General features: G+C 32.2%; 11 protein-coding genes across 17 annotated transcripts; 8 read left to right on the top strand and 3 right to left on the bottom strand.

The window, feature by feature from the left end:
• Positions 1 to 99: 99 nt before the first annotated feature.
• Positions 100 to 14,266, top strand: LOC139514423 (protein mono-ADP-ribosyltransferase PARP15-like). The gene is made up of 12 exons (XM_071303643.1): positions 100 to 208; positions 1,459 to 1,496; positions 2,572 to 2,708; positions 3,069 to 3,296; positions 3,576 to 3,791; positions 4,498 to 4,537; positions 5,347 to 5,444; positions 6,302 to 6,547; positions 7,559 to 7,789; positions 12,049 to 12,094; positions 12,844 to 13,431; positions 13,924 to 14,266. The coding sequence occupies exons 2-12, from the start codon at positions 1,463 to 1,465 to the stop codon at positions 14,166 to 14,168; spliced, it is 2,109 nt and encodes a 702-aa protein (XP_071159744.1). The 5' UTR covers positions 100 to 208; positions 1,459 to 1,462; the 3' UTR covers positions 14,169 to 14,266.
• A 4,227-nt stretch (positions 14,267 to 18,493) lies between these two features.
• Positions 18,494 to 20,312, bottom strand: LOC139514415 (uncharacterized). The gene is made up of 2 exons (XM_071303632.1): positions 20,151 to 20,312; positions 18,494 to 19,772 (listed from the first exon to the last, which is right to left on the bottom strand). Exon 2 carries the CDS (start codon positions 19,715 to 19,717, stop codon positions 18,500 to 18,502), a length of 1,218 nt encoding a protein of 405 aa, XP_071159733.1. The 5' UTR covers positions 19,718 to 19,772; positions 20,151 to 20,312; the 3' UTR covers positions 18,494 to 18,499.
• Positions 20,313 to 22,321: 2,009 nt separating this feature from the next.
• On the top strand, positions 22,322 to 37,030 carry LOC139514368 (sialate O-acetylesterase-like). The gene is made up of 9 exons (XM_071303502.1): positions 22,322 to 22,463; positions 23,617 to 23,936; positions 25,966 to 26,110; positions 27,111 to 27,282; positions 27,800 to 27,894; positions 29,112 to 29,242; positions 30,844 to 30,998; positions 32,096 to 32,294; positions 36,759 to 37,030. Exons 1-9 carry the CDS (start codon positions 22,403 to 22,405, stop codon positions 37,008 to 37,010), a joined length of 1,530 nt encoding a protein of 509 aa, XP_071159603.1. The 5' UTR covers positions 22,322 to 22,402; the 3' UTR covers positions 37,011 to 37,030.
• A 6,395-nt stretch (positions 37,031 to 43,425) lies between these two features.
• On the top strand, positions 43,426 to 53,468 carry LOC139514383 (uncharacterized). The gene is made up of 6 exons (XM_071303545.1): positions 43,426 to 43,643; positions 44,598 to 44,687; positions 45,919 to 46,163; positions 47,988 to 48,135; positions 51,392 to 51,577; positions 53,326 to 53,468. Exons 2-6 carry the CDS (start codon positions 44,618 to 44,620, stop codon positions 53,448 to 53,450), a joined length of 774 nt encoding a protein of 257 aa, XP_071159646.1. The 5' UTR covers positions 43,426 to 43,643; positions 44,598 to 44,617; the 3' UTR covers positions 53,451 to 53,468.
• Positions 53,469 to 59,253: 5,785 nt separating this feature from the next.
• On the top strand, positions 59,254 to 79,494 carry LOC139514364 (sialate O-acetylesterase-like). Its single transcript, XM_071303489.1, has 9 exons — positions 59,254 to 59,360; positions 60,114 to 60,433; positions 66,730 to 66,874; positions 69,026 to 69,197; positions 71,296 to 71,390; positions 72,421 to 72,551; positions 76,476 to 76,630; positions 78,317 to 78,515; positions 79,225 to 79,494. Exons 1-9 carry the CDS (start codon positions 59,300 to 59,302, stop codon positions 79,477 to 79,479), a joined length of 1,533 nt encoding a protein of 510 aa, XP_071159590.1. The 5' UTR covers positions 59,254 to 59,299; the 3' UTR covers positions 79,480 to 79,494.
• Positions 79,495 to 84,253: 4,759 nt separating this feature from the next.
• LOC139514388 (peroxiredoxin-1-like) lies at positions 84,254 to 104,489 on the bottom strand. Of its 6 annotated transcripts, none has more exons than XM_071303576.1 (7): positions 104,349 to 104,489; positions 102,719 to 102,735; positions 89,465 to 89,604; positions 88,111 to 88,227; positions 87,226 to 87,348; positions 86,644 to 86,774; positions 84,254 to 85,281 (listed from the first exon to the last, which is right to left on the bottom strand). In XM_071303576.1, the coding sequence occupies exons 3-7, from the start codon at positions 89,596 to 89,598 to the stop codon at positions 85,193 to 85,195; spliced, it is 594 nt and encodes a 197-aa protein (XP_071159677.1). In that variant the 5' UTR covers positions 89,599 to 89,604; positions 102,719 to 102,735; positions 104,349 to 104,489; the 3' UTR covers positions 84,254 to 85,192. The 6 variants fall into 6 exon arrangements, with proteins under 6 accessions (XP_071159677.1, XP_071159694.1, XP_071159686.1 ...); XM_071303593.1 differs by having other exon boundaries at positions 104,172 to 104,388; XM_071303585.1 differs by lacking the exon at positions 102,719 to 102,735.
• Positions 104,490 to 107,814: 3,325 nt separating this feature from the next.
• Positions 107,815 to 134,026, top strand: LOC139514412 (uncharacterized). The gene is made up of 5 exons (XM_071303618.1): positions 107,815 to 107,984; positions 121,025 to 121,126; positions 124,682 to 124,741; positions 125,812 to 125,877; positions 133,787 to 134,026. The coding sequence occupies exons 1-5, from the start codon at positions 107,949 to 107,951 to the stop codon at positions 133,847 to 133,849; spliced, it is 327 nt and encodes a 108-aa protein (XP_071159719.1). The 5' UTR covers positions 107,815 to 107,948; the 3' UTR covers positions 133,850 to 134,026.
• Positions 134,027 to 140,059: 6,033 nt separating this feature from the next.
• LOC139514352 (uncharacterized) lies at positions 140,060 to 153,079 on the bottom strand. 2 transcript variants are annotated; one of them, XM_071303467.1, is made up of 3 exons: positions 153,001 to 153,079; positions 145,078 to 148,057; positions 140,060 to 143,461 (listed from the first exon to the last, which is right to left on the bottom strand). In XM_071303467.1, exons 2-3 carry the CDS (start codon positions 147,962 to 147,964, stop codon positions 143,211 to 143,213), a joined length of 3,138 nt encoding a protein of 1,045 aa, XP_071159568.1. In that variant the 5' UTR covers positions 147,965 to 148,057; positions 153,001 to 153,079; the 3' UTR covers positions 140,060 to 143,210. The 2 variants fall into 2 exon arrangements, with proteins under 2 accessions (XP_071159568.1, XP_071159576.1); XM_071303475.1 differs by having other exon boundaries at positions 153,005 to 153,069.
• A 2,610-nt stretch (positions 153,080 to 155,689) lies between these two features.
• LOC139514374 (sodium-dependent glucose transporter 1B-like) lies at positions 155,690 to 159,772 on the top strand. Its single transcript, XM_071303519.1, has 3 exons — positions 155,690 to 156,012; positions 158,001 to 158,286; positions 158,730 to 159,772. The coding sequence occupies exons 1-3, from the start codon at positions 155,848 to 155,850 to the stop codon at positions 159,746 to 159,748; spliced, it is 1,470 nt and encodes a 489-aa protein (XP_071159620.1). The 5' UTR covers positions 155,690 to 155,847; the 3' UTR covers positions 159,749 to 159,772.
• A 3,500-nt stretch (positions 159,773 to 163,272) lies between these two features.
• On the top strand, positions 163,273 to 176,437 carry LOC139514375 (3 beta-hydroxysteroid dehydrogenase/Delta 5-->4-isomerase type 1-like). Its single transcript, XM_071303533.1, has 5 exons — positions 163,273 to 163,336; positions 164,733 to 164,888; positions 166,200 to 166,364; positions 174,644 to 174,856; positions 175,852 to 176,437. Exons 2-5 carry the CDS (start codon positions 164,759 to 164,761, stop codon positions 176,418 to 176,420), a joined length of 1,077 nt encoding a protein of 358 aa, XP_071159634.1. The 5' UTR covers positions 163,273 to 163,336; positions 164,733 to 164,758; the 3' UTR covers positions 176,421 to 176,437.
• Positions 176,438 to 180,179: 3,742 nt separating this feature from the next.
• Positions 180,180 to 272,256, top strand: LOC139514345 (leucine-rich repeat serine/threonine-protein kinase 2-like). The gene is made up of 69 exons (XM_071303456.1): positions 180,180 to 180,264; positions 185,117 to 185,364; positions 185,810 to 185,901; positions 187,186 to 187,265; positions 188,737 to 188,825; positions 189,484 to 189,627; positions 190,825 to 190,980; positions 192,581 to 192,706; positions 193,207 to 193,329; positions 193,928 to 194,034; positions 195,505 to 195,596; positions 196,597 to 196,703; positions 196,976 to 197,105; positions 197,504 to 197,637; positions 199,059 to 199,187; positions 200,274 to 200,354; positions 206,995 to 207,137; positions 207,518 to 207,632; positions 208,134 to 208,231; positions 209,399 to 209,518; positions 210,727 to 210,838; positions 212,028 to 212,120; positions 212,458 to 212,646; positions 213,275 to 213,457; positions 214,203 to 214,349; positions 216,092 to 216,192; positions 218,190 to 218,304; positions 219,493 to 219,689; positions 220,441 to 220,551; positions 222,565 to 222,704; positions 223,041 to 223,192; positions 224,275 to 224,398; positions 224,928 to 225,039; positions 225,814 to 225,885; positions 228,855 to 228,965; positions 230,077 to 230,172; positions 230,425 to 230,567; positions 231,317 to 231,443; positions 231,792 to 231,984; positions 232,410 to 232,512; positions 235,551 to 235,605; positions 235,883 to 236,014; positions 236,689 to 236,844; positions 237,459 to 237,571; positions 240,675 to 240,775; positions 241,147 to 241,247; positions 242,585 to 242,605; positions 246,017 to 246,088; positions 252,188 to 252,270; positions 252,801 to 252,928; positions 253,616 to 253,725; positions 254,061 to 254,134; positions 254,764 to 254,827; positions 255,798 to 255,863; positions 256,074 to 256,241; positions 256,565 to 256,663; positions 257,153 to 257,278; positions 257,843 to 257,950; positions 258,432 to 258,536; positions 259,086 to 259,187; positions 259,683 to 259,787; positions 260,737 to 260,909; positions 264,774 to 264,849; positions 265,537 to 265,712; positions 265,916 to 266,053; positions 266,980 to 267,158; positions 268,167 to 268,232; positions 269,630 to 271,829; positions 271,975 to 272,256. The coding sequence occupies exons 2-68, from the start codon at positions 185,142 to 185,144 to the stop codon at positions 269,743 to 269,745; spliced, it is 7,923 nt and encodes a 2,640-aa protein (XP_071159557.1). The 5' UTR covers positions 180,180 to 180,264; positions 185,117 to 185,141; the 3' UTR covers positions 269,746 to 271,829; positions 271,975 to 272,256.
• Positions 272,257 to 288,358: the final 16,102 nt, after the last annotated feature.

Genomic DNA, 288,358 nt, shown 5'->3' with positions numbered 1-288,358 from the left:
AGAAACCACAGTACAGTAAATGGCTCAAATAAGTTTTTATTAAAGTTTAAAATTTAAAACTACCTACGGGTACAGTTTGTTTATGTATAAAACCACTCATAAATTTAAATCGATTTATAATACATGTATGTAATATCTATATTTACTATGTTTAAATGTACTAAATTTAGATAATGGTAATCCAAAATAGAATCAAAACTGAAATAAGGTGAGGAAGCTTTTTTTATTTTTACGTTATTTTTAGTCCTTTTTACTAGAATAGTTTTATTCTCAACTCTTGACAAAGTGTACAGCGTAATTTGAAGCACTCGGACACCTTACCCCTTCATGCCCAGTATAAAAATGTGCCTTTGCAAAAAATTGAGGAAGTGACCAATTATTTGCTTTTTGAGTATTGACAACCAAGCTTAGCAATTAGCCATTTGATTTCTTTTCTCTTATACTAAAATATACTAGCTTGTTTAACACATATCTCTAAAGCAGTAAACATTTTAAAATTAATGAGACTTTTCCCTTCCGGATGTAAAACTCTTTGGTGTATTTAAGAGGGGCGACATTTCGCCTGTGCGGGATGTATAAATACACGACCACGTTCAGTAAGACTGGAAACTTCAACCCGTGATGCCCATTGTAGCAAGTTTAGCACACTCCCACCGCGTTCAACAACTTTCTTATGGATCCGTAGGAGGTTTGATGTAAAGCAGAACATATCTCTATCCAACATATATTTCTAATGACAACCGAAATACACATTAATAATTCATTTCGACTTTTCGAACCTACCTATTATATGTATTGTTTACTTTAATTAACTCTTCTTCAACATACATGAAATATTTACCACTGGACATTTGACAACTAACCACCAATCAATAAATTTCCTTCCATTTGTGTATTCAAAGTCTATTTTTACATTAAAATTATATTTGACAAATGCATTTTGCCTGTCATTAAAAAAACATAAATAAGAATTTAAGAATCACACCGAACTTAACTGCAAATATTGGGCTTACATGCTCGGTAGGGACTAAGGAAGTGCACGAAAACAAGATGATACTAATTCAAGTACTGTTCTTAGATGTTACTCAACAATCGCAGTACAGAGGCCAAACACAAAATAAAGACATTTAGTATTCAACCAATAAATTAAAAGACGAATAAGACATAAAATATTGAGTATATAATTTGGTACTAAATAAAGTTGATTGGACAACTAAATATAGCATAATAATTTTTTTTATACAACATATGAATCAAATAAGGTTCCAAGCTGTATATCATTTCTTTTTAAAAGTCGTCCATTAAGTTTACGATTTATCATTAGACCTTTCGAACTATATTAACTTGCACAAACTTTACATTGAGCGTTTTTATAGACTATGTAGTTTCAAACCGAGTAGTTTTAACAAAAAAAATCAAATGTATGTTGTATAATGCCAGTAAGGTTTAATTTTATAGATAGATGGGGAACAGCAGTAGTAGTGAAGATGAATCAGGTACTTTATTAATATTCAATCATCTTAATTCTTTAAGTACATTTGTAACCTAACTATATGATTTTTTCAAATTGAAACCGAGGTTTTTTAACTGATGCGATATTTAGCTTGTTTCTGGTACGATCTTTAAATTAGCTTGCTTAAATAATTTATAGAGCGTGTTCTGAAAAGTAACAAAAACGTTTGATACTATTTCTACTGATCTCTTAAGGACCTAAAGAATCTTAGTTTAGCCTAGTATGCAAATAAAAATAAAAAGGGCCTTAACAATCCCAAGTTTAGCCTAAGCAAGCGAATAAAAACATACACATTTTCAACTGCAATGCATTCATGTTTTTCATCTAGCATGATATATGCAACGTGAACATGGTAGCTAGATATAAAACCAGGAATATGACATTTATTTTCCATTCGTTCGGTGTCTTTTAGCCTTTGATTTTGCCATTTGATCGGTGATTTTTCTGTTTTGGATTTTCCTTGGAGTTCGGTACTTTTGTTAGTTTGTTTTAGATTTATGAGTTTGACTGTCCCTTTGGTATCTTTCGTCCCTCTTTTATTACCATAGAATGAAATGAGCTTTTAATTTAGTTATTATTGCTGAAAATTTCTCATAAAGCCATGATCATACCTTTGGTTCATTACACATTCATTCGTACATTACACATCTCCAGCCGTTTCATTGACACTATGTGTGGTAGTGCATGTACGTTTGTAATAAAATAGTACAAGATACCAAAGCTAATTTCAGGTTACACAAGGGGAAATTTTACTCATAAATAAAACCGTGCTCGAAACAATATTTGTATATTCAAGGGTAAAAGTTCAATTTTCGTAAATGTTGTTATTTGTTCTACGTCCTTAAATTCCCAGTAATGAATATCAAAACTGTTATGAAAGTAATGTCCCTCAGGCAAGATGACTTTAGATTAATTTCTATAATCCTTTTTGGGTCTTAAAGACTTTTGATCATACATAATGTAGTTCATGAAATAATCAGAAATCTAGTATTTTATTTTAGAATATAATTCGCATGTAATTAGTTTTAAAAAAATCAACTCCTTTGTTCAATTAAAAGCAAAAGAAAATACGAAAACAGAAGAAAGACCACAGAAGAAACATATTAGGACTAGACGGACTCAGAGAAGAAAAAGATTTTTACAGATCGGAAAATTTTCTATAAGCGTGGTAAAAGGTTCTATTATTGATCAAACTGTAAGTAAACTCATCTACTATTAAAAAAATCATTTTTAAATGAAAATTTGATATTTGACCTAGTTATTTTTGAAGGTAAGTGGTATTTAATTATCTTAGGACCACAAATTAAAAAAAGAAAAGAAAACTTTAACTTATATCTTAACTTCACCCAGGAAAAGGGGCTTTCATTATTGTTCATCATCTTGGCAGATCTTGTTTTTTTCTGTTTTTCTTTCTCTTTTTAACGTTGCTCCTTACTCTTTATATTCCACGTCTTTAACAATTATTGTTGATATTTAACTAAAAATGTCTTTGTTATTAATAAATCCATGGTTTATGATGATATTCATATTACATTTGCTTGTACGTTGAATGTAGACTGATGTAATTGTGACTGGATCTGTACCTAGTCTTGAACTCAACAAAGCCAGGACATCAAAACTATTACTAGACAAAGCAGGTGATTCTATACAAGACGAATGCAAAGAAAAATATCCATCAGGCATCACATTCTCTGATGTAGCCATTACTGGACCCGGTCGTCTAGATTGCCAACATATATTCCATGTAACAATCCAGAAATTTTCTAGTAAAGGGGATGAAAAGGTATGTACATGTATATAAGAAATTGTATCCCGCCTCATGTTAGTGTGCCTCTCCCACGCGTGGTAATATATTTTATATTTCATGCATTACCTTGTCGCAAAAGATCCGAAAATTATCATTTTCCTTGTCTGAGCTAGAATGACAATAAATCTTAAAAAATGATGTAATTGAAGTATAAAATATCTTTATTTCACTACAAAAATTATGTAATATATGTATATACATGTATATATTTCACATCAAAATTGTTGCAATTAAAGTATCTATATTTTACTACAGAATTTAGAGAAATGTATAATGAACTGCTTAGCAGAGGCTGATAGACTTGGAATGACATCCATAGCATTCCCAGCCTTAGGAACTGGCTTTCTAGGATATCCACCGAAGTTGGTCGCAGCTGCAATGTTTCATGCTGTTGAAAATTTTGACAAGGGTCGCACAAAAGCATCTTTAAAAATTATCAATTGTGTAGTGTTTGCAGATGACACGTTTAAGGTAAGGAAAGTGTAACCACAATTACAATATACTAAGTCGAATAATGATTTTCATCGTTTATACGAGTTTTTGTTTTCTTCTGCATATTTATGTTCGAGGGATGTTTTCTTATTTCTTGAAATTATTAAAGTGCTTAAAAGTGAAAGAAACATATTAGAATACTTGCATGCACATTTCTGTGAAAATTCCATTTTTAGAAAAAAATAAAATATATCGCTACTCTCAATTTAAGTCGGCATAAATTAATGTTTTGGTCATGCATGCTTAAAATTGCTGCATTGCATCATACATTGTTTTGTTTTTATTGCTATAGAAATAGATAAGCACAAACCCAACTTCAAAATTTTATAAAATAATAATTGCATTAATACATGTATGTTTCATTTTAATACGTTATTTTGATTGGCTACACTGCAATCTTGCGTTACTCCTCAATAATTACATTAGATGTATGCTTCATTATAAAGTACACAAGTAAATTAAATAAAACTTGATAAAAATCGTGTTTTATGATCCTAGCTAAAAAATGCATCTTTTTGTAACTTCATAGGATTGTAAAAACGTTGACCGCGTGCACATTTTAAGAAAGAAGCGCTTCCGAGCTTCGTACAAAATGTACTTCGGTCAACGCTTTTACACCCCAAAAATGTTACAAAAAGAAACATTCATTTCTGAATTGAAAACCTTTTTTTTCTCAATTTTACAGGAAATTTTGACAGAAGCCAAGATTAGAGCAACTAGCAAAGGTAGTTAAAAATCAAATTATTTAATGGTAACGCACTTATTTTTTTAAAAATATCAATGTGATGTTTGAAGATAAAGAAAAGTGTTGGTCAGAAATTATTTAAATGCTTATATTTGAGGTTGCGGTAAATGAAGTAGAGTTAACCAAAGGACATCAAGTATGGGAAGCCAAAGCACACAGTCAGAAAAGTCAATATTTTAAAACTCCTATAAAGCGACAGAAAGAGACATTTAATTTTTTTTTTTTATAAAATGATTTTATTGTTGTACATTTAATCATAAAATTAAGAATCCAAGAGTGGAAGCACACGGTGCCAAAACTCAACCTTTTAACACTATAAAGCTACAGAAACAGGCAGTTTCTTATGATATTACGTTGTTGTACCTGTAGCAATACAATTAAGTGTCCAGATTGATTGTTTTACAAATTTCTGTTCATTTTTATGACATTGCTAGGAATAGCACATGCGATCATGATTGCGGTTATTTGGATAGAAAACAATCTGATGGGATAAAAGTATCTGTAATTTGTTATTTGTTTGTTTTTTTAATTTTATCATTAAAACTTTAGATATTTGCTTTTAAACAAAGAATATATTTAGCTGTTTATTATACCAATAACATAATTGACTCAACATTTATATCTCTAATGTATTAGAGGGAACATAACAAAACTTAACAAGTCATTACAAACAATAACATAACATACCATAAAATACATAACATATCAAATTTGTTTCCAAAGCTATAGACATACGAGTTAGGAAGAATGTTAATAACGTTTTATCAATAAAATGTTATGTTTGCAAAGGTCTTGAAGAATTGTCATTAGTGACACGTGCATCATGCAGCAGTAATATGGGGAAGATTCATATAAGTGTTATAGTAGACACAATAACGAGTCAGACGGTGAGTTATGTAGAAAGTGCCAAATAATGATGATAAATATTTTCTTAAGCGGGTTAAATAATTAAAAACTAAAAATCCGAAAAGAAACACTTAATATTTACATACTAAGTATGGTACAGTGTAACTTGTAAATTGAATGGTCACATTGCAATCATGATTTCATATATGGCCCAAAAGTAGTTTATAATTTCCACTTCAAAATCAATATCTTACTTTCCTTTATTATTATATATTCATGTACTGGTAAAGGCTTGTTAGAGACTCGTTGCAAAATGATAAAAAAATATATATATATGAGGATGAAATCATAACAGGCAGTGTCGATCATGTCCAAAATGAAGTCTAGAAACACTATGTCTCAAACGGAGGATACAATTTTATATTAAGAAATCATTCAGTTTAGTACCATGTAGATGAGAGAAAAATCGTACAAATTGAGAAGAGAACGTTTAATTGATAAGTTTTGCTAGTTTTTGTTTTTTATCTACTCGCAAATGGTTTATATGAGTGTTTTCCAAAACGAGTTGCCCAAATTACCTCGTGAAACAAAATTTTAAAGACAAATGGTCAACTAATCAATAATTATATACAAATATTATTATCATTGTAATTATTATTATCATTGTAATTATTATTATCATTGTAATTATTATTATCATTAGCAGTTGTAGTAATAGTATATGTATATGTAATCGATTAATTTGAACATGATACAACTCTTTTGGTGTAATCTTATCATTTGTCTTTTTTTAAAGCTCGAAAATAATACTCTCAAATATGTAACTTTTTTTTCGAAATGATCGCAGTTTATAGTCATACATTTACTTAGTAGGGTATATAGTGTTATTATCTTTTAGGCTGACGTAATTGTTTGCACTTGTTCATCAAATCTGAAGCTATGTTCACGACCTGGTTTACCTAAAAATTTAGTTGAGGTTGCAGGATCCGTTATCCAGTCAGAACTTGACAGGAGATATCCAAATGGCATGAAAGTCGGTGATTTAGTTGTTACCAATGGTTACAATCTCAAGTGCAGAAAAGTGTACTTTGGTTGCTTATCTCCATTCTTTGGTGAAAAGAAAGAAGACCAGTTACCTGAACAGGTGATTATCAGTTTTGATTCTTTTTACCTCAATCCTTATTAGAGTGAGGGCTAGACCAAATTATCTTTTAAAGTTATCAGAAATGTCCTAAATATTTAGAACGAAAATGTATCTTAAAAGCGATATTATGATAGGAGCAAATAGAGCCTCTTACTCTTTGGGGATATCTAGAATTTGAATTTCCCACTCGAACATCACTGAAGACTGGGAGTTCTCAATTGTCGAAATGCGCACCTGGAGTTGGAAAAAATGAAACCAAATATGTTATAACTATCACTGATTCGACACCTGCTCTTGTCCATCCCTCCATGTTACCAGTAGCCCAGTAATTCACGCTTTGCTTATGTGCTCGCTTAAAAAAAGAAATTGGTTTTATTTAAATTCGCTGTTGTATATCGTGGCTAATCTTGTTTGCAAGTGGGAGTATTACACATTTGGTATATATTTTGACGTGTAAGATATTCTCATAATTATTAACTATCGTGTATCCAATATAGATTTTACTTTATTAACTGAAATAATGTGAAGAAAAATATATCCATGTTACCAGAAATTTAACGTTAATTTAATAATTGGCTTGATCATAAGAATTTACATAGTACATTTTCACAGTAGGGGTTGCATGTATTTTCTGAAAGAAAATATATAATACTGTTTCTATGTCATTTTTTGTTCCTTTTTTTCTCTAGACTAAGATATAGTCGTAACATATATTAAACATGTCAAAGGTATTCACTGGACAGGTTCCATTAGAAAAGGGAAACTAAATTTTATAAAACTTATTTGTAATAAGTTTAAAATCGCTAAAAGTGGTATACTTGAATTCCTGGCGAAATTCCCACATGTGAGAAACTAAATTATTTTCGTTCTGTGTTAATCTATTTTCAGATAAGTGTTTTACCTATGATATCATTTAGATATACATTTACATGTTTTGATTATTCTTTTATTCTCATGCAAGAGTTTGTAAATAGTTTTTTCTATATTTTGAGAAATTACATTTTTCTAAAGGTCCTGTACAGTTTTGTATACAAATGTTTAGCCTCTGCAAGCAAGCATGGTTGTAAATCATTAACCTTGCCGGCATTAGGAACAGGTTACCTAAAATTTCCACCAGATCTGGCTGCGTCCAAAGTTATACAGGCCATTAAGGATTTCCATAACAAAGAGCAACAAACATCTCTCAGAGAAGTCAAGATAGTAATTTTTGGTGGCACCAATGACTGGGCAAAAATAGAAAAGGTATATCAATTTCTTTAGCATTTACAGTGGGACACTTTTCCCAAGTACAATGTTTTATACTGCACTCGTTTTATTTGAGCAGTCAAAATGCGTTGACCGTATATTTCTATGTCATATACAGTCACTGACCCGATATCACTTTTCCTCATGAATATTTGAATAGAAATTGCCGAAATGATATTGAATTATTCATACGACCTCTTCAACCTGTTCTTGTTTCAAATGCATACAACGATGCGTGGAACGACTCAACATTGTTTCTTTTGCAATTATTGAAAAAAAAACATATTTAATTTGTTAATATGTTTTGTTTGCAATCTATAAATCATTATGTTTTATGCTTATGGTTGATATTTAAGTCCCTACTCAAACGATTTCGTTCACCATCGAGTGTTGGTTTCAACAGGTAAAATGTCAAGTCATTGCACTATTATTGTCTCTATATATATACTTGACGCAAAAGAGTTGTTTTCGGGTGGAAATTTAACTTATCATAAAGAGAAGTTACCAATATCACAGTATTCATTTACTAGTTTACTTTTTCTAACCCTGTCTAATGAAGGAGATATCAAATTGTTTTACATCAATTCTCTGTAAAAATCGACCAAATATGAAAAATTTTGGCCAGATTATTTTTTTTCGATTACTTTTTTTTAAGTTGAAATGGTTCAAACTAACAGTCAAATTGAAAAAAGAAAATAAAAAAAATCTGTATAGTCTGGTTGCCATGGAAACAACGTGACATCATATGTATATATTAGTATAGCAAGGAGAAATGGCTAACATCTCATTTTATGGTAAAAATGAGATAAAGCATAACATTTTTTGTTATTTTCATTGGTATAAGAGACCATTTCAATCATTTAAACTGCTAACTGACACATTTTTCGAATAAAAACAGGTTTTTGATACATAAGGTGGTCCACTTAACACAAAAATCGGCATGATTTTTGCTGATTTTTGGCATTTTTTACACCTGATTTTACCGAAAACGCAGAAATCCTCACATAAAAGCCTATAAAATATAAAATTATGGATGTTTTGTCAACAAAATGGTGCAAAAAAATTCTTGGGTAAATGTTGCAGAAAGTTGCCAATAGAGGAATTCTAGTCATAGTAATTTACCCTGAAATTCCCCCTTTTTTAGGCTCTATTGTAAATAAATATGTCATATGAATATTTTCATGATAAAATAGTCCGTTCTTATGAAAAAAAATAATTTTAGATGTGTTGAGGGTAATTATATCATATAACATATTCCAGCAATTGAAAATTTCATGCTCAAACTAATCTGGATGTAATTTTGAAAAATGAGTTATTTCCCTTTTTGAAAATCTCCGTTCAAGAGATAGAAAAAAAACTATATTCCACACATAGTGACATACCAATTACAAATGTTGCCTGTCCAATTTTAAAACAATTTTCGGACATAATTTTTGACATTTATTACAATGAATAATCAAGAGCTATCTGCCCAAAAATTTTCAGATGAATTGGATAACCGGTTGTTGGGTTGCTACCCCTGACGTTTTTGCCGTTTTTGGTTATTATCTTGAATATTATTATAGATAGAGATAATCTGTAAACAGCAATAATGTTCAGCAAAAAGAGATCTACAAATAAGTCAGGATGACTAAAATGTTAAGTTGACCCCTTAAGGAGTTATTGCCCTTTGTAGTCATTTTTTACCAATTTTTCGTAATTTTTTGTAATCTTATACAAAAATCTTCTACTCTAAAACTACTGGGCTAAATTTAACTAATCTTAGCCACAATAATTATTAAGGTATCTAGTTTAAAAAATGTGTGCGATGACCCATTCAACCAACCAAGATGGCCGCCATGGCTAAAAATAGAACATAGGGATAAAATGTAGATTTTGGTTTATAACTCTGAAACTAAAGCATTTAGAGCAAATCTGACAAAATTAAATTGTTTATCAAGCCAATTTCTTTCTGCCCTGACATTTTCAGATGAATTGTTGGGTTGCTGAATACTATTATAGATAGCGATAAACTGTAAAAAGCAATAATGTTCAGCATTCTACAAATGAGTCAACATGACCAAAATGGTCAGTTGCCCCCTTTAGGAGTTATTGCCCTTTATATTCATTTTTTTTTTACAATTTTCATTAATTTGGTAAAGAGGTAAGGCCAATTTCCCCTCATTGCAATTCTTTTCATTCGATAAGGTAGGTAAATCATGTTTTAAATAGCCCGATAGATGCTAATTATAGTACATTAAAATACGTCACATCATCTATTTCCATACCGTGAACAGGTATTCCTACAAAAAACAAGGCCAAGACTATTGATTTTTTTATATTGATTTTATCTAATTGTTAACACCCTACATGCGCATAAGGTACCATACCACGTAACTTGTCAAGACGCCAAATAATATTGAACAAATTCAAATGGGATGTTGTTTTTCTCATTTTGAATATATGTATATCTGTATTTGACCTGGTCTTTTAAGGTTTAATTGTCGATAAGATAAGATAAGATAAGATAATATATATTTTAACCGGAGAACATCTTACATCAGCTGGCCATAGAACACCTTGTGTTACTAACACATGTTATATGGCCTTTTCTGGCATTTTAACAAATCGACCCTTCGTTGTAATACAGATTCAACAGCTTCTTGATGTTTTACCTACTGACAATCACAATTTTTAGTGTAATTGATTTGTTCTGTGGTGGTGTCGTATTTTCTGATGACTTAGGTACCGGTGTAGGGACGGTAGAAAGAATAAAGAAAGGTAATGTACAGGCACGGGTACTTCTTCAGTTGTTCTTTGCATATATGTTATCAATGTAAACACATGAATATCAAGTGGAAAGGGATTAATATAAGTTGCAAAACTTGTTTCCCGATCCACTATAAATAAATATGTTTACTTATAGTATATATTTGTTTAGGGGCCAGCTGAAGGACGCCTCCGGGTGCGGGAATTTCTCGCTACATTGAAGACCTGTTGGTGACCCTCTGCTGTTGTTTTTTATTTGGTCGGGTTGTTGTCTCTTTGACACATTCCCCATTTCCATTCTCAATTTTATTAAACTACATGAATATAAATTAAGTCAAGAGTATGGACAGTCATAGGAATGCACGCAATGAGCGTTTTTTTTAATAAAATGATTTATACTATATAGTCAAAATGAACCAGAATGCCTCTATAAATTAAACAAAAATCCGAAAAAATATGAAAGAAACATTAAAATCTAATATAACAACACAAAAATGCAAAATGTCTTAACGAGATTCGAACCCTAGCTTGAAATCAATCTTTCATGTGTAGCTCTATGCTCTACTGATTGAGCCACCGCGGTACTTGACCATAATATTCTTAATAAGGAGCTATATCGATACAATGTAGAGATGTTTCATTTTTTTTCCATTAAAAAGTTTTGTTTTGTTTTATTTTTGTGTTTTATGTTTGTTTTTATATAATAAGGACACACTAAACCAATTTCATGTTTGAGAGAAAATGTAGTATAAATTGTCACGAAAAAAATAACTGTTTTTTTTTGTTTGAAATGTTCTTCTTGGGGGATTCCCTGTTTTTCCAACCTAAAAACACCCTAAATTCCGCATATTGAACTCTCATCCTTTTTGAGGGTTAAACTAAATATTTATCACACATATCACACATATCATAATATATGTAAATCGAGATATTGATCAAAAAGCATTTTTTTTTATAATAAATTTTACTCTGTTGGCACTTTTTGAAATTGGTCCTCCTGTGAAAAAAAATCCGGACAAATTGGCCCTACCTCTTTTTGTAAATTTTAACAAAATGTATTCCTCTGTAACTAAAGGGCCAAGTTTATTATAGATGGAGAAAATTGTAACTAGCAAGAATGTTCAGTAAAGTAAGATCTACAAACACATCACCATCAACAAAACACAATTTTGTCATGAATCCATCTGTGTCCTTTGTTTGATATGTACACAAGGTGAGCGACACAGGCTCTTAAGAGCCTCTAGTTCTTATTCTTGTTTATAAAATATATTGTTTAAGAATATTTTTACAACTGTATCATGTGTATGATACATATATTGATGTGGAACTAAATGGGTATTGACTCAAACTCTATAGTCGGGTTGTTGTCTCTTTGGCACATTCCCCATTTCCATTCTCAATTTTATATTATGTAGATTATGCCAATCGATTAAGTGATACATTGACCTGTGTATATGATGTATATATGTTGTAGATTAATAAATTTTTATAATTCATTAATAATTCAGGCGTATATAAAAAGCTGTACTCCTCAAAGTGGAAATCCAAATGAAGGTAATTGCATCATGAATTAGTAACATTTAAAACTGAAGCAAAATAATCAGCTGTGAAAACTAGTTTTCATAAGAAGTTTACTTCTTAAATAATGATATAGAAATTAGTTTGGCGAACCAAAACTGGGTTCTCTGTCATTAAACCTAGGCTAACACAGTACGCGGAGTACACAACTTGTGCTTGAAACACCAAGTCTAGACTTTCAGTATTTTGATTGGTTGATTTCTGAGTCTGAGTATGATAGTTGTGCTCGATATTATCATTACTACAGGGCCTGGTATTTTTTTAAATCGATTAATAAAAAATGCACAGGGAAACTGCATATGAAGTTATAATTTGACTTTAGACTACCTTTCAATGGACAACTGAATATGTAATCCTTTTAAATTGAGTTAACATGGAGTTGAGATGTCTATATGGGAAATGAATGCAACAGTTGTATACCGGTGTTTAAAAGTTATACATTGATTGAGAGAAAACAAATACAGGTTACAAACTAACAGCGAGGGAAACACATAACAGTGAGTTGGAAAAACAACTTCCGTTTCCAATCTAATTGTACATACTACGTTAATCATATCTGAAGACTTAGCATCAACATTTAAACATAACCTCCAGTTCTTACCTTAACTCGTTTATTTTATGTATGGTTTTGTAAATCAAATAACATATACTCACATCTCCTATCTTTTATAGTGTTGTAGGCAATGAACACTATTATGCAGCTGTAATGTTTTTGTGTAATTTAGGTCATAAACAACCATTGCAAACAGTGCCACCAAAAGGAACCCGTGCTTACTTTAAATACAAATATCTGGAAGAACCGAAACCTCCATCCTACTGGACACATTTTAAGAATTCAAAAACAATAAAGGAATGGAATACTACTGCAAAAGGTAATACAGCTGTAAGGAAACAACCAGGTCTTAACATTTCAAAAGCCATTTCCAGTGCGTTTACGAAAACTTTACGAACACAGTGTACAATCGTTTCAATAGAAAGAATAGAAAACATATCACTGTATGAAAATTATGTCCATGAATGTCAGCGGATGTTTCGGAAGGCTAGTATTAATGGTGCTTGTATTCCATTGGCAAGTACAAAGGGGTCACGTGGTGAAGCAGCATGCATGAAGCACATTGATGATGACACAAAGAAATATCTTCATCCAGAAATTAATGAGGTTTATTTGTTTCATGGCACGAAAAGAAATCTGGTCGATATCATTGGACAGCAAGGGTTTGATGACAGATTGGCAAAAATGAACTTTGGAAGACTTCGACTTGGAAATGGGGTTTACTCTGCAGAGGAATCCTATGTTTCTAAAGGCTACACAGGTATCTAGATTGTTTTTCAAATTTCAACCTTTGTGCACGATATGTAGTATTTCATAAACATCAAAATGCTCTGTTTGTGTGCATTTAGAACATGAAATGTGGTATGGATACATTCCCCCCATACTAAATGTTATCGTGATAAAACAAAATTGAAAGTTTAGAATGAAGTAATGATTAAGATGAATCATATCCATATAGTTAAGTGTTATTCATCAACAAAAGAAAAAATGAAGCCAAAAACTACCTGTCATTTAAGCATTCTTCAGATTATATTTACATCCGAACAATCGTAATTTGGCCTAATTCATTGACAGGAAATAATGTAATTCGCTTTCTAGAATTGAAAATATGTTTTTCTTTGTCAATAGTTACGTTAAAAAAATCACTGACAAGGAGAAATGTGTATCAAAAAGAAAACCCCAGTATTACTGTCTTCATGAACATTATCTATCAATTATCATTTTAAATAAAATTGGTTTCGTTTAAATTCAGATGGTAATGACCAGTGTAAAATGTTCCTGATGAGAGTTTGTCTTGGTGACGTATACACAACACCACAAAACATAGAGAAACTGACCCGACCACCATGTAAATCTGGATGTATAGGAGTATGTACCGATCACCCCGACTTGTTTGATTCAGTAGTTGGGGAGTGGCCAGGAATGTGCAGAGAATTTACAGTTTACGACCGAGCTAAATGTTATCCGGAGTATATCATAACATACACAATTCCATAAAACACTATATTGCTGAAAATGTGCATGCAATGTATATTTTTACTTCAAATTATGATTATAAATGTTTCTTGAATGTATATAAAACTGTTTAGATTTGATTGGTGGCATTTTCATTCATAACCCTCCTATCTATTTCTTGTATGATTCCTTCGCAAAGGTCATCTCCTGGCGTCCGTTTATTTACGTACATGTAGCCCATTTCTTAGACTAAAACTGATAGACCATCATGCAACCTTGAACCAATTTTATTTAGAGTTATTGAAACTGTAAAGTTATTTGTGTTTTGCACAGAACCTACAAATGTAAATAGCGGAATGGAAAATTAATGATACATTAAAGCGACAGTTGTTTACCGATGTTCATATCTTATAAATCGATTAAGAAGCCACACACCAAGACTACATACAAAACCTGAGGGAATCTCAATTATCTCCAAAAGTACCACAGCAGGGTGCTTCGACAAGGTAGACGTATCCTGCTGTGCATGCATCAACCGCCAGGTGACTCTACAAGATCTAAGGCCGCGAAAAAATGTCGCTTAAGTGACAAATGAGATCGTCCAAAAAGATCGTGATTATAACCGTAAAACGTAAGCTGTGTCGATTTCAGTCGAACTTCCGCATAACTCTTCCGGGTATTACATCGTCACTGATGAGGCTTTGTTGACGAAAAGCTCGTCGGGCGTACACAATTATATTCCTGGTATCCATGATGATTTTATTGATGTATGTGAGATATGAGATTTCAGCTGTTTCAAAGGGATAATTACGGATCATGCTTCTAAGTTCCTTTTAAAAACAAGTTAAAGTGAGCGTTCAGTTTAAAACTATGAGCGATCGAGAAACAAAATGGAATTTGTTTTAAGCCAGTTTGATATATCAAATTGTATTAGGAAAAATCTATTTGTTTAGAAAATTTAACAACCTCATGCTACGATCGCTAGATTTAAAGCTGGTGTATATCTTCTTAAAATGCACATAAAGAAAAATAATGTCAGGGCTGCCTAGTAGATTTGTTACTCTGCTGGTTTTGACTCAATTCAATAAAACATTTTCATTTTAAGCACTTTTGATCAGAATACATGTTGTAAAACCTTCGAATACCTACACATTGCTCAAAAGGGAAACACTCTCAAGTAGCCAAACGACAACAATAAGTTATCATAGTTACGGTTAGAAAATCTATAACAAACAGAATGAATAATGGTATCATGTAATAAAAATAATAGTATGAAACGCTACCAGCTAAGAACTAAATACACCATTTACATTTTTTATACTTGACGACAAAGTAAACCTTCACATTTAATAATAGGTTTGTTAATGATGCCTTTCACGTTAACTTCTAAGCAGTTTCAGCAGCGATAGGCGAAGCTGTCGGTTGTAAAGGCACATTAATAATCACAGCATAGACATTTTTGTCGTATGAACCTGTCTCTGAATGTCCTGAATACATTCTAATATCTGCATTGAAAATGGGTGTTCAATTTAATAATTTTTTAAGTCTTAATTTCTCATATCATATGACATGTGTAATTCAAAAACAAATACCATTTAACTTTAACAAACCAATGACACTAAAACAAGTTAGGCTTATATCAAATACCTCGTAAACACTGGTATGTATTTTTGAACCATTTTTGTGGTTACTATAATTTCTCTTCAAGTTAACAATCTATGAATACAAAGTATTATTCCGTATAACAAACCAAATGTATGAAAGTAAGTTTCACAGACGCCGTAATTAATTGGTTGACAGTTATCAAATATCTGTATCACAAATGACCACAGACAAGTTCCAGTAGTCGTAGTAACAATCCTGTCCTCTTTTTTAGAATGCGACATGACAAAATTTTAATACGACGGGTGCCAAATTGTGAGCAAGATATGGTTTTTTTTAAGAACGTGAGATTATCCCGGTTTTTGTTAGGCTTCATTTGCACAGTTTTAATTTTCTATATGATGTTTGGTACACTGTTTTGTGTCTTCAGATCGTTTTTTACATTTCTTGGATCTAATTGAAGAGCCACAGGCACTTGTCTCAGAACTTTTTCCACCTATATGCTTTAATATAGGAATTTGTTTTCTGAGACCCGTTCTTGTGGGTAGAGCACTGTTTTAAATTACGAAAGTAGACGATAGTGGTTTCAAATTATGTAAATTTACAAGGTAGCGTATCAATTCTGACGTTATGTTTGTGATATTTTTATATGTATTGTTGCATGATTTTTCAATCCTACTCAATCAGTTAACGACCTTCCTCAATATGTAGATAAACGAATTATCGTGTTTATTGACCAGAGGTCCCACTTCTAACCAAAACTCTTATCTCTTCTCTTGACTCGATTATGACATGACCGAATTAGACTTATCACCAACTTTATTAACACTGATCAACACGACGTGACCACAAATGGAGAAAACTACTTACTCTTCCAGAGCAGATACTGGGATTTGTGTTCCTTAATCTTAAGTTTTCTGTGTAATATTTTGTTTTTGTCTTTACGTTGTTTTTCTTTTAGGTCAGTTTTGTATGATTCTTGCTTTTAAATTTGTGATTTTGAGTTCTCATTGTTATCTTTTCTCTCTTTTTATTGTAATAAATTACTGGAAAACAATATGATTTAAAGCCTCTATGATTAGTACTTTACATCTAGACACGATTAATACCATAATTTCACAAAATTTCATAGTAGTGCATAGTCAATTCATCAAATTTAATCAGTCTAAAAGAATTTTAAATGTCATCAGAAACCTAGCATTTGCAAAAATATTAAAAAAAAGTCAAAATTGACAACTCTCTTCGAAAATATCGGAACTTACAAAAAAAGACTTTCAACTTACGATATTTTGATAAAATTATGATGATCATATTCCGAACACTATTTCGTAAAGTATAAGTAATTATAATATCTCGATACGTATGTATATATAAACAACGTGTTTATGTAAGTGATAAATGTGTCCCCGGAAAATATGTCTCGGCGGACAAATATTACTAGTATATTACAGAATTTACCAGTATATTTACTCCGATGTTAGTAATCTATGTCCCCAGACGAATTTTCCTAGGAAATCATGTTCTGTAAAATCCTATAATAAATTCAATTACATATAAACAATGGAAATTTAAATTTTATGTTTTCATATTGTGAGTTGTATGTTTTTATTTTGTTCTGTATACCATTGTATTCACAAAGGTTATCGTAATAAACTTGAAACTTGAAACGTAACAACAAACACAACATAAAACGATGTTAGCATTTAAGCAGTATTAATAATTTGAAAAGTGCATTGATTGAATGTTGGTTTCTTAACGTCCAGTTGAAAATATGTCAAGCCTATGCAGAATGAACAAAAAGAGAAGGGATACATTTAAATGAAAGAGTTGTACAATTAAAGTCAAATATTTTTCAAGACTTGAGCATAGAAATATTTACATATGTTCAATCTATTTTCTTTATTTGTACCCCATTCTAGCGGGGAAATATTCTCTCTTGACTTTTCATAGCTTTATCTTTGTCAAGTTTGAATTCTCAAAAACTATCAAAAAATAATTAGATTTTTATAAGACTTTTACAGATGGCTTATCATTATACATTTATAAAATGAAAAAAGGGGGTCAACGGGCAATTTTTTTTAAGGCATCAAATGGATAATCCCAGAGGATTCCAAACATCTGTCAAAATTTCCAAAAGATGACAAGCGAACATCCTTAAATAATAAAAGCACTAATTGAAAGCCCCCTTTTTTAAATTGGAAAATTTAACTGTTTAGAATAGAATAAATATCTCATCACATTAGATGCAGTGCAAGAATCTATATGTATATTGCAGTATACTTTTAGTTTTCAATCGATTTTATTTTGAAAGACAAACAATTAAAAAAAGAATTAATAATTACTAGGGTTAAACTATTATTATCAACATTAGCAAGTGAAATTAATTAGACATAGATTAACTGTTGTTTTTATATATATGTCATTGAGACAAACATGTTAATACACCGAAATCTTGGATCAAAACTATGGATAATGTAACAATGGTGGGTTACACTTTCATAGACTGAGGCACGACTTAAATATTGGTGCATGGGTTGTATTTTCGAAGACTGTATGATTCTCTCTTGATATCGTTATGTTATTTTTTAATGTGGATTGCTGGCTCATTAGTCAATCATGTGACCCTATATCTCTTCTCATTCAAATGATATATTCGTTTTTTACTCTTTTGGAAGAAAAGCATCAATTTATAATAACATTACAAGGACAGACATTAGCAAGTTTTGAAATGCACATAAGTAGTATAAAAACATACAAAGAAATCGTATTTTTCACATTTTTAATATTCCTGTAACTTTAATTTTGGAAGAGCAATGTAACCCCTTATTGTCTATAGAAGGTTTTTCAAATATCCCTTTAACTTCAATGTCCACTTTACAGTTTATTCCAGTCAGAATAATATTTGGTTTATAAAATATTCCATCAATAAAAATCTTCACGTGTACACCACTGCCTTCTAGTTTAATGTTTGGCCATAGATATATACCCTTTAGGTATATTTTGGTTTTACTTGAAACACCATTGGCCTGCATTGTTAAATTAGAGGAGAATCCATTCAAGAATATTTGCGAGGAAACTCTTATGCCATCAAAAGATATGCGTTGATTTCCCATTATCCAATGGTTATGTTCGGACATGTTATGGCAAAAATCGCCGCATATGAAATGATTATGACACATTCCTTCAACGTGAATTTCCGATTGATGATCACAGAAAGAAATTTCTTTGTGAACTTGTTTTTCTTCGGAGGAGAAGTCACAGGTACACAGACAGTTTTTAAAATGAACTAGTTTCTTCTTTTTTTCATCAAGTGGTCGCCTTGCCTGATAAGTTTTCTGAGCAGACCGCAAAACAATCTCTAAATTGGACATTTTCTTTTCAAATTCAGTAATTTTGATGCAATTCTGTTGGACTTTTGAAGTTGTTTGAGAAAAGTTTTTTAATTTATAAATTTTAGATTCTTTACTCAATAAAGATGTCTCAAGTTTTTTAATCTGATATAAACATCTTAAAAGATGTATTCTACTGTGTTCTAATGCAGTTTCACCTGTCTCTGCGTTGAGTGGTATAATTTCACGGACAACACGTGTACAAACACTTTTCAATCCCACTTGTTGTTCATCGTGCGATAAAGGAGATCTTGGGAAAACCATTTTTTCTATCAACTTCTGTGATTTTGGATTGTCTGCTTCTGTTGCAGCTGTGTGTATTTTAGACGTTCCGGTATCTATTTCTTGTAGTGCTATCCTGTGCGGAACATATTTTATAAACTGCCGAGCAGATGTTTCTACGAGTGTATATATTGACTGTAGTGTATTGCTTAATTGTTGATTAAGAAGTTCTAATGCAGGGCGTCTTGAACTGTATGGTTCGTATTTTGTTCTTTTTTTATGATTGTTTCTCTTCACGCTTTGTAACTGATTTTCTGCATACAAATGTTCTGAAACTCCATTCAGCAAAACTGATTTGTCATTTTCGAGCATATCCATTTGTTTTGTATCAACCTCTGTTTTTCCCTAAATAAGATACTAATCCTTGGTATTCCTATAATGACAAAATTATAAAATTAAAGAAGAATAGAACAAACACATTATTGTTTCAAATTTTTGTACAGATGTTCATGATTCTGTGTCATTTTGTTTGTAGATTCTATGTTTGTTGTTGTTATTTTTGCTTGCTCTTTAATTAATACATGTATATGGATGTACCATAACGATAATCTTGATATTAAAAAAATCTTCAGACTCTGGATGTCTCTAGATTAACAGTCGCTGTATTGCTGTTTCTATTAATGGATTTCCCCAGTCTCCTTCTATTTATAAGATATATATATAAGTTATTTTTCTTTATCTTGATACATTAGTATTTTAAAGATAAGTATGAAATATAAATTAAAAATGATTTTTTTAGAAAATGACTTACCAACAGTAGAAATAAAAGCTCTCACAAAACTGAGTATATACTTTATTGTCTGTATTTATATACTTTAAAGCATATGATAATCTGTCATAATATTATTTCATAAGTTTCGTGCGTCACACTTTTTGACAGAATAATTTTAAATTCTTAAACACGGACATAGATACGGACGTTTTCTTATGTTAAATGTTTTAAATATTGACCAAGTGTGACTTGCTATGTAATTTTGAGACCGTTACAGATTATCAACTTTTGTGAAGGCCATTTAATTTTAAGAAAAATCTTAACTATTTATAGAAACAAGTAAAAGTACTAAGCAACTGGTGTATTCATGTAAAGTAACCGTCTATAACGGTTAAACAATGAAGCAATCACAACAGTAAATGTAAACAGGAAAAATCTGGAGGTCAAGCTGTGTTGTACAAGAATCTATAAAATATTTTGGGATGCTATGAAGAACAAATACGCTAAATTCATTCAAGTGTGGACATCACAATATAGTAACTTATCACATAACAATTGATTATGTAATAATTATGTCATAATGAAATTATCACAATTTGAAAGATTAATCTTTCTTCTTTCTTTTGGTACCTCATTTATAAAATATAAAGAAGGGTGAAATGAATTACATCAGTTTAAAGTTGTCTGATTGGGAGTGAAAAAATCTTTGTATTGTGCTACCTTAAGTAGCATTGCTAGGTGTGTGCTAGGTGTGTGGGTGTGTGTGTGGGTGTGTGTGTGGGGTGTGTGTGTGTGTGTGTGGAGGGTTTGTTTGTGTGTTCTGTTTGTATCTGATAAATCAAGTCTTTTTTAACTGACTTGTATAGTTTGTTCTGATGTACCACTATCCCTGGTAAGGGGAGGGTTGCACCCGCAAACCTTGCATCATTTTGTATGTGCATTGCTCTAACCAGAATCTAATTTAGTTGTTGTTGTCTCTTTGCTATATATCTTACTTCACCATATGCACATTTCGACAAATAATCAAATCCACTCAGTAATGATCTTGAACTGACAATTTTAAACCTTATTCAAGCATTCAATGAAGATATGATAAAATAAAATTTAGAAATCAACAAACAAACAAATCCGTATAACGAATTAAAGCTGTTTGTATGAAGGATGCTTATTCGTTGTTATGTATATTTATAAAATTACCAGACATACATGTACATATTATAGACTTAAATCTTAATCTCTGGAATACAATACGGACATTTTCATTCGTTCGATATAGATTAAATATTTAACGGGTGTTAAATGTTTTTAATTTTCACAACGTTACACATTGTAAACTCATTCGTATACAGTTTATATGGTTTATATATAAATATTACATTTAGCAACGGTACTAAGTTACTGTTGTACTGCTATTTGTTTGGATAAATCGCCTCAAATTGATAAGCACTGAAGCAATGAAATACAATATACAAACAAAATATCAATAAGTGAACCGGCTGGACGATATAACATGTATATGTCACACAAAGAGAGATTTAGCTAGATTAACCAGGTTTAATCCACCATTTTTACAGAAGAAAATACCTGTAACAAGTTAATAATTTAACATATGAATTTAATATACTCAATATATTAGTATTGTAGAAAGTTACTTTAATGTTATTTGTTCTTATTATTTGCTGCATCATTATTTCATTTTATCTAATTTGAATTCCTGCTACATGTATATAACTGTTCTCTGACTGTCACAAATGAAAATATGAGTTCCATAGAAAGAAAAGAGTAAAATCACAAAAATACTGAACTCCGAGGAAAATTAAAAAGGAAAGTCCCTAAATAAATGGCAAAATCAAATGATAAAACACATTACATGAATGGACAACAACTGACATATTCCTGACTTGGTACAGGCATTTTCAAATGTAGAAAATGGTGGATTGAACCTGGTTTTATAGCGCTGAACCTTTCACTTGTATGATAACCGCGTGTTTCATGTCTTGGTCCATAATCTTAGTATGCGAAAGAACGCTTATGAAACATTCAACACCACACATATAAGAATGATAACAAAATTTATGTCAGCTTCAAAGGAGATTACTGAAGCAGTACAACTCCATAGAACCAATAAACTGAAAGCAATAGTAGGGGAATAACAAATTGTAAAAAGACAAACAGCGAAGGACACATGTACTGTAACTTTGTGATTACGGTTTCTTATCTTGATAATGTTCAAAGGTTACAAAATTCGTCAATTTACAGACAAGCAAGCCGTATTCTGATAGAAAGAAACTATGAAGTTGTTAATATCTTTTGCCATTATTTCGGTCATAAGCTTAACCTATGGAAATGAAAGTAAGTACGGTTTTTTTCATGATCAATAATACACGCAACTAAAGACGTTGATGATTTAATGAAACCTTGTATCAAAATTTTTATTTTTAAAAAAAATATTGTAAACGCCTGAAAATATTAATTTCAAGATGTTAAACCAGATCCTCCGATAGGCACGCAATATTAAGCAATAATAGGCGCGCAGAGTTGGGTTAATAATACTAGTAATGTTTTTGGTAGTGTGTCATTGGACTAAAGAATTCACATGTAACTTGTCAGCTGGCATGCAGCGTATTAACCAGTGAACATTTACATATAATAAAAACACTATACTACAACTTGCATACGATATATTGATTCATACAAATGTGTGCATCAGCTTATACATGATAAAACGAATGAGGCCTATGTAAAACTAAAATCTAATGCATTTCCACTGACAGTCAACATGACATTTTCCTCGTATTTGGAGTCCTAAATCCATATCATTAATTTTTTAATCAACATCCAACCATTCAGTGTTCAGTCATGTAAAGAAAGGCTGTGGTATATCAATTTATGACGCAAAAGTATTACTCGGACACAAACATGGTCTACGAATGAAACCGCTCTTATTTTGCTGTTCTTCATTCTTAAAGGTTTAACGATGTCCGTAACATAGAGCAAAAACTCTCACCACACATCAAGTTAAAGATTGCTTTAAGTACCGGTTGAACGGAATTTGTTGCTAGATGTGGATTACGATACAACTGTTTATCAAAGAAAACAGCTGCTGAGAAATTTCAGGAAACTATAAATTAGATCTGTCAAAAAAGAAATCCAACAAATAACGTCTGACAATAAAAACGTGTAATCAAGTCAATCAATGCATTCATGCAGCTTTATAAATATACTTGAATGGCTATGTTGTAACTTCATTTGATAAAATTCAATTATTTTTTAAATGTTTAGAATGTTCCCTTTTCTCAAGAAATGCGATTGCTTGCGTTTTGTGTGTTTCGTAAACAGTTTAATACTTTTATTATTATGAAAAAAAGGTCAAAAACCAATAATTGTTTGAACCTGGAATAAATTTTAGTACAACTAATTTGAACTTTTTTTTAACCTAAATGGGTCTTTTACATAACATTTACGTATGAAGGGTGTGTGAAGATTACTATAACCTGAATTTCAGAAAGGGCAGTCACTTTTTCGTTCTCGACATTTTACGCCAATCATATGGTACTCCAAAGAGGACCCCGTGGTGCATCTGTATGGGGACATTCTCCAAAACATGGTGATAAGATCGACTTGTATCTAGACGACCAACACAGCGGAAGTATAACAGTAAACTCTCATGGAATTTGGCAAGGCGTTGTACATAACCCTGGGGGAAACCATGGTTACACGTTGACTGCTTCATCATCACTTGGAAATATAACTCTCAAAGATGTATGGTTCGGGGATGTCTGGTTGTGCTCTGGACAAAGCAATATGCATTTTCTTGTCGGCGATGTAAGCTTAGGCAATATGTTATGATGTTCACATTTTGAAATAAATGAATTGCTTTGTGATAAATAATTGAAAACCCGATCTATATCTGCATAATCAAAAGTTAGCTACAAAGCAGCATCAATGTGTTTCCGTTTTTGAAAGGAAAGCACATAAAACGCAGTGATCTATTTTGGTTATTTACACTCTATATCCTCGACACATTACTAAACATTAACGGGCTTGAACGTTTACCCTTATGTAGTGTTAATCACCTTACAAGATATATCAACATGAAATACCCAACTTTAAAATAAAAGCATTTTACTCCAGCTGCAAGAAAAGCGATTTTATACAGTGAATTTGGAACATCATATTACTTAGATTTCTTTTCAAAGACGAATATTTTATCATTGTCCTAAAGTCATATTCATACGATCTTAATTCATAACAAACTCTCTCTCATCAAAGGAACGGGTTTTTTTTTACTTACATACATAAATATAGGTAAACAAAAGAGATCACTCGCGGATGTCGGAGTGCCTCTTTGAAAATAATAAAAATCCAGAACAAAACTTCACAAAAACCTCACAGAAGACTTTTTTTATTAAGTAACACGAAAATTACCGAAACTTTTGGTGAACTCGAATTTGATTTTTTTTTTTTTGCATTTGACAAATGGTTCAAACCAAAATGATTTTGGGTATTTATCAATGAGATCACAATAAACCACAGCTACCAAAAAAAACCATATAGAGGTCAACTATATGAGTTTTAACAGGAATACTCCGTTTGGTGTTCCGACAAATAGAGTTGTTTGTTTTATCTCTCACATGATGTATAATTGAAAAGATCAACGTGTCGTGACCTGATCGGAGTACTCTGCTTTTATTTATTCCTTACATTAACCAAATCCACGTTTGTTGGAAACAATCATAACAAATAGTCAAAGACTTATATCTTGATATGCCTTTTAGGTTGCAATTTCCAATAGGGATTTCTTTTAAGGGTTATAAAACTGTACCTCCTTGACTATGATGTTAGTAAAATAAAATAGGTTCTAGAATGGAAGGCTTATATGAACTATTTTTTTTTCTTCATAGATTAAAGTTTAGGGCTGTGTGGCATATTATCATCGTTTATATGCACCGAATATCTAAGACTTTAAACTTATACTAAAATTCTGTAATAAACCTAACTTCACTTTGGGTCTTCCCCAGAATTCAATGACCACTGTTGGTGTGTATTTATACTGATTCCCAAGTTATGTTTCTACAAGATGACACATTGAGATCATATCAGGGAACCAGTAGGTAATCAAAACAAAATATCTATGAATATTATACATCTCCCAAAAGAAAGAAGTGGTTAATGAAACAGCTTAATTTTCAAAGTGCCACCTGTAAGTGCCGTGATATTTTCTGTTGATATTGGTGAATTTAGCTTTTTGGAAAAAATTTATGTAGGAACATTAGATTTTATATAATTCTATAGTTTTTGATAGTTACAAAGCAATTGCATACAATCGTAGCTTAACATCACAAGTTATTTTTTCATTATTATACCTTTCATACATATAGCTTTTTGAAGCTTTGCAAAAGGGGGACTTTTTTCAGTAATGTTTTTTTTGAATATTATTTTTCCTCAAAGATTTATGACAGGCCTAAACCATATTATAATGTCGATAAAGTGTGGGGATCGGTGGTGGTTCAAAACTTTAAGTTCTATTATTTTAAAACACTGACACCCCATTATAACTCGTATAAGGTTTAAAAGGTGGAAAGAGAAAACATATAATTAAAGACGAAACAGAAGAAACTTTATTTTTTCGTAAGTGTGTTTTAACTTTTTTTTTTTAAAATGTAACAAGATTTTCTATTGAACATTGATAGATAGGTCATTTATTTATAAACATACCTTTGTCAGTCATATTATTTGTCCTGTATTCAAATATCAAAATAAAAAGAATTACAATTTGTAAAATTGTTTAATTCTAATAAAAAAAAAAGATATGAAACAGATCCTTGAAATATCTATCGAATATTTTATGTAGCTGGCTAACGCAACAGAGGAGATTAGCGATACTTCAAGACACCAGGATATCAGATTATTTAAAGCTAAAGAACATTTGTCTACAACTCCGCTCACAGAATTTACCAGGACAAATTTACGTGAAAGATGGTTACTGCCGAAAGCAGGTAAAAGAATAACTTCATTCATTTAGATTGGTTCTTTGTGTACATTGTTGCTACAAATTGTCTTATTTAAATTATTATTTCAAATAAATTGTTATCTCACCTTTGTTTTTCACTTAAATTGGTATCTTACTTGTATTAATGTTTCACTTTTATTGCTGTGTGTTTTAATTTTGTCTTATATATATTGCTGTCTCAATAACATTTTCTCAGTAACATAGTTGTAGTCTTATTTTGTTTTCTGAAATTATTTTCTCATATTTTATTTGTCTCCTTTTCATCGTTTTTCTCTCTTTTATAGTTGTCTCACCTCAATCGTTGTCTTTCCTCCGTTGTCGTTTAAGTGTAAGTCTACTTTCCGTTGTTGTCCTACATTCATTATTTACTCCTTTCTTCTATTGTTGTCCACATTCCATTATTGTCCCTTTATAATTGTTGTTGTCCTTCTTGCACTGTAGTCTCACGTCCGTTGTTGTCTTTCTTCCAATGTTGTCTTACTTCTACTATTGTTTTATTTCCATTATTTTCATGCTCCGTTGTTGTCTCACGTTCATTATTTTCCTTCTTCCATTGTTGTCTCACTTTCAATGTTGTCTCTTTCCATTCTTGAAACTATTTAATTATTGTCCTACCTCCATTGTTGTTCTACTTCCATTGTTGTTCTACTTCCATTCCATTATTGGCTCAATTCCATTGATTCTTCACTTTATTTTCTCTTGAACCTTCAATTTCTTTGTTTACTTACTTCAATTATTGTTCTAACTCCGTCGTTGTCTTACTTCCATTGTTGTCTCACTTCAATTATTGTCCTAATTACATGTTTTGCTTACTCCAATTATTGTCTTCTTTTCTTTTTTGTCCTACTTCAATTTTTGTCTTTTCTCCGTGGTTGTCCTACTTCCTGAGTCGGCTAACATACATTACGGTCTTATTTCATTTAGTCTAACACTTAGCGAAAAATACTACAAGTCTGTAAATCAAAGTGTTTTATTTTTAATTTTAGCAACTGTCAAATATTTCTCAGCTGTTTGTTGGCTATTTGGAAAATATTTATCATCTCATGTAAGTTATCCAATTGGATTGATAGAATCAGATTGGGGAGGTACTCCGATAGAAGCATGGTCGTCACCAGATGCTCTTCAGAAATGCACTTCAACACAACAACATTTAAGTCCGTAAGAATGTCTTAAATGAATTTGTAAATGTTTAGATTATTGATAGTACAGTATAATTGCTGTGCATACTATTTGTCATAGAATCTATTGCTTTTGTGTCTGTATGTTGTATTGTGTTATACTTAGTTTTGTGCTTATGATGCATGTGTTTTCTAAACTATTAAAATTTTGAAAATTCTGTTCAATATAAAATATATACTGACTTCAAAATTCACATGATTTATATAAAAACTATTTCAAATATAAAACTCAAACAATCAACTTTGTTCCGAGGAAAAGAAAATAAAGCGGACAATATTTTACAATATCAGTCACTGTCAGTACTTATATTAATAAAGGAGATAACAATTACAGTTTTTGATACACCCAATTGTGGACCAATTAGTGTGAATAATTGTCAACCGTTTTACGTCTTTTTTTAGAGAGAAAATAACAAAGAAATCATCTAAGGAAATGTAAATTTATTATTTTCTACTTATTTACATACATTAAATTTCTATTCACACTTGATTTCCAGATCACCTGTAACTTCACGCTCGAATAACGTGTTATGGAATGGGATGATCCATCCTTTCCTAAAATCTACAATATATGGAGCACTTTGGTATCAAGGTATAAAAAATATAATTTTGTATGTTGGTTTTTTTTTTAAATCTGAAAGAAGTAAGTAGAATCATCCGAACATATACAATGTATGCATTGAATGCATACATTGTTATGCATTCAATATGTTCGGTTTGTTATTTAATTTTTGATGTGGTAGTTTTTAACGACACATTAGCGAAACATTAAACAAAATTAAGAATTTTATTTTTATGATGATTATTAAATACAAAATTAACAAACAGACAGCTTATAATCATTATACATGCAATCAAATCGATCGCTTGTTTATATTCCTACCAAAAAATATGTCTTGAGTACAAACATCTCATTGACTACAAGATAAAAAGTGCTTAGTATGATCCAGTAGTCAGTTTGTCGGTACTGACATGGTTAATACTAATAAAATTGTCCGTTTACCAAATTTCAATTATAAAGAAACTAAGGTCTTAATTCCCTCTGGCAAGGTTGGCCTTATATGGATTTGGCTATTTTATCAGGTTACTTTTAGCTCGTCAATTGTTTCGGTTCCTACAAAATCTTTGGCTTTGAAATATTTGACCTTGAGCGTTTCTGATGGAGTTATTTTTTTTTATATATGTAACGAATATTTTTCTGAAAACAAAACATTAGGATTTTAAAGCATTTTGCATCAAGGAAACCTTAATCAGAGAACTATTCTTAATTGCTAAAAAATCAGTTTTGAAATGGTCCAGCTAATAATAAAGCGTGATAGAACCTATTTTCAGTGTTGTCTTTATAAAGATCCTTCATACAGGAAGGTGTAAAATCAAAAATACAATAGTCTTTCAATGACTTCAAGATTTCCAAAATGTTTTTATTATAAGTAACAAACCATGGTAGATCAATTACAGATATGAATAAAGTTTGGAATAATTTCGCAATATGACAAAAGATTAATTTGTGAAAATCCATGAAAATCCAAATCTGAACAAATACAGACCCTGCATCAATGTCTCATCTGTGAGATGGTTCATCATTGAAAGTCATACTGTATAATTTCACTTTTAATTAAGGACAATATTATAAAGGTCCATCTAATTTGTCCCTCTAGGTATCAGTCACTCTATACTCCGCATCTCTGGTTACTATATATCGCTATTTGTTAGACGTTTTTCTGTAGTCCATGGCATTTTAATTAACCACTTTTACAGAGGTAGGCGCGGATCTATATTTCATAGTTTATAATCACGTCCTAATTGCAGGAGAGGCAAACTATGGAAATGCGTTTGATTACGCATGTAGATTTCCGGCAATGATAAACGATTGGCGCTCCAAGTTCCATGCTGCTTCTCTACAAACCGTTGATGCTATGTTTCCATTTGGATTTGTCCAGGTTAGAAAATATGCATCCATATATCTCAGAACCGAAGTACTGACATTGAAATACGCATATATATTTCCTGCGATTTGCAGTGAAAAATTAAGGAAAGAATTTTAAAATTTAGGATATATTTTCTTCGTGCATAGCTCTTGATTCATTTTCTAAGTTTGGTTATATTTTATCCCTTTTTGTTGTTGTTGTTCTATTCGTTCTTTAATAGGTTTATATATGCTACTCTCGAGTATTACTAAAAGACACAATTGTCGATATGATATACATAGCAAAGTGTAAGTTTTGTCGTAGTTAGGAGAGTAACACTGTTAAATTTAAAATGGCAATTTTTTTTTTATTAAAAGTACATTTATATAAGTTACAATGAATTTTTGATTTAATACATTCACTAAAAACTACCCGCGATTACACCAAATCACATGAAATCTTTATAATTATTTTATAAATTCCCTGACTTAATAAGAAAAATAAAAGGATCATGTATTTGATAAAAATAATCTGTATTTCGTATACCAGTACAATAATCATTGCCCTAATAGCTGGTCACTCAAGAGAAAGGACAGACAGATTAGCTTTATTTATCCATTACTTTATAATTACATTAAATGAATGTTTCATTGCAATACGTTATTCTGATTGGCTATCTGCACAGCACGTGTTATTCCTTAAGCAATTGTATCACTCAATAGAACTTCTCATCCATGATAACACGAGGTCCCACAATAAAGTGCACAGGAGAATTAAATAAAAAAATTACAAAATTCGTGTTTTCATTATCCTAGCTAAAAAAAATGTAATTATAAGTATTGAATGCTTCTTTTTGTGACTTCATTGGGGTGTAAAAGCGTTGACCGAAGTACATTTTGTATGAAGCGCGGAATTACAAAAAGAAGCATTCAATTCTTAAATGCAAAAGTGAAAAATCTTCATACCTGATAAAAGTTCGTAAGTGTTTCGTCTACTTTTGCTGTTGTTTATGTTTTCGTTGTGATAGGGGAATGCACATGCTAATTTAAAGCAAATGATATAAAGCGTTTGAAATGTCTGAAAAAAGTTATGCTGGTACAAAATGAAAACACTCTGCAATCAAATCTATAGATTTATAAATAAACTACTTCGCTAGATACGACTGCAAATGTCCAACCCCGAACAGTTAGGGCAAAAATGTCCAAGCTTCATACTGGATTGAATTTGATTTTGATTTAATATTTTACTCATTATAGGTTTCTTACACAGAATAAATATAGTCTAAGAACTTGAAATTGGTTATATGATTTGACGTTATATTCAACCGAAGATTTCTTGCATTTATGCAATACAGTGTGCTGTTGCGCAATACTTAGTAAATCTTTTCTCAAACTATATTCAAAGAATTAGAAAATAAATTGTGACCCCCAATTTTATTTTTAGAAAATTGACAATTTCTTGAAGAATAAAAATTGAACCCCCATAAAAATAGGTTTGAAGAGAATTTTCTTTTTCTTGAGAAAAAATGTAACCTCTCCCCAAAAAATAACAATTCGAGAAAATGAAAAATTAAGAGACATCAAAACACTTAAACATAAGTTGCTGTCACTTTTTCACGTTTTTTTTTTCTTCAGTTAGCACCGAATAGAAATACGTCAGAAATAGGTACATTTCCACTGGTACGCTGGGCACAGACAGCTAATCATGGAAGAGTTCCAAACAATCGATTAAAGAATGTCTTTATGGCAGTTGCATTAGACCTCCCAGATTATGCATCTCCACGTGGGACGTATGTATTGTTCTTATCCAATCCGTATTTTCCAAATACTATTTGTTTTTTTATTTAACCTACCCCGTACGATTTATTTTTAAATTGATACCAACGTTTTACCTTTACCATACCTATACCAGTCATACTAGTAGATAGTTACCAGAAACAATTTATTTTCCACATAGGCATTTCGAGAAACATATACTATTATGTAGTAAAAACTTATCAAATATACTAGTTTTATACTTTGGTACACATGATTGGTGTTTTGTGAATTAGACTCATGAGTGAAGCTGGAATCAATACAGTTTAACGCCAAATAAAATACAATGTTGAAGAACATTAATAACCGAAAATTCCGAAAAATTGTGCAAAAAACGACAATCATGCAATACATATCTTGGGTAGAAACACTTTAGTGTTGTGAAAATTAAAACACTTTATTAAACAGAAAATGTGTAGAATTGAAAATCAAGCGCCATATATCATATAGTTGACGATTATCAATTTTCGTTCTCTTGTTTTCTTGTCTTTAATTTTTGCTAATATGCTTAGTCTGTATGCCATTTTGTGCTTCTTTGTAAAATATTTGTTGGTCATTTTTATATAGTGATTAAGATTATAACACAATGTAAACTGATGTATTTTTGACATTTTTATCTATTATATCTGTTTGTTTTATTCACGCATCGTTGCCAGTAAAATGGAATTTGATGCGACTGTCATACAAGTGAGAGGTTTTGCTAGTTATAAAACTATGTATAATCTACCAGAAAAAATGTCTGTACCAAGTCAGGAATATGACAGTTGTTATCCATTCGTTTGATGTGTTTGAGCTTTTGATTTTGCCATTTAGTAAGGTACTGTTCGTTTAGAATTTTCCTCGGAGTTCAGTTTTTTTGGTGATTTTGCTTTTTTCATGCGTTTCCCTCAGTTTTAGTTTGCAATACGGATTTGGTTTTTTTCAATCGATTTATTAATTTCGAAATATTTTATATACTGAACAATGACCATGATGGTCAATGTGCACTAGGGATCATGGACATATTTACAAATTCACACCATCAAATTCTTATTAATCCTTTGAATGATTAACATTACCTTATTTTTCACAGCATTCATCCTCGTCTAAAGCATGATGTCGCAGCTCGTTTAGTTTTAGGAGCTTTAGCAGTTGCGTATAACAGAAGTGGAATTGATTATCAGGGTCCGTATCCTTCATCATATACCTTACATCGTCATAGCAATACTCTTACTATAGAATACGACAATGGCAGATCGCCCATTGATGTAAGAAACACAAACGGATTCCAAGTGAGTTATTAAAACCAATAGGTTGACTGCTAGGAACTAAAAATTATAATTTAACTTTTTTAAACACTCAACAGTAAACACCAGCTGATACCACTTAATAATATTCTTGACATAAATATGTTTTCTAAATACACAAACGAAATTGCACCCTTAAAGTGATTACCGTATTACAGAAATGTTCAATAAGGGTGCAATAAATTATTATTTATAAAAAAGAAGATGTGGTATGATTGCCAATGAGAAAACTGTCCACAAGAGACCAAAATGACACAGACACAGACATCAACAATGAGCAAAGCCCATACCGCATAGTAAGCTATAAAAGGCCCCGATATGACAATTCAAACGAGAAAACTAACGGCCTTATTTGTCTGTCCAAAGTAGAAATAAATTGATTTTACTGGCTGGCGATATATAAGTCATTTAGAACTTGAATTAAATTTTTCCACTGGGTAGAAGTGTACGTTCTTCAACTATAGCCGTCCGGCCAACACCAACGAAGAGATGAAAACTCATACTGTATCAGAAATTATAAGGTTTATATCTCAATGTTTTTGTCCTTTTGAGTTTATGGCAGATAGTTTACAGTTTAGATTAAACCTGCCTTGTTTAGTCTCGAGGCGATTTTAATCAAATCAAATCAAATCAAATATTTTATTGTCATATAAACTTTACAGTTTGTGACCAACATATATTAATACAATAAACACAATAAACATAAATACATACATATTAAACATACAAAATATCAACAGCATTAAAATTTATAACAACAAACAAGTTGTTAAGAGTCCCCTGCCCTCAGTTCTAATGACTTTTTCAAGAAGGATCCTAACTTATTTGTTTGTAAAGGTGATGATGGATTTAGTAAATAATGAATTTTTTCTTCTTCATTTAAATTATTAAAGTTATTATTTTCTGTACATATGTGATGAAAAAAGTCATTTCTAAGAGTTTTATTATACTCACAATATAGTAAAAAATGTTTCTCATCCTCTAGTATTTTACATTTATGGCAAAGACGTTCCTCTCTTGGGATTTTAAAATATCTCCCCTTTTCAATCAAGAGGGAGTGATCACTTATTCTAAATTTAGTGATTAATCTCCTTATCTGAAAATTAGATGTATTTAGATAATATTCTAGTTTGTAATCTTTTTTAAGTTTTTTATAGAGAAAAAATTTACTTTTATCATCGATGTTTTGAAATTTATTTTGAATTAAATCTTCATATCTATTTTTCATTTTTAACTTTATATCGTTTTTTATTTTATTTACATCTTTTATGTCCTTACAAGTAGAAAGAATATTAAGGTCAACGTTAGTCTCTTTAACAATATTTTTAGCATATGTATACCATGAGTAAGTTCCTGTCAAATCTAGAGACTGTGCTAGAGAAAAAGCTTCCTTTAACAATGGATTAATATTATTATTATATAGTCTAGCTAAATATAAAAGGGTTTGTGTTTTAATAAAGCATTCTATAGGCAATCTTCCTAATTCAACTCTTGCTCCTGAATTGGATGCATTTTTTCTTATCCCTAGAGTAGATTTACAAAATTTAAGATGCATATTTTCTATGGGGGTTTTGTCTATAAAATCAAGTTGATTAATTTCTTTTCCTGAAGTTAAGGTTCTGCTTTTGGCTCGATGAAAAGAAATATATGTATCCAAATATGTTACTTCTGAATTATAGGTCATAATTGGTTTTACTAAAGAATCAAAAAGATTATTTGCTACTTTTATAGGTAGATTATTCAATGATTTAGTATATAATTTTATTGCAAAAAATACTTTTTTTGCTTTTTTTGTCAGCTCTAAAGTACTTTGTGATAAATTTCCATTACATTTTATCAACATTCCCAAAAATGAATATTCTGTTACACTCTCTATGGCTTATTCTCATAGTAAATATGTGATGTTTCACTTTTATGTTTTGACTGACTAAAAATCATGGATTTAGTTTTGTTTGTATTCAAAGAGAGTTGCCATTTGTTACAATATAATTTAACGTTATTTAAACTGTTTTGTAGACCCTCTTTTGATTCTGACAGGATTAAAAGATCATCCACAAAAAGAAGGCATCCTACCTTACTATTTATAAGCTTAAGGGGACTTGAATCATTTCCCTCAAAAAATTTTACAATATCATTTATAAAGACATTAAATAAAGTGGGACTTAGTGTGTCTCCCTGTTTAACCCCTTTAATGTAAACAGTTATTAAATTTAATGTGTTATTGCAACATTCAGGAGAGTACAGAAGCTCGATTACCCTGATAATATGAGCATATCAGATTATTACATGGCATTTTTCATATCGCATGTATTATCATAATATGTCACTTTTCATATCGCATGTATTATCAGCCCTCGGTCAATATCAGCCCTCGAGCCATGCGGCTCTTGGGCTGATATTGAACCTAGGGCTGATAATACATGCGATATGAAAAGTGACATGTTATGATCTTTTTATCATATGCTTCAATAGGTGGAAAAAAATAACAGCTAGATTCATATATTGATCCTACGTGGTTCCCAAATAGAAGTTCAAAGAGTGAAAAGTCCACGGAAGACGGACTCCAAATTTAGTTCATTCGATATGAAATCTTTCTATCATATGCCTCAACAGAGAAGAACATTTTTTTAATATGGACGAATCGACAAAAAAATTAATTCAACAATATAGATAATGAACACTGTTTGGAAATGTCAACTTTTTTAAAAGTAACTTTCTAAATTATGTTTGAAACTTTTAAAAAATGCATTTATTAAATAATTTGTTTGATTTTTTTATGGTTTTTTTTATTTTTTTTCTAATAAGTTTACACAATATACTTTCCAATATCCAAATAATTACATTAGATGTAAGTTTCATTATAATACGTTATTCTGATTGACTAACATGTTATTCCGTAAACAATTGCATCAGACAATAACATTTATCATGCATGATAACACGAGGTCCCACAAAAAAGTGCACAGGTGAATTAAATAAAACTGGATAAAAATCGTGTTTTCATGATTTTAGCTAAAAAAAAGTAATTATAAGTATTGAATACTTCTTTTTGAAACTTTATAGGGTTGTAAAAGCGTTGACCGTGCGTACATTTTTAGAATGAAGCGCTTCCGCGCTTCATACAAAATGTACTTCGGTCAACGCTTTTACCACCCAATAAATTTACAAAAAGAAGCATTCAATTCTTAAATAATTATTATGTACACTACTTTGTAAATTAATGTTTTTCACTGAAAACGTAGCATGGAGGTGTATTTTCCGGAATTTGCCGAGTATCACCGGAATGCCGTGCGATAACGTTACGGAAAGGCATGTGATAACAATCGAAGCATGTGATAAACTTTTCATATCAGCCCGCTAAGCACCAAATCGAAAAATACGGAATATACGTTAAATGTAAAAGAGAATATCATATGGCTTTTTCAATATCGCATCCGTATCAACCCGAGACACCAATATAATCCCAAGAGCTCTGCTCGAGGGATTATATTGGTTGAGGGTTGATACGGTGTGTGATATCATATACACTTTATGTGACATGACGTCATACAGATAAGGAGTTTTGAAATGACGTCATACAGATTATAGGTTTGACATGACGTCATACAGATTAGGGATTTGATAAAGCTTTGCAATAGTGACTGCAATCGATGACGTGACGTCATACAGATTAAAAGTGTGATAAAGCTTTTGCAACCGTGCTGATATCGATATCATCACGGGTGGCTGATACAGCACGCTTGCCATTGATTGTATTACACATACAATTTATCTGTATTTACTACTAAGTATATAATAAATGCTATTATCATACAGTAAAAATCATATGTTATTTAGTCTAAGTATATGATAAATAAAATTATCAACTGCTATAACAAAATTATAGTATACACTAGTTTCCAATAACTAAATAAAATATACATTTATAGACTGTGGATGAGGTCGGTAACAGGTTATATCGACATAAGAGAAGCATAATAACTGAAGACGAAATGTGGGATTTATATTTCTCTTTAGGTCGACATAAAATCGTATTGATCTCAACCGAAGTCTACAATTGTTATATTATCAATCAACAACGACAACATGCAATGCATGAACTATTTTCGTCAGCATAGAAATAAAGTTTGCATGATCCTAGCTAAAAACAAATTACAAGTTAATGATTATTTTTGTAATTTTATATGGTTGGAAAAGCGATGGCCGTGCGCACATTTTTAGAATGAAAAATTTGAGTATTTTAGAATTTATTCTGAGTAACATGCTGTATGCCCTGTGCAAGATGCTGTTTTGACATACAAAAACATAATCACAACAGTATTTGCGTCATGCTGATTAAATACAAATGTACATGTGTTCAAGTTATAACGAATCACAAATCCTTAAAAATATTTGATTAATGATATATGAATATGTTGTACAATTTATCGTTCTGGCAATTTATTTCAGATTTGCTGTTCAACATCTCATAAAGTTTGTTTTGCGTATGCTGGTGATAATGGTTGGACCAATGCACCAATAAAGAGTCATGATACGTCAAGTATAACTTTAGATACATCAAAATGTAACCTAAGTCACCATTCTATTGGTGGATTACGATATGAATGGGGTGAAAGTCCGTGTGCTTTTAAGAAATGTGCTATTTATGGGGCATCAAACTACCTTCCTTCACCGCCCTTTATTGTACCAAGACTTTTCTAATAAAAAAGCATTCTAAAATATTTGTTCTTGATGAGGTCCATGTGACTTAAAAACAACATATCATACTATTTACATTTGAACATGATACAGATCCTTAAGTGTTGAAAAAAATGTTTGACAAAAATATAGCATGTGACAGAAAATATACCAATAATGTTGATTTCTGCCTTCATTAACTAGTATAACAAATGTCTTTATATGTACATGTTTGTGTATTATCCTATGTTGCTAACACAGATAACATGAAAAGCATGACAGTTTGTCGATTAATTATATCTACATTATGACTTCTTAAGTCTATAGCACGAACAGAAATGGATTTAAACGATTCTCTTTTTAACTATTTTGATCTGAGCATCACCGATGCGTCTTATGTAGAGGCAATGTGCGTCTGGCGCATTAAATTATAGCCTGGTACTTTTGATAACTATTTATAGAATGAAATTCAAAACAGTGTGGCTGTGGCCATTGATTGACACATTAAATTCATCCATTGACTGGGACAGTTTAGGTGAACGTTTGTATGTAACGACCACTGTTCACTATGTACTTTTTAAAGACACTTAAACTATGGGGTCACCAAAGGTTCTCAACACCTTAATAAAGTAGTTCGAAAAATTAATGAGAAATAACACGATGTTTTGATTTATATCAATTATATAAATCAAAACATAAAAGGTTATTCCTGATTAATTTTTCGAATTATTTTATAATTAAAGGCGTTAAGAAACCTTTGGTGACACCACAGTTTAAATGTCTATCGTAGGTACGTCGTGAACAGTGGTCGTTACAGACAAACGTTCACGTAAATTGTCCCAGTCAATGGATGAATTTAATGTGTCAACCAATGGCCACAGCCACACTGTTATGAATTTCATTCTACTTTAAATTTTGAAGTCAATTAATGCAATACAAAAACAAATTCAGTAACAATTCAAACTTTCTTTACAAAAACAGGTTTACTTATTCACAAAAACTTAGTATAAACATAATTTAAAACTAGAGACGACAAAAACTAACTAAAATATTTGTAGGAGTTTGATTTTACAATTAATATGTGTATATGATTATACAAACTAGTGAAGTAAAATACAATTTTTAAACTATCATGCAAACGCATCTTACCTCGTTTATAGATATTTATGCTGAATGCGTAGTATTTGTATTTGTTCTGGCAATTATATCAGGATATTTTGAAAATAAACACACCAAATAAAATATCAAACATCGTCACATGTACTGTTTTTTTGTAAATTTACACTAACTTCCAGCTGGCCATAAACTCAGACAAAATACATCTATCTTAGATCAAGAGGGCAGGTATTCTATAGTATCCTACTAGTTGTCCTAATGTATGTCTAATAAAACATATTAGGACTTTTCCAAACCATCCCAGGATAGGTTGCTGTACAAATATTGTCATAAAATCATTGAAAATAGAATGTATTTCTTATGTTAACTAATGTTATTAATCTACAGGTTTTGTTTCTTTCTTATCATGAAAATACATTTAATTATGCTCTTTTGGAATCATCTTTATATCTCATCATATATAATTTTCATCCTACTCTCATCTACCACCCGTCTATTCTATTTAATCATGTACAAAAGCTAACATGAAAATGAATAGTGCATGGTAAGTTTCTCATTCAGTCGATAAATAATTTAAAAAATGGAACTCGATAATCAAAGGTGGGATCTACGAGGTAATCGGTATTTCCAAAAACACATCTATTCATAGCTTAGAAACAATGCATACTTGTGTTAATGTTGGCTTCGTAGAAGGTAATAGCAAAAGGTCTAACTATTGTAAGAAGCGAAAACCGCATGACGAAACGTAACAATCAGCAGAGACCAACATCAATATTAAAAACAGAGACACAGAAAAAAAGGAAAAGAATGCTTTTCATATGAATATATTTAACAGTCTATGGAAAAGATTTACGAAAAACGACTGATTAAATGATTGAGTATTTGGCAGAAGCAGCAGAAATGAAAATATAAGAATCAAAACTTGTCTTATATCCAATATCAACAGTAAGTAAAAGTTATTATTATACAAAAAGTATTCTATGGTCCAATGCTGCAAACACTGCAAAAATAATTTAAAAAATAGTCAAGTTTTGTGTAAACTGTCATTTATATTCAGATATAATCAAGTGTAATCATCTTTTGCTGCAATGTTCCATTTAAAGCATGGTAATGTATATACACTCATTTACTAAGATATTGAATCATTTCTAATCTGGCGCAATCGTTGAAGGGGTAAAAGGACTAATTTTCATTGATCATGTCAATTATGACATGCTTTTGGCAAATAGGGAGTCCATTTTTTTTGTCACATGTTAACTAATCTATTGTTGCCAATTGTTAGTCAAGTTTAGAGCTATTGTCATGTCTTCTATTTCATACAAGAAATTTTATTTCTGAATTGGCGCAACATAAAATGGCAAAGATCAAGCATGGCTTTCCTATAAATGCAATTTAAATAATAAGAAAAACTTCTATGTTCACCCTTTTTATTCATTAATGACTATATAAGTCAAATATTTTTTACATCAAATATTTGATTCAGTTTAACCAGAACTAAGTTTTTTTGTTATCAAGTATCACAATATATTTGTAACATAATATCAAGAATTAAAAAGCAATGATTATTCTGACTCATGAGTTCAATTTTGGCAACACAAACTTTTCGATTTTATCTGGATTTCGACAATTTGTGTCTCTTCAGTGCTGTTCGGAATTTAAACGGTATTTGGAAGGCCATATTATTTACCTCAATTTAGGATAGACTCTTGAATTTTTAAGAGTCGAAATAAGATGATCGGATCATTTAAATTTGAAGTCCAATATAATGCAAACCACAACGAAAAAAAAATATGAACAAGTCTAAATTGAAAACAACGTTCAAACCTATGATTCCGTTGAATAAAAAACCCAATTTTTATACGTGCGCATTCAAAACAAATTTCTTCGTACCAAGTCAGGAATATGACAGTTGTTTTCTATTCGTTAGATGCGTTTCAGCTACAACTTTCCTCACAGTTCAGTATTTTTGTGATTTTACTTTTTTTTTTAGATGTTTCTAAACATAGCACAAACACCTTTTCCGAAAGTCCAAAAAAGTAAAATAGTATTTTTAAACAAAACGCATTTGGCTAGCAGGTCGAACAACTGATATTCTTAAACCCAGCTGACTGCCATTGGCGATTGTAGGGTTACTAAAACGCGTTTGAAGAATTGTTCTGAAAACAAAATCCCGACCAGAAATATTGTATTGTGGCAAGTTCGATCAATATGATTGAAAAACAGACTTAAATAAAGGTTTAATAAAGTTTAACAGTAGTAAACTCATAAATCGATAGAAAAAAAAACAAATCCGCGTTAAGTTAATTAAGCTTCCTTTTACATTTGTTTAATTCAGTTTTGAAACACAATTGTAGAATACTCCTCTTTCTTAACTATCTCAAGTTCGATGATATGGATGCGTTCAACATAGTCACAAAATATGGAATTATGTAGTGAGAGAACATCATTTATGTAGTGGAATGTAAAATATGAGAGTTGTTGTCCATTCGTTTGATGTGTTTTATCATTTGATTTTGCCATGTGATTAGGAACTTTCCAATTGAATTTTCCTCGGAGTTCAGTATTTTTGTGATTTTACTTTTTGCATACTACTAACTTCTGTTCCTCTTCCTAGAAAGTTCTTGTATAAAGTCAGCCTCATACGAATAAAACAACAAGTCGGGCAGAAGAGTGAACCAGTTGGTTCCTCCAAACGCAATACATATGTTGTCAATCAAGAAATCAAGCATCTTGATAATGTAAGCGTCCGATAATATTTTGCAAAAATCATTGTTTCTTACAAAGAAGGATTTATCTCTACCTACATGATTCTTCTATCTACTTCGATCATTGTTTTTTATAAAATAAAACAGGACCTATTGTTTCAATATGTCTTTTAGTTTGAAATGGAGAATATTTGTGTAACGTGAAGAAAAGTTATTTTTTTTAATACTATTGCAAGATGAAAGAGTCTTAGATTATATGTACTTTAAAAGATCTTTGGATTTTGTTAGTATCCACATCTGAGAGCTATAAATAAATTTATCATTTTTTATTTGATGTATATTTGAAGTTGTATGAAATCCAACCAGGAAAAATCAAATGAAAAGAATGAATATTGTAATATATATAACCGCAAAACTATCTACTGTACCAGAATATTATACAATGTATGAATATTCGCAAATATATGTAGGACTCAAATCTATGGCGGGTTCCAAATCTATGGCAGATTACTAATGTATGGCAAATATAACGTTTCAAACGCCAAACAAATCAAATCTATGGCAGATTTTTGTTTTCGCCAAATCTATGGCAGATTTAGGAATACGTAATTTTCCGGGAAAAAGAATAAAATATAACGTCACAATAAAATAACGCTATATCAGTCGTTGCCGACTTCAGCAAAGTGTTTGGCTCTCCAAACTTTCCTGAAGTCCTGTGTTTAAAGTACTGTCTCATTAAAACACTCTCCGCTTTCCCTATAGAACAATGTGTCGATGGTTTAAAGGAAGATGAAATCTTTTATCCATAGAAGGGGCAATAGTAATATGATGTATCGTCCGAATAACGCGATCAAGAAAGGCACAGTAGTTTTAGTTTTATTAGTGGATATTTTGAGAAAGGAGTTACATAAAATGTATAGTGAATATTTTAGCTTCTACGGCTGGCAAAGTATTTAAAGTGAGAAAATAAAAGTACAGGATACCACCTTGACCAGTTAAAAAAGATTGATTAACGCTGAAATAAATATTATGTGAAAGTCCAATGTTTAAATTTTCTTTTTATAAAAACTGCTTTCTTGTTTGTTAACAGACTTCCATTTTTACTTGTTGATTTAATTAATGGGGTTAGCAGGTACCATGCATAGATAAGGACATGCTTATTTCTACGGGGAAGATCATTTTAATCCAGAATTGTGTATTATGGTATATCACTTCTATACTTTTTTAAGGTTGACATCACGATTTGGTTGACCGTTATGCAATTTTTATTTCAAACATGTTTATACACTCTCCCGTTGTCGTACATTTCAACTTAATTAAGACAAGTCAGTGATTGTATATGTAATGCCTTGATTACATCTGCATACAATCTTCCAACATATATACAACAAAGAAAACAAATTAATATACAACAAACTTCTGTCGAATGGAGAAAAAAAGGAAAGACGACAGTCGGGTTTTAAATTGCATATCCTTTTCTTTGACAAAGCTCCATCATTATTAACATAAAGAGTTCCTATTAAACAATTAAACTGTTGTGGTACCTTAAACGATATGGCTTTGCTGTTTTAATGTCTACCTATCACAAAATCCCAATTACTATCACTGTGCTGCTCCAGTAACCATTACCACTCATATCTTGATCAATAACAGCAGAGACACATATGATACACAATAGTGCAACATTTGTAGACAGAAAGTACAAATGAAGCATGTTGGCCATATAATGCAAATGTGTTAAAGTATCAGAACAGTTTAATGTTTGAAAATGCTACTTTTTGTAATGAGAAATGCAAGCTATATATCTGTCACCTGCTGATATGTTACCAAATGAGGTACCAAAAGAAGAATGATCAGTAGGATATTGAATTTTTGTACACTGTTTCTCATATTGGAAATAGGTTCATTGATATAAAAAGGTGCATATTCATAAAAGAAGAGAAATTGATATTTTGTAGTACTTTTTTCATAGTCAGCACTTATAGTTGAATGCGATAAAGTCATTTTATTTGCATAAATAAGCTGAGGATAAAAGTTTCAAAACGGTCTTTAATTTGTAATATCATGTCCTATAACAGGTAAATGACCAGTACTATTTACGTCATAATTACCTTATAGATGACACATATTCAAAATCAATTTATTCCATAAACTAGACCTTCTATATAAAAAAATAATATGAAGTAACAATTTGTAGCGTAAATTATGCTCTAATGGTGAAATGAAGTTAAGCTGAAAACAGTCATATCAAAATACGAAAGGTGTTATATGTATGTTCCAATTTCTTTTCCAGAATGGTCATTTAACATGCAGATAATTATGGAATCACTATTTTTGGTACGACCAATTCAATATTTATGAATTTTACAGTTTTACTTTTTAAAACAGACAAGCCACACAATCTACACTGTAACAATCTAAAAGAAAATTGACAAAAATCAAGAAAGAATTGCATTTTTTTAGACACTTTGACTTACTGCTAATCAATTAAAAAACAAACAAAAAAAATGTGATGTATCATGTTTGTGACGTATTTGGTTATGTGATAGCGTAATAAATGTGGTCTGTCACATGTTTTACACTAATATGGTATATCTTATCTGCATGTATTTAATACATTAAAATCACGCTGATACATGTACATAGCAAGGTAACACGATAAACGTATTTGTTATCAACTTGATTAGATGTAAAAGTATTAACATTGCAACTTCATTACATTCGGTGACGTTATTGATATATATAGAATAAATAAACCCATTTTAGTTACCCGGATTAAAATTTGTAAGCAAAACGGGTGGTTCGTTTCCGTTAAGGGTGTTGTACCTTTATAGAGGTAGGTTTTATACTTTATACTATAATACATTTAATATGCTTCTTGTTTCATTTTCTAATATACGAAATTAATGAGATATTATTTTCATGTACTTTTCAATTCAGCTGTTTTGAGTAAAATAACCTAGGGAAAATTAAACATTTTATACATAAATATGTAAATTATATTTGGCTGTACCAGATAACGCCATTACATCTATGGTAAATCAACTATTGTAATAGTAGACTAGAATAGGATTAAATGGCTGCCATACAGTCACATTAAACGAATTAACCGAATACAATAAATGATTTCCTTGTTAAAAATATCAATTCATTTTGTTTCATTTTACATCCGGTTTGATTCAAAATATAACATAGTATCCCATAATCATGAACATACTACTAAGCACACATAATCGACATTGAAAGCCATTTTAATGAGACCCTCTTTATGATCTCCATGGAACTTTTTCTATAGATTTTGTTTCCGTAGCTGTCTTAACGGTTCCGTACACTCCTAAACCAACCCATTAAGGGTCGATACGTGATTTGTTCCAAGTCAAATTTTTGGCCGGTATCCAGCATAATAGTATTGTAATTCCCAATGGCAGCCAAATATTTAGTCCTTCACCCCGTTCGTTCCATTTTGCACAACATGTATTAGTTTGATAATCAATGTATCCTCATTCTAAATATGCATGAAATATTAGACACAGGTCATTTACCAACAATAATCAACCAATAGAGTTATCGAATATGATAATTGTCATTTCTTGACAGTTGTTTTGCAGTCGTTTCGTTGTTTCATATAGTCAAGCGTTTGAATTTTTCATGTTTAATCGACTTCCGATTTTTTTATTTGACTTGGACTGTGGTATTTGTGTATTAAACATATTTAATACACATAAATTCTAACGTAGCAAAACTAAATGTCTTCATTATTTCGATTTTACGGCACCGGCTTTTTTTTTAGATTGGTTTTAGAAAGAAAAAATGACAAAAGGAGGTTGTATCGTATTATTATTTACCATTATTCACGCAACTGTAGCATGGAAACAATCATGTATGTATGCGAAAAAGCTATTTGTCAATGTATCAAATGTTTATTAAATCAAATAACGACTCATACTCGTCAGAAAATTCCATTTATGAGGAGTCAGTAACTAGTCATGGTGAACATCTACTACATTTATTTCGTGTATTGATACTAAAGACACACCTTACATAATAGATCCTATGAAAGAGGGACGAAAGATACAAGAGGGAAAGTCAAACTCATAAATCGAAAATAAATTGAAAATACCATGTTTAAAACAGAAAATGACAAACCGACAAATAATAGTACACAAAACACAACATAGAAAATAAAGACTAAGGGATGTTTTAGCAAAAGTAACTAAAACATTATCGATAAACTATGCCTATCACTAAATAGTACAACAATGTTCTAATTTTAGTTTTATATTAATTCCTGCAAACAGGTTGAACTACAATGAAAAGGTTATCTGTATGATATTTGCTTAAACAAGACTTGCTTCACCCCCGGTGCAACCCAGTAAATCTTCAGGATTTTTTTTTATCGTGGGGTTTAGTTTGGCCAATCTTTAGTTTGCTTCATTTTACCATAATGTTCATCGTTTGTTTTTATAGTGTTGTCTGTTTTTCTTCGACTTTATGTTTTTGATTAGTCACTTTGGCACTTTTCCGTTTTTGTCATGTTGTAGACAACATATACATACATAATTTTTAAAATATTATGTAACTGTTCTAAAACTACCACATGATGCTCTGTTAATTGTATATGGTTTTTTTTTTGTCTTTCTATTGACGCAAAAACATTGTTTAATTCATTAGGCGTAGAAAGTGTGTTGATTTTCAACCTTGCCTGGTAAATTTGTCCAATAACACGATAGTCGTGTGCATTGAATCGGTGTCGTGCGTTTATATTACCACGTAGACTATACCGCTGGGAATAGTTACATGCAATTAGAATCTTTCATTTTAGTTATGGATGTCCAATTAACACAAAAAAATCACGTTGAATTGGAAGCATAAATTGACATCGCTGTTTACATCAGTAATGAATAATTATAGCGCTAATGTTATTGAATTTTATTAATTCTACGTAAAAATTGGTAATAAATTGTAGGATTTTGGTCTGTGAAAAATAAGAGTATTTCAAAGACATGTTTGTTCTATGAAATCGTCTGTGTTTCTGAATATACTTAGTCGTGACTTGCGACGTTTTACGAAGAATCAAGATATAATTTAATCTCAATTACTTTTCGTTGCAGTGACATTTTCAGATTGTTGGTCTATATATTATGTAAATAATGACCACTCATATGAAATCACATGGAATGGGGAAGAAATATATTCACCTTGTCAAATTACTTTCCATGGATATGACACTGATAACGTATTGAATGAATATAAAGTGTGTCTTCGAGCATCCAATTGGAATATTACCGATGCTGGATCAGAAGTAGAGTTGACGTATTATATGGGAGATGACGTTTTAGATGACTATCTTGAAAAAGTAAGTAGAATGAATAAAATATTGTTTTCGCAATGGTTTACGTACTGAACAGGAACAAAAACTTAAACTATTAAGTTGCATATTCATTAATTAGGAACACAGATACATGGTATTCTATTTGTGGTCCTGCAAGACATTCTATGGCTAGAGGTATAGGGGGAGGGTTGAGATCTCACAAACATGTTTAACCCCGCCGCATTTTTGCGCCTGTCCCAAGTCAGGAGCCTCTGGCCTTTGTTAGTCTTGTATCATTTTAACTTTTAGTTTCTTGTGTTCAATTTGTAGTTTAGTATGGTCTTCATTATCACTGAACCAGTATATATTTGTTTAGGGGCCAGCTGAAGGACGCTTCCGGGTGCGAGAATTTCTCGTTGCATTGAAGACCTGTTGGTGACCTTCTGCTGTTGTCTGCTCTATGATCGGGTTGTTGTCTCTTTGGCACATTCCCCATTTCCATTCTCAATTTTATCTATGCTTATCCTGCTTCTCTTTGTTTATCTAAATGTCTAAATGGCACTTGAAAACAATAATTATGGAAGTAAATATCGCATAGACTTTAATTGTTTAAAGATTGTTTAGGCAACAGGTTAAACAGTATTTATAGTAAGTGTATATCCTGGCAAATAAAACCACGTCACGTTTTCAAAACGGAGTGTCTATTCGTCTGGCTAGCCGGACGAATAATTAAAAATCTCTATTCGTCCAGCCATCCCGTCTGCGGATGCGCAAATCTTCAATATCAATACAAGTGTCATGTGACGCGGAAATTGTCCCGGATGAGGTGTCGGATAACACACGCGCGTATGCAATGGACGTTTTGAGAATTGGAGATCGTGATTTATATTTAAAGGTGTCATAGAGAAAACCTGAGAGAATGTGATTGCTTTAAACAAATGTATATATGAGTGATTCCAGAACAATCGCGTGTGCATGTTATCTGTGAGGAATAAGCATGAAATCAAAGTGAAATTGATGATTTAACCCCATTTACCTTATCATGCTTATGGAGACAAAACGCATTCGGAAAAAATACTATATCAAACTTGCTTGGATGCATTATTTTCAAGTTATACTACAACGGAGATATATGAACATACTGATATGCCTTGACTGGGAATAAGACACCAGGGTTGAGGTACCCCCCCCCCCCCCCTTTTTTCTAATACACATTTTTTTTCCAAAACAATCTTATCGAAAACACAATCCTACTTTTGGGGACAGGTTACACGTGCCAGTCCTTTTCTCTGATTTCCTACGAATTAAAAATCGCCGAACAATTTAAATGAAGAATCGTGCATAATCATGCCTTACTTTAACCAAACTTCACAGAAACAATAAATTCAGAATCTTTTGGAATCATAGATAAAGCCAATAATGATTGGCCCGACTATTTACCTTACGTGAAATTCATAGGCAGAAATACAAAAGAGAGAATCATCCCCCCCTTTCCTATCCAAATTCCTTTAGAATATTAGAATTAAAAAAAAATCTGAATCAAATGTATAGTTTTTTTTTTGTTTTTTTATTAGAATGAGTTATTTTTCATAAAACGATGTTAGACAATATAATTATTCTAAAACAACTAGTGTTTTATTTAAAACCTTCAAAACACGATGCTTTATCTTCATCATTATATTTTTGGCCGGACAAATAGCGAAAAACACTAAAAATGCTATTTGTCCGGCTTACCGGATGAATAGACATTTTTGACTATTTGTCCGGCTAGCCGGAAGAATAGCCACTGCCTTTTCAAAATGACAACGCTATGTTACGCTTCCTTTGCATTTAATTTTAATTCTAAGAATATTTTTTTTATTTTTTTAGACATACAGTAAACACAGCATGTCTTCTGCAACAGAACAATGGTGTTCGGAGGGTAATAAGTATGTTGATGTTAAACTAAAGACGTCCTCTTCAATTTACCTTCAGGGGAAAATAACACTGCAAGTCAGTGCACATATGACATACAACTGTAAGTTTAAGAAAAAAGTGTCAGAATAATATATTTACGTAACTGCAATGTATGATCCAGAACATCAATGGTTGAATTTACTTTGAAATACTAAGGCTTTTCTACCTCAGGCATAGATTACCTTAGCTGTATTTGACAACACTTTTAGGAATTTTGGTCCTCAATGCTCTTTAACTTCGTACTTTATTTGGCCTTTTTAAATTTTTTGGATTCAAGCGTCACTGATGAGTCTTTTGTAGACGAAACGCGCGTCTTGCGTATATACAAAATTTAGTCCTGGTATCTATGATGAGTTCATTTACTACTTTAAGCATGTTTAGAAAGAACCCTTATCAAACTATCAACACGAGAGTTATCAGCGCTCCAACTCTTATATAACAATCATTTCTGTTCCATTTTACTTTGTATCTTGGAGTCAACATCACCATCCACAAGCGGTCTTTATTGTCAAGAACTGAATCAATATCCAAATAACAAAAGGCAACAACTTAGTTGTATTTTGTAAAAAAATTATGACATTTGGTTCAAGCTCTGCAACTTCGTACTTCATTTGGCCTTTTTAACTTAGTTGATTCGAGCATCCCTGATGAATCTTTTGTAGACGAAACGTGCGTTTGGCGCAAATACTCAATTTCAATCCTGGTATCTATGATGCATTTATTTCGGTTGGGTACACTGTTCATTGTAGTAGTACATTACTTTCAGTAGGTTTTCTTTTAATCACAACCCTCGATCAGTCAATCCAGTCATTGTGTTATTGTGCTTAGGGTATTTTTGTATTCTTTGTCTTGTAATAAAAGTTAGATGTTCATATAGCTATTAAACCTGGTTCAATCAACCATTTTCATCATAAGTAATGCCTGTAACAAGTCAAGCATATGACAGTTGTTTTCCATTCGTTTGATGTGTTTGAGCTTTCGATTTTGCCGTTTGATAATAATGACAGTGACGTTGGAACACCAAGCATACGTACCAGGAAGCGTGCGTTGTCAGGCGAAGAGATCCAAGCCGAATTTTTAACCAAGAAAACGAACCGATGTAATTAGCAACAGTTCCACGTATGATCGTACCCCGATCCTAGAAATATCGTTGGTATAATTATAGTTTTTGTGAATTTGGGAACCGCATTGGAACAGTTGTATGAATTAAAACAGGATATTTATCGAGCAATTAAATTAAAGCTGTTTAAGACACATCTTCTATTTTATGCATCTTTATTCGCAGCAGCGGTTTCTGAGCTTCAACTTTCGCTACATGAACCAGTGACTTGGAACAGTAATATACATACATAATGCATCAATTACATTTCCTGTCTCCATCTGGGAGTTTCTGTATTTTGTAAATAAGGTTTATTGTATGGTCATTGAATAAAAGTTCTGTGTGTATGTATTTAATTGCCTTTTTATAAAAAAAAAATCATATTAAGAATTATTGTACAAGTTATAAGTGAGTTTTATCAAATTTTGTTCAAACTGTAATGTGTACAAAGTCAAAATACAAATTATGTTGTGTGCAATGTTTCAGTACAAATTATTCTTTGAACAAATGATAACTTGTGCACAAGATATATAAAGAGAGCCGTGATTTAGTTGATAGTGAATCGGACTACTAACACAAAGGTTCCTGTTTCGATTCCCGTTCCGAAATGAAAATTTCAGGGACTGAATTTTTGGCTCTCCCTTGACACCATTTGCGAGTATGGTCTTGAGGAAACGATGATAGTCCGTCGGAAGGGGACGATAAATGGCTGACCCGTATTAAGAGAGAGAGCCATATCTCTTGCACGTTGAAGACACCCTTGTATATTTCGAAAAAGAGCAGGATAATGCCGCTACAAGGAAGCACTCGCACCCGCAAATTAAAGTTGAAACGGATTAATATAAGGTGCAACACTTGTTTCCCAATCCACTGTAAAAAAATATGTTTAAACTAAGATGTATAAACAATAACATGAGTACAGGAAAAGCACTTACCTCTATATAAAAACGATAAACAAAACGCTTGTTCTTTAAAAATAATTATAGTATCAAAAAATGTCCGCCGTTGCTGGGAGCAAGCTCAAAGTGATTAGTTTGCAAAATAAATTGTACCGTCAATCTTAACTTTTGTGTATTATATTGATGTGCATGTACTGATTGATGATGGATACCCCATAACCTTATTTTTTTTCTTTAATATATATAAATTTGTAAAGAAAGTCATCGACGAAAAAAAATTGAGCTTTGGGATGTTCACTCCAAAAAACGATTTAAAATAAACAGTATAATTTTACATTTTATTGATATTTCTATAAGGCCCAAAAAATAATGAAAGAACATGCCTAAACTTGCAAAATTCATGAATAAGATTAATGGACAAAAAAATGGGTTTTAACCATAACACAACTTTTTATTATATCATGCAGAGGAGATTATACATGTAAGAAAAGTAATGTTTTAGTTATTACACTCTGTAAAGGTTTTTTATTATCAATGTCGTAATTTTTTTAAGTAATAACAATATCTAATTATTGAAATCCGAGGATCATGCATAACAGGTGGTTTTAGTTAGTACGATTCTTAATGCTTTTATGTCGAATGTGTTCATTGAAACCTTGAACAGCGTTATCGTACCCACTCTCTAGGAGTAGGGGCTATATTACATTCACTTTTGTCTGTCCGGCTGTTCATCCGTTCGTCGTACATATACTTCCGTAACACTTGTTTGTCTCATTTACTTCTGAACAGATTCTTTCAGATTTGGTCGTCAGCTTGCCAGGGCTACGTTTTGAATCTGTCATACACCTTCTTCCTGTCTAACTATACTTATGAACTATCCGCTATGTTGAATGTTCTGAACAATAGATATCTTTTTAACTATTATGCTTGTTTGTTTTCTTCACACATTGCTGTCAATATAATGGAATATTATGCGTCTGTCAGGAATATAAAGATGTTTTTCATTTGTTCAAGTGTTTGAGCTTTTGATTTTGCCATTTGAAAAGGGGCTTACCGATTTGAATTTTCCTTGGAGTTATTTTTTTTATTTATTTATTTTACTTTTGAAGCACGACAAAGCATTCACCAAATGACAAGTAAATTAAATGTTATATACCAACGAAATGCAATATATTGTAAGCAACAACAAATACAAGTATAGGTGTTAACTCAGATTAAATAAGTTGAATACAGTAAAATCAAAACACCAGAGATACATTCTAAAAATAAGGTAACATAGATAAAATATGAAGATGATTCAATATACGTTTGTCTTTCAGATTATAAATCAATCACGTGGATTATTGGTGGAACAATTGGCGGAGTTGCAGTGCTTATATTATTAGTTTCTATGGTGATCGTGATTTGTTGTCGTCGACGACGACAGAGTGCAGGAGTAGTGTACAACACACCGAGTGTAGCTGGTAACACTATCTTAACACAATCAGGAGCTCAACAGCTAGGCGGTAAGATTTTTTTTTTAATACTTTTATTTCTCTCAATTTGTTGCTTTCAAGCAAAAAAAAATCGAAGAATGATTGAACGTTGTGGAATGGTGATAGTACTGGTATTGATATATGTTTTAAAGTGTTTCAATCATTTATAATACTGAGGTTTTCTACCTCTTATAATAAATAGTATAACCTGCTTTTTATAATTTGTTTATGTTCAATGCTCTTGATTTTCTTAATCTATTTTCTTTTTAAAACATGTTTTATTCGAGACTTCTAATGAATCTCGTGTAGACGAACATCTCGTTTAACGTACTGCATTGTACGTCCTATACCTTTAATGAGTATGATAATTATGACTATGTATTTCAAATCTATGCTGTTGAAGACCATTTTGATACACCATTGCCAATTTTATATGTTTCTATAAAATGTTTCATTGAACGGAATCTATAACCATGATTAATTAACATCTATATTTGATAACAAATACATAGTTCTACTTTCAATAGAATTTTCGTTTTGGTTTAAAGTACCTTTTTTGTCGAGTCTGCAACTTTTGTTGCAGAAAGCTCGACATAGGGAGAGTGATCTGGCGGCGGCGGCGGCGTTAGCTAACTTCTTAAAAGCTTTATATTTTAGAAGGTAGAAGACCTGGATGCTTCATACTTTGTATAAAGATGCCTCATGTTACGAACTTTCTGTCAGTCACATGTCCAATGTCCTTGACCTCATTTTCATGGTTCAGTGACTACTTGAAAAAAAGTTAAAAAATTGTGTAATGTTAAATTCTCTCTTATTATAAGTAATTGGATAACTATATTTGGTATGTGCGTACCTTGCAAGGTCCTCATGCCCGTCAGACAGTTTTCACTTGACCTCGACCTCATTTCATGGATCAGTGAACAAGGTTAAGTTTTGGTTGTCAAGTCCATATCTCAGATACTATATATAAGCAATAGGTCTAGTATATTCGGTGTATGGAAGGAGTGTAAGGTGTACATGTCCAACTGGCAGGTGTCATCTGACCTTGACCTCATTTTCATGGTTCAGTGGTTATAGTTAAGTTCTTGTGTTTTGGTCTGTTTTTCTTATACCATATGCAATAGGTCTACTATATCTGGTGTATGGAATGATTGTAAGGTGTACATGTCTAGCTGACATGTGTCATCTGACCTTGACCTCATTTTTATGGTTCAGTGGTCAAAGTCAAGTTTTTGAGTTTTGGTCTATTTTTCTAATACTTTATGCATTAGGTCAACTATATTTGGTGTATGGAAATATTTTATGATCTACATGTCTGTTACGCAGGTTTTATTTGACCTTGACCTCATTTTCACGGTCCATTGCTAAGTGTTGAGTGTTTCTGTTTTGGTCTGTTTTTCTTAATTTATATGCAATAGGTCAACTATATGTGTTGTATTGAAGAATTGTTAGCTGTACATGTCTGTCTGGCTTGGTTCACCTGACCTTGGCCTTATTTTCATGGTTCATTGATCAATGTTTCGTTTTCTTGGTTAATGTTGAGTTTATGTGACAGTTGTAATAAAGCTTTAGGTCTATCAACATAATATCGATGATTAGTAAAGAAGGCGAGACATTTAAGCGTGTGCACTCTTGTTATTATTCTTAATTATGAACAATTTTCTACATATAAATCTAGTAATGCTAAACAACTTTAATATGTACTGTGCGTTAAATTATTATCAAATTCGGTTATATGAAATATGTTATAGATTTATCGGCAATATTATCTTTTTCAGAAGGGGGATTCTCAAACCAAGGCTATTGGAACCATCAATCACCACCGTCTTACTACCAATCAACAAATACACCATATCCATCAACACAGGAGACCAGCAGACCAGGTGTACACCAAAAGCAATGAATCACTATTTTTTCTGTTTGTTGATAATTTTCTTTATCATTTTTTGTTTATCTTGTGTAATATACAGTTTTAACTCCTATAATAGAAATTAAAATTAATATAAAAAATAAAAAAAATTATATTTAATTCAAGTGAAATAAATATCAGAACTAACAAAAAACGTAAGCCTTTTCATTCCTCATAGAACATGTCTGTGTTTCAATAGCCTTGTGTAACAAAAGATGAATTTCAGTTGTTTCCGGTTTAACTTTAAGACGTTATACGAATAATTTCCGTCTCAATCGATCATTCTGGACGTTTGATCTGTAAGTTACGACGTTCAAAACGTTTTGCAATTATTTCATCTGGCATGTGCAACATCTTTACATAACAAAACATCTTTTTTGCAATGGCGTTGTCAGTTTATTTTCGATTTATGACTTTTACTGTCCCTCTGGTATCTTTCGCCCCTCTTTTTCAACAGATGGAATGTTTAACAGGTAAAAATTGTTTTCATATCGTTAGATATTATAAACTTGTTTGTTCTGTGTACATGTTATATGAATTATGATAGATATTTCATTTCGTATAGGTGCCAAGATTTGGCTTGAATGATCAATGAAGCAATGAAATACAAATGTACACAAAAATATACTTTGATTTATGGATTTTGAAGAAAAAAAACGTTTATTGTAAATTTTTTGCGAAGGTCATATAAAATTTTGTAAAACCATTCTTGGAATGTCGCAAGTAACTTTAAAAACAGTTATCTTGAATCTATTATATATTGTTAATTACAAACAATGTCAGAAACAAATAATCACGATTTGAAAAAAGTGTTCAAAACATGAATTCGGAACTAAATATATATGCATAACCAAAAACCAATGCAAAAACAGTATTGAGGAATACAAGATGGATTTTAAGTTATACTAGTACTCATATAAGACGAAAGAAAATAATGTTCATGATTTCCAAATGCCATCACAGTATACTGAGGAATACAAGATGGATTTTAAATTATACTAGTAGTTGGATAGGACGAAAGAAAATAATGTTCATGATTTTCCAGTGCCATCACAGTATATTGCCTAGCTTTAGTGACATATATATATATATACTGACTGGCTTTAAAAACGCAACACTCATTTTGTAGAATTTTTTTCACCAAATAATGTTTGATCCTCATACAACTACTATTGATGCTCATCATATGTCTTTCCCTTTCGAAAAATAAACATCTGACTTACCTGTGGTTATTGAACATACCAGATTTTTTAGATCGCACGAAATTTCAGAAAGAGAAATTTCGAGCCAATAAAAGATTTTTTCCGTTTTTTTTTTTCTTTGTGAAACAGTTCGTTCAATCCTTGGACACACTTTAATCATTTAAAAAATGTTGCATCTCCATGTTGCTAAAACTCAGGAATGAAAAGCTGAATCAACTCATTAGAATTTTGCAAACAGGAAAACGTGAACGTGCTGCAACACAAAAAAATGACGTCAGAAGCTCGTCTTACTGTCCTTCCGACAATGATATCGGTAAACTGGATTTGTTGAAGACCACCAAAGACTAGATCAACATGTAGTGACAATGCAACGTCAATAGAATTTGATTAGACAACGTCATTTGTGAGACAGATCTACGGCCGCAACGTCAACTGCTAACCAAATTGATGAATGAAATTTTGCACAGATTAATGCCATAAATGTTTTCCATTAACTGAATTGGAAAACAATCGACTGCAGAAAAACGTTTAGAGCCTATAAGTTTAAACCGCATAATTGCCAAAACACATTGTAATGGGTGGAACAACGGCAAAATCAGAAGGTGCAAAACAGAAACCAAAACGTGCCGAACAGAAATGGTTGACCTTTCTGACAATCATTTTGGCGTTTGTTACAGGCAGTCATTGCTTTTGACGGTGACACGTTCATTGGTAAGGGGAAAACCAGGGTTTCCTTGTATACCACAATATTTGAATATCGAAAATGACGTAATCAATTCAACTTTCGAACTGCATTTTTTTTCAAACATTTAAGTAATAACAGAACTTTCTATTCATAAGTTTGTTTACAAAAAAATGCATAATTAAAAATGAAAATTGAAAAGAATAATTTAGTGTTGAGTTTCTAAAGCCGGTCAGTATATATATATATAACCCTACAACAGATGTATTCATCGGATCGCCATCAATGATGGTGATACATGGCTGTGTACATAATGTATATACAACTCGTCTAAACATCAACCCAACAATGTTAGATCTGTAAATTTGCTTTCGCAAATTTTTGGTTCTTCCCTCGCCGGGATTCGAACCCATGCTACTGTGATATCGTGACACCAAATCGCCTGCACTGCAGCCGTCCCGCTAGACCACACGACCACCTGGGCTCTCAAAAAAAGAGCTTTCGCTGGCCGTGTGTTACCTTTCCACGTCAGTTTTAATCTAGCGGCGTACTGCAGTACATGATATATAAGGCATGAAGATGTTATTGTTACAGATCAGCTAAATTATCTATAGTAAAGGATTCTACAAATTAATGTAAGATACAGTCACAGAAAATAATTATATTTATAAGTACGTCTGAGTCAGTGACAACCCTACAACAGATGTATCCATCGGATCGCCATCAATAATGGTGATACATGGCTGTGTACATAATGTATATACAACTCGTCTAAACATCAACCCAACAATGTTAGATCTGTAAATTTGCTTTCACAAATTTTTGGTTCTTCCATCGCCGGGATTCGAACCCATGCTACTGTGATATCGTGACACCAAATCGCCTGCACTGCAGCCGTCCCGCTAGACCACACGACCACCTGGGCTCTCAAAAAAAGAGCTTTCGCTGGCCGTGTGTTACCTTTCCACGTCAGTTTTAATCTAGCGGCGTACTGCAGTACATGATATATAAGGCATAAAACTGACGTGGAAAGGTAACACACGGCCAGCGAAAGCTCTTTTTTTGAGAGCCCAGGTGGTCGTGTGGTCTAGCGGGACGGCTGCAGTGCAGGCGATTTGGTGTCACGATATCACAGTAGCATGGGTTCGAATCCCGGCGAGGGAAGAACCAAAAATTTGCGAAAGCAAATTTACAGATCTAACATTGTTGGGTTGATGTTTAGACGAGTTGTATATACATTATGTACACAGCCATGTATCACCATCATTGATGGCGATCCGATGGATACATCTGTTGTAGGGTTGTCACTGACTCAGACGTACTTATAAATATAATTATTTTCTGTGACTGTATCTTACATTAATTTGTAGGATCCTTTACTATAGATAATTTAGCTGATCTGTAACAATAACATCTTCATGCCTTATATATCATGTACTGCAGTACGCCGCTAGATTAAAACTGACGTGGAAAGGTAACACACGACCAGCGAAAGCTCTTTTTTTGAGAGCCCAGGTGGTCGTGTGGTCTAGCGGGACGGCTGCAGTGCAGGCGATTTGGTGTCACGATATCACAGTAGTATGGGTTCGAATCCCGGTGAGGGAAGAACCAAAAATTTGCGAAAGCAAATTTACAGATCTAACATTGTTGGGTTGATGGTTAGACGAGTTGTATATATATATATATATATATATATATATATATATATATATATAGATTACTAAAAAATCCAACATTTCCGGTATGAATAGTTTTAATTCACTAGTACTTTCATGTTTAAATAACAATCTTCAGGTGAAACTATACATGATTAACGTAACTATGTAACGGTAGGTATGTAACGTCATAGTTGTCGTTGAGTATATAAAGGGAGATAAATCGTATTACACTTAGTCTATATATAGAAGTATGGAGCGTCTATATATAGACTAAGTGTAATACGATTTATCTCCCTTTATATACTCAACGACAACTATGACGTTACATACCTACCGTTACATAGTTACGTTAATCATGTATAGTTTCACCTGAAGATTGTTATTTAAACATGAAAGTACTAGTGAATTAAAACTATTCATACCGGAAATGTTGGATTTTTTAGTAATCTATATATATTTCTATACACAAGAACATTTATTATAGTGATCTTTATATATATATATATATATATATATATATATTAGAAGTTTCCCGATCTGTTACGCAATTGATCTGTTAGTGTTGTTTTTGGTGTATCATTAAATGCAAATTATTTTTATAATTCAAGCATAGTCGGATGTTTTGATCTCGTGCAGCACAATACATCTTTAGAATTATTTCACAATGAATATATTATTATCAGGGCTAATTTTGTATGTTAAAATGACCTTTTTCATGTTTCCAAAAATGCCTACACAAAAAATTCCAACCAATTCATTGGAAATTGTATCAATAAAAATTATAACAGACGAAAATCAGATAGATTTTAAATGTGCCTTATTTCTATTTGCTTTTGCAATTTCAAGGGAAATAAATATACATTACAAATCGTTCGTGCATTGGTAACTTGCAAAGATCGTTTGAAAGGTTAATCGAGTATACACTCTTATGTTTGCTATTGATACTAGAATATCCATTGCAAATCCATACCAAGTTGCTGAATGAAGCTTTATTTAAAAATCCTTTAAAAGTTTAATGACGGCTCCTAGTTTACTCTACGGTTGGTACGAAGCACTTTTCAATTTTATAACGTACCAGAACTTAAAGAAGAAAATGTATAAAAAAAAGTAAATTCACAAAAATATTGAACTCCGATGAAAATTCAAAGAGGAAAGACCCTAATTAAATGGCAAAAATAAAGCTCAAAAACATCAAATGAATGGATAACAACTATCATATTCCTCACTTGGTTCAGGGATGTAGCGAATGGTAAATTAAACCTGGTTGTTAGATAGGTAAACCTCTCACTTGTATGACAGTCGCATTTAATTCCCCTATGTTGACAACTATGTGTGAACAAAGATTAAAGACAAGAAAAATTATCATAGCAGAATAACACAATGATGGCATGTATAAGTACCGAGCCACGACAAATAGATATCACCAACACATAGATTAAACAGTAAAATAATGTTCACCTGATTTCACTCCCGGTTTTTAGTGGAGTTCGTTTTGTTTCTGATTTATTATTTATAACTGTTGCTGTAAATGTCCTTTGGTTTTGCGAGTCTTTGTTTACTCCTTGGTTTTGATTGTTATTGTCTATTCAATAGGACAAATAAAAGAATACTTTGACACGTTATTAAGATGATAAACAACGTCAGTACCTAGAATCTATTCTTCAAAAAACTATCGCGTATCATTTGTGAAGTTGATACGGAATATGTATCGAGAAGGTCTTGGTGCTTTCCAATGAACTTTTTTTTTTAGTAAACATGACGAGACGTTATATGACATAACCCTGGTTCATCAACTTTCTACTCAGACACTGGTGACGTTATAAAAAGTCTGAGTAGCAGCTACAAGCTCTCGATACCAATTAGTTGGGAAATGTATAATGCTACATATCATATTTACTGATGTACATTAAAATTAATATTATTTGAATCTCCGATACATGTCCTGAACTGATCAACTGCCACATATTTTAAAATCAAGTCCCACATATACTAGTAATGAAGTATCGTTTTGGGTTATATAAGTACATGAAAAAACACAAATCAAACATGCAAGGCCTCGCATACCATTTATAATAAGTCATTTCAGAACTTATGTCTGGTGTAAAAAAAAAAGGCGAAGCATCAAAACACCAAAAAAGCTCGAAACCGATAGCAAAGTAGTGAATAAGTCTTCACAAAACCCAGGAAAGGGACATATGTACTGTTACTTCGTGATAACGGTTTCTTATCTTGATAATTTCGAAAGGTTACAAAATTGGACTAAATAAAGTGAAGCCAGTCGTGGTCAGAAACAAAGAAACTATGAAGTGGTTCATCTTTTTCAGTATCATTTCGGTCTTAAACTTGACCAGTGGGTATGAAAGTAAGTACGTTTTTATATGAACAAGATGGACAATCAATTAATTATTGATTTAGACATACATTGTACTGTGTATTTAAATTTGTGTTAGTTGAGATGTAGAACTATCTGCTTATTTATTTTGATTGCATGTGGTCGAGTGTTCGACGACCTGCAATGATCAATTCAAAGACTTTAAAATTGATATCGATCTCCACTGATATGGAATTATCATTTAGGAGTATGAGATTGGTAAGGTAGGATAATGGTGTTTTAGCTACTGTGTCTGTAGAATATAGCATGTAACCTGAGTGGAATCCTTTTCAATATGTCGATTACGTCACAAATGTTCACTTAAGAGCTACTGGGAATTAGCAAATAACTGTATATTATATCTGGCAAAACATAATGTAACAAATAGCGCAACAAGTCATGTATTATCGACATTCTGATTTTGAGAACCACTACAAAAGTATAAAACAATCAATGCATTGATGTAGCTTAACAGAATTCTGATCTTATGTTTGATATAAATAGTTTCATAATAATTATTTTGATTTAGTTGGAACATTTTATATGAAAGATAAAAAAATATAAATGAGGTATAAAATCAACTGCTTTTTTAACCTGAACTAAATTGTAGTACAACTAATTTGAAAAATACCTAGATGGGTCTCTTAAACGTGGCTGTACAGAAATTGTGAAAAATTGATATTATTTTAAGTTCCTTCAACTTGTAATTAAAATTCGCTTCAACATGCATCAAATATATTTCAGAAAGGGCAGTCACTTTTTCGTTTTCGACATTTTACGCCAACCATATGGTACTTCAAAGAGGACCTCGTGGTGCATCTGTATGGGGACATTCTCCAAAAAAAGGTGATAAGATTGATTTGTATCTAGACGATCAACACAGCGGAAGTATTACAGTAGACTCTCATGGAATTTGGCAAGGTGTTGTACATAACCCTGGGGAAAACCATGGTTACACGTTGACTGCTTCATCAACACTTGGAAATATAACTCTGACAGATGTATGGTTCGGGGATGTCTGGTTGTGCTCAGGGCAAAGTAATATGGCTTTTACAGTAGGCCAGGTAAACGAAGTCAATGTTATGATATGCACAATTTAGAAAAGGAATTTGAATTGCGTTGCGGTATTTGAGTGGAAACACGATCTTCTTTACTGCAAAATCTGCAGCAAAGTTTAGATATGAAACAGTGGCAGTGTGTTCCATATTTGACAAAAGCATCCAAAACGCATGAAATTTGTACGAAATTACAAGTTACATTCACTCTTATCCTGATTGATTACTAAATTATTTGGAGGTTCGATTATTTACCCTTATGTAGCGTTAATTAGATAATTCCCGCGGCACGCAGTAAAGCGTGAATTTATTGTCTTCTCGGTAAGGTATTTCCGAGGCGTAGGAATTTTTGGCGCCAAAAATTGTAGTGGTAAATAGATAGTTATATGAGTATCATTTCTAGCCTTGCGTTCGTACTGTGTACATCAAATTCTTTCTGAGTGCCAGTTCCTCATAATGGACCCCATGGACATTGAAAATAACGTCAAGAGGATAGTTGGAGAAGAAATTCAAAGGTCTCAAAATGATTTCTTAAGCAAGTTAGATGGAATTTTCACGTCAAGATTGCAGGCATTTGGCAACCAACAAAAAGAGCGTTCGGAGGCGCAGATGTGTAAACTTCAAACTGACATTTTAACGGCAGATACATACAAGTTCCAGAAAAAGAGCTGTGAAGACCAGTTCAAGTTCAACAAGAAGATGAACGTGACACTAAAAGAAGCAGAATCTTGTTTGGATTCTTCAGATGACAAGTCCGCTCACGCTAAACAGAGAATTAGTGAAGGTATAGAACTTTTAGCTTATCGTCAAAAACTAGTTAAAATGGCTGATTCGTCTGAACATGGTTGGAGAGTAGTCCAAGAATATACTTCAAACCCGCTGGCCGATGATTCGGAAGACGACAGGAAGATCATGAGGGCAACATCGCGTGCAGAGAGAAAGGCGAAAGTAGAAAAATCCAAAAAGAAGCGTTCAACTCCATATTCTAGACCTTCAACTTCAGTAGATAATGGTAACAACAGTGGTGGCGTAAAGTCAGTTAGGAGGCCAGGAGTGTGTTATAACTGTTATAAACCAGGCCATTGGCAGTTTGAATGTCCAGAAAAGAATAAGAAGTTAAGTACACATAGTAATTTATTGTTATATAATGATGTGTATAGAAATAGTAATTCTTTAAGTTTTTTCATTGATGAAAGTTTAACATTGAAAACAGCTAATTTGAACAAAGCTCACTTACTAGATTCTGGCAATGATAGTATTTGTTTACTCAACCGTGAGGAATGTGTAGATCAATTGTCTAGACATTTAAATACACCCACGAAATTGATCAGTCCCGTAGGTAAACTCAGCTCATCGATACACAAATGGAAACAAGCTGGTGCGACTGATTATATTTTACAGGTAATAGAAAAAGGTTACGGTATACCTTTTAAAGAACTTCCTGAAAATGTATCTTTGCCTAATAACAAATCTTCGAGAGACAATGGAGATTTTGTTGCAAGCGAGATATCTAAATTATTAGAAAAAGGTTGTATTTCTAAGGTTGATAATAAGCCATTCGTTATTAATCCGCTTACGGTAGCTTTTAATAGATTACAAAAACCTAGATTAGTGTTAGATTGCAGGCACATTAACAGTTGCATACACCAATTTAAATTTAAATTTGAAGATGCATCGGTGGCAAGAGAATTATTTGAAAAGGGAGATTGTCTATTTAGATATGATTTAAAAAGTGCATATCATCATATTGAAATAAGAGAGGAGCACAAGCAATATTTAGGTTTTAGTTGGGTTATTGACGGAGTGGCTAACTATTTTGTTTTCAATGTTCTTCCTTTTGGTATTGCAAGTGCAGGACATATTTTTACAAAAGTTTTGAAAGAGGTGGTTAAGTACTGGAGAAAACAGGGATTAAAGATAATTATGTATCTTGATGATGGTTTGGGTGGAGCTAGTGATTTAGTTTCTGCTAAAAGAGCTAGTGATTATATTAGAAAGAGTTTGTCTGATTTTGGTTTTCTTATAGCTGAGGACAAATGTATTTGGTATCCACAACAAAACTTGATTTGGATAGGTTTAGTGTGGGATATGTATTTAGGTAGAATTCAGATTACTCAAGAGCGAGTGGATAGGTTGTTATTAAGTATTGTAAAAATTCTTGATGGTGTCAGTAAAGGGAAAATTTTATACAGAGCAAAACTGGTTGCTTGTATTGTTGGACAAATTATTTCAATGCAAGTTGTTTTTGGAAGTCTGGTAAGATTAAGGACAAGGGAATTATATCAGTGTATAGTTCTTAGAGCCAGTTGGAAGTCACTGGTTGCTTTGACAGCTCCAGCGGTTGGTGAGCTTAGATTTTGGTTAAATTCAGTAAATGATCTGAATGAGACGGGTGTGAATCTGCATGAGTCAGATTTGTATGATCTTAAGGCTTATACGGATGCATCAGATATTGGTTTTGGGGGATTTGTTGTCCCTGCTATTGATAGCAATAGTGCTGAGTCGGTCTGTGACTCTAGCGATGTTCAGATGAACAGTAGTCTGATAACGCCCAGAAATAGTTTGCACACTGTAGTGGGTAGTTGGGCAGATCATGAGAGGATCAAGAGTTCTACATGGCGTGAACTCGAGGCAGTCAATAGAACAGTTAAAAGTTCTCTGCATTTGATTAAGAATCAGACATTACAAATTAATACAGATAATAAGAATGTTACTAGCATAGTAAAAAACGGGAGTAGGAAAACCGACCTTCAGGTTTTAGCATGTGAATTGCACACATTATGCTTTGAAAATAGTTGTAAAATTACGACACAATGGATACCTAGAGACCAAAATAAAGTGGCAGACAATCTGAGTAGATACTCTGATTGTGATGACTGGGGTATCAGTACTGAAGTCTTTAATAGCTTAGATAATATATGGGGTATTCATACAGTGGACAGATTTGCCACAGACTATAACACTAAATGTACAAGATTTAATTCTAAATTTTGGTGTAATTGTACAGAAGCAGTAGATGCTTTTAAACAAAGTTGGAAAGGCGAAAACAATTGGGTCGTCCCACCGCCTAATTTGGTTTGTAAAGTTATTAGAAAATTTTTGGAAGACGAGGCAAACGGTACTTTAGTAGTTCCTTTTTGGAAATCTGCGCCTTATTGGGTGTTATTGTGTGAATCAAACGGGAATTTTAAACGTTTTATAAACAACAAAAAATTCTTGACAGAAGAGAATTCTGTTATTACAGGGAGAGGTAATAATGGTTTATTTGGGAAACAAGGAACATTAACGATGCTTGCATTTAAGATAAGATTTGATTGATGTGTTTTTTATTTTTGGAACAGGCTTAAACATTGAGCAGTTTGTGCACGAAGCCGTGGAGGACAGTGGAATTGAAGAGGGACATTCGTTACATAATTTAGTGAGGAGTTTATCTACACGGTTACTAGATGCCAGAAGTGAAAGTACTGATAAAAAATATTATTACGGTTTTATGAAATGGAAAAGATTTTGTATAGAACATAGTTTACTTTCTTTGCCAGCATCGCCAATTCATATAGCATTATATTTTGTACATTTATTAGATAATGGTGGTACATTTAGTACTGTTAACACTGCTTTTTACTCCGTTAAGTGGGCTCACGAAATTTGTGGTCAGTTAGATCCAACTAGCAACACATTTGTGAAAAATTTACTCGAGTCTGCTAAGCGAACTGCAAAAAACCCTGTCAACAAGAAAGATCCAGTGTCGAAAGATATTTTAATTGATTTATGTAGTATGTATCAATATTCCAATGATTTAACAGTTGTACGAGATCTTGTCATGATTTTGTTAAGTTTTAGTGCTTTTCTACGTTTTAGTGAATTGAGTCAATTGAAATGCAATGATGTCACAATTAAAGAAGGTTATTTGGTACTTAAAATTAGGAAGAGTAAGACTGACCAGTATAGAGCTGGAGATGAGGTGTTGGTATCTAAGGGGCAGTCTTTAGCTTGTCCTTATTCTATGTTTTTAAGATATCTTGGTTTGGCGAATATTGAAATATCCACAGACATGTATTTATTTCGTCCTTTGTATAGATCTAAAGATAAATGTGGTTTGATTAAGGTTAACAGGCCTATAAGTTATACTACTGCAAGAGAATGTATGATAAAGCGTTTGAAAATGGTCGCTCCAGAGCTTAACCTTGGTTTACATTCTTTACGGTCAGGAGGTGCCACTTCGGCTGCTAATGCAGGTGTTAATGACAGGTGTTGGAAAAGACACGGAAGGTGGAAGAGTGATTCAAGTAAGGATGGTTATGTAGCAGATTCGGTTGCTAACCGATTACAAGTTTCAGAGCATTTAGGTTTATAAATTGTTATTGTGTTCAAATGTTTTGCTGTTTAGCTGTCCTTTATTTGAAGGTTTTTGTTTTGTACATTACTGTGATTATTACCAATTGGTCAGTTTTTTTCTTTATACTCTATCTTTGTTGTTCTATATACGCAGCGAGCTAGTCAACAAACTTAAGTTTGTAGTTGAGTTATTTTTCTTAGATGCTAAGGTACATGAGTATAGAGAAGACTAGATAATTCCCGCGGCACGCAGTAAAGCGTGAATTTATTGTCTTCTCGGTAAGGTATTTCCGAGGCGTAGGAATTTTTGGCGCCAAAAATTGTAGTGGTAAATAGATAGTTATATGAGTATCATTTCTAGCCTTGCGTTCGTACTGTGTACATCAAATTTTTTCATATAAGCATAAAGAATGCTCAATTTGACAATTGTTAATTGTTAATGGTCTGTTATATATAGTTTATATATATATGGTATGGCTATATAGACGTAATCGGATTTGGATTGTATGTTGTCTTATAAATTTTTTATAGCCGTAGTCTTCGGACTAAAACTCCCTTTTATTAAGTTAGATTGAGCATTTTTTGGTACATGAACATTTATGTTATATGAGTGCGGTCCAACACTTAGTTTCGCTTGGCATTGACAAAAGGACGCAGGTTTCCAAAAGGTTTTTCCTGATCGGCCACGAAACAGTATTTTGTGTGTTTTGAATATTGATAATTTGGAAGATGATGGCAAATAGTATTTTGTATATATGTTATGTTGTTATAATATTGCTGTATTGTAATAAAGCGGCAGCTCAGAAAAGATATACGCAGCGAGCTAGTCAACAAACTTAAGTTTGTAGTTGAGTTATTTTTCTTAGATGCTAAGGTACATGAGTATAGAGAAGACATGTATTTAATTGAATTCTTTTCATAATATTTTTAGGCAATGAAATATTAGTAGCGGTTTTAGACAAAAGAAAACAGTTGTAGCTTAAGATTAAAGGCTTCTTCATACATTTGTAATGTGTCTTTGAAGCTTTGTAAATTGAGGAAATTATTTCAAATCGTTCAATTTATTTTCGTTCGACCTATTTATATTTTTTTATTTTTGCAAGTGTTATTATCAGCTCGATAGAATATAGGGATTAGTGCTTGTTAAAAGTTATGTTTTGTTGATGGTAAAATACTGAAACCACGTATACACGGCTTAGAAAAAGACATATGGAAAGTAAAAAAAATATTGTTTTTTTCATCCACGGAAACAGGCATTTTTTTTGAAGCGACATTTAAAAGAAAGTTCATAAATTTGTCGTGAGTATGTTTTTATAAAGGCAACAGTAGTATGCCGCTGTTTGAAAGTCACAAATCGATTGAGAGATAACAAATCGGGGTTACAAACCAAAACAGAGGGAAATTCATCAATTATAAAAGAAAAAGATTTAAACAACAGAAACACTGAAGTGAACAAAAAACAATCGGCAATGCAACACACACAGAAACAAACTATAAGATAACAACTGCCATTTTCCTCACTTGCTACATGATATTTTGAGAAAAAAAAATGGTGGGTTGAACCTCGTTTTGTGGCAACCCGAACCTCGCACTTCATTGAAAATGTTAAATATAACACTAAAAGGACACCATTATATGACAGGAATACAGTACAAATAAATGCAAGAACATACAAGACAGAGAAATACACAAGTAAACAATACAATATTACATTTAAACATGCTAACCACAGAATAAAAACGAACAAGTAAAACAACATAGGACAGTACACATAACCTATTTGTTAAACAAATAATATGCTATTGGTAATTGATAAAAAAAATATATACATAGATTTTTTCATTGTAATCATATTTTATTAATTTTTTTTAAAAACAATGGCAACTAAGTACTCTCATGAAGAATTTATTAAATTGTATAAAAACAAATATAATAAAACTCATAAAATATCTTTCAAATATGTTATGCAGCTCGCTAATGCAACAGATGAGGTCATGGATACTGCAAGTCACCAGGATATTAGATTATTTAAAGCTAAACCACGTTTGTCAACAACTCCGCTCACAGAATTTACCAGGAGAAATATAGGTGAACAATGGCTATTGCCAACATCAGGTAAATATAGAACTGTTATACGCTCAACATGAATTTGTTGATTAATGTAAAGGTCTAAAAGTGTGATTTTAATAATGGATTTGCAACCTGCTTTGGATAGGCAAAGATACCGTGTGTAGGAGTTGTTTCCCTTAGCAAACATATGTTAAGTCGGTGTAATACCAAACGTAATATGAAGCGGTAATCATAATTTTTGTCGATAACTTAAGTTATTTGAACTTCACAAAGCAACATTGACAAAATAATGAAATGTGTTTGTTATGGAAAGCCAAAGGGTCAACTCCGACTTTAAAACTCTCTACTTCTGTAATTCTAATTCTAATTATGATGTTCCATAGGTCTTTTTATATAGTATTTTTGTGATATGTGCTTTTGTAATTTGTAATTTGTATTTGTAAAATGTGAATTGTATCCTGATTATCTGTTTTCTGGCAGGTCTGACTTTTTACACCTAGAAAAAATGGACCAATGACCCAACTTGACGGGTTGCTCAGAATGTTTTTTTAAAACTATCATGAACATTGTAATTGCCCGATATCAACATAATATAATAGATATAAGAAAATGTGTATAAGCCAGTTTTGGACTTTGTACTTTTGTTTTTACTTTAAATGTTATATTACATTTTCGTTTAACAAAATTGGCACTTGAAGAAAAATCCAGTGAAAAAATGAAACAAAATTTAATGAAGTATGAATAAATTTGTTTATAGGATTTCAAGAACCTTCCATTCTTTTCAATTATTGTTCTTAAGTTAGATCTAAACTTGATTGAGAAAATGCATACGCATAATTGAATTTTTTTTTAAAGTTACTGAAATTTTAATGAATTGAAAAACTATATGTTCAGGTCTATTCAGGTTTTTACATACAAGTTTTAAAACGAAATAAGAACCAACAATCACATGTTGATTATGAGTAAATTTAGATCAAATATTCAGATAAAATAAAGTATTTCGATGCACGTCAGCAAATTAACAAGAATCATTTTCAAATAACAAAAATGCAAGATACCATTAATCAATATACTAAAATCGAATTTCAAATGTTCACATTCCAAATGCCAAATGAACATACCACAAATACACCCCAACATCTAATAGGAACTTACAATTATAGAGTTTCAGTGTTGCAAAATAAACTTTTAGGATATTTAATTACAGAGTTACATGAAAATTGTTACAAAATTTTTAATCCAGAATAACAATGTGAGAATTTTGACCCCTTTGCCTTTCATACACTACATCCAGTTGGTATCGGTTTCTTGGTTTCATACGATAAGTGCGTAATAGAACAACTTGCATTGATTAAGATCCCCATCCTAGGGGAAATAGGGGGCTTTTGTCATTCTTTTTTTTCTCGATTTATTTGATTTTTTTAGTACCATTTTTTTCCGTTTTCACATCTGCTTCCGTCTTTTATCTTATATGACTGATACGACAAGAAGGTATGACTATTTTACTACTCGATCTCTTACCAAATTATCAACAAATTTCTATTTACAATTACTTTTATCTTTATACTTTACAAGTATACTATACTCACTTCTCAACTTCAAATCATTCACAAGCACGTGCAGAATAAAGCATTTACATTTTTTATTGTTATTAATTATCAATTCTGACCATTTGCACAGAGATTCTAATAAACTAATTTTTACACAAGAACATTTTTTGATCGATTCCTTTGGGCCACAATCACGCTTTTCTGGAAACGGGTATACTTTTTTATTATATTGTACAAGTTTCAGTGCACTTTGTTGTCGAAAAATCGTTTCTATTATTCCCTTCTTTATTAAGTTAAAATTATCAATGATAATTAAAGTTCCACGTTGTATCCGTTATTTCTTCTCTCATCAATATATTCATCTTATTTTATCTGATATATAAATTTGGTTAACACTAAAACAAGATATGTTAGTAATTTTCTTTAGTAACGTAGTCCATTCTTTGATACTCCGTAAAGTTATAATTTCAAAGTACTGATATTTGAGGTAATACAGTTTTAAGTCGAACACGCTTTTCGGAAATCTTGTTCGCCATATAAGTCGTGTTTCCTCGGGTCACACGGATACTGTATATATCATTTTAACAAGTCAAATGCTTCATTACTAATCCTACAAATTTCTTAATTGAAAATGATATAATTTCAGCTTCTGTCAAATATTTCTCAGCTGTTTGTTGGCTATTCGGAAAATATTTATCATCTCATGTTAGTTATCCTATTGGATTGGTAGAGTCAGATTGGGGAGGTACTCCGGTAGAAGCATGGTCGTCAACAGATGCTCTTCAGAAATGCAATTCAACACAAAGACACATAAGTCCGTAAGAATATATACATTTTACGTGGTCAAAGTGTTTTAGTAAATGTCTAGATTATTGATTTTACAGTAAGAATGTTATTTGTACGATTAATTATATATAATATTGCTCTTTGTCAAGCCTTCGACTTTAGTCGAAAAGTCGAGATATAGCGATCCTTCATTCCGTCGGCGTCGTCAGCGGCGTCCACAAATATTCACTCTGTGGTTAAATTTTTTGAAATTTTTATAACTTAAGAAATAAATGCAACAGTAGTATACCGCTGTTCAAAACTCATAAATCGATAGAAAAAAACAAATCTGGGTTACAAACTAAAACTGAGGGAAACGCATTAAATATAAGAGAACAACAACACAACATTAAAATGTAACACACACAGATACGAACTAAGCATTAAACACAATCCGATGAGAATAAAAAATATAACAAATATAACATAAAAATTAAATACATGAATTTGGGATAGAAAAGTACCGTGACACGTCTTATAATAATGTGAATTCACACTCAAATATAAAAGGAAACAAACGACACAAAAGAAACACAACGTTAAAATGTAAAACACACAGAAACGAACTATAATATAACAATGGCCATTTTCCTGACTTGGTACAGGACAATTTTTAAAAGAAAAAAATGGTGGGTTGAACCTGGTTTTGTGGCATGCCAAACCTCCTGTTTTAATGGCAATGTTAAATATAACATTAAAATGACAACACAACATAACAGGACTACAATACAAATAAATAGGAGAACGTATTGGACAAAGAAACAATCGAATAATAGCTAACAAAAGGCCCCAGATTTAAGATTTAATACGCCTTGAGTGTGTTTCGTTCACACAAGACTTACTAGTGACGCACAGATACGAAAGTTCGAAAGCCAAAACAAGTACGAAGTTGAACAGCAAAGGTTCAAAAAATCTGATCCAAATACGGCCAGTGTTTTCTGCTTGGGATACGAACATCCTTATTATTTAGAATAATTTATACTTTTGCAAACAGTAAATTTTATAAAATGACTATGTAAAAGATATACATGATAAAACTAAAGTATTAACGAATTACAGGAAAAAAACAAAACCGGATACATTAAATAAACCAACATAATCCAACACAAAAAATAGACGCACCCGAGTTAGTCAAGGTTAATAAACTATTCTGGATTTCTACCAAACTTGGACAGAAGCTTGCTTATGATCATAAGATAGTATCCGGAAGTAAATTTTGTAAAAAAGTCCTGTTTTTTCCGTATTTTACTTATAAATGGACTTAGTTTTTCAGCCAGGATACAATACATTCACTCTGTGGTTAAAGTTTATAAAATTTTAATAACTGTCTAATACTGTCCTGGATTTGTACCAAACTTGGACAGATGCTTGTTTAGGATCAAAAGCTAGTTTCTAAAAGGAAATTTTGTTAAAAATTTCCTTCCAGTTAATATAACATACAGTCTGCAGTTATTTTTTTTAAACATGTATTAGATTCATAAACTATCCTGGATTTTTACCAAACTTGGACAGAAGCTTGTTACAATCAAAAGATAGAATCGAGAGGAATATTTTTATTGATTTTTTCTCTCATTTTGTTGAGCCTGCGATTAACAGCAAAAGTAGGCGAGAGACTAGGTTCGGCGGAAGTCTTACGAATTTTTTATATTGCATTACGCAAAACCAATTTATGGATAATGATGCGGGCTAATGTGCTGTTTTTTCTTATAGAAAATCTTAAAATTTTGAAATTTCCATTAAATAAAAGATATATACTTTCTTCAAAATTCAAGTGTTTTAAATGAAGGCATTTTTCATTTACAAAAACTCAACAAATCACCTTTGAAGCGTGCAATATATTTTTTTAAAACATCAAACATAGCTAGTACTAATTCAGGGAGGTATAGCCATTACAGACTCAGTAACTTCATACATCTTGACTATGTACCATATGTATTAAATACCCACCCGTTTCTTTTTCGAGAAAACAAAAAAGATTTTTTAATTTTTTTTTAGAAAAATCATTTTCAGAATTTTAAAGATGTTTTTTTTTCTTCATATTCACGTGCATAATGTATGTCACTGTCTATCAATCAGATTTTTTTTTCTCAGATCGCCGGTGAATCAACATTCTAATAACGTGTTATGGAATGGTATGATTCACCCTTTCCTAAAATCTACAATATATGGAGCCCTTTGGTATCAAGGTATAAAAATTAAAATTGTATGTGTTATTAAAAAAGAAAACTGAAAGAAGTAGGTTGTACATGTACACTGCGTATGTTATGTTTGATATTTATTTGTGACTGTATAAGTTTTTAAATAACATTTTTCTGCAATTGTGCTTTGTGCAATTGTGTAAAGTTCTAAACATTAAACATAATTGAGAACTCCCTTTAACTACTTTTAATATGACAACTCTACAAAAAGATATCACTTTTCATCGTATGTAACTCAGTCGATCGCTTGTTTATTTTCTTACATAAAAGCTGGTTTTAGTATCGTTATATATTAAAAGATATATATATAATATATATATCTTTATATATATATATATTCTACAGTTATCTTAGTTAAAACAGATTATCAGGCACTATTTAGCATATGTAACAAGTCATTTTCTGGAACCATTACAACATTTAAAAGCATTTACCATAAGATATCACTTTTCATCGTATGTAATTCAGTCGATCGCTCGTTTATTTCCTTACATAACAGGTTGTTTTAGTATCTTTATATATTAAAATATATATATATATATATATATATATATATATATATTCTACAATTATCTTAGTTAAAACAGATTATCAGGCACTATTTAGCATATGTAACAAGTAATTTTCTTGAATCATTACAACATTTAAAAGCATTTGCTAATCAAAGAAACTTGAAAAACATTTTTAAATTATATCTCAATTGTTAATAAATCGGTTTTGAAGAAGTTCCGATAATCATTAAGCTTGATAGGATTTTTTTTTAGTTTTTACTTTTTTTAAAGACAGGGAGGTTTCAAAACAAACATTAGCTCACAAGGACTTCTAGTTTCCGGACGTATAGACAGGGTATTTAACATGTTACAACCTGACAATAAAAACAGGGTGGAGCAATACACATGTAACAAGCTGATTAAATGCAGACCTCGTTTTCATGCTTTGCTTGAAATCATGTTATCACTTTTATCCTTGAAGTCCCCTTCATGTTCTTGAACATATATGACATCAATTGATTTTATAGGGGAAGCTAATTCACCAAATGCGTTTGATTACTCATGCAGATTTCCAGCAATGATAGACGATTGGCGCTCTAAGTTCCATTCTGCTTCTCTACAAACTGTTGATGCTATGTTTCCATTCGGATTTGTGCAGGTAAGAAAATACAAATAAACTACCCAAGTAACTGAATGAGAACACAAATATTATTTTTCTAAAATTTTGCAGGATTGGAAATTTTGGAGTGTTTTCCCTCATCACGGTGGGTATGGTTGTCCTGCGAGAGAACGTACTGTGCTGGTGATTTGGTCCTGACGGGTGCTGGTGGGTCCTGATTCTGTGCTGGTGGGTTTGTTTACATTGTATCAGAACGGCAATAAAACGACTGTTTTGTTGCTTAATTTTTCTCTGATGTGTCATAAGTACCATGCAAAGTATATTACAACAATATTATATTGCAAAAGTCATGCAAGTTCGTTAAACGGAATTGTCCTGACGCTGTGCTGGTGATAAGAAAACGGTCCTGGTTCTGTGCTCCTATGTCCTGGTTCTGTGCTTTTATATTTTAGTTAAAAGTGGCATATATTCAAGAGCATTGATGCTGTACTGTTGTTGACTAATTAGCTGTTGTCTGCTTTCTTGAAATTGACATTGTTGTGAATCTGTTTACTGTTATTATGAGAGAAAAAATACCCCTATTTAAAAAAAAAATGAAATTAACTGTAATCTTATTTATTGGCCTGTTAATGGAACCCTTCTTGCCCCCTTTTAAGATAAGAAAATATGTTTACGATTTTCGGGATTACGATCATTTTGCAAGATCACCAAAATACGTTGTAATTTATACAATACTTAATATAATGTAGATGATGTGGTATGTTTGTTGTCAATGGACAAATGTCAATAAGAAACCAAAGGAAGTATGTGTTAACAACCATACGTCATCGTACGACCTTCAACAATAACCCATAAAATAAAAATGTGAAAGGTTTTGCATAAATATAGAACAAAGGACTTTCTGAGCGTTTGAATCATGTCTTTAGCAGCTTAAAACACATTTGTTTGTGAACAATTGAGTGTTGACTATAAGAATGACAATAGTATTGCGGGTTTGTTTGTTTGGTGTTTTTTTGGGGGGAGGGGGATAAGTTAGAGCGAGGTTACAGTGAAAGCTTGGAAGAGTTTCCGGTAAAATTTTAAAGGTGGATTGTAAAATTAAAATGTATCTTATATTAGCCTTGGTCACACCTTACCGGATAGCTCGAACGGACGCCTAACGGATAACTTTTTCTCAATCCGTTCATGTCCGTTGGACGTCCGTTCTTATCCGTTAGGCGTCCGTCCATATCCGTTGCATGTCCGTTAAGCGTCCGTTTTATCCGTTGACGTCCGTTCTGTCCGGTGGAAAATTTTGAACATGTTCAAACTTTGAACGGACGTCCAACGGATAAAATGTCCGTTGAACGTCCGTTAGGCAACCGTTTTGTACGGTACTCGTCCGTTTTGTATCCGTTATGCATCCGTTGGAGATCCGGTAGACCAATTCACCAACGGATGTCTACCGGACGCCTAACGGATAAAACGGATATTAACGGAAGGATAACGGATAAAACGGATGACTACCGGATGTAAAATGGACAAATGCCAATTGAAATTTCTCATGGTTTATTGCCTTTAATTTTTAGATGGTTTATTGCCTTTAATTTTCAGATTATTTTGTTCATCCGTTTTATCCGTTACGCTTCCATAGCGGTGTCTGTTTTATCCGGTACTCGTCCGTTGGATGTACGTTCGACGTCCATTCTGTCCGGTACGTATCCGTTTCACGTACGTTCAGTGTCCGTTTGGCATTCGTTACATGTTCGTTAGTACACCAACGGACTCCCAACAGATACAAATTTTGTCAACGGATAACTTTTTTTTTATCCGTTAGGCGTCCGTTCGAGCTATCCGGTAAGGTGTGACCGAGGCTATTAAGAATCACTTGCTGTAAGATTTTTCCAACATATTTTTTTTGTCTAAGCGGTTATCAGGTATTTGTTTTTCGAAAATTCGATAAAACACTAAAAAAATCACTATTTTATGAAAGGGCAAGCTAGAATATGTCAGAGAATGAAGACGAGATAACCTAGAAAACACTAAAAAACCTAAGATTTCTTAGCTTTTTCATTTCAAAATAAATATTTTTGATAAAGAATTACGGGGGAGGAAGTGAACAATGTGTCCTACTTTTTTATATTTAAATATTTTTCATGAATAAAAATCAAATGTGCCTTGATTATAATTGAAAATGAGTAAATGGAAAAAATACCCAACTAAAATACACTTTTATTTTAATATTGGTAATATCACTAAGCTTTTAAGTTTTGTGTGTCAAACACACCATCTCTGTAGTTATGACTCCTTACTAAGATATTTCACTTCATTCATTTTTTTTCTGCATTTTTTTATATTGTGAATTCATAGAACTATTATATTAAAATGTAGCCTTAATTTATATTTAAAAAACATAAACACGCCTGGAAAGTAAAATGCGTACTCGGCTGTCTGTAATCGACCATTTTTAGACACCCCAGGCTCCTAAAAAACAAGCCGGGGTGGGGGTTCAAAGATGCAAATTAAGTACTTATATCAATATTTTATCTTTTCGTGTACGGTTTATGACAATGTCAATTACGAAATGTGCATATATCAAGGGGAAACTTCTTGCAAAGCATTATTATTTATTATAGTTCATTATTGTATTTAGTAGAAAAAAGAGAATTTAGTGAAAATAAAATCACTATTTTTGTAGAAAATTCACAGACCTTTGTACAGAGATTTTTGTTATGTTTACCATGGGATCAACACAAGGGTTCATTACCGAGTAAACAAATCAAAATGTCTATCTACCTTGCACATTTCAGAAAATTCGGATCAGATAACGAAACTAGGTCCAGCAACATTTATAAGCAATTTAAGATTTTGACCCTCACAGTTTCCATTCACCACAAATATTCTCGTTACAACGAATCATTTTAAATACAAAAATACCAGTTGCAGCCTTTCGTTTATCTAATAATATATGTATACGGATGAAGTTATGAAAGGCAGCAGGGTCATCAGGGTGAGGAGTCCATGTCATCTGAAATAAATGCTAAGCATAGCTCTAGAAAGCGACAGATAATCATGACATTAACTTAAACTCTCTTCTTTTCGACTTTTCGAACAAATTGACACATAAAATGAATTATATAGTATTGTGGAATTTTTAACTTATTTTAGATACTATATATTGTTATCTGATATTGGACGAAAGATGTTGCCCTTTTATGTTATTATGTAATACAAGTTAAGATCATTTGAAAACACATATTAAACAGCCAAATGGATGCACAAGAGCTAAAATAGGAGTCATAGATCCTGTTGGCAACAATTATCTGCCCAATTTATTGATTTTGTAACATTTGTTTCAAATATGACCAACTTCTTATCCAAAATCACCAGCACCGTATCAGGACCCACCAGCACAATGACAGGACCCACCAGCACAGTATCAGGACATGCATAAATTGAGAAAATGCTAAATTTTAAGAAATTGCAATGTTTTTTCACAAAATTGTTTTGTCGTGTGGATTGCGGTATAGAAAGCGGACTCTATGAGCATTTTTGTTTTATTTTTTCAGTTCGAGATTTTCTGAAAATGAGCATTTTTGTGTTACGCTTACTGAAACAGTTTAGAGGGTCAATTTTTTAATGGTTTATATATGAACACATAAGAAACGAAATTGAAAAATCTCAACTGTTTTCTTCCATTTTTTATGAGTGAAAACGTCAAAAATCATCATTTTCGTCTTTGTTTACATTTTTTCATTGATCACCAGCACCCGTCAGGACCGAATCACCAGCACAGTACGTTCTCTCGCAGGACAACCATACCCACCGTGTCATGCATAACAAACATTATTTCAAGCAAAAGTGAAAATTTAAATAATCAATAAAAACAATGACACCTAACAATGATCTCTTTACTGAAATTTGCATGATATTTAAAGCTGAAATCTATATTTCGTTTTCTGTTCGTGATTATATTAATTTCAGTTAGCACCGAATAGAAATACATCTGCAATAGGTAGCTTTCCACTAGTGCGATGGGCACAGACAGCTAATCATGGAAGAGTTCCAAATGATCGATTAACGAATGTCTTTATGGCTGTTGCATTAGACCTCCCCGATTATGCATCACCACGTGGACAGTAAGTATTTGTATCCTTGTTTGAACACCCGTCACAGGTTATTTTTCTCCAAAAGAAACTATTCTACCAAACCTTACTATTTTTTTTTTCAAATTGGTAATTGACTGGTATATAGACAATAGCCTACAAGAAACAACCATTTAATTTCAAGGGGGTATGTTTTTTTCAAAAAATAAATAATCTGTTCCGCAATTGATGAAAAAAGATATTGTGGTGATAGCTTCGAAAAAAATATTAAAAAAAGATATTTTGACTCAGACAAAAATATATTTTGGATCTGGTTGGGCTGAGCTAAGCAAATTTCGAAACTACCATGGTCAATATAGAAACAGTCGATGATAATTGATATATTGAAAAATATTCAGGAAGATAAGTATGCACAGGGAATAATGTCTATACACTTTTTTTTAGCTCACCTGGCCCGAAGAGCCAAGTGAGCTTTTCTCATCACTTTGCGTCCGTCGTCCGTCGTCGTCGTCCGGCTTCGTCTGTTAACTTTTACAAAAATCTTCTCCTCTGAAACTACTGGGCCAAATTAAACCAAACTTTGCCACAATCATTATTGGGGTATCTAGTTTAAAAATGTGTCCGGTGACCCGGCCAACCAACCAAGATGGCCGCCATGGCTAAAAATAGAACATAGGGGTAAAATGCAGATTTTGGCTTATAACTCAAAAACCAAAGCATTTAGAGAAAATCTGACATGGGGTGAAATTGTTTATCAGGTCAAAATCTATCTGCCCTGAAATTTTCAGATGAATCGGACAATCTGTTGTTGGGTTGCTGCCCCTGAGTTGGTAATTTTAAGGAAGTTTTTCTGTTTTTGGTTATTATCTTGAATATTATTATAGATAGAGATAAACTGTTAACTGCAATAATGTTCAGCAAAGTATTAAAGATTTACAAATAAGTCAACATGACCGAAATGGTCAGTTGACCCCTTTATGAGTTATTGCCCTTTAAAGTCAATTTTTAACCATTTTTCGTAAATCTTAGTAATCTTTTACAAAAATCTTCTCCTCCTAAACTACTGGGCCAAATTAATCCAAACTTGGCCACAATCATCTTTGGGGTAGTTAGTTTTAAAAATGTGTCTGGTGACCCGTCCATTCAACCAGGATGGCTGCCATGGCTAGAAAAAATGCAGTTTTTGGCTTATAACTCAAAAACCAAAGCATTTAGAGCAAATCTGACGGGGTTAAATTGTTTATCAGGTCAAGATCTATCTGAATTGGTAATTTTAAGGAAATTTTGCCGTTTTTTGTTATTATCTTGAATATTTTTATAGATAGAGATAAACTGTAAACAGCAATAATGTACAGCAAAGTAAGACTTAAAATTAAGTCAATATGACCAAAATGGTCAATTGACCCCTAAGGATTTATTTATAGTCAATATTTTACAATTTTCATAAAATTTGTAAATTTTTACTAACATTTTCCACTGATACTACTTGACCAAGTTCATTATAGATAGAGATAATTGTAAGCAGCAAGAATGTTCAGTAAAGTAAGATGTACAAACACATCACCATCACCAAAACACAATTTTGTCATGAATCCATCTGCTTCCTTTGTTTAATATTCACATAGACCAAGGTGAGCGACATAGGCTCTTTGTAGCCTCTAGTTTTATTTTTACGCCATTAATTGCTTTGAATGATTTACATAAACTTAATTTTCACAGCATTCATCCTCGTCTGAAGCATGATGTAGCAGCTCGTTTAGTTTTAGGAGCTTTAGCAGTTGCTTATAACAGAAGTGGAATTGATTATCAGGGTCCATATCCTTCATCATATACCTTACATCGTGATAGTAATACTCTTACGATAGAATACGACAATGGAAGATCGCCCATTGATGTAAGAAACACAAACGGATTCCAAGTGAGTTATTAAGATCTTTATGTTCAACGCTAGAAAATGAATTTTATAGGTTAACTTCTTAAACACTCAAGCTTAAACACCATCGGATTGTATATACATTTTGGAGTCTTTATGACAATAAAAAAAAATGAGGTATGATTGACAATGAGACAACGGTCTATCACAATCCAGATGGTGTTGATATAAGCAACTATGTGTAATCGTATAGCATTCGGCAATGAGTCAGCTTTAAAAGTTTGATACCTAAATTTCTTTGCTTTTGGGAGTTGATGGCAGATTAAAATTTTAAAATTCCTAGTCTTTGGACGATTTGAAAGTTGACAGCTGTCTGTTGAATGTTAAATCCTCTAACTGTTCACTAATCAGATGTCAAATAAGCAAGATTCGTGACGGTTTAAAAAGTCAAGTTGAATGTGCTTCCAATTAATTCAATTGATAAAAATCAGTGGCGGATCCAGAAATTTTCACAAGTGGGGGCCCACTGACTACCTAAGAGGGGGACCTCTCTAGTCACGCTTCAGTGATTCTTTATATAAGCAACGAATTATTTTTACCAAAACGGGGGCGGACCGCTGCTCCCCCCTAAATCCGCCTCTGAAAATGTCTCACAATTTTAGCAAAATTGACGTATAAACAATATATTTTTTATCAATAAAAGTTAAAAACAATATTTAAATCTTTCATCGTTCAAATTCAATATTTATTACAGATATGCTGTTCATTATCTCATAAAGTTTGTCATGCATACGCACATGATTATGGTTGGACCAATGCACCAATTAAGAGTCATGATACATCAAGTATAACCTTGGATACATCAAATTGCAGCTTAAGTCATCATGCTATTGGTGGCATACGATATGAATGGAGTGAAAGTCCGTGTGATTTAAAGCAATGTGCTATTTATGGGGCAGCAAACTACCTTCCTTCTCCACCTTTTATTGTAACAAGACTTTTTCAATAAAAGTGCATTCTAAAATGTTTTTCTTGCAACGGTCGTCAATTTTCCATTACCTGCTTCCCAGTTTGAATACGATGTGAAAACCTCTCACTTGTACGACAGTCTCATAAAATTTAGTATATTGACAACAATATATGAACAATATAAACAGATATTTAAGTAAAATGGGAAAAAAATTGGAAAAAATAATCGAATCTATCGATGTTCTATTAATTTGAAGAAAAAAAGTTTGCCACTTGATAGTGAGTCAAAAAAATATTGAGGAGGCGACATTAAAAAACATTAGCAGTACTTACTTTATTACACATTTCAACAATTATGTCTTTTCAGCATGCTCAATGGAAAAACATTTAAAAACGCAAAAAACAAATAGTAAAGATGATAAATCCAAAACTTCGCACTTTTTAATACTCATCACGGATGCAGGTGTATCTCGTATTTAAATTTTACAACTGAATATACCATTTGATGGAGGTGTGGGGTGAAATATTTTGTCCTGCATTTTTTTTAGTTGAAAACTCTGTCCTGTCTTTTATTTGTCTCTATTCGGTGCTGCATATGACTTTTTTTTTACATAAAATGTCATCCTGCTTTTTTTTTATAGCAAAGTGTCTCATCCTGACTCAAAACTCCCGTCCTGCCTATTTTTTTCAAATTTCATCCTAGCCCCACCCCCCCCCCCCCCCCCCCCCGATTAAAATCAAATGATAGCTCCCTTATAGTAGGTTGGTTTTTGGGCACCTAAATTTATTTAACATCTATTACATAAATTGTGTCTAAACCAAGTAAGGCAATCTTGACCATACATTGTTTGTTCTTTGTTTGTTCTTTGATTATCTGTCTGTTTTCTTTAAGGAGTCGATTATAGGTGCTTGGTGTGGTATGTAATATTGTCGGTTGTTTTAGTTAGTTCCGGTTATTCATGTTATTAGGTATAAAATATGGAAGATGTAGGAGTTTTAGAAGCTTTAGCATGTCTCATGTTATTGACTGAACAATGAACATAAGGTTCCGAAGAATCTGATTCGCTCACATAGATTGTTTTGTGTAAATCTTGCATCAAAATGAGTGATTATTTTGATGTTTAATATATATTAATGCATGTTTAGACATGCATATAAAAAAAATCTCTCTATCATAGTTTATGCCAAAAAATAAAAGAAATGGTTAAATAAGGGCAACAGTAGAATACCGCTGTTCGAAATTCATAAATCGATTGCGAAAAAAAAACAAATCCGGGTTACAAACCACAGGCACTTGTCTCAGAAAAAATTTTCCTATATACCTTATTATAACAAGGTATATAGGAAATTTTTTCTGAGACAAGTGCCTGTGTTACAAACTAAAACTGAGAAAAACATATCAAATATAGGAAGAGAACTACGACATAACAGAAACACATCATTAAAATGTAACACGCACAGAAACGAACTTTAATAGAACAATGTCCATTTTCCTGACTTGGTACCGGACATTTCAAGAAAAAAATGGTGGGTTGAACCTGGTTTTGTGGCATGACAAACCTCCCGCTTTTTTATTATTAGAATCGTCTTTCAAAGACAATAACTCCTATTAGTTGACATTTTTGGACAAGTTAACTTATTTTTAGGCCTTGCTTTTGGACTAGTTGGACTAATCAAAGTGTTTGTAAGCAATGAAGGGTAAAGATTGCTTAAATTTATCAGTGGGAAATAGATTTAAAAATTGCAACATATAAAGCATTGGTTTTAGTTGGTACATCTACAATTATAGACAAAGACAGATAACTCTAATTTTAAAGATTTCTTTAACAATAACATCATTTAGATTTTTAGAACAGATATAAGACTCATGCACATTGCACAAATTATGTTATTTTCTTGACAAGTATAAAAAGTAAAATCACAAAAATACTCAGAGGAATATTCAAAAAGGATATATCATGGTCCTAAGTTTATAGAACCCCAAACATATCAATTGAAACCATGATTTAAAATGTTGGATGTCCAACACAAGGACATGGGCTAAACGAGAGAAGCTGAACTAGACACTTTGTCAGAATTGGTCAAACAATCTGAGTTCCTTCAGACACTTTTCAAAAACAAAAAGATCAAAGAAGCCAGGTCATTTAATCTCACATTCAGATATATTGATGGTGTTCTTTCCATTAACAATCCAAACTTTGCTGATTTGGTTCCATTAATATATCTCTTAGAACTAGAAATTAAAGAAAAAACAGACACAACTTCCTCCGCCTCATTTTTAGACTAATATCTCGATTTTGATATACACAGTCATATAAGTACCAGAATCTTTGACAAACCAGACGATTTTAATTTTGAAAATATTTGTCCCCCACCTTAGAAGCAATATACCAACTTCACCTGCATATGGAATCTGAGACTACTAAAGTAGTCTCAGATGGGATATACATTTTCCCCAACTTTTCGGTATTCCAGAGCTTGCAGCAACATGTTGAGTAGAAAGTTGATGAACCAGGGGTGTCAAATAACGTCTCGTCCTTTTCTAAAAGTTCATTGGAAGGTACCAAGAACTTGTTGATAAATATTCCACATCAACTTCACAAATAATACACGATGGTCATGAAGTAATTAATGGATACTGGCGTTGTTTATTATCTTAATAAAGTGTAATATTAGATGATTTGTCTATGTGGATATTACTTTTACTGTTTAATCTTTGTTTTGTGGTATCCATTGGACGTGTCTCTAAAATGTACATCCCGTCAGTGTTATTGTTTTGAGATAATGTTTGCAATCTTCTCTTATTTTTGCTAATATGACTTTGTTTTTCTATATATGACCTGACTATGTGCTTGTACATCACATCATTGTGTTATTGTTCTATAAGTTTTGTATTCTTGTCTTTCATTTTTGCTATAAATGTACTTTGTCTATATGACTTTTTGTACTTCTTTGTTACATATGATGTGGTGCTATACTTATACATCCGTCATTGTGTTATTCTGCCATGTTAAGTGTTTTGTTTACAAATTTGTTTGTTTTTATGTCGATTAAGATAACACAATGTTGACTGCTGTACCCCTATTTTTGACAATATTACCCATTATGTCTGTTTTGTTCTCACATCAGTCAATATTGAATTTTATGGGACTGACATACAAGTGCGAAGTTTAGCTAGCTATAAAACCAGATTTAATCCACCATTTCTACATAAGAAAATGCCTGTCAGGTACATGACAGTTGTCAATTAATTTGATGTGTTTGAGCTTATGATTTTGCCATTTGATTAGGTGTTTTTTCCATTTTGAATTTTCCTTGGAGTTCAGTATTTTTGTGATTTTACACTTTTTTTATAGTTTACTATTATTTACTGTTTGGGTTTTGCTCATTGTTGAAGACTGTACTGTAAAGTCACCTATATATTGTAAATTCAGAAATCATTGCAAGGTTTTTTATAAATGCAAATAATGTGACTGGAAACAGGTCACAACAATTAGAACTTCAATTCTGAGCTAAATCAATGTATCCTGCAATTGGGTGTCTTATCATGCATATACACAGATATCACTTAGAAAGCGAAATATACATGAACCTGACTGAGCAGTAGAATTAATACCTCTTCTGATAAGACAAACATGAACAGCAGGATTTTCTACAGCGTCAATCATCGATTTTGTAATTTGAATGTGTACATGTGTAACACAAAATCAACCATGTCAATTTCAGCGCCAAAGTCAAGTACAGTTGAAAATTCTGAAGCATACATCAAATCTGACAATGCTTTGTTATTTATTTTTACTGTTGAAATTAGTTGTTATGTTAGAATAGACAACTATTTATACTCTGAGTGATGTTTTATTGTTGACCATTTGAGGTTCTTTTCTGTGAACCTCTCTTTAGCTGAATGTGCGATTTTTATATTACTACACGGGCCTCGAGGGATTTCAAATAGAAAATAAATGCATAAAATGTGAGTTTTTGTGTCTTTCAAAGCACAAACAATATAGTTAATTAATTGCATGATAAAGGCAATTGTTAAATGTCTTTAAATATCAGCTGTATTTGTACTTGGCTTGAAACAGGAGTAATAGCCAGCTAAAACGTGTACAAAACAGCTGATATTTAAAGACACTAAACAGTTATTGTCCATATATCTGTATGCAGATATTCATTAAATCAAAAAAAAATCTATCTCACATTTGTGTAAATTCTTTAAAAAAAAAAATGCTTTCAATGATTTTTGATTTACAGTAGTTGTTAACTCCTTCTATTTTTGAGGGGGTCTCTGTTAGAGTGTTGTATCATTTGCAATCATACCAAATCTTCATATTTTTATATTGTATGGTAAAAATTCGGAGGCAATTTCACTATAATATATAATGTTGGGTTTAGGAGGACATGCAGATATGAATATGTACTGAAGGGTACATATAACAAAGTCCATCTCCAATTACTCCCAAAGAAAAATCAATAAGTTATTCCAATGAAGGAATGAACCCAGAGATGGAAACAATACAGCATGTGAGGAGTATTCTATGAAATGTCTATGAGCAGTTGGGGAATAGTTGGGAGGAAGGAAAATGAACGATCACACTGACCTAACAATCACTATATTATTTTGTGGATTATTGGTATGGAACCACTACCTTTCAAAGGAAAATGGACAATCCTATTCAAAATCCAGGGCTTCTTCCACTTGCAGAACTCACAACCTCAGTGTTGACAAGCTAGATATACAGTAGTTGGACTAATTAGATCATTTGGCCACCGAGGCCCTCCATGCTTTAAATTAAGGGTATAATAATAATGCATTCAACAATGTATAGCTTTGTTTTTACTTTGTTAAAGACAACGGAGGGACTAAACAAAAATTATAAACACATTTCTTTATGATAAATCAGATTTAGACTTCTGATATGGCCTAACAATATAGCCAGCAAAAAATTTATATTCAAAAAATTCTTTTTAAAATATTTTGATAAATTAGTATTTTCTTGTTTTTCTTTTTCATATAACAAAGTTCATGTTGTTGAATAATATAGAAAATACTGTTCTGACAATCTTAACCACAGTATGTTTAACAATTCATGAAATACACATTCATATCAATTGTACTCCAAAATAATAGAAAACTTCTTTTTGAAGCATAATAATTCGAATTTTAAAATTTTTGTACAATTTAACAACATGATTGTAGACTTACACAATAAAAGTCTGTGTTGATTTGTGTTCTCTAAGTAACAATTGTAAAACTATTTCACATCTAACAATATAACATTTGATTTGAGCACTCATATTAGACTGTAAAGTTAATTCAAAATTATTTATTCACAAGAAATAGACAGAACCCAGATAACTTTTGTAATAACTTGTTTTTTTATAATCTCATGTACAATTTTTAATTAAAAAATCTGTATTCATAATGGTCTAAAGTAATGAAGTTTTAGTATCTAGGCAATTGAAAATAGATCCAAAACAACAATGTGCACATCAGTGATTAAAAATAAAAAATACAAAATTACCTTTTTACCAGCAGTTATTGTTCTTTTCATGATAAATGAATTTTTAAATGTTAGTATTCTTAACATTAACAATATCTGAGGTGTAAAGCCATCAAATATTATCAAAATTTGAGTTTAAATGCTTAACAACACTAAATGCACAAAATACAGAACATCAAATGATATTTATAGAGACATGATAATCCACAAACTGCAATAGATTTGAGTATTTTGGCTGACATTTTTGTTGTTTTACTTGGAATGTTTCCCAAAGTATTCCTGACTTCCCTTAGGGTCTGGCTTCATTGTGTCTGCTCCTGGCTTCCAGCCTGCTGGACATACTATAAAAAGACAATGAATGAAATAAAATTAGTATTGAGGACAAATCTGATACTTTATTGAAAAACAATAGAAGTGTTAAACATATTTATTCAGCAATTTTGTAATAGTTTTGGTTTTGTTCAATTAATAAACCAAGGATATCCAGGATTTATAGATTTTGTGTGAAAATTATGGCATGAAGAAAACTTCCATCTAATCTTTTTAAAAAGTTTAAAAACATATTACATACTTTTTAGAAAACTCTAAATTTTTGTTAAAATCTAATCTGGTTTGAATTTATGAACCTTAAACGACCTTCCTTTTTGGTCATACTAAATAAACCTATCAACATCTTACCTATACTGTCTACTTTAAACCAAGTCCCAAGAGAGTGAATTAAGTAACTAAATCTTCATAAATTTGAGTTGTAATTTTAAAAGTTTTGGTCTTTGAAAATGCAGGGGAAGTAATATTGTCATACACCAAAATTTACAAATGGTAATCACCCACTGCATGTGTCACTTTTAAATGAAGAAAACGCAAAAAGTTATGTTATTCGGTCGTAGTCGGTATAGTTTCGGTTTGTGCCCTTTGAACTTAAGGACGCTTAACTATGGCAACAGAATATGCATGCTCGAAAATCCTTTCTGTGATTGGACAAAATGCTGTCATGGTGGGTGATTTGGTTGTGTTTGAAAAAACGTCTCGTTAATTATATCGTGATGGAAAGCAAGTGAAAAACTATAAATATTTGAACTAGATCTAACAAAGATTTATATTTTTATTAAAATAATTGTTTCTCCAATAGCTCTTTGCATCCGTGACAGCTGTTTATTCGGGACAATTATATGAATTTTAAGGTAAACTTTGTTGTACGAACGTACATGACTTTTAGAACGCACCTACGCATGTGAGATTTCTGTGGGGTTTTGGTGAATGTAAACAGAAAGATACGAGGACCGAGAATACTGAACACAAACAGAGAAAACGTTATTTAAATGGTATCTTTGTGCTTCTGAAGGTTATCGAAATGATAGTTTTAAACATATACGTCGGATATCTTTTTTAAAGATAGTTCTTGTTTGACTATGGATTTTGTCAACTCTTTTCAGCAATTTGTCTTTTTTCATTTTGCAAACAAGTGAAAGATAGTTGAATATAACTTTCATAGTAATTAAATATAACATCAAAGTATCTTTTTTATGGAAAAATCACCAATGCATGTTTACAAACTACTCAATTGGTTTAGATGGCAATATATTCAGGTCATTCTTTAGGATGCGGTACCTGGGACTTTACCCTCCTATGCTATTGACAATAACGCCTACAAATGGGGAAAGTATTAGTCTGCATAATAGATAAATGAAACCCCTGTATCTTACCTTCTCCATGTTTATCAGTAAACTGGAAAGCTTGTACAAGACGTAAAGTTTCATCAACTGATCGTCCTACTGGAAGATCATTTACTGTCATCTGTCGGAGATTTCCTTTGTCATCAATTACAAATAATCCTCTGTAACATAAAACAGGTCAATGTAAAACTTTGTTATTTTCACTTGTTCTAAAATCGTTTGGTAAATTATGGAATTTTGAAAATAACAAAAAAAATAAAAACCTAAAGGAGCCAGTATAAATTTCATTTAAGAGCCTCTGGTCACATCATCTTTTCTTTCATACAAGAAGTTTAAATATGACATTATTTTTGTGGTATACAATCAAGTCTTTTTTTTAACTTGAATTAGAATGATATTTATGAACTGATGTCCATTGCTGTTACAATACATTAATCTTGAAAGTACACATGAAACATTGCAGTGACTTTTTTTAATAGTTGAGCAGTGTTTTAAACTATCTGCAATAATTCTTCAAAGATTTTTCCGACAATAATTCTCTTATGATGTCCAATATGCATCTATGTCATATCTCATTTTAAATTCTTTTTTGGTTTTTTTCAGCGAATTTACCTAAAAGCTATTCCTTCATCTTCCTTCAATACATTATAGGATTTACTGATTTCTTTTGTTATGTCTGAGAGGAGAGGAATTTTCATGTTTCCAAGTCCACCTTGCTTTCGTGGAGTGTTTACCCTAAAAAAAACATTATTGAAAATATATGTTAATTCAGCATTAGGAAAATATCATTCAAATTGCAAATGAATTATTTGGTCCGACACAAGAATATTTGTAATGCATAGTGTGAAGTTTTTAACCCCCAAAAATGATGATTTTTACTTTGATTCCAAATTCTAATCTATTTTTCATTGTTATAAAATTTATTTGATTTTGTAATGTAAAAATTATGGTTAAGATTTGCTTGCATTGATGTTTGGAAATTAAAAATGATAGAAAAAACTTGAAAAAAAAATTCTTACACTGAATCATCTGTCCGGAGTTATCTTTCTTTGTGTGAGATGTTATTATTTATTCAAGTAGAACATTTTTCTAATTATTACTGTTTAATGTGTTTTTAATGTGCTATTGAAGCGACTTCTTAATTCTTTTTTTTCTTTTTGTATTTGTTTAATTTTGTAGCAAGAGGGGAGAGAATTAGTGAAATATACAGCACTGTCTCAGGTTTAAGGGAGGGTTAAAACTAATTTAACTACACCAGATTCTGTATGTGCCTGTCTCAAGTCAGGAGTCTGTAATCAAGTGGTTGTCTTTTATTGCTGTATTTCATATTTGTTTTCCAATCATTATTTTGTTCATAAATCAGGCACTTAGCTTTCTTGTTTTAATTGTTTTACATTTTTCATTTAGGGGCCTTATTTAGCCAACTTTTACTTTTTGTTTTTTACTGATTTAAGGCCGTACGTTTACTATCTATCTTCTGCCATTTTTAATAATTACCATGCTAAATGTGAAAAATGACTGTCAACTGAACAAGCTACTACTTCACAGTTTATGGAACGGAATTCTTCTGCTCGATCACTGAATGCTATTATTTCTGTTGGACAAACAAATGTACTGAAAAATAACAAAAAAAAACTTTCTTCAAATGCATGTTCTGTAACCAGTAACGTGGCCTGTAGCATTGCTGTCACAAAAACAGGTTATTTTAAAACCCCAAAGAAAATACAATACTCATGGCTCAGGCTGTGGGATGAGACATGTTACATTTTCTTGCTTATACTCTTTTTAAATTTAGATGGGGGAGGGGGCACATTCCGAGAAAACTCAATTGTATGCATTTAAATATTCCATTTGCAGGATTTTCTTTCTTTTTTTCTCCATTTGGGGAATAACTCACATCCTCCTTGAGCACTTTCAGGACACTCCCTTGGGACTACCATGCATAATTACACAATAAGGACTACCAATCGTTTATTGGACTAATCCTTCCATTTGGACTCATTTCAGAGGGTACAATTTAAATAAAAAATTTCAAAAGTTTTAACTATTTCAAATCACATGCATCATCTCCATAAATTAGGTTATTCAGTATACATGTACTAATATATGACTTTTATAAATCAAATGCTTGACTTATCTTTTCAAACAAATCATGGGTCACTCTAACAAACTTTGTACTTGCCATGTGTCTACTGGTCAATAAAGTTTATTGATATAGTTTGGTTGTTTAATTTGACCCAAATAACTTAGTATTACATGTACATAAATACATTGTACAAATACTTTAAAGCATTTATGTAAATAAATTTGTATACATTTTATACAACAGTCCATGGGGTAAAGATTTTGTGTCATGAATAAATACACCAAATACCTTTTTTCAATTTCAAAATCAATTGTAATTATAAATCCATTTCTATCACTGGTGTGATTTGCAGACAATGTGCAGGATTCAAAACTTATACTTTAAATTATATGGTTGTTTAAGTTTGGAAGAAATCTATTCCATTCAATATTGAAATATCCATTTTTTCATGCATTCAGATTATCCTTTTTTATGTATTATGCACTGTTTTAGGAACATAAGACAAACATGTGAAAAATTTATGCCCTACTAACAAATATGATTCCTTTTTACTTCAATTCATTCCTGAAAAGGAACAAGTAATCGAAACCAAAATGAAGTTTCCATGTGTTATTCATGCTTTATGCTTCCTTATATTGTGAACGTTTTTAAAGAAATAAATTACATGACCTTGGTAACATAAAAAGACAATAGTCTGGCCTTTAAACATTGATTTCCTACTTAATATAAATCTCAATATTATACACAGTATTTACATGTACTTACAAATCTAATGGATAAAAGAAGAATACTACATATTTCCCTCGGTAATCTGCCAGTGAAATATCTTTAAATTCCCCATTGACAACAGCAGTTCCTCTGAATTCTGGTGCTGGCTTAGTCAGTTTCAGCTGAGACATAGTGTTCTGTAAAATAAAAGAATAATAAGAATGTATATTGCTATGTCCCAAAGTATAGTAAACTGTATCAATACAAACAATTGTAAATTATAAATCGGGGGAATGTACCTCTACTACCCCTCTCATCATTTTTGAATATTAAAAAAATCTACCCTGTCCAAACCATTTTGTATATAATGACCATCAGTTTGGATAAAATCTAAAAACATGAAAAAATGATTCTGGTTTTTTGAAAAAAGGCAAATTATAAATTCTAGTTTTTCAGAAATCTTTATACCTGTATAACTGCTTCACAAAAATAAATATGTTATGTTTCCCTGTAATAAAAAATGTATCTTTTAAAAATGAAACTCAACATTTCTTACTGTAAGTTTTTTATCCTTCACTATTCTCTGTATTTCCTACCTGTTAGTAAAGCAGGTTAACCAAGACTATATAAGCTTGTAAATGAAAGAATCAATACTGACATTTCTTTTAGGACGTGACAATTTACACATTCAACTTAAATTATGTTCTCAAAGAAGATTTGGCATTTGAAAATAACAAACAAATGTAACAACAAGTTGTTGATTACAAAAACGTGTAAACATAATTTTTTCTTATATACAATATTATAAACATGATAAACCTTTATCATGTCTATTTGAGCTGAATTGATGCCAAAATGTGATGTTTTGTCCTTTTCAAATTTCATCTATATATTTAGATTAAATAAAAAGACCACAGAGAAATTCAGCACATAAAAAACCCACCAAAAATTTCAATTTTGGACCTTTCAAAGCTTTATACGGCCTTATGTGAAAATGTAAGAACAAAGCCTAAAATTAAAATAAAAAATTCACAATGAGATTCAGCATACCATAGAGCCGCACAATTCAGTTTTTGATGAAATAATACATAGTTTAATTTTGGACCCTTTGGACCTCAATGTAGACCAATTTAAAAATGGGGCCCAATATTCAAAATAGTAATACAAGGTTAGAACCCCTAAAAAATATTTTGCTATATCTCTATTAAAGTTACATTGATGTGAGGCATGGGATTGTTATGTTGTCAGGACTTAAACAAACAGCTGGGCCAAAAGCGCATAATACCTTCGTCGCGTTTTCAAGGAATAAAGTTCAATATCTTCTCAATGTCATATCAGAAATTCATAAAAATCGAAAGTAGGCTAACATCAATATATATAAACAATTCACCCCAAAGTTTCATGTGACTGCTGTAAGCTTTTTTGAGCTATTGTCAGAAAACTGGAAAATCCCCCCTTTTTAAATGAATATAACCCTGTAACTCAGAAATATAAAATCTAAAATTTATAAAAAAACCAAAAGGGAGCTCATGTCAATAGATATAAACAATTCCCCAAAGTTTCAGACAGACAACCATATACCATAATACGTCCAGTAAACGGCCCATATAAAAACTGTCATAAAAAAAACCAGACAATATTTCCTCATAATCTATTACATAAAAAAAAAGAAAAAACAGTGGATGAAAAGTCAAAATTGCTCTGTCATACTATCTGAAATGCTCTCTTATCAAATATTGGAATACAGGTGACAAATAAAATATTGGTCCCTTTTTTAAAACAATATCATAAATTTGTCCTTTTTTAAGGTGGACAGGAAAGGCCCTTATAATACAAATGTATATATTGCTTATTCAAATCTTTTTTTTTAAAGTTGAATATTAAAATAAGAGTGCACACGCTGAAATGTCTTGCCTTCTATTCTAATCATTGATATTATGTTGATAGTCCTAAGTATAAAGCTAAGCTTCAGGCGCGGATCCAGAGGGGGGGTTCTGGGGGTTGGAACCCCCCTTTTTTGTTTGGCCGATCAATGCATTTGAATGGGAGCATATAGCTGGAACCCCCCCTTTACTCTGGGTTGGGAACTCCCCCTTTTTAAAATGGCTGGATCCGCCCCGGAGCTTATTACAACTGTCACATAAACTTAACATTAACCAAGAAAACTAAACAAAGACCATGAACCTTGAAAATGAGGTCAAGGTCAGAAAAACCATGCCAGGCAGACATGTACAGCTAACAATGCTTCTATATAACATATATAGTTGACCCATTACTTATAGTTTAAGAAAAATAGACCAAAACACAAAAACTTAACACTGTGCAATGAACCATGAAAATGAGGTCACAGTCAAATAAAACATGCGCGACTGACATAAAGATCATAAAATATTTCCATACACCAAATATAGTTGACCTATGGCATATATATATATATATATAGTATTAGATAAAAAGACCAAAACTCAAAAACTTAACTTTGACCACTGAACCATGAAAATGAGGTCAAGGTCATATGACATCTGCCAGTTGGACATGTACACCTTACAGTCCTTCCATACACCAAATATACTAGCCCTATTGCTTATAGTATCTGAGATATGGACTTAACCACCAAAACTTAACCTTGTTCACTGATCCATGAAATGAGGTCCTTGCAAGGTACGCACATATCAAATATAGTTATCCTATTACTTATAATAAGAGAGAATTCAACATTACAAAAAATTTAAACTTTTTTTTTAAGTGGTCACTGAACCATGAAAATGAGGTCAAGGACATTGGACATGTGACTGACTGAAACTTCGTAACATGAAGCATCTATATACAAAGTATGAAGCATCCAGGTCTTCCACCTTCTAAAATATCAAGCTTTTAAGAATTGAGCTAACGCCGCCGCCGTATCACTACCCCTATGTCGAGCTTTCTGCAACAAAAGTTGCAGGCTCGACAAAAAACTATGGATCAATAAAATAATTTTCTTACACAATTTCACAACATTTTAGCATGTGTAAATCAATGTATGACACATTTCAAATAACATCTGCAAGCACCATATGCATTCTAAAGATTTTTCAATAAATTATCGACTCTCACATCCTTTTAACATGTTTAACTTTTCCAATACTGATGGCAGGTGTTAATGATCTTACCTGAGATTCTATCTTTAAAAATCCCCCGTTAAAATCTGAATTTTGAGCCTCCTCATTCAAATCAACAGTTTTAACTAAAGCCTTGGTTTGATCTCTCAATGATTTTAAATATTCCCTATACATAACAGGAACAGTTACATGACATCTTATATTAGGAATGCAAGAATATTCATGATCAACATTTGTCTATGGGACATTTTAATTCAGATATTGATGTTGAATTAGCTGACATGTCAACATAATGGTCGTGAAAATACTGAACTCCATCAACTTCAGTGAAAACATCATCCAGTTAATTAATCATTGAATATTTCATGAAAGCAAAACTTAAATGCACTAATAAAAGGAAGAATTCATAATTCCCATTTCATTAAAGAAAACTTTTAATCTTAAAATGATGTTAAACTCGTCCACAAAAGAAAATTATAATGCTGTTCCTAAAAGAAGGTTAGGTAACATAAAATGTATCAATATATAGCGTCAAATATTCATTTAAATATGGCTGTAGAAATCATGAATACTTCGATAATCATATAGAATATATCAGTATAAAGATTTAAAGATATGGTTAATACTTTAATGAAAAGCACTTTACGCCAATTTGGGCCAATGGCTTATATATTAATTAAAACATTATACATAATATACAGTTTACATAATATATAAAACAATGAAAATAAACAATGCAGACACTTTGAACTATATAAATCCTTGTCTTTCTTTAAATCAATATATGAATGATAAAAGATATGGTTAAGGCCATAAAAAAAGAATAGGTTTGTTTGCCCAAACCCTACCTACCCAGAAAAAAGCTGCCTACTCAAATTCTTTTATTGTCCTGATTAGAAGAAGTTTTTTTTTAATCAGATAGGCATGAAGACTAATAAACAACTTATATTTCAATTTTTTTTTTGAAAAAAAAAAAAAAAATGCCTACCTACCTACCCACTGTCTCAACCTTTGGGTAGGGTTAGGGCAAACCAAAATATTTTTAATTGTGGCCTTAAATGAATGATTTAAAGATATGGTTAATGAATGGTAAAAGATATGGACATGAATGATAAAAGCACTTCATGCATATGCTTATTCTTCATGTTGTTATTTTGAAGTATTATTGTACAAGGTCCCTGGATTTCCTGTTTTCATGTATGATTCTGATTTTTTTCTTTTCTTAAACTTTTATGAAATAATATTTGGTCAAATTGGCAGTATATGATATTGATATATCTTCAAGTCTAACATTACAAAAATCAGTACAGCATCCACAGACACTGTCGCACACAAAAACTAAACAGCCAGACAATAACTTGGAGGAAATTGGAAAGGACAAAAACTAAATCACAATACTAAGATCAAATTAATTAAATTTCTGATCATATCTATTTAAATCATTTTACAACTATTGTGGGAATATTTTTAATCTTAAAGCTGACTATAATCCAAAATCTAATTTGATTTATAAATGTTGAAATACTATGTTTTTCTTATACAAGTGTTTTAGAAGAGATGAATGCATGTCTTAAGTAGGAGCAATCAATAATGGTTTTGATTTTCTAATCACTTCCAACATTTAACCTGTTTACTCATTGAAGTCCTAGTTAATAGAATGGATAAACTCTGTATCCAACTTCATTTTAAATAGACAAAATTGATTTTTTCCCCTCAAAGGAGTAGGTCCGGTAAGGCCCCTTTTTGGCCCAAAAATATAACAGTTTTACAAAATTGTTAAAATGTAAACTTTTAGTTATTTATTGGACAGATGAATGCTTCTGCTACATAAATATGGGCTGTTTTTTGACAATACAATGCACATATATCGGGTTGTAGCACCATTAAGTCATGCTAAATTACTGAAATCTTCAAAATTCTATAATTTTAGTTAAATTTTAGACGGTTTCCGTGTAAAACGAAAGTGGCCGCATTCGTGTTCATCCTTAATATTGCAATGTAAGTTGTATTTTATGATAATACATAACATATATAAAGGATGTGGATGAACACGGATGCGGCCACTTTCATTTTTGACAAAAACAATATGAAAAGTGACGTTTTTTGGCATATTTGAGAGATTTTTCATATTTGAGCTTCAATCATGTCGTTTTTAATGACTTAATCAGTTAAAATCTTTCATTTAAACTTATTGAATCAAGTGAAATAGACACTTAGGTGTTTAAAAAGTGGTCAAAATCTTTCGTCAGATGAAACTGAAATTTGAGGCCAAAATGAGTCCTTACCGGACCTACTCCTTTTCCCCTCTACAACCAACAAGACGTAATAAATCCATAGACACGTAAATCAAAGAGCCTGCAAAACAGCAGTATGTCATCAAGTGCCACAGTTTAACACCTGAAAGGTCCTTTTAAAATATTTTTAAGTAGAAATAGGTAATCTTGGAATAATAGACACCCCTTAAAAAAACAATGCTAATGATTATTACAAAACCAAAACCAATTTTAACTGATAATGACTGTTGCCTGTTGTCCTGGCAACAGAAAGAAAACAAGCTTTAGGTAACTCTTGCTTGGTAAATGTCAAAAATATCAAAGTCACACTATGGTTCATAACAAGTACCATTATGTTGTTAATGTTTCAAAAGATTAATTTAAAAACCCTATGGAAACCAAATTTTGAATAGACAAATGGACAGTTACCTTGTGACTTAAACAGGTTAAGAAACATTGTGTGTAATTACTCAGCAGGGTCTGAGAGCAGGGTATCTTTATTATTGTGTAACTATTTACTATCATAATACATGTAGGATATGCCTGCCTCAAATTTTTTAATGTTCTGGAATTAAAGTTTTAAAAGAAGCTCTTTCCAAGTTTTCAGTAATGCAATTATTTAATTAAAATTTGAAGTATGTTTCAGAGTAATGAAAAACCATATGGAAACCAATATTTAGACAGACGGACAATGGACTTACGTTTAAACAGATAAAAACCTTGGTGCAAATGTAGTGTGTAATTACTCAGCAGGGTATCTTCATATCATTACAATGTTAAAACATTTAATAATATACATCATAATATACAGTCAGTAAACATCAACACCTTTTTTGCTATGTCCCAAAAATACTTATAAAACAACATATTGTTATGTTCAAAAATCATTTTTTTCTGATGGTTTCATTAATTCGTCAAGTCCATCATGTCAATTATTTTTAGAAAACTAAAATCCACAGAATTTAAGAAGAACCGATGAACTTGTAACGTTTGCTCAAACCAAGATAATAGATTGCCACAAATTAAAAGTACTTTCACAGTAAAATGTATCATGATTGGGCCTAGAAAATAAAGGTCAGTTTCCCGCTTTCCTTTTTCTACCTCCTTGCTTAAAATTTCCGAGTCTGTCCCTGCCACAACCATTTGGTGTTTTAAGGACATTTATGGTTGAGCACCATTTTATATGATAAAAGTCCAAACATTTTTAATCAGCACTATGTAGAACATTTCCATATATATTGTAAAGTAATATTAAAAAAACCAGATGCTCCGCAGGGTGCAGCGTTATACGACCGCAGAGGTTGAACCCTGAACGGTTGGGGCAAGTATGGACACAACATTCAAGCTGGATTCAGCTCTAAATTTGGATTGTGATTAAATAGTTGACACAGCATAGGTTTCTGACACAGAATGAATGTGGTCTAATGAACTTAAATTTTTTTTTTGCCTTTGAGCAATTCACTATGCTGTTGAATATGGACCATAATTTGCTATTGGGCTCCGTTTCCTATAACTATAGAAAAGTGATAAAATTTGAATTACTGTAAGAAAAGTTTAACTACATCTAAAGATGTCATTATTTTTATTAACATACAAGTGTATGCTACTCTTCCCTAGAAAAAAAATTGAAATATACAAATTTCAAAGATTCTACAACCGTATTTTTGTGTCGTTTCTCGCGTTACTTTTTGCTTCCGAAGAGCATAACGCTGACTGATTTATAGATAATCGTCACCGGCAAATTCGTAACTTTTGCTTTCAAATAACAAAGAACATCGACCAATAAGTATAGTGAGAAAAAAATGCCGAGAACTATAAGTATTTATGTAGCAGATGTAAGAACAGTGGCGTGATTTTTGTGTCCGATTTCGTAACGCAAATTTTAGATGATGTAATCTGCTTTGTTGTAATAGAATTCTTAAAAACAATATGCAAATATGAACTCTCGCGAGATGTTCAAACAGGTAAATCAGAGATGATTTACATTCTTGTTTTGATCTTCGTAATAATTAAGTAAGAAAATGACGTTATCGTTATGCGTTACATTTCACACGAAACAGAAGTCCAGTTATTTATTAAAATTGTTTTTGTCCTTAAGTTCTAATCATTTCCGGTCATACGTGAAACATGTGACTAACATGTGATCACGCCCTTACAGCCGGACATACGATATACTTGTTCTAAACATTGTTTTTGTTTCCAACGGGATGTTAGCAAACATAATCTGTAGACTTGTTTCGACTTGTTTAAAAAAGGAAAATACAATTTTCAAAGAAATTGCGCCGGGGGTCTATTATTATTCCTATGTGCATAATGTTACATACGATCTTGTGTGAAAATAAATGCCCAATGACTTGACAAAATCGATTTCAAATTTGACCGACGTTTAAACACACTACGTTTCCCAATAACGATGTAAAGGGTCCTTGGAAAATTCAATCGAAATTACGTCTCTTATCATGGTGCCGATGTTCGTTGGATTGATTTTGCTTCAGCAGTAAATATTACTGGATATTTTAGGTGAATAAAGATAATTAAATGAAAAATGCATGTTAATATACCGTTACACTAGGAATGTACAAAGTTGGTAACTTTGTCACAATTTTTAATTATTTTTTTTTATTCATGTTCTGCAAACACTTTTCAGAAACGCAATAAACTTGTCAAAGGAAAAGTAAACTTTTACCAGGCATGACTTGAAAGGAAGTACTTTATTGATTTAAGCCCACTAAAGTAGGTTAAAATGTGGAAACCATGTAGATGGTGTACAGGTCACAAATATCACATGGTGCCTATTTTAAAGATTTTAATTCCAAGTTAAAAGTTTTTTTCTTTACTGGATTTAAAGAATTTTACATTGCCAATGATTTGGAATAAATTTTATATAACTGGAATTTCAAAACCAAATATAAATATATTTTTTTGGCCAAAACATCAAGATACAACGATTATGGTATCCTGTATCGATGAAGAAAATATGGAAAATTCTGAATAAATTGTACTAATTGTTTTCAAAACAAGCACATATTTAGGAGTTTTATAATACTGTTACATTTAAGATGGATTTTAAGAAAAAGTATACTGTTCAGATTATTTTAAGCAGATTTTGCAATAAAATAAAACTAAAAAAATGCTTTCGGTTTCTTATGGTTTCCTGTCACGTTTAAAAAAAACTTTAATATAACATTGAAAATAGATTTTAAATATTAACATGAAGCAAGTAACACTAGTAATGGTGTTTATTTATGCCTTTTGAATTATATTGTGCAAAATAAAGAAAATAAAGATTGGTTTCCTGTTTTGTTTCCTGTCACGTAAACGGTGAATCAAAATGTATTAATTTTTTCTCGAAAAACTCAATTGTTCCATTCATACTATTCTAACACCAACACAACCCACAAAATAAAAGTTAAAATTTTAGAACTTATAAAAAAGGATACAAAAAGAGACCAAAGGCCGAATACCAAATTATGGTCCATATATCCTCTCAAAAAAATGTTTGAAGAAATTTTCTTTTTATTTATGAAATCTGAAATGAGAAAAATTTAACACCCCCCCCCCTCCCATTTTTTTTCACATCCCCCTTTCCCTTTTTCCAAAACTGATCTCAATTTAAATTTCTAATGGAGTTTGCAACAATAACTACTCATTTCAATACATCATAAAATATTAAAATGTAAAATAAAGTGCTTAATTGTTATCACTGAATGTTAAAGATTGTTTTAATTTATCAGTTGGTAGTAAAAGTGAATATACATTGTATATTGTATAAAACAATAATTTAAGTTGATTCAACTACTATTCTGGACAAAGAAAGATAACTCCAATTGAAAATATCTTGCTATTGCACAATATTGTGCAATTAGATATTTCTTGCTACTGCACAATACTGTGCAATTGAAAATATTTGCTATTGCACAATACTGTGCAATTGAAGATTTCTTGCTATTGCGCAATACTGTGCAATTGAAAATTTCTTGCTACTTCACAATACTGTGCAATTGAAGATTTCTTGCTATTGCTGAATACTGTGCAAATGAAAATTTCTTGCTATTGCACAATACTTAATATAATAATTTTGGATCCTGAGGCTTAAATTAAAATATTGTTTGTTTGCCCTTTACCGACCGACCCTATAAATTCGTTCCGCCTGAAAATCTTTTATTTGTATTTATCAGCAAGATTTTATTTTATTTTATTTTTTCGTTCCTACCAAAAATCTTATATTTGTATTTCCCGCTAAAACTTTTTTTACCGGAATCCTCGGGTTTTACCTTTATCGTATAACGTCTAGTCCGTTTGGTATCACGTGAGCGTTTGACATGAACACTTGCATTTAGAGTTTCAAAGCATTTGTTTGAAATCGATGTTGAATGCTTTGATATCGTGATATGATGTACGTTACTCTGTATCTTTAAACTTGAAGAGCAGGGTTCATTTACAAAACTATCAACGTGTGTACAAACTATTTTGTAAACGGACGTTGTATTCTATGTAGGGATGGCCTTTTGCAAGGACGTATAACTAACATACGTCCTTGGCCTTTTTGTGATCCGTAGATCAGGATGATTATGTTAACGATGCCTTCGACCAGTATTGCTATATTCATTATATCTGACATGAACAAAAGGTGACAAACGCCTTTAAAGTGGAGAATATTTGGCAGTAAAATCGCCCAAGTTTTCCATACATATCATTTATAAATGCGATGTAAAATACGTGACAATTGAGTTTCAAGTCTTGTTGCATTTTTATTGGCAACATAGGCACAACCGAAATTTAAACACTCTAGGGACTTTTTCTACTAGTAATGTATGTCTGCCTGGGCATATTTTACCAGGACAATATTAACTCTTACAGAAAACCTTTAGGTAGAGGTAAGCGAACAAGGTACGTAGTACAGAATATTAGTGCAAGTTAAAACTCTTCAAAGTTCCAGGCATATAAACGTTGAAAATATATTTTGATATTTGAAAACAAAATAGTAGTGCATATGAATTAACTTCACATTCTACATGATATATTTTTTTCAAAACTTCCTGGGACTATTATACAAATAGTCCCAGAAACGTTTTAGCAAAAGCAAAACAGACAAAAATGACATTATGAAGATTTTGTATCTATAAAATAAAATATTATACCTACCTGCCTACCAATGACAAAAAATATACCGACCCAAGTTATTGTTTTGGGGAAAAAAATAAAATATTTTACCTACCTACCTACCCTGTTTCAAAACATAGGGTCGGAAAAGGGCAAACAAACAATATTTTAATTTAGGCCTGATTTGAACCAACTTGAAAAATGGGCCCATAATCAAAGATCTAAGTACATGTTTAGATTCAGCATATCAAAAAAGCCCAAGAATTCAATTTTTGTTAAAATCAAACTTAAGTTTAATTTTGGACCCTTTGGACTTTAATGTAGACCAATTTGAAAACGAGACCAAAAATTAAGAATCTACATACACAGTTAGATTTGGCATATCAAAGAACCCCAATTATTCAATTTTTGATGAAATCAAACAAAGTTTAAATTTGGACCCCGATTTGGACCAACTTGAAAACTGGGCCAATAATCAAATATCTAAGTACATTTTTAGATTCAACATATTAAAGAACCCCAAGGATTCAATTTTTGTTAAAATCAAATTAAGTTTATTTTTGGACCCTTTAGACCTTAATGTAGACCAATTTGAAAATGGGACCAAAAATTAAGAATCTACATACACTGTTAGATTCAACATATCAAAGAACCCCAATTATTCAATTTTGGATGAAATCAAACAAAGTTCAATTTTGGACCCTTTGGGCCCTATATTCCTAAACTATTGGGACCAAAACTCCCAAAATCAAACCCAACCTTCCTTTTATGGTCATAAACCTTGTGTTTAAATTTCATAGATTTCTATTTACTTATACTTAAGTTATGGTGCGAAAACCAAGAATAATGCTTATTTGGGCCCCTTTTTGGCCCCTTTTTCCTAAACTGTTGGGATCTCAACTCCCAAAATCAATCCCAACCTTCCTTTTGTGGTCATAAACCTTGTGTTAATTAAATTTCATTGATTTCTATTTACTTATACTTTAGTTATTGTGCGAAAAACCAAGAATAATCCTTATTTGGGCCCTTTTTTGTCCCCTAATTCCTAAACTGTTGGAACCAAAACTCCCAAAATCAATCCCAACCTTCCTTTTCTGGTCATAAACCTTGTGTCAAAATTTCATAGATTACTATTCACTTAAACTAAAGTCATAGTGCGAAAACCAAGAAAATGCTTATTTGGGCCCTTTTTGGCCCCTAATTCCTAAAATGTTGGGACCAAAACTCCCGAAATCAATCCCAACCTTCCTTTTGTGGTCATAAACCTTGTGTCAAAATTTCATCGATTTCTATTCACTTTTACTAAAGTTAGAATGCGAAAACTAAAAGTATTCAGACGACGACGACAACAATGACGACGCCAACGTGATAGCAATATACGACGAAAAATTAAAATTTTTGCGGTCGTATAAAAAATCGATCCAGGAGGCACTGAAACCGGTATTTTTTGGCCAAAAAACAACTTTTTTTAGTTATTAGTGTTAAATATTTAAATGAACAATAGTGTCAAAAATAATACAATACAATATACAATTATGGCCCGTTGAAGAGGTGAATATCCAAAATTGTCAACACGAGAAGGTTATTTCAATGAGGGCGCAGCCCGAAGTGAAATAACTTTCAAGGGTTGACAATTTTGGATATTCATCGATTCTAAGGGGCCACAATTGATTTATTATACCGAACTAACAGTGGAAAGGCCTTTCGAACACTTTCTATATGTTTTACATAACAAAGTCAAAGACAAGTTGACGTCAGATGAAAATACATTTGTGTTCTAGAATTTCTAAATTGTACAACAAAAGTAGAATCTTTTTGTAAAATATTGATGGCCCTGAAAAGGACCGTTACTCTATAAGAGCTATCATCAGCTGCTGTCACTCTATTCATGTCTAATGCCTTATTTCCTTTTTCTGCTTCGTCTCTCGGTGAGCTTCAACTGTAACGTGAACGCTGCCATTTTGTTTATTTACGTCTGTGACGTCATAATCATGGGAGATAACTCAAGTACAAATCAACAATCTCAAAAGGTTATTCGCCGGTGAATAATAGGGTTATTCACCGCTGGTGGAAATTTTTAGGGTTATTCGTCCTTCCTTGCAATTGAATGAAAAACAACTGAATTATTCCATGTCACGTGACAACGTTTCACCCAATAGAATTGTTTAAAATATATGTAAGGTATAATAATAGTACATGTACATATATATAAATGTAACACACATGATATATATCCAAAGCTAAGCAGCAAATATCTACCAGTATATATATATATATTAGAATTCATTTATAAGTAACAGAGAACTAATCTTGTTGAATAGAATATATCCCATATAATGGAAAAGTATCAAATATTTAGCATTTTCAAAACCATATGACCAAAACTAGGAATTAAATTATGATTTTCATCATTATTTATGAGATATTATCAAATATCTAATATCAAAAAAAAAAATCTTCATCTGGAGCATGTGTAGTTTGTTATTTTTTGCCTGTTCCTCTTTTTGGAGAGATTATCTATTAATTGAAGATAAACAACTTTTCTTGGCCATAAACTTTTGTTTTCAAAACTGAAACTCAATTTTTCTAGTTTTTAAATAGATATAAGATAGTAATGCCCTTTACCGTCAGGCGTCAAACAGCCATTTACAGCTATCGTTAGCGTCAAATTGATTATGCATGCCCATAAATTCAGAGAGAAAAAAACAGGAACTATCATCCACATTTACTATTAAGTAAAGTGATTTTCGATGTGATTACCTTGTAACTTCTGCATGTCAAAGCAGTGCAAAGCAAAGCTATTAAGCAAAGCAGAACCAAACAAATCTACTTACTTGAGATTAATTTCCTCCTGAAAACAATTCAAAAGAAGCAGCTGCAAAATTATGATGCAAGATTCAATCTCATAATGAGTTTTCTTTTTTCATATAAAGATTAACAGTTTAAAGACTAAGTATTTAGTACATAAATATGTCACGGAGAAGACATAATAAGCAGAGTTCTTACATTTCTGCCACTAAAAGATTCTTTTCTTTTATTATTTGTTCTACACAAACACTAGAATGTGGACAAATCTAAACAATATAGGGTGAAACAAGAGTTCACATGCCGAAAAAATTGCCTGCTTTCATGAGTGTGCCCCATTTATATGCTTAAGTCTTTTTAACATGTTTAATGAAGGTTCTACTGAATGTTTAATGAAAACTTTACCAAAGATCAAGGTCAGTTGGACCCTGGGACTCTGCCAGACCGATAGATTTACTAACCACACTTGTTTCTTAAGGTGTTCACCTGATCGTGAGATATTGACTATTGTCAGGGGAAAATAAATGCGCCAATGCTTTAAGCGTATAACCCTGTATGAAAGGCTGTAAAACATGGCTCTAAATGTTCTCACTAGGATATTTATAGAGCAGGGACAATGAGTCAATGACTAGTAACTTTTGCAGCACTTGGCAAGTCCTAGCTGATTGTGATGACTGGAGCATATGGACTGAAACAGGAAATGTACAGATACATACACACTAGTTTTTTTAACAGCTCATATTTTTTAGGTGTCAAAGCAAAAATTTAAAATAGCCTTCCAAGACGTCATAATTATTTGTACTAATTATGTTGTAGATAATTTAATGAAAATCGAGGAACTTATACTCAAAAGGATCAAAGATACATTTGTAAGATATAGAAACACAGGCACTTGTTTTAGTCCATAGAAAGACCCACTATCTGTATCAACATATATTTACGTTGATATATGGTCTTCTCATGGATAGCTCCCATGGATAGAAACAAGTGCCTGTGTATAGAAAACAGATCAATTTAGTCCATATAATCATAGACGGATCAAGGTGGGCCCTGGGTTCCTCTCTTTTGTTTGAAAAATTTGGTTGATTATATAGGGAATCACTGAAGCATGGCTGGAGCAGCCCCCCCTTAGTTTATACAAAAAGTTCTGGATCCCCCACTGATAATTATGACATTTTTTGTGATGCCAGTCACAGGAATAAATAAAAACAGATTGTCAAGGTGTTATTACTATTTTTGGACTAAGAAAACAGTGGAAATTGTCTTCAGACGCTTTAAAATATAATTTTCAAAAAGGAAACCCTATATTAAACATGATAAATTTCAAATAATTTAATATCTTAGATAATTTTTATACAGAGGTTGAAATAATTCGTATTTTGCATACATGTAACTGTACCAACATGCATAAACAATCAAAAAATAATTATAAATGAAAACATGCAGTTTGGTGCAATCTTTGGGGTTTTCTTTGTGATTTACCGTACAATATTTTCTTCTTGAAAAATGAAACTGTTCAGGATGTCCTGGTCGTGCTGAACTTGACCGGATATTATAAGTATATCGGTTACACCTTAAAACGTTGCTGCTGATTTGTTTTGAGAGGTTGTACAATGTTTTCAATGACATTTTGGAATATGAAATTTACATAAAACTGACCAGAGAATGTCCTTGAATAGCTTTTCAGGTCGATTGTTCTAGATGCCGGTTAGCCGGTTATTTCCACACGTGCTGCGCAAAAACGAAAGTGGTTCTGGTTCCCAGTTCACAATTTCATTTTCATTTTACAGTTAATGTTCCTCCATTCTATTGGAGCACCCAGTCTTTGTGGAGCACCCATTGTAATATTGTTATCCAACGATAGCATTTTAAACAGAGTATTTTTTTTTTATTGTTTAACACAATTTATAAAACTGTATAACTTCTTAATAGTGTGCAAAATTTTTAATTTTTTTTAGTAACTTTAGGTTGATTTATAGAAAAATTTCAAATTTATAATGCTACTATACAGTTACTAGTAGGTGATTAATTCGAGCAAGGATTTGTATACCTCACGGTATGTGTCTTACTTAACAAATCCTTCATTTAAGTATAAAAAGCGCATTGCAATTTTTAATGAACACCTAAAGAAAGTAAAACAAAATTTATCTGAATATCTATCAGTTTCTAGCTGAACTTAAAAAATTAACACAAAAAAAAACGAAAATGTTATTTCAGAGACATATAACTACATCTTTTAAAAGTATCTTATCTAGACTAATTAGGGAGGAATTGTCAATAAATCCTATCTACTTCAAAAATAAATCATTCTGATTCAAACATAAACTTCTCAGCTGAAAATGACATTATCAAGATGTTTGATATCTTGATTGACAACATATTTGTTACGTTTGGAGGACATGTTTTTCGCAAATCAATAAGCACTCCTATGGGAACCAACTGCGCCCCTCTTTTCTTAAAAAAAAAAAAACACTCTTGAAAGTATTGTTATTTCAATTACTCCTACTAATTTCAACATCGTCGATTAGAGAATTTTTTATCACAAACATCAAAATTTTGCCTGCATATAATCTGCAAGATAAAACTTTAAATAATACTCACGGTCAGGGAATTAACTCCCACTGCTGAGAAAAAATCCGTAATATAAGATCATATAAGAAAGTACTTATACATTATATAGCATATGTAGTTTGTTTAATACTATGGTGAAGCCAATTGCTACATATAATTCAGAGGTTATTTTTATGGATACATAGTATATATATCATATATAACATTATATAGAGCTGTCAAGAGGGCAAATGTATCTCATAAAGAAATTGACTTTCCTGATTTTACTGATAAAATTTGTTTTGAAAAACTTCATTTATCATTTTGTAAAAATATTTCGGGAACCGAAAGAATGCATCAAATTCTGCAGTAAGAAAAGAATGAACTGAGTCGCTATCCATTAACATTGAAAATAAAGGTCCAAAGTTTACTATATTTAACAAGACTTCTAAATAATTGTATAGTCCCTTATTGTGTGAAGCTTTCACTGTATCAAAGAATCTAGACTCTGCATGCAGGATGTTATACATGGTTTACGTATACAAAACATTGCAAAGGAAGCAAATGTAGATTTTAAGCATATTGAGGAGTGTAAGAATCCAGCGGGACTTTCTACACTAACTTTATAGAAAGTCCCTGAATAATCTAATCCAAATAAAAACACTTAAAACTGCATGAATTAAAAGTTAAAAAGGAAAATTATACTAAACATACATTTGAGAAAATACACAATAACAGTAAACTTCTATTATATAAAACATTAAAACAAAGTAACTTTAATAGAAACATATCTGAATTCTTATATATTTGAAAATAGACGTAGTATCACTAAATTAAGATTAAGTGATCATAATTTGTTAATAGAAAAAGGGAGACAAAGGACGTATATTATATGTTAGTTATGCATCCTTGGGGAGACACATAAAAATCCCTATGGAAAACCGGTTGTGTCAGTCCTGTGTGGCGGAGAGCCTATTTTTGAAACAACATTACTTCCCGGCTTGAAAATGAAATACCGACCGTGCAAGGGCTGTATAGCCAGTCAAGGTCGTTAAAAGCTTCCATTTGTTGTTGTTAAATGGCTGACCCACGTTGGCTGACCGTGCAAGAGCTGTATAGCCAGTCAGTCAAGCTTGATGGTCTTGCACAGACCTAGCTTACCACTGACTGAAAGATGACATTGTTATTTATAGAACAAAATGTCTATCTTCAGTCTTGCTGGTCTTGCACAGATCTCAGTGGCGGATCCAGGGGGGGGGGGGGGGGGGTCCGGGGGTGCGCACCCCCTTTATTTTTGCCGATCAATGCATTTGTATCGGGACATATGTTTTGCACCCCCCCCCCCCCCGGCACCCCCCCTTTGCCCTGGGTTAGCACCCCCCTTTCGAAAATTCCTGCATCCGCCCCTGGATCTCACCATATTTTGTCACTTTTATGTGAGTTTTAACTTATTTACATTTGAATACTTTTATATTTTCATTATTGTTGATATTTGCTAAATTGTAATTTATTGATAAACTATGAAAACTTGATAGTGTTAAGTCCTACAAAGCCACATATGAAGGACCAGAGACTCATGATTCCGATACCTACTCTTTACACAGTGGAGAGGGATTTATATAAGTTGTATTTATAACTTGTTTCCCAATCCACAATGAATAAATATGTTTAAACTACACGGTCTGGGGTAAAATATGTAAAAATTGACACAGAAAATATGCAGAACGTAAAAAACCCTCCGCCGGGTTACACCTGCACTGAGACTACTATAACACATGTGTTATAGTAGTCTCAGACCACTTTCGAGTTCTTCCGTCACCGGAAAAAACTCGTCAATTATACGCGCCTTTATCACCGTCATTTTTGCGTTTAGGGGCGTCGTCACTTCCTTCCAATGTTGAGCGAGTGGTTGGAAAACTATAATTCTATATTGTACGAATTATTCGGCAAATTGAATTCTCAAAATTGACAATCAACACTGCTGTCATTAGGGAATTGTCAGTAAGTACCTACAGAGCAACCGTTATTTCTAGGTTATCCTGCACAAAGACGATCACTAAGACGCTTGATGAACGTAAATAGTGCAGGGATACAGGCGAGCCCCTCTATCTGGTAAGTGACGTCATAAAGGCGTGCATAATTGACGAGTTTTTGCCGGTGACGGATGAACTCGAAAGTGGTCTAATAATGAACTTTTGAAACATTTTTTTTTTGTATTGCAGGAAAAACGCTTCCATTAGACGAGTTTTTATAAAAAAAAAAATAACAAAGGCTAAAAGTATAGAAAATTTTAATTGACTCAATGAAAATGAAAAAATATGATAAATAATCTTTGCCCATCACCTCAGTCACAAAAACATGTAGAAAGCATCACATTCTAATTTGTTACTTTTAGAGATTAGTGATTTGTCTGAAATCAGTATAAAAAAAATGTAATTATTTTATGTATAAAAGTATTATTTATTTTTCTATCTTTAAATTTCAATTTTTACATTCCAATATTCACTAAAACATTTGTAGGGCGTGTAGCATCTCGTCAAGGTTAATATTGCATGTGACCTGGGTACTGTGCACATCGCCGCATCTCTGTCGAGAGAATGTACAGGTGAGGGATCCAGTTTACGGAATATAGAAGCTTCCGGTCATTATAATTTTCGCGGATTTCCATGTTGATAGCCTTGTGGAGCTTATAAAAGTAACAGTGTGAAGATGTCAGACGAATCTTTAATAAAACTAGTTAATAAGGTAAAATTGATGCAAATCAAATCACACATTGAAAATCATTATATTTTAAGCGATAACTTTAAGCGAATATGGTGAACACGTTGACGTTGTTGAACGCTTTTTCCCGCACATTGCACAGGTGAAATTATTGCCCCCAAATTTTTTTTTAATGTTTATAGTTGTGTTATATATTTTTCCCTTTATATTCTGTATAATTTTAGCACTTTGCAGTCTAGTGTATCTGTGCACCTTATTTATAATGACATGTAATCATGACTAATGATGTATACAAACATGCATACATAAATGATCATGAATTTATACCTTTAGGCATTATACTAGTTCAAATAATTATGACATCTGGCAAGGCAATTTAAAAAAAAACCTAGGACGCAGGCGTTGTGTGTATTTTCTGTAGTACATGTATATATATATATGTTGTTTTTATTACACATGTTACATGTATATTGCATATGTTATTGTTTATAGATCTATTTTAATAATATTGTTTGTAATTATATATATATGCCAGTAGTATAATATGCCCTTCTGAGCCCTAATTTGGTGTATAAAAATATTCTATTCTATATTATAATTATAAAAAACTAAAATTTATTTAGATTTAAGGTGTGCAGCTTAACAATAAACATGAACTTTTAAATTTATATGGGACATTTCCGCATTTTCAGTAACTTTATATACCTGTGTCAATTTAAATTTTTGGAACAACATGAACAATGAACTGTCCCATTGAACATGTTGAAAGAATACAATTCTCAACAGTAGGTACATTTTTTAGAATGATATGATAACAGTTCTTTGTACATTTTGTATTATTATATAAATTATTGCATCTTTAAGAATTGAATCTTTTCCTGATTTTGAGTAGCTTTACCAGGTGTCAATTTTAATTTTTCGATCAATGAACTGTCCCATTGAAAGAATACGATAAGGTATAATTGTTCTCAGTGGAGTTTATTTACTGGGACCTTTAAATTTCTTCTATAAATGAGTGATGGATTTCTCTTAGAAGAAATTTAAAGGTCCCAGTGAATAACTTATTCGATATGATTATAATTTTTTAGAAAAAAACTGATATACATGTAGAAGACTTGCATTGATCACAGGACTGCCAAAAATAACCAGTGAACACATTTTACAAAAAATGAAAAATGTTTTACATGCCAAATATTGACCAATTTTTTTTATCACTGGTATCATGGGTAACATAAATTGAATGAACATGTAATTTTAGATTTAAACAATTATCATCTTAATATCCATGACATAAGATTGATTGATTGATTGACAACTTGATTGATTGGTGTTTAATTTCAATTTCAGCACTAGCATACATGTATGTAAGACTGTGGCTTCCTACCAGTAAATATGGTAAAGCTTGCTCAACTGAAAACACATGAAAATTATCACAAAATACACAGGAATAATATAGAATTCAAAAAATACTCCCAATTTATATAATACCCCAAGCAATTTTCGCATCAGGTATAATGTTTTTGACCCGTCTGTCCATCAGTCCTGTTCTTGTCATCGCAACTCATCTGAATCCAAACAACAGAATTTCATGAAACTTTGTAGATAATTTACAGGACATACTCAATATGTTGACGTGCATATCGACAGGAAATTATGATTCAATTTTTTTTGTAAGTGTTATTAGATATAAGAAGATGTGGTATGAGTGCCAATTAGACAACTCTCTTATCCAACTTATACCCCTTTGCACTTATTGTCCTCAATATATACTACTTCAGCTGTTTGTCATCTCAATTCCTCCTAAACTACACAACAGAATTTCATGAGACTTTGTAGATAATAAAGGACATACTATGTAGGTGTGCATATTGACAGGAAATTGTGATTCAGTTTTTTATTCTATGAGTTACAAATGTATGCACCTTTCAACTTTATTGGCCTTAATAAACTAGCCAGTTAGTCCTGTTCCTGTCATTTTTACTCCTCTGAAACAACCCAACTTATATAATTTCTTAAAATAGTGTAGACAGTAAGTAGATTATAATTTCTTAAAATAGTGTAGACAGTAAGTAGATAACAAGGACATGACTATGTATTGTAGACATGCATTTCGACAGGAAATTAAGAATTGATTTTTAGCTCACCTGTCCCGAAGGGACAAGTGAGCTTATGCCATCACTTGGCGTCCGTCGTCTGTCGTCGTAAACTATTTCAAGAATCTTCTCCTCTGAAACTACTGGGCCAAATACTTTCAAACTTTAACTGAATGTTCCTTAGGGTATCTTATTTATAAATTGTATCCGAAGTTTTGATCTATCAACAAACATGGTCGCCATTGCTAAAAATAGAACATAGGGGTCAAATGCAGTTTTTGGCTTATAACTCAAAAACCAAAGCATTTAGAGCAAATCTGACGTGGGGTAATATTGTTTATCAGGTCAAGATCTATCTGCCCTGAAATTTTCAGATGAATCAGACAACCCGTTGTTGGGTTGCTGCCCCTGAATTGGTAATTTTAAGGTAATTTTGCTGTTTTTGGTTATTATCTTGAATATTATTATAGATAGAGATAAACTGTAAACAGGAATAATGTTCAGCAAAGTAAGATTTACAAATAAGTCAACATGACGGAAATGGTCAGTTGACCCCTTTAGGAGTTATTGCCCTTTATAGTCAATTTTTAACCATTTTTCGTAAATCTTAGTAATCTTTTACAAAAATCTTCTCCTCTGAAACTACTGGGCCAAATACTTCCAAACTTTAATTGAATGTTCCTTAGGGTATCTAGTTTGTAAATTGTATCTGAAGTTATGATCTATCAACAAACATGGTCGCCATTGCTAAAAATAGAACATAGGGGTCAAATGCAGTTTTTGGCTTATAACTCAAAAACCAAAGCATTTAGAGCAAATCTGACATGGGGTAATATTGTTTATCAGATCAAGATCTATCTGCCCTGAAATTTTCAAGTGAATCAGACAACCTGTTGTTGGGTTGCTGCCCCTGAATTGGTAATTTAAAGGAAATTTTGCTGTTTTTGGTTATTATCTTGAATATTATTATAGATAGAGATAAACTGTAAACAGGAATAATGTTCAGCAAAGTAAGATTTACAAATAAGTCAACATGACGGAAATGGTCAATTGACCCCTTTAGGAGTTATTGCCCTTTATAGTCAATTTTTAACCATTTTTCGTAAATCTTAGTAATCTTTTACAAAAATCTTCTCCTCTGAAACTACTGGGCCAAATACTTCCAAACTTTAACTGAATGTTCCTTAGGGTATCTAGTTTGTAAATTGTATCAGAAGTTGTGATCTATCAACAAACATGGTCGCCATTGCTAAAAATAGAACATAGGGGTCAAATGCAGTTTTTGGCTTATAACTCAAAAACCAAATCATTTAGAGCAAATCTGACATGGGATAATATTGTTTATCAGGTCAAGATCTATCTGCCCTGAAATTTTCAGATGAATCAGACAACTTGTTGTTGGGTTACTGCCCCTGAATTGGTAATTTTAAAGAAATTTTGCTGTTTTTGGTTATTATCTTGAATATTATTATAGATAGAGATAAACTGTAAACAGCAATAATGTTCAGCAAAGTAAGATTTACAAATAAGTCAACATGACGGAAATGGTCAGTTGACCCCTTTAGGAGTTATTGCCCTTTATAGTCAATTTTTAACCATTTTTCGTAAATCTTAGTAATCTTTTACAAAAATCTTCTCCTCTGAAACTACTGAGCCAAATACTTCCAAACTTTAACTGAATGTTCCTTAGGGTATCTAGTTTGTAAATTGTATCCGAAGTTATGATCTATCAACAAACATGGTCGCCATTGCTAAAAATAGAACATAGGGGTCAAATGCAGTTTTTGGCTTATAACTCAAAAACCAAAGCATTTAGAGCAAATCTGACGTTGGGTAATATTGTTTATCAGGTCAAGATCTATCTGCCCTGAAATTTTCAGATGAATCAGACAACCTGTTGTTGGGTTGCTGCCCCTGAATTGATAATTTTAAGGAAATTTTGCTGTTTTTGTTTATTATCTTGAATATAATTATAGATAGAAATAAACTGTAAACAGCAATAATGTTCAGCAAAGTAAGATCTTCAATTAATAAAATTGAGAAAGGAAATGGTGAATATGTCAAAGCGACAACCACCCGACCATAGAGCAAACAACAGCCGAAGGCAACCAATGGGTCTTCAATGTAGCGAGAATTCCCGCACCCGTAGGTGTCCTTCAGCTGGCCCCTAAAATATGCATAATAGTACAGTGATAATGGACGTCATACTAAACTCCGAATTATACACAAGAAACTAAAATTTAAAATCATACAAGACTAACAAAGGCCAGAGGCTCCTGACTTGGGACAGGCGCAAAATTGCGGCGGGGTTAAACATGTTTATGAGATCTCAACCCTCCCCCTATACCTCTAGCCAATGTAGAAAAGTAAAAGAATAACAATACGCACATTAAAATTCAGTTCAAGAGAAGTCCGAGTCCGATGTCAAAAGATGTAACAAAAGAAAATAAATAAAATGACAATAATACATAAATAACAACAGACTACTAGCAGTTAACTGACATGCCAGCTCCAGACCTCAATTAAACTGATTGGAAGATTATGTCTTCATCATATGAATATCAGGTACAATCCCTCCCTTTAGGGGTTTAGTATCATACTATCATAAAATATATGAGAAGAACATAACCCGTGTCATGCCAACAACTGTTTTTTTAGAAATAAATGTGTTTAGTTCTGATGCAAAGACCCTATCAGTGAATCAATGTTAAATTAAGTCAATTTGACCAAAATTGTCAATTGACCCCTTAAGGAGTTATTGCCCTTTAAAGACTTTTTTTCACAATTTGTTCATCATGTTGACTTACTTTAAAAAATCTTCTCCTTTGAAACTGCTGTATCAATTTCAGCCAAACTTAGGCTAAATGAGTTTCAGAGTATCTAGTATAAATTTTATATTTTATTTCCTTGTATGTCAAGAAACATAGCTCCTATGGCTAAAATAGAACATAGGAGAAAATGATTTTTTTTTTTTGGCTTTTGAAGAAAATAGGACGATCCAGAAAACATTTAAATAAATTGAAAAGCCAAAATAATCATTGATGAGAGATTTAACCAAAAGAATTAAGGTGAGCGATTCAGGCTCTTGAGAGCCTCTTGTTTTAATAGGAGTAATGTGCCTTTTATCTTCAAAATTTAGGATTAAATATGACGCCCGACAAGCAAAAACGACCCTTATGGCAAAAATTATGAATTATCAGATTTTTTATTAATTAAACAGAAAATACTTATGCCAATTCAATGTAAAAAATTTGAAAACGATCGGTGAAAAAATAGTTGAGAAATTTCAATTTTGGTAACACATGAAATGTGTTCTAACGTAAAATTCAACGTAACGTTGGAATCATACACTTTAACGTCGATTTAGGTTGCAGCAATTTACTACTTTACTCTTCTCCTGATACTTGACAAAATGTAGCCTGATATTCCTTCCTAGCATATGGACGATTTTTTTAATATAGATGTTCCTACCTAACACGTGCAATTCTGGCTGCAGGAATAACTACAGGACGAGCCAACTTATCGAACTATTATAAAGGACGATGAAGAGTATCTATTTATTTTTATTTTGTTCATTTTTTTTGATAAATTAATTTCGGATTTATCATGAGCAACGATGGTTTAATGGTACTTTCTGATACCATAGAATAGGTTTAATCAAAACAGATAAAATTGGTTTCTAATCTCTCCATTTTCTAAGTAGTTTCATCGTTCTCTTCCTTACAATGTTAACCGACTTATCTTATTGATGATGATTTTTGGAAGAATTCTGCCACATGCGATACAGTATCACAGTTTGATCGTCAATATTTTTTTTTAGCTTGACAAAATCTACCAAACATTTAGTATGACCAAAGGCTTATTTTTCTAATATCGTCCAGTTACATGTAGCACACACAAAGCAAGATAGTCAGTCATATATCGATTTTTTTCTCCTACAATAACAGAACAATAAAGACTTTCATTTGTTAGATTTCAAATATAAAAGAATTTTTTTAATTTTGGTAGCGATTTCAGTGTTATCTTAAATGTAATAAAAAAAACACACACACTGAAGTGTGAACTCCTGATTCTTCCAGGGCACTATCTGTTTTTCATCGGGTTCATGTTGCTCAATTTTTAAATTTCTGTATTATTTTTTGTTTCACTCGTTTGATTTTAAGACATGGTCATCTGAGTTTTCTGTTTATGATTTATGATTTCACGCGTGGTGTCCGTTTGTATTTATTTTATATTAAGGATCAACTTGACTAATTTTTACTCTTATTCGATCTTTCTAAGGTTCAGATTGAATCAATTCATATTGCCAGTTAAAACAGTTTGGCCATTCAAAATCAAATTGACAATAAAATTAGAAATGAAACATAGATTAAAGGAGCTCAATGTGGGAATTTTTCGTGGAAGGTCAGTGTTTTGAACATTTGATCTAAAGGAGTGGAATACATTTTGCCAATAGGGCGTTTAATACTGGTATTAATTTACAGCCGATTATATTGAGTGTGAAGGCAAAGGTAATATCTTTGGTTAGCTTGATTCGCGGCTAGCTTAACCGTGAAGTCATTTTTAGTTCAGGTAGCTACTGTACCACTCATTTAAAAGTAGACTCATTCGACAGATAACCAATCTATCTGTCTGTAAGACCAGGCTACTCCGAAAGGATGGTCGTATACCTTAGCTAACCAAAGATATTACCTTTGCCTACACACTCAATGGAATCGGCTGTAATTAATTTAATTGTTTCATATTTTTCATATCGGGGTCTTTTATAGCCGACGATACGGTATGTTTTATCTCAATGTTGAAGGCCTATAACTACGACCTGGGACTATTATACTAGTACAAGAGTCCAATCTACGACACACATCAGAATATATAGATGCAAATATTATGTGCGGACAGCAAGGCGACCAGACATTTGTCCATTCTGTTCAGTGGACATATCTAGTCTATAGATGTTCCGTGTTGAAGACCGTACCTTGACCTATAAGGGTTTACTTTTTTAAATTATGACATGGATGGTGAGTTTTTTCAATGGCACTCATACTCATTTTCTTATATCTACATCCAGTTCCATTTGTCTGAAATGCTGATACATATACATGTATGTCAAAACCCGACTATTTTGATTCACAAGAAGATAACACAATCTGAGGTTCAGAGTCATGTCTGTTATGAGGTACTGTTTGTGGTAAACCATGCAGACTAGCATAATTTTTCAAATATTGTACCAATGAAAATGTATTTTTTGGACGTCTATTAAAATTTTGATATTTTCTTGGTATTTATTTTACTGTTGATGTGTTTAATCAAAGATTTTAAACGGGACTCTCGAATACTATAGGTAACAGAAACACATCTCGACAAACTTACCTGTCGTCAAAAGTTTATGTAAAATGTGTTCGCTTTCGCTCTCCGTATCTAGAACGGGATTTATCTACGCCTTTTTATTTTAATTTACCCAATAAATACATATCTTTGCCTTCTTTTAATAGTTCATTTCTACATGTACTATCTTCAATGTTATCGTTAAATGAGAACTGCAGCTGCGTGTGCAATTTCATCTGTTTCAGATATATTTCTTGCAATAAATATATACGCATGGCAATGTTTACAAAACAAACTAAAATGCACGTTAAACTATAAGTGATTTAAACGAAAAATAACATTTGAAAACTTTATTAAATAACATTAAAAATATATCTCAAGTGCGAAATTTCAATCTGTCCGTGTTCGTAATAAATATCAACTATTTTTATGTATTACTATAATTATAATAAGTTTCGCCTGGATATCCCTTGTCAGAGAAATTTGATTCGAAGTGAACTTGAAAATTTCAATATTATGCAAAAGTAAAATAGATTGTTTTATAACATCTAAAGTATATCATTTCAAGATTGAAAAAAATATGAAGGATAACAAGTTTATTTGATGTGATCTAATTATATGGGGTTTTTTTCAGCTTGTACTGCCTCCATTAGTCCTTGCCTCATGTTTACAGATCATTGTAATATATCCAGCATCATCTTTTTGAAAATTAATGCAACATTGCAAAATTGCATTTGTTTCTGTTTCTGCTGTTTGCTTATTATCCAGTGACAAATATTTCATTCATATTAAAACTGGCATTTTTTTTAATAATAAAAAATAAATTGCACCAAACACTATAGCTTTTTTTTTTTATCCTCACCCACTTTAATTAATAGAAATGAGTCACAGTAAAACTGATTTTACATGGCGTTAAAAAATACCATTGAAAGTTTATTATCGGATTGTTAACCTTATCTTTTTAATGAATGTAGAGATTTACACGACGGGTGATACAGTCAGTGACTCCTGATCATTAAGTCAACATCATCAATTTAAAAAATGTCTTCTCGTCGTTGTATAACCTTTTGTACTAGAGTTGCATATTTATTTCAATCAAGTGAACAACTCAATTTTAGTCAAACAATATCCCGCATCTCATTTTATTCACAATCAAAGAAAATTAATACAACGAAATTGAACTGTGACCATAAAATAGTATACATATTTTTGACAACATTGTAACAATGATTAACCAGCTTAAACAATCTCATGTATGCATCCAAAATTGTTAATCATTTTTCGAATTAACTCAAGCCTCTAGCATTTTTTATTTTATAATGATCACTGATGATTTTTCTTCCTTACTTTGTTGTTTTGTTTCTTCATGGCCTACCACACAGACCATTTAAGAATAAAAGATTAAAAAATTTGTTTTCGAATGGATGCAGAACACCTATATTTTGTTTACTTTCAGAAAATGTAAAACGAGAATAAAGACAAAACTTGTCCTGAATAAAATTGAGAAAGGAAATGCAGAATCTGCCTAAAAGACAACATCCTGGCCAAAGAACCGAATTTTAGGTTGATTATAGTTTTTGTGCCGTATGATCCGAGTGGGTTCCATTCCCTTTCCACTTAGAAGATGAGTGGCCGGGATCTCTAAAGCCGATTTTGGCGATTTTTGTAGGAGATTTAAGTAAACTTCTAAAGCAGTTATAAAACAAGTGAAACATTGAGTTACTGCTTACTGATGATACCCCCGCCGAAATATTTCGGTAAACAGGAAGTTGTTGAGTGATGAATCTGAAAACGCATCGCACGATATAACTGAATTATATAAACCCTGAAACCAAATTTCAGAAATCCTTGTAATGTAATTCCTAAGAGATATGCGACGAATATATTCATGGGACGAACGGACGGACTGACGGATGGATTGACTAACGGACAGACAGGAGTTAAACAGTATACCCCCACTTTTTAAAAGTGGGTGATATAATTATGAACTGATATTTGTTTCATAATAACAGTTTTAAACGCATTGCAAATTTTTATGCCCCACCTACGATAGTAGAGGGCATTATGTTTTCTGGTCTGTGGGTCCGTTCGTTCGTTCGACGTACCGTTCGTTCGTCTGTTCGTTCGTCTCAGTTCAGGTTAAAGTTTTTGGTCAAGGTAGTTTTTGATGAAGTTGAAGTCCAATCAACTTGAAACTTAGTACACATGTTCCTTAAAGCGTGGCAAAATAAAAGACGAAAAATTTCAGACAGACTTTCTTCTCTTTCGTACTTAATTTCTTGTAAGCAAACTCTCTCGTGTGATTAACCATGCAAGATTTTCAGCATTTGGCATGCATAATGTTGCGACAAATATTAAATTATTTTCTTAGGTTCTTCATACAATAACTTGCCGTATTAAAAGTATAAAAGAAATCCAGCTGCGGAAAAACACTTTTAGAAAATATTTAAGTGGGTTTTTTTTTGGTATTGTTTATATATTGTAGAAGGTTAATACGTGTATCATCACACATCGTGGTACTATGTATATTAATGAGACATGGTGATGTGTGGAATTTATTATATTGTTTATAAATCATTCCTCTCAAGACAATAAGAATATACAGCGTATGTCAAAACAAGCATTTGAAAAGTTTGAATAGAAATTTATCACAAAATTAAATTTCAAATCGTAAATACAGCATTATTTTACAGAAGTATTTAAATGTAATATAAGAATATACTATTCAGTTCGCATGGATAACGCTATGTTTAGAAAAATATCTCAATTTCAACGTGCAAATTATCGGTTTGTTCTACGTTACATTCTAGCGTTGACTACCGATAACGACGTCAAATGCGATAAGGGTGGTTTTTGCTTGACGGGCGTCATATATTACTGCAACACTTTGTCATTGCAACTCCTCTGAAACCATGTAACAGAATTTCATGAAACTTTGTAGATTAAGTAAAGACATGCTATTGTAGAGGTGTGTATCAGAAAGAAATATTGAATCATTTTAGCTCACCTGGCCTAAAAGGCCAAGTGAGCTTTTCTTATCATTTGGCGTTCGTCGTCCGTCATCATTAACTTTTACAAAAATCTTTGCCTCTGAAACTACTGGGCCAAATTTAACCAAACTTGGCAACAATCTTCATTGGGGTATCTAGTTTTAAAATGTGTCCAATGACCCGTCCAACCAACCAAGATGGCCACCATGGCTAAAAAATAGAACATCTATAGGGGTAAAATGTAGATTTTGGCTTATAACTCTGAAACCAAAGCATTTAGAGCAAATCGAACAGTGGTTTAATTGTTTATCAAGGTTAGATCTATCTGACCTGAAATTTTCAGACGAATCGGACAACTGGTTGTTGGGTTGCTGCCCCTGAATTGGTAATTTTTAAGGAAAGTTTGCCGTTTTTGGTTATTATCTTGAATATTGTAGATAGAGATAAACTGTAAACAGCAATAATGTTCAGCAAAGTAAGATCTACAAATAATTCAACATGACCAAAATGGTCAGTTGACCCATTAAGAAGTTATTGCCTGTTAGGCCTAAATTAAAATATTGTTTGTTTGCCCTTTTCCGACCCTATGTTTTGAAACAGGGTAGGTAGGTAGGTAAAATATTTTATTTTTCTTTCCCAAAAAATAACTTAGCTCGGTACATTTTGGTCATGGGTAGGCAGGTAGGTATAATATTTTATTTTATAGATACAAAATCTACATGATGTCATTTTGGTCTGTATTGCTTTTGTTTAAGTATGTTTTTGCTAATAAGTTTCTATGACTATTAGTATAATAGTCCCAAGTTTTGAAGAAAAAAAAATATCATGTAGAATGTGAATTTAATTGTTTAAGTATGTTTTTGCTAATAAGTTTCTATGACTATTAGTATAATAGTCCCAAGTTTTGAAGAAAAAAAAATATCATGTAGAATGTGAATTTAATTCATATGCACTACAATTTTTTTCAAATATCAAAATATAGGGCTGTGCGGCATATTTTAAACGTTTTTACTTGCACTAATATTCTGTTCTATGTACCTTGTACGCTTACCTATAGACCTAAAGTTTTTCTGTAAGAGATAACTTTGTCCTGGTAAAATATATCCGGGCAGATATACATTGAACATTACTAGTAGAAAAGTCCCTAGAGTGTTTAAATTTTCGTGTGTGCCTGTGTTTTCAATAAAAATGCTACATCCTTGAAACTCAATTGACTTTGTCACGTATTTTACATCGCATTTATAAATGATCTGTATGGAAAAACTTCGCGATTTTACTGCCAAATATTCTCCCCTTTACAGACTTTTGGTTCAGATATAAATCAGAATATATCAATGCTGGTCGAAGGCATCGTTAACATAATCATCCTAATCTATGGACCACCAAAGGCCATCCCTACATAGGATACAAAGTTTGTTTACAAAATATTTTGTACACACGTTGATAATTTAGTATTGGACGAATTTTTTTTTAATGAACCCTGCTCTTCAAGTATAAAGATACAGAGTAACGTTCATTTAATCATGATTTCAAAGCTTTCAACATTGATTTCAAACAAATGCTTTGAAACTCCAAATGCAAGTGTTCATTTATGTCAAACGCTGACGTGATACCAAACGGACTAGACCTTATACAGGAAAGATGAAACCCGAGAATTCCGGTAAAAAAGTTTTGAGCGGGAAATACAAATATAAGAATTTTGGTAGGAACAAAAAATAAAATAAAATAAAATCTTGTTTGTAAACACAAATAAAAGATTTTCAGGCGGAACAAATTTATAGGGTCGGTCGGTAAAGGGCAAACAAACAATATTTTAATTTAAGCCTTACAGTCAATTTTAAACAATTTTCATAAAAAAAAAATATTTTTTTTAATTTTTAACAAAATATTTTCCTCTGTAACTAATGGGCCAAGTTCATTATAGATGAAGATAATTGTAAGAAGGAAGAATGTTCAGTAAAGTAAGATCTACAAACACATCACCGTCATCAAAACACAATTTTGTCATTAATCCATCTGTGTCTTTTGTTTAATATGCGCATAGACCAAGGTGAGGGACGAAGGCTCTTAAGAGCCTCTAGTTTTTTCTAGAATCAATATATACGCCAATTAGACCATCTAATTTGGCCTAAATATACTACTGCAAGGATATTTATAGACTAAAAAAATGTATTTCAACTATTTTCTCGCTTGAGTCGGTACAGGGAAAGTGAGAAAAGCAATTGAGTTTAGATAACCAATGATAATCTGTTTATGGATATTTTACCTATGGCAACATTGTTAATTTCATTGATGACGGGCATGTGCTCCCTTAGTTTATTGCATTAATTTTTCAAATCAATCGACTTCACTGATAAAGGAAATTATCAGTTAGCAAGATCAAAGGAATATTTCGTAAAATAGCGATGATATATTTTAAATGTTTATGTGCATACATGTATCACCCAGCAATATTTATCTGTTGACTTTTCTGGTGTTATAAGTCTATGCACTTAGGAATCTTTTGAGATTTTGTTTGCCAATGATAATGTTGGGGCGTGGGGTAAATGAGTGCACTCACAAAGGATCTTTAATTAGTATGAAAATTTAAAACTCTTAGCTGACAATTAATATAGAGATTATAGTTAACATGACACTTCATTTCATATTTTTACAGGATGAGTTTGAAGCTTTGAAAAAGAAGGAATCTAAATTACTTGTTGTAGATTTTTATGCCACTTGGTGTGGTCCATGTAAAATGATTGCTCCTAAATTACAGGTAAGTAACAAGAAAGTAAGGTAAACAGTCAAAACATTAATATTTTTGTCAAATGTTTAAACAAAATATATGTGCTTCATTCAACTACATGTAGTAATTCTAAAAAAAATTAGGTCATTGACATAAGGCCTATATAATTTTACATTCACGCAGCTGATTTTGATTTTATTACGACAGCAAAAAAAATTGTGGTTGCAGGGCTCACGCTACCAGGCGACTTGGGCGAAGAAGTCGCTTTCCCCGACCCCCAAAAGCAAAAAACAAGTCGCCCTGTTCTTGACGACACTCGCTTTCAGTCGCTTCCGTCATCGGACATTTTCAATTTTTACCAAGTTGATGAAACATCAATGTTTTATTGTTAATTAAAGAAATTTAGACCTAAACGATTGATTATCTTAAGAAAAGAGGTTGAAGCATTGTCTTTGCAGTGTGTAGCAGGTTATTTGATAAAAATACAACTTTTTATCACTTCGTGCATTTCCGCAAGTTCCGGTGGTTGTTAGGGAGCTACCATTTGATTTTTATGGGGGGGCTAGGATGAAAAATTTTGTCCTGCATTTTTTTTTAGCTGTAATCTCTGTCCTGCCTTTTTATTTTTCACTCTGTTCGGTCCTGCCTTCTTTTTTTTTAGTTTATCCTGACTTTTTTTTACCTAAATTGTCGTCCTGACTTCTTTTTTTTTGCAAGTGTCTCATCCTGCCTTTTTTTTTTACTCAAAACTCCTGTCCTGCCTATTTTTTTCAAATTTCATCCTAGCCCCCCCATAAAAATCAAATGGTAGCTCCCTTACTCGAAAACGTACATCAACCTAAATTTCGTCGGCAAAATAAGTTTGTTACTTCATTTAAACGTGATAAAAGTTGCCTCCAGTAAATGTTCAATCCATTTATTGCATTAAAACGTCATGTTCCTTTCCAAATAACTTGTCAAACATCTTTTATTTTTGTAAATTTTCTTGCATTCGTCCGCCATTGACCGATTTCTAAACTACGGATCTGAACCGGACCAGCTGTGACTGAAATCCGTACTTTTACAATAATTACTACGGACGCACGGATGGAACAGCTGACAGAAGAATATTGATCCCAAAGGGAAAAATTACGTATTCCACACGCATTAAGAGACTTTTGGTTACATCTCATTGATTGGTGTATATAATTCCCTATATTTTTTATGGATTGTTTCAAAGTTGCTTAACTCTGAGACTATTAATTATATTATGGCCCAGCTTAATAACTTTTTTTAAAATAAAATTTTTTTTTTTTAGTGCTAGATATAAATATTTAGATTTTAGTTTCTCAAAACCTTAGTTAAACTTAAATAACTTTTAATTTGAAATGTTACTTTAATTGTATACTCAGATATGAATTGAATAATATAAAAAGAACATTATTTACATATGACCCTTTATACTATAGTAAAATCCAAACATTGTAGCAGTCTGCACGGTTAGCCACAAGTCCGATGCCCCAGACTAGTAAAATTTCTTTCAGACTAGTAAGTTTTTGCAAAACTTTGTTTGGCAGTCTGCACGGTTAGCCACTAGTCCGATGCCCCAGACTAGCAAAATTTCATTTGGACTAGTAAGTTTTTGCAAAACATTTGTTTGGCCAAATAAGAAAAATGTCAGAATATTGGTCTTCGGACTAGTAGTTGAAAAAGTTTTTGGTGCAGACTGGTTTGGACCAATAAGAAAAATTTCAAAATATTGGTCTTCGGACTAGCAGTTGAAAATTTTTTGGTGCAGACTGTTGTAGCGCACTGCACGAATGAGCACTTCTCTTTCAAATCTCACCACTTCTCCCTATAATTCTGAAGTAGTGTGAGCCCTGGGTTGTATAATGGTATTAATATTATGTCGGCTGCAGCTTCAGCATTGCCCGAAAACATTTGGTTTCCAGACAATAACTATAGGATAAGTAAATAACAATCTATGAAATTTAAACACAAGGTTTATAACCACAAAAGGAAGATTGGGATTGATTTTGGGGGTTATAGTCCAAACAGTTTAGGAATTAGGAGCCCTAAAAAGCATTTTTCCAGTTTCCAGACAATAACTTGTGGAATGGTGTATGGATCTCTCTGAAATTATACCACAAAGGGATGGTTAGGATTAGCTTTGGGGATTTATGGTTCAAACCCTTTAGGAATTAGGGGCAAAAAAAGGGGAAAACAAGGGTTTCCTGGTTAATGGACAATTACTTCAGTACAATGTTATGTTTGAATAAACTCCCTTACACTGCTTTTAAATTATGTACATTTATAAAGAAATGTTCTATTGTCTTGAGGTGATTAGCTGTCAATTTATTTGTAGAAGTTACTTTTAAAATGCTGATTAAGGTACACATATTAATTTTAGCCATTATTATTTATGTCATTTTCTATGATATATATAAAGGGGTAATTATAGTTTCAAACTCCATTGGAAATTTGGAATTGAGATTATGACCATATCTTGAGGTAAATATTTTTATTTTATTTTTGGAAAAGGGGGGGGGGGGAATTATGGGGAACATTTTTTTCTCCTCAAGATTTCAGAAAATAAAAAGAAAATTTCTTCAAAAATTATTATTATTTTTTTGCTAAAAAGAAAAGGGGGGTAAATTACGATTTTTTTTTTTTTTTTTTTTTTTTTTTTTATTTTATTGATTTTTTTTTTTTGGGGGGGGGTCAATTTGCAACATATTGTATTGCACATAAGCAAAAAAAAAGGGGGGGTAATTTGTTTTATATTTTTTATTGGGGGGGGGGGGGGGGGTGGAAGGGTCTATTCGCAACAGCATAGTGTATTGCACAAAAGCAAAAAATTGAATATAAATTCAAGTCATATAAACAATTCTAAGTTCTTTGACTACAGTTATTCTGTGTCAGAAATCTATTATGTGTCAAATATTTAATTACTATCCTTATTCAGATGTATCAAGGGCATTATAATGTCAATTTTTGTCCCAACTTTTCAGTGTTAGAACTCTGCGGTCGTATCCAGCTGCGCTCAGCAAAGCAATTTATTGTAAGTTGCATTGTAATATCACCCATACATATTGAATTATACAAAATGTAGCAGCTTAAAGAGGATTGTTCATGTATAGTTTAATTTGATGCATTACTCATTAACTGCTCACAACTGTCAATTGATAAACAGATATAAGAAGATGTGGTATGTGTGCCAACAAGACAACTCTCCATCAAAGTCACAATTTGGAAAAAAAGTAAACCATTATACATGTAGGTCAAAGTATAGTCTTCAACACAGCGCATTAGCTCATATCAAACAGCAAGCTCTACATGGCCCCAAATATGACTAGTGTAAAACCATTCAAACGGGAAATGATCTTATCTGCTGTCTTCATTTTATAAGTCCTTATAATATATATATAGATTCTATTTTTAATCAAACTGTACCTCTTTTTGGAATACAGTCAATACATGTGAAATTAATGTCTTGTACATTTCACTTTTAAATGCAACTCCTCAATCATTTGTCAAACGTATTGCAGGGCAGGTGTTACCCTTTGTGAGTTTGCTCACAGTTCTAGTTATGTATTTTTATTTCAGGAAATGGCAAAAGAGTTTTCTGATGTAATGTTTTTAAAAGTTGATGTAGACGAAGAGGAAGTAAGTTAGCTAGTTATTTACATGATGGATGAGTTTTTCTTAACTTTTAATGTCCATTCCAGACTGAGCATAACAAAAAATATGCTGAACATACCCTATATTTTTCACTAAAAAAAATAATTCAAACCCTTGGTAAGCATGTAAGATATTAAAATTCTTCTCATTTTTTTCTAACTGTATTCTTATAATTCAACTTGTATTTTTACAACAATAAGCATTTATTCAGTGCTTAATGTTTTCATCTTTAAAAAGAAAGCTACATTTATTCCATTTATGTTGATAAGGTATTAATTTAGGTGAAAGGAAAAAAGACAGATATTAAAAGTCAAGAAAAGGTTCTCAAAATTTATGTACTGTAAATTCAGAAATTATTGCATTCATTTATTATTGGGATTTTGTCATTTTAGACTTGAATGCGAATTTAATTTTTATGATTGAGACAAATCCTGTTTGATTCTGACATATAAAATATTTCAAATTGCAAGTTTATATTATTGGGTTTACTCTATCGCATTTTTTGCAATAATAAAAACATCGCAATAATTTCTGAATTTACAGTATTACAATGTACTTAATCAGGTAGAATATATATAAAGTACAGTATTTTATTTTAAACACATTGTTTAAAGTAATTCAATAATTTTATGAGATCAAATTAAAACAGAAAGTAAAATTGTATATTACAGATCATGATATTCTTAATTTCCTGACTTTCCTGTGTCAACAAAAATAAGAAGAATAAGGACAATTAAAGCTCTGATTCCTTTCACGGATTTGGCTATACTTTTTGGAACTTTTGAATTATAGCTCTACATCTTTTATATAAGCTTTGGATTTTACATATTTTGGCCACGAGCATCACTGAAGAGATATTATTTGTTGAAATGCGCATCTGGTGCAGAAAAATTGGTACCGTAAATGTTATTAACTCATGTTAGGAGAAATGTAGCTATCACAACAAACAAAATGTAGCAATTTTTTTGATAATGATGCCGACGTGGTAGTTTTCATTACAGACTTCCTTTTATATAATTTGTATTCAGCATGATTTCCGGTATATAATTTTTCAGGAACTAGCACAAAGCTGTGGGATTAGTGCAATGCCTACTTTTCAGCTATACAAAGGAGGTGAAAAGGTAAGTTAAAATCATATGCCATATGCAAACTGAATATTAATACTGGTTTTGGTTCAAGTTAGGTATCCTTGACTTTCCTTCTATTGGTTTACTGACACCAATCTGATTACCAGTAGAATAAAACATGTTTTGATTCATGTTTTGCATGTCAAATGTAGGACTCCCAAGCATGACATGTCAGTAAGAGAAGAAGTCAGGGCTTTTTAGCTCACCTGGCCTAAAAGGCCATGTGAGCTTTTCTCATCACTTGGCGTCCGTCGTCGTCGTCGTCGTCGTCGTCGTTAACAATTTTTCAAACATCTTCTCCTCTGAAACTACTGAATGGATTTGAATGAAACTTAACATGATTGTTCCTTAGTATATCCTGCACAAAATGTGCGCTTCGATTTTTGATCCGTCAAAAAACATGGCCGCCGTTACTTAAAATAGAACATAGGGGTCAAATGCAGTTTTTGGCTTATATCTCAAAAACGAAAGCATTTAGAGCAAATCTGACATGGGGTAAAAATGTTCATTAGGTCAAGATCTATCAGCCCTGAAATTTTCAGATGAATCAAACAAACCATTGTTGGGTTGCTGCCACTTAATTGGTAATTTTAAGGAAATTTTGCAGTTTTTGGTCATTATCTTGAATATTATTATAGATAAAGATAAACTGTAAACAGCAAAAAAGATCAGCAAAGTAAGATCTACAAATAAGTTAATATGACCAAAATTGTCAATTGACCCCTTAAGGGGTTATTGTCCTTTAATGACAATTTTTCACAATTTGTTCATCATATTTGCTAACTTTAAAAAATCTTCTCCTCTGAAACTACTGAATGGATTTGGTTAAAACTTAGCATGGTTGTTCCTTAGATTATCCTTCACAAAGTGTGTGCTTTGATTTTTTATCCGTCAAAAAACATGGCCGCCGTTACTTAAAATAGAACATAGGGGTCAAATGCAGTTTTTGGCTTATATCTCAAAAACGAAAGCATTTAGAGCAAATCTGACATGGAGTAAAAATGTTCATTAGGTCAAGATCTATCAGCCCTGAAATTTTCAGATGAATCAAACAAACCATTGTTGGGTTGCTGCCACTTAATTGGTAATTTTAAGGAAATTTTGCAGTTTTTGGTCATTATCTTGAATATTATTATAGATAAAGATAAACTGTAAACAGCAAAAAAGATCAGCAAAGTAAGATCTACAAATAAGTTAATATGACCAAAATTGTCAATTGACCCCTTAAGGGGTTATTGTCCTTTAATGACAATTTTTCACAATTTGTTTATCATATTTGCTAACTTTAAAAAATCTTCTTCTCTGAAACTACTGAATGGATTTGGTTAAAACTTAACATGATTGTTCCTTAGATTATCCTGCACAAAGTGTGTGCTTTGATTTTTGATCTGTCAAAAAACATGGCCGCCGTTACTTAAAATAGAACATAGGGGTCAAATGCAGTTTTTGGCTTATATCTCAAAAAACGAAAGCATTAAGAGCAAATCTGACATGGAGTAAAAATGTTCATTAGGTCAATATCTATCAGCCCTGAAATTTTCAGATGAATCAAACATCCAATTGTTGGGTTGCTGCCACTTAATTGGTAATTTTAAGGAAATTTTGCAGTTTTTGGTCATTATCTTGAATATTATTATAGATAAAGATAAACTGTAAACAGCAAATATGATCAGCAAAGTAAGATCTACAAATAAGTCAATTTGACCAAAATTGTCAATTGACCTCTTTAGGAGTTATTGCCCTTTAAAGACTTTTTTCACAATTTGTTCATCATGTTGACTTACTTTAAAAAATCTTCTCTTATGAAACTGCTGTATCAATTTCAGCCAAACTTAGGCTAAATGAGTTTCAGAGTTTCAGAGTATCTAGTATAAATTTTATATTTCATTTCCTTGTATGTCAAGAAACATAGCTCCTATGGCTAAAATAGAACATAGGAGAAAATGATTTTTTTTTGCTTTTGAAGAAAATAGGATGATTCAAAGAACATTTAAATAAATTGAAAAGCCAAAATAATCATTGATGAGAGATTAAACCAAAAAAAATTCAGGTGAGCGATTCAGGCTCTTGAGAGCCTCTTGTTTTTTTGTTGTTTCTTACACCATTTTGTATAAAAGTCAATATAACCAACAACAACAAAGAAGAGAACATTTTTTGTCGAGCCTGCAACTTTTGTTGCAGAAAGCTCGACATAGGGATAGTGATCCGGCGGCGGCGGTGTTAGCTAACTTCTTAAAAGCTTTATATTTTAGAAGGTGGAAGACCTGGATGCTTCATACTTTGTATATAGATGCCTCATGTTACGAAGTTTCCGTCTGTCACATGTCCAATGTCCTTGACCTCATTTTCATGGTTCAGTGACCACTTGAAAAAAAAGTTATTTTTTGTAATGTTGAATTCTCTCTTATTATAAGTAATAGGATAACTATATTTGATATGTGCGAACCTTGCAAGGTCCTCATGTCTGTCAGACAGTTTTCACTTGACCTCGACCTTATTTCATGGATCAGTGAACAAGGTTTAGTTTTGGTGGTCAAGTCCATATCTCAGATACTATAAGCAATAGGGCTAGTATATTCGGTGTATGGAAGGACTGTAAGGTGAACATGTCCAACTGGCAGGTGTCATCTGACCTTGACCTCATTTTCATGGTTCAGTGGTTATAGGTAATTTTTGAGTTTTGGTCTGTTTTTTTCGTACTATATGCAATAGGTCTACTATATTTGTTATATGGAATGATTGTAAGGTGTACATGTCTAGCGGGCAGATGTCATGTGACCTTGACCTCATTTTCATGGTTCAGTGGTTATAGTTAAGTTTTTGTGTTTTGGTCTGGGTTTTTTTTTTTAGCTCACCTGGCCCGAAGGGCCAAGTGAGCTTTTCTCATCACTTGGCGTCCGGCGTCGTTAACTTTTACAAAAATCTTCTCCTCTGAAACTGCTGGGCCAAATTTAACCAAACATGGCCAAAATCATTATTAGGGTATTTAGTTTAAAAATTGTGTCCGGTGACCCGGCCAACCAACCAAGATGGCCGCCATGGCTAAAAATAGAACATAGGGGTAAAATGCAGTTTTTGGCTTATAACTCAAAAACCAAAGCATTTAGAGCAAATCTGACAGGGTAAAATTGTTTATCAGGTCAAGATCTATCTGCCCTGAAATTTTCAGATGAATCGGACAACCCGTTGATAGGTTGCTGCCCCTGAATTGGTAATTTTGAGAACATTTTGCTGTTTTTGGTTATTATCTTGAATATTATTATAGATAGAGATAAACTGTAAACAGCAAAAATAATCAGCGAAGTAAGATTTACAAATAAGTCAACATGACCAAAATGGTCTGTTGACCCCTTTAGAAGTTATTGCCCTTTATAGTCATTTTTAACCATTTTTCGTAAATCTTAATTATCTTTTACAAAAATCTTCTCCTCTGAAACTACTGGACCAAATTAAACCAAACTTGGCCACAATCATCATTCGGGTATGTAGTTTGAAAATTTTGTCCGGTGATCCGGCCAACCAACCAAGATGGCCGCCATGGCTAAAAATAGAACATAGGGATAAAATGCAGTTTTTGGCTTATCACTCAAAAACCGAAGCATTTAGAGCAAATCTGACATGTAGTAAAATTGTTTATCAGGTCAAGATCTATCTGCCCTGAAATTTTAAGATGAATCGGACAACTCGTTAATAGGTTACTGCCCCTGAATTGGTAATTTTAAGGAGATTTTGCTGTTTTTGGTTATTATCTTGAATATTATTATAGATAGAGATAAACTGTAAACAGCAAAAATGTTCAGCTAAGTAAGATCTACAAATAAGTCAAACATGACCAAAATGGTCTGTTGACCCATTTAGGAGTTATTGCCCTTTATAGTCAATTTTTAACCATTTTTCGTAAATCTTATTTATCTTTTACAAAAATCTTCTCCTCTGAAACTACTGGACCAAATTAAACCAAACTTAGCCACAATCATCATTGGGGTATCTAGTTTAAAAATTGTGTCCGGTGACCCGGCCAACCAACCAAGATGGCCGCCATGGCTAAAAATAGAACATAGGGGGTAAAATGCAGTTTTTGGCTTATCACTGAAAAACCAAAGCATTTAGAGCAAATCTGACATGTGGTAAAACTGTTTATCAGGTCAAGATCTATCTGCAACAACAAAAGAAAGAGAGTTTTTAACGACCTCAGCTGGCTATACAACCCTTGCACAATCAACTGAATTTTGCAGAAATCATTTATAGGATAGATTGCCCTTATATATGATAATTTTTATTACCTTTTTGTTTTTTTGGCAAAGAGGGGGGGTGGGGTGGGGGGGGGGGGGTTGCGCAACAACAAAACTACTTCACAACTTTCTCATTACTTTGCATTTCTTGTTAGATAAATTTTACAAAAATTCTCCCCTGAAACAACTGTCGAATTTAAACAAACTTGGTTTAAATCACCACTAGGATATCCAGGGACCACTGTGTATGATGACCCTGCCTGCCCACATGGCTGAAATAAAACATCTAGGTTTCAAATGCACTTTTTAGTATTATATCTCTGAAACTAAACGACAGTACAACAGTTGCATTTATCATGCAACAATTGTAAATAAAAATATCAGGTGAGCGACAAAGGGTCCTTGAACCCTCTAGTTCATACTATATGCAATAGGTCTACTATATTTGTTGTATGGAATGATTATAAGGTGTACATGTCTAGCGGGCAGATGTCATGTGACCTTGACCTCATTTTCATGGTTCAGTGGTCAAAGTTAAGTTTTTGAGTTTTGGTCTTTTTATCTAATACTATATGCCATAGGTCAACTATATTTGGTGTATGGAAATCTTTTATGATCTTTATGTCAGTAGCTCAGGTTTCTTTTGACCCTGACCTCATTTTCACGGTTCATTGCACAGTGTTAAGTTTTTTTGTGTTTTGGTCTATTTTTCTTAAACTGTAAGTAATAGGTCAACTATATATGTTGTATAGAAGCATTGTTAGCTGTACATGTCTGCCTGGCATGGTTCATCTGACCTTGACCTCATTTTCATGGTTCATTGGTCTTTGTTTAGTTATCTTGGTTAATGTTAAGTTTATGAGACAGTTGTAATAAAGCTTTATACTTAGGACTATCTACATAATATCAATGATTAGTATAGAAGGCGAGACATTTCAGCGTGTGCACTCTTGTTCATTCTAAAAATGTCTTCTATACGTCAGAGTCAATTGCGTAACATGAGTTCAATGTGTGAAGTCATTTTTTTTTTATTAAAGGGAGAGATCTCATGGAAAATACAATTTTATACGTTAAATGGCTAAATAAGTCAAAATTAGACACTAGTTATGTCTGAGCCAGTGAGAGGTTTGATTTTGATTAAACTATTACTAATTATAACTAATTATGTGTATTGGTATATATCCTATATTTTTATGCTTTTACATTTTTCTCACTGATGCACATAGTTAATATGGCTTCTACTAACGAAAGCTCCATTTGGAGCTAATGTGTTTAGAGACTACTTATGTCAGTACACCTTTCCTATATTATCATTCTGCCTCTGATGAAGGTCCTTTTCGGACCGAAACCGGTCAGGCTATAAAACATCACCAGGCGCTGTTAATTATGTGTATTGGTATATATACTATATTTTTATGCTTTTACATTTTTCTCACTGATACACATAGTTAATATGGCTTCTACTAAAGAAAGCTCCATTTGGATCTAATGTGTTTAGAGACTACTTATGTCAGTACACCTTTCCTATATTGCCTATTACTAATTATAACATCTAAGTAATTTAATCTGTTCTCATTGGCAATAATTTCTCCCAATATTTTATAACACAGATTGCTAAATCATGTCAGTTATCATACCTGCCAATTTTTCAAAATGCCAATGGGGGTCTTATGTGCATGATGTGCAAGACAGCTCTCATAGTCCTACAAAACCTTTAAAAGGGCCTTCAAATTTATTTGAATGGATTTTATACGCCCGTCGTCTTTTAGACGGGACGTATTATGGTATACCGTTGTCCGTCCGTCTGTCCGTCCGTCGTCCACACTTCGGACAATAACTCAAAAACACTTTCACCAATTTCCATGAAACTTCAGTGAATTGTTTATATCTATTGACGTAAGCTCCCTTTCGTTTTTTTTTAATTTCAGATTTTAAGTTTTGAATTTATGGGGCTTTATTCATAAAAAAGGGGGGATTTTCAACACTTCGGACAATAACTCAAAAAGGCTTTCACCAATGTCCATGAAACTTTGGTGAATTGTTTATATCTATTGATGTAAGCTCCCTTTCAATTTTTATAAATTTCAGATTTGAAGTTTTGGATTTATGGGGCTTTATTCATAAAAAAGGGGGATTTTCAACACTTCCGACAATAACTCAAAAAGGCTTTCACCAATGTCCATGAAACTTTGGTGAATTGTTTATATCTATTGATGTAAGCTCCCTTTCAATTTTTATAAATTTCAGATTTTAAGTTTTGGATTTATGGGGCTTTATTCATAAAAAAGGGGGGATTTTCAACACTTCGGACAATAATTCAAAAAGGCTTTCACCAATGTCCATGAAACTTTGGTGAATTGTTTATATCTATTGATGTAAGCTCCCTATCAATTTTTATAAATTTCAGATTTTACATTTCCGTGTTATGAATTTTTATGCTTAAAAAAGGGGAGATTTTCCAACACTTTCACAAAATTTATGCAACTTTGATAAATTGTTTAAATCTATTGACATAAGCTCCCTTTCCATTTTTATAAATTTTAGATTTTACGTTTTCTTAAGTAATGAATTTTTATATTTAAAAAAGGGGGATTTTATAAAACTTTGGTGAATATATTAATGTAACATCCCTTTTGATTTGTATATATATTTCTAGTTGATCATATAAATTCATTTTAAGCATAAAAGCATAAAAGACAAGTTAAAAGAGCAACGGGCATATCATGCTTATTGTCTGTAATTTCAACTCAAATTTCACCCCTTAAGCCAGGTTGGCCCACTTTTATTAAATCAACTTACATGTAATCGACTTAATGTTAAATTAGTTCTTATCTCTAACATGGAGTATTGACAATCCCATGCTAATTGACCTGATAAAAATCAGATCAATTCATTTCCACCTGTTGTCATGGTTGTACAATGAAATATTAGACCTAACAATACAATACTAGTGCGTAATGTTTCTTTCTTAGATAAATGGGGTAGGTAGGTAGATGTTATAATTTGCTAAATTTTTTAACCTTGGGTAAATAGGGAACACCTTAATTTTGTCACCATGTATATACTACCAAAAAAGGCTAAAAATATCTTTAGGGTATGTAGCTGAACATGCTGAAGGGTGGAAAAAAACAAATGCAAGTTATTGCTTCTTTAGAAAAGGGGAAATGTTCGAAATTGTGAAGTGGAAAGCCACAATGATCATTGCACATAATTCAAACATTATAGTAAAAAAAATCATCTTTTTGCAATCCATAAATAATTTTCATAGTATTTATATTTCAGTTGTATGTTTGTATCTCATCATTAGTTAAAATCAATACATGTTCTGAAAGGAATCTATATTAACAAATCAATAGAACGGTGAAGTGTATATTTGAATGCTAACATTAATAATGCAATGATTTTATGATCACAAGTGAATACAGATATAAAATGCAAAAAAATCAAAACAACTAATACATAAAATGTTGAGAGTTTCATAAGCTTAAATTGTAAAATGGTTTTTAAAGAAAAGTTTGATCACATGAATTTATACAGTAAAATATGCCAATTTGAATGAATTACAACAAATGCTACCTAATTCAGGCATCTCAACTCTATTTTATTCATCTTAATTAATAACAAGATAATTAAAATGATGAATTACTTTTGATACATTCTTTGTATTTCAGGTAGGGGAGATCTGTGGAGCTAATGCAGACAAATTAAAAGAGTTGATTGCACAAAAGAAATAGAACAAACTTACATATATCACAGTGAACAATGAGGAACTTGCCTTCAAATCATGGAAATAATTAGTCAAAACCATGTGTCTTACAACATTTTTTATTTTCAAAAATTTTAAAATTTGTTTTTTGGTATACATTTCTTACAAAATCTTTGACTCAATAAATGTTTGTGTAACTTTTTAATGCTCGTTCCAGTTATTCTTTATCCCTATTGTAGTAGGATGGAATGAAGACCTCTGTTTCAAAAACAGTTTTTTTTAACAGATATGTCTTTTAGTTTTTCTATAACAGTAAAATCAGTGATTCAGAATTTTAGATATAAGAGTGAAGTACAGCAGGGTTTTATTTAAGCAGATAAAGTTCTTATTAATTGATTGATTGGTGTTTAATGTCACTGTCAACACTATTATGCCATTACTTGGTGGTCAGTTTTTATTGGTGAAGGAAGGTTGGTGCACAGAGGGAACCACTTACTTTGTTAGAAAAAGTTATTTGAGCATGTGTATATGAGCTAGATGCATTCTTTGGTATGCTTGTAGTGCATATGAGCAATTCAAAGTACTTAACCTTCAATACGAAACCATTAAGTCTTAACTCTTACTGTACTGAAAGTTTGGGAGCATATTTTTTTACCCCTTCCATCTGTTCGTCTGTCCTTCCTTCCCCCATTATGGGTTTAAAGTAATTCCAGATAACTCCCCCTACAGTTTGAATGCTTGGATATTTTCACTTTGTTGGCTGTTTGAAGGTGTGCATGTGGGTTTTAATTTTAATTAATATTTGCATTTTTGGGGAGAAAGTTGAACTTGTCGTTTTGTCTTTTTTTAGCTCACCTGGCCCGAAGGGCCAAGTGAGCTTTTCTCATCACTTGGCGTCCGTCGTCCGTCGTCGTCCGTCGTCCGTCGTCGTCGTCGTCCGTCGTCGTTAACTTTTACAAAAATCTTCTCCTCTGAAACTACTGGGCCAAATCAAACCAAACTTGGCCACAATCATCATTGGGGTATCTAGTTTAAAAAATGTGTGGCGTGACCCGGTCAACCAACCAAGATGGCCGCCACGGCTAAAAATAGAACATAGGGGTAAAATGCAGTTTTTGGCTTATAACTCAAAAACCAAAGCATTTAGAGCAAATCTGACATGGGGTAAAAATGTTTATCAGGTCAAGATCTATCTGCCCTGTAATTTTCAGATGAATCGGTCAATCGGTTGTTGGGTTGCTGCCCCTGAATTGGTAATTTTGAGGAAATTTTGCTGTTTTTGGTTATTATCTTGAATATTATTATAGATAGAGATAAACTGTAAACAGCAATAATGTTCAGCAAAGTAAGATCTACAAATAAGTCAACATGACCAAAATGGTCAGTTGACCCATTTAGGAGTTATTGCCCTTTATAGTCAATTTTTAACCATTTTTCATTAATTAAAGTAATCTTTTACAAAAATCTTCTCCTCTGAAACTACTGGGCCAAATTAATCCAAACTTGGCCACAATCATCTTTGGGGTATCTAGTTTAAAAAATGTGTGGCGTGACCTGGTCAACCAACCAAGATGGCCGCCACAGCTAAAAATAGAACAAAGGGGTAAAATGCAGTTTTTGGCTTATAACTCAAAAACCAAAGCATTTTGAGGAAATCTGACGGGATAAAAATGTTTATCAGGTCAAGATCTATCTGCCCTGAAATTTTCAGATGAATCAGTCAATCGGTTGTTGGGTTGCTGCCCCTGAATTGGTAATTTTGAGGAAATTTTGCTGTTTTTGGTTATTATCTTGAATATTATTATAGATAGAGATAAACTGTAAACAGCAATAATGTTCAGCAAAGTAAGATCTACAAATAAGTCAACATGACCAAAATGGTCAGTTGACCCGTTTAGGAGTTATTGCCCTTTATAGTCAATTTTAACCATTTTTCATAAATTAAATTAATCTTTTACAAAAATCTTCTCCTCTGAAACTACTGGGCCAAATTAATCCAAACTTGGCCACAATCATCTTTGGGGTATCTAGTTTAAAAAATGTGTGGCGTGACCTGGTCAACCAACCAAGATGGCCGCCACCGCTAAAAATAGAACATAGGGGTAAAATGCAGTTTTTGGCTTATAACTCAAAAACCAAAGCATTTTGAGGAAATCTGCCGGGATAAAAATGTTTATCAGGTCAAGATCTATCTGCCCTGAAATTTTCAGATGAATCGGTCAATCGGTTGTTGGGTTGCTGCCCCTGAATTGGTAATTTTGAGGAAATTTTGCTGTTTTTGGTTATTATCTTGAATATTATTATAGATAGAGATAAATTGTAAACAGCAATAATGTTCAGCAAAGTAAGATCTACAAATAAGTCAACATGACCAAAATGGTCAGTTGACCCCTTTAGGAGTTATTGCCCTTTATAGTCAATCTTTAACCATTTTTCATAAATCTAAGTAATCTTTTACAAAATCTCCACTGAAACTACTAGGCCACAATCATCTTTGGGGTATCTAGTTTGAAAAATGTGTCCGATGACCTGGCCATTCAACCAAGATGGCCGCCACGGCTAAAAATAGAACATAGGGGTAAAATGCAGTTTTTGGCTTATAACTATGAATTCAAAGCATCTAGAGCAAATCTGACAAGAAGTTAAATTGTTAATCAAGTCAATATCTATCTGCCCTGAATTTTTCAGATGAATTGGACAACTGGTTGTTGGGTTGCTGCCCTCCAATTGGTAATTTTTAAAGAAATTTTGCCGTTTTTGGTTATCTTGAATACTATTATAGATAGCGATAAACTGTAAACAGCAATAATGTTCAGCAAAGTAAGATCTACAAATAAGTCAACATGACCTAAATGGTCAATTGACCCCTTAAGGAGTTATTGCCCTTTATAGTCAATTTTTAACAATTTTCATTAATTTGGTAAATATATGTAAATTTTTACCAAATATAGTTCTCTGTTACTAATGGGCAAAGTTCATTATAGATATAATTGTAAGAAGCAAAATCGTTCAGTAAAGTAAGAACTTCAAACACATCACCATCACCAAAATACAATTTTGTCATGAATCCATTTGTGTCCTTTGTTTAATATGCACATAGACCAAGGTGAGCGACACAGGCTCTTTAGAGCCTCTAGTTTAAGCCCCCTTTGCTACATTTTCTATTCCTCCATATGTCTGTATGTATGTCACCTGGCCTCAAGGGCCAAGTGAACTTTTGTCATCACTTGGTGTCAGTCATCATTAACTTAAGATTACAAAAATCTCCTCTGAAACTACTGATCCAAACAAATCACCATTAGGGAATCTAGTTTAAGAATGTGTTGGATGACCCTGCCAGCCATCCAAGATGGCTGACTTGGCTCAAAATAGAACATAAGGGTAAAATGCAAGTAACACAACAAGTTTTTTGTCATGCATTATATTGTAGTCAACAAAGATGGAGAGTATCCATTGTAGAAGATGCACATTGACCTAGATGAACAAAACATGCTCTTAAGATATATAGGTAGCAGCATAATATTTGGTATATGGCATGTCTGTCAGACATGGCTCAAATGACCTGAATCTCATTTCATGGACCAGTGATGTTGGTTAAGTGTATGTGGTACAGTCCATATCTCAGATACTATAAGCAGCAGGTCAACTATATTTGGTGTATGGAATGATTTTAACATGTACATGTCTGACTGGCAGGTTTCATCTGAACTTGATCTCATTTTTATGGTTCATTGATGTAGTTTGCAAATACTAGACTGTATTTGGTGTATATAATGATTGCAACATAAAAAAGTAGATGTGGTATGATTGCCTATGAAATAACTCCACCAGAGACCAAATGACCAATTAACATCTATAAGTCACCAAACCTCCTTCAACAATGAGCAAAACCCATACCTCTTATCAGTCAGGGGACTTACTGAAATAAGTGATTTTTAAATCAATTATTTAGTAGCAAATTCGAGGTTTTGTCACAAATTGGGATTTTGTAGTTTTTTCAAAATTTTAAACACATAGGTTTAAATAACATCTTTTAATTAGTAAAATTAAAAAATATGAACTTTTTGCTTCTTTTAAGTAGCAAGGTTTATGCCTTTGATGCTATCATTTACCTAAAAATTCTATTTTAGTTGAAAAAATGCTATAATAATGGCTTTACATAATAAACTGATACTTTCTTAAAAGATTTTTCACAGCAGTGGGAGTATTTTTCCTGTGAAGTTCAAGGTTTCATCTTTCAGATTATGTAATAAAATTCTACTGTTCGAGATAAAAATTTCACTGTTCGGGGGTGTTGAAATTAGTAGGGGTTATTAAAAGAATGATACTTAAACTTAAAGAAGTGTTTTTGGGAAGGAAATTGAGGTCTGATACTTAAACAAGTGATTTTTATGTCATTATCCTAGATTCAGTACAAGGTCATCACCTGAAATGACCTGGTCATCCTAGACAACACAGATGTTGGTTCTGATAAGTTTAGAAACATAATTAGTCCCTGGATCATTAGTATTCTATATTTAAAGCTACACTAATATTAAATCACTTCTTCTAGTGATTAATTTGTACTACTTAAATAGGTGATTATTAAAGAAAGACAACTCCAACTTCCAACCTTTATGGAAATAATGTTACTTGAATCAGTGATTTAGAAAATCACTTGTTTAATTAAGTCCCCTGACTGCTTATTTAGCTATGAAAGGCCTGAAATATGTCTGATTGGCAGGATTCATCTGACCTTGACCTAAGTTTCATATTTCATAGGTCAATGTAAAATTTACATGTTTTTTCTGTTTATCAAATACTCAAAGCAAAAAAATAAACTATTTGGTGTATGGAATGATTGCAAGGTGTACAGATCCGTCTGCTTTATCGTACCATGACCTCATATGTGGTTCATTTGTCAATGTACAACTTTCCTAAGTTGCTCTGTCTTTGGATACCATTATTAATAGGTTAACTATATTTGTTGTATGGAATGATTGTAATTTGTGCTTAGATCAGTTTAAGATGATCCACTCATGCTTGAAAAATATATTTTGTATGCAGTTGTATATGAATTCACTCATCTAATTTCTGGTCCAGCATCTCCTTTATGGTCAATTGACTTTGAAACTTATGCTTGGTTTACATGATAAATTTTAAGATTAGGTCAATTTATTCATTGCTTGGCGTTGAATGTCACTTTCAATACTACTGTTCTATTTCATGGTGATTTATTGGTCGAGAAAGCCTGAATGCTTGGAGGTTCTGAAAATCCTAAGATTGAAGTCTAGCACACCTGCCACGTGTGTGATCTGAACCCACAACCTCAGTGATTTTCAATTCAAACTCATTTTCTAATAATTATGTATTAATATAATCTGGATACTAGGTGTGGTGATTATTGTGTCTATTGCTCCCTTCTCCTTAATAGAATTTGAATAAAACTTTCAGCATGCCATTGTACACCTAGTGGCAGGGAGGTACAAGATATCCCTTGTATTTCTGTACATCCCAAATTTGGTTTTTTATTCTATAACTTTTGTTTGCCTCGGCAAAATATTGACGCTTACAAATGCTTATTATCACCAATCAGATCATTTTGGGATTTAGGTGTCGTCATTTATGTTCTTGAGTTGTGTCTCTTTATAAATGGAAAATCGTTGAAATAGTGCTTTTGCCACACTCAAATATTACTATGCCTTAAACAACTGCTGTGAAACTTGTACACAATCCTTATTACCACCAACAATAGATCAAGTTCCAATTTGAGTGGTGTCAGGTTTCAGCATACTCAAGTTAGGTACCTTTATAAATTATAACTTTACTTTTGACTAATTCAAATGTGATGAAACTTTTACACAATGCTTATTACCAACAGCACAGATTAATTTGGTGGTGTCTTTTTTCACTGTTCTAGTGTTATGCCTGTTCTAATCATGGAACCTGATTTCTATTGTTGTCTGTTTATGGCTCTTATTTGTTGTATATTAATCAAGTCTTTGGTTTTTTCAGCAGAACTGTTTTATTTTTACATACATGAACTAGCGTTTTTTAAACATATTAATATTCAGTATAGGTTATGCTCATTGTTGAAGGCTGTATGGTGACATAAAAGTGTTAGTATATTACTGTGAACTGATTACAGGTGTTGGTCCTTTGGACACAACAAAATAGTCCTTCAAATTTGAAATCAAATAGTGATGCTATACAGATGAAAGCAAATAAGTAAGGCAGATAGGTAAATTGCAAAAAAAAACCACAATAATCAATTTATTTCAACAGAAATTATTTTAAATCAACAACAAAAATTCAAATAGATATTTATAATCAAAAAGCATTAATTATAAACACTAAGTTCCTAACCTTGGAACAATCACATAATATTTATTTCATCATTAATTTATATCAATATTTAATAACCATAATAAATTTGATTTAACTTTAATGACCAAGACCATTCTACCATTTATGCATTTCCATTAACCTGTAGCTATTGCAATAATCCTACCCTCAATCAAAAAATATCTTATACCTTTTGCCATAACCCTATAATCTTTACAATTTTCCTTCGTATACTAGCCCTTACATTCAATTAATAAGTGGACCAATCCTTCGCTAGAAATTAATTCCCTCGAGGTCGGGGAGGGGGCTGTACTTCAATAATATATTGATAGGGTGTGCCACTGGAGTTCTGTTACCCTACCCTTTCATATAATTTAGATATTAAAAATGTTGACCTTTTCATATAATGCATTGGTAAAAATGTAACCTTTTCCCATATTGGTTGGGTTTCATGTGTGGTGTGTTGGAGAAGTGGAATACCAGAGTCAAAAAAGAGAAAATTTGTGGATAAAAACACAGCCATAACACCATAAAAAGTTACAGTGCTTTTCATAAAACAAGTAATGAAAACATTATTGACCTCATCATTTTAAGCTGGAAAAGTTTACCTATCCCAGCAGCATGTCCTATCTCCTTGTATATAGCAAGTGCCCCTCCTTTCGCCCAGTTAATCCCAAAAGCCTGACCTTAAATTTAAAACTTATCACACCACAACCATATTGGTTCTCTAAAGCAGACTGTAAAATGATAAAATCACTTATTTCAAACCATCAATACATATCTGCAGTGTAATGAAACAAAATATATACTGTAAAAGCACAAATTTTCGTGGGGGATTTAATTTCGTTTATTTCGTGGATAAGTTTTTTTACACATACCTCCTTGCACCAGGTGATAAAGGTTTGTCTTCTTAAATGTATCAGTTTAATGTTTCGTATTCAAATTTATATACTTCAACCTAACATTTGCTGCCATTCTCTGTGTCTAAAAACTGAAAATAAAGACAACTGAATTGTTTAAATTCAAATTTTGTTTTTCTCCTTATACCAAAATCATATCCATAAAAAGTCTTTTTGTGGTCTTATAATGATTTTTGTACCAATGCCCAGTATTAGACTGTATCATGTAGTTTTGAAAATATGACAAAAATATATGAAACAAAAGACTGACTGTGCTTGCATCATCTATTTGTGTTAAGCAGTTCATAAAACACTGATAATTTGTACAAAAAAATCTGTTCACAACTTGTACACACCATATATATATAATTTATTTTCTTCCTACCTACGAAAAAATAATTATTCAGAATGCAACAAGAATAACATCAATGGACAAGCAACAAAGTTTAACTATCTAATTTTACATGCACAATGACAAACCTACATTCAGGATATATAATAAGTTATATTACACATTACAATTTGTATTGCAACACCAATTATGAATGAAATAGCAAATGGTGATATCCATACTGTGATGAATTGATAAAGCAACACCATTGGAAGTTGCTTCATTTGTGGAGGAATGGTACTCATAAACATGATAAACTTAAGATCATTTTCAAGAAAAAAAAATCAGATGTTAAATAATAATGGCAGATGGTAGCTATATAATCAAATATATATAATATCTTCACAAATATCTACATAGATCATGTACTCTTATTGCAGAGCGATAATAAAATAACCTTGCATTATCAACCTTTATATGTAAAAAAAATTAATAAAAAATTAACAAATTTGAGAAAATCTTGCCTTTTGAATTATATAGTAGATTGAATTAGCTTTTCCCTCATTTCTATACAGCAAGCCAAAATGGAACCAGTTGCTCCCGGGGCGCAGCTTTAAACGACCGCAGAGGTCCAACCCTGAACAGTTGGGGCAAGTATGGACACAACATTCAAGCTTGATACAGCTCTGAATTTGGATTGTGATCAAATTTTTGACATATAAATATGAGTTTCTGTCACAAAACAAAAGTCAAGATCTTACAAATCTATTATGCAATATTGTGCAATCAAAGATTTCTTCTTCAAACTTTTCTAAAATTGAATTTGAGAAATTTTGAAAAAAAAATTGAAAACTACTACATGTACCACCACCCTTTTTTTGCATAAGTCCAAAACGTGAAATTTCTTTTTACATTATTTACATGTAGAGTGTGAAGGAGGTAAATCCGAACATACCAAACATTGTATGTTAACTGTTTTTGAATTACCTCCAATACACTGCTTTTAAATTGTCCATTGACCAGAAAAAACTAGTTCCCCCCCTTTTTTTGCCCCTAATTCCAAAACATTTTGAGCCATAACCCCCCAAAGTCATAACTAACCATCCCTTCAGGGTATGGAAACTTGTGGTATAATTTCAGAGAGATTCATACACTTAACCATATCATTGCATGTAAAATGGATTTTATGTTTAAATTCCTTGTTCTTGATAATTATAGACATTACATTCTAGAAACTGATAGATATAAATATTATAATTAAAGAAAATAACAAAAATGTAATCAATGAACAAATGAGAAATGTAGCTACATTTTGGAATAGGGATCAATTTATATTCATCGTAGGGTTTCGCTAAACAACCTTTAAATTGTTATAGTTAATTATATACAAATATTTGATTGAAAATATAGAAAAAACAATAATAGAAACAAATAAAGCAAATTGTGGAATGGGGATTTATGTACCTATAGTATTTTTTTTTAAGCTCAAATCATGGTTAACTGATCTTCAGTTTAATTTGATTTTTAATATAATTTACCTTTCTAAGGGACATAACACATAAATGATAATTTGAGGGTCTTATTTTTCTGATGTTAATCTTTGAAATAAAATTCATTGAAAGTCTAACTACTTCAGAGATAAAATAACTATTCTGAAAGGAAGATATGGTAATGGCAACAAAATACATTTCATATTTTACTTCCAAATGTACCATATTTAAAAAAAAATGTCATCCTATTTTTGGATCCATAATCAACTGAAATCCTAACAGGTAACCATAATACTTTCTGATGACAAAACTTGTTACCCTAACCCCTGGGGAAAGTTGGAACATCTAAAGATATGAATAATCATAGACATGGACATATCTGTCATGGCCTATAAGATACAAAGGTTGTAAAGGATGTGTAGCAACATATGATGGTTTGTTGATAGTAGGACAAGTATCCCATTGCTGCATAAACTGTGCAGTGACTGATAGATATATGAGACGATTTCCTCCACCATCTGTGACAAAGACCAAACCCTTCTTGTCAAAACAGGCAGAAGTTGGATTCCAACCAGGACTGTCTTCCTTGTAAGTCCCTAAAAAATAATACAAATTCTAATACAAATGGAAAGAGACAGTACTAAATACAAAATTATCATACAAAATTAAGGGACAAAGTAATGAATATACAGTAGAAATAGACTCCATCTAATCGGATATCGGTCAAACAAAGGAGTAGGTTCACTAAGACCCCTTTTTGGCCCCAAAATATAGCAAAATTGTGAAAATGTAATCTTTAACCTATAATTTGGAAAGTAAAATGCTTCTGCTACATAAATATGAGCTGTTTTTGACGATACAATGCACAAATATCGCGTTCTAGCATCATTAAGTCATGCTAAATTGCTGAAATCTTCAAAATTTCAGCATTTTGGTCAATTTTTAGACGGTTTCCGTCTAAAATGAAAGTGGCCGCATTCGTGTTCATTCATAATATTGAAATGTAAGTTGTATTAAAAGATAATACAAAACAAATATAAAAGTTGAGGATGAACACGGATGCGGCCACATTCATTTTTGACAAAACCATCTGAAAAGTGACGTTTTTTGGCATATTTGATAGATTTTTCATATTTAAGCTTAAAACAGAGCGTTTTTAATGACTAAATCAGTTAAAATCTTTCACATAAACTAATCGAATCAATTGAAATAGACACTTAAGTGTTTAAAAAGTGTCAAAAAACTTTCGTTAGATGAACCTGAAATTTGAGGCCAAAATCGGCCCTTACCGGACCTACTCCTTTATCAGCTACTGTGGATAAATAATTATTCGTTGGATACAATTTTCATGGATTTTGTGGATACATGTGAACCATGAATTCAAATGTTCAACGAACTGCACATTTTCTAAAGGGTTGTATGCAGAGTTTGGCAAAACCACGAATTCAAATAACCATGAAAATGTATAAATTTTAATCAGTCCACAAAAATTGGTACCCACAAAAATTAATAAATCCACAGGATTGTAATATTAATTTAAAACACCAAACCATGCTCTATATATTTAAGTGAAATTACTTTGTATTGGATAAGAATATTTATGGAAAATGTGTCAGAAAAGAAATATTTTGAAATAATTTCAATTTTTTCTTGACAGGAAATGAACCCAGAAGTAAAGCCATTATGAAGTCTAAGAAAATTGCAGTACAGAAATGTTTCATTTTTAAATGTTTTAAATAAAGACAATCTTACAGCATGTTTAGTGTCACAAATTTTTTTTTTTTTTTTTTATACAAAATGTGGTTAAATTGTTCAAATACTCCTTGTAGTCTAAGAGAAGATCTAAATCTAAAATAGCAAAGGCTGACAGACAATTACAATAGCCAATGGATGCAGAGTTATCATGGTAATAGCTCTTTGATCCAAGTAAGCTGAAAAATGTACCAGTTAAAGCATGGCAAATATCTTTTATTTATGTTCAAAATTTATAGCTTAGAAGAGGGTGGTAAAGGGTTATTTTTGCCAACATGATTTGCCATTTTTATTTCACTTGCAGTTGTGAAAAAAGGTTCGTTATTCACTGTGTTTCATGAAATTGGTAAAAAGATCAATGTGCAAGAATTTTTGAATTGTTCATTCATCGGAGAAATGGCCATTCTACTTCGTGTTCTTCCATGCAGATACCCCCCTTTACGTCCCCCTTAAAACTTACCCATCAGGTTTCCTTCGATATCCAAAACACTCACAGACTTTGAAATTCCATCAACAATCACAATCTTCTTGCCTTGTTGATCACATCTCAAATCAACTATCTGTTGAATCTGACAGCTGCCTATTCCAATATCTGAAGTCTTTATAAAATTTCCCCTGTTTTCATCTACCTTACATGTATACTGGCGTATTTTTACTCCGGTTGATACAAGAATGGTATTTTTGGGAGCCCAAGCTACCAAACAATTAAAAGGAGTGTTGTTGAAAATTAGTGGATTCATATCTGTCCCATTCTCTTTTTTGGCACAAATTTGATTTTTTACACTATAAATCAATAAGTTTGCAGTAAAAATTGCTTGGTTGACATTTTTCAGATCAAAACATTTGATAAATTCTCCTTTTGTTGTAAATAACTTGACCTTAGAATTTTTGACATCAGAAACAATAACACTGGTGCTTTGGAGACAATAAACACTTCTAAGCTTTGGTTCATGGATATCAGAACTAAGCTTTGTATCCAGTCGCCATTTTGGCTGCAAAGAAATAACTTTACTTGGTTTCACAATGGCAGCTGCTGCAGGACTGGTTGATGATACTGATTTATCTTCTGATGAACCAGAACTGCTTCTGCTTTCTTTCTGTTGTTTGGGGCTTTTTTGCATCATTAAAGAAGGCCTCAGGGACTGGAAACCACCTTGTCCTGGTGTATACAAATTAGGCACAGACCCATACACTTGTGGCACATTTACTGGAATTGGAACTGTTGTAGGATACCTATAGGTAGGCTGGGAGAGTGGCATGTTCTGAGCAGGATTATTCATAAGCCCATACATACTTGTAGGGTTGCCAAAAACTATAGACGTTGTTTGAGGACTATTTTTGAGTCCCTTTAAGGGTTCATTGACAATTCCTTTATTCTTTGGGAAAGTAGTTTGGGCCATATTTTGTAATACATCCACTTTCTGTCGTTCTCCTTTAGCTTTCTTGCCTCCCCTTTTTCCCCTGCTCTTCTTTTTCTTATTCACTGATGGATTTTGGTTATCTGATGTCAGTGAGGATGTATCAACCCATGAAGAGTCTGATGATCCACTGTCACTTTCTAAATCATGATCTTCTTTTCCAACACTGTTTCCTGAAAGAAGCGACCATACTGTTGCATCCACAAAATTCTTCTTTTTCAAAGTACTATCTTTAGGTTTACTTTCAGATGAAGCTGGACTTGAAATCTCTTCAACATTCAAAGGCTGAGAATTTAACCTTTTAATCTTTCTCATTTCAACTAACTCATCATAGGAACTTTCAATTGGTATAGATTCAGCAGGTTCAAATTTTTGTTTTGGTCCAGTTACTTTGAACAATGACAGGTCTATATTTTGGTCCTGTGTACATGAAATTTTCAATGAACTGACTAAATCAGCCACTGGCAGAGAATACCAACTAACTGGATAAGGTTTGATATCTTTGTTGATTATTTGTACCAGTCGTTTGTGTAACATTGGTTCTATCTGCAAAAATTCTTCATCACTGGCTTGACTTGTTAGTATATGTAATGCAGGCTGTAGACTTGTCATGTTTTGTTCTATATTTTCACTACATGAAATTCTGTTTTTACTTTGTGTTTTAAGCTTAGTAAATTCAGCTTTAGTATTTGAAATGACGGATTTTCTTTCTTTCTCAACAGCATCCACTAGTTTCTGAAAAAATGAATTGATCTTTTCAATTTCAGTATTCTCAGCAACTGCTACCCTATCATTCTGACTTTCGTATTCCTCATGTTCATCTTTCCTCAAACTTTCAAGCCGCCCATGAAACCCATAAATTAAGCTTTCCATTTCCTTCTTCTTTGGATCTACTGCAACTGATGGAAAAATACATGAATGCCCTTGATGATGCAGCAAAATACATTCACGGCATACAAGACATTTGCAATCTGAACAAAAGTATTTCAGCAGCTCATCTTCATGTAAAGAACACATTGGTTTTGACTTGTTTCTTATGGCATCATCCAAGGCTTTGTCTTTCATTTCTTCTAATGGAACTACCTTGTGGTTTAAAGTAAAGCGAGTAAAAGAATGACTCTGCCAGCAGCTTTTGCACAGCATATCACTGCAATCTTTACAGAAGGCAGTGGCTTCTTCAACGACATTTCTAAGTTTACAAATTTCACACTGTTTTGTTTGATTTAACTTCTCCCTGATCTTAATCATGTTTGAAAAGACTGTATTGGAAATTAATTCCTCCAAGCCCTTTGCAGGAATTTCAAAGATTTCCTTGCATGTTGGACAATTGGGTGCTTTTGGAGCTAAAACTGAAGTGGTTTTGTCTTTGTCTTTTTTATTTTTTTTATTGTGTTCAGAGTTATCTACCTTGTCAGTCATGGTTTGCTCACACGACAAGACCTCTGTAATATCATCTTTATTTCCATTTACTCCGTCTGCAGCAGACACTTCAACTAGTACTGCATCTTTATTTGTTTCATTTTCTTCTTCTGGAAGACACAGTTTCTCTAAGCAGTTCAAACAAAATGTGTGCAAACATGGCAGTAATTTTGGATCCTGTAAATATTGTTGACAAAGTCCACAAACTAAACTTTCTTTAATCATTTCATCATTTGGTTCTTTGATCTCATGACATTGAAATTTTGAATAAGTGCCATTACCTTTGTACTCTTTGGAATTACCAGTTGAGTCTAAATTACTCTTAGTATCATAGAACAATTCATTATCATTTTTTACTTCTTCCAAATTAGTGATATTCTTTTGAATTTGTGTTTCCAATGTTTGAGCATCATCCCCAGTAGTTTTGTTAGTTGGGAGACCAGTAAAATCTGTTTCTCCTTTACTCATCTGTAGTATATCTTGACAGTTGTCAGCTTCTGGGTCTGACATTTTTGTTTTTCTGCCGATTCAGGATCCTACTTTTAAGAGAAAGTCAATGTTTTGTGGGCTCAATCTTCTATAGTTGTCTACAGCACAAAAATCCTGAAATTTCAATAAAATTATTTTTTAATAGGTTAAATTGCTTCAATATTGTTCAATGAATACTGGTATTAATATTGAATGTTAACTAACAATGATTCAAACATGTCCAAGTACAAAATGTACTCTTGAAAACTTTAGTTTTGATTGATTAAACATGAGGCAGCAGATAATGTATCAATCATCTATGTAAAATATTGACTGAATGTTTTTGTCAGATTAAAAAAAAGTTGAACTATCTGAAAAATGGGATAAAATCTCCTCAAACTTCTGCCACAAAAACATTTGGATGAAGTTCCCAAAACCAAGCCTAAGTCAATTGATCTTGGGGTGTCCGCCAAAATAAATGGCCAAAATAAATGATCTTTGTTTTCGTTCATTTTTTTTTAACATTTATTAGGTTGTTTGTTTTCTTGTTTGAATTGTTTTACATTTGTCATTTCAAGGCCCTTTATAGCTTACTATGTGATATCAGTTTTGCTCATTGTTGAATGCCATACAGTGACTTATAGTTATTAATTTTGGTGTCATTTGGTCTCTTGTAAAGAGTTGTTTCATTCGCAATTATACCACATTTTCTTTTTTATATCTTTTAAAATTAAAATTAGATGTTTTGGGGCAACAAGAATGGGCCTTGCATGCAGCTTCTTGACAGAATGATTTAACTAAATCGAAACAGAAACTGGATTTGTAAGTCATTAGTAATGATGCCATGTACAAGTACCTAAATTTGTAAAATGAGAATGGGATTGAAATGGGTGTATTATATTTTCCTTCATTGTGCTTAAATTGGTGAGGTATTGAAACTGTTGACTGAAGGTTCGGAATATAAAATCAACAAATAATTACTAACTACAAATAACTAAACACTTGAGACAAATATTTTAAAGTACTATAAATTCAGAAATTATTGTGAGGTTTTTATTAATTTTAATAATGCAATTGAGTGAGTATCGCAATAATAAACAAGAGGCTCTCAAGAGCCTGAATCGCTCACCTTAATTCTTTTGGTTAAATCTCTCATCAATGATTATTTTGGCTTTTCAATTTATTTAAATTTTTTTGGATCGTCCTATTTTCTTCAAAAGCCAAAAAAAATAATCATTTTCTCCTATGTTCTATTTTAGCCATAGGAGCTATGTTTCTTGACATACAAGGAAATAAAATATAAAATTTATACTAGATACTCTGAAACTCATTTAGCCTAAGTTTGGCTGAAATTGATACAGCAGTTTCAAAGGAGAAGATTTTTTGAAGTAAGTCAACATGATGAACAAATTGTGAAAAAAGTCTTTAAAGGGCAATAACTCCTTAAGGGGTCAATTGACAATTTTGGTCAAATTGACTTAATTGAAGATCTTACTTTGCTGAACATTATTGCTGTTTACAGTTTATTTCTATCTATAATTATATTCAAGATAATAAACAAAAACAGCAAAATTTCCTTAAAATTATCAATTCAGGGGCAGCAACCCAACAACAGGTTGTCTGATTCATCTGAAAATTTCAGGGCAGATAGATCTTGACCTGATAAACAATATTACCCAACGTCAGATTTGCTCTAAATGCTTTGGTTTTTGAGTTATAAGCCAAAAACTGCATTTGACCCCTATGTTCTATTTTTAGCAATGGCGACCATGTTTGTTGATAGATCATAACTTCGGATACAATTTACAAACTAGATACCCTAAGGAACATTCAATTAAAGTTTGGAAGTATTTGGCCCAGTAGTTTCAGAGGAGAAGATTTTTGTAAAAGATTACTAAGATTTACGAAAAATGGTTAAAAATTGACTATAAAGGGCAATAACTCCTAAAGGGGTCAACTGACCATTTCCGTCATGTTGACTTATTTGTAAATCTTACTTTGCTGAACATTATTCCTGTTTACAGTTTATCTCTATCTATAATAATATTCAAGATAATAACCAAAAACAGCAAAATTTCCTTAAAATTACCAATTCAGGGGCAGCAACCTAACAATGGGTTGTCTGATTCATCTGAAAATTTCAGGGCAGATAGATCTTGACCTGATAAACAATATTACCCCTTGTCAGATTTGCTCTAAATGCTTTGGTTTTTGAGTTATAAGCCAAAAACTGCATTTGACCCCTATGTTCTATTTTTAGCAATGGCGACCATGTTTGTTGATAGATCAAAACTTCGGATACAGTTAAAGTTTGAAAGTATTTGGCCCAGTAGTTTCAGAGGAGAAGATTCTTGAAATAGTTTACGACGACAGACGACGGACGACGACGGACGCCAAGTGATGGCATAAGCTCACTTGTCCCTTCGGGACAGGTGAGCTAAAAACTCACATTCTGATATCTGATACATATATATCTACAGGAATAGATATTATATATTATAACAAAGTTTCCATTGGAACTTCTGTTGGGCAGAACAAATATATGTTGACAACATGACATAAAATTGAGAAAGGAAATGGGGAATGTGTCAAAGCCACAACAACCCGACCATAGAGCAGACAACAGCTGAAGGCCACCAATGGGTCTTCAATGTAGCGAGAATTCCCGCACCCGTAGGTGTCCTTCAGCTGGTCCCTAAAAATATGTTTACTAGTACAGTGATAATGGATGTCATACTAAACTCCGAATTATACACAAGAAAGTAAAATTAAAAATTTGTAAGGGTTCCACGGAACCCAGTGTCTCGCCTACTTTTGCTGTTAATCGCAGACTCAACAAAAATGAGGAAAAACATCAATAAAAATTTCCCTCTCAATACTGTCTTTTGATTGAAAGAAGCTTCCAAGTTTGGTAAAAAAATCCAGGATAGTTTATGAATCTAATAAATGTTTTATAAACTTTAACTGCAGACTGTATGTAATGTTAACTGGAAGAAAAACTAAGTCCATTTATAAGTAAAATACGGAAAAAGAGAATTTTTTTTTTACAAAATTTACTTCTGAATAATATCTTATGATCAGAAACAAGCTTTTGTCTAAGTTTGGTAGAAATCCAGGTTAGTTTAAGAACATTATGAAAATTTTAAAAATTTAAACCACAGAGTGAATGTTTTGTTTCTGGCAAAAAAACTAAGTCCATTTATAAGTAAAATACGGAAAAGTCGAAATTTATTTTTACAAAATTTTCTTCTTGATACTATCTTATGATCATAAACAAGCTTCTGTCCAAGTTTGGTACAAATCAAGGATAGTGTATGAAAGTTATTAATATTTTAAAAACTTTAACCAGAGTGAATGTAATGTTTCCTCGCAGAAAAACTAAGTCCATTTACAAATGTATAAGTAAAATACGGAAAAAATGGAATTTTATTTTTACAAAATTTACTTCTGGATACTTTCTTATGATCATAAACAAGCTTCTGTCCAAGTTTGGTAGAAATTCAGTATAGTTTAAGAAAGTTATTACAATTTCAAAAACTTTAACCACAGAGTGAATATTTGTGGACGCAGCCGACGACGACGCCGGAATGTAGGATCGCTTAGTCTCGCTTTAGACTAAAGTTGAAGGCTCGACAAAAATCATACAAGACTAACAAAGGCAAGAGGCTCCTGACTTGGGACAGGTGCAAAATTGTGGCGGGGTTAAACATGTTTATGAGATCTCAACCCCCCTCCCTATACCTCTAACCAATGTAGAAAAGTAAACGCATAACAATATGCACATTAAAATTCAGTTCAAGAGAAGTCTGATTCGGATGTTAAAAGATTTAATAAAAGAAAATAAATAAAATGACAATAATACATAAATAATAACAGTCTACTAGCAGTTAACTGATATGTATTTTTTTTTTTTTGCACAACAGTGCAATCAATTTAAGACAGACTGAGAGGATAATTCAATTGCATAATGATCATCAATCCCTCATGCCTAAAAAAGCTGTTGCTAAGTTCAATTCTATAGGTGTGCAGATATATATACAATGTACATGTATATTGTATATACATTAGCTTTATCATGTTTATATATAGCAGTTTATAATGAGGTAACTAAGCAATAATAAATAATGACCAATACTTTAAATCTACTCTTAATTTTGGAAAGGTGCTTTCATCTGCAATTTAACAGCATAACACATTAAAGTATTATGCGTCAAATATGCAGTAAAAAAAAAGTAAAAGAAATCAAATATTCAATAGGTAGATATCCTTTCAGGCAATATATTCTAAATATCTATATGTATAGATTATCGGGTTTTCTACACATTGATATCGTAAAATATTAGAAGCGAGCCACAATGTGAACCTTTTTGGCAAGTTTCACGTTATGACGAGCAGATGACATCTATACGAAGTTTATCGTTCTATTACTGGTCTTTTTCCCTCTTCCTAAGACAGTTTTACGCTTGAAGAAAGCAAGCTTGTTAACGTTAACGGTTTCCTCTCGCATTGTGATGTCGCTGATAACTTCTCCTCTCACAAAATGTCTCACATTGTGACGTCGCTGTTAATGCCTGGTCTTGTATATATTGAAGCCTTGATACGAGAATTAGCGACAGAGCAGGTGATATAGGCATAGGGAAGGACGATAAAAGCACATCTCAAGCAGATTGTCAGTATTTAAGAAAAGATTAAATGCTTCTAAATATGCCTTCCTGATGCCCTAAGTAACCCCTAACCTGCCAGTGCCATGTCTCATTTTACTGGTATACATATTGTACCAGAACAGCCGTGTGCTATTTTAAAGAACTTATAGTGTTGTTGTGCCATATAAAATTATATGAGTACAAGTACAAATATTTTATTAGCATTATAAACTCATCAACAATAAATTAGTTTATGCTTTAAATATATAATATGGGCATAATTTTGACTTGTAATTCTTCCTTGACATGAGGCTTGAGCAACCTATTTTTAAAACAGTTTAACTTCGTCTTCTAGCCGTTACATATAATGGCGTACACTTTATGTTTCCTTCTCCTTTTTTTAATTTTTATTAAAGTGACTCTTGACATCCTTACCTACATGGGTGCAATTATTCGCACGATGCTTTTGCGAAAGTGAAAGTTGGTATTCGGATAGAGTAAAATATTCTCGTTTACGGACACAATTTGAACTTCCGGATTTAAGATAAGATTACTTTTGAGGAAATTTTGCTCTTAAAGTGATCTAAAGTTACATCCTTAAAATAAGGAATATATACAAACTTGAAGGTTCAGTACACCTTAACGAGTATGAGAAAAATATTCTCAGAAAATATTGTGGTTACCGTAGTAATAATAAAATTAAAAAAATTAGCAATGACTGGGCTAATTAAACTTTGAAATTGCTATGATTTTATAAATATTTTAGCATCATTGGTATCACTTAGTTAATATTTTAACAATTTGAGTGGTAAATCTCAGAGGACTGTCTTCATTGGTTTTTTTTATTTACTTCATTTACATGTTAAATTCAATACAGAAATACCATGAACATGGCAAAAGTTCTAATTTAAAAAATGGGGATGTTAGAACTAATTTAATTACGAATTGTACCTTTTGGTCAAGATCGGAAGGTCACTGATTATGGACTGAGACTATTATAACGTTAAACATTGGCGGATCCAGGAATAGGGGGGGGGGGGGGGGTTCCGGGGTTGGAACCCCGCCTTTTTTTTTTTGGCCGATCAATGCATTTGAATGGGGACATATAGTTGGACCCCCCTTTTTTGTCCTGGGTTTGGAACCCCCGTTTTTAAAATGGCTGGATCCGCCCCTGTTAAAATAACGTAGCTAAATATGAGGAGACTCAGATTATCCGATAAATCGAGTAGTGACCAATTTCTGTGTTATAGTAGTCTCAGTTTTGGATCAGGGTTCGATTGAAGTTTAGTTTAATTCAAAATAATGTGTAAGGTCGACCCATTTTCGAGGTAAAAACGTTATCATAATGTGAATACTATGATTACTATATATATATATGCATGTTGTAATCAGAAAATAAAACTCTATACTAGAAACATTTAGAAAGTCCCTGAACTGACGAAAATTAAAAAAAGTATATTTGTATATGGTTTACAAAAACAACTTGAATGATATAGAAGTTTTCGTAAAAATTAAACTGAAAGTGCAATTGAGGGAAATGAGTGATTTATATACAGCAACTTATCTGTAAAAAGCACATATATCTTGATCATAATAAGTTACACCCAAATAACCAGATAACAGGGTACAATCAGTTTAAAAATAGGTAATGAAATTACACTCAATTCCATTCCGGTTTATAAATTTTGTCCAGACTGAGTATCGAACAACTATATAAAGTTTCCGGTTCTTTCCTATCATAAATATTGTAATATAAAACTGGTATCATTACCAGCTTACAATGCTTCGGACTATTTTTGGAATAATGGACCTATAATGCATGTATAGCCAAAACCGGAAAGGAATCAGGGGCGGATGCAGGAATTTTCGAAAGGGGGGGTGCTAACCCAGGGCACCCAGGGCAAAGGGGGGGGGGGTGCAAAACATATGTCCCGATACAAATGCATTGATCGGCAAAAATAAAGGGGGGTGCGCACCCCCGGAACCCCCCCCCCCTGGATCCGCCACTGGGAATCGGAAGCGCATTTCAATTATTAAGGGGGCTCGCGGGTCTAAATCAAATTTTTTATTTAATATAGGATTTCTCTATATTTTCATATAAATAAACTTTATCTTATACTTAATAGAAAAATGAAATAAAAAAATTGGGTCACCGTTCATTTACGCTCACAATCTGCCTCCGAAAGAAACATACATTTATACATTTTTGTAATTGGACTTTTTTGTAATCTGCTGAACTATAGGAGAAATAGAGCCTGTAATATCGAAATAAAAAAAGAACTTAATTACAGAAATCGCTCAAATTTTACAAAAGTTTAGTATAAGTACAGCTTATTTGAAAATTTTAATAAAAAAATATAGGTTACCGATGAGTTAAAAAAGATATTTAAATTTTAATTCCAAAAATTGGCATTTTTGTTAAAGGGTAGATAATTTGGAGCTTTTTCAATGATATCTGCATTTTATAAATCATCAGGGGCCAACAAGAATTGATTTTTTGGAATAATTTTTGTACCATATGATAAAGTAACAACTATTAAAGGTAATAAATAAAATTTGTAATGAAAAATAAATGTTTATTTTTTTCTGAAAATTTTATACCCTCGAGCCTCCTTAATGTCTCTTCAGTGATGCTCGAGGCCAAATATTTGAAAATCAAAAACTTAATACAAACGTTTCAATCAAGATTTGATAAACCAAAATGACCTATAATGTATAGCAAAAAAACAACCGACAAGGAATCAGTGCTTTGCATGAGATAGATATATGATATATTCAATGATTTGGAACGATTTATGAAATTTATAACAGTAAATTTCAATCCATATTTATTAATACAAGTAATTTTACATCGTTTAATTCTGTCGAAACCAAACCCAGTCTATGAAAACGGTCACAATGACTAACTTTTAATTAAAAAAAATAAAACAGTATAATTGCAAAAAAAAACTTTGACAAAACATTTAATGTGCCTTCATAAATAGCCGAAAACTATCCAGTAAGACCGTAAAATTATTCTAAATACATGTAGTCAATATTGTTTGCAAAATAATCAATAGCATTTAACGACCTATATATATATATATAAGCCTGATTAAACTATATTTAGCCAACAAAGAAACCTGATACAGAATAATTATGGTGTTAATTTATACTTCTCAACAAATCCATGCCACATTTATAATGTGTTTGTAACAAGATGGAAAAGTACATTTGTAAATTTGTACATTTGAATAATTTCACCTGTCAGATATCCAATGACACATCAAAGTCAAGATAATAATGGACGATAAGAATGGTTCAAAACGGAAGGTCATAGATGAACACAATGGCTCGAGAATCCAACCACGTGAGAAAGTATCGTTTTCTGACAGACTAAAGAAGGACGTAGTGTTTCGGCACAAAGTTTCTCTATCGATAGCATTGTTCAGTTTGTTTGCATGCCTGGTACGTATATTTCTTTTCAAAGTTTTCTTAAGACGAGTTTGACCACATGTTTTACACTACTTCCTGTGTTTAGACTAGTTTTAGATTTTAAAACATTGCGCCCTTTGATACCTTGCGCAAAAGAAGCGCCTGTTTCTCCTCTACGAGACCTATATAGTCATACCCCGTGACACCCCTCATTATTTTTCTCTAGGAGCCCTGGAATAGGCCGACCCTACCATCTTTTTCAAATTTTAGGTTCTAGTTTCAGATTTTTGAACATAACGCCCTTCGATACCTTGCGCAAAAGAAGCGCATTTTTCTCCTCTACAAGACCTATATAGTCATACCCCGTGACACCCCTCATTATTTTTCTCTAGGAGCTCTGGAATAGGCCGACCCCACTATTTTTTTACCATTTTTTTCAAATTTTGAGTTCTAGTTTAAGATTTTTGAACATAGCGCTCTTTGATACCTTGCGCAAAAGAAGCGCCTGTTTCTCCTCTACAAGACCTATATAGTCATACCCCGTGACACCCCTCATTATTTTTCTCTAGGAGCTCTGGAATAGGCCGACCCCACTATTTTTTTACCATTTTTTTCAAATTTTGAGTTCTAGTTTAAGATTTTTGAACATAGCGGCTTTCGATACCTTGCGCAAAAGAAGCGCATGTTTCTCCTCTACAAGACCTACATAGTCATACCCCGTGACACCCCTCATTATTTTTCTCAAGAAGCCTGGAATAGGGCAACCCCCTTTTCTTCAAATGTGTATGTTAGTTTAATTAAACAAAGACATCACAGGTGCGATATTTTACAGGGTAGGACTACTTTTACATACGTTCTCAGGGCGGATCCAGTCATTTTAAAAATGGGGGTCCCAACCCAGTACAAAGGGGGGTTCCAACTATATGACCCCATTCAAATGCATTGATCGGCTAAAAAAAGGGGGGTTTCAACCCCAACCCCCTGGATTCGCCAATGGTTTTGTGTTCCCTAAGATCATCATGATAATTGAAGATTGCAAAATAAATTAATTTTTCCCATGCAGACAAGGTTTCAGCTTGCGGATAACATTATAGTCAATTTTTTAGTCAAAATGATGGGTTCCTCTAGCTCCTCATAAATTTTCCGCATCCCCCTCCCCGAATCAAATCCTGTTCCGCGCCCGCCATAGCCTTGTTCGAGATTCTGAGTTAAGAAACTAAATTTTAAGAAGGAAACCTTGTTAAAATTGAAGAAAAAAAATATAAGGACAGAATTTTAAGTAAAAAATGTGTTTCCGTGGCTTTTTCTAACGCAATTTGTACTTATCTCCCTTGCATCAAATTCGACTCTCGTCACAAAGTACTTCTTTAATACTTCTTTCTTCTTTATGACTAAGTAAAATACATTATTTTGCCTTTGATATAACTCAGAGTGCATGGGATATCTATATAAATAAAAAATATCAGATTCACACAACGACTAATCTCTATTAAAAGCTAGGGGGCAAAATATACTAGAGGGACATTCAAACTTATAGATCGAAAATAAACTGAACGCCATGACTAAAAAAGAAAAATCTCAAATAGACAAATAATAGTGCACAATACACAGCATAGAAAACTAAAGATTAAAAAACATGAACCCCACCAAAAAAAAACTGGGGTTGATCCCATGACATGCTCCGGAAGGGTAAGCAGATACTGCTCCACATGTGACACCCGTCTTCAACTTTATTAAAATTTAAAACTTGATGAGGAAGTAACGGCGAGGGAATGGTGTTACTATACGGACAGACGGTTTAAAGGGCAGTCAAAGGTAAATCAGTGTCCGTGTGAGAGGTTGGAAAAACCTTTCTTAGCCTACAGCACGTATTTCCCTAACCACGTTCTTGAGTACGCGAGAACAGTCAAACACGTTTGAAAGCGTAAAAATCTAAAGGACATGTATTCGAACACAACAAAAGCAGATTTTTTTTTCTAATATAAATGTATTCATATTTTTAAGGACTGTTACTTTTTCAGGGATGGAATGTTAGTCAACTTGGACCTGCCCTACTGGACCTGCAAATCATAACAAAAACTAGGTTAGACGAGGCTTCTTATTTCCTTACAGCATTTTCACTTGGATTTCTTGTTGCAGTGGCTGTAGCAGGATGGATATTCAAGAAGATCAATCGAATCATCGTACTATTCGTCTCCACAATTTTAATCGCCATTGTAACGGTTGTTACACCTTGGTGTCGTCACTTTGGGCTAATGATTGTTGTATTTGTTGTGCGCGGACTTTCACACGGAGTTGCAGATGCAGGTTTGTGAAATCACTCTACTTTTATCAATGACGTGTAAATATTTTATTTTTAATCAGGGGCAGTCAGTATTTCGAAAAGATGTCATAAAACATTCGTGTATAGTTTAATTTAGGCTCGTTAACTGGCATGCACCAGTATATATAAGAATTACGAGCTAAACTCGTTCATGGTCAACTTTGCATATAAAAGAGTTGCAAAAAGACATTCAAACTTACAAGTCAAAAATAAACTGACAACGCCAGGGCAAAAAAAGAAAAGACCAACAGACAAACAACAAGGAGGACTTAAATCTCCAAAAACAATTGTGACTAGTTTTGATTGCAAACAATATTATTGTTAAAATTAGAAAACATAAAGAAACAGTGCTAGAAAGTAACGAATATTGAGAATTGTATAATTAGTCAAACATATACATGTATATTAATTAATTTATATATTGCAGGAGGTAATATCAATATTCTGAAGATATGGGGTACAGAGAGTGGACCATACATGCAGACATTGCACTTTTCATTTGCAATTGGTGCAGTTATTTCCCCACTTGCCATGGCACCTTTCCTCAATTCACAGATTCCTCAAGATGATTCAAAGACAACACAAAAGGAATGTTTACGAAATTCAACAATGAATTCAACCAATAATTTCAACTCATCGGCTGACATATTTATGAATGTTGATTGTTATCGACAAGACACTATTTACAAAGATTCAAATATTCATGGAGCATTTGTCATATCTGCAGGCATAACATTGCTGTCGGGGTTGTTATTCTCATATTTCCTGTGTCATAAAACGAACAGTAATGAAGAGCAGACACAAACTGTTCGTTTGAGCTCGAATTTGCCAAAATCTATTAGATTGACAACCATTGGTATTATATGCATTACATTTTTCTGTGTTCAGGTCTTAGAAAAGTCGATTGTATTTTACCTCACAGCATTTACGGTTGAACATTTCGCTTGGCCAAAAGCACTAGGATCATATGCAACGTCAGCATTCTGGGCTTCCCATGCGTTTGGGAGGTTTACCGCAATAGGTATTACAAAAAGATTCAGAATAAGATATATCTTCGGACTGTATATCTTAATGCATTGTGTGTGTTCCGTATGTCTGTTAATTACGAATTTGTTGAAATTGGAAATTGGCATTTGGATTTTTATTCCAATTGCAGGACTTTGTCAATCTATTCTTTTCCCTTCACTCATGTGTTGGACTGAACAAGATTTCTTTAAAGTTTCTGGTAAAATGGTATCTTTATTCATGCTAACAGGATCGGGCGGATCAATGCTTACACCAATTTTTCTTGGATATTTGATAGATTTGTATTCACCAATGTGGTTTTCATATGGAGTGCTTATTTTCAGTATATGTCTGATTGTGATATATATTGTTCTCTTTATTCTAGCCCGTAGGATTGAGTCACATGGTAAAGAAAATGAACTTTTTATCACTGTTTCATGAAATAAAATGAATAAAAATGAATAATTTAAATATTTGATATTGTCGACAGCCAGGCGTATTTTTTAAAACTTGTATATAAAATTGAGAATGGAAATGTATATAGCACATATATAACTTATATTTTCAAATGTTTTTTACTGCATGCAGTCAAGGGAAATACTTCAACTTACACTATCTCTATGCAGAACACGTTCTTCGATAAGACTTCATGAAACGACTGGAGAGATAGTCGCATTGTTGGCATCTAAGGGTTGGCTTGCAAAGAGAGATGTGGTCATTCTGGGACTTGTCCCGTCCAACAGTTAAACGCTTTCTTGCGTTGGGTGACTGGGTAGGTGTGCGGGATGTATAAATACGCACTCACACCCGCGCGTATTGATGGCGAAAGACACCAAGACAAAGGGACATTCAAACTTAGACATTAAGGGTGTACTTAGGTTAAATAAAATGAATCGTAGGTGAAAACAAAGGAGTCCTCACATCTGTCAAAAATTCCTCAAACTGACCTATTTATAACCTTAAATTCTTGTAAGATAGGTGCAATCTAATTAAAAACCGATCTCTCATGCTCCCGTTTTCTGATATGTCGCGCGACATATCAGAAAACGGGAGCATGAGAGATCGGTTTTTAATTAGATTGAGATAGGTGCATCTCTCTTTCTCTGCACGTTAGGAACATCATGTCATATAAATAAGAAGAAGTGGTATGAGCGCCAATGAGAACTCTCCATCCAAGTCACAATTTGTAAAAGAAAACCATATAGGTCAAAGTGCGGTCTTGAACACAGAGCCGTACCTCACACCGAACAGCAAGCTTTAAAGGGCCCTGAAATGACTAGTGTAAAACCATTCAAACGGGAACATCAGATTCCTGACTTAGGACCGGTTTAACCAAATGCAGCGGGTTTAAACGTTTTAATAGGTACCATTCTCATCCTTATCGGAAACAATAGTGTAACATCACAACATAAAAAGACACACCATAAAATATCAATTGAAATGATTATGGCATAACTCAAGACAACTGTATACATATATGGCAGTGGCAAAGCATCGGTGAAGCGTTGTCAGAATTGATTTTTTTTTTTATGCTTCCAAATTATTTTATAAATCTTTTTTTCGATAAGAATTGTACATATATATAATGGTTAAGCTTCCCTCTTCCTGGACTTCCTGCTTTCATTTTATTTTCCAGTGGCTTGAATAGATATGTCTGCTTTTGTGTGATAACTGCAAATTATACCTAGACTTTAGAATTATTATAAAGTGCCTAGAATCAAGTAAAACAACAACTAGACACAGTGATGACCCTGCACTCCAATCTAAATTAACTATATTATAAGGAATTCGATCAATGTAGAATTTTTGTTGAGATATTATTGTGTATTGGAGACACAAAAGAGAGACGAAAGATACCAAAGGGACAACGCCATGGCTAAAAATGAAAAAGACAAACAGAAAAACAATAGTACACACGACACAACATAGAAAACTAAAGAATAAACAACACGAACCCCACCAAAAACTAGGGGTGATCTCAGGTGCTCCGGAAGGGTAAGCAGATCCTGCTCCACATGTGGCACCCGTCGTGTTGCTTATGTGATTACAAATCCGGTAAATAGTCTAATTCGGTAGGTCATATTCATGAAAGGGAAGGGGATTGTAGTTTCGACGTAAGGAACATATCCGATATCATTTGTGAAACGGTTATTCCATAACGGTCAACCAACTCATGATGGCGTCCGTAAAATTTACGAAGGGATGATTTCAACTTCACCATTTGGAACTCTTGGTTTAATAGCTTCCTTGTGAGCAGAAAATGATGCCCCGCAGATGCAAAGTGTTATTTTAAAACACACAAAGTTGACTGAGCATGGGCGCAGATAGGTCTATGGTTCACAATAGGAGGAGTTATCTGATAACCATATACACCTCAATGCCAGTATATAATACTCCAAAAATGACAATGTTCAACTATCTCACAAAAGAGAAAGTATTAATAAAAATAAAAATCCTGACCACATGCACATCTTCAATATATGTACAAACAGCATGAAAAGTGGAAACTTCCTAGCATTCAAACTGTAGGAGTTATTTGGAATAACTAAATACCTACAATGGGATGGACGGAAGGGTAGATAGAAGGATGGACAGGGGTAAAACAATATGGCATAACCTTTCAGGTGCGGGGGCATAGAAATAGCCTCCCGAACTTCAAGGGAAATTCAAAATGGAATGTCCCTTATCAGAAAATCATCTTTACAATATAAGAGTAGATCTGATTCTATACTGCAAACCAAACGTATTCCACCTCTTACCATAGCTCTTGGTAGCAAATTTACCTGACCATATCGGGAATAGGTATTAAGTCGGATCTTAACACGTACTTGTGATTTGTTTAAAACCGGTTTTGATAAAAATATACGAAGAAATGTCGAAATGTTCAGGACTTAATTAAATTCGTATTTCGGTAAGATGCAAACATACGATTTTTATTGCGTCTTACACTTTGAGAAGCGAATAATCTTTAACTACTTTTTTCAAATATTGTGTAAAAACGTTAATTTAATTTTTGAGCTATGAAAGTCAAGTGGCTCGAGCACTTTTCTGAGGAAGTTTTAAAAAATTGCAAAGAAATATTTTTACAGTGGGTTAGCTTTCTTTAGTCTTCACTATCTATAGATTAACAACTTTTGGTTATATTTTTAATTTAGAATCATCATTGAAGGTGGAGCACGATTGCACAGTTAATTAATTATATTGATGTGCCATTTGTATGCAAGAGTGACATTCCGTTGTATTATGTGCCAATCAGTCGAAAAAGTTATGCGAGTATTGTATCCCCTTAACAGGTTCATTTTTTTATAATTACGTTTAGGTTTCTGATATAATTTTGAATAATTACAAAATTTATCAATTCAATATATTTCAGTTTTTGTTATTGGTGTATCAAAAACATTGATATACGAATATAATTTCATAAATTTGAAACGTTTCAAATGATTACATACCAATATAAAGAACCGTTCATCATTTTTGAAAAAGACTATGAATGAGAATCGAATTATATATCTTCCCTTGGTGATAGATTGATTGGGAAATGAACAGAATGGAAAAAAAATAGGGAAATGAACCAGAGTTATACAGAGAGGGACTAGCAAGCAATTTTTAATTGTAGCTTATTCAACGTTAAAACAATTTTCCACTATAACGAACGAACTTTATACAAATATAAGGACTTTGTAAGCTAAATCTACAAATTTTATTAGATATTATGATTTTTTATTGCAATAGATTAATATGCTACAGTCTTAGGTCGGTCGTTATCATATTTTTTCGACAATTTGCGGACTAGCTACAGTTCCCTAGCTTCATATGTAGCTGATTATTTTGTGTTTTTTTTTGTGTCACTAAACGTTTGTTTGATGGCTATATACATTTATTCTACTTTTGTGATAAATGCATTTATTGGAAGAACCGATGATTTTTAAAATTCGCGCCAATAAAACATAATAACCTTAGGACTTTGATTACGTCCGGCGAAAATATACAGATCAGATTCACTCTTGTTTAAATTCGGCAACATATGTAAGTAAATCGACTATTGTTATACATTTTGATTTTAAAAGACGTGTTTTGTTATTGTCTTTATTTTACTGAGTAGATTTAATAGAAGTCTGTACATGATTATGTTTTTAAAATAACATAATGCATTCACACAAAGGGAGGAAATTCAATTATTATGATATATATATGATAGAAGACCTGCATGACATGATACTTTCGTATCGATTTTTGACAAGAAAACGCATTATTTAAAACCCACTTTACTATTTTCTTTCAAGATTTACTTTTGGTTCAAAGAAGAAACATACTCAAGTCACAGATAATTGCATATCAAACCTGTTCTTGTTTGTTTCCATATTTTATATAATGCGTCTATTGTACCCGTTCATACACAGATTTAAATGTTATAAGTGTATCGTTTAATTAAAAAAAAACAGGTACGACACTATATATAGGTATATATATCAAATAAGAATTCGACAGACTATTAACAAAACCACACTGCATGCTGACAATGTAGATCCAGTTAAAAAAAAAGGATCTTAATGCATAACAAGTTTTGTTTGCATCTGTCGCTATACATGTATCATCATTTGGCATCCCTCGTCTGTCGTCGTCTGTTAAATTTTACAAAAATCTTCCCAGAAACTAATGGCCAATTTGGAAATTTAACCATACTTGGCCACAATAAACATTGCAGTATCTAGTTTTAAATGTGTTTAATGACCCCCTGCCAACCAAGATGGCCGACATCGGCCGCTAAACTAGTAGAGGGGTAAAATGCAAATTTTGTCTATTGTTTTGAAAACCGTTTTAGATAGAGAAAATCTGACAGTTGCTAATCTGTTGAGAATGTTGAGCTTCTTCCAATTGTCCATATACGTCAAAACTGAGTCCTACATGAGTTATTGTCCTGAAATTACAATTTTTTTTTACCATTTTTTTTTCCATTTTTGGCTTCTATCTTAAAAATCATAATAGACACTGAGAAACTTTGAATTTCAAAAAATGGTCAGCAAGACAAAATCTTTTATCAAACCAAAATTTTCGCCGGGCTAATACAGATAGTAGACTGCCACTCTCTATAGGAGTGATTACCCAGAAACGAGGAATTTTCTTTGCACTCTTTTGTGTTTTGAGCACACCCTAAAGAAGATACTATTAGATAGAAACTAAACAAAACAAATGATCAGCAATACAAGGTCAGCAAAATGGATATTTTGTCATGAATTATATTACAATATTGGAAAGTGTCCTTTGTTGAACATATGCACATGGACAAAAGTGAGCAACACGAGCTCTTTGGAGCCTCTAGTTTCTTTTTATTACTTTCAGGCAATAACAGTCATTTCAAATAATCGTTCATATGACTGTCTATTGTCAAACATATTTGGATTATATAGTAGCATCATTACAGGATAAACTCGTGAACACAGACTTGACATGACGAAGATTTTGGTAACAGGAGGTAGTGGATGTGTGGGGCAGCACATAATCAAACACTTCCAGGAATATGTAAATGACATTAAAGAAATCAGAGTTCTAGATCTTCAGAAATTTGAACAGAAGCTGGGTTTGTGTACTTAAATCTAACTTGTTTGCAACATACCACCTTTTCAATACTTTAGAGACATATACAAAGAGCGCAACTTCATATTCTCTTCACGGGTTTTCGCCGATATACATGTAATTTCCCTATTCGAACCTGCAGATTGGCATGCTGTCTGCGTATTTATAAATCCCACACAGCTACACACGAACGATATACACTTTATATACTCGGCGGTATATTACCCAAGTTTAAACTCCGAAAATGTGCGACAAGAGACTATCAGCCGTAATAAAATATCACGTAGTTTTACCATATATGCATATACTAGTACAATTAAACAGCCATGAGACGGCTACCTTTTTCGGAAAAAAATCAAGTTCACTAGAATTCATTACACTTGCAACTTACTAAGTTAGTTTTATATTTGCACATTCTTCAGCTAAACTAGAACACACCCGTGATATCGCGGGTCCGTGACTGAAATAAAGTATATAACTATGCGCAAGCCTTATCTTAGTATTAGTACTGGCATCTAATAAAGTCATGCCGATTATAAGATACACAATTTTCTCTGCTTTCAAATCTTTCTGTTTGAACCCTACGAACTGGAACTTATCAATTATTTGTAATATTAAATATTTGGAAAACACAAGGTCCTGGAATGGAGTATTTTTTAATCAACAGCATTGTCCTATATTAGTTATAAATAAAGTTGAATTCCAAATTTGATTCGCTGTTTTACGTCATGCCCGCTAACAAATTGAAACTTATTTTTAGTCCCGATTTTTAGTATTCGTATTGTTTTCTTAGAAAGTCTTACGGATTAAAATACTACAATAGGTAAATAGGTAACAATTTGACAATTTAGTAGTGTCAACCCTGTGATTTTTATATGACCCGTTTATATAGCATATTAATCGTGAATACACCGTTTGGTGGTGCGCCTGTCAGATGCGGAACGTACAGGTAAGGTAATAGGTAACAGGTGATTATACTATTGGTATCGGTATCGGATTCGACCCGGAACTTCCTAATTATTGGCGATATTAATTACGTGGAAAACACGGGCCTGGAGTGGTGTAATTTTTAATCTACACCTTTGTACTATATTAGTTGTATATAAAGTTGAATTCTTTGATTCGTCGTTTTTACGTGATGACGGCTGACAAATTGGACCTCGTAATTTTAGTATTATAGATAAATTCATTGGAGGATGGTAGTATAAATTTGCAGTGAGCACCAATTAATACATCGAAAGGACGACAGATGCCTAAAACAAGGAAATAACGCGAAAATAAGTATAAAAAGGTGTTTAATTTCTTTCTTCTTCAGAATATGAGAACAAGATACCAGTCGTATGCTTCACTGGTAATATAACGGATGTTGATTTATTGGAAAAGGTCACCAGAGACGTTCAATGCGTTATACATACGGCTGCTTACGTTGATGTAAGATTATTCCCAGATAAAGAAAAACTTGACATAGTCAATAGACAAGGTATGTACAGTAAATAGAGCTTCGTTATAATTTGCTTGGGGTTTTGTTGTTTTACCTAGAGGTGAATTCATTGAGACAAAGAACATACATCATGTTCGTTCTGTCCTGAAAAATGGTTATCTAAATAAGTTTCTGTTTGCTTAATTAAACATTGGGAACTGCGACACCATATGCCGGTTGCAATGACAAAATTGATGGTATAGGTATTCTATCTAGTGCTTTGTGTAGCTCGGTGAATGTGATGAATATTTTCAACTCTACTCCTCGACGTAGACACAGTCATGGTCATCGTCATTTACACCAACTACTCTGCATGGTGTCTCTATTAATGACTTGCTGTCATTGAAAATTTGATGTATGCCTTTTTGTGCTACTTTGTTACATTTGTTGTTTATGTAGTGATATTAAGATGATAACACAATATTGACTGTTGTACCCCTATTTTTGACATTTTTACTCTTTGAGTATGTTTGTTTTGTTCATGCATCGTTGACAATGTAATGGAATTTGATGCGACTGTCATACAAGTGAGAGGTTTAGCTAGCTATAAAACCAGGTTCAATCCACCATTTTCTACATTAGAAAATGCCTGTACCAAGTCAGGAATATGACAGTTGTTATCCATTCGTTTGATGTGTTTGGACTTTTGATTTTGCCTTTTGATTTTTGATTTTCCTTTTTGAATTTTCCTCGGAGTTCAGTATTTTTGTGTTTTTACTTTTTACTACAACCAAGTCGATGTCAAGTTTCTTCCCAGAAGAAACTTTACTGCTGGTGGATTTTGCCCCGAGGGCATCATTAACTTGGTAGCTTTATGCATGATGAATACAAATAATACTAAGAACAAACCGGCTGGGACGTCGCCCGGGTTACCAAGGTCCCCTTTTGCTACACGGAACACTGTAGCATTTGATTTGTGTGTTCCACGGAATATCCTCCGGGATACCCCTGATTTGACGTACGTTCAGCCAGAAGGTAATTACTACTTTGAAAATTCAGATACTTTTCATAAATTAAAGCCATGTTCCGTTAATATTTTCGACTGTTTGAATACACCTGCTACAAGTGAATCAACACCTATCATTTCTTCTTGTAAACACAAAAAAGGAAAAAGGAGCACGTGTAAGACATGTGATATGTTAATCACGACTCCTGATTTCACCAGTAACTTAACAGGAAAAACGTATTATACTAAATCTTTCGAACCTCTGGACTGTTCCACGGACAATGTAGTGTATGGAATCGAATGTACTTTGTGTGGACTACTTTATGTTGGTGAAACTCGACAAACTTTACGTAAAAGGATGAATCAAAACCGGTCTGATAATAAAGATCCGCAATTCAGGGTTCTTTATAACCACTTTAATCAACCGGACCATGATCCTTCGTTATCTATGAAAGTACGCATCATCGAGAAAATTTATCACCACACAAATAGTCCAGTACTTAGTACTCCTTTCCGAAAAGATAGAGAAAATTTCTGGATAAGGGAACTAGGTACTGCAATGCCATATGGTTGCAATGATAATGTCAAAGGAGTAGGAAATTTGTCAAGTCCAGCCTGCAGTGATGTTGATGTAATGAGTTTGTTTAATACTACCTTACGAAACCAACGTAGTCATGGACAAAAACGTTACCATCGGCCTAATGTAAAAAAGTCTTCCAAATCGAGATCGGCCTCTGGAAGCTTTGATGACCTTCTTTCTCATCTGCATCATCCGTTAGGGTTACATTACATTAGAACTATTCTTTTTTCACTGCCGGTTAATTTTCTAAAATGTTTGAGAGATTATGCACTTGACAAAGGAGGTACTAATACATTTTCTCCAATATACAGACTTGTCAGTATAATTTGTGATGTAGCTCTTTTCCGTCTCTTTAAACCAGTAAGATCGGAACCTTTACATGAGGAAAAGAGGAAATTCCTTCCTGTTCACTTTAACAATAGAGGAATTGATGCAATCAACATCAGCAACGTTCTACATCACAAGGAGGTAACATCTAAAATTCCTATTTATTTTCAAAATCAGTCTGTTCCTATTGTATCCTACAGTTACACCAAAACCATTGCACCCAAAATATTTAACTATAAACAAGCATTACAGGACCTTGATTTAGAACAATACCTAAATAAACCTCTGACATGTGACTGTTCCAACTCGCCTTACAATTACAGCCCCTCTGGCCATGTTATTACTGGGGATCTAAACATAATTCAACATGAAAATCTCCGAAAGGTGATTTCTCGTGGTCCTAAGTTTAGAGAACCCCAACACATCAATTGGAACCATAACTTCAAAATAATTATGGATTCCATTGAGAACTACGCCAGAGCATGGGCTAAGCGAGAAGAAGTGCAACTGGACACTTTGTCAGAATGGGTCAAAACAATCAGGTCTCTGATAAAACGTCGCATTCATAAGTTGAAAAACTGTGTGAATGATCGACCTAAGTCCATTTTCAGTGACAAAGAGGCTGTGAAATGTCTATCATCTCTTCAAGATAAGTATGTTGTTGTTCCTGCGGACAAAGCTTCAAATAATATTGTCTTTGTATGTAAATCGTATTACTACGAGTGTCTTATAAAAGAATTAGGAATAAATGAACACTCAGGTAATCCCACATACAAAAACATATCATTTGACAAGGATGAGATTTTGGCGAATCATAAGTCCTTCATGGCTTCTATGAACATTGCATTGAACAACAAATCGGAGGACTTACCTTGTTTGTATTGGATACCTAAACTTCACAAAATTCCGTACAAACAACGGTACATTGCCGGCTCATCTGCTTGTTCTACTAAAGAATTGTCCATTAGATTGACTAAAATTCTGTCCGCAGTTAAAGAGGGTCTTCAGATATACTGTGAAACTGTTTACTCACGTAGTGGTATTAACCATATGTGGATTCTGAAAAACTCTAAAGAACTTCTGGATAATTTTAAATCTCGGTCTTTTTCTGAAATTAGTTCTATTAAAACTTTTGATTTTTCAACCTTGTATACAACCATTCCCCATGTGAAATTGAAAACCCGTCTAAAAGAAATAATTCACAATGCTTTTCATCATAAAAATGGTAGCATACGCTATAAATTTATCACTTTGGGATACCATAAGGCATATTTTGTTAATAAGGAACAAAAGGGTAAAACATACTACACAGAGGAACAAGTGATCAGTATGCTGGAGTTTCTTATTGACAACATATTTGTTGAATTTGGAGGTAGACTTTTTCAACAAATTGTCGGCATTCCTATGGGAACGAACTGTGCGCCTCTCCTTGCCGACCTCTTCTTATTTTCATATGAATCGGAGTTCCTTCAGACACTTGTCAAAAACAAGAAGATCAAAGAAGCCAGGTTATTTAATTTCACTTTCAGATATATTGATGATGTTCTTTCCATTAACAATCCGAACTTTTCTGATTGGATTCCATTAATATACCCACCAGAACTAGAAATTAAAGAGACCACAGACACGGCTTCCTCTGCCTCATTTTTAGACTTATACCTCGAATTTGACATACACAGTCATCTCAGTACCAGAATCTATGACAAACGAGACGATTTTAATTTTGAAATTATCAATTTCCCCCACCTTAGTAGTAATATACCAACTTCATCTGCATATGGAATATACATTTCCCAACTTATTAGGTATTCAAGAGCTTGCAGCTCCTATTCAGACTTTGTAAAACGTCACCAGTGTCTGAGCAGAAAATTGATGAACCAGGGGTATGTCAAAGAACGTCTCGTCCTTTTTCTAAAAAATTTCATCGGAAGATACCCAGAACTTGTTGATAAATATTCCGTATCAACTTCACAAATAATACAAGATGGTCTTGAAGTATAGATTTTGCGTACTGACGTTTGTTATCATCTTAATTACGTATTATAGTATTCTTTTATATGTCTTTTTTAGATATTCATTTGAAGTGACTCTGTGGTTACGTAAAACCACATACTTTGAACGGCAAAATTATTTCATTTATTGATATTACTTTTACTTAAGGATCTTGACATACTATGAATGACTAAACTATTTTATTCAATAAGACTACTTTTTCTGTTTAGTCTGTTTTTTATGATATACATTTGACGTGAAATTGTACTTATGTATCCCGTCATACTTTGAACCACACCATTATTTTATTTATTATTATTACTTTTACTGTTAAATCTGGTTTTTGTTATATCTACTTTACGTCAGTCTGCATTTATGTATGCCGTCATACGACAAAATTATTTTTATGTCTACCTGTGCGAATTTCAAACGCGCAATTTTACACCAGTAATGAAAACCTTCTATCATTTATTGGTAGACTTTACATAGATAAATTCAGCCGTATTTGACGTGAAACTGTACTTATGTGTCCCGTCATACTTTGAACCACACCATTATTTTATTTATTATTTTTACTGTAAGTCTGTTTTTTTGTTATATCTACTTTACGTGAGTCTGCATTTATGTATGCCGTCATACGACACAATTATTTTTATGTCTACCTGTGCGAATTTCAAACGCGCAATTTTACACCAGTAATGAAAACCTTCTTTCATTTATGGGTAGACTTTACATAGATAAATTCAGCCGTATAAGAAAAGCAAAATGAGAATGTTAAATTTGATGTATGCCTTTTTGTGCTACTTTGTTACATTTGTTGTTTATGTAGTGATATTAAGATGATAACACAATATTGACTGTTGTACCCCTATTTTTGACATTTTTACTCTTTGAGTATGTTTGTTTTGTTCATGCATCGTTGACAATGTAATGGAATTTGATGCGACTGTCATACAAGTGAGAGGTTTAGCTAGCTATAAAACCAGGTTCAATCCACCATTTTCTACATTAGAAAATGCCTGTACCAAGTCAGGAATATGACAGTTGTTATCCATTCGTTTGATGTGTTTGGACTTTTGATTTTGCCTTTTGATTTTTGATTTTCCTTTTTGAATTTTCCTCGGAGTTCAGTATTTTTGTGTTTTTACTTTTTATACAAATGCCGTTAGGTATTCATCACATTCGCACGAAACTTTATTCATTACACCTTTTTTAACTTCATTCTCTGTTCAATTTGTGTTTGGAAACCACTGTTACAAACCCTCATTCAAACCAGTACAAACTTACAGCTATAATTTCGAATATTGCAAGTCACAGACTTTTCAAGCCAATCCGCATTGGAAAAGATGAAAAAGAGAAAAAATCTTTCCTTAATCTTTCCTTTGCCAACAAAGGTCTCGATGGCGTCAACTTGGGCAATATCCTTCATCATAAATCGAAAATACCTCCTTATTTCAAAGATCAGTCTGTTCCAATCATTTCTTATACCTATACCAAACCTATTGCAACTAAAATTTTCAATTACAAACACGTTTTGCATGATCTCAATGTTGACGAATTCAAGTCTAAACCTCCTGATTGCACTTGTGCTATTTCCTAATTCACATATAATCCGGCTGGCCACGTTATTACCAGTGACCTCAACATTGTTAATAACACTTCCCAACGAAATGTGTTATCAAAAGGTCTGAAATATCGTGAGCCTAAATCCATCAATTGGAAATACAACTTTAAAATTTTGATGGATTCCGTCAAGGATTATGTCAGGCAACGGGCTAAGCGCAAGAAGGAAGACGTAGACACTCTTTCCGAATAAATTTTAGGCATTGAGGTCGTTGATACATGTCAGAATTATGAAACTGAATGGGTCTTTCAATGCCAATGCTACGTCAATCTTTAAAGACCCAAATGTTGCAAAACACTTATCCTACCTCCATGACAAATATGTTGTTGTCCCCGCAGATAAAGCCCCAAACAACATAGTTTGTGTGTGTAAAACTCATTACATTAACTTCTTGATAAACGAATTGGGTATTGAAAATTCACTTGGAAACTCAACATATACCCTCACGACACTTACCAAAGAGGAAATCATAGATAATCATAGGTCTGTTCTATGTTCCTTTGGAATTTCAACCAAAGATGAATAACTGGATGTTCCATCACTGTATTGGATACAAAGATGTACCTAAACTACACAAGTGTCCTTACAAACATATATTGCTGGGTCTTGCAAGTGCTGCACGAAACCTCTTTCTTAATTATTAAAATCTATTTTATCAGCAATCAAAGACGGGCTTCAAAGTTATTGCGAAACTGCCTATTCTAGAGGTGGCGTGAATCAGATATGGATACTTAAAAATTCCATAGATTTTTTAGAGTACATACAATCTAACTCTCTTTCATCTTGAAGTAGTATTAAAACATTTGACTTTTCTATACTTTACACAAGTATTCCACATTCCAAACTAAAAGACATATTGAAAGAGTTGGTATTGCTTTGTTTAAAAAAAAGAATGGCCAACGAAGATACAAGTATCTTGTCTTAGGGAGGGATAAATCCTACTTAATCACTCTGATTCAAACAAAAAATTCTCTGAAACTGACATCAAGATGCTTGATTTCTTGATTGACAACATATTTGTTACGTTCGGAGGACGTGTTTTTCAACAGACTGTCGGCATTCCAATGGGAACAACTTGTGCCCCTCTTCTTGCCGACTTGTTTCTTTATTATTATGAGGCTGACTTCACACAGGAACTTTTTAGGAAGAAAGATAAGAAGTTAGCAATATCCTTTGACTCTACTTTCTGCTATATAGATTGTGTTCTTTCACTAAATAATTCAAAATTTGGTGACTATGTTGAACGCATCTATCCAATCGAACTAGAGATAAAGGATACTACAGATACAGTTAAGTCGGTCTCATATCTTGACTTACATCTAGAAATTGACAATGAGGGTCGATTGAAAACAAAACTTAACGACAAAAGAGATGATTTCAGCTTTCCAATCGTGAACTTTCCATTTCTAAGAACCAACAGTCAAGCAGCATCTGCATACGGGATATATATCTCCCAATTGATACGATATTCCCGTGCTTGTATTTCCTATCATGATTTTCTTGATAGAGGGTTGCTGCTCACAAGGAATCTATTAAACCAAGAGTTCCAAATAGTGAAGTTGAAAGCATCCCTTCGTAAATTTTACGGACGCCATCACGAACTGGTTGACCGTTATGGAATAACCGTTTCACAAATGATATCGGATATGTTCCTTACGTCGTAACTACCATCCCATTCCCTTTCATGAATATGTGACCTACCGAATTGGACTATTTACCGGATTTGTTATAACATGAGCAACACGATGGGTGCCACATGTGGAGCAGGATCTGCTTACCCTTTCGGAGCACCTAAGATAACCCCTAGTTTTTGGTGATATTCGTGTTGCTTATTCTTTAGTTTTCTATGTTGTGTCATATGTACTATTGTTTGTCTGTTTGTCTTTTTCATTTTAAGCCATGGCGTTGTCAGTTTATTTTCGATTAATGAGTTTGACTGTCCCTCTGGTATCTTTTGTCCCTCTTTTAAAGTCAGGGTTAAACCAGTGTTTGGCATTTGTAATGTTAGAATTCGAAGTTTTTGAACCAATGTATGCATATACGACAGAAAACATAACCAATTGATGATCGAAAACTTTGGCTGCTAATTAACTGTCATGCCTTGGTGTCGAAGTTACCTTTTGATAATTATTTAACACAGAATCATGGAGTACGACTCAGTACGTGAACAAATAAGTGAAATGATGGAGGGATTTAAATTTGGGTTTATTTTGTCATACCAATTTCAGAATCGATTAATACTATCTTGCTTTCACGTTTGTTTCATCACGGTTTTTCCCATGCACACACTTGCGATGTGCGATTGGTTTCTTTTTTTTTCAAGAATCAACGCTTATCCATTGTATCTATATCACATAAATAACGAAAGGTGTCATGGTTAAGGTATCTGCATTCAGAAAACCTGTCGACGAATTTCGTATGTATTCGGAGTTACAATGATTGAATAGCAGTTCATTCCAGAAGATTTGAATAAAATCTAGGATTTTCTTTCTAAAGAAATGCACAAGTGTTTGCTAGCATAATTTAACTTTTCAAGTATAAATAATATATTCATCTTTTTGTGAAATTTGAAGTATTACATGACTTTGATATCGACAAAACTTGTAAAAAAGCATTTAATTATAATGACATATCTTCAATTAAATGAAAACCTAATTGTCCTTGAACCGACTTCCCTTGAGAAAGGTCATTGATTTTGTTTTTATTTTACCTACTATAGACAAATCCCTGCACGGAATCCTAAAATCTTAATTACAGAGATGACCCTTATAATTATTTTAAGTACAAATATATGGTTTCTCTTTATAAAGGAACGAAACTTTTATTGGAGGCGTGCTATCAGAACAAAGTCGAGATGTTTATCCATTGTAGTACTATTGATGTAATGCAAGGATACCATGACATAGTCAATGGTAACGAAGCAAATACAAAGCCAGATAGATTACTTTTTGGGGAATATGCCAGGACTAAACAAGCAGGAGAAAAAGCCGTTCTAAGTATGAACAACAAACTTCTTCCAAACGGTATATGAATTAAACTGTAAAAAGTGTTATGTTGCCATTGTACGGTTTAATGCTTTGAAACATTGTGTTTAGTTTTGTTAGGTTAGCCACTTTATGTCACTGACAGGCCTTTAACAATGAGCAAAACCTATACCGCTTATCAAGCTATATTTAAAAAAAAAGGATCCAAAATAAAACAATTCAAACGAGATAACCGACTGCCTGGTTTATGTAAACAAAGAAAGGAAAAACTAATATGATTAACAGATTATAAATTGTTTCAGATAACCTATATGCATGATATGCATTTTGAATTGACGTACGTTTGACCGAATTACATACCTTGATAGGATAATTTCTTTTAAACTACCGGTTTTTTTATCCGTTTTCAGAGGTGTTTACTGAGTGACATTTAGCTGAAATTAGTAAGTACTGGTAAAAGTACTGGTTACTATTAAATGTCATAAACAATATTCGTTGTTGATGACATAGTTTTGACATTTTACCGTTTAATGCTCAAAAAAAGCATTTGTTCTATTGTGGAGAGTTGTCTGTCTGGCATCATACCACATCTTCTTTTTTATATTAGCCGTTTTTACGCTGTTTACTTTTGGACAGAATAACAATTTAAATCCGAAGTCTCTGTACATCAGCGAACCCTTGCAAACACTTTTATGGGGTCCGCAAGCAGCATTGTGCGAGACTAAATTTCTGCCCTTAACTAAATACCTTCAATTTGTATTTATGGGCATTCCACATTTCATGTATGTTCACCCAGCCTGTCCATCTACTTTGAAGAACTAACTTTTACTTAATACATAATTAAATTGTTGGTCTCCATGCATATTGATATTTGCCATTGCACATTAAACCATTAATCATCAATTTAAAGTGAGCAATACGGAGTCCATGCTACGGTTAAGCTTTATTCTGTAATACATGCTCTTTTATTTGAAGATTCTTGCTTAAATTTTGTTAATAGCATTGTACATATATTTATGTAGATTTCTTTACAGGTATTGCATTTCGAACCATTTCTTTGCGACCAATGGTAATTTATGGAGAGCTTGATCAACATTTTATACCTCAGGCTATAGAAGCTGGACTGCAAAACAAAAAGATCATGATTGATTTTTGTGGCAATGGAGCATGTTGTCTTGTTTACGTTGGAAATATAGCTTGGGCTTTTGTATGTGCTTATAAAGCAATGAGGTCAGATAAAACGCTTGGAGGCGAAGCCTTTCTTATTAAAGATAACAGTCCTAATAAATCAATGATGAAGTTTTGTAAACCATACTTTGATTCATTCAATATATCATTGTATCGGTCGTTTGTTCCTTATTGGATTCTGTATGTACTGATAAGTTTTATTCACATTTTACTGTTTTTAATTTCACCATTGAAGAAAGTGCAATTTCCAGTAACAACAGCAACACTTATATATACAAATTTAGCGCTGTCGTTCGACGATTCAAAAGCTAGAAAAATGTTACAGTACAAACCTTTGTACACTCCCGTAGAGAGTTACAAATGTTCACTTAAGTATTATAATTCACTTAACTTTGATAATAAAAAGAAACACTAGTTATATTTTTCCTATAATCTATTTTGATTTTTAGTTATGGCCACACAGAAAAGTGTCAATAAATAAACTGCACCATACAAATGAAAACAAGGAAAAAAGATAAAACGTAATGTCGTGTAAAACCCCAGTCGTTTGCATAGTAAACCCCAATAGCATCAATTATATGCCAAATACGTATCACAACCAAAGAAAACATTCCTAAAAATTGGCGATACTCAATTACACAAATTGAACAACTAATATGTGCCTTGAAAAAAAGCAACTTGACAAGCAATCAAATTGAGAATGGAAATGATAAATGTGTCGAAGAGGGACGCCCAAAGAGCACAAAAAACAGCCGAAAGGTTTTAAACACAACGAGAAAATCCCGAACCCGGAGGCGTGCTTCAGCTGGCCCCTAAACAAAAAAGTGTACTGATAATAGACATCATACTAGACTCCGAAATATATAAATGAACTAGAATAGCCCGAGGCTCCAGACTTGGGACAGGTGCAAAAATGCAGCGAGGTAAAACATGTTTTGTGAGATTTCAACCCTCCCCTAAACCTGTAACCAATATAGAAAAAACAAACACACTACAATATGCACAATAAAACTCAGTTTAAAAGAAGTTTGAGTCTGATGTCAGAAAAGGTAACAAAAGAAACTAAACAAAATGACAATGATGCATAAATGAACAAAGGACTATAGCTACTAGCAGTTGCTGACATGCCAGGATCGTATGAAATAAACATAATTATACTTAAACGGTAACTGTAGTTGTTTACCTTCTACGTTATATTAGTCTCTTATGGAGAGTTATCTCATTTGCAATCATACCTTCATACTTTTGTATAAATCTTATTGTGACAATTTGTTATAGTGTGGAATCGTATCCGGTCTCAATCTGTGAAGAGATAATGCGAATATTACGGGTTGTGTTCGTTATGACCCATTTATGGGCATTATGTTTTCTGATCTGTGCGTCCGTTCGTTCGTTCGTCTGTCCCGCTTCAGGTTAAAGTTTTGGTTAAAGTGTTTGGTCGAGGTAGTTTTTGATGAAGTTGAAGTCCAATCATCTTGAAACTTAGTCCACATGTTCCCTATGATATGATCTTTCTAATGTTAATTTCAAATTAGAGATTTTCCCCCATTTTCACAGTCCATTGAACATAGAAAATGATAGTGTGGATGGAGCATCCGTGTACTGGGGACACATTCTTGTTTCTTATTCATTTGTATCTTCTAAATGAATTTTTGAGATTAAGAAGAGTAAATTACTGTTGCTTCTAAGTTAAATAAAACAGACATGGCCATGACTTTTGGCATTTTCAACTGAGCATTGACTTTGGTAAATACGAGAGGAAGGCTATGCTATTGCATGATAAAAAAAGTTACATTTGCCTAACAATTAAAACATTCATGTTTATCAAGTTAAAATCTAAACCCAACTTATAAAGGTCTGCGTGAGGAGCGCAATATCGGATTGTATTTCCTTTTCACGACCAATCTTGTTACCGCATTGCTTGCAAGAGACTACTTGAATCATCATCGTTTTATGGTCAAACCCATGTCTATAATGTTGAATCTCAATATCATATTCACTCATCATCTCTAAGCACCAGGGTTATAAACCCTCGGAGATTGCAATCGCAGTAGCCATGTTAAGGAATTCATTGTTGATTATTCGAACAATACAGGTTACTCAAAGCTAGTTACATCTGAAGTGCCTAAGTAAGATATCGACTGGAAGTACTAGTAGCTTTTTTTGTGACACACTATTTCATTTTGAATATGAAAACAAGCCGATACAACTTTTTATAAATTGTGCATATTCTATTATCTGTTTGTGATAACACATGCAGCCCCTAAATATATTTTTCTTTCTTGTATCACTGTTATAAATGAATGGTTTTAATCACGGTTTGCCAAAATTACAGATTTGGTCAATTTTGATTTTAGATTTTCAAAAAATCTAAATTGATATATCTTTTAATATTGTTCTCTGCTGTTTATTGTGTGTCATAATGTAAATATGTTCGTGTTGCTATAGCATTTAACTACATATACTTTGCAAATACAGATTTCATTCATTCAAATATATGGAAGAGGAAACACATCTTTTAAAGTGATGCCATTAACTGTCCTATAGTCTACACATAATAGCTGACTAAAACACAACTACAAACAAAACAAAACTAAACAAATCCGTATAGAAGAATGCTCGTAGTTCATGAAATATAACCTTCTACTGTATACGCAGATACGATCTTTCATACATGGCAAAATACAAACCAGTATGAAATTTTGATACAAAAAACCTAAAGAAACATTGTAGTTTTGATTTCAATTGTTAAAGATCTATTTGATGTTTATATTGCAAAAAAACAAATTACCAGGATGTAACAAAAATTTAACACAAGTCAACATTAAAATTTAGTAAGCCCATTAGGGACGACATTAAAAGTTCAATGAAGGATAAAAAACTTAATTCAAATAGTTTTTTCACTGACCCCCCTACCCCCTATTAACTTAATTTGGGAAAAATTGATTGACCCATGTGGATATATGTAAAAATCAATGTCGGATAGCCAAATCTTGCAGCAGTTCAACCCCCACCCAAACTATTAAGTTTTTTTGTTTTTTTTTTATCTTACATTGATCTTTTGATGTCGTCCCTTAGCTGAGAAGAAACAAGATGTAAGAACAGTTCATAAACTTTTTAGTTTTACAAATGGCGTTGTCGTTAAGTGTTGGATATGAAATGCCACTATTTATTAATTTCCTACAATTCAGTGAATACTGCCATAAACTTTATCGAGTTAGTAATGTACGGTCAAAGTTGTGTGAAGACAATTTCAGCCTTTCCAAAAATTTCATTTCTATATGAGTAACATTATATGCATGCCTAGTTTATAATTATAAATGGTTTTTTTTTTTTTATTAAAGTGTGTGTGTCAGGCCTATCCACCACAGTGAATGGCTGGTAAGTTTGGGATATTTGACTTAAAGTTAAAGTAGATACCATCAAAACTGTTATCATGCTAGAATACTTGTTTCCGTTAGAATTGTTTTACATTTGTTGTGCCGGTGCCTTTTATAGCTTTTATGCGGTATGGATTTCAAGTTCTTATTGTAGAATGTCTGCTTACGGTAGCCTATAAATGCTAACATCTAAGATCATCTAAGTCATTGGGTCAAACAACATCTTTTTATTTTATATGAAAAGAAGTATAAATTATAGCTCAACTTTATAACTGAAAAATTAATGACCACTGTATATTCCTTCAAAGTTCTTAAAAATTTAGAGTTTCTTTCTTACAGTCAATCATATGAACAGTATCCGTTGACTTTAATTTCATGACAAACCAAGACAAAATTTTGATGAAACATATAAAAGGTTCTTTTTTTTATTATTTTCATTTCTTTGTTATAGTTATTGTCTTTAATTTGCTTTACTTCGGGAGATAAAATTCATCGTTCATGTACGTTTGCAGTCTTGTAAACTAGTACAAAGAGATGTGGAGCAGCAAACAAAGAAAATAAACAAAAAATACCTCAAACTTCAACCGAAAGGGGGGCAATTGATCCTGCTAGGAGCAGTATAAAGACATGTAAGCTAAATTTCATATAGTAAGTTATTCTGTCTATAAATTTCAGCCATACTATTTGCCCTTTAACATGTTAAATATCGCCAAAAGATATGTGTAAAAGTGGGTATGTATGTACAAATGCTATAAATACATTTGGGCTAATCGGATACCTATTTAAAATTTTATCTCACATGATCTTAAAATCAGGTGAATTTTATTTATAACACAGGAAATGGACAAATCAATTATGGTGTGTATATTCATATTTCAGGTAAATACAATATTTACGTTCAACGTTTTCCAATTCAGACCCAAAATAAACACTCTTAATTTGAAACACAATCTACACCGCCGCATATATTTATTTGTGAACAGGAAAGAAAATACAAACACTATAGACCATCTTTTACTCCTGCTATCAAACTCAAAGAATAACTTCTCTGTATAAATAAGATTCAATGAATTATGAATAAATAAATGTCAACATACTATAATATATACGTGGTAGGTCATCACAGAAACCTATAATAGAGAATGTTATTTCAACAAAATGTGTAAACTTATGTAATTACACCCAATTCGACGACCTCAACGGTATACCATTGGCATGGTTTGCTAGTACATGGCCGTATATCGAACTGTGTGTTCCTGCAAGGACCTTGCACATATACTATACTATTCTCAGCGAGAACATGGATAGTCTATACTAACTATATTAGTATATAATGTCCCTGGATAGTCAGTATAAGAACTACCCGGTATCCTTACGTCTGGGACCAGATATATATATGTATTATATATCTTTACTGCATGGGACCTAAATGAGGACTTTATATTGCCATTATATCATTAGATGTATCAGTATGCCCAGTGAGGTTATGTCACGAGGTCATATAACCTCCTTGGTATGCCTGAGCTTGTTAATAAACTGTCCTAAATATGGAAAATCTCTAAATGGAACCTCTGAATTATTTCCCAGCACAAACTCCTCAGCACCTTTTATCACGGTCCAAAAATCTGTCCAAAGCCTTTTAAAGTTATTTAAATATATGTTTCGAGTTGATTGTGACGTCCATTTTCACACTAGAACACATTTTTGTCTAGTGGACAGCCAAAGCAGCCGCGGGTATAAATCTTTTTTTTTCTAATATAGGATTTCGCTATATTTTTCTATAAATGACGGGAAAATACGAAAACCAGTAAGAAAACTTGAACATGACGCAGCGGCATTAATTGTGCCAGGTTGTGTGGTGTAACTTCAGTGTTTATTGTGTAACCCGTTTTCGCCTCCTGACAGAATGCATGGGGTCATTGCCGTTTTCAAGATTTGTCAGAGGTTTGGTGAAGCATGGACTTTTCTATGCTGTGTTTTGTAGACTGTTGTTTGTCTTTCGCTTCGTTTTTTAAGCATGGCTTAGTTTTCCTTCACTGATGATGTAGTGTTGTCTAACAACGAAAATGCGCGTTCATAATATAAAATCAAGATAACTTTAAGCTTATGGTCTACACAAGTTTCATTTGAATCAAAGACATATATATATAGTATCATGTACGTCTCTAGGTTGGATAGACAAATTATGCTAGATCGATACCTGTGTTATATTAATATATTTTTTTATAAACAAGTGTTAGTTTTGAGATATCTAAGTCTTGAAGTTAGAATAAATAGCAAACCAAAGTCTTAGTTTGTGGTCAGTCCACTCCTGTCACCTTTTAACGATTCTTTTATTTTCTTTTGTTACATCTTCTGACATCGGACTCGGACTTCTCCTGAACTGAATTTTAATGTGCGTATTGTTATGCGTTACTTTTCTACATTGGCTAGACTGGTAATGGGGAGGGTTCAGATCATCTCATAAGCATGTTCAACCACGCCGCAATTTTGCGCCTGTCCAAAGTCAGGAACCCATGGCCTTTGCTAGTCTTGTATGATTTTTAATTTTAGTTTCCTGTGTATAATTCGGAGTTTGGTATGTACTAGTGTACATATTTTTAAGGGGCCAGCTGAAGGACGCCTACGGGTGCGGGAGTTTCTCGCTCCTTTGAAGACCCCGATGATTGGTGGCCTCCAGCTGTTGTTTACTCTATATATATATGGTCGGGTTGTTGTCGCTTAGACATTATCCCCATTTCCTTTCCAGGCACTCGTCTCAGATCCCTATATACCTGAAGTTATAATAAGGAGGCCCCTCATGGGGGGTCCTAGTAATCACATAATCACCATTTTTTTGCCAATATAATCACATAATCATTAAATATTTGCTTATCTTTAGTAATCAAATAATCATAAACTAAAAATACAGTCCTAGGTAATCAAATAATCATGAAATATTTGGCTTAATAATCAAATAATCATTAAAAAAACGGCCAAGTAATCACATAATCAAAAACCCCATGAGGGCCCTCAATAAGGTATATACGATTTTTTTTTCTGAGACAAGTGCCTGTGCAGTGAGTGGCGGCTCCAGCCATTTAAAAAAAGGGGGGTCCCAATTAACCCAGAGTAAAGGGGGGTTCCAACTATATGCTCCCATTCAAATGCATTGATCGGCAAAAAAAAAGGGGGGATTCCAACCCCGGGAACCCCCCCCCCCCCCCTTTTGGATCCGCCACTGAGCACTGTGTAGTTCCTTTCTCAATTTTAGATAAATTATGTAATTGCAAGCACTATTTGGTAGTTTCTTTCCCCGACGCTTCGAGTTCCCATTTTGTTTGCAGGTCCAAAAGATTTTTATAGAGCTAGAGGAGATGCTATAAGTAACAAGTCTTGGAAGTCCAAATTTGACATTCTTCTTCATCTTACAGTAAGTGGCCAAGGTCAACTGATTGACCATGTTGACTATCATGTCACAAAGTGACATTTTTGGAGTGCGCCCATGAAAATAATTTTAAATTTATATATCTTTATAGGTGACATGAGTAAAACTTTATTTTGGTTCGGCAAATTGACAAACATATTACAAAATAAGCTCTATTGTATTTTTTTCTTTCAGATCAGAAACCAGACTGAGTAACATATATGCCTCCCCCTTTTTGAAAGTAAATGGTCAGTCCCTAAGTTAAAAATATAACATGATTTATGATTTTTCTTTTATCATTTTATAATTGCTACTCACTGGCACTGCCATGACTTTCAGTCAATTGAAGAACATCGCCTTCTGGCACTGTCATGACTTTCAGCCAGTAGAAGAACATCGCCTTCTTCTTTGTCATTCAGTACGCCATCCTCATGCTGATAATAATGTGCCTGAAAACAATGATGTCACTATGTTGTGCATATGTGGCAGGGCATAATGTGGGTTTTCAAAATTCTAGTTGCAGGCAAATATACTGATACACATGACATCTATCATGTTGATATGAGAAGATGTGTTATGAGTGCCAATGAGACAACTCTCATCCAAGTCTAAATTTGTAAAAGTAAACAATTATAGGTCAAAGTATGGTCTTTTGCACCAAATACAGCAGGTTTAAACATTTTAATAGGCACCAATTAAAAAAATTGTAGATTTTCATCCCCTTTAATGCCCACTTTTAACAAAAGTATTCTAATGAATGAATATTCCAAAAAAAGTCTATTGAAAGACCAATTCCTGCCAAACTTAATTTCACCCCAAAATTATCTTTAAAAAGCTGCTTCCAAATAATATTAAATAGTTAAATTATAGATTATTTTCATAGGAAAAATGCACAAAATACTAAGTGATATCAGATCATTACATGGCATTTTTCATATCGCATGTATTATCAGCCCTAGGTTCAATATCAGCCCAAGAGCCGCCTGGCATACATGTGATATGAAAAATGACATGTTATGATCTTTTTATCATAGCCTTCAACAATGGAGAAAAATAACAGATTCATATATTGATCCTTTTACGTGGTTCCCAAATGGAAGTTCATAGAGTGAAAAGTTCACTAACGTGGGACCCCAAATTTAGTACATTTTATATGAAATATTTCTATCATATGCCTCAACAGAGAAGAAAAACATTTCAATATGGACGAATCAACAATAACACTGTTTGAATAAGTCAACTTTTTTCAAGTAACTTTCTAAATTATGTTTGAAACTTTTAAAAAATGCATTTATTTGATAATTTTTTAAAAAATTTTTAAAAATTATTTTACACAATTTACTTTCCAGTATCCAAATAATTGTTTTGTACACTACTTTGTAATGTTTTTCACTGAAAACGTAGAATTGAGGTGTATTTTCCGGAATTTGCTGAGTATCACTGGAATGCCATGCGATAACATTACGGAAAGGCATACATATCATAACAGTCTACAATGGTCTAAGCATGTGATAAACTTTTCAGATCAGCCCGCTAAGCACCAATTCGAAAAATATGGAATTTACGTTATTATCATACAGTAAAAACTATATGTTGTTTAATCTAAGTATATGATAAATAGAGAATAATACATGTACATGACAAAATCTGTATCATATACTGTATCATCCCGAGATACCAATATCAGTCTGAGGGCCGATATTGGTCAAGGGTGATACGGATTTTGCCATGTTTTATATGCTTTATCATATATTTCAACAGGAGAGTATAAATGAACTGCTTTTTGATCCCTTGCACCTTGGTTACCTTCAGTTCTAATTTTGTCTTGTTTGAAAAGCTTTAAAAGAACTGCTTAATTACTCATCTAAAGCACCTTGGTAACCTTACAATTTGTGTGCTGTTGTTTTAAAATATTTTGTGTATTTTTTGTGTGTTTTGTATGGTATTTCATTGAGGTTTTTTTTATAGTTGCATTTCATGTGTCAGAAAAAATGGAAACTCAACGTTTGTGACGTCACATGCCAAAGCAATGATGTCATTCTATAAATTGTGTCAAGCCCAAATGACGGATCATTTAGGCCCCATTTTGAGGAAAAATATTTCTTGAGAAGCTTGCATCAATCAAAACGGACTTTATGTAAAAATTAAAAAAATTTGAGTGTGATAAAGGGTATGATAAAGGGTGGGCATTAAAGTTGCGCAATATGGATTAAACAGCAGGCAATTTATCAAATAGTCAAAACTACTGTATTTACTACTAAATATATGATAAAAGTTCTTAAGAGTCCACAGTGCTTTTTATGTATTTCTACTTTCTCTTTTCAGAATAATTAAAGAATATGAGGAAACCATGGAACACTTGTTTCCCGACCATTTTGCAAACCGTGAAATCATCACTAGTCCAGCATCACCTGACTTTTTAGATGACTTTGAAATTGTACCGATTAATTATGGAAAAAATGAAGAAAACCTGTTTAAACTTGGCCATTCTATTATTAATACTTTACAGAGTTGGTCAGATCCTGGTTTGGTCATCTTGGCTTTTTCAAACATCAAGAAACACTTTCATCATGGTAAGATCAGAAAGATTTCGCAGAAAATGTTATGATTGAAATCTAAAGTTTTAATTTTAGTTTCTTGTGTACAAAATGGAAATTAGTATGGCGTTCATTATCACTGAACTAGTATATATTTGTTTAGGGGCCAGCTGAAGGACGCCTCCGGTTGCGGGAATTTCTCGCTACATTGAAGACCTGTTGGTGACCTTCTGCTGTTGTTTTTTTCTATGGTCGGGTTGTTGTCTCTTTGGCTCATTCCCCATTTCCATTCTCAATTTTAGTTTATCTAAATTGTTAATGGTACACATTGAAGTGACTTTTTTGTTGTGCCATTACCATCTAAAACCTAGTTGTCATTCCTTCATCATGTTCATTAATTTAGATTGACATGAGGATAAACCATAAGTTTTGGACATGCATTTCAAAAATGTTAATAAGAATTATTTTTTTTAAATTTAAGATGACTTCCAAGATTTTCTTGTTGCCAAGAAGATAGATAAAGTTGTGATGAAAGCAATGGAAATTTTACCTGATGATATAGCTGTTCAAGTGGTGAGTTCATATATATACAAACTATTTAGAATGTGTGTACATGCTTTTAAGGAATAAAACATTCTAGAAGGAACTTGACCTGTATTTGTAATTTCATATTATGATTTATTTATTGATTGTTGATGTTTAAACACCACTTTTAAGCGTCACTTTTGGGCTATTTCCTGGCAGCAAGTTTTTATTGGTGGAGGAAGCCAGAATGCCCAGAGAAAACCACTGCCCTCAGATATATAGGAAAACTGACAATCTTAGTCAATTTAGATTGGAGTCAAGTGCAGGGGTTTGAACTCACAACCTCAGTGTTGACTGGCTAGTGATTACAGTAGTAGAGCCACTTAGACCACTTTGCCATCGAGGCCCCCATTTCATATTAAGCTGTACATTCATTAAAAGAGTAGATTTTGCATTAAACTTTTCTGAAAGGAGTAGTTTCTGATGCATGTTGGGTAGAAATTTGCTTTATTAGCTCACCTGGCTCTAAGGCTTTTACAATTTTTTCCTTTTTGTTTTCTCTCAACAAATATGTGGTTGTTGGAGGCTCTTTTTGCAAACAAGACTGAATGGGTGGAGCATAAAACTTTACTATTGAAACTGTATTGAAAATTGTATTGTCATCTTCTATTATAAAAACAGTGGGTCATTATACAGATATCTTTGGCAGGCATGATGTTAACTAAAGAAGGACCTGTACAATCTATACTTACTTGATTCTGATCATGTGAAAAAAAAACCCAACATAGCCCCCAGATTGATTCCCATTGAAAAAATGTCAGAGTTCTGTATTCTAATGTGATTATATCAGCATTTAACATCCCATTTACAATAAAAAGATGAGGTATAATTCAGCCAATCAGACAAATTTCCACCAGATACCAATTGATGTAGATGATTAACAACTATAGGTCACCACTTGTTATTGTTGTTCTATTACTTTTTAACTAAAGGAATCTAAGTGAGTGATTTTAGACTCCTTACAGCCTGAGCCACCAATTTTAAATCATGTTTTGTGAGGTATTGAAAATGGTTTTAAATAAATGTGTTATTCATGAAGTTAGTTTGCCCAACAAAAATAATTGATTTACAATGTAACAGTATAAAAGTATATTGTTTGAGCTGAATCACGGTGTATGTTTTGTATTGTTGTTGCTATATAGTTATCCTTTTAAAACTTCTGTGTTTTTATTTTGTAAAAAAGGAAGCAAATGCCAAAGGAAATTTAGCTACTTATTTAATGTGAAATAGTAATGTTATCAAATAAAAAAACATGATTTTTTTTTATTTCAGCTTGGGTGTCAACTATTAGATTTATTTTTTGAGAAAAATGAAGATTTACAAATGAGTTTGATATCACTTGAAACTCACAGGTAAAACAAATTTTGCAGAATGACATATGTTCTAAACAGACTTTTCTGCATTTTTATACCTATATACTTACATGGGGGTTGGGGAAGGTGACCAGTGTTCACCCAACAGATTTCACATAGCATCCTGGTCAACAGTGAAATTTTAGATATCATCCCTTGGTCCGAGGACATTGTTATCTGACTTATCATCCTTTGAATTTTATTATCTAGTGAGTACAATGTAAAAGTTGCAAATTGTTTTCATATACTTTCCAAATTTATTGCTTGTCATTTTATGCATGAACTATTAAGTAAGGAGTTGAAATTACATGTTAAAAAAAAATGTGTGCTGAATCTTTATGTTAATTAGTGATTGGGTCTAGTTAAAAAGCTATAACTGAATTTTAGACCACCTTAACATAGAATTGTCAATATTTTGAGTTAGAGTTGTTAGACTTTTCTATAATTTTGATTTTATTTGTCCCCAAAATAGTATCTTTTTGAGATAGAGAGCAGGTGGGATTTTGTTTAATTTGAATTGATTGCCTAAAAGAAATGCTCTGTCTTATCGGGGCACTTGATCACATCCATAGCAGAGGGTCTGGATGGGGGTCCCTCATTTTTCTCTTCTTTATTTTTCAGCACCTCATTAATCTTTTCTGTTACCCCTATTTTCCTCTATTCTTTTTTTTTACCCTTTGCTCTTCACTTTTTGTCCATTATTTTATATTCTGTAAACTACATCAAAACCTCCATATTACTATAAACAAATTGTTTCAGATAACATTACATTCAAGCAATATAGCATCACATTACCATGAAGTTCTTAAAGAGAACACTGGTGACACATTATTTTTCTTTTGTAATTATGTGATTAATCTGAAAGTTATGAACTATTTACGGTAGCATATAAATAGAATATAAAAAAAAAGATGTGGTATGATTGCTAATTTGAAAACTTTCTACAAGACACTAAATGACTAAGAAATATAAACTATAGGTAACGGTACTGCCTTCAACAATGAGCAAAGCCCATACCGCATAGTCAGCTATGAAAAGCCACGAAATGACAATGTAAAACAATTCAAACGAGAAAACTAACAGCCCGATTTATGTACTATAAATTATAAAAAAAACAAATATGTAACACATAAACAAACGACAACCACTGAATAACAGGCTAATGACTTTGGACAGGCACATACATACTGAATGCATATTTTTAACGAGATACCAAAGGAACATTCTAACACATAAGTCAAAAAAAATTTACAACACCATGACAAAAAAAGAAAAGGCCAAAAGACAAACAACAGTACACAAAGCACAACATAGAAAATTTTAGACCAAGCAACACCAACCCTTTATTTTTGTATATATAATGCAAGAGAGTTGATTGCTATGCCAATTATAATGTATAAACAATTGGAAAAGCAAAATCTACGAAAACTGCAATGTGTTGAAATATGGGTTTTTTTTGGTCAAATTTCAGACATATTGTAAAAGTGCTACATGAAAATAAAACAGATCTGGTATTACAAGTATCTGCTCTTAATCTACTAGAAAAACTGATGGGGAAAGGTAAATAGTGTACAATTTTCAACTTCAATAAAACTGCATCAATTGAACATTTGCACCATCACTAGATTTTCACATAGAATATGCAGTGCTTAAGTTTGTAATAACAGAGCAGGAACTGTTACCCTTTCACTTCATCTGAGTGGACCAATGCTTTTGTTGGTGTTAATTGCTCAGTCTTTAATTATTTGCTCACCTGGCCCAATTAAAAATTGTTGGCCTTTAATGACCAGTTTTACCCGTTTTTTTTTCATTTTTTGTTAAAACAACATAAGATTAATAAAAACTGTAAACAACAAAAAGGATGAGCAAGGAAAAGATTTACAAACCACTAAGCTAAAATAATAGATTCAATTCTAAGGAAGTTAATTACCTTAGAATGAAATTTCTTACCTTGTTTGTAGTTTAGACAGAGTCTTATATATATTTGGAGAAAAACTAAAACTAGAAAAGATAAATCACAAGATCAATAAAAAGAGATCTTAGTTGTGAATTATATTTTAATCAATTCAAAATCTATTCAATGATGGAAATGCACATAGATCTAAGTGAGCGACATAGGCTCTAAACTTTCTAAAGAGCTCTTGTTTTATAATTTTTTAGTCAATACTTTTACAAAAGGAAATGTGTGTGTAACTGAAATTTATTATTTGTATTGCAGAAGAAGTTCTAGACCAAGTGATGCTTGATGAATACAATGTAAATATTGCAAATGAAGTATTTACTAGCCTGCACACACACCATGACAACCATGAGATTAAAAGATCAGCCTATAGTATTTTAAAACTTTTATTGGAAGAAGAAGGTATAAAATATTTTTGTTTAATAAGTAAAGATTATTCAGTTTTCTACACATTGATTTCATAAATATCATCCTCAAGCTACAACATAGACATTTTTTAGTGACTGAGTGCAGAAAACCAATTTACTCCCAAGTTGTACATGAACGACTAAAAAGCAACATATTAATTCTTAAGTCTACAGTTTGATAAGACCAGCTCTTAGATTCAATGACCTACTCCGATGGCCATTAAGGGCATACTATACAATTTCTATCCCACTCTGAATTTTTTCATGAAAATTTGCATACGAGCTATTTTTCATCTAAGCAATTCAAATATGTCATAAAAATTATACCTTCATGGGGTTGAAATTTTAGCCATATAACTGAAAAAAAAATTTCTATCCTCTTTTTATCAAAAGATAAGCACAAGTGGATTTTTGGAAAAACATTTAGAAAATTTTCTTGACATATATATGCTCTAAATTTGAATAACAATTTAATGGAATACTTAATTTATGTCATTTGTTCAATTTTTAATGTATATTTATTTGATTTAAAAAAAACAATCATTGTTGACTTTTAAAATTCATAAAATTTTTATAATACATGTATACAAATAATCTTCATATTTAATCAAATCTAATGTCATTTTTATAAAAGAGGGATCCATGAACATGTTTTCAAGTTAAATCTGTCTAAGTGATAAAAATCAGTTGAAAAATGCATATTTTTCCTAATAGTTCCAAGTTAATTTTACGTTGTGAAAAATAACAATTAAATGTAGCAACGTCATTACCTCCACTGAAACTGTATTGTATGGCCTCAAAATATTTCAGAACTCTTTGTTTAAATATTTAGCATCTAGCTCAATATTAAAGTCTAGCACTGTGGGGCTATGGGATATCATTTGTCAGCAGGCAGACCCTAAAGAAATCATGGAAATGGCCAATCTAGGCATGGTGCAGCAAGATTCTGTATCGAATTGGTAATAGATATATTTTGTATTACTCCGAGAATACATATCTTTTATTCAAGTAATAATCCCCTGTAGCAGATATGAAAACATAATTCCCTTCAATCCTCAATATTTTGCTTTATTCCTTGTCTGCAGTGAACTGTGTTAATATATTTAAAGGCATGTTAACCTGCATATTATACTGTTTGTCAAAATTTGAATGCCAAATAACTAATGGGTGATGAATTTGATTTCATTTTTAGATGATGATGTCAGAGAGATTTGTATAAAAAGGGAAAACTTGCAGACTATGTTGGATAATTTTTCAGCATCACAAGAAAATGGTTCTGATATATTGCTGAAAATTTTACAGATATTTCCATGCTTTACCTTGAAGGGAAGAAATGAGGACAATGAACGTAACTATACTTAATATAAGCTAAGCATTTTCCATAGGAACCAGCATTTGGGGTAATGCTGGCAGATGGAATAATTATTCATCCATTATTTGTATGGATGTAGGGAACGTTATGTCTGTGCCTTTGTTGATTCATCTTTTTGATTGCCTGTTAATCTTTCTGTTAGTCTGTTCAATGGTCCTCCCTATATCAGTTTTCAGTTTTGGTTTAGATGTACGTTGTCATATCAACTTGACATACCTGTCAACCTCTGAAAATGAAAAGTCAGGTCATGACCTGCATTGAGAAAAAAAATCTCAGGTCATAACGCGTACGACATTTTGCGGGCTCAATTGAAGAACAAAAATATGTTTACATATAATTTATATAGTCAATATGTATATGAAACAGTTAGAACATGTATACAAGTTTATTTCAGACTATTGTTATATTCCATAGTAGCAGACTTGGCATTCTTTAAAAGAACTGCACTTGGTTTCAGTTCATAGCAATGCAAATGTGTATTCATTTTACAAGAAAGAAGAGCACACAGTGTATCCTTATTAAGATCAGCCCTAAACTCTGTAGCTATTTTCTTTACTAAAGAAAATGCCCTCTCACTGTCTGCATTGCTGTTTGGCAAAACCAGCAATGTTTTAGCAAGTTTTGACAAAACAAAAAATCTTGGCTTGTTAAGAAAAATGTCATGCAACTTGGACATTTCTCCCCAAAATGTACCAATGTCAGTTTCAGGGGAAGTGCAAAGTGGAAGTTCATCTAATGGGGTCAACTGATAGTCACTGAACTCATCTTGTAGCTGTGTTGTCTCTTCATATCGTTACGTAGCTCAGGTAAACAGTCCTACATTTTGACTTTTGGTTACATTGAAAAAGACCGATAAAACCGAAGGTCGTATTACTTCTAAATACCGGAAACAATTCCGGTCAGAAATCCGGGTGAAACGGGTAATGTTAGAAATTCCCGGGACCCGCCCGGGTAAAGAAAAACTCCCGGGTGAGAGGTGAAAATAACGGGTGTCACCCGCAAAAAACGGGTGAGTTGACAGGTATGACTTGAAACTTAGTACGGACATTTCTTTTTGGTGTGGACATTCATGCAGTTGTATTTTGAGGATTTTTCTAGGCCTGTTTTATTTGAAGTAATACATACCTTTAAGATTTTTTGGGGGACAGAATCTGTCAACAGAATTGGCTTCCTTGTTTCACTTTTCAATGTTGACATTCATTTCTTTTGAATAGCTGAACATAATGAGCACATACGTAATCCATCTCCAACTAAGGATGAAATTAAATGGTAGTGTAGATCAAATTAAAATGACAATAATACATGATGTGTTTAGCTTATTTTGACAAAATTGAACCTAATGGACTGCCATTAGCTAAACATTATAATGATTATTTCAATGTTCCACTTTTATAAGTATTGGAAAAGAAACTAAATTGTTTAATTTTTATTGTCTAATTCATACTTAAAGCACCTTTAAGCTTCAGTGCTTGAGAATTAGTTATATAAATCTTATGAGCCTTATAGATAGGATGTTCCATGCAAGATATCAAGAAACTAATATATAAAATATTAAGTTTGACTGTGTATTTGACAGGAAACTTCAGACAATGTTTGGTTGACAATGATATACATTATTTGATAATGAGACAACTTCAGCAGAGTAATGATGAAGAGGTTGTAGAAGAATGTTTGAAATACCTTGTTCAACTTACAAAAGAAGGTAAGATAATAACTTTTTTCCTTTTAATGAATTTTGTCTCACCTTGACAGTCAAAAGCAAGAATAATGAATACTGTTTTGGTAGCATTTAGAATTTATTAAAGTTCGTGATTAGGGCAGTTTCAGGAGAACTACCTATGATAAGTCAATGAGAAATAGGTATGCAGTTATATCAGCATTCGTTACTGCCCTACACGCCAATGGCGTACAAGGGCAGTAAGTTAGTAAGTTAGTATATCAGCATTAGCATACCTTTTTTCTTCACAGAAATTATTTGACCCCATACCTTTAGTCATGGTTCATTAGCTTTTCTTATGGCACTCATACCATATATTCTTATTTTTAAAAAAGACCAAACAAATTGACACTTTACATGAATATTTTTGTATTTCTTTTAAACAATTCCTTATCTCTTTTGTTTTATAATACTAATACTGTGATTAAATTCAAAGGTTGGTTCATCTTTTTTAAAACTCTATATGAAATATTACATGATTTTAGATGCTGATAAGAAATTTTTGTTTGAGTCTGGATATCTAAAGAACAACTTGATACAAACAATGGGAAAGTGGTCAGATAATGCAGGTTTACAGATTGCAGGATTAAAGCTGTTTATACTTTCAGGTATATTTACTGTTACTTTTATATTGCTTAGAAGTTGTTAGATTTTCTTCCTTTCATTGAACTTTTGCTGATTTTAGAATATAGGATACACACAATATTGCCATCATTGAAAAAGTTAGTTTTTTTTTATCTACAAAAGTAGTTAAAAGATAGCAATAAATGGATATCTTAACAGTGAATGATGAATAAAAAAAAATTCTTTTGAATTGAAATGATTTTTGTTTTGTTTTGTATGTTTCAATAATATAAAGTTTACCAGTTTTTACATTTATTATTGCTGTTTTTTAAAACTTTTGCTAAACTATGTACACATAATAACAACTTAATTGTTCATCATTTCACATATTTCTACAAATGAGCTCCTTGGATACTTTACACCTCCTTAGAAATCATATTGGGATACACATAATGCAATTTAATAAAAAGAGGCAGTAGTAGCTTATCAATGTTCAAATCTAATAAATTAAGGTAAAAGATTGAAATTAAGGTAAAAAACAAAAATACAGGATTAGGTCACAATCAGTTAGTTTACAGATGACTTCTTTACTACAATTGTTTTGAATCTAAATGACTTATGTTATATTTGATTTTTCACTAGCTCCAGATAAAATGTCAGGGATTTTAAGTATTGATGAGTTTGTCACTAGATGGTGTAAGACTGTTTATGAAGCAATGTCAAGACATTTAGAAGACCCATCTGTACAGGTGAGAATGTTGACCAATTAAAACTCGAAATTTAAAAATTTGATCATCAAAAGTGGGAGCGTGTCATTATTTACATAACAATGACTGAATTAAGACATTTTTACACTGATAAGAAGCTCTTGGATAATCTAGAGACAGTTAAGGAGGGTCAAGGGTACACAAATTTCAGCAAAAATTTAAACATATTTTTTTTCATTACATATTTTATTTATTACTTTTTTAAGTTGTTACTCTATCATATGGTACAAAAATCAACCAAAAAATCAATTCCTTTTGATGACTTTTAAAATGTAAATGGCATTAAAAAAGCTCCTAATTATCTCCCTTTGGTTAAAAAAAATGCCATTTTATTGCATTAAAATTGAAATATCTTTTTTAACTCATCAGTGACCTATATTTTTTATTATTTTTTTCAAATAATCTGTACTCAAATTAAAAAGAGAATAATACATGGCAAAATCCGTATCATATGTCGAATCATCCCGAGACATCAATATCAGCCCAAGGGCCTTTAGGCCCGAGGGATGATATTAGTCGAGGGTGATACGGCATGTGATACGGATTTTGCCATGTATTATACACTTTATCATATATTTCAACAGAAGAGTATTATATTATATGAACAGTTTTCTGATCCATAGCACTGGGTTACCTTCAGTTCTACTTTTGTCTTGTTTCAAAGGCCTTAAAGGAACTGCTCAATTACTTATCCGAAGCACCTGGGTTACCTTACAATTTGCGTGCTGTTGTTTTAAAAATATTTTGTTTATTATTGTATTAATTTGTGTGTTTTGTATTTTTCATAGTTGCATTTAGTGTGCCGGCCAAAAAATATGAAAACTTGACGTTCGTGACGTCACATACAATATGAAAACTCGACGTTTGTGACGTCACATACCAAACAATGGCGCCATTCAAAAAATTTACCTATTTTGAGGAAATTTTTCTTAAGCAAAAAAAAAAAGTAGGGGTGTGATAAAGGGTATGCGATAAAGGGTGCGCATCAAAGTTGCGCGACATGGATTAAACAGCAGGCTATTTATCACATATGCAAAACTACTGTATTTACTACTAAACATATGATAAACTATTTTAAAATACAAGCGATTTCTGTAATTTGGTTCTTTTTTTATTCGATATTACCTCTATTTCTCCTATTAGTTCAAAAGGAAAAAAGGACCTGTACAAAAAAGTATGCTTCTTGTGTGAGCTTAAATGAACAGTGACCCCATGTTTTTATTTCTGTTTTTCTATTAAGTATATGATAAAGTTCATTTATAGAAAAATCCTATATTAACAAAAAAAAAAAAGAAGATTTATACCCGCAAGCCCCCTTAAGGCACATGACTGAAGAGGTGAGGGATACTATGTCAGCTCTTTGACTAACTCTGTTCATTATAAGTTTTATGTCCTAAGGAAAGAGAATGTAATGTAATGTGGACTGATTTTAAAGATTTAATTATATTTCAGGCATATGGTTGTCGGGCTGTAGCTACTATGATAGAAAATAGACATGATAGTGTTATTTGGATTGGTGAAAACTCTCAGGAAAAAATATCACAGTAAGAAGTTATATCATTTTCATGTCACATGTATTCAAGTTTGTGACAGTACAACCAATTCATGGCCCTGTTTATTGCATTTGCATTAGTTAAAATGAATATTCAGCCAGAGTATGATTAATTTGCATGCAAAGTTTATGTTGTGAGGCTTGCTTATTCATTTCAATCTAAAGGAGTAGGTCCGGTAAGACCCCTTTTTGGCCCCAAAATATAGCAGTTTTACAAAATTGTTAAAATGTAAACTTTTAGTCATTTATTGGATAGTAGAAAGGTTCTGCTACATAAATATGGGCTCTTTTTGACAATACAATGCACATATATTGAGAACTAGCACCATTAATTCATGCTAAATTACTGAAATCTTCACAATTCCAGCATTTAAGTTAAATTTTAGACGGTTTCCGTGTAAAACGAAAGTGGCCGCATTCGTGTTCATCCAAAATATTGAAATGGAAGTTGTATTTGATGATAATACATAACATATATAACGATTGAGGATGAACACGGATGCGGCCACTTTCGTTTTTGATAAAAACCATCTGAAAAGTGACATGTTTTCGCATATTTGGTAGATTTCTCATATTTGAGCCTGAATCAGATCGTTTTTAATGACCTAAATAAGTTAAAATCTTTCACATAAATTAATTGCATCATATGAAATAGACACTTAAGTGTTTAAAAAGTGGTCAAAATCTTTCGTCAGATGAAACTGAAATTTGAGGCCAAAATCGGTCCTTACCGGACCTACTCCTTTATATATAGATTATATGATTTTCTAATTGGATTTGAAAGGTTGACAAATTTACTGCTTCTCTGCCAAGGAACTTATGAGTAAGAGCAAAGACTCTAGAGTCAACATTATGTGAATGGAAAGATTTATATGAAAAATGAGCCAATATTATATCCCCTGCAAAGACCTCAAATAACATGGAAAATACCATGTTCAAAATTGTATGTGGTCATTTAGGATTTTAACATATAAGTGAATTTGAATTTTCAGAGAACCAATTCATACCATGTGTATGGGAGCACTACTGATGCATAGGAAAGACCCAAAAGTTTTTGTAGCAGCATGTAACACCATCTACTGGTTAGCAGCAGATAATGGTGAGTCAAGTTTATCATAACATAATGGAATATTTAAATGTGCATTATTGAATGATTTTTGTAGGTTTGGTTTTGTATATTTGATTGTTTGAAAATAGAATAAAGATAAACTTTCTACTTGTACCAGTTAACCAGCAACTTTAAAAATGTTTCAGATATTGAAATTATTTAAAATATAATCATACACCAATAAGATATGAAATGATTTTAAACTTAAATGTTACCTTGTTCAGTTGTTTATATACAGTGAACAAAACTTTGTTATACTTCAGAGAGACTTTGCAGTAATTTGATGGACAAGAATGTTCACACAGTTGTAATGGATGGGTTGAAGCTTCATATGAATTATCCCAAAGCCACAGAAGCTGGATTGAAGGCTTTGAGGGGTCTTTGTATATTTAAGTAAGATCACATTATATGCATATTGATAGTAATTATGTACATTAAAGATGTTTTTATTCTATTAAAATGTTCTAAAACATTTCAGAAGCTAAAAATTACCGAAGTTTAGAACTGTTTCCACTTATTGAATCTTTCAACAGTAGCATAATTTGAACCCTTTGTTAGTAGAAAATAAATAGGTCACTGAGAAAGTTGGCATATGTTTGAAAGGCATGTATATATTTTCTTTTCATATTTAAACTGGCTACAGAATTATAGATTTTCATCAACCTTTATCAGGACAATTTTCAATGGATTGGTGAAATATCTAGATAGAAACATATTTAGATAGGAAAATTTTTGCAGATTGGCAGATCTTGTTGATAACAATTTAAGCTTGTTTCTTATTTTGTCTGCAGTGACAAGAACAAAAGAAGGCTAGTGGCAGATGAAAGAATTTTTAACATGATCAGCAAAATATTAGACAAATTTCCACAACAATTGAGTATTCAGCTTGAAGCTACAAGTACATTAGCATGTATTGCTGATATAGGTACTATTTATTTTTATGCCCCACCTACGATAGTAGAGGGGCATTATGTTTTCTGGTCTGTGCCTCCGTTCGTCTGTCCGTCTGTCAGTCCGTCCGTCTGTGCCTCCGTTCGTCCGTGGGGTTAAAGTTTTTGGTCGAGGTAGTTTTTGATGAAGCTGAAGTCCAATCAACTTGAAACTTAATACACATGTTCCCCATGATATGATCTTTCTAATTTTAATGCCAAATTATAGTTTTGACCCCAATTTCATGGTCCACTGAACATAAGAAAATGATAGTGCAAAGTTCAGGTTAAAGTTTTTGGTCAAGGTAGTTTTTATGCCCCACCTACGATAGTAGAGGGGCATTATGTTTTCTGGTCTGTGCGTCCGTTCGTCCGTCCGTCCGTCCGTCTGTCCCGCCTCAGGTTAAAGTTTTTGGTCAAGGTAGTTTTTGATGAAGTTGAAGTCCAATCGACTTCAAACTTGGTACACATGTTCCCTGTGATATGATCTTTCTAATTTTAATGCCAAATTAGAGATTTTACTCCAATTTCACGGTCCAATGAACATAGAAAATGATAGTGCGAGTGGGGCATTTGTGTACTGAGGACACATTCTTGTTGATGAAGTTAAAGTTACATCAACTTGAAACTTAGTACACATGTTCCCTATGATATGATCTTTCTAATTTTGATTCCAAATTAAAGTTTTGATCCCAATTTCACGGTCCACTGAACATAGAAAATGATAGTGGGAGTGGGGCATCCGTGTACTATGGACACATTCTTGTTTTTATATGTTACTATTTTCTAGATATGAAAATATCTTTAGTTTAAAAGTCTTTAAAAAGATAGACAGGACATGCAATTTTCTGCAAAGAATATTTAACAATATGATTTAAAGTATAGTATTTTTTGTTTTTAGATATTTTAAGATATGCCTGCGAAATTGCGGTACAATTTGGCAAGTGTTGAAACGAAGAGTTTTTAGATTTCACAGGCACTGCATTCACTGAGCATGTGCGAAAGCGTAAAAGACACAGATTGATAATGGTCTCTGAATAAGGTTATTTTCTCAACAAAAAAAATCTGTGGAAAAAAGATTGTTTCAAAGACAAATTTAGAAAGTATAAAAAACCACATTTACATGTCATATCATAAATATTTCCAACTTTGTATGGTTTCAAAGGAGATGCAACTCAATGAAATTTTTCTATTTCTTTAATAGTATAGATTTAATGTTTTGTCAATACAGATACTTAAACTCAATATCAAATTTTTTTAAGGCAATACTGTTAGGAGACTAATTTATGCTAACAATAGTTGACATATAAAAAAGACACAACATTTTCTTAATGGAACAATGGTTATCTTTTCAAATATGTATTAACCCTTGTGACAGAAACATAATTTTTGTCATAGTTAACTATGTTTGTTTCAGATTCTGTGAGATACCAGTGTTTTCTGGAAGACATTCATATAAAAGTTATTCAGTCTTTAGAAAGATTTGTAGATAATGAAACAATACAAGAGGTTGGAATTGAATGCTTGAGCGTCCTTTGTGCTGCAGGTATGTATTTTAAGTAGGCGAGACTAATAGAAATAATCTAATGATCCCTGGATTCTATGGTAAACAAAACAAAAAAATCTGTAGTGATATTGTGACAATTTTGTGATTAAATAATAATTACCTCCCTTGCTTGCTGGACAAACATTTGAAACATATCCCATAAAAAGTTACGGTAGGAGATTCAGAATACACTTCTCAATTTTAATGATAGCTTTGTTATATTAATTTCTCAAAAAGGTATACACTTTTGTTAGTGATTTCATTATTTATGCTATGGATTAACTTATTTTCAGTGAAATCAATTTTCATTCTTCGGAGAAAATGATCCTTTTCCAGTGAACATGATTTTATCATTGGTTCCAATCAAAGAATCTATCTTGTTGTTAAAACATTAAATATTTGTTTTTTATATAGCAGTTCAATTTATGGTCTTCCCTTACTCATGAAATCTGCTAAAATTTATTTTCAAGGAATAATTTTTTTAACTAAAAAATATTAATAAAATATAAAAAATAAATATGATTGTCTATGAGACAACTGTTGACCAACAGCCGTAAGTTAGCAAAAGAGGGACGGTGCGAAAGATACATTAGGGACATTAAAACTCGTAAATCGTAAAAAAAAAACTGACAATGCCATGGCTAAAAAAGAAAAAGACGAACTGACAAAAAATAGTACACAAAATACAACATAGAGAAATAAAGACTAACCAACACAAAGCTACCAAACCTTGGGGTGATCTCAGGTGCTCTAGAAGGGTATAAAAATCCTGCTGCACATGTTGCACCTGTCATGTTGCTCATGTTAGTACAACCCTGGTAATAGGTAACAACTACACATGCAGAATTATACACTTCCCATGAAAGATGTGAAAACAGTTAGAATATTATGATCAAAGGTATTACAAACTAAAATGGATGTTCTAAGTAGTTATGTAGCTGAGGTAGTTGTTTGATGCATATAATTATGGATTATTTGAACTTTTAAATACAGAATATTTTGTAAAATCTTTTTTTTTTAAACTCTCAGTATTTTTACAAAAGTTTACAAATTTACTGCAAATTAAGTTTTATTGTGTTTTACTAGAAAATGCTTCAGAGATGTTAAACATGGCAGGAGCTACACAACATGTTATTACAGTATTGAAGAAATACCTTGATATGGTTTGTAAGTAAATTAGATGATATACTAGTCAATAGGTAATAATTTTGTCTTTTTGTAGTCTTAAACTTTTCATTTTAAAAAGTTTATGGGATATTTAGGATAATTAAGCACAGATTTTGAAAAGGCTTGTGACTTCCAACTTTTCAAATCTTTGGAAGGATTAATTGTTGTTTTGGATCCAAAATGATTTCAAATTTATGATATGCATATTTAGATTAAGTAATTGTTGTTTTCAAAGATGAATATTTATAACCCTCTTTAAAAAAAGTGGGGGTATACTGTTTTACCTCTGTCTGTCCATCCGTTCGTTCGTCCATCCGTCACATGAATATTTTTCAACTCTTCTTTCTCAGGAATGACATTACAAGGATTTCTGAAATTTGGTTTCAGGATTTATATAAGTCAGCTATACCGTGTGATGTGTTTTCAGATTCATAACTCAACAACTTCCTGTTTACCAAACACTTACATCATTTTATACATGACGTCCAAGTTGAAAAGTTTAGTCACATTTTTCTCAGGAACTGCATTACAAGGATCACAGAAATTTGGTTTCAGGGTTTATTTAAGTCCGCTTTATTGTGTGCTGCGTATCAAGGTTCATCACTCATTAACTTCCTGTTTACCATCAAACATTAGGGCGGGTGCATCATCAGTGAGCAGTAGCTTGCTGTTTCACATAAGTGTTCATACTGAATCGTATTTCTTTAGATCTTTAATACGTATCAATATAAATGTAGTTGTATTTGGTGAACCAACAACTAGAGTGGTGATTTTTTAGTAGGGTAATAAATATATAGGTATTCATTGTTTTCTTAAAAAAAAAGTAAGAAATAATTGATATGAAGGACAACCACACTCCTTAGTTACTGCTAAGTACTAGTTTTTTAGTTGACATTTTTTGCCATCGCAATAATATATGCATGCAATAATTTCTGAATTTACAGTACTTTAGATATAAATTTACTGCATCTCATAATAGGATATGGCATTCAGGAGTAAGAATAAAGACTTGCATGCAAGATACATATAACAGTCGTATGCATGTGTTGTCTTTGAATAAAAGTGACACCTAACATCCACGTATTCCAACATCAGTCTGAATTCCGATAGCAAAAAATCTTATTCGGAAGACTCCGTATACATACTATAAGTACTTTATTGTAATTAAATTACAAAATATTGATCACATGATGCTAGTATTACTAGACTTTCAATTGCTTTTAATCAATCCGACATTAATATAATGTTTCGGCGGTTTTTGTATTATATGCTAATGATAAATGTATAACATTTATGAAAGGGTTTAAGCATTGTAGGCCCGCCATCATCAGGGATTTACCTATATCAATTTATTTTAATTTTGTCGTTGTCAATAGATCTGCAATATTTTTATGCTTTTTATAAGCTATTATTGGTTTGCTTGAAAATATTTCGTTGCAAACTGCATCCTGTTTTAGTAGGTCCCAATGTTTACTAATGCATTGTTTTAATTTATGAATGCATGGATTAAATTTCGTTGCCAATACTAAAGGAATTTCCTTTGTATTTTGTTTGGCCTTTTTTCTTATTAAATCAGATCTATTACATGATAATGCCTCAGTTATGTACTTTTCGATTTCAATCTCCGAATAAAAGTGACACCTAACATCCACGTATTCCAACATCAGTCTGAATTCCGATAGCAAAAAATCTTATTCGGAAGACTCCGTATACATACTATAAGTACTTTATTGTAATTAAATTACAAAATATTGATCACATGATGCTAGTATTACTAGACTTTCAATTGCTTTTAATCAATCCGACATTAATATAATGTTTCGGCGGTTTTTGTATTATATGCTAATGATAAATGTATAACATTTATGAAAGGGTTTAAGCATTGTAGGCCCGCCATCATCAGGGATTTACCTATATCAATTTATTTTAATTTTGTCGTTGTCAATAGATCTGCAATATTTTTATGCTTTTTATAAGCTATTATTGGTTTGCTTGAAAATATTTCGTTGCAAACTGCATCCTGTTTTAGTAGGTCCCAATGTTTACTAATGCATTGTTTTAATTTATGAATGCATGGATTAAATTTCGTTGCCAATACTAAAGGAATTTCCTTTGTATTTTGTTTGGCCTTTTTTCTTATTAAATCAGATCTATTACATGATAATGCCTCAGTTATGTACTTTTCGATTTCAATCTCCTTGTATCCTCTCTTTAATAAGTTCGATCTGAACTGTAACAAAATATATTGTAAATCAACATCATTATTTGTTGTTCTAATGTATCTGATTACTTCGCCCTTGATAAACCCTGCAAACACATGTCTGCTGTGACAGCTTTTACGATCTAGATAAAGGAAGGCATTTGTCGGTTTAAAGTGTGTTTTCACATCCAAAATATTTTCATTAGAAAATCTAGTTCCTTTGAAAATATTAACATCAAGAAATATTATTTCTTTAGATGAGAATTCTAGTGTGAATTTCAGGAACGGATGATGATTATTAGCTAACTTTAGCAAATCCTTTATTTCCTTCGAATCGCCGTGATATATTAATATAATATCATCACGATACCTTCCATAGAAAAATATATTTTTTCTATGTTCAAACTTAGAAAGAATTTCTTTCATAATTTTATACATGAGTATATCACAGATTTCCGGGCTAGGCACGGCTCCTATTGTGGCTCCTATTCTTTGCTTATATAATCACCATCCGTTCCTGAAATTCACACTAGAATTCTCATCTAAAGAAATAATATTTCTTGATGTTAATATTTTCAAAGGAACTAGATTTTCTAATGAAAATATTTTGGATGTGAAAACACACTTTAAACCGACAAATGCCTTCCTTTATCTAGATCGTAAAAGCTGTCACAGCAGACATGTGTTTGCAGGGTTTATCAAGGGCGAAGTAATCAGATACATTAGAACAACAAATAATGATGTTGATTTACAATATATTTTGTTACAGTTCAGATCGAACTTATTAAAGAGAGGATACAAGGAGATTGAAATCGAAAAGTACATAACTGAGGCATTATCATGTAATAGATCTGATTTAATAAGAAAAAAGGCCAAACAAAATACAAAGGAAATTCCTTTAGTATTGGCAACGAAATTTAATCCATGCATTCATAAATTAAAACAATGCATTAGTAAACATTGGGACCTACTAAAACAGGATGCAGTTTGCAACGAAATATTTTCAAGCAAACCAATAATAGCTTATAAAAAGCATAAAAATATTGCAGATCTATTGACAACGACAAAATTAAAATAAATTGATATAGGTAAATCCCTGATGATGGCGGGCCTACAATGCTTAAACCCTTTCATAAATGTTATACATTTATCATTAGCATATAATACAAAAACCGCCGAAACATTATATTAATGTCGGATTGATTAAAAGCAATTGAAAGTCTAGTAATACTAGCATCATGTGATCAATATTTTGTAATTTAATTACAATAAAGTACTTATAGTATGTATACGGAGTCTTCCGAATAAGATTTTTTGCTATCGGAATTCAGACTGATGTTGGAATACGTGGATGTTAGGTGTCACTTTTATTCAAAGATTGCATTTGGGACTGTGTCCCACTGGCACCTTCCCTTGTATCATCATTTAGTTGGTGATCCGTGTTCCTAATCTTTCTGGAATTCGATACTAATTAACCTTGTTTCTATAAATAATTTTGGCAATGCCATCATGACGGAAAAGCCTGTCAAACATTAACATATGTTAAATGTCACTGAAACAATTCGCTTACTCAGTTCAAAAAAGTTATTTATTGTTTCGGGAAAGGAAGTACGGCACCTATGGTCAATCCTGTTTGATTCACATAATTGGCATTACTGTAACATTAGTACTTCTAACATGTTGTTGTTGAAAACAGATTCTGAAGAAAATGCATATATCATCACTTTTAAAGAGAAACACTGAGGATATTCCACATGTGAAATCTTTGAAAATATAAAGCACACAGATAGATTTTTCCGACGAAACATTTGATGATAAGAACACATTAATAGAAAGCTATTTTTGCATTTTTTTGTGATCAGAATTTGGTATAAACAATAAATATTTTATTGGTTTATTTGAAATAACTAGTGCTTGGCACTTGATACCTAGTGAAGAAAAACAATAATATTTATTGTTTTTATTTATAACGTAATTTTGGAATTTATATTTTCCATCTAATTGGTATGTATTGAAGTACGTGTTACTCTTAACATAATTACAGAAGTAACAGAGCCAATGAAAATCAGTTTAGGCAAATACACCACGCCTCCTAACATTTCGTTCTGTTGATATTGCATTGATAATAGTCTTTCAGATACTAGTCTCTGTGATCACAGATATGGCTAGACATTATAAGAAATATGCTAAAAGAAATAAACACAAACGAAGGCTGAAAAACAAAGCTGCAATGCAGCAAAGTAAGCTAGAATTTATGCTATCACAAGCTAGAAAACAGGTTGTTAATCTTTCGCATAGAAAATTAACTGATGACGAGTATTTGGTTTTATCCAGAGGTTTGAAATTCATTCCTTCACCGTCAGTCAAAAGGGCAAAGCAGGACTTATTACATGATTTTGATGAATTAGCCAGAAAAATGAGATGTCGTTACTTATATCATGGTAACTTGGATGAAATTCATCCCTTCAGAGTTAAATCTGGACATACGCCACCTTTAAGCTGCAACACCCTTGAAAATTACCTGTTTAATACAAAGCACGAACTATCTTCAATGCAAATTCGAAAATTTCGAAACAATCTAAGTCTTTCACAGAGGTCCGGCATTTCTTCTCTGTTAAATGATGAATCATTAATCATTAAGAAAGCCGATAAAAGTAACAATGTTGTTATTTTAGATAAGGTCAATTACCTTCTTGAAGGCGATCGCCAATTAAATACACAGCATTACACCAAATTGAAAAACTTTGACCTAAAAGCACTTAGATGTAATATCAATACATATGTCAAAGGCATGTACACCAAAGGTGTTATAGATTACTCCACATTTAATTACCTTAATAATGGTAATCAAATTGATTATGGACCTGGGTATATGCATATCTTGCCTAAAATACACCGATTAAATGAATCGGAATTAGTAAAAATCAATAAATATGGGTTTAACATTGATAACATAATGCCGCCATGTCGGCCAATCATATCTCAGATTGGTACTGTCACAGAATTTATTGGACGCTATATCGATTATTTTTTAGTACCTATGGTACAAAAACAACACACGTATATAAAGGATACGTCTGATCTAATATACAAGTTGGAAAGAATTAAGCCTAATGCAGATTGCTGGCTGTGTAGTTTTGATGTAGTATCAATGTACACTAATTGCCCGATTGATGAATTATTATCGGCAGTTAGAATTTCGTATGATCAAATTGATAAATCAGATTACAAAATCAAATGCCCACCGACGGATGATTTAATCTATCTCCTCAGATCAATTTTAGAGAACAACATTTTTGATTTTAATGGACAGCTATATAAGCAAAGAATAGGAGCCGCAATAGGAGCCGTGCCTAGCCCGGAAATCTGTGATATACTCATGTATAAAATTATGAAAGAAATTCTTTCTAAGTTTGAACATAGAAAAAATATATTTTTCTATGGAAAGTATCGTGATGATATTATATTAATATATCACGGCGATTCGAAGGAAATAAAGGATTTGCTAAAGTTAGCTAATAATCATCATCCGTTCCTGAAATTCACACTAGAATTCTCATCTAAAGAAATAATATTTCTTGATGTTAATATTTTCAAAGGAACTAGATTTTCTAATGAAAATATTTTGGATGTGAAAACACACTTTAAACCGACAAATGCCTTCCTTTATCTAGATCGTAAAAGCTGTCACAGCAGACATGTGTTTGCAGGGTTTATCAAGGGCGAAGTAATCAGATACATTAGAACAACAAATAATGATGTTGATTTACAATATATTTTGTTACAGTTCAGATCGAACTTATTAAAGAGAGGATACAAGGAGATTGAAATCGAAAAGTACATAACTGAGGCATTATCATGTAATAGATCTGATTTAATAAGAAAAAAGGCCAAACAAAATACAAAGGAAATTCCTTTAGTATTGGCAACGAAATTTAATCCATGCATTCATAAATTAAAACAATGCATTAGTAAACATTGGGACCTACTAAAACAGGATGCAGTTTGCAACGAAATATTTTCAAGCAAACCAATAATAGCTTATAAAAAGCATAAAAATATTGCAGATCTATTGACAACGACAAAATTAAAATAAATTGATATAGGTAAATCCCTGATGATGGCGGGCCTACAATGCTTAAACCCTTTCATAAATGTTATACATTTATCATTAGCATATAATACAAAAACCGCCGAAACATTATATTAATGTCGGATTGATTAAAAGCAATTGAAAGTCTAGTAATACTAGCATCATGTGATCAATATTTTGTAATTTAATTACAATAAAGTACTTATAGTATGTATACGGAGTCTTCCGAATAAGATTTTTTGCTATCGGAATTCAGACTGATGTTGGAATACGTGGATGTTAGGTGTCACTTTTATTCAGAGCTAATTAATATATATAAAAGTCCTTATGCAACAATGTTTTTGTAGATTTACAGAAGAAAGGATTAATACTGATACAGCTGCTAGCTGACAAGAAGATGTGTAGAGACAGAGAGATATGTTCTGGTCTAGCTGATACTTTATATAAATCTTTAGTTACACATTCAGATAATAATGGGGTTTTGAAAGAGGTAATTTCATTTCTAACTCCTTTAAATGATATATTATGGTATATTTTGTCTGTCTGGGAATGTACCTTAGCTCATGCACCATAGACTCTATAGAAATGACTTTGCATTCAAATATGTAGTTTATATCTAAAAGTATAAACATAGGATACTGCGAATTCAATACGGCACATATTTAAATTCAATTTGTAAATCAAGAAAATTTCCTGAGTTACAGTATTTTAAACTTTTGTTAATTTTTTCCTGTTTAAGCATTATATAACATGAACTTTGATTAGTCTTTCAATGTTTTCTTACAAATTTGATAGAGATGGTAATTTATATAAAAAAAAAGCATATGATGTCTGATAGATATTCAATATCATATAACGATTGCATTGCAGGCTTGTGTAGCTCTACAAATTCTAGCTGAAACAGGAAAAGAAATAAGTGACAGTCTGGTAGAAAAAGGATGTCATCAGATACTGTTTAATTTACTGGAATCAGATGAAGATGCAGGTAGGTGCTTTAATTTTGTTGTTCACAATAAATGAATTTTGGAGGACAAGAACCCAGGAAAATTGTCAGTAGGCTGTTCATGTATGAATATTCAAATGTATATCAAGATATTGAGATGTTACTTGTTGCTAATGAGTAAACTCTCAACCAGAGTCTGAATGATCATGATGTAAGTCACCACACAGCCTTTACCAATTAGCAAAACCGTACCATATAGCCAGCTATAAAAGGACCTGACATGAAAATGTGAAACAGAAAAATGAAACAGTCAGATTCATTGCAAAATGATAAATTTAAAACAAATACGACAAACAGTAATCAACAAACCCACAGGGACTCCTGACCTGGGATAGGCATGTAAAGAATGTGGCATGATTAAATTGTTTGTGAGTGATCAACCCTTCTACTTCACGCTTTCAAGCATCAACAGTTAAAGATGCAGCATTTTCATAAGATTTTGAAATATTTTGTTGAATGTAGATGCTTTGATTTCTTTTTCAGAGATAAAGGATTTGATCTGTGAATGTTTATACGTGATGGGGTTGACACCAGATTTAAAATCCAAGATGTTGTGTAGTTGTACTAAAGGAGTATTGGTGGTAAGCTTTAAGAGCCAGCATAAGTTGTCATTGTAATTTTTTTTGTTTGTTTATATGTTGGGTTATTGCCTGACCTTTGGCAATGCAACTCTTCATAATATAGACTTGAGTTTTTCAATGAATCTGCACTACCAAATAGTATTGTAGCCAATTTTTGTCTCTCCTGTGACATGAAGGTGAGATGATCACAAATTCTGTCAATGCCAGAGTCAACATTTGGTTTTAGACCCCTACCGACAAAGTCGAAGGGGACTTTAGGTGTGCACCCTGTCTTGTCTGTCTGTCTCTGTCTGTCTGTCCGTCCGTCCGTCCGTCCAGCAAATCAGTTTTCCACACTGTTTTTCTTCGTTCTTGAAGATGTTGATTTGATACTTGTTATAGTTTTATCATGACAAGTTATAGAACAAGTTCAAATTTTGTTCTGGTCTGATGATTATGTCCAGAGTTATGGTTCATATAAAAATCCATATCTAATGTTAGAGTTTTATGTTAGCCATATTTCTATACAAAGAGAGAGGTCATTTTTTGTATAGATAAAAGTTGTTGACATTTTATAGATAAGTTACAAATCTATATTAGTTAGTGACAAATGAAAGAAAAAATATTTCTATGAACGATGAACTATATTTGATTATAATTTAAAAATAGATATACATTGTATTACATCATATCTAATTTTAGAGAAAAATTGACCCCTATAATCAGTTTTTCACACTGTTTTTAGATCTGCTTAAATATAATGACTTGATATTTTCTTTTTGTTTACACCATGACAAGTTATAGAACAAGTTAGCATTTTGTTCCAGTATAATGTAATTTTTACCCAGTAGAGAACTATGTATTGCCGTGCAATACTCTCAGAATGCTTGTTATTTCAGACATCAGTGACTTTTATATTAGATATCTTAATTCAAATTTAGATTGGTCCTGATAATATTTGGTAGGTAAGGTAACAGCATCATTTGACTCAGATGAGCATCATCAATAGTTTTCCTCAAGATTTTTCCATATTAACTACACATTTGTACTGTAATTGGTCTTTTTATTTTTTAGAGATATGGTTTGCTTGTGATTTAGGAGGGAAGGGGTGTGATTAATCTGAATGAAAGATGAGCTAATATGATAATACTTGTGAGTAAAATAATGGGTACTACTTTTATTTTGTAGGGAGCTGAATGTTTGTTGGAATTAGGAGCAGATGTTAATTACACTGATGGAGAGACTACACCACTGTGTCATGCTGTTATAAACCAGGATGAAGATCTTGTCAGGCTGTTTCTGAAACATGTAAGTTTAGATATCAATAACTGCATTTCCTACCTCAATTTCAAAACCTTTAATTTTGTGGCTTTTTATTTTTAGCTCATCCTGGCCACAGGTCTTTTGTCGTCTTTATTTCATTTTAAAAACTCTTCTCTGAATCTTCTTGGCCGAACTTAACCAAACTTAGCCACAATGATTATCAGGACATTTTGTAGTTTACAAAAGCATGTCCAATAATCCCATCTGCCAATCAACTAAACGGTTAAAGATAGAATACAGAGGTTTAAATACAAGTGTTGTCTTGTTATCTTGAAAACCCATATAGATAAAGAAAATTTAATGGAGAAGAAGTATTAGGGATGTGAGATCTAACATCTCTCTATTTATGTCAAAACTGTCAGAAGACTTTTTAAAGGAGTGTTTGCCCTTTAATGACAATATTACATTTTTAGGACACTTGGCCTGGTTGATCTGTCTTTCTAGAAACTATAGGTTTTAGGAACCAACAAAGACAATATCTAACAAATATCATTTAGGGGGGGGTTTGCTGATTTGCTGATTTCATTATTTACTTTGCCAAATGAAATGGTAATTTCAGATTATTCAATCTCTTTGTCTTACATCAGGTTTTGTGTAAAGATTGCATAAAAACACAATCAAAACCCAATGGTACTAACTTGATATTTATATCCATCAAGGATTATCACTACTTTTGATAGTTCAAACAATATAGTTCAGTGAAGTGATCATTATTTAAAATTATCCTGTCAATGTCATATATTGGTAATTTAATGTTATACTATGAATTTTAAATTAGAATATGATGTGTATTTGAATTACCTTACTTGAATAGAAAACATTTTTTCTTCTTAAAAATAACGTAAGTAATGCATGGTGTATGAAAAATGTAAAATCCTAAACAAAGGGAGATAACTCAACTCATTTTTTTTTTTAACTTGACTAGCAAATACAATTCAATGATTTATATAACACTTCACAAAACTGCAAAATGAAAGCAATCTTTACCCTTCAGGGCTCACAAGCACTTTGATTTTATTTCTGTATATAGACATTTCTTATGGATCTCTAGATATGCTATTTGCCACAATTTCTGAAACAGATACGTTTGTTGAACAAACATAAGTTATATTTACTTTTTTACTTAAATATGAATTTATTATAATAATATAATGGCTAAAACTTTATCCTATAATTTAATATATTTGATATAGGACATAAGCAATCTTCACAAGCCATTGAAGCTGAGTTTGGAGGTTGGACAAGACACAATTGTAGCAAATGTTATAACTGGTCATATATTAGGCTGTATAGGTGACAGATCAGGTAAATACAATACTGGATATATGTGAAAGTTGTATAATAAACCATTTTCGAGTTGTCCTTCACCGGGAAAAAAAACCTTGTCAATTATGCATTCCTTTATGACATCATTTACCAGATAGAGGGGATTGCCTGTATCCATGCACTATTTAGGTTCATCAAGCATCTTAGTGATAGTCATTGTGCAGGATGAACTAGAAATAATGTTTGTTCTGTAGGTACTTAATCACAATTCCCTAATGACAGCATTGCTGATTGTCAATTATGAAAATTCAATTTGTTGAATAGCTGGTGCAATATAGCAACATAGTTTTCAAACCACTCACTCCACATGGGAACATAAGTTATGATGCCCCTAAACGCACCAATGATGTTCACTTAAACCAGAGTTTTGGACAGAAATGCATTGGACTCTAAAGTTGTCTATAAGGGCAACAGTAGATTACTGATGTTTAAATCTAGTAAATTGGTAAAGAAAAGACAAATCAAAATAACAGACGAAAAAGGTGGGTTCTCTTGAACACCAAAAGGAATGAGACAGTGCCTTGACAGGATGAGTGTCTCCTGCTATGCAGGCATCATCCACACAGAAATTTTAATTAATCAAATCTGATCTGATGAGTCATCCAACTGATGTTTACAAATTACAGTTTATTCTATTAAATGTTGCATCATATTTTTATAAAGAGTAAAGTTTTAATGATAACATATGCTTAAAAATGTAGTAAGGTACCTTCAACCTATTGAAGATTTTAAATTCATCATCAATTGTTGACCTGACTCAAATTATTTAATATTCATTAAGAGAATTTATAAGATATCACACAGTGAAATCTTTTAAATAAATCATCCCCCAAAACTTATTAGGTTTGTTTGAGGGAATTGCAATTAATGGTGCAATAATGTTTTCCAATAAAAACAAGTGTTTAGAATCACCTAGTGTCATCTGAGATCACCCCCAGTTTTTGGCGGGGTTTGTGTTACTCAATCTGGTTTTCTTTGTTGTTTGGTTACTGTTGTTTGTCTGTTTCTTTTTTTAGCCATGGCGTTGTCTGTTTAATTTGATATCTTTCATTTCCCTTTTCCGGACAAAATATTTATTTTGATGCTGCTGAAATGAAGATCTACAGTTAATTGCAAGTCTTTTATTCATTTACATTCATAAAATAAATTATAACTATTATCGTTGTAGGAAAGCAGGCATTGTGGAACAATCTTGGATTAGAAACATTAAAGGCGGATTGGTTGACTGTTGCATTTGCCAAATTAATAAGAAACGATTCAGGTAAAACAGGAAAATATTAGCTTCCTATACTTAGAATTTTCACTTTGTTGATACCTTGTGTAGATTTTATAATTCAAAAAAAGAGGTAGATTGTGAAAATTAGAACTAAGTTTATAAAGTCTTAAAATAATCTGATTAAAATTTGCTACTGCACGCAACTCTAGCTATTTTTGAAATGTTTGAAATACCTTTAATATTTTTATATAACACCTAAATAAAATAATGTGATCAATCAATAGATTTGAAAAGAATCAACAAAAATCACCACTGATTGCTAAAATACCCCAACTTATTATTGCAAAAAAAACAGACAAAAATATTACTATTTGCATTCTAGATTTGAGCAAGCACTTAGCCTACAGAATAAAAAACAGCCATGATAGAAAAAATCATAGACTTCTAGCATATACTAAGAGTGATTCTGACATGATGAAGACATTTGGAAGGCATAAGTTCTTTAGATACAAGATAAAATCAGATTCTTCAGTAATTCTAAAGGAAAATGAATCTGAAAGTCCAGATCAAGGTATGTAATCTAGATAAGGATTTGTTAATCTCTCCACTGACATGATTTAAAAATTATTTTTAATTGTTTTGTTTTTTTTGTTATTCGAGAGCAGTTCAGATTGTTTTGAATGCTTGACATGCAATCTTAATATATACTGTCTTAAAGATTTATTTACTAATTCAAAAATCCCTTAAAGGTAATGAGACCATAAAAGTCAATAAGACAGAAATTCAACAATAAGATGAAACATAATATGGGTAGAAATCTGTTCTGTCAGAATGACTGATATATAGAAGTGAGATGTGATATGAGGTAGGTTTCATTGGTGTCTAAGCGTGACGTGGGATTGGCTGAATTTTTTTGAAGCATGACACTTGAAAATCAAATAATTAAGTTTGAAAACTGGAAACGAAAACCGCCAGGACACAGGAAATTACATACGTTATTATGGCACCGAGAAGCCCCCCTCACAAAGATCCCATATGAGTGCTAATGAGACAATTCTACATCCAAGTCACAATGTGTAAAAAGTAAACCATTATAGGTCAAAGTAAAGCCTACAGCACAGAACTTGGCTCACACATAAAAGCAAGCTATAAAGAGCCACTCATGACTAATGTGATGTATTTATTTGTCTGTTGTTAAGGAATAGTAAAGACAGAGCCAATTATAATGAAGATGGCCAGATCAAATTCTGATAGTATGCTGAAGTTGAAGGGAAAACAGTTACCGGCTTTTAATCAATTGTCCCCCATAATGAGCCCCAGAACCAGCAGAGAGTGGTTGGATCTAACAGAAGAATTTGAAATAAATGAAAATCCTAATGAAGGTAAACTTATACATGACAATGATTATTCTTTAAATAATGTTCGGGATATTGTCATATTGGGGTTGCAGGTTTTAGGATCGAATGCACCATTTGGTGAAACTTCTCCTATCCTTGGACATCTTTAAATTACAACACCTTGATTACTTGCTTACTTGTTTTGCTTGCAATACAGAAAAATGACATGTTTTATATTCATGTTCATGATTAAATGGTACTCACCACTGCAACTTCACTGAAAAAATATCAAAGTAATAGGTATCATTTGGGCCTAAAATCAAATGTATTTAAAAAGATATGCAAACCGTGATGATTTGACATGTCAATGCTAAGGAATAGTAAGGAACTCAACCATCACCATAAAAAGATTTAAACAGAAAGTGTTTATTTACTGAAAGGCATAAATTTTTTAGTAACTTTTGTGCTCTAGGTTAAGACAGCCAAAATGTTTTTACAATTCTCTGATTTTCTTAAAAAATATGATTAATCTTGTTATGATGTCACTTTAGTGAACAACATAAAATTTTGTCATCAAGGCTTATTTTCCCACTTTTTGAAAGCCTTTCTTATGATGTTTAAAAACATGATTAATGATAGCATAAAGTAATATTTGTGTTTGTTGTGAATTAACGGCAAAATAAGCCTGAAAATACTGCAACTTTTTCTTCAGAATTTAATCCATTTTTATTGTACTCATATTTAATGATATTTATTATAGTATTGTAACACTTTCTTTGATTTTGATCAGTTGTATTTCCTGTCTTTGAATCCTCTGAACAAGAAGCAGATGAATGGAAATGTACAACTTTGACAGGAGCCAATGTTCCATACAACCCAGCTGACCCTAGACATAAAGGATCCACAGAAAAACTTTATTTTCCAGAGAAAATTTCTGGTAAGTAGAAATAATGCCTTTCTAAAAAATAAAGGATACAGAGTAAATACTTAAGAGAAAACAGTCAAAATATTCAGTTATATCTCTAATGTATAAACTACATAGAGAAATAAGATCAAAAGATACTTTATTAAACACCTTATTTCTAAAGGGGCAATATACAGTGATGGGGGAGTTCTTCATCTTCTTTTGACTTTTTTTGGGAAATTCTTCTGAACTCTTAGAAATAATTATGTGAAACATTCACAGTATCTTAAACTCTTAATCACACATTGCACACGTAATAGTACATATTGGGATACCCAACATCTCCTAGACCCCTTATTACCATTTTAATCATAAATTTCCTATGTGTACCTCTATTTTGTCTTTAATACAAATAATTTTTTTGATTTCTTGAACAAATCATATGAACACTACAGTTCACATTTATATCCCACACTCCTCCTAAAAGCATAGGTGCCCCATTTGTTTAGCTCACCTGACCTGAAAGGTCAAGTGAGCTTTTCTCATCACTTGGCGTCCGTCATCCGGCTTCTGTAAACTTTTACAAAAATCTTCTCCCCTGAAACTACTGGGCCAAATTTAACCAAACTTGGCCACAATCATCATTAGGGTATCTAGTTTTAAAAATGGGTGCCGTGACCCTGCCAACCAACAAAGATGGCCACCATGGCTAAAAATAGTACATATGGGTGAATGTAGATTTTGGCTTATATCTCTGAAACCAAATAATTTAGAGCAAATCTGACTGGAGTTAATTTGTTTATCAGGTTAAGATATATCTGCCCTGAAATTTTCAGACAAAACAGACAACCCGTTGTTGGGTTGCTGCCCCAGAATTTGTCATTTTAAGGAAATTTTGCAGTTTTTGGTTATTATCTTGAATATCATTATAAATAAAGATAAACTGTAAACAGCAATAATGTTTAGCAAAGTAAGATCTACAAATAAGTCAGTATGACCAAAATTGTCAATTGACCCCTTAAGGAATTATTGCCCTTTATAGTCATTTTTAAACAATTTTCATAAATTTTTGTAAATTTTTAGAAAATATTTTCCACTAATTATTGGGCCAAGTTCATTATAGAGAGCAATAATTGTAGCAACAGGAATGTTCAGTAAAGTAAGATCTACAAACACATCATGATCACCAAAACACAATTTTTCATGAATTTATCTGTGTCCATTGTTTATTATGCACATAGACCAAGGTGAGCAACACAGGCTCTTGAGAGCGTCTAGTTTGTTCTCAGTCTCAATAATTTTAGGGGGTTAACTTTTCCTTTGCTAGTGGCTGGGTATCACTTGACAGTACCTCTTGTTTCATAATGCTGTTAAAACATTGAAACATTTTATTTCACTAAAGGCCTCACATGAGGCATAATAGAACAACAATATAACAAATAAGAAATAATGCATGAATAAATGGGAAGGTAAATATCATTTGTAAACTGACATTACCATTTTACAGAACTTAGATAAGCCAACAAGAACAAATTTATCTTTGCTGTTCATTAATTCAGAGAGAAATTCATAGAATTCTTAACTTTACAAATATCTGCTGGCAAAAAATTCAGCCATTCAGCATTAAAGAAAGTACAATCATATATGTAATGAAATTCATCTCCATGCACATTTCTTTTACATAAATCACATATTCTTTCTGATCTAATGTTCTGTTGACTTATAATGAATTATCTCCCATTAATTTGTTATTAATTACTATGTGTTTCTTGTAGTACCATGGTCTAGAAAATCCAGAAGTCCTTCACCAAGAACTGGTATGAGTAGGAATAATTCCTATGAACAGCTTGATCTCATTGGAGTAGATTCTAAACTGGTAAGAACTAGAAATATGAAAAACTTACATAACAATATATTCTTAATACAAATTATCTCTCTCTGTCAAAAGCTTTAAGTTTTAGTGTATTATAAACAGTCATCAAACACAATTGAGGCAATTTTTCTACATATATGATGTGCTTACAGGATTTTAACACTTTCAAATGAATAACTGTACTGTCTGATACTGTACTATGTTATTTCCTTAAAGATTTAAAGGAGTATGTTCGATAAGGTCCTAAAATGGCCCCCTTTTTCAGCGTAAATTTCAAATTGGAATGTATTGACTAATATCACGATAAATTATAGCTAATACATTGACTAGATAGGATATAAGCCATTTTGTTGAAAATTTTACGTTTCTGCGTTTCATTATGACGTCACAAGTTGTACTCATATTGATTTTTCACGAAAAAATCAATGAAAATGGGTAAATTTCCAAAGATTATTTGACAGGAAACATATAGCGCATACATCGACAACAAAGATCTTTTAAAATAATGTTTGATAAGACATTAAACATGTCTTATTTGAATATTAAGCTTGTCGACGCATGCGCTCTATGTTTCCTGGTCCTTTATTTGGTTGAAATCCAGCTGAGTTTGTCAAATTTCACCAAAATCCCTCATCTTGACCTTTTTGGGATGTAAAAATCAACCTGTTAGAATTAAACTTTGACACAAACAGCTCTGTTTAACATTCTCACATGTCTTTAAGGCAACTTAAAACAATTATTGTCTTGTAACCATGAACTTTATAATTGGGGCCAAATATGGCACTTACCGAACTTACTCCTTTGCTGATTTTTTTTAACAGATACTTTCAAATTGGGATAATATTGCTTACTTTTAAAATATGCACCACTTTAATATAACCTATTACAGGTCTTAAACAATATGAATTTTGGGTTTTTTTGTAAAAAAATATTTGTCTTTTATCATTGTTATCATAGTTATAGACTTGGACAATGTCTTTTACCTTATTTTTGAGCTTACTGATCAGGTTTTAACTTATCCCTTTGAAGTAACGGTTATTTGAACATTTTTCCTTTAATGTGCTCTTGCTGGTCATAATATAAAAAATATTGGGTCAATTCGCAATTGAAACATTCCCATTCATTCATAAAAATTGTGCGTTACATTTTTCGCAAAAAAAAAGTTTTTTTGGTGTATAATACTTGCCATTGTTCAGTAAAATAAGTTTAGCTTTTTTGAACAATTTAAAAAGGTGTTTTATCTGGCTCGCCTGATATTTTTCCATGAGTCAGTATAAAATACAAAAAGTCCTTTATTCTATATGTACTTGACAAATCAATGTAAGTTAGTATGTGTATCTGTTACAATATCAGTTAGACATATATAAGGTTTTAGCTTTTGGATAAGGTCTTTATCACAGATATTATACAGGTCAACATTATAATGTTATTGAATTCATGATAATGGGAACATGATGGATTTATAATAATTGATAGTGTTGTGTCTTGACCTAGCATACTTTCAAATCATGCATCAGGTGAGACTATTTGTGTCAGCAGAGGTTTTATGTAGTATGAATAAAAAGATTTGATTATACATGAATGAGGGAACAACCCTGCATCATAATAAAATCCAGAAAGTCCAGATTTTGGACCGTTTTGAAGAAAAAATGTTCCTGTCATATTTTTCTATCATAAAACCAGGTTTCATCTGATTAAGACAAATGATCTGATAATTGGCATATTTCATTGTGCAACTGTTCTTATTATTTTTTTAAAAATCAAATCCTTTGTAGGTAGATGTCTATGTACATATTAATCATTTAAAATGTTCAGGGGAATCCTGTTGATTCAGGCTGTTTTTGGAAAGATTGTTTTATCTGTAGAATTACTGAGTGCTCTGATTATTTTAACACATCTAGCATTACTCTTGAAAAAATTAAATTAACATTGGTTAATCTATTGTTTAGGTATCATTGATTGAGGACAATTATTTAGTTAAATTTTATTTTATTATTCAGCCTTACCAACCTTTAGTCAGAAATGAAAATGACTTGAATGACAATAGTCTTGTAAGAAGAATCAATGAATGTCTTGATGGTAGCCGTAACTCAAGTATAGACTCTCTGTTCTCAGGTAAATATGCTGAGCTTTAAGGAAAAAACAGATAAACATATAAACAAAGTGCTGTAAAAAGGAAAGAATAATTTGAATTCTGAAGAGCAATATATGAACAGCTTTTAAAAGTGACAAAACACGTTTACAGATATAAGATGCTTTTGTACAGAAAATGCTTAAAAAGATATGGGCTCATTATTGAAGGCAGTACGTTAACCTATAGTGTCATTTTGGTCTCTTTTGGAGAGTTATCTCATTGGCAATCATACCACATCTTCATTTTATATTAAAATTATAAGTTTATGTTATTTACAAAGAATTATAATTCTATCCAATGTAAAAACAATGGTATTAATCAATGATAAAGTAGATAATGGGTCGGAATTGTTATAAGGGACAGAGGCAGTTACATTGCAACAATCTCAATATTCATATGATGGATGTATTATGGGCTCCTTGTATAGCTGGGTTTTTATTTTCTGCCTTTTGCATCATTTATGTACAAACCAAAGAAACTGTATAGACAATAACTGTTTAGTGTCTTTAAATATCAGCTGTATTTGTACGAGGCTAGAAAACAAGGTGTATGCGAGCTTTTAGCGACACTAAACAGTTATTGTCTTTATCCTGCAATTAGTTCTGTATATTGTTTGTGTTTTGAAAGACACAAAAACTAACATATTTAGCTTTTTTTTTTTATCTGTAATCCCTTGCGGCCAGCGTAGTAATATCAAAATCACACATTACGCTGAAAACGGGTTCGCAAAAAAGAATCTTGAATGGTCAACAATTATACATCGCTCAAGGTGAATAATTATCTATTTTAACATAACAACTAATTTCAACAGTAAAAACAAATAACAAAACATTTTCAAATTTGAAACAGAAGTGTACGAGTTGTCATACGCTTCAGACTTGACATTCACTAAACATGCATGCTGAAATTGACATGGTTGATTTTGTAACACAATCATACACATTCAAGTTTTGAAATCGACAATTGTCATCGTCATTGGAATGCAACTGGAATACACATTCTGAGGTCACACAGGTTCAAACAACACTCACTCCGGCAGTGGGCGGACCTTTAAAGGGATATATGTATAGTATACAGATACAGATTAACGATATCTGTAGGGCTGTATCTGTATAGTAGGACACCCAATTGCAGGATAAAAATTTATAAATTGACGAACTATTTTTCAGATAACGAATCAAGAAGATCAAGTGTAGTACTAAATAATAACATTGAAGTTGTTTTACTGGATGTTTCTAGTAATAAAATTAGTGATATACAGAATCTATCAGACTGTGACAGAGAATTTTGGGCCAAATTTACATGTCTGCAGAAGATAAGCATGAGTTATAACAAACTACAAACATTACCAGAGGAGTTATTTAAGGTTTGTGACTTACTAAATACATGTATATATACTTATAGTGATGTTTTTTAGAGCAGGATGCTTTTGGCACCACTATAATGGACTCTAACTCATTCTCCATTTGTTTGAAGTTGATGCCTCTTCCTATTGATGGGATATCTCAATTGAAATCTTGATCTATGATTTCTTGGTCTTCCTTGTATTTGTCTAATCTGTTCTGAATATTAAAGGTGTTAAAAGTTGGAGTTTACAATTTTTTCTGGGAGGCTGTTCCAAAAGCTGGCCTCTCTTAGAGCAAACAAATTCTTCCTGAGCAATGTTTTGCATCCCTGGTGAGACATGCTTTTTGGGGTTGGAAAAGTACAGGTAAAAAAATGTTCATTGTTATGATCACTTTTACAAAGTTTTTGTGAAAACTATACAAAAATAAGGAGATGTGATATGATTGCAAGCCAATGCAATAACTACTGGTATTCATCTGAGTTAAAATGACAAAGATAGAAGTTAACCACTGAATTACAGGCTCTTGACATTGAAGCACCACATAAAGAATGTGGAAGGATTAATAATATTGTTCCCTGCAACTAATATATAAAGCTATATAACAAATAAGTTAGATTCTGTTTGTATTTCAAGATCAAGATTACAGATTTTATTCAACTTTACTTGTCCTGATCAGAACTTATATTGTGTCATCAAGGGTATTAAAATGCAATTGATGAACTCTTTAATATGATCTTCTGATTTATGGAAATAAATTTATTTTTTGAAGAACTTGCCAACCTTGAAACAGTTTGAAGCAAAGTCCAACAAAATCAAAAAAATTCCCATGTCTTTGTTGGACAGTAACTCACTCAAGCATTTAGATCTTTCTGACAACAAGGTATGTAGTTATTGATAACCCAGTACTAAAATGTTTGTTTTGTTTTAGTATAAGACCTTCCATTACTTAATATATGTATTACATTATTTCTTAAATTTTTAAAAACTCTTCAAGCCGTAAAAACATCTAATTTTGAGTTGAGAATTTGTTTTCCTCATAAAAGTTAAAAGCCTAAACCAGATATCACAACAATGTTTCAATAGTCAACAAAGTATCATGATGTTATATTGAAGGAGCTACAAATCACAGCACCTTAAATAACTAATTATTTGCATAAAACAATACTAAACCCTGTGGTATTAAATATTTTCTCTAATTCTTCGTGAATTTATCCCTTTCTGAACCCATTGTATAAAAAATTTTAATCAACATGTGGTTGGTTTGATCTCAGTTCATCATTGGTTAAAATCTGATTATGACGTCAAATTTTCTTGCTTTCCTCTGAATATCCTATTGTGACGGCATGAAAAAAGGCGACCATGCCTGATGACGTCACATAGAAAGAACACATCTTTTTGCAGATCATTCGTAAAGAAGGTATAAGTTTGCCCCATATTGTTAGAAAATCATTAGAGAAACAGATTCCACCACAAAATCTCGTGTAATACTCTTGACAGTTAAATTTTAAATATTTAAAATGCTCTGCAAGCCTCGCGTTTTAAATTTGAAAATTTAACTGTCTCGAGTAGATAAATATCGTATCACACTCGATCCAGTGGTAGAATCTATATTTAACCACTTGATCAAGCATTGTATAAATTTACACACCAACATGAGAAACACAATGTTATTAGTATAATAATAATAATAATATAATAATTCTTTATTTAAAGAGGGTTACACAGTTAGCTGTAAAGCTAATCTTCCCTGAGGCCCTCATAAAATACAATGAAATATAACAAACAATTACAAAATATCAAACAGACACACATACATGAATAATGAAATAAAAAATTGTTATGAAATATACAATTTTCAAAACAGGTAAAAGTTACAAATTCATATATGACATGTATAGTATTGGCATCAACAATATCATAAGTTTGAGTAAGTGTGTGAAAATTATTATGCATATAAAAAACGCACAGCTGCTTAATGTTCCATCAAGTAATTTTTTAAATCTTTTTTGAATGAGTTTGTACTTGAGGTTGATTTTTTCAGGGATATTGGTAAGTTATTACATAAAATAGATCCTGAATATATATAAAAGATTTCTTATAAAGCTCTGTTTTGGCTTTTGGAACTTGTAAATTTTTGGTATGAGATTCTGTTCTCTACTGTCATCCATCCAAGCTGTTTAAACAGTGGAGCTGATGATGAAAGTGGATCAGCATCTAAAATAAGTCTTGCAGCCCTTTTTTGCAATTTTATTATTCTGACTAGCTCATTTTTAGCACAACCACTCCAAATAATACAACAATAAACTATCAGTGGGAGAATATAACCATTATAAAATAATTTTCTTAGATCAATATTTAGAAATTTCTTGATTTTAGAGAGTAAAAAAATTCTTGATGAAATTGATGAACATAAGTAATTAATATGGCCTGTCCAGGACAGATTAGAGTCAATTCTAACACCAAAAAGTTTTTCAATTGATGATTTTTGAAGAATATTATTCTCAATAGTTAGAACTTGATCTGCTTGATTTAAACGCAGCCTTTGTCTTGTACCTATAACCATACATTTCGTCTTATCTGAATTTATGAACATGCTATTTTCATGACACCATTTTTCAACACATTGGAGATCATCTTGTACTTTTAATTGCATGTCACCAATAGTCTTTCCTGATGTATGCATAGTTGTGTCATCAGCATACAAGTATAGTATGAAGCAATGAAATATATTTTACCTAAAAAAAAAAGATTATAGTTATAAATATAAGCTTGAAATACATATGAATATTGATGAAAATTTAAATAAATGCTTTTAGTCTTACAATTTATTCATTACATTTACAATGACAAATACAAGTCAAATACTTTCTTATGAAATTAATTTTTAATTTAGATCCATGAGATTGGAATGGGTGATGAAATGTGGAGAAATGAAAATCTAAAATTCTTAGATTTGTCAAGTAACATCATTACAGAAATACCAAAGTTGTTTTGTCAGCGGGTGCCGGCTTTAACACATTTCTTTTTGAACTGGTAACATTTTATTTTTGTCACTTTTTTTTTTAATTTTGATGTTCGACTTTTTCAACTTCTTTGCATTATTCATGGAGTACCTATAGTTAGAAATATTAACAGAAGGTTGAAGAATCAGTTTTCCATAACATTTCAATGAAGTACAAGTTTTCTGTATACTTTTAAAATGCAGACTTTAATAGCAAAACCATGTGAAAGGAGATAAATTTTGAACTACTGGTATTGTATTTCGATATGAATATATATAAGTTTATAATAGAGAACTATGTTTTGATGTGCAGAACACTAGGAAAGTTCAGATTATAAATTTTGTTTTATTGATCGATTATATTTTAGTAATGAGATTCATGAATTGCCGAAGGAACCTTTAGAGTTGCCTGGTCTTAAAGTTCTAGAGTTGTCTTGTAACTACATTAAATCTGTACCAGAGGAGTTCTTACATGGAAGTTGTAAACTAGAAATCTTAGATTTAGAAAACAATGAAATAGGTATTTATGCTTTAAATTAAGTTGATAAAGTAAGATGAATTACCGTACTAAAATTTACTTGATACAAAACAAGGGAAATGCTTAGTGAGCAACGATTTTCGTTTTGTTTTTTAAACTCAAAAGTACTAATAAATTTTAGATTTGCAGATAATGTTCATATATTGATTTGTTCTTATGGTGGTGAATTGTAATGTTAGTTTTGGTTAGAATTTTAAAAGGCTGAAATGTTCAATCTACAGGAATGCAGAAAATATCTTAGTGTCGACTTTAAATGTTTTAAGGTATAATTTTAGCTTAAGATAGATATAAGAAGATGTGGTATGAATGCCAACGAGACAACTCTCCATCCAAGTCACAATTTGTAAAAGTAAACAAGTCAAAGTACAGTCTTCAACAGGGAGCCTTGGCAAGCTATAAAGGGCCTCAAAAATAACTACTGTAAAACCATTCAAACAGGAAAACCAATGTTCTAATCTATTTGAAAAAACTTATTAACCACATCAACAAACAACAACCACTGAATATCAGGTTTCTGACTTAGAACACCTTCAAACAAATTCAGCTGATTTAAACGTTTTAATGGGTACCAACCTTCACCTTAACCTGAACAAAAGTGTAACATCACAAAATAGAAAGACACTATAAAATATCCATTGAAATGGGTTAACTCAATCAAAAGACATGTTAATGAAACAAGATAACATAGTCTGAACAAATACATTGGATCTATGACACTAGTAATATAAATACAAAATCAATAAAATTAGGGGTGAGCTGTTAAACATATCAAAAAGACAACAATAACCTTGCACAAAATGCCGCCAAATAAAATAATGTACACAGATAAATAAAGATCATTTTGTTGTAAGGTATACAGTCATAGAGTACGGAAATATTTTTACAAAATAAATAATTTTGTTGTTTCATAATATTTAAATCCTTTCTTATATCAATTTAGTTTTACAGTTGAATACATCTAATGCTGGTACATGGAAATCTTGTTTGATATCAGTAAATACTTATATACACTACAGTTATTAGCTAATACTACTGTAACTATTAAAATTATTTTCAATTTTCAGAATCTCTACCTAAACAAGGCATTACATCAATGTTACCAAAGTTGATAAGATTAAAATTAAAGAAAAACAAATTGACAGAAAAGGAGCCACTCTACATTCCAAAGTTTATTTTGGATTTACAAAAGTAAGGACTTAAAAAAAATATTTAAAATTATTTTTAGAATTAAAAAAGTAAAAGGAATGTTGGACTTGCATTAGAATGTTAGTCAGAAGCATGTTTTTATTCTTGAAGATTTTGAACAGAAATATAATCATGATACCGTATTTAAAAAAAAAATCGAAAACAGTCTATAGTAGTGTATAATCCACACCCCATGTTCTAACTACATATTTAAGGTAAAAAAGTGAAGACTATACACAACCAAATATGGTAAGTAAAGTTTCAGGATGTTAATTTTTGAAATAAAATTTGTAAATCAGGATAATGAACTCAGTCTGTAATTTTGATTGATACCAATTGCATCTGATACCAACATTAAAATTGAAGTATAACATTCAACAATTAATGATAAAATTCACCAACAACTGATCACATGACAGAGATAAATCTGAATTTATATCTTGCATTTGCTTGAAAGTTTGTTGTGAAAAGAAAGTTTTTTATTTGATATTTTATTTTATACCAGAGTTTTTACTTTAAACCTTATTTTCAGTTTAAGGAAGCTTGATCTGAGTGATAATAACATTGTCAGTTTTCCTTCCCCAAGTCAATGGAGATCTCAGTTCATTCAAGAAATAAAACTGTCAAGGAACAAAATTACAAAGGTAAGTCTATGTATATCAAATAGAATGCTAAGATACTGCATATGTGCTACAATGTATTAATAATATAAGTAGACATATTTTGAAAGATTTAAATGTTACAACCTCCAAGAAGCACTTATATTTTATTTACTATGACTGTAAAAGTTTATAAGAAAGATCTATTTAATAGAAATGTAGATGTGATTCTACAGTTCACACAGAATTTATCTAGATACCTCTAAAAGAAATTATTTCAAATTGGAAAACCCCTGAAAACATAAAATGGAGGCATTATTTTACCTGTTTACTAATTAAATGCATAAACATTGGGTTCTTCATTCAAGAAAAAATAAAAATTGAAGTGTCAATTTAAAAATTAGGAGATGTGGTATAATTTTCAATAAGACCAACTATCCACCAAAAATCAAATGAAGTGGATGTAAGCAATTATAGGCAACAGTAAGGCCTTCAACAATGAGAGAATTTTTTTTTATGTATGGTTTGCTATATATGCCCTGGCATCAAAATATGAATCAATTCAATTGAGAAAACTAACAGCCTAGTTGATAACAAAACATTTGATCAATTGATGCATCATTTCTCTACTTTACCTTTAAAATGCTGTTCAACCTTTTGTGATAGATTCACGTACATTGAACCTAAATATTACTGAATAATAATAATTTAAAAAAAAATATCCTGTGTAAAAACTACATCTGTGATTTATAATAAGACATTCCATATGATAATTTACAGATAGAATTTTATGATTTTTATTTTTCCATTTTCTAACAGTTAAATTTAGAAGGAGGAAAATCATGGACTAAGTTGGAAACTCTTGCCGTTGATGGTAATAATCTTAGTGAGGTAAGAAGTCACAACAATGTATTAGTATAATCACAATACACCTTATCACTATTTGTCCGCCACTTCTGGACATCACAAAGGTTCCTGTAAATTTTGATGTAGTATAAGACCTTTTCAACAATTGTCTACACCTACAGTTGAGCACGACTACGACAAGTAAAATGTGAGGGGTTGTCTCAAAAATAAAAATTGAAAATAATACTATTGATCACTATCGGGTTTATTGCTTGAAATTTATTTGATTGGCAATGATGCAACTTTCTACCAAAGTCCAAAGAACATGGATTTTTTTTTAATTTAAAAATAAAGAAGAGAATTAACTTTAAGGAGAAAAAAAGAAGAGAAAAAAAAAAACAAAAAACAAACAGTGATCTCTGATCGACTAAAAGGGAATCAAATATGAAGACGAAGCATAATGTCAAAATATCACATCATTAACTAAAATTTCTACTGTGTGAAGGCCCTACAAATTACCAACATTTTCAGGACTTGGTTTCAGGCGCACAAAACATGCGACAGGGTTTTACTAGTATAGAAAAGATTATAAAACCGGCAAAGCTTTGTCAAGGAAAAGAGAAACAGAGAAACAATTTCTGACCCATTTAAAACCAAAAAAAATATAGCAATGACAGTGTAACATATAAAACCAACAAGAGTTGATCAACATGGACCCCATTAAACTTCATAATGCATTGCTATGCGATATCCGCTTCTTGTAAGAAACCCCAAGATCATTTTAAAAAAAACTGGGGAATTGGTCTACCATTAAGGGAAAATGGGAAATTATATGGGCCAGTCAGTTCTTGAGGACCACCATATAATTAAATGCGGGATAACCTAAGTCATTGGAATCTCAAACCCTGCTTATTACTGTCCAAAAAGAATTTGCAATGACAAAGCTCTATAGTAACTAGCGTGTTGAATTATAAATTCAATAGGCAGATATGCTATGAACTGCTTTAATGTTGATTCATTGGAACGAGAAGTCAATTACATTCCCTCCTATTCATTTAAGGAAAGGAAATACATCAACTTTAACTAGGTATCTTGAAGTGGCGTAGTCTTTCGTTGATAAAAATGGCGATGTGATCTTTTCCTTTGACTTTGGAAATCAATATGTTTTCACCCCTCCCGAAATTGAATATGTACATCGGGGAAGGATAAGCTTGTTTGTAAAACACAAACCTGACCGTGTTTACAAGTGTGTAACAGACTGACAGACAGTCCAGTAATTGTGCTTCAGAAATTCTCAGAAATTTTCAGAATTTTACAGATACACATTTATCGTTATTGGCATGCAGCATAATCATAAAATGAAGAGAAAGATCATGCAGGATGCAGAATGATTGCAGTAATTTTTTAATCAATTCTACGTAAAATGTTGTGTAAATACATGTAATATCAATATTATATAATAGAGAAATAAATTTATCTACTTTTTATGGCCCCACAACGAAGTTGTCGGTGCCATATATCTTACCCTTGTCAGTCATTTTTTTCCTAAACGCCTTCAGATATTGGGCTGTTTTTTAGTATGTGAGCTAACCATGATGAGTTACAGATCAAGTTTAAGTTTCGTTCCGCTCCGCTAGTTTTTGCCAAAATTAAAGGTTTACAACTTTGAAAATTGTTGAAAATCACAGTTATATGGACATTTTTTTATACGCCTCCAGATTTTTGATATGTGAGACTACTGAAATTGCAGATTTTCAACTTTTTGAGATGGGGCCATTCGTGTCGCTTTGACACATCTAGTTGTTATATATCTTCTGTAGCTATATATAACTGCCAAATCGAATGTATATATGTAATGGTTATCAGACGTTTTTGTATTAGAGACGACCCCTTCATTTTACCTGTAAACTGTAGGTGTCATTAGTCAGTGTCGAGAGTTGTTGAAAGGGTCTAATAGAAAATATCTGACGCCACAATGGAAATGTGATTGTTGTTTGACATCGATAGTTCAAGAGGCACAGATTCTCTTGTCAAGTCTTGCAGATTTTCATGTAGGGATAAGATGTATTGACCGACAAGCAACAATTTTTTCAACATTTACATAATATTCTCATTATCCTATAAAATCATATCATTAAATATAGAAAAGAAGATGTGGTATAATTGCCAATGAGACAACTCTCCACAAGAGACCAAAGGACACAGAAATTAACAACCATAGTCACCATATGACTTTCAGCAATGAGTAAAGCCCAAACCGCATAGTCGTCTATAAAAGGCTCCAAATGACTATGGAAAACAAATCAAACAAGAAAACTAATGGCCTAATTTATGTACAAAAAATTAACAAGAAACAAATATGTAACACATAAACAAACGGCAACCACTGAATTGCATACTCCTGACTTTGGACAGGCAAATACATACAGAATGTGGCGGAGTTAAAATGTAAGTGGGAACCCAACCCTCCCCCTAACCTGGGACAGTGGTGTTACAGTACAACAAAAGAACGAAGTATAAAAATCAGTTGAAAACTCATCTGATCCATAAAAATACTAATACTACAAATACAAGTGGACGTTGCAGGGTACTTGTACATCCAAAGCAACAGATCTGAGAGTACTTGCAGTTACTGACAGCCAGTTCAAAGCTACTAACAACTAAATAAAAAATGATGCAACTAAAGAATAATTTATCAATCAGTTCACATTCAACATCCAATGGATTTAGTTTAAAGACATCTTAAAGTATGAGTTAATGAAAGTAATTTTCATACCATAAAATTTGATACATGTATCTTGTTAGTTCACTGTTAATTTTTTTTTAAATTTTATTAATTTTTTTTAACCAATAAATAATCAAAAGAATTTTGTTTCTTTTTAATTTAATGTGTAGAAGCAACAGTGACAGGTGGTCATTAAAAATGTTGTGAAGGAAGAAGTTATAATTTAGATATGTTCTTTCAACTTTTGATTAGGTTAACTAAACATATACATATATGTCATGTGTTTCAGTTACCAAAGGAAATAGGACAGTTGTCCTCACTTACCTCCCTTGACATTAGCTTCAACAAATCATTGAAGACATTACCTGATGAAATGGGAAGATGTTCAAGGATGTGGGAAGTAAGTATACTACAATAGTGTATATTTGACATGACATACAATGTAACCTATGGCCTTCTACCATGGGCAAAATCAACATGGCATAGTGAGCTAGAAAAGGCACCCAAATGAAAAATGAAAACAATTATAAGGAGAAAACCTACGGCCTAATTTATTTACTAAACAAGAAAGGCTATAATGACTTTGGACAGGCACATACAGAATGTGATGGGGGTTAAACATGTTACTTTTGATAGCTAGGGTATATAATGATGGTTTGTTTGTCTGGTTAGACCCATACCTAGACAACTAATTAGCAGGGAATTTTCATGAAATTTTTACATACATTTTAGTTCCTGATTACATTGGTTTTATTTTTTATGAGAATTATTTCATCTACAGATTTTGAAATACAATAAATTATATATGATTTTGATGTGATATTAACCTATCCACCCTTTAAAAGAAAAAAACATGAAGACATCAGAGGTTTCTCTCAATATTTATTCATTTACAGCATTGTTGATACATGTTTATGTTTTAGCTGTGTTTGTAGAAAATTTAGTTTTACTGAATTAACATTTTAATATCCTGTAAATAAAGGGAAGTATTGGGGTTCTGCAAATGAGACAGCAATCTAACTGCACATAAAAGGAGATTACATCTAGGGACCAACACACAGTCTTCAAATTACAAACAGGTGCCTACAAAGTATGGCAAGCTCTGATATTTTGTTTGAATATCATTAGAATTTTGGAATATGTCTTCAGTTACATCAAGGGGCCTCGGTGGCCGAGTGGTCTAACTAGTTACTACTGTAATCACTAGCCAGTCAACACTGTGCTTGTGAGTTTGAACCCCGCTTGTGCGGGTGCACTAGACTCCAATCTTAATTGACTAGGATTGTCAGTTTTTCTATCAAAGGTCTGTGGTTTTCTCTGGGCACTCAGGCTTACTCCACTTATAAAAACTGACCGCCACAAAATAGCCTAAATGTGGTGCTTAATTTTTTTAAACTGCATTTCAAAACTTTGCATTTCCTTCTTGATTTAATGTCATCAATAACAATCAAAATAAAAAAATAAACTGTGTAATTCAAAGATAATATATTGAATTATATTTCACCTTTCAGTTTAGATATAGAGGGGTGGAATTACAGTTAGACAGATCTTTAGTTAATGGGAGAGTAAAAGACCTTATATCATTTCTACATAACAAACTTAAAAAGGTAAGTAAATGCGATATTTAGATATTACAATAAGTTTGAAGCAGAATTTTATGCCCCATTTATGAGCATTATATTACTGGTCTGTGCGTCGATTTGTCCGTCTGTTTGTTTGTTCGTCTGTCTGTCCCGCTGTCAACTGAAAAAAAAAGTGGTTATTTGAACCCTAAAAATAAAATAGTATTTTCTATCAATAAATGTGCAATTAAGGGAGCATGAGTTGGCAGTTCCAGCCATTTACCTGTTTTTTTCTAGGCTGCAGCATACTTCAGAATGAAGGTAATGGTAGTTGGTTATGGAGGTAGAGGTAAATCAACACTACTCCGTGCACTGATGAAAATGCCTAAACCAGCAGCTAACAACACTCCAACAGTGGGAATTATTGTCAAAGACTGGGCGTAAGTTTGATGAATAGTTTAAATAATCAGCTATCAATACAAATATTATGGTAAACCAATAATTATAGAACTTAAATAATGATTGATTTAAAAAACAACTTCATTCTGCCCCTGAAACAGACCAGTCTATCAGTAGCTAACTTATGATGCTGTTAGAACTATTGGAGAGATTTGGTAACAGAATTAATATATAATTCATTCAAGAAATTTTTGGTGTTGGATGATTAAAATACTTGGTAATAAAAATAAGTTTGTGTATTTTTAGTTTCCGTAGACTTTGTGAAAGAAAAGAAAAAAGTTGGCTTAGATGGGGAATCTTTTAATGATTTACAGGGTTTAAATATATTAAAAAGAGTATATTTTCACTGCTTTGTCAGTAAGGGCTATTCCATTAAAATGTATGCAAGAGGAAGGGACTTTAAAAATATCCCTACAAACAAGAACCATTTTTTAGATAATTTTGCATATGGTAAGAGACTCATACTGAAAAAAGACCGATGACTCACATTTAATAATTAAACTTCCCTTCCATGTACATTTTAATGGAATTGCCATAAAAATGACCGTATTCTCCTCAGACACAAACTGTTTTAAGAAGACAAGTTTCCAATTCAATTTAATGAATGGACTTCCTAGATTAACCTGAGATCGTTTGTAATAAAATGTCTTCATAGAACATTGTGATGTGAATTTATTTGCTTTTTAATGTGAAATTTTTCCAGTAAAAGAGTACATAACTAACATTGTAGATTTGAAAGATACAGAAAAGATATAGGGAAAAAAGTGTTATATACATTGAGTACATGGGACTTTGCTGGACAAGAGGAATTCTATAGTACACATCAGTGTTACTTGTCAAATAAAGCTTTGTATCTGGTAAGACTGAATATCTGGAACTATTTAAACTGTTCATAGATTTTTACTTTTTTTAATTTGAAAGAAATTTAATTGAAGATAATTTTGATTGATTGTCATTAAAACATGCTGTAATTTGTAGAATTGATTCTAATATTTTACAATGGTGATGTCTTGTTAATTCATTTTTAATGAACTAGATTTTTTTTTCACACATCAAAGCAAAAATAATATAAATTTAGGTAAAGCAAAATCTTCAACTAATAGCCTGTTCAACCTGTAAAAGCCTTAAAAACACAATAACAAAATTGAAATAACTTTAGGTGAACATTTTTGCATACTGAGAGGTTATTGTTTATCTAAAAATAGGTTGTCCTGAGAATCAACAAAGGTTTAGCAGAATTGGAATTGTTAAAGCCATGGTTATCAAACATCTATGCCAGAGCTCCAGGATGTCCTGTGATAGTTGTTGGTACCCATTATGATAAAGTTCATAGGTCACAGAGGGAAAATGTTGAAAAGCAGTTCATAGACCGACTGAATGATCTGAAAACAAAACCCGGTAATAAATCATACCCACTGCCTTAGTAATGGAATGAGTCACATAATACTTTTTTGGTCTGTAAATATCCAGTCTAAAGAATTATGTTACATTGTATAAGGTTTTAATCTTGAAAGTTGACCATAGTTGATTTCAGTTATTCTTTTTATGCCTTTCTCTCCAACCACACAAGTTTCGCTTTCAGAACTTTTTACCTCAAGGTTATTCCAGAAACTTTGAAAAAGATGATTGTACATTTTTGATACAAGTGGGACCAAATTGAAATTTTTATTACCTTTTGTTATTAATGTACTATCCAATCTAGTGAACTGATAAATAAATAGTTTTTATCATACGAAACAAATCAAAAAGGATAACAATGTATATAAAAAAAAAGATTTAAGATAAAAAAAGGAAAGCAAAAAGTTTAAATGTAAATTATTTAGGGTTTCCTGATATACAGGCATTTTGTCCAGTGGATTGCAGCCTTGAAAAAGATAATGTAGACCTGGAAAAACTGAGGGAGAAAATCAAAGATGTCATTGATAAGTAAGTGAATTATAAATATAATATATTACTTATCAAATTTAACCCGTTCAGCCATGGAAACTTCAAAATAAGAATCAGTTAATTCATCTATCTTGAATAATTAAACTCTGATCTACAGGCCACCATCATATACATGGACCAAGGAATATTCAATACTTGCGACTTGCCGATCATAAATGAACTATAAATTTACAACCAAGCAGATAAACAGACCAACTACAGCAGATGATCTGAAAATTATATAGAGTCACCAAATAATTAACAAGGGAACATTTTTTGACAATTTTATTGTCCATTAGCTGCGACCAAAATCTTCCAATTGTTGCTGACGCGCCAGGAAGTTGTAACCTCCAACAATGGCCAGGTTGGAAGAGAAGCCTTGCAAAGTGGTAGGAACCATGGGAAGTTTGTCCAATTATATACCAAGCCTTTAGAACAATGTCATGTATGATATAAAAGTAAAACAAACTCCAGTTACATTGTAAACAAACTTTATTTTTCTATATTTATCTTATCTATTTATAACTCTGTATTGAAACTTTCACTTATCATTGTTTCTCTCACCATGAAAACGTCAAATTCAATGTACCTTTTTGAGTACTTCAGTAATTAATTTCTGTATAAAAAATTGTCCTGATGAAGCCTGCCTTGCAGGCGAAACATGTAGATCATAGCAAATAAAATTGCAGACCATTTGAAGTGTTGTTGTCAATTTGAAGTATTATCTTGAATAATATTCTTAAAAGAAAAGGATATATATACCATTAGGGACCTTATTAACCCTTTTAAATAATGCTGAATAGTTATAGAGAGCACTACTAGGATCCTGTAAGATGACATATTCAAACATTTCTTTCCTCTTTTTAATAAAAAAATGTCCCTGACTAGTTGATTAATTTTTTAAAACATTATGTGGTCAGTTCTTTGTTTGTCAATTCAATTATTAGGAAAAATATTCTTGTTTTTCTATGAATTTACTGTAGTGACATCACAAAAAAAGAGACAACCACTTCTAATGAGGTAAAAAGAAAGAAAAAAAATACATCTTTTCCCAGATTATTACAATAGAAAGATTTAGTGTGGTTACATTATAGTCCAGGGAATCTGAGGTGAAAAATGGCTCAACCTCAAAGTAATTGCAACAGAAATAATTTATCTCAATTTTGTTTCATTGGATACCTGTTAGTGACATATTAAAAATCGGCGTTTCACAGACCACGGGAAATTGGTGTTTTGGGGGTAAAATGGGGATTTTTATGTAAAAATCGCTAAAAACTGGAAAAAATGATTTTTTTTTTAAATTTTTACTCAAAGTCCCTATTTTTTTCAGAAAACGTTTCAATCATATGTATCATCGTGATCAAATATTAAAAATGCATAGTCTTCAGGTTTTTTTCCAAAAAACGCTGATTTTGAATAGAAAATCGCTGAAAACTGGAAAAAATGAATTTTTTTTTTAATTTTTACTCGAAGTCCCTATTTTTTTTCGGAAACTTTGCAATTATATGTATTATCGTGATGAAATCTTAAAAATGCATAGCCGTAAGTTTTTTTTGGAGAAAAAACGCTGATTTTAAATAGAAAATAGTTCGTAACTGGATGCAAATCGAATTCGCTAGTTTTAATACTCAATTCTGCAGTTTTTCAAAATTTGTTTGACGGTTCTTTATGTTCTAATTGCTTAACAGTGAACATGATCGCGTGGGCAAACATACGGATGGTCATATAAAAAAGAATAAGCTTCATCATTCAACTTCAAAGAAATATATATTTGCATGAAACTTACTATCACTCAATTTTGCTGCTCTAGTAGTGGTATAAACGGATAAAGAACCATTGCTTTCTTTTTTCGGACTTCTCTTCGATCACCATTTCATCCTGAAACAGAAAGTTTTGATTTTTCAATCACAACCATATAAAAATTTAATTTGATTAAAAGTAAAATTACATTATTAGCCCATGAATAGGTTAATTAAAAACAATAAAGGTATTTCATATTTTATTTGCAAAGTAAACAGTAAAAAACAATGTTATCCACACTGTTAAAATTTTTAAAAAAATGGTCAATTTAAACATAAGTTATATATGATCCATAAACCGTACTCCTGGCGGCCAACCAAGGATAATAGAACGCCTAACACCACAGTGCGTACAGCTGGTCATTATAAGATACTTAAAAACAACAACAAAGATTACTACAAAAGCATTTATAGGAATGAAAATACAAATACTTGTTTTTACTCGTTCATTCTTTGTGTCACAAACGGCGTTCCATACTTTTTTTAATTTTTGACGTAACCTCCCTATTAATGTCGTTTTTTCAGTGAAAAGCGTTGGTAAACAGTTATTATACATTTAAAACAATTTCCAAGACTAGGAAACATGATTTATTGTAATAAATCAATGTAAAAAATGATGGAATTGAAAATGACAAGTGAAGGGGGAATACGGCAAAATAATGCAACTGGGGGGAAACAAATACTTTTTTAAAGATTCAAAACATGATAAATGTATTTATTTTTATACATTTATTATAATAGTCAAGCGTTACTCACCAGTTTTAAGTTCCACTGGGTCAAATCCAAGTCAAAAACAAATGCCGCTTGTTGACATATTGTAGTTGCAGTGTACAAGTTATTTCCCTTTTGACGTATGGCGCGCATTACGTTGCATGAAATTCAGTAGAATTTTACCTTTTTAATTCTCATAAATTATACAACTTTGCCGTGGTCCGATTTTTGCCGATTTTTGATATGTTAATAATATAGTTGTAATCTTCGTTTTTCGTGAAAAAATAATTCTGTTGCAATTTGTTTGAGGTTAAACCCCAGATTCTCTGGACTATTATGGTCTTTCAAAATATATTAGAGAATTAGATCCACCACAGAATCTCGTGCCATAAGATATTTCTCAAATCTGGACAGTGGAAATTTAGAAATTTATAATGTGTTGAAAGCACTTTAGTTTGATTGAAAGTAGAAGGTAATGAAATAACAAACTTAAATTTACTTATAATTTTTTTTTATTATTATTTATAGTTACAAGGTGAAGGGTCAGCCAGTAATGGGACAAATGGTTCCAGCTAGTTATGTGGTATGTTTGTTTTTGTCCTAAGAATATATGTGAAAAATCTTTTAATGATTTTAAATTATTAACTATAGTAGGCAATAGGTAAAAATAAGGAAAAATGAAAAAAAATACATAAATTGCTTCTTTAGTAGTCTTGACTTGCATCCTTCTATAATAGCTTTCTAAATTTGGTTTTGCAGTGTAGTCTTTCATTGTACAGGAAGCTGATTGTCTGAAATTGGTTTTGCAACAGTCTTTTAATGAAGTAGCTTGTAGTTTGACTATGACAAATTTATTGCAGAAACTCTCTGACAAGCTTGCAGAAGAGGCCAAAATATTGTTGAAGAAATCTTACCCAATTATATCACATAACCAATTACTAAAGATTGTAAAACAATCATCTATAGACTTAGATGAAGAAGAACTCATACAGGTATTCTATGATTTAGTTAAAATGTGACAGGATTGTATAAACTAAAACAAAAGAATTGTTGTGAAGTAGATATAGAAATAAAATACAAAGATAAAGAATTTTTAATGTTACAACCATCAGGTTTTTAAAAGTATAACTATTGAAACCGGGCACACACAAACTAATAAAGAAAAAAAAAATCGAAAACAATTTCTCAGTATTTTGACCTTATAGGTCCATATATTATGGAATATAGTGACCAATAGAATGGAATAGGGGAACCGATTGATCATTAAATGAGGACAGAAAAAATATTGGAACGCAAATGATATAATAAGTCAGTGGCGGATCAAGAAATTTTTATAAGTGGGGGCCCACTGACTGACCTTAGAGGGGGCCCGCTCCAGTCACGCTTCAGTGATTCCCTATATAAGCAACCAAATTTTTTCCCAAAAAGGGGGGGGGGGGCCCGGGCCCCCTGGGCCCCCCCTAAATCCGCCTCTGTAAGTGTTGTCTCTATAAGCTTTGTGGACAAAGGATATAACAAGGAATTAAATCATTTCATACCTTATTTCTTTATTTTTATATGATACACTTTTACAATAATTTGTACCGAATAAAAGACGTAATTTGTAAAATGATTTTTAGAATTAATGATGTGCTTTACCTATGTTATTTTTTAAAATTTAAATCAGGCTATCAGGTTCCTGCATGAGTTTGGCATTCTGTTGCACTATGAAGATGCCTCACTACAGTTGAAGGACCTGCATTTCATAGACCCAGGTTGGTTATGTAGAATGATGGCCCAAGTTATTACAGTCAGACAGATTAATCCATTCATAAAAAATGGGGTAAGTTAGTAAAGAAGGAGATTCCAATTTTTACTGGAAAGATATTTTCTCAAGATTTGACATATACCAATTATATTACCAAAATACAACATATTTTACAAATAGAACTGAACACATTGAAATATCACTCAAAAGTGGTGTTGTTATCAGAAATATATGCCCACTCTGCACTTACATAGTAGGGGCTATATTGCAATCAACTTAAGCTTGTATGTCTGACAAAAAAATGTCTGTCACATTTTCCTTAGGTACTACTCAAAGAATATTAAGTCAGCAGCTTGACAGTGATAAATTCTGTATGCCGTTTAAATCCATTAGGTACATTCTTTCTATTTGCAGATGCTTTGAATTTTTAATATGCTGAATTAAATCAAATAATTTTTGTCACAATTTTCTCAGGATACATTGCATTACAAGTGGATATGCTGATTGGCAACTTCTTGTTAAACTTGCTGTTATTTTCATTTAAAAAAAAGTTTTACCTTACATTGAAAAACTGCTTTCACAATATTATTCCTCATAAACTCCTTTAAGCTTTTGCAATGTAATATTAAAGCCATGATGATTCCCTAATTTGACAGCAATAACATACTCCATGATATTGCTTTTTTCAGATATTGAGAAAGACAGATACAAAGATATTGTTTACTGGTAAAAAGGTAGACAAAGATCAGCCATTTATATATCCACCTGAACTGATTCCACAGTATCTGAAGTTACTAGAAAAGTATGTGTTATTGAATCTTACTGTGGATTCATTTATTTTTCGCGGATACCAATTTCCTTGGACTCAGGAAAATTGTATTTTCATGGATATTTGAAGTCAGGGTTTACCCAAGTTTGCAAATAAGCATATAGAAAATTTGTACTAAGGTGATCATTTGAGTCACTAAAAATTGAAATCCCACAAATAATAATTGATCCACAGTATCTGTTGTTACTAGAAATTAAATGTATGTGTTGGATATTATTCCAGTTGTTCTAAGCTCACCTGGCCCGAAGGGCCAAGGGAGTTTTTCTCATCACTTTGCGTCCGGCGTCCGGCCTCATTGTTCTCCGTTGTCGTTTTACAAAAATCTTTTCCTCTGAAACTACTGGGCCAAATTCAACCAAACTTGGCCACAATTATCATTGGGGTATCTAGTTTAAAAAATGTGTCTGGTGACTCTGCCAACCATGATGAATCGGACAACCTGTTGTTCGGTTGCTGCCTCTAAATTGGTAATTTTAAGGAAATTTTGTCGTTTTTGGTTATTATCTTGAATATTATTATAGATAGAGGTAAACTGTGAACTGCAATAATGTTCAGCAAAGTCAGATCTACAAATAAGTCAACATTACCAAAATGGTCAATTGACTCCTTAAGGAGTTATTGCCTTTTATAGTCAATTTTTAACAATTTTTCGTAAATTTTTGTAATCTTTTACAAAAATCTTCTCCTCTGAAACTACTAAGACAAAATGTAACCAAACTTGTACACAATCATCATAAGAGTATCTAGATTATAAAATGTGTCCGATGACCCTGCTTGCGAACAAAGATGGCAGTCATGGCTAAAAAAGTACATAGGGTAAAATGCAGTTTTTGGTTTATATCTCTGAAACTGAAGCAAATATGACTGGTGGCAAAAATTTTCATCAGATATAGATATATCTGCAGGGATCTCCATGGCCTGTTTAAAGATGGCGCCCCGCCATTGTTCAAATGTCTTGCGCCATCGTCAAATGACTTGCACCATCGTTCAAATGTCTAAGTCTTGCGCCATCGTTTAAAACTGTGATCGTTTTAATAGCCTGACGCCATTTTTTTAGCAATTATAATCAAATGCATGTAATTGCATAACCTTCAGGCTTTCTTTATAGTAAAATCCAGTTCTAACGCCTGAGGGATATCCGGATTAAGATCGCTAATCACTTGTACCTGAGCTTGTACAGGTAGATCAACAAAGCAGACCGGAGAATATTATCTGAAGATATACGATTCATTTGTCGAATTATTTAATTCAGTTTCCGCAAATGCTTATGATAATTCAGATTAAATAAATAAATTAATAGTCCAGTTACAAAGTTTAACAAGTAGAACACATGCTTTTATTTTAACTTACGCAATCAGCATCCCCCTTTTTAAGAAGTACAAAATAAGACGTAAAACAGTAATTATTATTTCATTGCAAATAACTCAAGTACTGCTATATTGTAACGATAATATAGAATTACTTTAAAAGTAAAAAAGTAAAAACTTTTAATATTTCCTGTAAATAAATATGATATCGTAATTCCGAATTCATTTCGTAGTTTACAATCAAATTGATACATCCGCGTTTCCGGTTTCTATTCAGACTCGAAAGATGCATGTTGCATATAGCATCGATTTGCTAGATAAAGTCATTAAAACCTTTTCATTTGACAACGTTCGCTTTACAAATCTTTTTAACCTTTTACATAACCCGTACCACTCGTTTTGTCGTTGCTGCAAACCAGCCATACCGGTAATGGGTTCATGAATTATCAATTTGACAATTTGACAATGTCCGTGAAAAATAAGCTCCACATGAATTTTAACCCCCATTACAATTACCAAAAATAGCAAGAAAACTACATTGGGACCTTCGTGATAGCTTTTGGTCATTTCGACTAAGGGAAAGGGGGGGGGGGGGGCATGAGAGCTTGGTCTTTGAAGGGTTACAAACGGCAATTATTGAAAATAAATATACTTTTATATAGTATTTATAATGAAAATTCAAATAAATATAATTTAAATAAGCAATGAATTAGCATGTTCACCTATCCTTATGTGGAGGGATGAAATACTTTCGATCGCGCTACACTGTACGGCGTAGATACGGTTTATGATGGTTAAAGTTCCTCCATCGTTCAATTTTCATCCATGGAGATCCCTGTATCTGCCCTGAAATTTTCAGACAAATCCGACAACCAGTTGTTTGGTTGCTGCCCCTGAGTTAGTAATTTTATGGAAATTTTGCAGTTTTTTGCTATTTTCCTAGATATTATTATAGTATCTAATGATATCTTATACTATAAATTATGATTTTAACCTTATTTTACATGATTTCCAAAGCATCAGTAAATACAGGTGAGCGACACAGGCTCTTTAGAGCCTCTAGTTTATTGATGTAGACCCTTAATCTTCTGTCTTTTATATTCTTTATGGGTTTTGTTTATCAACTGTCAAATGTATAAAGTTACAGTATTACTGGTTTCATGCACAATATGTTTCTGGAAGGAGCCTTAAGGAGGCTTAAAATCAAAAGTTTGGACAGCCAAATGTAATAAATATATCATATAAAAATGTCAAAACCAAAAAGGGGATAAAAAATGCCCAAAATTGCCCAAAGTTAACTATTTCTGCCTTTGCTTTAGTACAAAGTGAATGTTATAACACTATGACATAAATTTCTTTAATACCATAAGATGGTTAAAAGTGTGAAAATGTCATTAATAAAAAAAAAAGAGTCAAAAACTGAAACTGTTCAAATTAAAGTCGTAATGTAGTATTGAGGTGCACAAAAATTTCATCAAGTAGAATTATTTCCTTTTAAAATTATTTAATTGTTAAATTTGTTTTAATGCACAAGTCATAATTGAAGATATAATATTAAACTCTGTCCAGCAAAAATTATCAACAAGACAACATTTTTGCCCACATGGTTTGTATTCAACAGGCTCTTGGACAAAGATCTTTAAGTAATTATCAAATCATTTCTGGTAACTTTTGGCTAAGCATGAAAACTTTTTATTTGAATTTTCTAAAATTAATCTCTAAACAAAGTAGATTCTCTCTTGTAATAATCCACTTTTTGTATTTCATAGATTTGAGATTGCACTGCCACATTCTGACACAGAGCTAATGATTCCATGCTATTTACCTGACAAGAAACCAGTTCTCCATCTACCAGCACTACAGAAGCATGGTAATGTAACATCTAAATATCACTGTACAATTTAAACAAGATAGACGTGGCAATTTAATACTAATTTGTAAGCATAAAACAGAATCAAAAAGTATAGCCAATTTCACCATTCACCAGCTGGTTTTATTTAGTGTAAAGTTAAAATGAAGTTGTTTTTCATTCACCTGTAAAATATTCTTATTAGAAATGAAAGATAATGCTAAATTTAACAGGTAGCTCTGAAGAATTAAATCTAACTACTATATGTTAGTAAAATAATTGTCGATCAGATTTCTCAAAAATCAAAAAGTCAGTACTAGATTATATTTCCCCTTTTTCAGTCAACAATTTATAGCTTATATGAATAAATAAATGACTTTTTTACTTCACAGAAAAGATATGCAGGTATTACATTATGCCATATGTACAACTGGGACTTTGGCCAAGACTAATTACAAGGCTGATAACATTCTCAACCAGCTTTTTGACAAAGGTAATAAAATTTCTTATGTTGATATGGTGTCATATAAACTTTCATTTGTAATAGCACACATACCAACCTCACGTAGGTAGATACATTTGTATGAGATAAATTTGGAGTTTTTGAAGTTGATAGATGTGGAAGCTTTACTCTGAAATTTATTGCTCCTTTATTTTTCTCCATGATTTTTGTTGGTTAGTGAAAAATAATTACCTAAGCAATAGTTTTGTGCTTGTTTCATGTAATTTCTGTGAAGAAAAAACATGATATTTTACTTTACAGTGATTGTTTATTTCATGACTTCCATCACTCTCATATGATTTTGAAGAGTAGACATTTCTAACTTCTAGTCTAAATAAACCATTTTAAATGAGAAAAAACAAACAATGTTAATGAGTTTAGTAGCAATAATAAATTAAAATATTTTTCTGTCCCTAAGGGCGAAGTGAGCTTTTCTCATCACTTGGCGTATGTCGTGATTCGTCGTTGTTAACTTTTACAAAAATCTTCTACTCTGAAACAACTGGGCCAAATTTAACCAAACTTGGCCACAATCATCATTGGGATATCTAGTTTAAAAAATGTGTCCCGTAACCAGGCCATCCAACCAAGATGGCCGCCATGGCTAAAAATAGAACCTAAGGGTAAAATGTAGATTTTGGCTTATAACTCTGAAACCAAAGCATTTAGAGCAATATGACATGTCGTAAATTGTTGATCAGGTCAAGATCTATCTGTCCTGAAAATTTCAGATGAATTGGACAATCCATTGTTGGGTTGCTGCCCCTGCATTGGTAATTTTAAGGAAATTTTGCCGTCTTTTGTTATTACATGTATCTTGAATATTATTATAGATAGAGATTAACTGTAAACAGCAATAATGTTCAGCAAAGTAAGATCTAAAAATAAGTAAACATGTCTAAAATTGTCAGTTGACCCCTTAAGGAGTTATTGCCCTTTATAATATTTTTTTTACAATTTTTATTAATTTGGTAAATTTTTGTAAATTTTTCCAAATATTTTCCTCTGTAACTAAAGGGCCAAGTTTATTATAGATATAGAAAATTTTAGGTAGCAAGAATGTTCAGTAAGGTTAGATCTACAAACTCATCACCATCACCAAAACACAATTTTGTCATGAATCCATCTGTGTCCTTTGTTTAATATGCACATAGACCAAGGTGAGCGACACAGGCTCTTAAGAGCCTCTAGTTGAAATACAGTAACATGAATTCATAGATGTCCACATGGGTTCAGAGATATCAATTTATCATTCAATTTCCATAAACCTGAAGAAAGAACCATTATTTGCACTAGCATAAAATATAATATTTATCTGTAATTTTTAGTTATCAAGGTCTAAGATGAAGGTCAGTTACATGACATGTATAGTGTGCACATAGTATATAATGCATGGTTGAAGATACACATAGATGTATTATCATAGATTTATATAAATGTATTCTGGTTTTATATTTGTTTAACATTATACATATCATTGTTTTGCTTTACTCATGCATTTTTGTTTTGGTTTAATTTTTTTCCCATAATATGCATTAGATTTTATGCTTAAGGGGGCTCGTGGTTAAATTTTCTTTTTTTTTTTAATATAGGATTTCGCTATATTTTTCTATAAATAAACTTTATCTTATGCTTAATAGAAAAATAAAATAAAAAAATAGGGTCACCGTTCATTTAAGCTCACAATCTGCCATCGAAAGAAGCATACATTTTTGTAAAGGTACTTTTTTTCTGTTGAACTAATAGGAGAAAAAAAGGCAATATCGAAATAAAAAAAGAACTAAATTACAGAAATCACTCAAATTTTACAATAGTTTAGTTTAAGTACATCTTATTTGAAAATAATAATAAAAAATAGAGGTCACCGATGAGTTAAAAAAGAAATTTCGATTTTAATGCTCAAAATGGGCATTTTTGCACCAAAGGGAGATAGTTTGAAGCTTTTTCAATGATATATACATTTTAAAAGTCATCTGGGGGCAAAAATGAAATGATTTTTGTACCATGTGATAAAGTAACAACTAATAAAGTAATAAATAAAATTTGTAATGATAAAAGAAATGTTTATTTTTTTCTGAAATTTTTATACCCTCGACCCTCCTTAATTGATGAAGATTGCTTTTATAATTAACAATTATTAACATTTGTCTTGTTCATTATGGACCAAAGAGGGCAAGTTACGTTTGTAGTTTTTGAGTAAAATTGAAGTTAAGTTTGAGATGTAGTTATAGAACATTTTTCGGTTTTTTTTTTTTAATGATACATAGACCCTCATGTTTTTCATGGTGATCTTCAAATAAATATACTTTTCAGTGTGTCTTATTCTTTACGAATTTCGAAATCAAAGAACTAACATGAAATTTGAACTCAACCTATGAAGACGTTGCAGTTAATCTTAATTTTAACATCATTAACAGCTATTAACAAATAATTAATTTGCATCTACTAAACTTAATCATAACAAAGGGCCTTAATTTGACCCAAAATGTAATTAATTGTTTCCTCCAAATATAGAACCGGGGTATGCAAATTTAGCTGCTTTGGAATTTGATTTTGAAGGTCAAAATTATGGTACATTATAACCTTTATTCTTCAAAGGGAATAGAAAAACCTATTTTCCTATTTTTATTACATCCTATTTTTTAATCATGTTATATATGATTTGCCACATAAAAGTTCTTAATGTTTGTTTGTGATTGTTTTTGAAGTGTCATTTCTTAATTTTGTAAACTTCCAAAAATAACTCTCATGAAAATGTTCCTAATAACTTCCTATTTATTTTCTTCATAAAAATTAGTAAATGATATAGATTTTGAATCATTTTTATCATTTTTGTGGTAAGATTTTGGCGTCCGGCGTTAACTTTTACAAAAATCTTCTCCTCTGAAACTACTGCGCCAAATTTAACCAAACTTGGCCACAATCATCACTGGGGTATCTAGTTTAAAAAATGTGTCCGGTGACCGGGTCAACCAACCAAGATGGCCGCCATGGCTAAAAATAGAACATAGGGGTAAAATGTGGTTTTTGGCTTATAACTCAAAAACCAAAGCATTTAGAGCAAATCTGTTAGGGGTGAAATTGTTCATCAGGTCATGATCTGTCTGCTCTAAAATTTTCAGATGAATCAGACAACCCGTTGTTGGGTTGCTGCCCCTGAATTGGTAATTTTATGGAAATTTTACTGTTTTTGTTTATTATCTTGAATATTATTATAGATAGAGATAAACTGTTAAAAGTAATAATGTTCAGCAAAGTAAGATTTACAAATAAGTCACATGACTGAAATGGTCAGTTGACCCCTTTAGGAGTTATCGCCCTTTATAGTCAATTTTTAACCATTTTTCGTAAATCTTAGTAATCTTTTACAAAAATATTCTCCTCTGAAACTACTTAGCCACATTAATCCAAACTTGGCCACAATCATCTATGGGGTATCTCGTTAACAAAAATGTGTCTGGTGACCTGGCCATCCAACCAAGATGGCTGCCACGGCTAAAAATAGAACATAGGGGTAAAATGCAGTTTTTGGCTTATAACTCAAAAACCAAAGCATTTAGAGCAAATCTGACTGGGTGTAAAATTGTTAATCAGGTCAAGATTTATCTGCCCTGAAATTTTCAGATGAATTGGACAACCCAGTGTTGGGTTGCTGCTCCTGAATTGGTAATTTTAAGGAAATTTTGCTGTTTTTGGTTATTATCTTGAATATTATTATAGATAGAGATAAACTGTAAACAGCAATAATTTTCAGAAAAGTAAGATTTACAAATAAGTCAACATGATTGAAATAGTCAATTGACCCCCTAAGGAGTTATTGTCCTTTATAGTCAATTTTTAACAATTTTCATAAACTTTGTAAATTTTACTAACATTTTCCACTGAAACTACTGGGCCAATCATTATAGATAGAGATAATTATAAGCAGCAAGAATGTTCAGTAAAGTAAGATCTACAAACACATCGCCATCACCAAAACACAATTTTGTCATGAATCCATCTGTGTCCTTTGTTGAATATTCACATAGACCAAGGTGAGCGACACAGGCTCTTTAGAGCCTCTAGTTTTTTTAGAGAGACTGTCTTTACTTTTTCTCTTCCACAAAGGACTACAGTCAAGTAAAACCTTTTAACATTGTTTTTATTGGTACTAATATTGATTTTTGTTTTAAAAAGTAAAACATATATAAACATATATTGCTATAAATGTGGTTATGAATATTCATAATCACACATGTACATCTTGTTGTTACTGTTTATGGTATCATTATTTTGACATTGCACAAAGGCATGGAGTTCCAAGACTGGTGATAATGCAAACTGTGGATACATTATTTGTTGGATTTTGGGTTTCATGGGTACAGGTTAACAACAAATTCAAATTTTAACCGAATTACAAATTTTCTAAAGGCTTTGTACATGTAATACAGATAAACTACCAAATAAAATATCCACCAAAATCCAAGTTTTCCTCAATCCACTAAAATTGATACCCAAGAAAATAAATAAAAAACATAGTAATTCATTATTTCTTTGAATTTTAGTATTTATATTTTTTATATTTTATAACTTGTACCAGTTTCCTTTGTTAAATCAGGTTTTGTAAGTTGAAAATATATTGATGAGACCCTTGGTGAATTTGAAAAGTAAAAATTCTAAGTAATAGTAATTTTAGTGTCTGTAAGTTGAATAGATATATTTGAAGGACTAATGAAAACTTTATCAACAACTTACCGTTTGGTTTATATATCATATTTCAGCTGCTTTTGGAAGTTGATAAACAACCTGCCATTAATTATTGGAAGAAAGGAGTATGTAGTATCTGGTCAGAAGTAAGTATTTTAGAATAGTTATCTACACAGTTTACTGGAACTGATTTAGTTACCATTAAAGGGAAAATTCGCTATTTTTTACTTATGGTTTAAATATGTTCATTATGACATAATATATATATTCACAAAGTTTTATCGCTATAATTGCAGTAATAAAGGAGAAATTCAATAATCAATGAAAAAATATTAACAACTTCCTGTAGGTCGTGACGTTTTCTCCTGGTTTTTGCATGCCGGGATTTAAAATATAATCATTAAAAGTCTTGGTTTTTAATCATATTTTAACGTAATCGTAAGCGCGTCGATGACTCCTGCTTTATCTAATAACCAGCTGATAATAAGAAGATAAAAAGCACAGACGTGCAATTGTACATATTCATGAGATAAATTTTCTATGTTAAACGTATATATTCAAATTAATTTTTTAGACAACACAAAATGTTATAAATTTATTTTTAATTAACGCATTTTCGGACTGATAAGGTGAACAAATTAAAGTACAATAATCTGTAAAGACAATATGTTGGTGTACTCTTATTGACCTTTTACTGTCTCTGCTATGACTAGGTTTATACGATGTGTGTATTCACGGTTCTGTGGCAAAACTCGTAGATGGCTTGTTGAAAGGTAAATTGTTATTTGCACTTCGGTATCATGTTAACCACACCTCTAGGCACACCTTGCCAGGTGTGACTGTCTATTCGGATCAGTGGATTATAAAACAAGGGAACATTTAATACACACATTTAAAATACATATTCAAGTTGGTGACAAATGAAAATAGATCGCCGTGGAATTATTTAATTAAATTTGGTGCTATTATTTATTTGAATTCAAATAAATTAATTTACTAAGAAATAAACAATTTTCGGTTAAAGACGGGAAACTTAATTCATGTTTCAGAATGAAATGATATACACCTCTTGTCCATGATTTATGTCTCATAAAAAAAGGGGAACTTAGAAATTAGAAATAGCTTTACCAAAGCATTTTGATTGTCTTTATTAGGCAAAAAAATGTACGAGAATACTTACATTTATACTTTTGAAACCCATGTATTAATTAATATCTGAAACTATTTGAAGATAACTCTACCGAAGCGGAATATAATACGTACAAATAAAGAAAAACTACTGTTGTTTTTTAATCTTTGCACATTAATGATTAATTATTGTTATCAATAATATTGTTCATTTAATTACTTAATTAGTACCTAAAATATGTCTACCGCTTGGCATTAAATCTCGGTGTGGTAGGAAACAATTATTACATATAGATTATATTATTTGGATGAGGATTTGAGTTAGTCTATAAAAACGTTAACATACATTCGAGACCAAATACAGTTGTTGTAATAAAACTTATATTTTAGTCATGCATAACTGATATTGACGAAATTAGAATAGTTCGTCCCTACATCGTTGTTCTTGAAACAATCATTATAAGAATACATGTAAGTTTCCTGACGTATAAGCGCCATTGAGGATGAGCTCCAGAGAAAGCAGACTAGTAGCGTTTCGTTAGTTTGTTTGTTGGGAAAGGAGAGGAAATGCAACCAGTTGTACAGATAACTTGAACGACAGAATAACCATACAAGCATATATAGTCAACACAACCAGAAAGAGTTCCAATTGTTGGACGGGGAATATGAAGGCTTCCAAGAATGAACAAGTGACATGTCTAACTCTGAACAGTTAGAAAACGGACTATCGACATCGACAGCTTGTTCTTGATATTTGAAACTGCATGCATATATACTTATACGTTTATGATAGTGATGAGTTCTTGCGTCTGAAAAAAACTAAATTCCTTCAATCATGGTTATATCTTGCCATACGTTTATATTGGTTCGTTAGGGGATTACTCAAAATCGTTATTTAAACATCCTGTTTGTAAGATGTAGATTCATTTCAATACCGAAATTTCGTCTATATATTAAGATTCACAAGTTATAACATGGAGAAGCTCTGAAGGTACATCACTCCCATTTTGTTTGGGTGTGAACCATCGATGTTAACAGCAATATTAAAGAATAAGATGATGATGGTAGAAAGAACTATGGGCGTCATGTGGCAAATATTACATGCATATCGGACCATGAGTTGTCAATCTGTATGAAAAGATTTCCAATACAACCATATTATTGAGAAGGAATGTTTACATGCTATACTCTCGTACTAGTATTACAGGGTTCTTGTGGCGTTCACCTTAGACACACATCTTTTAAACGATGTTTTAAAAAAAAGACAGAACCAATTTAATGTCATATTTCCCTATTTTTTTAATATAACTAAAAGTCTTTTATCTGACAAGAATACCCCTATTTAGCGGACAAGCAATTAATTTTTAAAGCAATTGCTTTTATGCCGTCGCGTATGGCCATCTTTGTGACCCAGATCAGAGACTCCGCCCAGATCAAGCCATAGTATTTTGTTAAACAGGCTCTTGGTCAGTCATTCTTTAACACCTATGTATGTTTTCTAATGCAATACATAGCTTGAAACTTTAAAAAAAAGTTAGTGGATTTAAGAAGTTTCAGAATATGTTCTTGTAGATGTATTTTTGTATTTAAAGGGTCAACCGTTTGACTATCAAATAACATAGAAGTCCGAGTGAAAAAAAAGTACATTTTTATAAATGCGATTCCGTTTTCCGCCGTTCGTACGATGTTTCAACAAAATATGGATTCATTTCAGTTGTTGATTAAGTATTGAAAATTTAACTGAATTATCTCCTAATAAATACGGTTTTTTATGTTTAATTTGTGTTTCTTTAAGAGGTCAGGTGCTCTTGTTCATTCATAAAATTATCGTTCATTCATACATTTATCGTAAAATCAAAATCACTACACAGGTTAATGCGTAGTGTCAAATTATTACCTGTAATCTAAAAATAGACAAACTTTATTTGCGCAAATAATTTAGCGGAACGAAACCCTTGTTGAAAACACATAACAATAAGTTCGTTTTCCTTTTTTGTCAAAACTCCGTATTATTTATCGATCACCTTACTAATGAAATGGACCCATCCAAACGTAGTAGATGCCAAGTCGGTCCAGATGAAGAGATATTTACAATTTGGAATTTTCTAGTTTATTAATACATAGATTGAAAAAAAGTACGTCTTTTTAAATATCATGATCAAAACTGGGTTTGCATAACAAATGTCAGATGAAACCATTATCCTCGTCTTTTCAGTGAACAAGTCTACTACGTTTGTTGACACTCGACGGTCCACCGTGTTAGCAATTTTATTTCACATGTTTTCGAAATATTGAAGATCATGTTTCGCCATGTTTCCGGAAAATTGATAAATATCGAAGCAACGTAGAGCTGTTTGTTCTTGTTCGTATAATAAAATTGAGAATGGAAATGGGGAATTTGTCAAAGAGACAACAACCCGACCATAGAAAAACATACAACAGCAGAATTAAGGTCACCAACAGGTCTACAATGCAGCGAAAAATTCCCGCACCCGGAGGCGTCCTTCAGCTGACCCCTATACAATATATATACTAGTTCAGTGATAACGATTTAATGTCATGTTTGTCTGTGATGACCCCCCTTTTCGGGATTGCATGAGAATTGTAGTTATCTCGTACCCACAGGCACTTGTTTTTATCCATAGGAAGGTCGACTATCCATATAAAACTATTTATATGGATAATCGACCTTCCTATGGATAGAAACAAGTGCCTGTGCTCGTACCGCATCAGAAGGACACATATCAACTGAGCAATAATGTTTGGAACTTAGTTTTAAAAATGATGACAAAGTAACATTATGAAAATATTTTTATTAAGCTGAAATATACATTTATTCTTTACATGTTTATGTCTTGTAAGATATTTTATTTCTTTCCCGTTTTTTAACATTTGCGTCTGGAAAGTTGAAATGTTTTAACTTAATCATTTGTGTTAATGGTTAAATATAAATTAATAATGAAAATTGTTAAAATTAAATCAATAAAGGAAATTATTGCCAAGGAAGTTACAAACACTACCAGGGGATAATCCATGATGATTTCTTTTTGAGTTATATGTTTCAGCACATGTATATTTGACCCCAACTTTAGCCTGGTAAACGTGTTGTCTCCTTGTGAAATATAAAACATATTAAAAATGACTTTCTGCTAAAGTCTTTTATTTATATAAAGTTAAAACCTTCTTACTTTTAACTAGACAACACTCATGTCAGGTTTAATTCTTGTATATATGTGGATGAAAAATAAAAGTCCCCAAACATTAACATGGCAGCAATTGCTTTTACAGCCTTTAAGGCTTTGATTATAATTAGTGTCCGTCCAGTGGCATATATAACAATTGTGATGACGAATTCCTTCCTTTGTTCGAGTACAATCTTATTGAAATATAAATCTGTGATTTTACTATGTCCACAACTTCGATGAAGCAAAGCAAGTTATTCATCGACCTGTATTTAAATCAAATTGGTTCTCCTCTTCTTCTTCTTTTGGTATACAATAGTCTATCGACATTCGATGATTACATACTGTTGGCAACTTGGCATACGTGGACTAGTCTATTTACAAAACTTTTACCCCAATTTATTCAAAATATATATTTTTTTCTTATGTTCAATGTATACATGTATATATTTTAAATTGCGCTATAGTTCTGTAACTTTCTACCCAGTCGTATAAACGAATCGTCGACATTTTTAAAATCAATATTTCTGGTATGTTCCACTCTGTCCTTCACTATTAACAACGAGTATATCTTACATTTTCCCAAATTCACCCTTGGAAAAAATATTTAAATAGATTTTGATTTCATCAAATCTTATTTTTTGGGGTATTATTTATATTTTTATGAATAATATTCTTTACACCAGAAATGTTATTTATAAACAAGCGTATGAGTTTAGTAATGACAAGTAAGACAGACTTGTATATTATACATCTGATAGTTCAAAATGGAAAGTTATAAGTTATCGGCCGTGTACACTGATCAATACCTGCAGATGTGAAACGATGCATGAACTTGCAAGCCCGACAGGAAATCGCTTGAATACCTGGACGTGTCACCTCACACCCCTCACAATACCTTTGGAAGTAATACCTTTAGCCATGCTGGTGATCAGATGAGGGAAGATAAGAATTTATTTTAAAAAAGTTTATTACTTTAAAGAAATATGAACAAATTAGATTTTCGAAAACAATTTTCACGGAACACTTATTTATGATTTCAACTTTGACTTTTTACCTAATTCCAATATTAACAGTGTAAAAACAACAGACCATGGTAATTAAAAAAAAATAAGAATATTTTCCGTATCAAGTTAGTTAGTCGGATAAAACAACCGTACGAGTGACAAGATATCGACACGCAATTACGACTACATCGGTTACTGTCGTTTTGTTCCTTTGTGGTTTATAGACATATCGTTGTTATTAATCGAGAAAGAAGACAAAATGGCCGAACGCAGAGAATTGATACTCTAAATTTAAAATCGATGGTGATCGCTTATCTAGCGGAATAAAACTTTAATATCTATGAATTTGAGCATTTTTATACAGAATGAACATAATATCAATTTTTGATTTTTTTGCGAAGTTTCCCTTTAACATGGTTTAACATATTGTTTTGTAATTGAGGGCTTTGAAAAAAAATATAGCACACCAGAATTATCTATAAAATTCACATTTATTAAAATTTGGAAAACTTGCAAAGAATCTTATTTCTGCTTCTACTATTATTATTTTAGATTATATATGGATAACAGTGTAGAAAATTTTGTTACCTTGTTTCCATTATAAGGAGGTTAGATATGGTGCTCACTTTTACAAATTTGCATTTAGTAGAGTAAAACGTACTTCATTCTGGTTATGAAAAAGGTGTTTCAAAATTAACCATTTTGAAGTTATAGTAACATTAGAATAAGGTTAATTTTTTTTCTGATGCAGACTTCCTTTCAAAAAGGAATATTGCACCTAAGTTTGAATAATTCTATTCCAAGGCAGTGGAGTATAAAAATGAGTTCAGAATTGCCTTTCATCAAGATGGTGATAAGTTAAGTTGCATTCTATGATACTTATTTACAACATGTATTGCATTAAAACACATATTATATTATTTTTCAGAATGCCTTCTACTTGGTAGAATTCCATAGTAATGAAAAAGAAGAAATCCAGGTGACAGTTCCCAATACATCTAATGGGGCTGGGTAAATAGATTTAAATATATTTACATAAACCTGACAGAAAAGTCCCAAATTGCACAAATCCATTAAAACAACAGTAAATAAAGTTAGACTTGTGCAATTTGTAATTTACATATTGTTCAGACACTTCAATTTTTCTTCAGCATTCCCGACAAAGGTTATCCCAAAAATATTGTTGTAGGGAACATTATTACCAGATACATTTTACCATCTTTTTCTTTTCCAAACATCTAATGACTGTCAGCCATCTGCAAATTTCTTTTGGTAAGAAAAGTAAAAAATAAATCTGATTTTGATCAAGCCGGTACTTAATCTTATGAAACCAATAACTAGTGGATTTTTCATGTTTGAATATAAAAAAGAAAGTTGGAAGTCAAACTTAATAATGAAGGTTTTTTCTGCAATTCTTACATTCTTAGAAATTAACATTATCATACAGTTTTGGTTGCCTTAGCTTATGTTTTCCTATTTAAATTTCTTTTCTTATTCCATCAAAACTCTATGCAAATTTAAATTTTCATTTTATCTGATAGATTACTTGGACTGTTGGTGGATCATTTAGATGCTTTGATAGAAGAATGGTACCCTGGACTGACCACTGTAGACCCTTACCTTGGGAGAGAATTACTAGAGAAACTGGTACCATGTGTTGATTGTACAGGTACATACTGTAAAGGGAATTGTTACAGGGATGTGCTGCTGGGGACATAGAAATACTGGGCATTTGTCCATCTGTCTGTCCAGTCTGTCTTAAAATTATGAAATATTAAATCATAGGTTTTTATTACAAATGGTTTACACAATTTTGAAAATCACTGTCAATCAAAAATTTTGAAAGAGTTCTGACCCTTGGAAATATAAATTTTATCAGCAATTGCTTTGAATTTACTTTCAAGCCTTCATTTTTCTAAAATATTGATAGAGAGTTTCAATGAACCAAAATACAAAAGTTTTTTTGCCCTTGGACAGATGATATATGGACAAAGTGGGAGACATTTGAACTCTATTCTTTAATTATCTTTGCCTAACTTGTGATAAAAGATTTAAAACTGACTAAAGATTTTTTTCATGTTATCAAATATTTATATTTTACAACTATTTATTTTGAAGCCCAACCAAAACATGTATTATAATTAAAATCACTTAATATTACATTTCTTGGTTGCTGTTTTGATGGATGAATGCAAGATTTATCAAATGTAAAACTATAAAGTTTGTCAGGTTGTTGTCTTATTAATATATATATAAGACATCTCTTGTCTATTCATAATGACAACAGAAGCACCTGTATATGTTTAAATGATAAAAGTTATTTTTATGATTCAGAAATAATATTTTATATTTAAAGGACAAAATATGAAGTTGTTTAGATTAGATGATCTGCTTCACAAAACACAGAATGAAGAAACATCAGTTTATTGTGATGTACATAATGGTATGGTGAAGATAGCAGCATTGGTAGGTTATCATACCTAATTTTCTAGAACTTTTTTGAGTAAACTTCAAAGATTACAATAGTTCAGTTCAACTTGCAAAATTTAAATAGCCAGACATATAAAAACTGAATCTTGGGAAAGGTCTCATGTTTTATGCAAATATATATTTTTTTGTCAGCATGGATTTAAATTGACATCAAAATAAGAAGACCATTAAATTCTAGAAATTTTCTGAATTATGGGCCATATTGTTCCTAAAGGTCAGTATGATCTTTTATATACCAGGTAAATGCTAAGAGTAAGAAGGCATTTTGTGCATACTTTTAATCAGTCCTTATGAAAATGTTATTTTTTCAGGCACCAGAACTTGTTCTCATGGATCTGAACCCTGACCTTATTATGGACAATTCACAATTCGATTTTGTAGAATGGTAATATTTATACAAAGTTATCAGTTATAGTTTTGAATTATCTTATTTGATATGCACAAATAAACAATTAAGATTTAATTAACTGTTTATTGAAGAAAAAAAATCATATAAGTTAAATTTAAGTATGCAATTTTATTTCTTTGTCCTTATATATCCCTTTATATCACTTATTGAAGACTACCTGCTAAACACTGGAATTATCATCCAAGTAGACCATCTGTGTGGTCTTCAGGTAGTGTACTAGTCTCAAGTGCAGGGAGCCCTGGGCTACTAGGTCAAACCTAGTGTTGGTATTTATTGGCTCTCTATGAAGCATGCAGCAATTTCTTTTTAAAAGAGCAGCTTAAATGGTTAGAATTTAGTCCTATAAAACTTGTCCATATAGGAAGACATATCTTCCTGCAGAATGGAACCTTGTGAGCTGGCACATTTGAAATCAACACAATCAACACAATACAAAAAAAAAAAATATGAAAATTATATATAAATTAAGTCTTAACAGGTTATATGAACTTTTTGTAAACTAATTGTTTTTCCAAATTTTTGTGAAAAGCTTAAAAATGTTTAAAAAGTTTTAGGAATTTATATTTTGCACACAATCATGAGATAGTACACAACTTCTTTTTTAGTGAAGAAAAAAAGCTTGGAGATGGAGGCTATGGGGCTGTATATAGGGCTACTTACAAATCTCAGGTTTGTGCTGTTACATGTGTAGTTTTTAAAAATGTTTAGTACCTTTTTAAATTTCCTCTAGAAGTTTGAGATTTCTTATCTTACACTGAGGAATGAAATAATTTGCATTTGGGTACTTCCAGGTGGTAGTCACTAATTTGGTGAAATAAAAGTGGTTAATACACTTATTTCAATGTTGAATTGTTATATTTCTCAATAAATCATAATTTGAAATAATAGCTAAGAAAATACAAAATGCAAGTCACGTGGGTAGAAATGCATTAATGTATGTGGAAACAATACACAGGAATGCCCTCACAGGCTGTTAAAAGGGGACATTTCAGGCCTACTCCTTTAATAAAAAATTAATTAATACACATATAGGAATACAAAAAAATAAATAAGTAGTTACATTAAGATTGACTTTACAGATGAAATAACATATGAACTGCTGCAAAAATATAAAGTGAATTATCCATCTAATACTCTTAAAATTCAATTTAAAAAAAAAAATAGTGAAACTTATTTGTTTCTATGTATTAATCACATCATAATCCAATGAATAATAAGTTCTTTGATTTCTGTACTCTATAATATTTCAATTGTTTTAAATGAGGGGTGAAAGATTCCAAAGGGACATTCAAATTCATAGGTCAAAAAAACAAACTGACGACCCCAAACAATTGTTACCCATGATCATTTGATTTTAATAAATTTTGAATTAAATGTAGTATGTTTAGACTTCAGAAAGGAAAACAACACTTTATTGACTTTTCCCTATTTTGGATTAACAGAGTTGTGGACAAAGCTTCATTTGGAGTTATTGATGATGTGAACATTGGAGCATGCATGTATAATATCTTAGTTGTTTTATTAAATACATTTTTTACTGGTACACATTTTCATTTGTTTTCTTGTTGATTATAAAAATCAGTCAAATGCTGTACATGTGTACTGTAAACATTCATATTTTATATGTTCATGTTTTTAGCCTGTTGCAGTGAAAGTATTTGCAGCCATTGGTGATGTCCATCCCTTAAAGATGTTAAGACAAGAGGTAAAACAAAAGATTAGCCTTTAATTTTATAGCTTTCATTCAAGTTAGGCAATAAGAAAAAGTTCTTTATTTTACATTTGCAATTTTGAGCTTTTATTTTTCAATTCAAACAAATTCAAAAGGTATCTATCTTTTTGGAGAGAAAAAAAAGTAATTTTATTATCATTCCTAATTTACTTGATTATTTGAGCCTCTATATTCTATTCGTAGGCAACAGTTCTAAGATGTTTAAAACATCCAAGTGTAGTTTCACTATTAGCCGTAGGCATTAGTCCACATGTGGTTGTCCTAGAACTGGCTCAACACTTGTCTTTGGGAACAGTTCTAAAACAGGAAGGCAAACTGCAACAAATAATGCAACATAAAATTGCATTGCAAGTAAGTTAGCTTACAATGAATATTTTATGCCAATTTTTCTTTACTTCTTTGGTACAAGAATGATGATAGTTTGTGATTGTCAATTGTCTGTTTTTCAGGTAGCTGAAGGTTTGTCTATCAGATAATGATAGTTCATGATAGTATGTGATTGTCAATTTCTGTTTTTCAATTGACTAGGTTTCTCAGTTTTCCTTCTAATGGTCGTGGTTCTCTATGGGACTCAAGATTCCTCCACCAATAAAAACTGACTGCCATAAAACAGCTCAGAAGTGTTGAAAGTGGCGTTGAACACTTATCAATCAATCAATCAATCTGTTTTACAGGTTGCAGAAGGTTTGTCCTACCTCCATCAGATGATGATAGTATACAGAGATATGAAGCCAGATAATGTTCTGATCTTTAGTAAAGATCCTAAATCTTTAGTAAGTATAATGTATGTTATATAGTAACCTGAAAAGTGCAATAGTAAATTATTAATCTCCTGTGTTCTGAATGAATTGTGCTTAACCTCATTCTGGAAGGTTATGGGTTCAAATGCCTGATAAATATTGGTTCTTTTATAATGACATTTCTGTGTTCTTCTCTCTGGGATTTGCACTTTTAAGTTTCTGACCCAGTTTGTCAATACATAGCAAGATATATACAGTATTATACATTAACATGTTGTATTAATTTTCACGAATATGTATGCACATTTTTTCTCACCTTAAGTTGAAGTGAAAGTTGCTATTTGCATTTTACTGTAAAAATTATTCACAGACTAGACATATCTCTGTGTCAACAATTTATTATTTCCTATCATTCTTACTTTGAACAAAATTAAGATTGTTTTATTTTTAGATTATAAATATTTAAAAGTTGTTTGATACATATTACTTTTAAGTTCACTTATGTGGTATATTTAATTGTAGATCAATGCTAAAATATCTGACTATGGAATATCTAGATTTTCTATGTTAGATGGACTGATGTTACAAGAGGGTACACTGGCCTACAGAGCTCCTGAAGTGATCAGAGGGGAAACTTACTCTTTTAAGGTAAAGATAACATTATACTTATTAATGTCTTTGACATCACAAATGTTTCAAGGTTTACTTTCATCACATATTCTCAGGGACCTAAAAGTTGAAAAGAGAAAAATGTAAATATTTGAGAGCATAAAACCCATACGCTTTAAATTGCATAATAAAATCAACTTTGCCAATTGTGCAATGACTGTTGTAGAATTCCATGATTTAGGAACTGGAAATTTAAAGACAAAATGTATAAATCAAATCACACAATAATTGACTGAAGTACTGGCTACCTGATGGGTGGTACTCACAAGACCCAGTAAGTGATTTTCTGACCTTGACCTGATGATATTTGATATTTGTCAGCGATACATGAAAAAGACATGCATCTCAAAGACTTCCAGATTAAAACCAAATCATAATCAACAAATCAGATGAATCATTTCAGTATGGGCACCTGTATAAAATGAAGATTTTTTTGTGTCCTTTTGGAATTCAAGTTTTTATATTTGCAATGAATAAAAATAAAAAAAGTAAAATTTGAAAGTTTAGAATGTTGTAATATTGGAATTGTTGTTTTTTTGACAGGCTGATGTTTTCTCATATGGTATAACACTTTATTCTTTATTGACCAATGGAAAACATCCATTCAGTGAATTTGAATGTAAAGGTGAAATGGACAAAGCCATAGCTGAGGTAATCTATTTCTTCATGGAGAATTTATAACCTACATAGAATATCAAACAATATTACTGCATTTGCTGTTAAAATATTCTGTGGACTTTTTATACGTCATGGAAAACTATTTTTAGGTATATTGTGGATACAGCACTTCAGGTGAACCACAAATTTTAATTTTAACCAGTACAACTTTTTTATAAGCTTTGAAAAGACAATAAATTCAATTATTATTGAAATTATTTTTTCTCAATCCCGAAAAATTTGACATTTAAAAGTTATATAATTTATGATATGAAATGATTGCTGTAAAGTCAGCTCAGCTTTGTTTTCACTTCCATTGAGAATTCATCATTGCTTCAAGATGTTTGAACCAATACAGATACATAATGCAGCTATAGTAAATATGTTTTTTGTAGATGTTAGGTGGATAACAAAAATAATGATTTGTGAGTCTGTATTGTACTATGAATCACAGCTATGATGTTTATTATATTAGGGTCAGTCAGTTCATCCAATCACAGAGAAGGATGTTCCTCCATGGCCAGGTATGCAGGCATTGTTGTTGGATTGTCTTCATCCAGGGCCAGACCAAAGACCAGAAGTAAGCATTTATATTTTAGATGGTTTTTTGTATTAACTTTCAAGATTGTCACCTTTTATGTTCAATCTGTTGTCGAAGTTATTTTAGACATGAATAAATTTATTAAAAGCTTCTTCATTACAAAATGTCTATAATTATCCAAAACAAATTTGTTTCCAGTACTGTACTGATTGAAGGACTTTAGTATTATTTGCAGTAAATCATTACATAGAGTTTTTTTATGCATCAATGATGCTTTTACTCCTCTATTGAATTCTTCTAACTTGAACAGAATCTTCTTTGTGACCCAGAAATGGCATCTAAAAACAAAATAACACAAATAAAATCATCATTTTACTGATTAATGGACTTAGTTTCTAGCAGTCATCATTAAAATTTTCTCTTACAACAGCAGTCCCATGCATGACACAGTGTTCTATGTTCAAATTTATTATTTTAAACATTTAAAATATTTCATTCAAACTGGTTTTCTGCATATTTATGAGAGTGAGCTAGTGTACAAAATTGGAAGACTATAAAAATTTAATTAACAGAGAATTCTGTTTTCAGTCTTCAGCAATCTGTGACAAACTTAGAGATCCAGAAGTGTTAAATCTAAAACAGAGAGTGCCAGTAACTAAAGGACTTAGTGTAGAATGTCTTACAGTTCAGGTAAGAAGAATTCATGTAAATGTCTTACAATTTAGGTAAGTGTGGTGATTTTTCAATTTAGTGTTGATTGTTTTGCAGTAAATGGTAAAATTAAGTGTAAGATGTATGGACTAAATTTAAGTTCAGGTTATCCTTGTGGTCCCACTTTACTGTACAACATGACTTCAGGGACTACCGTTAAAAAACTTTACTCAGTGCTCTGAGTGCAAAATTTGTGCTTGAAACACCAAATCCAGTATGTTTGAACTCGGAGTCAGAGTATGATAATCTTATTCCAAACGTTCATGACCGCAAGGCATTACCTACATCAAATCTTTCTTCAAAACATTTTCCAAAAATAAAGTCTCCTACATAATTGTTTCATGATTTGACACGATAATTTTACATGATAAAGCAAGTCTGTTTCATTCTAAATTCTGTTGTTTACATACAGTACCATGTCTACTGGTTCACATGAAATTATATTATAAACTTTAATTTATTATTATATTGCAGAAATTAGATGAAGGCAAAGTATGTTTATGGGCTGCTAGTGGCAACAGTGAATGTGTTCAGCTATCTCGTCTTGATCTTCAGTTACAAACATTAATGGAAACAAAGGCTAGTACAAATTCAGTTATAAATGTTGGAGAAGTCAAAAAGTGTTTCTTTAGGAAATTTATTCATTCCTAGTAATAAAAAAAAGAATATGAAGGATAAACAAAACTATGGTCAAGAAAAAGGAGATGGAAAAATGTACAACAGTCCAGATATCACTACTAAAAAGAATGAACACCACCAAACACCAGGTGATGAACTGAGGTGTTACATGGGTAGCAGTTCTTGTTTCACTAGGGACACCTGTTGCATTTAGCACAGTTTTTTTGTTATTCCAATTTTGCATATTTTCAGTATGTTTCAAAATAATGAGATATTTTACTTCATATTGATAAACTGCATCTTTGCTGGCCAAGGTTTATGATCGACCATCCTCTCCACACTTGGCAGCTTAAGCCAACATTTGTTATAAGAATGTTACACCATGGGCATATATTGGTTGATTAAAATTATGCCCATTCTGAATACATTATTATTGACCAATGGTAGCACTAAAACCCTCTAAAGTGAGGAGATGAAAACACAGTAACTTCTAGAGTCTACAAACTTCGTGAAGCAGGGAACGAAAATATACTTTGACATTACATTTACAACATTCGTGCAAGAAACATACACAAAACTTCAATTAGTTGATTAAGAACATTTAAATTGTCACTAGATATTGATGTATGTTTTGGGGGGTAAACACTTGCTGCACAATCGGCACATGGTAATTGTTTCTACATTTTCAACATTTCCACATGATCATGTTAAAGGCGCTTTTTGATTGGATGCAGCCAGTCACAGTCGCAATCAATGAAAATCATTCCTCTTAGATCTCAAATTCTCTCTTTATCCATAAAGGTTGGAGGTAACTTAATTTAAATATTTAGCCAAATAAGGACCATATTGTTCTTACTCTTTTAAATTTTATCTTGAACTCAATATATCATTGTGTTTTGGTTTATATTAGGGTGCAATATTTACCCATGGCAGAATTCTGTGTTTATTGGCATTGCCAGAGAACTGCTTACTCATTGGCACAGAAGAGTGTAGAATATGGATATACAATACACTAACACTGGAATGTACACGTAGCACTACACTGTTAACTGATGCTGTTCTGTGTATGAGGCACATACCAGGGTAAGATATATCTACACTTACACTGGAATGTACACGTAGCACTACACTGTTAACTGATGCTGTTCTGTGTATGAGACACATACCAGGGTAAGAAATATCTACACTTACACTGGAATGTACACGTAGCACTACACTGTTAACTGATGCTGTTCTGTGTATGAGACACATACCAGGGTAAGATATATCTACACTTGCACTGGAATGTACACATCAGTGGCGGAACCAGAACTTTTCCTAAGGGGGGACCCGCTGACTGACCTAAGGGGGGCCCGCTCCAGTCATGCTTCAATGATTCCCTATATAATCAACCAAATTTTTCCTACGAAAGGGGGGCCCAGGCGCCCCAGGTCTCCCCTAGATCTGCCTTTGCATGTAGTACTACACTTTAAACTGATGCTGTTTTGTGTATGAGGCACATACCAGGGTAAGATATCTTTATACACTTACATTGGAATGTTAATAATAAAATTAACGGTACCAATTTTCTTGCACCAGATGCGCATTTCGACAATACATGTCTCTTCAGTGATGCTCATGGCCAAAATATTTGCAATCCAAAGCTTATATAAAAGATGAAGAGCTATAATCCAAAAGGTCTAAACATAGTACTACACTGTTAAATGATGCTGTTTTATATATGAGACACATACAAGGGTGTGATACCTCTCTATGATAGAGTTAAATAATAACATAGATGTACATGTTTTACCAAACCATTGGTATTATGTTCATCTTGAATGCAGGAGGTTGTGGGTTCAAAATCTGGTTTGGTCAAACCAAAGACTTTAAAATCAGTATTTGCTGCTTTTCAACAAAGGATACAATATTTAGGAGTATGAGCAAAGATGGGAAGGCTAGGAATCACAGAATAATGTCTGAGTAACATGACAAGTCTTCTTGTGGATTGTTACTTAGTAAAATGACACTTTAAAAATACACCTTAGTGTTTGGGTTAGTGCAATCATCATTTTGCCTTAATATACTCTCATCCTCAATATGATACCAATTGTTGAGTAGGAACTGATTACCATTATAAAGAGTTAGTTTTGAAGTTTCATGTAGCTAGGACTATATAGTTCTTGGATTTTTTTTTGTGGGCTTTTGTTTGGGTTTTTGCTGTTTTCTATTTAACCGTAGGATTTTCCTTTAACCCCTTAGTACCTGCTCCTTGTTTTATTTTTAAAACTAATCTATAATAAATCTTCATGTAATTTTTAAAAGATTAACAACTATGTGGACACTTTATAGTATTACCTAGGCATTAATTTATTTTTAAATATTGGAAATCTTATTACTGTTTTAATATATATAACATGTAACCATGGCAACTTTTGCAGAACAAAATTGTGAGTATACCGATCCCTGTTGAACATGATAGTGGCCTTTAATACATTTTTATAGGAATACATTGGATACCACCTGCCAGCACTAAAGTTTTGCAAACAAAAAATTAATTCCAAAACCAGCTTTTAGTATGGTTATTTCAGATGGGCAGTTGTGCACCAGTAATTACGAAAATGTTTGAGGAATTTTAACATTTCATATTTCAAATATGTTTAGTATTGAGCATTCTCAGCTGTTAAAGAAATTATTTGTGCAACCTAGCCATTTGAGTCTATGATATAGTTTTAAGTAATATTGTAGACTTCATTGTCAAATGAATTTCAATTTGCTTCAAATAAGCCTCTTCTTCCATATATCGTACTTTATAACTTAATGCTCTTCAACTTTGTAATTGTTTGGCTTTTTTTTTAAATATTTTGATATGAGCGTCAATGATGAGTCTTATGTAGACGAAACGCACATCTGGTGTACTAAATTATAATCCTGGTACCTTATAATATGATAATTATTGTAACAAAATCTTTTGCTAACTTCAGATGTTGGCCGGTGTAATAGAATAAACATACAATCTGTACATATGTTCTATTTAAGCATAGTAGACTAATATTAGTATTAAATATTCCTAAAGTATTTACATTATTGTGGAAATAGATGCTTTTAAATTATTAGGAATTGAGATCCATTTCATTCTTTTTTTTAAATTGATACTTTGAAAAATTAATTTCATATTTTTTTTATAAAATGAAGAAATTCTTATTGTATATTTTATAGTTCATTGTTTCTATAAGAAGAAGATGTGGTATGATTGCCAATGAATCCACAGAGAGCAAAGGAAAATGATGTATATATTTCTAGCTTACCTATAGTATGGCCTTCAACAATGCAAATGCAAAAAACTTACACCATATTCTAAGCTATTGAGGGCGTCAGCATGACAAATTGTGAAACAATTTTAAAGAGTTACTAACAGTCTTATTTATGCTAATATAATGTAACAATAAATTAAAAAAAAAAAGGAAAAAATTTCACAACAACCAAAGACAACCGCTGAATTACAGTCTCCTGACTTTGGACAGGCACATAACAAATGTGACAGGGCCAAACATCTTTGTTAGTGTACAACCTGCAACCAAACCTGGGACAGTCATATTACAACACAAGATAAGAACAAACTGAAAAAAAGTCTGTTTAAAGGGATAGACTAATCAGATTGAGATGAAACACAACAAAAACTTACCAAATGGCAAAAAAAACAACACACAAAAGTATTTATCTAAATTCACCTATACATGTACTCACAATTCTGAAACCTAGTTCAAAGCCAATTTCAACAAATAAATAAACCGTGATTTCCCAAAATAAAAGGACCTGCATGTTATAATTGAAAACAAAGGATATAGGGTATCCATCAATGACACAAAATCAGTTATTGAACAGAGAAAAAAAAACCACAAAAAGCAAATGAAAAGCACTTTTATTGCTGTTCTTCATCCAGTTATCATAGTGAGGCCCTCGACAAGGAGCACAAAATTTCTCACCTCACTGCAAGCTTAAGACGACCCCTAGCACCGGCTTGAGCAGATTTCTTTGCAAGAATAATTTGGGTAGACTTTGCAAGATTTAACAAATCAAATAGTTTCAAATAAAGAAATACTTGGCATGAGTGAAGTTTCATCCTGTCCAGTTCTATAGAAAAAAATTCACATAACATTTCATTGCATATAAGAAAATAACCATCATTGGAAGTTAACCAATAAAATTTCTCCCCTTATTTAACCTGTATACCCCTTGAGAAATGCTGTTCAAGGAAACCTCATACTCCCTAAACCAAAAACAGAATTGTTCAAAAAATCTTTTATGTATTCTGGACCATTCTTGTGGAATAATTTGCCAATACCGTTAAGAAATATTACAAATGTTAATTCTTTCAAATACAAAATAACAGATCATTTATTGAAATCAACCTAGCTATATCAATAATATTAAAAACTGATCATGTCATCATGTTTATTTTTTTTCATCACATTTTATCAAGTTGTATTAAACATTATTATCATACTTGACTTTTTATACTAATGTATGCAATGTATATGTTTGCATTTTGTTTGATTTCTCATGATGAAAGCCTCAGGGAAGATTAGTTATATAGCTAACTGTGTAACCCTCTTAAAATAAAGTATTGTTGTTGTTGTTGTTGTTATACAAGATTTAGTCACCTTGTAACCTCAAGTTTACAAAATATTCTATAGAAACCCCAAATAAAAAAATAATGGTGCTTTGAAATACCCAAGACATATGTTTATGACAAAGAAAAGTTTTCTGCAATAAAATGTAGGATTAATTACCTACAACTGTCAAATTCAAGGGAATATTTTTTTTCGACCTATTTTCGTATTCAACCGGATGTGACATACCATGATTTGGTGATATTACACCTTAAGGTATCAAATGAAAGGCATAGAACTGGTGATCCTTGAAGAACATGCAATTTACTGATAATGTTTTTTTTTTCTTTTTCAGTTCTAAGGATGATTTAGTATTTGTTGGTTTAGCTAATGGAACTATAGCTGTTTTTTTAGTTTCTGATCTGATTCATGTAAGTGGTGAATAAGTTATGAATATCGCTTTCGTCATAAATTTGACTTTCAGAGCATTTGGTGTAAATACGAAATTTCATCCTGGTATCTATGATGAGTTTATTTGTTTCTAGTATTCTAAATAAAAGATTATTCAAAGCACTGTATCTTTGCAACAATTTCTTGACGACTCTAATCTATCAAATTAGTACTAAAATGTAATTATATAGGCAAAACGAAGTAAAAAAAATGTATCAAAATTATTTGCACAATGAATGCACTCATCTACAAAAGGGATTTTGTCATTGTGTGTACATTTGTTGATAGATGCCTAGTGGCAAATATTACATGCATAATTAGAATGAAAACAAAATAACAGTAAATGTAAAAAGATAATAAAGGTAGCCCTAGTTACAGTGAGTCGACTGTGATGAAAAGCTAATAATCAGGTAAGTATTTTGTTCATTATTGGACAGTGATATTATTTTGGTCTTCGGTGAACAGTCTTATTGACATTTATTTATCAAAGCTACTTATTTTAACACAGCAACCTATTTATGAGTATGTAATTATATAATATGTCATGAAATCTTACAAAAAATCTGTTTTAATAGCTTTTAGTGTCTTTCTGTAACTCAAATTATTAAAGGAGAGAGATTATGTTGTAGACCAGAAAAAATAAAGCTAACTGATATTTTCTCTTTCAGGAAGAAAAAGCCATACCAATGTGTTTGACCCCTGGTAATGCTAAGGAGGTTGTAAGGTGTATGGAGGTATCACAGAGAGATAAACGTTTGTATGTCAGTTGTGGATCTCGTGTGTTGATACTAAGAACCAGATCAAGTATAGGTGTGGAAAAGAAGATAGATACTGCAGATCCAAAGTAAGTCAAAGAGAAACTCTAGTAAATTTTTCATTGCATAATCTTTTCAACTTGAGCTCCTGTTCCTTTTCCATTTAATATCTTGCTTAATTCTTAATAAATCTATAAAGATGTTTTTGCTATAAGAAAAACCAAGAGAACTCTTATTTCAGACTTTTTAATTTGAACATATGACTTTTAAGTTTTGTTATTTTTGTTTTCAGAAGACCATCACAGATAAATAATATGGTGTTAGGACATAAGAAATTGTTTTTATCCCATGCTAAATCTTGTATTGTACACATCTACATTGCAGCAGACCTGAAACCAAGGTCAACATTGGATATTTCTCAGATCTTTCAGTAAGTTCATGTTGAATTCATTTTAAACAAATAACTCATAAAAAGGATAACAGGAATTGCAAAAATTACCAAATAGAACAACAAAACCACATCAACCATCAATACTGTACCCATGAGAAAAAAAGTATTCAAGTAATAAAATTACATTAGTGAACAATGATAGCGTGACTTGGCACAGGCAAAGGGATAAAAAGATGGTACAGTGTAATTGTAAATCAAAGTACTGAAGTACTGCAAGTTCTTGGGGATGGTCACAAGCACTTTTCTCAGAAAAAAAAATCACATCTCTATACCTGAAAATAAGGTTAATGTACAGATGTAAAAAAAAATCTGAGACAAGGTCATGCCTGGATGATAAATAAATGACAGGGATTTCAACCTCACCGTAATAACTATTATGTTGTAGTGAAAGAAATCAGTATACTCTGGTTTGTTGTACAAATAATATTTGTATATTACAGTTACATGTATATATAATTTTCATCAATTTGTATATAATTCTATTCTACTATATAAAAATAGTGTAGTACAAAAGCATTGTGAACACTCTTCTGTAATAGATTGGATTTGAGTAGGCATTCATATTTTCCTGCAAAACATTCAATCTCTCATGATCATGCAGAGTTATCAATACTTAAGAGAGAGCTAGGACTGATAACTCTACATTGCAGATTGCAAGCATTCTTAAGATACTCTTCCACATGTGTTAACACAATTTTTCTTCCAAAATACCAAATATTGTAAAAGTCATGAAAAGAAAGATTTACTTTGGAAGCCAAGCAGTGCGAACTTGTTTGTCCTTGTAAATGTAAAGTTATGTTGAAAGACATCGCACACATGATACATATTATCTGTATAATTACCTCCATAGTGGAGAGTTGCAACAGTGTTCTAAAGTTCCCAATAAGTATTTATTATTTATGTAGACTGAGGAAAGACTTATCAAGAGTAACATCTTTAGCTCTGCAAGGCAACATAGGTGTCCTGTGGATTGGGACTGGTAGTGGCCATATTGGATTGGTTGATGTAAAGACACAAAATCTTATTGTATTAACGCACAGATACACAAACCCTGTAAGGAGTTTGTTGACAGTACACCATAAAGGTAAGCATTTTATTTTGTTAATTGACAGCTGCGCCATGAGCACATGATACGCCCGACGCCTTGTGTGGCAGTTTAATGCAATAATCATAAATAGTTTCTGAGGAAGTTTTAAGCAATAACCATATATTGTTTTTGAGATATGGCTGGACATGTGAACCCCCCCCCCCCCCCTCTTTTTTTTTTTACAAAAAACTAAATATGACTAAAATAATTTTTTTAATCAAAACCAAAAAATATACAGATCTCTAGATTAATATAACAAAGAAGTGTGTAAAGTTTTAATAAATAATCATAAATTTTTTTTTGAGATACGGTGTGACATGTAAAAAAAAAACCTCCCCTTTTTTTACAAAATACTCAATAACTCATAAATGAAATTTTGAATCATCACCAAAAAGTATACAGATCTTAAGATTAATATAACTAAGAAGTGTGTAAAGTTTTAAGCAATAATCAAAAATTGTTTTTTGAGATACAGTGCGACATGTGAAAAAAACACCCCTGTTTTAGTTACAAAGTGCTGTAACTTAAAAAGTTTTAATCCTTTTTCACCAAAAAGTATACAGATCATTTGACCATCATAAGAAACAACTATAATAAGTTTCATGAAATTTGGATAAGTCGTTCTCAAGTTACAGTGCGACATGTTTACGCCGGACAGACAGACGGAGGGATGAAGGACATTTGTATTCCATAATACGTCCTGTCAAAATTTTGACTGGCATATAAAAATTGAAGTTACTGCCAGTTTAAGAAGTTACATACTTTGAAGACCTATTTTTGCCCAAAAATTTGGCTTTTAAGTTTTCTTCAACAAATTAAGACAATTTAACTAAATTGATAAAAAAGATTCATAAAAGCATTATTATATATTGTTATGTCTTACAATGTTATCAGAAGAGAAAAAAAAACTGTTGAAAATCATTCAGTTTTCTACCTAAAAAGGAGCCTGTGCTGCCAAATGGTACTAGTACAAATGTAGTATAGATCCATATTTTATTTTTTTAGAATACCCATTAATTGTAAGTGGAGCCTTAGGATTCCATGACAGAGCAGACTCCTACAAGTGTCATGGTATGTAAATTAAAACAAGTGAATTCAATTATGTCAAAGCATATATTCATTGACATTGTATTCAAAATTTGCTAAAAAAAATGGGAAATAATATGCTAATGCAATTACAACCTTTAACCCTTTCAACGCTACACAAAAAAATAGAAAAATGGCTGCTGCTGCTGCATTTTTTTTTAGTACATTCATTAGAACAGTATTTTCCTTTTCAGACTGCTGTATCTTTTTTATTATATGAGATACAGAGAAAGTTATTGCATGAAAAATGCTCAGGAGAGCATGAACTGTAATGTTAGGCAATTATTTTACTGAAATTTTTATCAGGTTACCTGCGTTTTCAGGTAATTAACAGGTAAAAGGTGTAATTTATTACATTTGTGTTGAATTTTGAATAAAAACTACTTTTAGTCTTCATTTATTTTGTTGTTTTATCTGCCATATTGTAAAGAAGACACCAGTTGCCCGATTCCGTAGCGTATTGTACCATACATAACTTTTTATGTAATCGTGGCACAAATAAATAGCTCCGTCCTAAAAATATTCAGTCAACCTCCGTTTTCCCCCCTTTTTCTACGTCTCGTAATGATCGATCAAATCATATTTCCCACACGAATTTTATGTAATAAACACATTGAGATAACAAGAAACCTTTTAACTAATCCTCGTTGTAAGTTTCGCCAAGGAAATGCTGAAATTTTTCCATATTTACAGCTTCGTTTCCGATTTCCGCCATTTGCATTTGTCAAAATATTTGTTTTTATTTTCCTTCTATTTTCCTTCTACTGCATGATTTTACTATAAAAATTGTCGGGATTTCAAGCGCAAATGAGACCTTGCATATCCTAGATTCAAACGAGGAAAAATTAGAGAGAACCCGAATGAAAACCGAATGGTTTAAGAGTCCTTATGAAAAATCCTTTTTCATCGCGGCATATCCCGCGAATAGCAGTGGCGAACGGCGTACGTCATCGCGGCATATGCCGTGTATAGCGTTGAAAGGGTTAAGACTCATACAATTAAGATCAGGTTAATTTTGTACATGTACAATAATCTCTTTAAACAAAATTATCAGAAGATCAGAATTTTTTTTTATCGTTTATTTTTTAGGCATTCACATATTTAAAACAACAATCTCCAAATGATATACATATTTTTAAGAAAACAAATGCCAAGTGATGCATATGTTTGATACTATAAACACCAAATGATGCACATGTTTGAGAAGGCAAAAGGCTTTTTCATATTACATTAACATGTTATAGTCCTGAATTTGCATGTCATATTAACAGTGGAAATAAAGCAGACATCAACTAATCAGTTTATTAAATAAACAACTTTAATAGAAAACATGTGTTATGATTTCCAACTCATATTTTATAGTATACACTTTTATTTTTCAGATGAAGATTATGGTAGCATAATTGTATGGGATGGAAATTTCTCTATAAATGTAAGACAGCAGATGCTTGAAATTAAACAAAGACAACAGTTGGTAGAAAACTATTTGACTCTGTGATGTTAAGAAAAAAACAACTTCATCACAGTTATAATTCAAATTGGGATAAAAGATACAACAATGTAACACTTCAATGAAAAGACATGAATTTGGAAACTACAGACATCAAGAAATTGTAATAACTTGGATCACATTACATTTCAATTATGAAATAACATAGACGTGGCCTCTTGAAAAGATATATTGCTAATCAGATTTGGTATTTATTGAAAAGTTGGCCTAAAATGAGTTCCTCTAACTTTTATAAATTTATAAATAATAATTGTATGGACAATTGTCTCACTGAGATATAATATGGTATGGAGAGAATTTTATATGAAAGTTAGACATGGTGTCAACTATTATGTGATTATGCTGTCTTTATCTCCTTGATGTGTTTCATCAGTCATGCCAGAACAAATTGAAGTAACAATATATCATGTAGGTGAAATCTAGATATTCACAATTTATATTTTTGATGATTTTGTTTTACCTCGCTGCCATGAATTAGAAATTTAAATCTTATGCTGATTTATACCAGGAGTCGATTTCACAAAAAACAAAGTATACTGAATTGTCCATGACTTACAATCAATCTTAGTCGTCAGTTTTTTTGTGCTGTAAACTCCAGGTTCACAATAAACGCCATTGTTTTCTGATTTTATGTGGTAAAAAAAAATAATGAAATTCCTTATGTATATGACGTCTTTTATTGTATTTACTATTGCATTCATTATTATTGTTTAAAAGCTTAGTTTTCAGCATGATTATTTGTTTGATGAATCCTAATGATATGTTTACAATGCATAAACTAATAAGAATGCAGCAATACAATTGATGTTTACTTTCCCCAATGTTGTTGGTAACTGGGATATGCAGTTGTATTTCTTCTTTCACTGCATTACAAGTTCATGGTTAAATATGTAATGTTGTCCTTCAATATTTTGGTTCTAACAAAAAAACATTGAAGAAGGTGCTTGTTGAATTATTTGCTAACTAGTGTGTTATTGTTAATTGCTGTGATGCATTTAATTATTAAAGACCATGGGACATATGCAATATTTTATTTTTATGAAAAAATAATTTTGTCATAGTATTTTATATAGTATATTTTATACAGAATTGATTTGTACATTGAATGATAAATGAACTGGTTGTATCAAAGATATTTAATTTATATGAAGTTGTGAAAATGCATTTTGAATCTTTCTTTGAACTGATGACAATTCACAAATTGTATATTCTGTGATATCATTCCATATAGCTATGATGGTTATACTGTTATTGTTAGTAATCTAAATGTTTTGTTTGTAATATTGGAAGAATTACTAAATCTGCTGTCTTCTTTCATTTTTTTTTAACATTTTGCAATAGGCTGAATAGCATGTGTCTTTCAGAATAATTTTTATGTAACTCTTCTGATTACACACTTGTGTTACCATGTTTTTATATGCTTAATATAAATTTACATCATTTAAGATATATTCTTGGTTCAGGAGCTATTGAAGAATACTAGGTTTTGGAATGTGTATTTATCCAAAGAAACAGTTGAACAAAGCCCACTTTATTTGATATCTTTTTCCATCTGGAAAACTTCAACTTTCAACTGCAAAAACTTATTTTTTAATAGCAACATTCTGAATTCATCACAACAAAGAATTTATAAATGGTTGTGTGGTCTATTATTTCTGTGCAAGAGTGTTTGGGAAAATCCTTTTAAAATTTAATAATGTTATGAATAAAAAAGAGATCTGCTTATATGTCAGAACAGCAACTTAGAATCACTAAAGAAAACATTTAGAGCTTGACATAATCTTCAGGAAACATAATTGTAAACATTAACTGTAATTCACATGAGTTTTTACCTGTGATTTTATCCTGAAAATAACCTTAATATTTTACTTCATGATGCACAGCTGTCCACACTAAATAAGTGGCAATTTTGTTGCAGCTTTAATTTACAGGAGCATTTGACATTATATCATCAGCCAAACTGTCCTCAACTTTCTCCACTGGATGAATTTGCGATCCAAAAAACTGTGTTAAACCATTTTCCTATCTTGGTTGACCTATCTTTGTCTTCATTAGCTGTAAACCTAAATTTTGTATTTTTCCAAACCATGTTCATCCAAGATGAAAACGACAACCTGTGACTGTGTATTTAGATACATTTTACACAAAACAATTCAAATTATTTCAGTTTTTTTTAATTAAATTTAGTGAATTCTAAGTAAATTTGTATTACTTCAGAAATAACAATTCGTTTATTAAGAGTCGAGGATTTATTTTTTATATTTTTTATTAATTATTTAGTTCTAACATAATGTATTTTCTTCAACTGGTAAATTTTTCAACTCAATCTCTTGACAGAATAGATGTACATGAAGGGGTTCTAAATGAAAGTCTAACAAATTTTAATACATATCAAGGAAACTAGTCTGTGATTATATATATAACGATTGATTGTAAAAATTATTGTTATATATTATTGTTATTAATTGTTAGGGTAAATAATTAAATATTTTTATGGGTTCTTTGACTTGATAACATTATGTTGCCCTCTATTCAATAACATGCATCTGTACATTAAAACAGAACTGTGATGAGTTACTGAAACCAAATTCTTAAAGCTTCAAATCAAGCGACATCAACTTAAACAGAATTAATCATAGAGAAATACACCAAAGGGACAGAAAACAAACATGTATTTCAAAGATTTTTATTTTACAAAACCATGACAAAATACAAAAAGCAGGTTATAGTTTATTCTTTTTATGTTGTACTGTTACACCACTGCCCTATGTAAATGAACGGTTGGCAGTGGCAGATCCAGAGGAGGATCCTGTGGGTTGGAATCCGTTTTTGTTATGATCAATGCATTTGAATTGGAACATGTTGTTGAAACCCCCCCCACCCCCATCCCCTATTTAAAATGGCTGGATCCGCCCCTGGTTTGGATCCTGCTTACATGTTTAACCCTGCCACATTCTTACTGTATGTGCCTGTCCAAAGTCAGGAACCTGAAATTCAGTGGTTGACTTTTGTTGCTGTGTTACCTATTTTTTTTGGTTCATTTTGTACGTTAATTAGGCTGTTAGTTTTCATTTGAATTGATTTACATTTGTGATTTCAGTGCCATTAAAAGCTGACTATGCTGTATGAGCTCTCCTGATTGTTGAAGGCTGTTTGGTGACCTATAACTGTTACTTCTGTGTCATTTGGTCTGTTGTGAAGAGTTGTCTCATTGGTAATCATACCACATCTTCTTTTTTATATAAAAGGCAAACAAAACACTATCTGTAAAACTAAAGAGAGTACCACCACACCCATCAAAACAAAGTATGATCTTTTGTGCTCTATAAGGGTAGGCATATCATAGTTCACATGTGGCACTGGTTGTTTTGCCCCATGGCTAGTATAAGTTTGGGGCTAAGTAGCGTTTTAGTGATGTTACACTAAAAAAAGGGGGGGTAGGAATGTGGCTACAACAATGAGAACATATCCTCTGCATCTGTAACATGGATATCCTAATTATATATCCATGAAATCATATAAGGAACCTCAAGTTCTTGAATACATTATAAACTTGGAGATATATCTGGCTTTGCTGAAATGTTGCCACAAATTCAAAAGTTCACATCAATGAATTTTCCTCAAGGTTGCTTCTGATGTCCAAGGTCACACTTAATTCATGTTTGTTTCTTATATTTTTAATGTCCAGTTGATTCAAGTGATAACTAGCACATGACCAAAATAATATATGACATAACAAAAATGGAAAAAATAAGAGAAAAAAAAAAGGACAGAGAATAATTGGGTGTTAGAATATAAAGAAAAGAGAAAAACGGCATAAAAAACAGAAATGAAGGACCCCATTAGTAGACCCTCATCTATGTTACATTCGTATTTGTTTTGTGTGTGAGTTTTTTAATAGTGCTAATCTGAAAAATCAAGCCATTTCAAACTGATATACAGTTTGTTCTATCTTGTGATGTAACAGTACTGTCCAAGGTTGATGTAATTTACAGGTGGGAATGAGATCTCTCAAACAAATTTAACATGTTATATATGCATATGACTGTCTGTCCAAGTCAGGAGCCAGTAATTTAGTGGTTGTTGGTTATTGGTTGATGTCTATCATATTTGTTTATGTCTATTGTTTAGTCAAGTTGGTTTTTTTGGTTTCACATTTTGTCATACTGGGGTCTTATATAGTGGTATGTGTTTTACTCATCATTGAATTCTCCTGGTTGCTAAAATCCTCTTCAGTTGGACTCGGTTAGATAGTTCTCACATTGGAAATCATACCACATTTCCTCATTTCCTTATTTTACATGCATCTAGTTCTGAGGACTTTTGTTTGTCTTTTTCTTTTGATGACTGTTTTCCGTGTTTCTTTGACATTAGTTTTGGTTTGGTTGGCTCCTCTGTATGTCAAACTATTTTACTCATATTGTAACGTCAATATATCTAAGATATCTTATATCATACCTAGCTACAACACAGAATAACGAGCAATACCCCCAGGGTCTTCCGAGAGGGGGAGGATGAGAGACCCATGGAGCAGGACAAAACAGTAACAACTCGGCTAATCTAACTAACTTTGACTGGAACAACGGCAGAAACCAAGTGTCATTGTGGAAAAGTTTGCAAGAACTTAAAAGGTTAAAGATACACCAGGCAAGAACTAAGTGTGGATCTGGAAAGCAGCAGAAGGAACACACAGTTAACACTGAAGACGGAGGACCACAGCCAGGAAGCACACCACTGTGCTGAGGACCTCTTACCTAATGAAGCTACTCAGATCAACATTGAGGAGGAGCAAGGAAATCAAAACCAACATAAAACAGCGACAATACCGATCAGACAACAGGAAAGAAAGATATAATGGCCACCAGCAGATGATAGGAGATTGGAGATTTTTTATGAAGACCTAGACATAATCTTAGATAACACACTAACCGGAGATGTACAGAGAAATATATCATCATTGTCAACAATTGTATATGTAGTAGGAAAAGAACGATTTGGAGGTAGTAACACCAAAACAAGAAAAGGCACTCAGGGTAACACCAAACATAGCTGACGTCAACAAGAAATACAAAAACTCAGAACCGAAATAAATGATGTCACAAAGCAGTATAGAAGCGCAAATGGGGAGGAAAAAGAAGGAGTGAATGAGCTAAGATCAATACTGAGGGAAAGAAAAAACAAAGAGCAGAAAGAATCAGAAAAGCAAGAAGAGAAAGAGTGAATTAGAGAGCAATGTGTATTGCCAACCCATACAAGCTTACCAAAGCAACACTGGACGGAAAAAAGGCGGGATCAGTAAAAACACAAAAGAGGAAGTGGAAAAAAATCTATCAGAGACACACAGCGACGAAAGGCAGTGGGAACATCTTGGAAAATGCGAAAGGATAGAAAAGTTGCTAGAACCAGAAATACCAATGAATATTAAGGAACTGTCATGGCAAGAAGTAACAGATGTTGTGAAGAAAGCTAGGTCTGCATCCATCACCAGGACAAAATGGCATCCCGTATAAGGTATATAAGCAGTGTCCAAAGATTTTGAAACACCTGTGGAGACTACTGAAAGTGGTGTGGAGGAAAGGAAAGATACCATTATGTTGGCAGAAAGCAGAAGGGTGTTTTATTCAACAATTTAGAACTATCTCTTTCCTAAAAGTATAAGAAAAGATCTTTTTCTCTATCATGGCTAGAAGGATGGCATCATACATGACAGATCACAATCTACAAAGAGCAGAAAGAATCAGAAAAGCAAAGAGAGAAAGAGAGAAGAAGAGAGCAATGTTTGTTGCCAACCCATACAATTTTACCAAAGCAACACTGGACGGAACAAAGGGGGAATCAGTAAAAAGTACAAAAGAGGAAGTGGGAAAAGATTTATCAGAGACGCACAGCGACGAAAGGCAGTGGGAACATCCTGGAAACTGCGTTCCAGTTTTTGGTGGGGTTCGTGTTGCTTATTCTTTAGTTTTCTATGTTGTGTCTTCTGTACTATTATTGTCTGTCTGTCTTTTTATTTTTAGCCATGGCGTTGTCAGTTTATTTTCAATCTATGAGTTTTACTATCCCTCTTGTATCTTTCGTCCCTCTTTTTTAACAACTATGTAGACATTTCGGTACAGAAGGGCGGAGTACCAGGATTCTAAGGATGCATTGACATACAAGCATTATTTCACAACTTATTCAAGAGGCCAACGTGAACAAGAAAGATCTCACAGTAGTATGGTTAGATTTAACCAACGTCTATGGCACAATTCCTCACATGCTGATACAGAAGTCACTAGATCATTACCATATTCAAGACCACTTTAAGAAAGTATTAAGAAATTATCTCAGTGGTATTGAGCTGCGATTTACCAAAAACTCATTTACAACCACATGGCAGGAACTACAAAAAGGAATAGTTACTGGATGTACCATCCCAGTTATCTTGTTTGTCATGGGAATAGATATGATGATTAAATCTGGAGAGAGCGAAATTAGAGACATAAAAGCATCAACAGACATTAGGCAACCACCAAATAGAGGGTTCATGATCGATTTAACCATTACTACTGATACCCATGTCTAGAAAGGTGTTAAAGGCCTTGGAAGAGACATTAACAAGGGCAAGGATGGCATTCAAGCCAAAGAAGTCTAAAACTCTAATAATAAGAAAAGGGAAGAGCACACACCAAGTTGAACTAAAGGTGCAAGGAGAAGACATTCCATCAATAATTGACAATCCCATCAAGTGCTTAGGAAAGTGGTACGATGACTCTTTAAGTGACAAGAACAATATCAGGAAAAATCAAACAACAGGTTTTAAAGGGAATGAGGAACATCGATAAGACAGGTCTACCAGGGACATTAAAGGCATGGATATACCAACATAGAATCCTGTCAAGGATATGTTGTATGAAATTACATTGACAACAGTTGAGGAGCTTACAAGAATCATCAACAGACATCTAAGGAAATGGTCAGGTGTCCCTAGAAGTTTTACAACTGTAGGACTGTACAGCAGGACCGCTAAGTTACAGATTACATTAACATCTATAGTGGAAGAATTCAAAGTAAGCAAAACTCGCCTTGTAATGACTTTGAAAGAATCTAGAGATGACAAAGTAAGAACAGCAGGTGTCCAAGTAAGAAAATGACGAAAGTGGTCAGCCTCCAAAGCAGTTTCAGAGGTAGAGAGTAGATAAAGGTATAAAGACATCGTAGGAACAGTGGCAGTAGGAAGACAGGACCTTGCAATATCGAAAAGTTGCTACTGGAAAAATGCTAACACCCAAGAGAGACGAAGCCTAGTTCAAAGAGAGATAAAATCTAGAGAACAGACAAGCAAAGACAGTAGAATTAGGGATCCAAGGTGATTGGTCGAGATGGGAATTAGAACAACTATCCCTTACATGGTCAGAAATATGGCGATATCCTCAATACCAACTACAGATCCTTCTACCAACACCTGTAAATCTACACAGGTGGAAACTTTCAGAAACACCAGATTGTTCCTTGTGCAGAAACAGAGGAACACTATAACATGTACTTTCAGGGTGCAATACCGCTCTTACAGAGGGTAGATATACATGGCGACACAACTAAGTACTCCGGGAACTTGCTGAAGTGATAGAGAAACAGAGGAAAGATGCAAAACACACAAGAAACGAACCTATCAAGATCCAGTTTGTAAAGGAGGGGGAACTAAGTCAGAAAAGTAAACATAACACATCAGGAATGTTAAATCAGGCGAGAGACTGGCAGTTAGAAGTAGATCTAGGGAAAAGCTGCAATTTCCTAACATTGTACCAACGAACCTAAGACCAATCATAGTTCTCTGGTCTTGCGGCAGTAAAAAGGTTTTAATAAATAGAGCTGACTGTTCCCTGGGAGGAGAGATGTGGCGAAGCCAATGAAAGGAAGAGGGCAAAGTACGATGAACTGCTGGCAGAGTGCAGAGATAGAGGATGGCATTCGTGAACTTTCCTGTTGAGGTTGGCTGCAGAGGCTTCCGTGCACAGTCAGTGTGGCGGTTGTTTTCTGCTGTAGGAGTGACTGGCCGGCAAAGAAGAACAGCAATTCAGAAACTGGGCCAAGCAGCAGAGAAAGCATCTTGTTGGATATGAATAAAGAGAGACAGAAGTAACCCACCACCAATGCGCAGTGATTGATCACCACTGTGGACCGAATCCTGAGAGTGTACCGAGCTAGGGGCCGAAACACATGATGACGGATGGCCTCGGCTAGGGACATTGGTGGTGTTTGCAGTAATTCCACCACTTTGGTGATATTGCAGTGTTGTCCTGCTTTATTGTTCTACATAATCTGGAATATTTATGGTTATTTTATGATGTAAAGCTTTGTGGAACAAGAAAAACCTTAAGTTTTCCCTATGGTCTCTAATGATGGTAATTTTAGCTCATTCAGTATATATATGATAGTAATCATGAAGCAGGTTCTCTGCTGAATTGATGTTTTATGAAACGTGCTGATCTTCTTTGAACCATTTCTATCTGTTTGGTGTGGTTTTCCTGATATTGATCCCAGGCACTGATTGCATATTCAACGTATGTTCGAAGAATGGCTTGCTATGCTCTTTCCTAATTTCCTCTGGGAATTTGAAGATGTTTTTCCTCAGAAAACATAGTGTTGTTGTTGTGTATATCCCATTTCAGGTTGTTAGTGAACTGAACTCACGGTTTTGGTCTACCTTTTCTAAAAGTTGGCAATGCATGTGATATATTTTATTTTATGTGTCTGACAGGATTTTTTTCTTGTTGATTATTCTTAGAACATATCAATTTTGATGCATTATTTAATCTGTCATTTAGATGCCTAGTCGACCAATTTATTCAGATCTTTTTGTAATTGGTTACAGTCACCATTGCAATATGTTGCCATGTATAAAGGCTATCATCTGCAGAGACGCAACTTTGACTTGATGTCATCCCCAATTTGTTGATGTGCATATCCCATTTCAGGTTGTTAGTGAACTGAACTCCTAAATATTGGTTTTGGTCTACATTCTCTAAAAATTTTTGCCATGCATGTGATAGTTATGTCTGATAGGATTTTTCTTGTATTCTTAGAATATAAAATTTTGATTCATTGAATTTCATGCCTAGTCGACCAATTTATCCAGATTTTTTGTAATTGGTTACAGTCATCATTGCCAGGTGTCATCTGCAAAGATACGCAAATTTGACTTGAAGTCATCCCCAATATCATTGATATATCAACTTGATCTTTTTTTGTTTTGCTATATCTTCAATTGTTGTTACTAATTGAGATTCGCATGATCCTTTCTGTCTAGAGCCATGTTGGTAATCGTGCTGTGGTGATAGTTGTAATCCAATCTTTTGGGACTGACCCTTCATCATATGTTTTCTTAAATATTGTTGTTATGTATGGCGAGAAACTTGTAAGTCTTTTCTACCTCAGGCATAGATTACCTTAGCTGTATTTGGCAAAACTTTTAGGAATTTTGGTTCTCAATGCCCTTCAACTTCGTACTTTATTTAGCCTTTTTAACTGTTTTGGATTCGAGCGTCACTGATGAGTTTTTTGTAGACGAAACGCACGTCTGGCGTATATACTAAATTTAGTCCTGGTATCTATGATGAGTTTATTGTAGCACACTCCTTTATGACTCTGTTTGAATTGTTATCTAGTCCATTTTTCCTTTTTCAGGTTGACATTACTTAATAGTTTTCGTACCCCTTCTACTGTTATCTCTAGATGGTCTATATCAAGTGATGTGCTACTTAATGTGTTTCCATCAATAAAACAGACACACATTGATGGCTATGTGCTTCCGCTTTACTTTTCCTGTCTGCCATTGGTTTTCCATTTGAACTATAAGTGATGCTATTCCACACGAGTCTCTTTTCTTTGATTCAACGTATAATTGTCTACACTTTTTCCCAACAATAGGTGTTTTTCTCTCTCCTTCTTCGTCTATTTTCCATTTGAACTTATTGGTGCTATACCATAGCAGTCTCTTTTCTTTGATTTAACATATTGCCAAACCTGTTTCGAAAAATAGCTTGTTTTCTCTCTCCTTTTTCATCTACTTTGTTAAATATAGTTTTGATGTGCTTTTTCTAGTTTATATTTTACTGTTTTTTCTCAGGAGCTTAAATTCTTCCAACTGTGTTTCATTGTTAGTTGATAAGTAATCTTAAAATACAATGATCATGAATTATTACTTTTTTTCTGCAATAAGATTCACTTAACTACTCAGATATATCTTTTATGATTTCATAAATTTTCCATGCCACCAAGCATCAACAAGAAGCGTTGTTTTGTCACAAATCGCCTGGGAACAGTATATCTAACAATAAATATGTTCTTGATCAGACTGTTTACTTTTTCTCTTGAGTTGTTTCCGATGTTGTTAAATCAAGACCTTTTATAGCGGACTATATCATATAGGTTTTGTTCATTAATGAAAGTCGAAACGGTGACCTACAGCTTAAATTATTCTGGACTAATGTAGATAGTTGATTCATTGGTAAATAACGCTCCGTGGTATCTTGGCTTACTGCTCACATAGAGTTCCATTTATGAAACTATTTTCTATGTTGTTTCTTGTGTACTATTATTTGTCTGTGTGTCTTTTTCGTTTTTAGCCATGACGTTGTCAGTTTATTTTCGATTTATGAACTTGACTGTTCCTATGGTATTTCTCGCCCCTCTTCTATGAGACTGCATAACATCATACAAGCAGACATCAGTATTTGATAAAAAAATTATTATGCATGGTGATTTCTTTTTTTCCATACCCCACATCACAGTTATGTGTTCCTTTTAATTGTAATATTTGCTGCTGGAGGTCTGCTAGGACTGAACATTTGACAATATTTGACTTTAGTGATTTAATTCACTTCTATAGATAAGGGAAAATTAATGACTGCAGAACTGTTTGAGGAAATGAATGAACTTTACTGAATAGTGTGTTTGATTTATATTTTTATACTTACGGACTTTCCCATAGCCAATATATTTCCTGGTTATATAATTCAATAAAATACAGTAGAACTTCATAGCAGTTATTAAAGGAATGGTGCTAAACAATATATGCAGTGACAGGTCAGATTAATTTATAGAACTTTTGTTTATATAAGACCAAACCCTGATCCGGTGAAGCTGTATATTCTGCAGAATAAGCAAATAGTAAAACATTTCATTATTGTCATTTAGTATATTTAAATAAAGGAACTTACCATTAAGATGATATACTACTCTGTATTGTCGACTTTGTCTTTCTTGTATTTTTTTTTTTTTTAATGTGAACGTTTTCTGTTTCTATTACATTTGTTCTTTCTTTCTATAGCCCTTTGTTCTATTTTTAGCGCCATGTCTTATAAAATAATAAAATATAAGATGTAGTCCTGATAGTTGCCGACAAGATAACTCTTACTTAGAGACCAAAGTGACAAATGATACTATATATTATTAAGAAATAATTGATGCAAGCTATTATACTTCATTGTAGTTTTAACATGGGTAGGCATTATATTCTTGATTATTTTTGCCCGAGCGATAGTGAGGGCTAGAATAACACGAAAATAATGCCTACCCATGTTAAAACTACAGTAAAGTATAGCTTGCATCAATTATTTCGATTCTGATTACGTCAATTAAGGTAATTTCTATGTCCGATAATATAAGTGTAGCTCGTTTGTGTAGGCTCTTCCATGAACCTCCCATTTTTGTTTGTAAAGAAGCAAACGACTGACACTGATTTTTAGAGGAAAGGGGTTTGAACAGCCAACATGAATGGTTGTCGTTTCTAGGTCAAATATGTCAATTTCGGAATGCAACTCATTACAGTCATGATAACTAAATTAGTAACAATATGTGCATCATTGTCGAGCCTTCGACTTTTGTCGCAGAAAGCTCGACATAGGGATAGTGATCCGGCGGCGGATATGAGAAAAAAAAGATCAAAACTCAAAAACTTAACTTTGACCGCTGTGAACCATAAAAATGAGGTCCAGGTCAGATGAAATCTGCCAGCTAGACATGTACACCTTACAATCCTTCCATACACCAAATATAGTAGACCTATTCTATACAGTATGAAATAAAAGACCAAAACACAAAAACCTAACTATAACCACTGAACCATGAAAATGAGGTCAAGGTCAGATGACATCTACCAGTTGGACATGTACACCTTACAGTCCTTCCATACACCGAATATACTAGACCTATTGCTTATAGTATCTGAGATTTGGACCTGACCACCAAAACTTAACCTTGTTCACTGATCCATGAAATGAGGTCGAGGTCAAGTGAAAACTGTCTGACGGGCATGAGGACCTTGCAAGGTACGCACATAACAAATATGGTTATCCTAATTACTTATAATAAGAGAATTTAACATTACAAAAAATTTTAACTTTTTTTTCAAATAGTCACTGAACCATGAAAATGAGGTAAAGGACATTGGACATGTGCCTGACGGAAACTTCGTAACATGAGGCATCCATATACAAAGTATGAAGCATCCAGGTCGTCTACCTTTTAAAATATAAAGCTTTTTAAGGAGTTAGCTAACGCCGCCGTCGACGCCGCCGGATCACTATCCAAATGATGATTGTGGTCAATTTCGATTGAATTTGACTTGGAAGTTCTAGACTCTTTTGTAAAAATTAGAATGGACGACTGTCCCCATTTGATGAGAATAGCTCAAAATGCCAGGTGAACTAAAAAAATCAGAAATGTACAAAACTCACGAAATTTCAATTACCATGATTAAGATAATATTTAAGTCATTATAAGAGTAAATGGTATGGTACTCCATTCGTCATTTTAAAGATACGTTAGTTGCTTTTTATCTCGTCCTTAGCATGAACATGTACAGTAAGTTTTTTTTTCGTACTAAGAATGACCTACAATTATTTGATGCAATGTAAAAATTTGTTTTGACGGTTGTCGCTCCTTGAATTAAACTTTTTTCTCAAATGAGACTTCTGCATTTGGTCACGAAAAACAAACACGACAACAGGCTGACAGGCTCTTCAAATGACAGACAATGTTTACCCAAAAAACAAATTTGTAAACACTAAAAGTTTTTCCTTGTGTGAAGATAAATACAAATATATTACTTTGCAGAAATTGTATATCGTATTCATATAGTGTAAATAGAAATAAAGTAATCAAAATTAATCCACAGACGACACAATATTGACGAAATAAATCCGTAGTGTCAACTACATAGCCATTAGCAATATAAAAATCGAGATGCACCATAATGGTTTGGCGTGTCTTGATTGAAAAGTAAACATTGGTTATGTTTTGATATTTGTTGATGTGTTTATGTTTCCAGGAGTCCAAATTGTGTATACAAAGGGGTTCTATTGGAGATTCACAAAATACATTATGAAAACGATACATGAAAATGTTGTGACGGGGGAATATTGGTAGCTTAACTTCCTCAATGTACAGATTCTCTTCTAATTAAACAGAAATAAATATTTTTTTCATAAATAATTAAGAACTTAGTAAGTAAGTAAAAGTTAAAATCACAAAAATATTGAACTCCGAGGAAAATTCAAAAAGGAAAGTCCGTAATCAAATAAAAGTAAGTAAATTTTGTTTGAACTTAGACAAGTAGGCATAATCATAAACATGTAATATGATTCTGCTAGCTGCGGAACTGTTACTCTACTGTTTTTTGTAGCATTTTCGGATTATGGTTTGCAAATTATGAAAAAATATCAGAAGGACCTAAGTGCTACGGGTTCATCAGCTATGATTCTGCTTGCTATATAAACCACAATAACATTTTTTTTAGAATCTATCGCAAAAAGAATGCAAAATACAAAGCAAGGTATTAGTTCTTGTAAAGCTTTTCTTCGTCACAAAATCACTGCAAGTACTTTAAAACAAAACAAACATCGTCTTCATTGCTCAGATTCAAGACGGTCACCAAAAACAGATTTTTAACATTTGCTATATATATAGATGTCATAATAGGCGTCTGTATATGCGCGAACATAAGCAACAAAACTGTCACGGTGACCACGAATAGGCATTAGGGAAAAGAAAACTAAATAAAGGTTTTGATTGATTGAAAAGTTTACCCCGAAATTATAGTTGGAATCTCTGAAAGGTTTCGATGGATATCATCCTTGAATTAGCTAGTTACATTAACAATTATCTGAAAATCACACCCGTTTAATCTGTACTACAAGATATTGACATTATAGTTGCAATTCACCAATCGGTCGTAAGAAATGAAAATGATCAAATATGTACACAACAACACATTTTTTCGGATAGATTATCCTAAATTATAAAAGGTGTGATAGGCAAACCATCAATATAAAAGGTTGAAGATAAATGGGATCCGCAAATATTTATATGATTGAATATTAATAAATAGCAAAATTATTAACCTATTGAATAAATTGGATGATCAACAATGGATACAGGTGACATGCTGGTGACTGCATAGGAGTTTCTCAAGTTAGATAAAACAAGAATGTGTCCCCAGTACACGGATGCCCCATCCGCACTATCATTTTCTATGTTCAGTGGACCGTGTAAATTGGGGAAAATCTCTATTTTGGCATTAAAATTAGAAAGATCATTTCATAGGGAACATGTGTACTCAAGTTTCAAGTTGATTGGACTTCAACTTCATCAAAAACTTTAACCTGAAGCGGGACGGACGGGCGAACGAACGAATGAACGGACGGACAGATGTACACACAGACCCAGTAAACATAATGCCCATAAATGGGGCATAAATAAGCATCGTCCATGGCGAAAACTATTGAGAAGATGCTTATTTACTGACCTTGAACCTCGCCACGCAGTATATATTCTATGTGTACATGTTATGCTGCCCATCAAGGGCCCTTGATTGGAATAATAAAATATTCTTATTCTTATACTAGGCTCAAAAGTGCATCTTTTTTATTATCTTAATACAGGTACAAATTGGAAATAAATGCAGAAATTTACAATACATACAAATATGATTGTTTTTAACAGGAATGTTTAGGACTAACAACATCATGTTGGTTCAAGACGTTCTTTATATCTGTAAACTTAGTTAAAGACCAATCCATTCTTTAAGTTATTTCAAGTTCTAAAAAGTTAAAAAAAAAAATAGGAAGAAAATTGGTCACACCTTCTTATCGGGAGCTGTAGCTTTCAGCTACAATTCGACAGCAAAGATTGATAGTATAAGAACGATATTTTGCTTAATCATGATATACTGGTACACTCGTTGATATCCTCAAGAAATGTTTGTTCATTGCCATCTGCTATCGGGTAACGGATTAACAAATACAAATATTAAATTCTCTCTGCAAAATTTGATAAACAAACAAATTTATAATTTTAACCTCAGTAAGTAGGGTCAGACAATATTTACTTAACTAAAAAAGTAGTCCCAGCTAAATTTAAATGTTACTTAAAAGCTTACAAGTTCTTGTACAAGTCGAAGAAGGCTATACATGTTTTTTCCCACACGCATAGAGACACCGTGTAATTTATAAATAAAAAGTATTGGAAAATACCCTCAACAGTTAAAAATGTAATCTGCTAAAGGTAATTGAAACTGGACAAAAGGTGGGGAAGGGAATAAACCATATATAAATGTTATCATTGCAGTATGTGTTTTACTTATTGTTGAAGGTAGAGTACATCATTTGGTCCGGGGTGGATAACTGTCTCATTGAACTGGCATAGGTTGTTAAGATGTTCTTTTAGTCCCGAATGAAGTAGTAGGTCCAATACTCGGCTAGGCTCTAAAATTGGTCTTTCAGGATTCTCAGTCATAATCATTAGTCATCATTCAAGATTGAATCTATACTATTATAGTAGTTTCAGTTCAAGAGCTCGTAGTCAGTCCGGTCTTCAATTGATGTTTAAGAATAACATAGATTTGTTATTCGTATAGTAACACGATATTGTCCTGAATTTGCATGTAGTATTTGCCACTGGACTGCAAGCATCAATAAACTCAAATAATCAAATAATGTTTATCAGTTTGTTACTATTGTATGTTTGTGGTCATTACTGTAAACACTAATCATAAGCTGAGACTACTACAACACATCATTATAGTGACAAGATAATGGTATAGTCTAACATTTAGTAAACTTAGTAAAGCTGTTTCAGGTATAAAATAAGAATTCAGGTACATGCATCATGCATAATCTCGAGTTTGCAATCGACTTATATACGAAGATTCAGAAAAAAGTGACCAGCTCCGGTTGACAAGTTATATAGGATACTCTTTTTAATGCACTTTAATGAACCAAACAGATGTATTTTGACTTAACAAATTAACCTTCGACAGTCTTCCTTACATTTAATAGTATCTGATTGTACCAACTACAGACTGCACTGGGGAGGTGCATTTGATTTTATCAAAAGCAAGTGAATGTAATTTGAGATAATTTCATTTTCTATTTATTTTGAATGTAAATACTTAAATACATAATTGCAGTTTTTGTAACACCACACTGGTATTGAAATTAACGATTCTATCACTTTGTTTTCAGTAAAAATGAAACTTGAAATTTAAAAGGCCTTTTGACAAATGTGGTTGTAAACATTTATAGAAATATCGTAAATTATAAGAGTTCATAACAATTTAGTATAATTCCCCAAACAAAGAAGAGAAAATATAAATATTTGTTGCATCTAAGGGAGACATCGCTTTTCTTTAATTTAAAAATAGCATAAAAAAATCACGAAGTATAACTAATAAACCCATATTGGTGATTGTGGTAGATTATTTATTGACTTGATTGTGTTTTCTATCCCAAGATAACACAAATTAAAATAAAATTTTACTCCCACAAAGAAGAAGTGAATATTAAATTACATTTCACTTTAACTATCTTGTCCTCCAGAATTACATTTCTTTGTTAAGAATAATGATGCTTATTACAGGGAATTGAACATTTTGACAGTTTAATAAATAACAAAATAAATGTTTCAAAGTGACTATTTTGAATATATACATGTAATAAGAATAAAATAAAGTAATGGTTTAAGTTACAGTTATTAAAATCAAAAGGTATATACAAGTCATGCTAAGAATCTAGCAAACAATATTATACTCCTCTTTGGTTTAAATGTTGTTTAAACCAAAGAGGAGTATAATTTTTTGATCATTTTTATAAATTTCCTGATACAAAACTTTAAATTTTTGAAAAACTAAGGATTTTCTTGTCCCAGGAATAGATTACCTTAGCCGTATTTGGCACAACTTTTTTGAATTTTGGATCCTTTATGCTCTTCAACTTTGTATTGTTTGGCTTTATAACTATTTTGATATGAGCGTCACTGACGAGTCTTATGTAGACGAAACGCGCGTCTGGCGTACTAAATAATAATCCTGGTACTTTTGATAACTATTTACAACACTGGGTCGATGCCACTGCTGGTGGACGTTTCGTCCCCGAGGGTATCACCAGCCCAGTAGTCAGCACTTCGGTGTTGACATGAATATCAATTATGTGATCATTTTTATAAATTTCCTGATACAAAACTTTAAATTTTTGAAAAACTAAGGATTTTCTTGTCCCAGGAATAGGTTACGTTAGCCGTATTTGGCACAACTTTTTGGAATTTTGGATCCTTTAAGCTCTTCAACTTTGTATTGTTTGGCTTTATAACTATTTTGATATGAGCGTCACTGATGAGTCTTATGTAGACGAAACGCGCGTCTGGCATACTAAATAATAATCCTGGTACTTTTGATAACTATAATTAAAAAAAGAACTTTCTTTTAGTGTAGTTAATTTTTATTATTGTCTAATAGACCAGATATAACTTACTTTTGGTGTCTGCTTCAAGGGGGCCAATTCTTCATATGGAATTAATTATCATAACCAAAGAGACTTCTGTAAAAGTAAAGTAATCAGTAACTTCATTGCCTAATTTGTTTTTGATTGGGATGCATTCATATATTTTTACTTCTTTATTTAGTTGCAACCAAGAAGTCATGGTAAGAAGGAAAATTTTAAGTAAATTCGGATCTATGACTTTGATTGTCCCGCTGGTATCTTTTGCCCCTCTTTTATAACTTTATGTCACATCATGATGACCATCTTGAATTTTCAACATTCTAGGTTGCAATTTGTAGATACAACTGATTTTCCTCTTTAGGGGAGATATTTGATATTCACATATAATTTATTTTGTTTACTACTGGTTCCCATATATAATAATCTCCATGTTCAGCTCTTAGAGACACAACCTTTTTTTACCAGTATAAATACTGTTAGATAGCAGACAAATTGAATTTGTAGGAAGTGAAGGTAGGGGAAGTGCAGAATTTTAGAATAAGTATTACCTCTTTGAGGTTTAAGGCATATACATGTTGTAAATATGCACACAACCCTATAATATGACCTTTGCAAAAAATAAAAGTGCATATGAACATTCTATTCCAGGATAAGATTTTTACAAAGCTTCATAGTGAAGTTGGCACAGTTTCAGCCAGCTGTAAAAGGAGTTCCTTTGACAGAATATCACAGAAGTGTAAACTATAACTTGAATATTTGTGTAGGTTTTTACCTTCTGATGCATGCATCTGGCCTTTGTTAGTCTTGTATGATTTTTAATTTTAGTTAATTTATATATTTGG

Source organism: Mytilus edulis, chromosome 1 (assembly GCF_963676685.1).
Source record: "Mytilus edulis chromosome 1, xbMytEdul2.2, whole genome shotgun sequence".
Taxonomy (NCBI): Eukaryota; Metazoa; Mollusca; class Bivalvia; order Mytilida; family Mytilidae; genus Mytilus; species Mytilus edulis.
Note: the sequence above shows the minus strand (reverse complement) of the source record. Positions and strands in the feature narration are given on the sequence as shown.

What these genes read in the sequence shown, in the direction of transcription:
- LOC139514423 (XM_071303643.1), top strand. Translation starts at nt 1,463, where the DNA reads ATGGGGAACAGCAGTAGTAGTGAAGATGAATCAG. An exon ending in GTTCTATTATTGATCAAACT is followed by an intron (nt 2,709 to 3,068) that starts GTAAGTAAACTC and finishes CGTTGAATGTAG; the next exon opens with ACTGATGTAATTGTGACTGG. An exon ending in TTGCAGATGACACGTTTAAG is followed by an intron (nt 3,792 to 4,497) that starts GTAAGGAAAGTG and finishes TCAATTTTACAG; the next exon opens with GAAATTTTGACAGAAGCCAA.
- LOC139514415 (XM_071303632.1), bottom strand. Translation starts at nt 19,717, where the DNA reads ATGGATATGCTCGAAAATGACAAATCAGTTTTGCTGAATGGAGTTTCA.
- LOC139514368 (XM_071303502.1), top strand. Translation starts at nt 22,403, where the DNA reads ATGAAGTTGTTAATATCTTTTGCCATTATTTCGGTCATAAGCTTAACC. An exon ending in ATGGTTACTGCCGAAAGCAG is followed by an intron (nt 26,111 to 27,110) that starts GTAAAAGAATAA and finishes TTTTAATTTTAG; the next exon opens with CAACTGTCAAATATTTCTCA. An exon ending in TGGAGCACTTTGGTATCAAG is followed by an intron (nt 27,895 to 29,111) that starts GTATAAAAAATA and finishes TCCTAATTGCAG; the next exon opens with GAGAGGCAAACTATGGAAAT.
- LOC139514383 (XM_071303545.1), top strand. Translation starts at nt 44,618, where the DNA reads ATGACAAAAGGAGGTTGTATCGTATTATTATTTACCATTATTCACGCA. An exon ending in TGTAGCATGGAAACAATCAT is followed by an intron (nt 44,688 to 45,918) that starts GTATGTATGCGA and finishes TTTTCGTTGCAG; the next exon opens with TGACATTTTCAGATTGTTGG. An exon ending in TAGATGACTATCTTGAAAAA is followed by an intron (nt 46,164 to 47,987) that starts GTAAGTAGAATG and finishes TTATTTTTTTAG; the next exon opens with ACATACAGTAAACACAGCAT.
- LOC139514364 (XM_071303489.1), top strand. Translation starts at nt 59,300, where the DNA reads ATGAAGTGGTTCATCTTTTTCAGTATCATTTCGGTCTTAAACTTGACC. An exon ending in CTTGACCAGTGGGTATGAAA is followed by an intron (nt 59,361 to 60,113) that starts GTAAGTACGTTT and finishes AATATATTTCAG; the next exon opens with AAAGGGCAGTCACTTTTTCG. An exon ending in ACACAAAGACACATAAGTCC is followed by an intron (nt 69,198 to 71,295) that starts GTAAGAATATAT and finishes TTTTTTTCTCAG; the next exon opens with ATCGCCGGTGAATCAACATT.
- LOC139514388 (XM_071303559.1), bottom strand. Translation starts at nt 104,318, where the DNA reads ATGTCATTGAAAACATTGTACAACCTCTCAAAACAAATCAGCAGCAAC. An exon ending in CAAGAAGAAAATATTGTACG is followed by an intron (nt 89,605 to 104,171) that starts GTAAATCACAAA and finishes TTTATTTTACAG; the next exon opens with AACACTATGTCTCAGCTGAA. An exon ending in CATTTTTCACATTTAGCATG is followed by an intron (nt 87,349 to 88,110) that starts GTAATTATTAAA and finishes TGTTTTTTTTAG; the next exon opens with GGTAAACACTCCACGAAAGC.
- LOC139514412 (XM_071303618.1), top strand. Translation starts at nt 107,949, where the DNA reads ATGTCAGACGAATCTTTAATAAAACTAGTTAATAAG. An exon ending in TGATTGCTCCTAAATTACAG is followed by an intron (nt 121,127 to 124,681) that starts GTAAGTAACAAG and finishes TTTTTATTTCAG; the next exon opens with GAAATGGCAAAAGAGTTTTC. An exon ending in TTGATGTAGACGAAGAGGAA is followed by an intron (nt 124,742 to 125,811) that starts GTAAGTTAGCTA and finishes ATAATTTTTCAG; the next exon opens with GAACTAGCACAAAGCTGTGG.
- LOC139514352 (XM_071303467.1), bottom strand. Translation starts at nt 147,964, where the DNA reads ATGTCAGACCCAGAAGCTGACAACTGTCAAGATATACTACAGATGAGT. An exon ending in TATCGAAGGAAACCTGATGG is followed by an intron (nt 143,462 to 145,077) that starts GTAAGTTTTAAG and finishes ATTATTTTTTAG; the next exon opens with GGACTTACAAGGAAGACAGT.
- LOC139514374 (XM_071303519.1), top strand. Translation starts at nt 155,848, where the DNA reads ATGGACGATAAGAATGGTTCAAAACGGAAGGTCATAGATGAACACAAT. An exon ending in TCAGTTTGTTTGCATGCCTG is followed by an intron (nt 156,013 to 158,000) that starts GTACGTATATTT and finishes TTACTTTTTCAG; the next exon opens with GGATGGAATGTTAGTCAACT. An exon ending in ACACGGAGTTGCAGATGCAG is followed by an intron (nt 158,287 to 158,729) that starts GTTTGTGAAATC and finishes TATATATTGCAG; the next exon opens with GAGGTAATATCAATATTCTG.
- LOC139514375 (XM_071303533.1), top strand. Translation starts at nt 164,759, where the DNA reads ATGACGAAGATTTTGGTAACAGGAGGTAGTGGATGTGTGGGGCAGCAC. An exon ending in GAAATTTGAACAGAAGCTGG is followed by an intron (nt 164,889 to 166,199) that starts GTTTGTGTACTT and finishes TTTCTTCTTCAG; the next exon opens with AATATGAGAACAAGATACCA. An exon ending in TGACATAGTCAATAGACAAG is followed by an intron (nt 166,365 to 174,643) that starts GTATGTACAGTA and finishes CTCTTTATAAAG; the next exon opens with GAACGAAACTTTTATTGGAG.
- LOC139514345 (XM_071303456.1), top strand. Translation starts at nt 185,142, where the DNA reads ATGGAACACTTGTTTCCCGACCATTTTGCAAACCGTGAAATCATCACT. An exon ending in TATGTAGTATCTGGTCAGAA is followed by an intron (nt 246,089 to 252,187) that starts GTAAGTATTTTA and finishes ATTATTTTTCAG; the next exon opens with AATGCCTTCTACTTGGTAGA. An exon ending in TAGAATGTCTTACAGTTCAG is followed by an intron (nt 259,188 to 259,682) that starts GTAAGAAGAATT and finishes ATTATATTGCAG; the next exon opens with AAATTAGATGAAGGCAAAGT.